This window comes from Pelecanus crispus, chromosome 2 (genome assembly GCF_030463565.1).
Source record: "Pelecanus crispus isolate bPelCri1 chromosome 2, bPelCri1.pri, whole genome shotgun sequence".
Lineage (NCBI taxonomy): Eukaryota > Metazoa > Chordata > Aves > Pelecaniformes > Pelecanidae > Pelecanus > Pelecanus crispus.
This window is the reverse complement of record NC_134644.1, coordinates 15,421,154-15,656,365: the sequence shown is the minus strand read 5'-3', so window position 1 is coordinate 15,656,365 and position 235,212 is coordinate 15,421,154. Positions and strand designations below refer to the sequence as shown.

General features: G+C 40.6%; 3 protein-coding genes across 6 annotated transcripts; 2 read left to right on the top strand and 1 right to left on the bottom strand.

Moving 5' to 3' along the window:
- The first annotated feature begins 23,656 nt into the window (after positions 1-23,656).
- Positions 23,657-150,540, top strand: CCNY (cyclin Y). 4 transcript variants are annotated; one of them, XM_075705487.1, is made up of 11 exons: positions 23,657-23,810; positions 100,183-100,257; positions 104,874-104,882; positions 106,029-106,063; positions 118,177-118,277; positions 122,115-122,150; positions 125,725-125,782; positions 125,883-126,002; positions 139,686-139,852; positions 144,404-144,566; positions 150,424-150,540. In XM_075705487.1, exons 1-11 carry the CDS (start codon positions 23,657-23,659, stop codon positions 150,538-150,540), a joined length of 1,035 nt encoding a protein of 344 aa, XP_075561602.1. The 4 variants fall into 4 exon arrangements, with proteins under 4 accessions (XP_075561602.1, XP_075561600.1, XP_075561599.1 ...); XM_075705485.1 differs by lacking the exon at positions 104,874-104,882 and adding an exon at positions 103,174-103,181 and having other exon boundaries at positions 100,183-100,261; XM_075705484.1 differs by lacking the exon at positions 104,874-104,882.
- A 17,796-nt stretch (positions 150,541-168,336) lies between these two features.
- Positions 168,337-172,761, top strand: GJD4 (gap junction protein delta 4). The gene is made up of 2 exons (XM_009483072.1): positions 168,337-168,400; positions 171,569-172,761. The coding sequence occupies exons 1-2, from the start codon at positions 168,337-168,339 to the stop codon at positions 172,759-172,761; spliced, it is 1,257 nt and encodes a 418-aa protein (XP_009481347.1).
- An 18,061-nt stretch (positions 172,762-190,822) lies between these two features.
- FZD8 (frizzled class receptor 8) lies at positions 190,823-193,474 on the bottom strand. Its single transcript, XM_075704746.1, has one exon. It carries the CDS (start codon positions 193,472-193,474, stop codon positions 191,462-191,464), a length of 2,013 nt encoding a protein of 670 aa, XP_075560861.1. The 3' UTR covers positions 190,823-191,461.
- Positions 193,475-235,212: the final 41,738 nt, after the last annotated feature.

Sequence of the window (235,212 nt, the reverse complement as noted above, 5' to 3'; positions counted from 1 at the left end):
CATTACTGTATAAAATATTGTCTTATGGGGAGTAGATTTAATTTGGTTGGGGATTGGTTTTGGTTTTTTTTTGTTAAGGCACTATGAGGGTCTTCTGGATGAGGGATAACAATGATTTCATTATTCCAGCAAAAGTTGTGTTAGTTCTAGTATTTGCTTAACTTAAAAACTGAAGAAAATGAGCTAGTTAATTTCTATGGCAATTTGATAGTATCTCTTGCAGACTGGCAATGGCACATAGCAAAAATTAGTTTATTCTTCTTCTTCTGTCTCTAATTAATCTTTTCTAGGACATTTTCTCAGGTTTCTGTTTTTTCCTACTTCTGAGACAGAGCTTCCTGCTCGCAACTTGCTTGTTAGACATAGTTATGAAGCAGAAACTGTGTGCATGCACAAAGTCTTAAAGAGAAAGAGGGTAATGTGAGAGTTGAATGCTGTGTGTAGACTAAGGAAAAAAATAACTTCATTGTATTATGTATGACTTGAATGGAAAAAACAGTGAAGGAAGTGTCTTTGTTACGGTAACTGCTGAGGTTTTTCCTCTCCTATAATAGCCATATCAGTGGAATTGGGTGTGATTAATACATCTTGTGAATGGAATTATAACTATAAAAATGTCACAATTCAGAAGTCTGTTTACCTAGGCAAGTCATTGTTTTTGTTTTGTGGTTTCAGAAATATAATTTCTAAATGGCCTTGCATGAGGCTTTAAACGGTCTCATTTTCATAATTTTTTTTTTTTTTCCAAATGTGGTTGTACTCGTACCAGGTAAAAGCTGCAGCAGAGCTGTTTAACAAGACCAGTCTGGTCCACAGGGTCTACTTCTTCTAAAGTAGTTCTCCTAAAGATTTCTTTTTTTCTTTTTTTTTTTGAGAGCTGCAAACACATTTTTAAGTTTAATGCATACTGAGCTGTTTTGCTTGATGAAACCGGTTTTGAAGAACTAGATTCTCAAAGATCCTGGCTGTATGAACTCAAAGCTTTCAGAACTTTGTCAGCTGCCATATAAACAAGAAAATGCTTAAATCCTTACGCACCTGCCTCTTTGCCAGTGAGGTTGTCAGTTACTTCAAAGACCTGGACATGGCCCTGGAACTGCAGCCTTCTTGACACATGTGGGCAACCAAAATCTGTTGAGATCTTCGAAGCGGACGTTCTTCTGTTTTTCTGATTTGAGGCCTGACCTAATTAGCTTTTCTGAAGTGTGTCTACTAGAAATGGGCCTAACATGAAATAGGGCCAAAGAGAAACAGGGAAAAAATCAGGACAGAGTGAACACAGTGTTTGAAAGCTGTACAGTGTAACACAAGCAGGCAGGTATTGTCAATTTGCATGTTGGACTTTTTTTTTCCTTCTGTATTTTTTCTGTAAGAATCCTGTTGGTCTATGCAGGGATCAGAGCCCTCCTGTACAAAGCATAGGATGAGAAGCATTAACATTTGAAAATTGCTTCCAGTTTCTATTGTTATATCTTGTGTAAATTGTCACCTACAGCTATCTCCCTCGTGCTAACAGATCTGTTCTATACATCCTGTGTCCTTTGTCATAGATGATTTTCATTGTCTTGAAATATTAATCTTCTTTTCTGTGAAATGATAGTTAGGCACTCATGTGTCTGATTTCTTCTGGTACGTTTTGAACCTGATGGTCAATTTCAGTTAAAATTGATAGATGTGTCAAAGATCTCTCAAAAGTTCGTGAAAATAGGTGGTTACCAAAGAAGGCATGGACTTACTAAAGGAAAAGCTACAATATAAGCTTTGTTAGATAGAAGAAAACTTACTTGGAATTCTCTCCTGTTAGCATCCAGAAAATTAATTCACTGGTTGCAGATTAACCACAGAAAATTAGGTTTCATTAGTTTTATTGCTGACAACTATTTGTCTTTTGGGGGGCGGGTGTTCAAATTTCTGTGAAATACACTGCATTTATTTAAAGGGAAAATGTGTTTATAGACAAAGTGTATTTTATTAAAAAGCTTAAACACCTTGCAGACCTAAGCTGTTGGCTCTGAAGTTGTTCTCTGCCTCTTCACTGAGCCAACAGTAGTTGACTAAAGGGCAATGGAACGTACCCTGATAAAATACTTGCTGGATGCTGTCCCAGATTTAAACAGTTACTGACAATTTTGCAGATTCCAGCTAGGCAAATAAGTTAAAAATAGACTGGCTCTGAAATACACTATTTACCAGGAAAAAATACCCACTGCCTTTACTGTTACATTGTAGTAGCTTTGAGTAGAGTCTGGTAGTTTGCTCTGTTAAAGTTGAAATGGTAGTCATTTCTGACCTTTTGGGTTAAGTTCGAAATAAAAAGACATGATTTTTTCCAGCTGTTTTAGAGTGACACCTTGTGGAGTATAAATGTCTACACTTTATTTCCAAACTGATTAAGCAGCTGAAGAATATTACAGAAGCAGAGAATTTTTTGTATCCCGGGCAGGGAGATGGGGTGGCTATTGAGAACACAAACTCATTTTCCTGCTGTTCCTGTGTTAATATGTAGTTAGTAAAAAGTGATTTATAATTTGATAGCTTTCTAACAGGAAAAAAAAAACCCCGTATTGATAAGTTTTCAATTTACAGAGTCTTCCTGACTGATAGTCCGACTTAATGAAAGCCAAAATGAGAATTATTTAATCTTTATTTATATGAATTCTAATAATAATAGAATGTTATCTAAATACTTAAAAAATGGTATTACAAATAATGCTATTGAAGCACAGTAGTTACTAGTTCTAGGTCACAAAAATGAAATACAATAAAAATCTTGGGTATCTTTTGAAACATGATGGTGTGAAGGGAAAAGGAAAGAATGCAATTTTAATCCAGGCATATGGAAAGATCATTTTGGAAATAGAAAGAGGGGGGGAGGTAAAAAGTGGGAATACAGAAAACAGGAAAAGATAAAGGCACGGTGATGAAGAAAATCCATTCTTCAGGCTAGATAGATTTCACTTTTCTGATAAATTGCTCACTTCACTTCTGCATTGCAACCATGACTATACAGTATTCCATCCCATAATCATGTCTGCAAGTGGCTGTCTGCATGATAGATTACACAGGACTGTGTAGTGTTTTTCCATAGCTCCTATGAAGCCTGAACTGAGACTGAGCTCCTAAACAGAATTTTTTTTTTAGCTCGTTCCTGAGAATTAGCCAAATACATGAGATGTAATCTGAAGATCTAGAACCACAAATGAGTTGCCATATGGTAAGTTAATGGGCCTGTTTTATGAAAAATGAAGATACATGGTTTCACAATTGTTGTTATTAAGAGATTCATTTAAATATTTACATAATTTAATTAACAGTTAAATCAGTTACTAATACCATGCAATTTCCAGTCATAAATGTAATGTTAACTTGGTCACAGTTTAAAGCTGTTCTTAAAGTTTGTGTTGCAACTGAGACAGCCTGAAGAGGGTCGGTATCCACTTTCACTGTAGTGTATGACTGCAAAGCTTATAAAGCTGATTTGCTGTCCCAGCTGTTTTCAGTGTAGCTAGTTTGGCCAATGTTAGATCTGGTTGTGTATCTCTTCCCCAGACTGGAGCATTCCTGAGGTTAGAAACGTTATGCTCAAGTGACATTTAACATTATTAGCTCTTGCTGTTTGAGTAGATCGGTTGGTTTCACAGACAAAGCCCTTCTGTTTCCAGTGCGTGCCCTACCCCCCTTCCTAGAATGAAAGAAATAAATTCTATGTTTCTTTAGCTAATATTTTAGCCCTGAAAATACTTACATCTTCTGTTTGGTCTCCTGTGTCTGCTATTACTGCCCTGGGGATCAGAAATGGATTTTCCCTCATAACACAGCTGAGCTTTTTTTCTTTTACTAACAGCAGAGGTCTCACTGTCCGACTTGAAAACATATGAGGGGAGAGGAGAAACAACTCGTGCAAATACGCACTGCAGTATCTGCAGGCCTCAGGTCAGAGCCATCTCATAGTGGCACACTTGTACCAGGTGTCTTTAATAAATTACTGACAACAGAACCTCTGCTTGCTACTGGACATGTGTCCAAAACCAGGTACAAGGGAACTTGCACAAGTTACTCTCATTTCTGCAAGTATCACTTTCTATCAACTCCTTATAGTTTGTTTTTCAAAGTCTTCTCTTGGAGTGATGGCTCTTGTAGCAGAGTTTGATGACCTAGCTGCCTCTAGGTAACAATGTTCAAGTCAGAACATTTGAACATATGCTCTGAAGTTTCATAACAGACTTTAAATCTGGCCAAAGCATTTCCTCACCCACCCCTCTGCCCCCTGCACAGGTTTTGCAAATTCAAAATTTCAGCTGTATAGCCAGTCTAAAGAGTCTGAAAGAATCAGTTTACAGCAGATTATGTAAAAAAACTGATTCCAATGCCTACCTCTGCTGAAATTGTAAGAAAATAAATCTAGCGCTTACATGGGTTTATTATGCACTGCGTAAAGACTATATTTAGGACAGAGAAAAACATGATTAATAGTGTCAACATAATTTTTAGTTAGGATATGGGGCAATTTTATGTGTGAATTACTCTTGGAAAAATCTTCATATACAGAAAAAATTGACTAATGTATAATGATTTATGCAACTGCACAAGAGAAATTGTATATAGATCAAACAGAAAATATGAGTCAATTAGTGTTCCTTATGAACGGGCACAATGGTTAAGTATGTAGGTCACTCTTTAGAGATCAGTTATCTGGGATCTTGGACAGATGCCCAGTGAAGTGAAATACACTTAATGGAATTGCTGATATAAAAATAATCCTATTAAAATAAAACATTAACTTTCTAGTAATATAGAGAAGTGGTGTAAGAACAGCAGCTCTGTTTTAAAATATGTACTTGATAAGGAAATAAACCTATCGAATAAAATCTCTCAATAAGCACAATGACTAAATATATTTTAAATGTGATTAACGATTATACTCTTGATGAGTTAATCTGCTTTGAATCTTTAGCAATATAATGCAAGATAAAATGGATTCAAAAATACAGGGAAAGTAGCTGATACATGACCAGGTGATACTAGGTATGTGACATTTAGCCCAAATCAGCAATGTCAGTCAATACTTGTAGCAGAAAGCCTAGCTGAACCTGGTAGCAGCTTTTCCATGTGAACCAACAGATGCTACACTAAAGTTGTCTTTTTTTTTTTTTTTTTCTTTTTTTTAAGCTACTTATCTAAGGGGGGGGGGGGCGGGGGGGAGCAAACCCAAAACAACCAACCAACCCCTCCCCAACAACAAAAAACCCCAAACCCAGTAGGTACCTGAGGCAAAATGAAGGAGTTCACTGGAACAAATGGGATGGAAAAAGTAGTAATGCCTACTGTCTTAGCCAAGTATTCAGTAGGAGTGGTACGAAATGAGTCTGGAGTGCGATGCCTGGTTCTCCTTCAGCACTCACGAAGCTGAAAATGTCCAATGATGAGAGAAGCAGAACTGCCCGAAGAACGGAGTGCTTCACATCCGGAACTTGAACTGCAGATTCACTTGTGCCTTATCACCACAGAGGCTCTAAAGGCGGCAAAACCTTAAAGAGCATCCCATGTTGATGGTACCCAAGAGAACTACAATGGTATTTGTGAACATACTGTGGGAAACGGTACCTTAAGGGCCAGACATTAGATCATACAGTAAATTGTTGCACGTCTAAACTCTAGATATGCGGTCCTGAGTATGGTAACTGGATCTCTCAATGTGCACAAGCTCTCTATGCAATACATAACTACTTACATTAAAATTTGGAAATGTTTACAGGAGCAGACATGGAGAGTCCAAGACTTCTTTCTCCAGACTCCTGGACAAGTTTGTTAATTGCTTGCAGTAATACTTGTTTTATCTAACAATGGTCATCTAAAATCTAGATATTCCTCTGTAGTCTAATCCTCTGTTTCAATGGGGTTGCAGCAGCGTTTCCAGAGTACTGTCCATAACTCTCTGAGGATGGAATTACTTGCCCTTGATGAAGTCCCTTTCCTTCCACTGAACTTACAAGCGGTTCAGAGAAGAGCTAGGATGAGAAGGCTGACTTTTCAGTAGCTAAAGTTAGTCAAGATACACCCAACACCAAGGTTATAAATTCCTGATCTTTCTCAAGACAGATCAACTTCTATCTTGAAGAAAAAGTTCTGAGAGGAACAGCTATGATAAGGAAGTGGAGATTGTACTGTCAGAACAATGGTGTACAGACGGCAGACCCTGACTAGCGTGGCAGTTAAAGACTCTTCCCAGGAGAGGTAAGGTTGAATGTTCTTGGGCAGAGGAGGAGTTGAATGCAGGTCCCACACATCTGGGAGAGTAATTCTGTGCCACATAAGATGCTCCATAAGCACCCCAGACATGGATCATGTAATTTTAAAGGGTAGTAATAGCTTTGTTGGCTTCATATGTCAAGTTTGATCTGAAAGCGTGAGGAAGGTTTTGCAACTTTGAAGCTAATTGAAATCCCTAATGGTATTAGGCCTGCATTCTGGGTTCTAGCTAGGTTGAGTGTAAGCAGCCCTATGAGGACTGAAAAAACTGTAACTGTTAACAGGAGCAAAACTGTAGTTATGTCAGGAGCTCTTAATCTTAAGAATTGAGATAGTCAAGTTCATTCATATCCCATTTTAGATAGTGAAGCCTTTCTTCAGATCTGACCTTGTTGCAGTATGTTTAGTCAAATATCTCAGCATGTTCTCATTAGTTTTTCTACCTTCGTGAATGTGGATATAAATACTTCCAGAAGTCTGAAGTACAAACATATCCGTGACTATTAAATACTAGATAATGTTAATGATTATTTTATTTCTCTTTTCTTTACTATTCCTTATCCGTGAGCATATTTTACCTTATTTAGCATAACCCATGGTTTAGTAAAAACTTATTTCTGAGTAGTTCTTAGCCTTTGGAATGTATTCTAGAAATATTTTATGGATATTTACAGAGTTGGACAATTGCATAAGAATACAAACAGGGCTTAAACTAATGTGTGACTCTGCAACTCTGGGAATGAGTCAAGTGTTCATTTGGAATTGAAAATACACAATCCCTGGAGAAGATTTTAAAGTGTTGTCAAGCAATTTTGTTAAAATGTGTTGTATTTTTGTCAATAAGTTAGTTGTCACCAATGGTATGTAAATGAGAATTCACTGTTGCCTGTGAAATAGTCTCACAATAAAAACCCTAAATTCGTCACAAGACTTTTTTTTGTTAGGGAGGGAGGTTTAAAATTGGACTTCGTGCAGTATACAAATTGTATATTGCAATGAAGTTCCCCAACCCATATCTCTAGTCTAACCTAGGTAGTTATTTAGTTTATTTGGATTCTAGATGTCAACTTCAAAAGCTGTTATTCAGATGAACAACATAAATTAATAATCAGTGCAGATCTGAAAATGTTTGAAGTTATTTTTGTCTTCATTTGCAGTACCACTTCCCACTGATGCTGGCAGCTTTAGGACATGTGCGATTACTTCTCTGTAATCTCTGTGCGATTACATGTGCAGACAGAAACTTACTTGTTATCGTGTATTTAAGCATATGCTTTCAGTCTTACCCGTACCTTGCAAAAAAATCTTGACTTACAGAGCTGAGTTATGGATCTTGCTTCTAAAATTCTGTATGTCTATGACCTATTCAATCCTATCTGGAATCCAGTGGTTGTCTTACATTCTTGCAGTTTCTGTGTGTCATCTTCTGCACCTCATTATTCCATTTACTTATACAATCTGGCAGATTGGAATTAAATTGATTTGCATTAGTAAGTAGGATAGCAGAGTCTTTTAGTTGGTGATGTCCAGTTCATATGGATACAGAAATACAGATTAGCTTGTTGAAATAGACTGTTATGGAAGTTTTTCCTGAAAATGGGTGATATTTTGGTCCATATACTTAAATTAGGTGCATAATAGGGTTCCAGTGTGTATGTGCAATAAATACAGGACTCCAGGATACTCAGTAAGATCAACGGTGGAAGTAACAATGACATAAAGAGTTAGAAAACTGAGCTCCTTAGTTGCTCAAGGGAGAGGTACATACATTCCTTCTCCCTCAGAAAATCCCATAGACACAGAGTTAGTCTCTACTTGCAACCCATCAGCACCTCAATACTTTCTTTAGCAGTGCTTTTCCCTTTTTTATAAGAAGAAAGTTGCTAAGTGACAAAGACAGCTGCCTCCTGCTATGGCTGGCTAAAAATTTTTGGTTTGTGATGGAATAATGTTTCATATCTCTTATTTTAAAAAAAACCCAAACCACAACAAAAAAACCCCAACCAACCAAAAAAACCCCCGCACAAGAAGCCCCAAACCAAACATACAAGCCAGTGAAGGCTTCTGACTTGACAGCCCAGGAGTATGAAACCCCAGAATAGATATAGCAACCTTAAACTTCCCTGTGGTATCTTCCATTGGCCTCTTTTGACCTGAAGAGACCAGTGGGTGTGATGAAGATGCCATCTGTTTTATGACTTTTCATAACAATGAACTCTGGAAAGTATAAAATGAGGTGAACAGGGTACCCTTTTGTTGGAAACGGGCTTGAACCCGTGAATGCCATTTCACTTGCATCCATGAAGTCCCTAATGCAGGAAGTGAAGGTGGGTGGTTACAGTGCCTGCTCTGTTATGACAATTCCTACGTTTTTGGAGACATGATGAACGAATAGGGCTGTGCAATTAAGATGCATTTCAAAATAAGAGATTGAGCAGAACAGAGTATGTTGTGAGACTTCCCTATGCTACGTTCATTAAATGCTGGGAATCGAAGCACAAGCTTGGTGTAAATGTGTATTTGCTAATGCTTAGTTAATGGTGCATATGCATCTCTCATTGTGATGTTTACTTCTGTGATTTCAGAATCTCAAATCTGTGAACCTGTAACCTAATTCCCATTCTTACTATATCCAACAAGTTCTTGGATGGATCGCAAATAAGCTCTAAATGCTACACCAGTAGTGAAATCCTGATGCCTTAGTTTGTTACCTAAGCTTCTTGTACAATGCTTGGGGATGATAGCCTTGCAGAGGAAACTCCATAAAACACATTGGAGTTCTGCTGAGTTCGGTGGATAGTGAAGACAGCACATCTTTACGTGCAGAAGCTTGAGCTGAAAGCAGCGTTCTACTGTTAGTTGCACATCTTATATACGGATATCATGAAAAATGCTAATCCCAGTTGTACAACACTTCTCTGTTTCAGGCCTTATTAGAGAGTTGGCTTTTGTGTTTATTCAGGCCAACTGTTTGAATCCACTTGTTCTACAGTCAGATTAGGTTTTGTACCAGCAGGATCTGAGGGCTTGCATTCTATCCCTTATTTGTAAAAAATGCATTTTTGTTTTGCAGGAGAGTGACTCAGTCTTGTTTCCTTTGGCTTGATAGCTAGTTACACAAATGAGGCAAGGTTCACGTCTAATGTGAACCTTGTATTCCCTAGAGATCTGCCTTAAAAACTGGATGAAGACTGGAGGCGGTAGACTCCTGTGCATACGCAAGGATGGGGTATGCCTATGTTGGGAATTCTGACCCAGGGCTGTTGGCCAACCTGTGCTTATGCAGCTTCCAAGTTCTGCAGCAGACACTTGACTGTAAAGGCAGGAATTGTTTCTGTATTAAGTTACATCTACATATTCTAAAATTGCACTGCAGATGGACAACTTCATTCTAAAAATATTTTTTTTCCTAATAATATTTTTTTGCTCTGTTTTTTTTACTCTACTTTTCTTAGTCTTTATGATTTTTCATGTGTGTGCAGGGTATGGTAACCAAGACAGCCACTTCTCAGCACTGTATGTACTGTGGGCGAGAGAAGCTTCAAAGATGTGAATGATGCTAAGATGAATAAAACAGAGGTACTAAAGAGGACCTGTTTCCCTCCTGTGTGAAATGAAAAGAATAACTGGGATGCCGTGAGAGTCAGAAGAAAGTAGGATTTCCCACATCTCATGGGCAAGAAGAAGCAGGTGTACTTGGTATACACAGCTGTGAATATACAAAGCTGTGAAACTTTTCAGGAAATGTGAAAAATTAATGGTTGTAGAATTCATAGGCAGGTGACATGGACAACACAGTAGTCCAATCTGGACATATCTCGGTCTAGAAATCTTGGACAAAATCTGAAAAACCTAGACCTTTGCCCATAAAACTATTTCCAGGGGAAGTCCCAGATGTGTATAGTAAAAATTAAAAGTATTTTTGTAAGTAAAAGTATTAATGAGATACTCGGGACAATACACGAGTATCCTTATCTCACAAATGCCCAGAACTAGACCTGCCCACTCTTAACCTAGACTTCAAGAACCGAAGGAGTAGTTTTTCTCTTCTTTCAGGTGAAATTCAGTAAACTTGGAGACAACTGCAAGGAAGCTAAGATTTAATTCTTCCAGGCTATGCTTGTTCTATGAGTGTGTGAAAACTATTTTTCTAGGACTGTCATACCAACGTTTCTCATAAAAAATAATACTGTATAATCTCAAAAGCATTAGTAACAATTGAGAGACCTTTGCATTTGTAGGCCCTTCCTCAAAGGGTAAATCACCTTATATTTATTATAATTGGTTATTTCCTGATGTAATATATTTTTGTTGGTTTTGTGTAGGCAGCAGCCAGATAATATCCTTCTCAATCTCCTCTATTGTGTCACCTCCTCTAACACTCAAGTAGATTGCTAGAAGTCAAGACTAACGTGACAGCACAACTTTGGAAGTATAATCCAGTAGCTTGCAATTTCCATGTGGCTAACCAATAGTAAGCTGGAGTGGGTGGGTGATTGTGCGGTAGCTGTTAATATTTTCTTTCTGAGAAATGGCATGAAAAGAGATTAAGTTTCACTTGGTTACATAGCCTCTCATTTCGAGCTGAACTTTTTTCTGTTGTCAAAAATACGTAACTCCTTCTCTGACAGAACTTTATTGATTCTAATTTTCTTTCGACACAGCAGAAAGCATGCATCTTTTACTTAAAAATACATTTCCAAAATTACAGAAGCAGAGGTCCAGCAGCTCTGCTTGTGAAATGAGATAATTCAGAACTATGATTTTGTGGTGGGTTGACCCTGGCTGGACGCCAGGTGCCCACCGAAGCCACTTGCTCTATCGCTCCTCTCCTCAACTGCACAGGGGAGAGAAAATAAAATGAAAAGCTCGTGGGTTGAGATAAGGACAGACTTGACTTGGGGAAATGAGCTTAATTTATTACCAAATCAGAGTAGGGTAATGAGAAATAAAACCAACTCTTAAAACACCTTCCCCCCCACCCCTCCCTTCTTCCTGGCCTTAACTTTACTCCCACCTTCCCCCAAGTGGCACAGCGGGACGGGAATGGGGGTTGGGGTCAGTTCCTCACACGTTGTCTCTGCTGCTCCTTCCTCCTCAGAGGAGGACTCCTCACACTCTTCCCCTGCTCCAGCGTGGGGTCCCTCCCACAGCAGACAGTCCTCCATGAACTTCTCCAACGTGGGTCCTTCCCATGGGCTGCAGTTCTTCACAAACTGCTCCAGCGTGGGTCCCTCCCACGGGGTGCAGCCCTTCAGGAGCAGCCTGCTCCAGCGTGGGTCCCCCACGGGGTCCCAAGCCCTGCCAGCAAACCTGCTCCAGCCTGGGCTCCTCTCTCCCCATGGGCCCACAGGTCCTGCCAGGAGCCTGCTCCAGCACGGGCTTCCCACGGGGTCACAGCCTCCTTCGGGCACATCCCCCTGCTCCGGCGTGGGCTCCTCCCCGGGTGCAGGTGGGTATCTGCTCCCCCGGGGGCCTCCATGGGTGCAGGGGCACAGCTGCCTCACCAGGGGCTGCACCAGGGCTGCAGGGGAATCTCTGCTCCGGTGCCTGGAGCACCTCCTGCCCTCCTCCTGCACTGGCCTTGGGGTCTGCAGAGTTGTTCTGCTCACATATTCTCACTGCTCTCTCTGGCTGTAATTGTGCAGGGTTTTTTTCCCCTCTTCTTAAATACCTCATCCCAGAGGCGCTACCACCGTCACTAATGGGCTCGGCCTTGGAGCCGGCTGGCATTGGCTCTGTCGGACACAGGGGAAGCTTCTGGCAGCTTCTCACAGAAGCCACCCGTGTAGCCCCCCTGCTCCCAAAACCTTGCCACACAAACCCAATACAGCATGATAGATAAAGATAACAGGATTAACAAAAGGCCAGTGCTTGTTTCAATATCCGTATTGTATATTTCTGATTCTTAGTCTGTGCTCAGCGATGCTGTCTGATGTTCCAGGTTCTTGATGTGGAAGCAAATGATATAACCACTATAGAGAGAACAGCACAGTGGAAGATTTCAAATAAACTGCTGAAGCTACAGTTGTCTGGCACTAGTCAAATTCACTTGATTAAAAATACTGTCCTGCTTTTATTTCAGCATCTTACTTGGAAAAAAACATTGAAATGTCCTGGAAAAGGAAGTGGCAGGATAGGAGTAGTAATCGAGAGGATTGATGAGAATACATATGCTCTCAGACATGATTCCCAAATTTAGGCTGCTGTCCCAATCACTGAAGCCCCTTGAGTGAGCCCATGACCCAGAAAAACAGTCCTCTCTTTCCCCAGTCACATATTCCCACTGCTTCTCTGGAGCTAGGAATAACGTTAGTACAGCTATGTGGTAAGCTGGGTTAGAAATGGGCTGAAAACTTTTTTTGGCTGATTTAGCTTCACCCAGAACAGGCTCCTGATGTGGCTTCCTATACGGCCATACAAATAATGTTGGCAAAGGGGAACAGACATGATCATGCAGAGGGGAGATCAGGACAGCCGGTTTTACAACAGTGAACACTTAGGATTTAGAGTGAGTTTCAGATGCATGTTTTGGCTTTTGGGGGAGATGGGTGTAACAGTTCAGAAACTGCATCATCAGGGCAGCAAAAGTTCCCAACTCACGTGCATGTGTGTGCAGAAGGAAATAGCATGCAATGACTTTCCTTCCTCTGGTTATGTGCTATGCCTTGTCCCAGGGAAAGGAAGGAGGGACAATTTTGTGTCTTTTTGTGTTTGCCATTTTGAAATAATTTGTGTACTGCTAGTGGGACGTAGAAGTTCTTTATATTGGAGATGCCTGTTGTAGGGTGGGATTTTCAATGGCGCAAATGAAAGTTAGGCTGTTGGTTCTTGTTTACTTTCACTGGAAAGGAGGCATTTACCTCCAGAGTTCAGGGTGGCAAGTCTCCCTTCTGAAATGACCCTCTTAGATACGTGCAAGCGTTGCTGTCTTTGGGCCCGAGTGATTTGGTGCAGTGTCAGTGGAAATACACTCTTTACAACACGACCTATCCCCTATGAAAAAAAGGAATATTCTTAATAAATACAGACTTGCTAAAACTGAGCAGTGATTGGTAGAGCGAGGATGAAGGAGCGGTCAGGCTAGGTCTTGTTGTTGGGACGCTCCCTGTGACTGACCCTACCATTCAGTTTTTAGTGATGCATTATTCTACAGGGGCCCCTGACACATGTACTGCTTTGATGGCATCTGCAGACTTGTAAAGTAAGTTTAAGCATATATAAAAGCAGGATATTTGGGGGAGTGAGCACTTGCAGTGAGACAGTTAACTCGGTGGTTCTATTTCTGTTTCTTCCAGCTGTTGCTTCTGGGGAGTTTTTTTCTGCAAAGCTGGTTTTAGTTTTGTTGTGGGATTTTTTTTTTTTCTTTTTTTTTAACTCTTGTCAATGGGATTCTGCATGATTAAGGGTATAGATCAAACTTGAATAGTCTGTGAGCCCTAACACTCCAGATGAATGATAGAAAATGTATTTTACATTACTTTCATGTATAATTCTTTTCTCCGTTTGTTGGCTACACTGTGGCCAGCAGCATGATTTATCCTGAACCTTGCCAACACATATTTGATGAGAAATATTAGCCACCACCAAGGCACATGTTTTAGCTATGTAGGCAGTCCCATACCAGCTGTGAATTCTCAACATATCTCAGTCTGAACAACTGGGAAAATTACGAAACTGGTTAACAGACTCAGAGAAAATACTGTATTATCATTATGGATAAACCACTGTATTTAAACAGTGAGGTGTATCTTTAGCAACTTTATTATGGACAAAGACAATGAAGGTTGAGGTTAGACACTTTGTATAACTTGAATACATAAATAAAGTCCAAAGACTGGATTTCATCGGCTTTAAAGCTTTAAGGGGCAACTGCGAACATCTGACCTGAATTGCCTAAGCATTCCAAAGAAGGAATTTTGCTTTGTAATCTTGTACCAAATTTTGCAATTCGTGTAATTCACACAGTATTAGAAATTATTTTAACTCAGAGATTGGAGAAACAAAAGAAGTCTTTTTTTATTGTGCTTTTGCTATTTATTGGAAAGATCTTGCTGCTATTTTAGAAGTTTTAGAATAAAATTTCAAGAAAACATGCACATGCTCACAGACAGATTCTGTCCTGTATTACACAAGAATACCCTTCTGTTTTTAAAAATGAATTTGAGGAGGCCTGTCTTCTCAGTTTGGAGCCAAGCATATCTAGGAGGGCTGCAATTTATAGTCATATGTTGTAACATGCTTTTATGTTGTTTATTAGAACTTCATTGTCAAAATATGCGAGAGTTCAGAGTTCCCAGAATGTAAAAATCTGGTGTCTCTAAATCCTTTCCAGTTAAGTAACTTTAAAATAAAGGGACACTCATTACCAAATTAGTCAGTGTTTTTAAAGTGTCACACTCAAGAGCGCAACAAAATTATGCTACAATAAACCTGGTGATGCAGTGAACTGGGTCTAAGAAAATACCTGTTCTAATGCACATTTTATTTCCTGTAGTGCTCCCCAAGGGGTATTTTATAAGTGACAGAGGTCTATCAGCAGAGGACATTTGGGTAAAGTGTTAGCTGAAGAGTTCCAGCAGTGAAGGGCAGCATTAACTTAGAAGGAAAAAGAGCAAGCTAGATCCTTATTTGAGACAAAAATGTCTTCATTAATTATATTCTCTTTAATTTGAAGTATAATTCAAGTTGACTAGATTCTTCCCAATGTTAGTCAGCAATTTTCTGCAGAAATTGCTGTGCCGAGTTCCCTGCTTAAGCACACACTGCTAGATGCAATGGCAGATCACAAGGCCTTCTGGCTGGCCAGCTGCTAAAATTCCAGAGCTGCCACAAGGACTGCAGGATAGTGAAAATATATAATCATTTCCTCATTTAGAGTTTAAAAAGTATTCCCTGATTTTTATTTTTATTAAAAAGTAGCTTTAAGTGGGTCATTTTGCCTTTTGATTATTCACAATAATTGCACAATAGTATTAATGTGTTTTTATTACATGTACTTGTTGGTTTTATTTTCATGTTTGCTAGGACACCCTATTATTTATTTTACCATGTGGTCCTGCTTCTTTATCTGCTTTAGTTCTTGTCACTTTTAACTGTGTGAAATGGCTTCACAGACATCCAGTGGGAAGAGTTTGTAGGTCGGTGACTAATTTTCCCAGGCCCATTTTGCAGACTCTGGTGATTTATACCAACTCTATTTATAAAGAAAAGATGACTTTTTTAACCTATGAACTTACTATTCTCACGTTGGCATTTCTTCTATCAACTGATGTATCTGCTTGTTGAGTGATGATGACAGCAAAGTTAATAAGCTACACAAGTGGCGAAATGCATTACAACGTACAAGAATTTGCTTCACATTTACTGTCAGGTACAGGCACTGTCTGCATCAAGCAACGTTAGTGTGCACATCAGAAGAACCACCATAGGACAGTCTATCTATGATTACAGAGTAACCTTGCCATTTTATTTATTTGGTCCCCTTTCCTATAACACATGAACAACTTGCTGTTTTAAAGATTTCAGTCTTAAAAATACCCTTTCATAGAGTGAGATTATATTATTCCCATTTCACTGAAAGGGATCTGAGAAACAGGGATGAAGGGGTTTTCAAAAGTCTTTCACACAGTCTGCAGCGGGGCAGAAAACTGAATTTGGGTTCCTCGACTGTGTGCAAGTCAGTGGGTTGTTACGCTCAAAAATAAAGCAAGCAGTACTACTACCTCTGTGGTTACATAGTTTAAAATGTAGTAAATTAATAAGCAGAAAGAGTTCAAGCTTTCCCTTCAGATTACTTATGATGTGTCTGACTGAAGGCTTGCTAATAGCAACTGAAGTAAATATAAAGTGAGCTTCACCTGGTTAAAGGAGAAAGCCTTCTCTTCCTTTTTTGCCGAAGTAATGGAAAGTGATTCCAATGATCATGCCAGCTTTTGCTATATCTGAGGGAAAATTTTTAAATGTTCCTATGGGAGCCTCTATTTTAATTCTGTAGGCTTGCTTATGTCCTGGGTACTTTTTCATTGAGAGGGAAAGACTTTGGAAATGGTACAAAGAGGTTAATGTTTTTATTACTTTTGTAGGCCAGACTTTCTGCTCAAAGGACACTGATACCATTGAGAGTGGACAGAATTCACTGTTCAAATAGAAAATAAAGAAGAACTTTTGGCCAATTTAGGTGCATAGTTTTCAATCTTACATTGTTTTTCAAAGGAAAGGGTACTGCCTAATACCATATAGGACCTGAGGAAGCGGAACAAAATCTTTAAGTGCACACTCAGAATGATATATCTGCTGTTCATTTGTTAAGTGCATTAATTAATTTTAATTTTTTACCTCCAAGATCCGTATTTCTACTTCGCTATATTTTCCAGGCATATACACAGGAACTTAGGGGATTTGTCTCGAGAAGGGTGATTTTTGGCCTCTCCGCAATTCGAAATGAGTTCCTACAGGTATTTACAATTGTAGTACCTTGCTAAAAATCAACAAGATCCATGCCTGAGCACTTCGCTATTGAAAACCTGGATACTTCAAGAGCTTTAATTTTCATACTGAGAATTTCCTCACTCTTTCATTTCACCTCTTGATTTGAAAATTAACTGAGAAAAGTATTTTCACTCAATATAGATGTTAATACTTAGCAGAATTTTACTTAGTTTGAGAATGTGTTTCACAGGAACAGTTTTTGAGATGAGTCTGTTCACCATATTTAGCTTGATTCCCTTTCTCTGAAACCTTTAACTTTTCTTCAAATCTGTTCTTCAAAGCAAGCCCTCTATTATTCTAGTTAAAAAGGCTGGTCTTCTAGGGAGGTGTAGGCTAAAGTAATAAATTTCCCTGATGCTCTTCTCCATATAGAGGGCTCAGCCTGAGCACATGTATGTACAGACACATGCTTTTCTGGTGAGCTGTTTCTGAATACTTCAATTCCTTGCATATTAACCCATATTAGTTCATAATAGAGAACTTGTAAGCTCATACTACACATAAAGGTTTCTAACTGTGAGCTGCCACGACTGATACTCAGAATTGCTAGGTGCTGAGTTGGGTAAAAGTGAGGGGTTTTTTATTTTCTTCAGATGAATTTGAGGGAAAACAGTTCTGTCTGAACATGCTACCCCAAATTGCTGGGCCTGGTTCACATCTCATTCTTAGTGTAAATTAGGGCTAGCTTCATTGAAACTAAAGAAGTTATACTTGCCTAGAGTTGCATGAAATCAGACAGATTAAGAGATATCTCTTTATAGAATGGGATCTTTCACAAGGAGAAAGGACTAAAACACAGTACGCTCTTATTCATACTCCATATAGACTCTGTAGCTGGCAAAGTGCTTTGTGGCAGCATTGCCTGTTTTTACACATTATTTTGTTTTGTTTAGTTAGGTTTTTCTCCACAAGGGGTTTTATTGTTTAAGAGGGGGTACTCCCACCCTTGCTCATAGTCATCAAGCCATACTATTGGGTAATTTTCGCTCTTTACATGCCAAGATCTCAGACCAAGAAAAGGCAGCCAATCCTGATATGGGAAGACACACACTGGCACAAAAAAAACTAACTAGGGAGACAATGAAGAGAGAAAAACACAGAAAGAGATTGTGTGGGATTGTGCTCTATCTGCCTACGACAGCAGCATCAGGGGCAATGTTGTTTTTCCCCATTAGTTTTCCAATATAGTTACTCCATTCACTGATGAATTAAGAGTACGTGAAACTGTGCCAAAGCTAATCCAATCAAATTCCTCCCAGTGGGTTAAATCCAACTGCCCGTGTCTTCCTGCACAACACAAGAGCATCCATGGTACAATTTGCTAAACTGACTCCTCCTCTCCCAATTCTCATTGCAGATCTGTGCTCTATGGGTGATCTTCCCTCATATGCATAATGCATGGGTTTCTGGCTACTTCCAAGTGCAGATCTCATCTTGTTCCATCCCTGAAGAAATAAAAAAATTACGAACTGTTATATATATATATATAAAAATATTCCAGCATAGTTGTTCTTGAAGTGCTTCACCTAAAACAATGAACAATCTTTCCCTAGTTGAGGGGAAACTGCCTCTTTCTGCAGTGATTTCAAGCTGGTGAATAATATGGCAACAATAAAAATTATAATAATACACACTTATGTGGGCTATGTATGTTTAGGGAAATATTCTAACATCTGCTCTCCAGTGTATCACCTTCATTCTTGAATCACCTATTTCCTCCTGTATAGTGAATGAAAATAGATAGGATCCTCTAGTTGCCATGCACTTCAGAGCAGGACCTTGACTTTGTGCTCTGAATTATTGCCTAGAATAGTATCTCTTCATCGGCTAGCACAAGATTAATATCCTAATTTATACACTGAAGTTAAATACATGAACTAGGTAGCCCAAATTTCTCCCTCCATCTTGAAAAGAAATCTTGATTTGCTCTTTACCTGTTTCTCTCTGATTCAAATAAGGTACTTGATTTCTGAGAAACAAGAGTGCCGTTCACCAAAGGACTAATTTCACTGATACCATTTGAATATTTTAAAGCAGTAACTCCCATCTCTTACATACTTCTTGTTAGGTCTTGATGTCTCTCCTGTGAACAGTAGCTGCAGCTATCATCTGCTAAGTAGCACAGAAACCTCCAGATATCTCTGATGACAGCACAATGGTTGGGGTAGGCATAGAAAGGGCTTCAGATAACTTGTGACAAGGCTGAAAGGATGTTTTTTGGCAAGCGCTGGATTTCTCCCTCGAAGAAAAGGGAATCCTAGAAGAATGAACACCTTAAGCAAAGGGGAAATCTGCCACAGGAGTAGTCTATTCAAATCTACAGGGGTGGGAATCTAAGACATGATCCATGAATGCATTCTCTTGAGGAGCACAGTGAAAGGCTTTGCCATAGGGGTTGGGTCAGAATCAAATATGATGCATTCTGAACTTGCCTTGAGGAAGAAAGTCTTTTACTGCTACTGAATTTAGGCTTGTAACAATAAACATAAGTAAAAACAAACAGAATTATCAGAGGGATAATAATTAACATTCCTCGGGTGTGTTCATCACTGCAGTTTTAGTTGATTTGGAATTTAATATTATAGTCAAAAGAAATTTAGCTATTACAACCAACAGTCTAGGGTATGATTCAGCTGATCAGCCAGATTACTTTTTACATAGGAATGTTCATTTTAAGCTTTTGCTTAAACACCATGCAACGATTAGGTCTGTGATAAATTTGACAGTACGGCATTTTACAGCGAATCTATGTCCACACTGCTAGTAGGACTCTTATTCAACATTAGATGGCGGTGTGGGGAAGGTATTGTGTGACAAATTTCTCAGACTATCTGAAAGACAAGCAGAATCAAAAGATCTGGTTGTCACCAATCATTTACCTTAAGGATTTTTTTTTTTTTTTTTGAAACTGTGCTTCTCATATCGTTTGGTTTGCAAGCAGAAAGTAGTTTTGGATTAAATAATATTTATCATTTTTACCTACTCAAAATAGATAAAAATCTTAGCTAAGCAAAACAGTGACCTGCATCTGCTGGTTTGAAATACTTATGCTTTTTGACAATGTTCCAGGAAGATTTCAAGCACAAAATTTAATGGGTCAGATCATTAATATTTAACCTACTGAAATTCATCGTCCTTTGCATAGTGGAGATGCTACAGATTTAAAAATATCTTTGTGCAGGAATAAGCCCTTTGTAAACAGAGGTACCTCAGCGCTGACCAATCTTGAAAGGCTTGGCCTTAGTTTAAGGAGCTTTATGGTGTCCCTCAGCTGATGCATGAAGTTGCTCAGGAGGGCAAACTCATTAAAATACATTATCTTAAACCTGAAGAATAGAATGGTCTCCAGTTGAAGAAAGATGCAAAAGATCTTGTGACACGCATAACATCTAAGCAAGTCAATAAGGTACAGTGAACTGTTCTTGATTTACTCTGCCAATATTTATCAAATAATACATTTGCATCACACACTTGATATAGCTGAAATAAAGTAACCATAATTGAAAACCAAATAAGCTTGCCTGACACATATTTCACCTATGTACTTTTCTCAACTCTTAGATACCAGCAGGAGACCATTACCCTAGAGCAGCATTCCTTTTCTTTGACTTCATCTTTAATATGTACTATAGCACCTTTGTCATTATAATGTACTTCAGCAAGCTCTTAGGGTGAAAGGAGGAGGAATAAAGGTAGATGAAAAATTCAGAACAAAAGACTCCAAGTAAGAAAATAGGTAGCTACATAGTGATTACGTGGTCACAACTGATGATCACAAGTTTTAAATACTTTATATTTAAAAACATTTAAAATGTTTACTTTTAGAATATTAGTTTTAAACATAGAACAAAGTTTAAATCATTCCTTTTTAATGAAGAAAACATGTCTTTTTAAGCTCTGCTTATCTACTTAGAGAAGCAGAGTTTGCAATTAACCAATCTCCATCATTATGTCGTTGCCTGGCTTGTTTCAAAGCTTATGAAAATTGTGGTACATGTGTAAATTGCAAGATTTGGCTAAGGATTTGCTACAATAGATGTAGAGCTGTTAAAAAGTTTCTAAATAAGTAGGAGTTATGAAATGTTTACTGTATGCCTAAAAAATTTAGTGGGATTGGTACAGCAAGGCAAGGCAACACAATGGCTTCCCAGTTATTACCCAAGCACGTACTTAAAAGACAATGGCACTGGTGCCCTAGGAGTAGTCATGCTGGGACACTACAGGTCAAGAAGGCCATAAACGGGCAAGTGTCCCTGATTCCGACGGGAAGGTAGGATTTAACAGGGCAGGTGGGGGAGCCGTGGCAGGCAGGCAAACAGATAATGCTTCCACAGAGGTCCCTCTAGCTCTGTTGAGGTCCTCCTGTGAGATGTGGTAAGCTAGGCATTTCAGTAACATTTTATTATTCTGTTGTATATATGCTAAGAAAGATTTGATTCTTACAAAATTGTGTTTGAAATTTTCGGATGGCTGCTTATGCCCATTTGAGATTCAATCAACCCCGCCGACAAGAGCAGAGTTTATGCCCAGACCTGGTCTGAGCAGAAGAGCGGGCTGCGAGCGGGCTCAGCTGACGGCTGAAGAGCGGGGTGTGCTCCAAGGGAGGAGCCCAACGTGCCCTCAGGAAGCAAGGACCTGCTCCACGGTGGTGGAAAGCACTAGTTAGCATTGCATCCTACAGGATAACATTTCTAAACCAGAACGCCAGCAAATGCTTAATTTCCTTTTGTTTGGATGCAAGCTACTGAAGACACTAATACACAAATGACACTAAACATTTTTATTCACCTTGAGTTACTGAAATGCGAAGGGAGAACGTATCTCACAAACCGCTGCCCATCCATGCTTGGGGAGGGTCACAAAATTAGTTATAGAAAATATCTTCAAAATAGCTTTTTTTAAAAAAAACATTCTTTTTCTTTTTTGACATTCTTTGTTGTTTCTTTGTATCACACTAGGGTACATTTGCATCAAATAAACATTCAAGGATAGTCAAAAATTTAAAATTATTTTTTTCTTTGCAATACGTGATCTGAAAAAAATGTAGGATGAAGACTTGGAAGTCTTTCATGTAATCATCTGACTTGAGCAGATCTTAGGAAAACATCGGATACCGTGAGATGTCTGGTAGAGTAACAAGAACGGCTCCCTGGGCACGGGGCTGTAAGTCAAAGCATTTTTTATACACACACAAATGTGTTTTTCTCTCATCAAATTATCAGTGTAACCATTCAACTACCATGCTCAGACCTCCAGTAGTCATGAGATTTGCTTAGATGACAGGGATTTTAAAAATGAAAAAAAGAAACCGAGTGAAAAACATGCAAGATCCCCATCTTTAGCATTACACCGGCACCGAGGAAGCGCGTTTTGACTGGGAAAGCTCCGAACACGGGGAAAGCGGTACGTGTGGGCACGCTGCACACCCTCCCTCCCCTCTGGCCAGTCGCCTTTGGCCCCCTCAGTCTCCAGGAGTTCTTAACAAGAAGCTCTCAAAGCATTCGTACGTTCTTTGAAAAGCTAAGCAACATCGGGGAAAATTGCCCACTGGCACCCGCCTACAGACCTCCCCGCCGCGGGGCCGGCGGTGGGCCTGGCCGGGGCCGGCGGTGGGTCTGGCCGGCGTCTGGCCGGGGCCGGGTCTGTCCGGGGCCGGCGGTGGGCCTGGCCGGGGTCTGCCCGGGGCCGCGGCCGGCGGTGGGCCTGGCCGGGGTCTGCCCGGGGCCGGGGGTGGGTCTGGCCGGGGCCGGGGGTGGGCCTGGCCGGGGTCTGCCCGGGGCCGGGTCTGTCCGGGGCCGGGGGTGGGCCTGTCCGGGGCCTGTCCGGGGCCGGCGGTGGGCCTGTCCGGGGCCGGGGGTGGGCCTGGCCGGGGTCTGCCCGGGGCCGGCGGTGGGCCTGTCCGGGGCCGGGGGTGGGCCTGGCCGGGGTCTGCCCGGGGCCGGCGGTGGGCCTGGCCGGGGCCTGTCCGCTGCGCCGCCTGGGCCCAGGTGAGGGGCGGGAGGGAGGCCGCGCGGCCGCCACGCGGGCTCTGCCGGCGCGAGGTGCGGCAGCGGCGGGCGCGGGGCTGACCCGGGCCCCCTCCCGCGGGCCGCGCGCGCCCCAGGGGCCGCCCGGCGCGGCTGCCGGCCTCGCGCCTCTGCCCGCCCGCGCAGGGGAGCGCCCGGCGCCGGCCCCGCGGCAGCGGCTGCTGCCCGCTCGCGTGCTTCGGCGCGCCGCGCGCTGCGCTCCTGCGCTCTGCAGAGGCGGCTGTGCAGGGCGACGGGGACGCTCGAAGCCGCGGGCCGGGCTCCCGCCGGCTGGCAGCGCGGCCCCTCGGCCCCGCGGGCGGCCCCTCGGCCCCACGCCGCTGCCGCCGCCGAGGGCGGGCTGCCAGCCGCGCTGCCGGGGCGGCCCCTCCGCCGGGCCGGGCACCGCCGCCCCCCGGGAGCGGGAGCGGGAGCGGGCACGGCTGCGGCTGCCGCTCTCGCAGCCCGCCCGGCGGGAGGCGTCACCGCCCGCTTGAACCGGAACCGGTTAGCGGGGGCCGCCCGGGGCGGCTGCTGCTGCTGCCGCCGCCGCTGCTGCTGCGGTGCCGCTGCCGCGGGGGTGCGTGCGCGGAGCGGGCCCGGCGGCTGCGCGGGGCCGGGGGAGGAGCGCGGCGGGCGCGCCGCCGGCGATGGGGCTGTGCTGCGGCGGGCCCTGCGCCGCCCGCCCGCCCAGGAGCGCTTAGCTGCCGCAGCCCACGCCGGCGGGCCGCGCTGCGGGCCGGCCGCCGCGGATGAACCGCCGCGGGGATCCGCCGGCGAGAGCAGCCGCAGGGCGCCGCAGCCGCCGCCTCTTCCCCCGCCGCTCCCCCCCGTCTCCGGCGCTGCCCATGGCTTCCCGCCGCCCCCGCTGACCGGCCGCCCCTCGCCTCCTCCCGGGCCGGGCCGAGAAGATGGGGAACACCACCTCCTGCTGCGTCTCCTCCAGCCCCAAGCTGCGCAGGAATGCCCACTCCCGGCTGGAGTCCTACCGCCCCGAGGCCGAGCTGAGCCGGGAGGACACGGGCTGCAACCTGCAGCACATCAGCGACCGGGAGAACATCGACGGTGAGGGCGGCCTGGGGAGCCCCCGCTCCCCTCCCTCCCCTCCCCTCCCCTCCCCTCCCCTGCCTGCGGCGGGGCCGCGGCGCTGCCCCGGGCGGCTGCCCCCGCGGGTGGGGCCGGGCCGGCGGGTCCCGCCGCGCTGCCCGGGCGCCGAGCCCGCTGCCGTGACACCGTGCCCCTCCGTGCCCCTCCGTGCCGCGGCCGGGCCCCGCGGCCGCCCCCGTGGGGCTGGCGGCAGCGCCGCGGCACGGCTGCGCGGGATTCGGCCTCGGGAGCTGCGCCCGGAGCGGGGAGCGGGACCCTCGCAGCCCGGGCCGGGTGCCCCCGCCCCCGGCTCTGGCTCTGGCGAGGCGCGGTCGCTTGCTGCGGGGCTGCGCTGCCCACAGCGCTTTGCTGCCGGGCGGCGTGAGGCGGGGCGGGCGCCCCTGAGCGCCGCCGCGGCCCGGTGGCTCAGGCGCGAAGCGCGGGTGGTGCGGTCGGGATGGGCCCGGGGCTCGGCCCGCGGCGGGGCTGGCGGCCCGGGGCTCGGCCCGCGGCGGGGCTGGCGGCCCGGGGCTCGGCCCGCGGCGGGGCTGGCGGCCCGGGGCTCGGCCCGCGGCGGGGCTGGCGGCCCGGGGCTCGGCCCGCGGCGGGGCTGGCGGCCCGGGCCCGCCGCGCCCCCCGGCTGTGCCACCTGCCGCGCCTCTGCCGCAGGGGCAGGGTGCGCAGGACAGACCCAGCCGGCAGTGCCAGCGGGAGAAATGCTTCCCATGACACCTTCTCTTCCAGCGACCTTTTCTTCCCCGTTACCGTCACGATGAGGCACTGCTCGACGACACCACGACTGCCTCCTTTCCCTCGCTTTCTCTGCAGTGATACTCGAAAAAGCCATGCTCCCGTGGCTTTGGGAATGACTGAGTGTGCCGCTTTTGGCTAAGCAGAATACAGCTCGATTTTAAAGATGTGGTTTAATGTATACATGCAATTTAGTTTTTGATTAGCTGAAGTATGTAGTCCTAAAACTTTACTTGGTAAAAGGTCAGCTATCTCATGGATTAGTTTACGTGAACTGCCTTTGGTAGAAAGCCAGAAAGAGGGACTTTGGTGCACTTCAATTTGCTTTCCACGTTTTTTTTCATAGCTTATTCGATTGTGATTTTATTACGGAGTTTTACTTCAAGTCAGTTCTTGACACTGGCAAAGTTAGGAAGCACGTAGAAGCAGATAGGTTCCCCCTCTGGTTAAGATTGCTTCTTTTAATGAGAGCCATTCTGGAAATATGAACGTTTTTCAGATGTCTTTGCTGCATGCAGCTGAATAATTGGAGTGTAACAGGAGCAGTAGGTGGAAAAAAATACATAATGGTCTGGTCTGAGAAAGCCAGGGAGATGAAAGACCCAATTGTTGATCTATGAATGATTAATTCTTCCAACACCAGTGTTGTCCAGCATAGCAGCACACAGCTCTCTGATGGTACGGATTTCTCCATCTATACCAACACAGTCTGCAGTAAAGATTTTGGTCAGAGATGTGCAGTTTTGTGCCTTGTTCTTGATGTGGTTTTTTTTTTTTCTGGATGGGAAGAAGGGCATAGGTGGAAATAGTAAGTGCATGTGTGCTTGTTAAAATATGCACGCAATGCAGATAACTTCCTGCATCTTAGGAGTTATTTGCAAAAAAAAAAAAAAACCCAACCAAAACCCGTTGTTGGTTGGTTGTTTCATTTGTTGCATCAAGGCACGTCCGTATTCTGTCTCTCTTCTCCTTTGGAACTGTGGCATGTTTCAAGCCTGGAGTTACAACCTGTTGCTAGAACACAGAAAATACCGTTTGTATTATTTATTTTTCAGTTTTGTTGGTTTTGATCTGGGACTATTGTTGGTGCAATGTCGCGTTTTCAAATGGGCAAGCTGTCTTTAATTCTGAAAGAGAACAGTCAGTTTTGGGTTTCCTTTTTGTGCCTTACTCTAGGCTTGTCCCTTTTTATGGATAGAGTCTGAGAAAAAAGTTTTCACTGAGGAGACTGATGGACGATAAGTATCTGTACACACAGAACAACTGGAGATACTTTGGGTAAAACAGCTTTTTGAAGTGTGCTTTGTTGCAGGTCTGCTATCCTGGAGTCATATTCACTGAAGGTCTTTTGGTCAAGGATGGTAGACTGATTACTAAATGTAATAAGACAATACTGTGTTTCTGAAATTTTATTTCCTATAAGACTAGCTATTACGTTCTTCTTGTTAGATTGTTTGAAGTTGTATGTCATATGGATGTTTACAGATGAGACACTGGGGTGGGAAAAAAACCTTCACAATAGAGAACGCTAATTATATTTTTATCATTTTATGATGATGCTCTTTAGAATGAAAGAACAATAGTCTGGTTATCTGTGTCATGAAGAGAAAACGCTGGATGTTGATTCCGTAGTATTCCTGCAAATCATGAAGCATTTCCAAGAGTTTCTCAAACTGGTAGTGTTGCCAAATGTACTTTTTTTTTTTTTTTTTTTAAAGTAAGTGATGACAAGGACTGATTGCTGAGAGGAAACCTTTTTGACCTTTCAAATTTATGGTTTTTGCTGTTCTTCAGGTGAGAGCCCTTTCATCCAGCTCAGTACCCGTGGCAGCGACAGGCTCTCGAAGTGCAAATTTGTGTCCCTAGCAAGCATTTAACTTGTGAGTGGTGGTTTCGGGGACTGTAACAAATCATGACATGCAGTGTCTGAGTTAACATGTTTCATGTGGAAGTTGCCTTCATGCTCATATTCATGGAAATTCACGGAACCTTTTTTTTTGGAGTAGCTAAAGCTGCCTGAATAAAACAGGAACTTCTAGAACCTTTAAATCAGCTGTGGGCTGTTTAAACTTTTAAGAGATGAGTGGTTTTCACTGTTGCAGGCCCCAGTTCTGACAGTATGAGAAGGAGAAAAAAAAAGACAGTGGGATGTCAAACCTTTAAGGGTGATTTAACTGGAAGTTTTAGTACTAGTGGAACTGTTTGAAATTTGCCAGTCTTACATACTTCATAAGGAAATATTCGTCAAATCTTCATTCAAGATCATGCCTTTGAATTTTCTCCTATAATTCAAGTACAATACCCAATCCAGTAATAGTTTTTCAAAGAATGCTTGGAGGAATTCTACTTCAGTAGGAATAGGTTTTATAGCTACATTTTACCTCTACATCACTGGTACCTTCTCAGAAAGTCTCAATTTCTGTAATATTTCACAACTGTTTATGAAGTGGTATCTGAAAGAGAAGGGAATTTTGAAAGAGATTTGATTAGGAGGAATTTATCAAATGACTTATTCTGGAGAATGATAATGGTGAATTTCTCTTTCTTCCTTTTTTTTCCCTCCATAATTTCTAAGAAGGTAATGGACTTCTATAAGAATCCATACATATGCAAAATTGACTCTCTGAATATTGTGCAGTCACCAGAATGCTTTTTTGTTTCCTCTTTTTTTTTGTTTGTATGGCTCATGATAATGAGGAACACCTAACAGATTTTTACTTCTGTCTTTTTTGAGAAAGAGCAAGAGGGTAATTGTAACATACAGAGGTTACTGTCTGGTTTTGATGATTTATTGCTAAGAGGGAGCTTCAACATTTTTCAGTGCTTCACATTTAAAAATTTACTTTAAGAAAATTATGGCAGTGGATTCAAGACTTGCAGATTCCTAGCTCTATCTGTTTGGCACCAAGACATTTTTTTACAGCAGTGTTAATGACAACAATACGTAAAAGTGGTAGAAACCTTAATGTATCAGACTGTATCTCATTTGCATATAAACTTTTTTTGTCTGTGCAAGCCGTGTAAGCATCTTGGTGGATGCGTTGTTTAAATCCTGGCTCGCTGGGCTGACCATAGTCTAGACTCCACTTACTCTTTATGTCAGCAGGTCACACAGTCAGACCCACTGTTCGTTTAACTTGTGAAAAAGCAGTGTGTGCCGATGTGCTCAAATGTGATTTCTCTGTTTGAAGCATGATTCTGGTAGCTTTTCAAGTATGGAGCTGTAGGGAGGGGGCAAAGGTGATGTCTTACGCAGATATGATGGCATGAAGCAAAGCTGATACCCTGTAATGAAATTGGCCAAAAGGCTGTTCTTGAAATAGAGACTAGATGGAGAGTTCTTAGGCTATTTGAAGGAAAGACAGTTCTTAATGAACAGCCCCTCCCCCGTCTTGTCCTTTCCTCTCTCTTCCCTCCCCAGCCCCCCAAAAATCTGATCATCCCCCCCCCCCTTGTAAACTCCTGCTAGTGTCACTAGGTCATTTTTCATTGCTAGCTTAGATAATGTCATCCTGTGCAACTGTGCATCACTGATAAACCTCTTCAGGCCTTTTCGTGATTGGCCAGTCATGTTAATTTTTTGCTGCATAATGCACAGGCTCCTAAGAATTTTTTAAAGCCATTTATTTGTTCCTTTACATATATTTTCTCCACCTTCTTGAAACTGGCATGTGGGAGTCTCTGAAATGAGATTAGTTAGTATTTGTGTATCGCTGTCTAGCGGGTTGTATAAGAATTACGAGATTTTAGCAAAATACAGGAAAGTTTTAAAATGTGTGCCCCATATACCTAATGAAATTTTGCTGGAAGTGAATACTGATGTCTTCAAGAGCTAGGGCATGATGGGTTGCACGTTGTGGAGGAGCTGACCTACATTCACAAAACACATCACGAGATAGAAGCACTTCAGGAGCAAATCAAAGATCTAATATGTTGCACACCAACATTCCTGCTAACACCTGGACTGTAAAAGGATGGCCCTTCTTTTCAAAAAAAAAAAACCTCCTTCATTTACAGAAGAGTCTCTTCCAAAACTTTTCTTGTTCCCTTAGCCAGAATTCCTGCACAGAGGTGCTCTGCATGCTTTTCAGTACTGCTGTTTGCATTACCTACCTAAGCATTTGTCAGAGGTCATGGGTCAAGGTACAACCGCAATCTTGTGCATCAAAAAATTAAAAATAGAGCCTGCTGTGGCCTACATCACTGAACCTAGTCCTATACTACATGCTGCTAGTGATGCATACCTCACAGCTTTCTTTTTTTTCTTCTGCTCTCAGCTTCATCTGTTTATTCTGTGCTGTACCCTGCTTCTCAAAGAGGCACCATCATGTTGTACAAAGCCTTCCTAAAACTTCACTTTCACATTGTTCACACCAAATCAGTAAATTTACACCCTTATGAAGTCCGTATTTTCATATTTATCTGTAGAAGCTTTCAGATGCACCCATGCTAAGACTAATCATACTTGAACTTATTTCTAACCAATTTTACTAATGCACTGCCATCCGATTAAGATTTTCTTTGAAAATGAGTTATACAAGATCAATAGTCTTGGCTGGGTGAATTGGTACTTGAAGCAGAATGACAAGACTAAAAATGATAGGTCTCTGAAAATGGAGGGACTGCTGTATTTTGAGATAGGTTTTTTCCTTAGATTTTACATGTAATAAGAATAATGTATTTAAAAAGAATTAAAACGTCTCCACTGTGTGGCCATAGCTGTTTTACCTAATTTTACATGCTTACTGAAGGTTTTTCGGACTTCCAGGGTATGTTTACTGCATCTTCAGGCCTCGCTCAAGGTCAGATGGTACAAAAAGCCGTCCTGAAGTTTGGCACCCACATGGTAGGACACCATTTTCTGAAACGTGTGAGTTGCTGTTCGCTGCACACATGTAGCAACTTACTGACACTGAATGCCTTTTTCTGGCTGCTCTTTGACCTAGCGTGAGGTTGGAAGGGGAAGAAGCGAGCAGCGCCTAGCGCTGCCTAAGAGCTCTCCTTGTCCTGCCAGCCAGCTGCAGATCAGGCATAGTCTAAATATCTTCCTTGGATAATATCTCGGCAAGAATGTGAAATACACTTTACAAACTGAAAACATGAACGATGTACAGCCTTTCTCTGAGCTTTCTATGTAGAGATGATTCTGAATTACTTTTGCTGCTTTACTTTTCCTTTAAACTTGAGTAACTAGAGCTTTTAAAACCTGTTAGTTGACATACGGAATGGTCTTTTTTTACTGTATCCTGCAGAATATTTAATATATGTGCCATACCTCTCTGAAATGTATGTGAAGAGCTAGTAAACGTTAACAAACTTTTTAAATTTAAAAATTTGTTATTTACATAGAATACTCCCAGCAGTATGCTTAGGTGGTGCCTTCACTGGAGCAGTTACCACTTCCTCTGTATCTTCTGTAAGAGTTTTGTCTCCTTACAGTCCAACTTTAAAAGCAAATATTCCAGAATTGCTGAAATGAACTGTTGGGATTTTCATGTTTCCCGAGCTGAAGCTTTTTGCAGAAGTTGACCAAAATTCAGAGATGGTTTTACTGAGCTCAACTTAAACTGCTTTTGTTGCTGATTGTGTAGACCCCATATGTCATCGTAACCCAGTTCAGTTTGAGCATCAGTAGCTCTTGAACTTCTTCTGGGAGAACTAGCTTAAATTTAGAGCACTCATTAGGCTGAACTGGAGAAAGAATTTAGCAGCAGCAGCATTGTCCCAAAGACTCATTCTTAGCTAGTGCAGAAGCTGGCTAAGGAGTTTTGACTATGGCACTAATGAGAAATTACTAGTGAAAGCTGGTTGGAGAATTTTCATGAAATCCTTTTGTTCCCCCTTCGGTTTTTTTGTTTCTTTTCTTGTCATGCTTGTAACATTTTGGGCCTGCAAACTCTAAAGGATTTATTAGACCAACTGTTGTTCAGCTAAGACAAGTTTCTCAGATCAGCAAGAATGTACATTTTCCATTAACTGGTGTTATTTACTTGTTTCTTTATTTCTTTGCAAAATAAATCTATTTCTGTTAAGTCAGGCTAACATTGTAACAATTTTACTGGAATACCTTTGCTATGCTATCATAGATGCAGTTTGCACTGCAAAAGTTTTGCTGTTGTCCTAGAGCTTATGATGATTTGAACAAAATACTGATAAAAGCAGTCAGTGGTGCTTTGTTACTGTCTTTGTTGGTGTAAAAATGTTGCAGAAAACTGTAATATTTGAATGCTAAGACAAGTTTGTGGAGTAGAGCTAATCCCAAGACTAAAAGTGAATTGTCATCCACCTCGCATAACATTTCCCATGCCCTTCTCCACTGTGGTTCTTGGAGGGGAAGGGCGTCTGCACTGGCATCTGTGCGCTGTCCTTCTCTCCTTGAAAGAAGAGTCAGCCTTCAACTCCTCATTCATAATTTTCTTTAAAAAAACAAACCCAGCTTTAGTTTAAAAAATTCTATCTCAGGCTTTTTGCTTGCTTGTTTCTTTGTCTGGAAAATTATACTTATACACCTGTGGCTCAGATCCAGAAGATATCAGATGGGAAGTGAAAAGATTTACTTTCAACAGTATTGAAACCAATATGAGACTGTGTTGAAATTTTAAAAGCTGCTTTTCTTTGCTGTATTGGTATTTCATTAAGAGTGGGAGTTGATGAGTTATTCCTGAATCCAAAGGTTGGATTGTAAGGAGGCAAAACTATTACAGAAGATACAGAGGAAGTGGTAACTGCTCCAGGTTTTTATAAAGCCAGGCTACCCAAAATGTCGTGCTAAGGTGCACTGTTACTACATGAAGATGCGGGTCTGGTGGTACAGAATGCTTTTCTAGATTTGGAGCAAAATTAGCAGATTATTGGCATGCTTAGAATTGTTTCCGATATGCAGTTTATCCCTGCACATTAGTATTCTGGGAAGCGGTCTCTTTTTGTTGCTGTGTTGTTATTTGTGTTATGACATCTTACTGAACGCTTCCAACTGATAAAGAAACTTACTGCCATCTTTGTTCCTGGAAAGAATGCATTGATTTCAGATACTGAAAGTAATACAGCATGAGAAAGAAGCTATGCTTGATCAGCAAAGATGTTTTGAAATACTATCCTACATTTTCGTGCTTCTATGTGAACTAAGAAGGGGGTAATTTAGGCATGGTGAGTATATGTGAGATTGTGTACATGAAATGACTGGCAGTAGTTATGCTGCTGTGCTTGCAGGGTTTTTTTTTTTTTTTTTTAGTATTTATCAATAGTTCCATTTTACACCTAAATATACTGTGGTTTCTTTATCCTCTTTTCTGACTTACCTAAGGAAGGAGATTGCATTAGTTGAAGATCCAAAGTTTGGGAATTGTAACTGATCCTGAACAAGGCTTCCCTGCTTTGGCTAAAAGAAACTTTCAGGCTGTGGTCAATGAGCTTACGAGCAATAATTACGTCCCTGAACTACTGCGTGAGCTGTGTTATTTTGTAAAATGATGCAAGTGATGTAAGACCTTGAAGAAGGTCTTTCAGCATTTGAAATTAGTTAGAGGTTCTGATTCCTAGGCCCATGTTTAGAGTTTTAGATCTCATCTGTTTTTCTAGCTTGAAAAAAAGTTATATGTTACACCATCATATATACAGTTTACTTTCAGTAAGCTGTAGTCTCCACTGATTTGGTGTGTGTCCCCCCCCACTTCCTCCTCCTCAAAGAATTCTGTTAAAACAACCAGTGTGAAATACAGGTTAGAAAAAGAAAAAGTTACGATTGAGAACATGCAGATAATCCTAATAGAATTTTTTATTTCTAGACAGTTGGTTTGCTTATTATAGGATTGCGTCTCCTGTGTGTCTGGGAGAGAGTAACACAGCTGTTATGAGTCAGGATCTTTATAATGTGTTCTGATACCTGTTTGTTTTGTTTTCTTTTCATTTTGGAGGACTTCAAAGGACTAATTTTGGTTTTAATAATTAAGTTTATGAAACTATATAACTGAAATAAACAGAGATAAAATTCATAATGTTAAGACCAGTTATTGCAGAACGTTTTACCTAACCATTCAGTGCATTATTCTACTCTGTTTTTACTTAGAAAACACCCACAGTTTCAGATCTTCCTTAGAAAGAATTTTATTTCTAGTTGCTAACACAGTTTCACCTACAGCTATAGGCAGGATCTTAAATTTATTGTATCCCCAAACTCAGTGAAGTCTGTTGAGGATGATCTTACTTTAATTTGAAATTCTCTACCATTATCACTGTTAAAAAGGGGGGTGTAATTAACCTCTTGACATAGTTGTTCAGATATATGGTTTGAAATTCTAGTGTTTTGAATATTAAATAGTAATCAAGTATAGATTTATTTGCATTTGGAATGAACATTTCCTGAAAAGGGATTCTGAACTGAAGATACAGGAGCTTTCTTCTGATGAGTATTTTGGTGTTTCTTGCTCTGTGGTCATATGTAGTAGATTGGAAGTTCAGATGTTAAAATAAACATCAAGATAAAATCCAGCTTCACAAGCGAATGACAAGATCTTTTGCATGTGCCTCTACTACAAGCTATGTGTCAGTCCCACCTGATGCTCCCTATGAATGCATAGCTCTCGGTGGCACTTCATTCTCCAAGCTTTTTGTTGTGACTATTCCTACCTGGCAGAAATCCATATGTGTTTTATTCAGTCAGTCAGTGGAGGTGGAAGAGGGTGTGAAGAGCTTGGAAATGCAGTTGTATTTTAAGCTTTCAAACCATGCTTCCTGCAGCTAAATGTCCTCCTTCCTTTTAGGATCATTAATTTGGGATGCTGTGTCTACTATACTGCATTGACAATATACAGCTATCCTCTCTTTGTCAGACATAGAAAGAAAGAAATTGGAATTGTAATTTTACTGAGGGGTATGTGTGCTTTTTTGAAGGTTTAGTTAAGAGAAGGATTCCTAAAGCTGAGGGTGTCCTGGAGATCCAGTCTGTGATAAAAGTAATATGCAGGAGGAGAGATCTAACTGGTTGTTTCGCAGACCAGTACTGCCTTTGAAAGCTAAAGCAAACAAACAAAAAAATGATTTAAAATTCCATATATAAGCAGTGATGTAAATTCTACATCTAGTAACTTGTTTCCCCTTGGCAAAATGGAATTTAAGTGAAACAGACATTGCCAAGTTAAATTTAACTGGGAATGAATGTTTTGTGAAAAGTAAGCTCTCGACCTCAAGTCACATTTTTAAAAAAAATATTATAGTAACCAGTTATTTTTGTAACAAGTATTTGAATCACAGGTTATGCAATCCAAACACTGAAGCTTTATGTTACTATGTGAGAACCTGAACTTCATTTGAACAACTGCTCTTATATTTTCACGTATCTGGTTGTGTGGGCTTCCCCCCCCCCATCTTTTTCTCCTTACTGTGTGCTTTAATTTTTGAATTTGAATTCAACAGCAGTTAAGTTATGCATGGATGTGGGTAGAAAAGGAGAAGAGATCTCAAGGGAGCACATCAGCAGTTCTTTTGTCCCTGATTTTTTTGTGGATTACGTCAAAATAGGTTCACATGGATATCAACGTATTTGTTATGCTAGAAACAATTGTGTATTACTACTGGCTTGTGCACAGTGGTTATTCAAGTGAAGTGTGGTACTTTTTGAGATTGTGACTTCTGCCAGGTGTCGTATGCTAAGAGAAGACAGTTGCTCGCTCTGGGCAAGCCACTGCATGATGGAACTGGCATGTGCAGCAAGGTCCTGGGTACGCCGCTGATGTCTTAATTTCCTTCTGTTCCTGGTGGCCAAGGTTAGCGGAGGGCCTCTTCTGTTACTGGGTTGCTGGATAACTGTGTGATGTAAACCCAGCATGGCTTTGTCCTTGGGATATTTGTGAGCCTCAGGAAGCTCCAGAAGTGAAAGCTGGACCTCCTGCCTTTGTTGGCAATACAGGCGAGGGTTAGGTAGCAGACTGTCCCCACAATTTTTTTTTTTTTTGGTGTTCTTGAATGAAATCTTTTAACCTAAAATTTTATATTTAACAAATGTTTTGGAATATAGCATTTTTAAAATAAAATTTTATTTTCTCTTTTTTGTCGTGTTGCTAGTATAATGTTAAAACTAGATTTGAGCTGAAAGATAAATATGTCTTTTTGATCATTGTCCTCTTCCATCCTTGTAGCATACTTCAGTGCATTCTAGAGCAGGGTCTGTGTGATGACTCCAGGCTGGCATCATAACTTTTGATGTTGATTTCAAAACCCTGTTTTAGATTACATCACATTTGCATTTCAACATTTGCTGCACGTTCCTAGTTTCCTACCTCTTCTGCGTGTTTTACAGTCAAGCAAATAAAATAATCCTTGTTCTCTGAGATCTATGTGATGGTTACCCACATATTGGCAAGATTTCTGTATTTCCCCCCTGTATCTTTGGACTTTCAAGTAGCATTGAACGTGTTTTTTGATCTCTCTGATTTTCTTCATGACTTTTGGAAATGTGTGCTTTGTGATGAATTTATGTCCTGGATTACAGTGCACCGCAGTGCATGAGTTGTAATTCTATAAATAGGTTCTGAGGCTGTGTAGGTTTTTCTTTTTAAAGAGTACTGGAATGCATATACGCTGCTTTCTTCTAAATAAAAGGCTGAAAAGAGATTTAGTTAGTAGCAGTATTAAGATTTGCAATTCATGGAAGAAGGTTCTTGGTAATTACCATCTCTGTAATTGATAATGTGCCCATGCTTCAATGTGTCCAGCTGTATGTAAATCTTCTCTAACTACATATTTTTGCATTTCTTTCCTCATGTAAATGAGGAGTCTCCTTGGTTTCCATTTGGGGACTCAAATCTGATTGATGTGGCATTGCCTAATTGAAAGGCAGGATCTATTGCTGAAAAAGGTTTCTCCTTGTATGGAGGGAGTGGGAGCGTGTGACTTGGGAGCTCAGAGGCGGTTGATGGGGCTGGTGACTGGCCTGTTCTGGCCAGGGTTACCTGGCAAACCAGGTGGCACCCTGCGGGCTAGCAGGGCGAGAAGGGCTGCTGCGCTCTCACTGTTGGGTTGCTGGGGTCCAGCTGCACGTTCAGCCCAGCCCTGTCCTGCCGGGGAATGGTGGGACCAAGAGGGAGCTTTCACCTCCCACTCGTGGCCCATGGCTGGTATTCTTCCTGTCCTTGGTTCTGTTGGTCTGTGGCTCTTGTCCAAGGGAAGGTTTTACTTTGTGGCTCTGTAGGTCAGAAAGGGTCTCCAGCCCTGTTGTCTGCTTCTTCTCTTAAGAGGTGTTTTGCAGAAAATTGCTGAAATAATTATGAGTACTTCCTGTGCTCTACTTGCTGGCTATGCCATCATCTCCACGAGCAGCTCCTTCAGTCCAATCATGCTATGCTAATCACACCTGCAGGGAACGTCACATGTGAAGTCAGCACCCTGCCAAATGTTGCTGTAGCTGTATGACTTGACTTGTCTTATTTATGTGACAAAAATTAGTTGGAGGCACCTAGATCTCAAGAGGATGTGCTGACCTGCTTGAGCCAATGTCAGTTCTTACATGGGGATTTTAGTTGTGTTTCTCATGAAGTCAAAATGGTTTTGATGCAGGTATACCAGAAATAAGCTGTCAAATGGGGAGGGGGGGAAGATAATGCCTGATATAACTGCAGGGGTGCAGCAGTATATAATTAAATGTTGTGAAGCTTCAGTTCAGCAGTGCATGTAAACTGTGTACTCAAGTCCATTGCTAGCTGTAAAGTGCTTATATTTGCAATGATATTAAAGCATCTGAGCTTGTTCTTATCTTGCAGTTAAGTCCTGTGATAAGTTTGCTGAACAGGGCCTGTGTGAGAATAATGCTTGTGAAAATAATTGAGAACGTGGAGCTTGCTGTTGCAAGGTGCTTAGCATTCAGTTATCCATTCAGCAAAGCACTTGTTGAGAGAGGATATCGCATCTGATTTATAAATAGTCCTGTTAACTTCCTGCTGCTTGCTATGGTTCTCTTTCCTCATGTAACTGAGGTACTTTTTTTTTTTTTTTAATACCTCTTAGAAAATAATAGGGAAAGTATGTGCTGATAAAGTTTTATTGTTGATGTCTTCTAGAGAGTTGGTAATATCTAGCTGTAATCTGGAAACTAATTTGACCCAGGAGCCCGTTTGATCTTTGGAAAGATCTCTGCAGCATCTTTCAAGTAAGAGTCTGACAATATTTACTTATCATTTGGAAAAAAAAATAAGACTTTGTTCAGGAAAGGGGTTTTGTGTCATTGCTAAATGGCATTACCTCTGTCTGTCTTGCTGTCTGGGTCTGGTTTCTTTGTTCACCCACTATATTTTCATTGGATCCTTCTCTTCGTCTTCTGTTTATCCCTTTGTGGCAGGGTTTATTGTTTTCATCAAGTAAGCTTTCTTATCCTAGCAGGCTGAAGTTGTTATGCAGGACTGGGTCACGATAGCATTTTTTGATTGATAAATAAACTTGTGTTTAGTGTATTTTCTTAATGGCGCTTAAAACACATGGGAAGAAAAAGTCACCATTTTCCTGTGATGATATATAGCAGTTAGCCCCAGGCACGTGCCTGTGTATCTTAAATAAATAGCTAATACATTGGTAGTTAGCATTAATTATTTTCATTAGCTTCATTCCTTTGATTAAAAGGGATCATTATCATCTCCGTGGTGGTACATTGACCTAGTAAACAATGGAGAATCAAAAACTGCTTGCAAATGAAGGTTGTTGTGATGAACAACTCTCTTTATGTATTCATGCCTGTGCTTATTAATATATTATATTAATAGTGGGTGACTTACTGTGTTTTCAAGCTCAGATAGCAGTAAAGAAATGTTCTCAGCTCTCCATTTACTAGAAAGATGGAATTAAACAAAAAGGCCTGATGAGATTTACAAAGAAAGCTGCAGGCGATTCAGATATGAAATAATCTTGCAAATACTGTGCCTGACTCTGGGGAAAAGAATTTATTTTTGAGATAATATATGTCCTCTTCCCCTTAATGGAAATTCTTTCATTTCCCCGTTATAAAAGATTTTTATTTTTTAAAGACAGTATCTTGATGCCGCAAGCTAGCATTAAAAATAACAGTAGACATCTTCCAAGCGAAGCAATCTCCATGTCAACAAGTAATATTTGTGAGAGAATTAAAAGCCCTTGAAACACGTTAGAAGACATATGGTCAATGTGTAGGGAAATACTGTTTTATTCATTGGTACTACAGACTGTAGTAGGAATTACAGTGTCCCTAAATTGCTTGTTTAAATTCCCTTCTCTGGGCTCTAAAACTCACTTAGGGTTAAATACTTATCTGTTGTAAGTAAGCGTAACTGAACTCAGTGGAACTACATTTAAGAAAATGTATCTCCTCATTTTCCAAGGTGATGTATCGAGGCAGCATTTGAAGTCAAAACCAAGTTCTGGGAGTTCCTTTAGGCTGTGTCAGTTTTCTGTGGACTGTAAATAAAGAAATGGAGAGGCTTTCTGCCAGTTTAGACCAAGTAAAAAGTTAATCTAGTTCTTGTAGTAAAATTACTTTCTTGAAAGTAAAATGATGCTGTAAGATTTATGGAATAGATTTGGTTTTAATTGTGGGATTGTTTGGGTGTTTTGTGTGTGTGTATATATATGTATATATTTATGTGTGTATATATAAAAAAACCCCATCACTAAAACCTTTCTGTAAAGAAAATCAGCGGTTCTGTGTGAATGTAGAAGCCATTGGGGATAGGTTTCTGCCAGGAACATGTAAATCATATAGAGCTGATAACAGTCAAAGACTTATTTTGCTAATTTCTTCACGCCTCTGTACATTGTACAATAGGTCTTCTTGACTTCTATTGTTTGTTCTAAAAAAAAAAAAAAAGGTGAAAAATAACCTTCCTGTTTGCAGTCAGAAACTAGATATCCTTTTGGGTTTTGGTCCTTAGTTCATGGCTCACACAAGAGTTTTTCATTCTCACCATTCCTGGCTGAAAATTGTGCTTACCGTGAAGGTGTGAGGGATGTATACTGAGAATTGCCTTATGGGACTTGCACGGTGAACAGCATGTGGTGTGCTTGTTAGGGTAGTTGGTTGGGACGTATATAAGACAAGATCAGGAACTTTGCTCTCCTAAATGAATTTAGCATTAAATGATACATTTGACTTGCTGTTTTCTTTCTGAGTGAAGGTCAGCAGCGTCTCTACTTAGAGCTTAGCTTATAGTTGCTTTGATAATAGTTACAACCTTGAGCTAGGGAAATCCTTTCACCTTTTCAACCCCCTTGTGGGTTTTAGCAAAGGACAGATTTTTGTCCTGTCTCAAATATTTTCTCTGTGAAAGTGTATTTAGAAGGCAGCTGACCAACTGCTCTTCTGTCTCCCTCTCTTCCTTCAGACTAAGGGTCTGTTACTGCCTACAGTAACTACTAAATTTTACCTCCTTCCAAAAAGCACCTTACATACTTGTCTCTGAGTGTTATATTAGCAGATAGCAGAGAATTTGAGAAATCACATATTTGGTCAGGCCAGTATCTCTGACAGCAGTGGCTGGTCGGAGAATGTGCATAGAAACATCTGCACTGTGCTATATTAGATGAAGAGCCTTGCAGAGCTGAATACCTGTAAACATGTGAAAGTCTTTGGATGTGACCTTACTTTTAAAGGAAACATAATACTAGCCTTAAAAAAAAAAAAAAAATTACATTGCTTGTTTATAGACCTCCGTATTAGATTTGGATTGCTTCTGGTACAGGAAAGTAAGTTTGTCTGTGGGATTGTTTTGGAGTGCGCTCCTGTATTTCCCAGGCAGAAGGGCATGTATGTGCTCGAGGCCTACAGGAATATGCTGGTACATGAACAGCAGACATACTTAGGCATTTGACACTTGAATTTTGCTGGGCCTAGGCTACACGAGGATCTGTGAGCATACTGTGACAACTGTTGTGACAACAACAACTGTTGACAGAGTCAACCAGAATGTTGAACAATACCGATTATTTTTTGTTTGCTTACTTTTTTTCTTAACAAAAAAATGTAATTCTGAAAGACAATCGTCACATACCAATAAGTTTTATAAGGACATGGAAATCAGGTTAGATTTTCAATGTGAAATATTATTTTAGTGCTTATGCAGTAAAATTGCATGCCCTTACAGACTGATGTTTGCTTTCGGCCTAAAAGGGAAGAGCAAGGGGTTGACTTTCCCAGAGCCAGCTAGGGAAATGGCATTGGCTTTCCAAAACTGAGTTACTAGTTTTCTTCAGTCCTGGCCTCCTAATTTCTGAGGGAGCTATAGATCAGCCTTATGGTGTCTATAGTTCTTAACTTTTTTTGCGTAGAATGCTGGGGGTGATTTGGGTATTACATGGCCTATAGATACTGTTTGGTGGGAGTGCAGTGAAACCATCAGCTGTGCTTCATAGTTTGGGTTTTCCTTGCCTAATAGCAGTGTGTGAAGGGGGAAAGAAACTGGAAACATGTAACTTCTGTTAACAGTTGCATCTTTGCTGCTCTGTGTATTGGACAGCATTGTAAGCACACTGAGAAGGAAACTGGATTTATCTCGGGGAATGCACTACTACTGGATAAAAGGAAGTGTTTTCTTCTAGAAAAGGTATCTTCAAGAATATACTGCACTTGATTATATAGTCAGCTGTAGTAATTGCAAAAATTACATACTTGAAAGGTAAGTAAAATTCAGCAGTTAAGCTAAAGTTGAGGACTAGCCACATAGAATCATAGAATCGTTTAGGTTGGAAAAGACCTTTAAGATCATCCAGTCCAACCATTAACCTAACATTACCAAGTCCACCACTAAACCAATTAAGGGTAGACTAGCAACCCCATGCCTCCTGGCTTGGTGGCTGGATCATTTATAATGAAAGTAAAACCTAGGAATCATTAAGATTGGAAAGGACCTCTAAGATCATCATGGTGAATGATGAATGGTGAAAGTGGATGTGCATATCAAATCTGATGGTGCCTTAAACAGTATATTAGGGGAAAAAGTTTTCTAACATTTCCCCCGCGCCCTCCCCACCTTTTACTGCACTTACTCACAAGACAGATGCTGAAGGAGGAAGCGGTATTGCATTTTGAGACCGCAGTCAAGTGTTCATGCATTTGAGGTGTTACTGTTTTGGTTCCCTTTCACTTCCGATGAATAGAAGAACCTTTTCAAAGATTGCATTTCACAGAAGATTTGTGTTCAGAATATTCAGTTTAGGATAGTCAACAGATGACATTCTAGACCATAATTTTTTTGTATTTTATCTAAAGCGTGTCCAGAACACTGATTAAGAAAATACTTTTACTTTCACCTTTCACCCCAGCAGTTTTGGGCTAGTTAAAAAAAAGAAAAGATTTAATTTCTGTACGTGTCTGTTTCCATATCTTGAAGTCTAATGAGGAACCCAGCACATAAAACCTACAAAATGTTATGGTGTCAGTATTTTTGAAACTGCCCCTTATCCAGCTCAAATTCTGAGGTTTGAAATCTGGTCCATTTTTAATATAGCTTCTATCATTGTTTTAAAGCCCTCCCCAGTCATTTCTGAAATTGCAATAAAATCTCTGCACTGTCTGATGCTACTTTACAAAGTCTGAATATGAAAGTAAATAAACAGGAGGTGATATTGTTCTGTCACCTCTCTGTTACTGCTTGCTGTTACCTACTTGTAGCCACTGCCCGTGACTTCACTGATGTCTCAGAGGCTCCTTGCTGCTTGTTTCCTGAAAGTAAAAATTGTATACACCGGTAATAACCAACCCTTTGGCGTTCTGCAGTTTCTTGTATCTAAAGATAAGAGAAAACCAGCTGATAAGTACCTCCAGTGCAAGTGTACAGTGTGACATGGAATATTATATGCAAAATGGGCATTTCCGCGGAGTATCCCTGTTCTCTCAGTTGCATTCTGTATCTTACATTCATTAGATGTGTTCAGCAGCGGTAGCTGTGTCAGGGACAAGGACAGCAAACACATGTTGTGTTTCTGCTCAGAGGTGGCTATTTTTAATTGGTGGATGAACAGTCAGAGTCCACTACCAGCTTTAATCCTGCTATTGTTTTTCAACTGGAAATTGTTCAGTGATGGGCACTGAAACGCCAGCTAGGCAGAGGGGAAGGCAGCAGCAGGCTTTTAGATTTAACAAAATGCTAGTCTTTGCTTTGGCGTTTACCATCTCAGTTCTTTCTTCTGTTTTAAGTTTGTCATTAGGGAGTGGAAGAATGTGGCTCTAATTAAAGAAAAATAATTGCAAGCAGGTGTTAATATTGTTAATTCTGGTTTGTGTTTATCCTTTCAACTGTATCTGCTAACCAAGATATATAAGCGTTTTCTCTGTGAGGCTGCTCTTCTGTCATTTTGGTAAGATTAAGTTAGCTCTTAGACTATTAGTACGTAATTCCAGTTTTATCTGTATTGCCATTGAAATATTCTTTATGCATTCATTACAGATTTTCATGCTTAAAAGAAAATTTTCTGTTACTCACGAACAGGGCTTATTTTCTGACTCAGTTGGACTTCCTTACCTCCTGCTGATTGATGCATAGAAATCCCTACAGACTACTGAAGAATTGTCTGCTTTCTAGATGACTGTTCTTGTTTTTCCCTTGTTCTGAATAGTTAAAATATTCTGGTTTTGAAAAGAATATATTTTCAGAAGCTGCTTCTTACAATTGAAATCCTACCAATTTACTTACAACATTTTCTATTTCAAGTGATCCTTTATAGTCCTCTCAACTATTCTCTGCTCTTCTCTTTTCTCTGTTGCTATGTGAAAAATGTCCTTTTGCATAGGGTAAATTCACTGTTTGCTGATATGCTCAGCTATGTTATAATATGCTTGCTCTTAATTTTTTTTAAAATTTGAATAATCCTTCCAGTAACAATGACAATTCCCACATATTCCTATTTGCGTGTGTGTGCATATATATATACACACACTTAAAATAATGGAGAATGGTTTGGGACTTCTGATGGTTTATACACTGCAGAACATTGAGAACTGTAGGGTACATTGAAAACACAGCAAAATGGTACAGAAGCCAAAAATACTCTTGTGGAGATTCTAAGCAAATCCAGTGTGTCTCTCTCTCCCCCTCTTCGCCTCATTCTCTCTTTATGTATTACCCATTGCTTATTAAATGTTTAATATAGGAAGTTAACGTGGATGAATAATCACAAAGTAGATGCACCACCTTGAAATGTGTGTGCTAGAAAGTGAGATGAACAATGTTTAAATGTCATATTAAGAAGCTCATCCAAACTAAGAAATATATATTTTTATTTATACACATTTTATTTATACACATATTAACATTTTATTTATATATTTTTATTTTAATTTTGATTAAAGAATTGGTGCCTAATCATGCAAATTAACTTTTTTCACAACTGTGAATTACTGTAATTTTTATGTGATTAGTTATCTGAAATTAAAACTTTTTAAAGAGTTTCATTGTATTTCCAGTTTTGAATGGGGACTTCTCAAACAGTTAGGAAAGGCCAGGTACATGTGCCATTTGCAACAAGTGCTAAATCAGAGTAATGGTGGGAGGGGGTCTCCTTTTTTCAAATGGAGTTTTCTCATTTTCTTCTGTTGTGCTTCTCAGGTCATAAAGTAGACATCCACAAAGAGAGGAATCAAAATCTCCCTGCAAGGAGTACAACTCAGTATATCAGCGAGAATGATACAAATCTGTATTGTTCTCAGAAGTCGGAGAGGACCTCCTGTCTTAAGAGACATGCTTATTATTCAGTTTAAGTAACTTGCTGGGATAGCACTGTGAAATTAAGATAGAGGAACTCAATCTTTAAAACCTCTGTTACAGCATTTAGGTGTGTGAAAGATCTGACTGGGTTATTTTCCTGTCCCCTTTGAAGCAAGCAAATGATTCAGTAGGCGCCAAGTGTGTAACTGAATGGCCTTTTTTCCAGAGAATTTCAGATATGTTATTTTTAGGGAAACACTTACTAAATCACACCTGTATGCTGTGGCATTTAAGTGTTTAAAATACGAGTTTTGTATTGATTAACAATATTGCTGGAAAGTATTTTTTCCATCGGGAAGAAGTGGAGTTCCTTTTTTTCACTTTAAGGCTACTTTAGCCTGTTGCTTGGTGCTGTAATGCAGAGATTGTTCATTTCCTAGCAAAACTAAAGTCAGAACAGAAGTGCAAGTGTGGTGAGAGCAGAAGAGTTTCAGGGTTAACCCTGGTCTCTGTGGGCACATTGATCCCTTGGAAGGAGTATCTTTGTGTGTTTTGTCTAACTCTGATCTTTGCTTCCGTGGTGGAGAAACTTAACCCCTGAGTAGTGAAGTTCTTTAACAGATTATTTTCCTTCACTAAATTAATTTATTTGCAGACTTTAAACATTCTAAATGTTTGAAAGTCCCAAATTCTGATGCTAATTCCAGATAAACCGGTGACACCTGTGCTCATTTATCTCAACACTGTAATCCCTTGTAAGGGCTTGAATTTTCCTTTTTGATCTGCAGGCTCACGTCGCAGTGTTTCCTTTCAAAGCCACTCAAGTGTGCGCTCAAGTCAATCGCTGATATCATCTGAGGCCATGGCAGGCTGGAGCCTGATGAGTTTTTATCTCTGTCTGCCATAATGTGCCTATAGTAGGCTATAATCATAATCATTTTACGTTTGTATTCTAAAAATATTAGTCAGGTCTTTTCTATGGAACCAAAACAAATAACCTGTAAGTTACCAATACAAAACTCTAATTTAAAAATAATGTTTCTTGTGCAGTTGATACAAAGTTGTCATGTAAATACTGGACTTCAGAAATGTGTGAGAGACTTCAAACCTTACGATATTTGTGAAATGACTATGCTGTTTATGAAGCAGTGGTACTGTGGGGCATAAAATAGACAGCATGCTTTGTTTTTGCTTTGGGAGAGTGCTTGCAGATTAGGGTCGTGTATTTATTCCCAGAGTTTTACAAGGCGAATGAGATGGTAGGCTTGGAGTCTGCTGCTGCATTGAGAATTCCCTGCCCCAAACCTGGTAGGATAGAAATAAAGCAAATTTGCATCCTCTGTGTGTGTGTGTGTTGGTCGTGCTTCTTGCAGATGTAGGTGTCTTTCAGTCCCTACAAGTATTAGCGATCAGAGCTGGCCTTAAGATCTTGGCAAACTGAAAAGGGACTGTGGCATGCTCTAAGAGAGAAATTGGATAGTCTTTCCTTACTTCGCAGTTGAAAGGTCCTTTATGTTTGTCTGTGAAGTCACTGTGTTGCTGATGTAGGAAAAGAGCAATTATTTTCTCTTTTTTTGCCACTGACTGTTGAGTTGTTGCTTCTTCCCTTTTGGGAATCACTTGGGGGTGCATGTGAAGTGGAGGCACCGTGAAGATCCACCTTTAGGGCTCTCCGTATCTGAGCCTTTATCGGAAGGGAACTATATAGGTTCTAAAGTTCATGTAAAACAAAAACAAATCCTAAACCATTTATGTCTTTTCAGAAAGGTGAATGGATAACTAGTAGAGGCTGTATGTTATGTTGCAAAGCAACACTTACCTAACAGAGGGTGAATAAGTAATTTCTAAGAGGTGTACAGCTTTCAGATAGATAGGAATTGCAGTGTCCTGCTTAGGGGCAAAAGTAGATACCAACCATTAAAATATATGGCAGATATGATAACCAAAATGTTAAAAATTCTTAAAACATTGTATTGGGTTTGGGTTTTTTCATTTGTTTTTCTGGGTTTTGTTGTTTTGTTTTGGGACTTGTGAAAACAAACAGAGGGATCCCAAAATCTTAATAAGTAAGTGGCCTCTGAATGAGCAGCAGCATGTCCCTTTTCTTAAGAGGAGATCTGTTTTGCATTTAGTCATCTATGTTTGTTTTCCATGTGTTAGAGAGAAGTATTTTCAGAGGCCTTTTCCAGAGCTCTGTAACACCTGCAATTTTGTTACCCAGAACACTACTGTTAAAGATAAGCAGTGAACTGAGTTTGGAGTTCCTGTAATCTCCAATCTGACTTGTGGGGTTAACTTGTTTCATTGCCAGAACTTGTTTAATTCTCAGATACTTCAGGAGTAGGACCCCATTAATCTTTCGGTTTCAACATCAGTGAAATTTTTAATGGTTTGATTGATTGTGCATATATTATGGCACATTGCAGACTGAACTGCCATCAGAGAATTGACTATGAGAAGGAGTTTTTTTGAAGTAATTCTTGTTACGGCTGAGACTGCTGCAAAACAGACCTGAGTTTAGCTGGCACTAAATGGAAATTTTGGAGCTCTGTAACAATCTATTTTTCAGCTTTGTGCAAATAAGCATGAGCAACTACTGAAGAAGTGGTAAGAAAGCAGTCTAAATCGCAAACCTCTTGCACAAGTGTAATATATGGTCTTACCTGATAGTAATGAATCTAATGTTGCTTTTACTTAGTCTTCCTAAAACTTACCTTCTGATTTTAGGGTTTTAACTTATTTTTGTGTTTTTCTTGGTCATTGATTTGTGGATATTGGAGGTGCATAACTCACGCCTGTCAAGTTACATCATATTCTTTAAATATGACAACGTTGATATTTTTAAGAATGAGCAATTTGAAGCTAGGACCTGTTTCCCATAAGCTGGTAATGTTGGGAGGAAAGTGACCCAATTCCCGCCTCTTGGTTGAATTTCTATTTTCTACATGTTTATGTCACTAGGGAAAAATAATTTAAGATTATTTTCTGATTGCAAAAATGCTTATCATCTTTCTGTAAACTAGTTTAGCTTTTTACCAAATGACTTTGAATAGGCTTCCTCTTTCTCTTCCCAGTCCTCAGATAACCCCTCTTCCAAATTTGGTCCACTTTAGCTTCATTTTTGATATCAAGGTTTGTAAGAGATAACATTAATTTCAATGCCACAGTGACAGTACTGTTACGTTCTAAGTTACTGTTCATGCTTCCCTTGGCTGAGCACTTTGTGACAGGAAAGAAAACCTTCATGTTTGTGCCTGGCTGATCAAGTGTGCTCAACCAAAGTGGACCCATAGCCTGAGCAAGCCATATTCTTCTCCTGTGTCTTAGGGATGTGCTCAGTGCTAATGCAAACCTTGGAGACTTCTGCTATGGGCTGACTTTTGGTAACACCATAAGGATATATTGGGTGCCCAGTGGCACATTGCATGCACTTGGAAGGTTGTAAATGTATTTTCACAGGGGAAAGTGCTTTGTAAGTGGGAAGAAGTTTGCCAAAAGGAAGTGTTTGTCTGAAGAGCTCGCCTGCTCCAGCAAGTTTGTTCAGATGTCTGACCTTTTTTGCCTGCAAATGGTCACCCTTCCCAGTGTTTGCTTTTCCCTGTGTTGAAGTTTGTTTTTCTTTTGGGTTGAAATAAAGCCAAGTGTTGATTTGGCCCTGGCTGTCTTTTTGTTGCAAGTTTTTTTTGAGTTTGTCCTCTCCTCTGGTTTTTGTATACAGTTTCAGCAGTAGTGTGATGTTGGAGGAAAAAGAGAAAAAGAAAACATTTCTTGCATTTTTGTCTCTAAGATTGCAGCTTGGATTCCAGCATGTGAAGCACCCATCCCTCCTTGGCCTTCTTGTTTGTCCTTTGGTTCTCTGGTTAAACTCACTGTTGACGATGGATGAAGAACTTTTTTGTTCTTTATCGGGGTAGCTTGACAAAATAGAGGAACAGGAATGAATAAAATTTTACCATTTTCTAGTATGATAAAGTTGAAAACAAAGGAGGAATAAATTTGTACTAGGCAGTGGAAGTGAAGGACTTGCATCCTTATAGATCTTAGTGATACGCAGAGAAGTATGCCTGTAGCTTGAGAGCTGTATATAGCATAATTCAACATACATACATATTTTTCAATGGATGCCAACTAGTGAAAGTCACTGTCAGAAAACATCAAAAGTAGCATGCTGAATGTACTGTGCAGTGCATAAAGCAGGGTCTTCTGTTTCTTGCTTTGTCACAGCTAAAGCAGTCATTGGGATAGTTTTGGTTCAAGCATGGCCCCACTGCATACAGACATTCTCCTGTGGGCCAACTACTTTTTATTTCTTATGGTTAAACCACAAAGTGTGTGGTAGACTGAACTATTATGTCGGTTTCCTTCATACTTAGAGAAACGTACTGTGAATGTTTTACTGCATAAGAAGTAGCCTGCAAATTAAGAGATCTGTTGGCTCCCAAAACCTTTCCTGTTCCCTGAAAACATACTCAAATGGGAAGTATTTTGTAGGATTGTGTTTAAATCCTGTCTGGAGAATCATGATTTCTATAAATCCCTACAAGTGTGAAAGTCTCCTGCCCCATCTCGAGTGGGGAAAACTCAACAAACTTGAAGTCTTGTTGTGTATCATGCTGTCTGAGACTAAATGAAAACAGTTAAGAGCAAGTCAAAGCCTAGTAACTACAGTCACAGAGATAATGACAAGTATTCATAGCTTGCTGCAATAATTTTCCTTTTGACAGGAGTTTTGGTATTTACTCTTAATTCCTGCTGCTTTCCCATATGTAGTTTCACTGAAATGGCATTAATTATGATGCTAGATGATAAACATCCTGAAGGCAGTGAGGTGGTTGTTCTCTGTTCCTTAAACCAGTGCAGATGGAGACCTTCTCTATGACCATTAGCTGTGCTGTAAAGTTGTCAGTGCTTTGTTTTTCTTGCCGCCAGTCTTGTTCAGTGAAACACAATTTCTTCTCTTACCAGGAAGTCAGCTGGTCCAGATTAATTGAGATGAGTTTTAGTGGCGTTTGGAGGGACTTGGGCTGAGACCACCACGCTTACTCTATTTTAGACTTCAAAGTAGACTCTCAGAACTGAAATATCTTTCAACCCACACAGCTCCCGCCATATGGATCAATAACATTGGGCTTTTTGATTATTGAGTTAATCCAGAGGAGCTAGTTCCAATTATTTTTCTTTTTCAAAAGGCTAACCACTGTATTTCTGTACTCCGGATTGCAAAGTGAGTACTAACACACTTTCATATTACAGATTGTTCTTCACGCTTAAAGGTGCTTTTCTAACATTTACTTCTGTAAACTTAGAATTTGGGGTTAGCAACTTAAGGTTACATAAGGTGGGTAGATGCTCTTTAGTGACCTCTTTATTCCTCAGTAGCAAATATGATGAGTACAGAGTGTTAGTGTCCTGCAAAAAAAGTAGAAAACCTGTTGTATGTTTTAAAATCTCCCATGAGTTATATATATATAATCAATGCCTTAATTCCGTTTTTTTGTAACAACAGTCTTCCCTCTCCTCCTGTTTTAATTCCTTCTTCTCCACAAGCTTCTGTTGTTGTTGGATCCTGTATTTGGTTTTAGTATTGCTTTTGCTTGTGTATGAGAGAAGCCAGTTTAGAATCTTGTCATCTAAATTGAGATTCATGCTTTCAAGTCTGGGTGCTTGAAATTAATCTTTTAAATAAAAGAAGCCCAGTTATTAACGGTGTGCTCAGTGTACGTTATTTCTGTGGAAGCTGTGTATGACCAGCATGTTATCCCTTTTTAATTTAGGATACTAATCTCTAGGAAAGTATTGAACTTTGAAGCAGTTTGTTATGTTTATGTTTTAATGATACTGAACGGCAAATGTACTTTTGTTCTTATTTTTAAAATGCATAAATGCTACAAAGGCTATGCTTTTAAGTAATTTAAAACTCTCTCTGTGATGAGGCCTTTAATCATTTCCCTGTTACCTAAATTTGGTAATGAATCTCTGGGTTGTTTGGTAGAGTCTGCTTAAAAGTTAATGTGCAGCAGGAGTAATATATGTAAACTTTTACAAATGATGATTTGTAGGCTAAGCCAGGGAAGCATAGACGTGCTTCTGCTGAATGGGACCAGGGTGTCACCTTCTGTTCTTACTCTGCTGTTTCTTTGTGTCAGGTGGCTGGTAATGTCTCTGGTAAGTGGTCTGCCCTCAAGATCGCAACATAAATAACTCCATTAAGACAAAAGGAGGAATAGAATTACAGCATCTTCCGTCTATTCACGGTAACATAATTTGGCTGTTACAGTTCTTTCTTAAAGTACAGTCAGCTAGGAAAGTCTCCTAATGCCCTCCGCAGCCTGGGAATTTTATCTCCTGTCCTTTCTCATGATAGATTAATGGAAATGGGCTTTCCAGGAGCTGTGAAACAGATGTCAAAAATGCAGCTAAGAACAGTGACAAACTCTGCCTTCTGTGTTTCTTGTTGTCGTTGGATCTCAGCACGATTTCAAATCAGGAGGAAAGAAACCACGTCAATCTAACAATTCCTTTTGCTTGTGGTGGGTCTTTATTGTAAGTGTTGCCTTTGGAATATTTTTGGTACATTCAGAAATATGTCTGTTAGAACAGCAGGAGAAAGCTGGTTTGGGTGCCTAGGTGCAGTGCGCGGAGGAGTCTCTTGCCTTACAGTCGCTGGTGTGCATGGTAGTGCGTAAGAAATCAAAATGTTGCCTGCAGTTCTCTGGACTTCCTTTCTCCTTGACCCTGGAAATGGAAACAGTTTTGGGAACTTTTTAGAAGAAATTAGTTTTAAATTAACTTACATTGTAATGTTTATTAGAAGCTGTCAGATAACGAAAAACTGAAGATAGAGCTCAGATCTTAAGGGGTTTATTAGTCTGGGAGTTTGCAGTTTGGAAAACATGAAAAGTTAAAAAAGTACATTCTAAGTTTGTCTCACTATTAGAGGATACTTTTTTCTTACATCCTCTTCAGTCTAGTCTGTTCTTTAGGTATTATTCTGAAGCTAATGATTTTGGGCTGGGAGCAGAGGAAAATAAATATCGCCATACAAAGACTGTGAAATAAAAACAGCCTTAAAAAGTATTCATAAAGTATGTTCTGTTCTGAATAGCCTGAGTTTGTAGAGTCTTGATTTGTGGAACACTTGCACATACATTACAGTTATGGGCTAGATCACCGAAAGATATTTTTATCCTGAGAGTCAATATTTAGTGTCTTGTTTCTCTTTAGTAGTATTAGAATGGGTGAGTTGTTACACTGAAGTACATCTAAATAGAGAATTCCTGCAGTTGCTCAGTCACTTTATTACGTTCCAGCTAAAAGCAGCTCCATTATAATTTCATTTCTTGCCATGGCTCTGTTCTCATTTACAATTTTTTTCCTTTATTTTTAATTAAGTTGCAAGATTTTATGAGCCTGTACAATTTATGAGTGGAATTTTTGCCAGCCATATCAGTCTGAGCAGGCACAGGCTTTAAAGTAGCGTTATGTTTGATGGAGATTAGATTGATGTTAATTTGCCACGAAGAAAAAAAATGCTGCAGAATTTGCCACCCATGCTAACTCTCTGTAGCCTTTAACTGAAGCAGACCCATGTTGCTAATAGGTTTACAAAGATTTTCAGAGAGCCTGCAGATAAATACTGGATTTAAACAGGTTGTTACTTGTGTCATGGAGGTCAGTGTCTGTGGTCCTGTATCAGAACTAAGGGATGTGCCCTGTTTCTCCTAATAAAACAAAACATCGGTTTGAATTTATAGGATAAAGGATTGTTTATATCCATTACTGCTGTTGTATTTCTAAAATCTTGAAGCCTGGATATAAGACCCACCCCTGCTTAGTCTTTCCTGCCAGGGATTTTGACATAGAGATGACTGGCTGCAAATCATTTAATGAATCACTGTTGCTATGCAAATGGCTCGGGTATCTTGAGGCGCTTTTTTCTTCAGGCATCCCATACCATGTGGCAGGCTCTGATGTTTTGAGGCAGTGTAGGAAATCTCTCCATCAGCTGAGAGGTCAGAAATACCTGTGTTGTCCCCAGATATAATTCTCGAATGTGCAGTTACATTTATAATCTAGAAAAATACTTCTAAGTTCACATTATTAGATGGAGAAAGATTTTGTGGAAATACCATGTTCAGATGAGTTCGGAGCAAGAATCTTGGTCAGATAAAATGATTTATTTTGGTACTATGCAAATCCAAGCATGTATCCTCATATATTCCCTTTTTTCTTTGTTGTAGCAATATGAAACTGAAGAAAGTGTTTACTCTTAAAATATAGAGACGTACAACTTTAATTTGAACACTTAGAAGAGTCACCACATAAATAAATAAATTGCTTTCAAAGGTTAATTATTCTCACAGTTAAAATGTAAGTTTTATCTAAATGTATTTATCACTGCTTCCAGCTATTAGGTTTTACTACGGCTTTAGTAATACATTTTATTGCATCTACTCTATACGTATGTGCCCCTGCAATTTCCACTTTTGTTTTTTTCTCTTAAGAATGTGTAGTGCTCATCGAAATACTGCTGTCAGTGGTTCTTGAGCACTGTGCTTTCTCACATACCAGCTCTGACTGGTAAATTTAATCATCACTAGAGTGGTAAATTATATTTTTATTTCCCAGTCTTTTATTCCATTAAGTAATCAGTAATCAGTTTGAAACGCAATCAGCAATCTTCCTCATCCAGCCCATTTGTTCAGCCGCTGGTTTTCCCCACTCTGCTGGAAGGAGCTGGCTGTATTCTGCTCCTTTTCTCTCCTGTTTGTGCGCCGCTCTGATGATGATAGAGGGGAAGTTGTCTGTCGTATAGCCTCTGGGACGTAATTTAGCCGTAATAAGGCTTGTCTGTACTATAGCTTGTGACAGCCTGCACTTTGTGTTGGTGCATTATGTCTACCAGGTATGCCATGAACCAGCAAAACCTGTGAGAGCCTTGACAGCAAGAAACCAGTCCGATTTATTACTTTCTGGTTCTTAAAGGGACCTGAAGACGGTTGTCTAGAAGAACGCTTGTAAATGGCTTTGGAGGCATCGTGGAGACAAAGTGGAAATGGTGTGCGCAGCACAGGCGCGAGCAGGCGGCGGGAGGGAGCAGCCTGCGTGCTGCCGGCCTGGCTGCCGCCCGCAGCGCTGGGAAGGGCTGGCGCTGCGAGAGTTTCGCCTTTTGGTGTCGGGCTCCTATTTGTCATGCGAAGAACTTCTGTCTGCCAGGAAACACCCGGTGGCGGGCGTTACGGGCACTCGGGTCTCACTCCACGCCCGGCGAGCCTTCGGCAGCGGGGCTCTGGGCAGCAGCGCCTGGGGGTGCAGTCGGGCAGCGAAGAGCCGTGGCTCTGTGCCCTGGGGAGCTGCTGGCTCGGTTCATGCAGTAAACACCAACATTTCAAACGACTTGGTAAGGCAAGCTGCCAAAGGTAAGGCAGGGTCGGTCATAGCTCTCAAGAGCTGGGGGTATCGAGGCGCTAAGGATGCTGCACAGCGCCTTTTGTCTGCTGCTTTGGGGTGCTGCTGCTGCTGCCCGGGCCGGAGGGGGAATACGGAGGCATTCTGCGTTCACAGAATCACAGAATGCTTTGGGTAGGAAGGGGCCTTTAGAGGTCACCTAGCCCAACCCCCCTGCAGTGAGCAGGGACAGCTTTAACCAGATCAGGGTGCTCAGAGCCCCGTCCAACCTGACCTTGAGTGTTGCCAGGGATGGGGCCTCCACCACCTCTCTGGGCAACCTGCTCCAGCGCTTCACCACCCTCATTGTAAAAAGCTTCTTTCTAATGTCTAGTCTAAATCTATTCTTCTTTAGTTTAAATCCATTATTCCTTGTCCTGTCACAACAGGCCCTGCTAAAAAGATTGCCCCCATCCTTCCTGTAGGCCCCCTTTGAGTACTGAAAGGCCGCAATAAGGTCTCCTCGCAGCCTTCTCTTCTCCAGGCTGAACAACCCCAACTCTCTCAGCCTGTCCCTCATAGCAGAGGTGCTCCAGCCCTCGCATCATTTTGGTGGCCCTCCTCTGCACCCACTCCAGCAGGTCCATGTCCTTCTTGTGCTGAGGGCCCCAGAGCTGGACGCAGTGCTGCAGGTGGGGTCTCACCAGAGCAGAGCAGGGGGGCAGAATCCCCTCCCTCGACCTGCTGGCCACGCTGCTTTTGATGCAGCCCAGGATACGGTTGGCTTTCTGGGCTGCGAGCGCACATTGTTGGCTCATGTCCAGCTTTTCACCCACCAGTACCCCCAAGCCCTTCTCCGCAGGGCTGCTCTCGCATTCACACGGTTGGGAAGAAATCCAGACGTTCAGAGCTGTTTTCTGGCAAATTGCCCAGCAGGGAAGTTCGGTGTTTTAACAGTGTTTCTGCCTTGTTGTGGAGAGAGGTTGTATTTTTAACAGCACTTCTGATCAGGTGGGAATTATTGCATAATTAAATGCAGCAATATTGAGATTACACAGTTTTTGAAAAAAGGAATAAAAAAATTGAAGACATGTGCAATGCTAATTTGGCCTTATTTTTTAATTTTCTCAAGTGTAGGGTTTTTTCCCTTGTTATTTGTTTGAGATGCTTTCATTTATTTTTTTTTTCCCCTAATGAACTTTGGTATATGAAGAGTATGCAGCATAGACAAGCTCCAAGCTTCTTGCTTTTCCTAACCCTGTACAAGCTTATATTAAGCTTTGATAGAGCTTTGGGATTAATTAGTTTCCTTCAAGAAAAAATTAGCTATGCTTATTACGCTAGGTTTGAATTTTGCACTGAGGTTTCATTTTAATAAGGTGACTGAGCTGTAGGAGGAAAACATCTCTGACGTCTGTCCCAGCTCTGTTTTCTGTAAATACAGTTTTTACAGGGCTAAGCTGTAGGTCAAGGCAATATATAAGCTCGATCTGCTATATCAGCTATATCTTTTTCATTTAAAAAAATAATTTAAACGAAAGCTACATTTTTCTTGGAAGTTAAAGCAAACTTCTGAACATGCTTTTATTTTTCTGTTTAATTTTGATGTTTTTAAAATGTCTTTGTTGGTTGTATATTGATTTTACTTTGGAAGATCATGATACATAAATAAATGGTACTTCACTGTTCTGTGATTCTGTGATCTCTCTAATATGATCTTAGTTTGTGGTCCATGATGATGCAGTTTTTAAGACGTACATCAAGTGCAAATGGTGATTGGTAATTGTGGTTTCCGTTACTTTCCTTGCAAACGTCCCCTGAATTGGGGGTGCTTTCTTATGATTTCTCAGTGCCACTGCTTGTTGCACCACCGACAAGAAGGGTAAGGAACACTACCCCTCTTGCGCTGTGAATTTCTCTCCTGCTTTGTTGAGTATGCCTGAGGCTAAGGAAGTACCTAATTTTTGAAAAATATTTGTCTCCTCTTCTGAAAAGTTTAGACCCTAAAACATGATGTTTTAGTAGCAGTTGCCTTTCTGGTAAAGACAGATAAAATGGGCAGCAATTCCTGAGAAGCACAAAAGCTATGGTAAATTCCATTAAGATTGGAACAAATTCTTCTAAGTGTTCTTGGAAATTAAAAAAAAAAAAAAAAATCCCCTATTACTTACCATATGGCATTGTTTTAGATCTTGCTGGGAGGTCTTGACTGTTTTATTTCAATGATTGCATAACCCCTTGCTTCAGAGTCTTGTTCACATTAATAGCTGGCTAAGGGAAGGATGGACCTTTATCTTCCTTAGGATGTATAGGCTTTGTATTTTAGCTTTAATGGGATTCACAGCAAGAGTTCAAAGTAGCTTTCCTTCTCAGCTTTGTTGCTGGAAGCAGGAGGACTCTTCATCTGGCTAAGCAATAGTTGATTTCTCTCTTTCTCCCCGCACCCCCTGCCCTGCTCCCTAATAAACTGTGGATGGGCTTGAGAGTATTTTATGAAAATTTAGGGTCTGGGATATCAATTTTTTTTTTTTTTAAAGATGGTATGACTTATATGGAGAATAGTTGACATAAGGAATGGTTGACAGCCTCTGGTGGTTGAAGTTTATCTAAGAGGATGAGATGGCTTTTGTAGAATTATTACCTGTTAATTGTCCACTTTGCATGCTTTTGGATTGTATATGATATACAGCCTAATACTAGCTTTTTTTACAAGAACTGCTAATAAATAGGTTTTTGGTGCTGGATTTCTTTTCCCCAAACTTCTCCTCCATTTCGGAATATTAAGCCTTTCAGGCACTGGTATGCTTATCATCTTCCCTGGGAGATGCTTGTCATAATTTTGAAGCATAATTAGTGAAAAAATTTTTTAAAGATTCCTCCCCAACATCTTTCCAGCTTTCCCTCTACACACATCTTCTATAACTTAACTACTGTTAGGAGTTGCCCTCAAGATTTTTTTGGGCACAGTGTAGGAGGAAATGAACTCCTGCAAATTACTACATAACTATATGCCTTTAATCGTACGGGAAATATTGTTGGATGTGATTTTGAAGTCTGTGAAGACACTACACTAATTGTTGCCTGTTTTGCTTTTAGAATCGTGGAATCACAGAATGCTTTGGGTTGGAAGGGACCTTTAGAGGTCACCTAGCCCAACCCCCTGCAGTGAGCAGGGACAGCTTTAACCAGATCAGGGTGCTCAGAGCCCCGTCCAACCTGACCTTGAATGTTGCCAGGGATGGGGCCTCCACCACCTCTCTGGGCAACCTGTTCCAGTGCTTCACCACCCTCATTGCAGAAAATTTCTTCCTTATATCCAGTCTAAATCTGTTCTTCTTTAGTTTAAATCCATTATTCCTTGTCCTGTCACAACAGGCCTTGCTAAAAAGATTCTCCCCATCCTTCCTGTAGGCCCCCTTTAAGTACTGAAAGGCCGCAATAAGGTCTCCTAGCAGCCTTCTCTTCTCCAGGCTGAACAACCCCAACTCTCTCAGCCTGTCCCTCATAGCAGAGGTGCTCCAGCCCTCACATCATTTTGGTGTCCCTCCCCTGGACCCGCCCCAGCAGGTCCATGTCCTTCTTGTGCTGAGGGCCCCAGAGCTGGACGCAGTGCTGCAGGTGGGGTCTCACCAGAGCAGAGCAGAGGGGCAGAATCCCCTCCCTCGACCTGCTGGCCACGCTGCTTTTAGGTTGATTGGTCCTGTGAAATGCAGACTAGGTGATTTGGGGCGGGGAGGGAGGCTGTGTTGTGGGGTATGTGTGATTTGTTCTTAGGTAACATTCAGTATAATTTTTTTTCTGTTCAGGGAAGAAGTCTTCGCTTCCATAACACAGATGTACATCAAAGCAGCATTCTCATTAGAAGTGCACTTTATTGTATTCTTGATTCACTGCACATTTTTGTTGTTGTTGTTTTTTTAAAAAATAAAATATTCAGCTATGTAGATATATATAATACGTTTTTACTTTGCCAGGTTGATAAATCTGCCACTCTGACTCTTGTTGAATAATTCACTTTCTCAGTAAGAATAACTTTTTTATTTAGTTTATACAGTTTATTTGGTAGAAATACTTGCACAGTAAGATACTTCATAACATGATTAAACTTGCAAAAAATAAATCCAGTGGCATATTAGATGCACTCTTTATTATATGGGGAAAATTTTTCTTACAGCTCCTCCCCTACTATCACAACCTGCTTTTATTATATAATTTATCAATTTCTGTAATGCAGTTTCATGATTCAGATTGTTAGGGAATTATACTCTGTGTCAGTAGGGATCTCTTCACCTCAGTCACTGCCAGCTACTTCAAGACTTTTTCCATGTGAAAAATACTAGTCATTGCATGAACACCAATAATGAAGCAGTTTAAAGATTTGAGTGCATGTACCATGGGCTTCGAAGGTTGTGTGACTGGAATTTTTAGTCCAATGCTAAATCTATGCTTCTGTCTCTGTCTAGTAACAAATTATATTATAATCCTCCTTGGCCACCATCTTAGACCTAGATTTAATGCAGAAGCGTGTGTAGGTGGAAGCTGGATTTTGAAAATTAATAAAGTAGCCTTGTCCACTACAAAATGAGACCAAGTAAACAGTATATTATTTGCTCATGTCTCAGGACTAAACTCCGTGTTTACTTCCCTAGCAAGCTTCATGTTTCCTGTATCTTCAGGCCTGGATTATTTGAGCTCCTAATGTGTACACCATTAATGTGTCTGCGTTTGTATCTTATGTCTCAAGAAACTATTTGCCAGTGCCAAAATACGGGTTTGTGGTTGAATTGATCTCTTTTAGCGGAGGTTCCACTTAGCATGTTGTGTTTCCTAATTCTTTGGGGTTGACGCCATTTATAGTTCATGACCAAAGAGAGAGAGAGACAGAGATTACAGTTAGTGGAAATCTTTCTGATGTAATAGAACGCAACAGCGTTGTTATAGCCATCCTGTCGTGGTGCCCTGTCTGCTCTGTAAAAGAGCCATAGCCTTTCATAGCGGCTTTGTGTAGGACCTTGACATCTGCTAATCACGTCTCAACCTGTGAATATTGCCACAGCATTTGTCTTAGTCCTCCAAGAATATTAAGTCACCTAAGTACTCCTGATGTGGAGATTTTATCTATTTTGGCTGGATTACACAAAATCTTGAGTAAGTCTTCATCCTAAGGAAGCTGTTTTTCTTTTAAAATACTGAATTGTGGAGAAAAATCAACCTGAGGCAATCAAATATGCCAGCACTCCATCTCATAGACCACAATGATTCTTGAAAACATTCAACATTGTTATTTAAATTTCCATATGCCTTTAATGAGGTCTTTAAACCATCTTTAAAACTGATAAGGTGGTGTGGCTTCCTGTGCTTCAGAATAAAGTGCAGGTAAGTATATAAACATTGTATTTGTTTTTGTAAGACAAGCCTTAGTTCTCTGTTCTACAATCTGATTATTTTGCCCTTCTGTAAGGGTTATTCAGGTAACGAATCTTCCTTTCCTTCTCCCTCCTCCAAAATGAATCTAATGCTGGGTGAAATGGACTGTGTAATGGGCTGCCTGAGCATCCTGGAACTTACTTGAACCCACTTTTCTCATTGGGTAGTTACTATTATTACTATTTTAAAGAAAGAACAAGAATTGGAGGATTGGAAACATAGACTTACTTGGTTATGGAATCTGCTACTCTGAAGAAAATTGACTTAATGGCAAGATAATTATATTAAATCCTTGATATTTAGAAATACACATTTACAGTGGAAACAATCGAAATAGTTAATCCCCAGTTTTTTCTCTTTGTTACACCTTTTTTGGACAGCTAAGTTCAAAGTTGTCCATTTGTTTGTATTCATGTTCTAATTTTATGTTTCTAATTATTTTATCAGTTTCTCCCTGACTAAATCACTCTGTGAAGTACTGCTTTCCCCAAAACAAGTGTGATTTTTACCTGACATCCATAAGTAAATATTTTATACATTACCTATGGGCCTGAATAGCTACTCAGTTCCATTGGCTTTTGTGTATTAGTGCTAGTTCGGCAGTGGTGTTGCTGGTTAGCTTCAGCACGCTGCCAAGGGACCAAGTGGACCCGGGGGGTCCTGAACTTACCTGAACTTGTGTGATTTTTCTTGTGAACTGCTGTTTTCTGTGCTTTAATGGAGGTATTTATAGGTGAAGTCTTGTTGCATAAAATGCATGGAAAAAGAAAAAAGTGTGAGGATGCAGTGGGCTTCTGGAACACTTGCTTGTGTCCTTCAGTTTTCAGAAAAACGTCGTCGTTAATGGACAGAGAAGTGGGCTGTACGGTAGCGAGCGCGTCGTGCGTCCCTGTGAGCCCACGCGTGTGTAACGCCGTGCCTTGGAGCCCACGTCTGCTGGCACAACCTGCCTCGTTCGGCCGGCCTCGGCCGCAGTGGCGGTGTGCATTCTCCGGGAACGGGGTCTGGGTTTTTGGGTGGGCGGTTTTGCGTTTGGTCTCCATCTCCTCTCTGGAGAGAGGTGAGCCTGTTGTGGGTTTCCAATAACTATTTCCTACAAATACTTGAAAACTGTTTTGTGTGCAACCAGTTCCCTTTTTATAGCTGCTCTTCATTCTTTGGCCGTAACAAAAACCTGCTAATCTGTTTTGGCTTTGTTTTGTTATTTGTCCCCAGATCTTCTAAGTCATCTTGAAAAATTAAGTGGTATCAACAGAATTGGATACTCTATGACTTGGGGTTATGGATTTGGGGTGCTAGAGATGATGTGTACGTTTCCCTTCAGTGTGGGTTCCTTGTAGGAGAAGCGTGTGTTTGTCTAGGGAGATGTCCTCCTGGAGAGGCTGTGTTTGGGCACTGCTGCAGAAGACACCCTGCTTCGGGAAGAAGCTACACAATTTGATAACTAACTGTGCTGACAATGAGACAAAACACTCAGGTTTCCTTTTGATGCCAGTTATTATTTGAAAAATTTTAAACTAAAAAAACCAGAACCACCCACAGTGTTTTTGCCATTGTTCTGAAGTCTTGGAGTGTATCTTGGTTTCCAGCAGCAGAAGGCCACAGATGGAAGCGTTCCTTCAGGGCAGCGTAAAGCCTCTGGAACGTCACTCTCCAGTTGCCCGTCTGTACTCACATACCCAGCTGTTTCGGAAGAGGTGTCCTTGATCTGACCCTTTTTTTTTCCTGATGGCTTTTCCCCTATATCTGTATGTGTGGGTTGTTCTTTCTGTCTCATGTTCTCCATTTTTTCACCAGTGCTCCCTGCTCAGCAGAGCTGGCTGGAGAGAACCGTGTTGGTGTTGGCTCTCTGCAGCTTGTTGCCACAAACACTTTTTGAAAGGTTTGCTTTCTGCTGCATTATGGGTTTGCTTCCCTTGGGCATTTTTCCATTATTAGAATGTTAATGGGAAACAGTTCCTGTCCTTCCCTGGTGAAATTGGTGTATCTGGAAATTACACGTCTTTCCTTCTTCAGGTTTTAGTAACAAAAGGTTTAAACTCTCTTATACTTTGCTGCTCAACAAAATTTTCTGTGCTGCCTTTCTCTGCTTTTCCTTAGAGGTCCCATTGCTACCATTTGCTCCTTGGTTTTGGTAATGTAGCTCTATTTTAGTAAGAAAGTGATCTCTCCTACCAATAGCCCCAGATGTTTTCATCTACATTTCTTTCCTTGAGAAAGGGATCTTTAATTTTGCATGAAGATTGTTCCTAAAATAAGCACCACATTTCTGGGGATGAATTTGTTCACTTGCTTGCTGTCAGTAGTAATGCTACTTGCGTAAGATGTGAAATTGCATGTTGTAGTGTTGTTCTGTTTTGTTACTTTTTATAATTTCAGTGGTGCAAGGCTCAATATTTTGCTTTAAAAATTTATCAAGATAATTTTGTGTATTTAATCTGTCTTATTCATATATTCAAAGATGCTTTTCTTCTTATTCTGAGTCCTCTAAGTAGAGGAAAATGACCTTAAATACATATCTCTGACAAAGATCTTGTGCTTGTTTGCTTCACTCAAGATGTAGTGTCATATAGAATGGGCTGTGGTGCTTGTTGGGTGGCAGAGACCTATAGGTTCAGTAATTCTTAAGATGAAATATGTTAAAAAAAAAAATGAAGTGCTTCTGCTCATAGGAGGGAAAATGATAGAACTAGAACAAGAGGAATTGCTGGTGGGGTAATCTGTTTTCCTCAGTTTGTGCCTGCAGTATGAAGTACATGTTACATATACCTTAGGTCTGGTTTGATTTTTGCCTTCTATTTGGTCAGTATAGATCTAACCAGAGTCAGTGCATCCTGCTGAAGTACTGCAGAGGGACAAACCAGGTCTACTTAGTAATTTCAAATTTCTGGTCTCCCTTTTGCATCTGATATGAACTGTTTCTTTCCTGTCTTTTAAAATCAGTATCTAATTTGTGTGTAAGTATATTCCATTCTCAGCTGAAAAACTGAAAGTCCTTTTTGACATCATGAGACAACTGAGCTAATTAAATTTGTTTTCTCTCAACGTCAGAGGCACTCTTTGCTCATTAGGGATATTTTCCAGTGGTTTAACATAGCGGTTCATTTTGGTCTCTTACTCTGTTTTAAGCAGCCAGCATAACAGAGTGTGCATGTGGAGTAACATTGATTCTTACCTCCATAGAGGAGCATGTTTTGTGGTTCAATAGTGTCCAAAGAATAACAGATTTGCTATTTCAAGTATAAGTGAAGCTTGGTGTAAGGACTAAGTTAAAGGAGTAGACTAAATAACATAAAACCACTTTTTTTGTTTGTTTGTTTAATGCAGCAATAGAAATGATTTTTAAAAAAATACTTGAAAAAGGACTTGACTGAACTTCAGTACACTCAAAGCTTGAGTCTCCAAAGATCAGCTCTCTGAAGCACTAAATTTGTCCCCTCCGCCCATGTTTTATCACTACTTAGTGAACAGTAAGAGCAGGCAGCCTGGCTTTTGTTAGGAAAACTAAAGATGAAAGCGATTGGTGACATGTGCAAAGTAGTATCAGAAGCTGGATGGAATTAAGTCAGAGCAGTACAAACCAAAAATATTAATAGAAACATTTTTTTTAATATGGTCTGCAAAATGCCTGCTTTCAAGGCTTATGTTTTTTTTCTAGTCCAGGACTATGTATATTGTAACTATCTTCTTGAAGTGCTTTGTGAGATGAAGTTGTTAGCTGTGTTTATGGGACCCAGCTGTCACTGAAGTGTTTCGTCACCCCCAGTGGAGAGGTAACATTATTTAATCTTAGCATGTTGCATTGCTGCTCTGGAAGGCAAAAAGCTGAATTGACACTGCTGAAAAATGTATTTGATGCTACAAAATAGTATTCTGTGTTAGGTGAAAATCCTTGCAGAACTAGGTAACCTTTTGATCAATATAGTAAAATGTCACTGGGCACCGTTCAAGGCAAACTACAGCAGTAACGTAGCTTATCAGTGGTGGATACTAGCTTACAGCATTATGTTTTCATTTTCTGAAGGTAGGCTACTGCCTTTATCAGTCTTTGCTCTCCTGTCCTGACCTTCATCTACCTTGATTTTCTTCCCTCTTTGCTCTCTTCTTGTGCAAGTTCCCAGCTGCGGATGCGCATCCCCGCGTGCCCGCCTGCAGCGCGCGGGGCGTGGAGTGGCGTGGCTGGGGGTCCTTACTCACCCTGCCTGCTTTGTGTATGGGCTCTGTTTGGAGCCGAGGACCAATTTCTGGTTTATAGACCTTACGGAACGTGCCTGTTTTTCCTTTTCTAACCAAAAGTCTGGTTTGATTTCCGTGTGCGGGCCCCAGCGTGTCCTCCTGCGGTTGGCAGCGGGCGGTGCTGGTGCCCGTCTCTGCCTGGGGGGCATGAGTCTCCTGCTGAGCCTCCTCGATACCGCAGGCCAAGTCTGCATGTGTACTGCCTACTGTTGAAATGCAAAATGCGATTTTAAATTTCATTAAATCATTTGGCTGCATTGTAATTCCCTGCAGCAGCAGAGTAGAAGTGGCTTACGGAAGGGTCCCCTGCGGCTGGTGCTGTTGAAGGGAACAGTTAAAACCACATTGCTAGTCGTGAGAAGGACTGGGGCATCTTCTTGCCCTTATTTGGCCACGATAACCTGTTAATGTGTTTAATTAACACATTAATTAAGGTGCTGGAGCGTGTTCAGAAAAGGGCAACGAAGCTGGTGAAGGGTCTGGAGCACAGGCCTTATGAGGAGCGGCTGAGGGAGCTGGGGTTGTTTAGCCTGGAGGAGAGGAGGCTGAGGGGAGACCTTATTGCTCTCTACAACTACCTGAGAGGAGGTTGTGGTGAGGTGGTGTTGGTCTCTTCTCCCATGTAGTTAGTGATAGGACGAGAGGAAATGGGCTCAAGCTGCGCCAGGGGAGGTTTAGGTTGGAAATTAGGAAAAATTTCTTTACGGAAAGGGTAGTCAAGCATTGGAACAGGCTGCCCAGAGAGGTGGTGGAGTCCCCATCCCTGGAAGTGTTCAAAAAACGGGTAGATGTGGCACTTCGGGACATGGTTTAGTCTAGTCTGCCCTTGATTGGCTTAGAGTAGACTTGGTAGTGCAGGTTAATGGTTGGACTGGATGATCTTAAAGGTCTTTTCCAACCTAAACAATTCTATGATTCTATGATTCTATGATTTGTCTGCCGACAAGCTGTTAAACAGTGACATTTCCATGTTTCTTTATTTCCTGGGTAGTACGTGTTCTGGATAAACTTGCTTCTGGGTCCCAGTTTACAGTACCTTGAACTTCTGTGGGATATTTGGGTCCGAGGTTTCCTGCTTTTTGCAGTTTTCTACCAGAGAAGCTGCCCAGGTGAGGTCAAGTAGCGAAGAGTGGTTTGGGAAGGCATCATGTGTGCTGACGTGCTGTTTGTGTGCCTGTCGAGGGCAGTTGTGTAAACTCCCTAAATGAGCAGGCACGACTTCTGACGTAGTCTTTTGCAGCCCGGGAGGAAGAATGTAGAATGAAGACTGATCTTAGGCTTCTGGATGTACATTATAAAATATGTAAATATACTTCTAGCAAAAGAATAGCAGAGGGATTCTGGAGCTGTCAGCTCTTTGTCGTGGTCTCAGGGTCACTTTGGGCTTGCTCTGAGTTTTCCCCACTGGCCCACAGTTGGAGCCCGCCTCTCTCCGTAGGAGAATACCTGCGGGACAGCGCTGGCACTCACTTGCCGCCGCTGTCGGTGACCCAGGAACAGGGATGGCACTTCAGGGTAGGCACCCTGTGATATGAATGTTCAGTCTGTCCCGAACTGGCCTGGGATGGAGGGCTGTTTTCCTGGCTGCTTCTGTGATCCTTTCGGGAGGGATAATTTGTTCTTGTAGTTCCCTGTGCCATTCCATTTTAACCCTTTGGCTGAGTAAACAGGCTGCTTTTCAGTGTATATGACATAGCAGTGGTCCTGCTAGTATTAATGCTCTAGTTTCATCTAAGCTGCTGACCAGCCACTACAGAGCTAATAATTGGGATTGAATGTGAATGAAAGCCAAATCTTTATTTCCCTCATAAATAGGTAAGGAAATAAAAGATTTTTTTTTTTTTTTTTAAATAAGGCTTTTATTTTTAGAGGAAAATCTGTTCAGGCTGCATTTTTTTGTGTTTTTCATTTGTTTTCTTTATAGCCAAAGTTTTGCCCTGTTTAGTGCAAAAAGGCAGTTGACATTTATGTGCTTGTACGTTTTTTTTTTTTTAACTTCTTATTTTGAAACCAATGGCAGGTAGTTCTCCAGCTTTTATGCCGGTATTACACACCATGATGCAAAACTTCCCCATCCCTTGGCCAGTGACATGAGAGATTCGTAGGGCAAAAATGGTTTAGAACAGTAACTCCTCTTACAGGTCTGAAGTTTACCTCTTTTAATACAGCATTGAACATTGTTTTATCAACTCTTCTGTATACAGAAAGCCATTATTATATTGCATTGAGCTCAAAATTCATAATGGTCTCTTAAAAATAAATTGTGGACTACATCCTTGCAAGAGATCATCAGGCCTGAATTCATCCCACTTAATGAGGTTGCACAGGTGCCTCTGACATCCCTAGCGTTACTTATTTTTAAATGCACATCTGTCTTGTTCAGAGAATCTTTCTCACCTGCCTTTGTAATGGTAAGCAAACATTTCAGGCTGCAGAACCTTTGCTGTTTTTATGCAGTAACAAAGAATTATGTGGCATCTATATATATCTCTTAAAAATTTAAGTACAAGTTTAATAATGAATATTGCATTACAGAGATGTGTACCTTTTCTAGTAAAGGTATTGTGACCCATTTTAGTCATTTGGAGGAGTGTCAGTGTAGTCTTAAACAGAAAATAAAATCTGAACTATGTATTTCAGTATTGCAATGGTTATTTCATCAGGGATAGTAGGGTCTGTCCCTAGCAGAGCTTTAAATCTCACTAAGGTGTTTGTTCTTTTGTCTTTATAGTGATGTTTAATGAGCTTCTGTAAGCGCATTTTTTTCGCTGGCAAACACAGTACAGGGTAGTTGTGAGTTCACGGGCAGCGTGCATGATGCTTCTTTCCCTCATACTAAGCATGGATGATGCACATGTTAGCATGCAGAAGAGACGGCAAAAGACTCATCCCCAAGATTTGTGTTTCTTAATTTGTTTTTCTGATTGAACGTTTTGGCATAATAATATACAGCTGAAATATTCTGCCCAAGCATAAGTTTTAATTCTGCATATGTTTTGTGGTACAGAACAGGAGAAAGTTTCTGGAGCTTTGTAATAAACCTAGGCCCGTCATACTTCAGGGCTGAGTGTTACCTGCCCTACAATTAGTTTAGAATCCTTGTAGGTGTAACCCTCTGCACTGTCTTCTTCCCCAAAGCAATTAGTTGTTGAGTACCTGCCTTTTCAGATGTGCCCCTGATGAGTTCGCAGGCTGGCTGCTGCGTGCATGGGATACTGTCTTGTTTGTACCAGTCATTTGTGCACAAAGCAGAGAAGAAATTGGTAACATAATGTGGGACTTGCAGGATTTTTTTATGCCTGCATTTATGTGGCAATTTTTTTTTTTCCCCCACCTTCTGTTCAGTGTATTCCAGCACTGAAAAAGAAAGTATTTGGAGACTTAAATAGAACAAAACTTTTTTGTCAGAAGAGCCTGCAGTGCTAGATGCCTTAGAAATGTGGATAGGTATTCTGCAAAAGTACCTATCACTCAGAAAACCGTTTAGCTCTGCTCATTCAGTGGTGTGTAAACACCCTTAATCAGCCTGATGTTTAGGCTTGCATCTTGAATATAGAATACTGGGAAATACTATTGCTTCGGCTTAGCGCTAAGAAAATCGGGAGGGTTCTAATAAGATGACAAAATAGCGGGGAGTTGAAAACTGACAAAGTTTTGGACAGGAAAAAAGATGTCGTGCTTTGCTGTTTGAATGATTTGTAACTTGAGTGATGCCTGTGGGGGTGAAAACCTATATCTGCCTACTCTTGTTTATTTCTTCTCTCTTTTGTCTGCCTCTTTTTTCATTTTCCCTTGAAATTTTTAGTGCTAGTATCTACAAGATGAAAGTCTTGATGTAAGTGGGCAGTGTGTCTGATGGTGTATAGTGGCTCCCATCCATAGGCTCAGATATGTAGGGAGATGAAAAGCACCTGAAATGTTTCCTGAACCATCTGTGTGAAGTTCTTACCAAGACAGGAGACCAATAATAAAATTCATATTATCAGGTTATAATCATTTTGATGCCTGTCTCCATTTGTGTGAGATATATGAATAATATAAAGTATGTATGTATAATATGCTTATTTTTAAATCAGATATGCAGCGTACCATTGTATTTTATAAATTAAACATCTTTGTATCTCTTTCTCTTTTTTTTTTTTTTTTTTTTTTTTTTTAAATGTACTCACGCACTTTTATTTGAGTTACAGCACAGAACATGTGAAAAGGGATACACACGTTTGGTAGGTGCATTCTCCCAACTTGCCAGGTATCCATGGTAAGAGTGCAGGCAGTGTGGGAAGACTGGGAGTTTGCTAGAGAAATCGGAGACAGGGAGGAGGCAAGGATCTGTCAGATCTGCTGGGAAGAAAATCAAAGATACTGCCAGCTGTCTAGGAGGAATTAAACCATTTGAAGGACAGTGAGCATGGGGAGATTGGAGAAGCTGCAGACCACATGTGAGAGAGTACAATATTCTTAGAAAGGTTGGAAAGCAAATCCCATTCCCTGCCCCACGCTAATAAAGTTTTAGACACACTTTTAAAAATTTACTAGCCGTCTTTTTGCCTTTCTACAAACACACCAAGAGAATGTAGTAGTTTAATTGCATGTTAACGGGTTTTTTTTGGTGTTGGTTTGGGTATTTTTTAGGTAATTCTTCTCCAAAATGGAGTCAATTTCTGTTTTGTATCTCCATGTTGAAATGTGCACAGAATAACACATAGGCAGATTCATCTCTGTCAACTGTGCAGGGAGGCTGAGATGATTAGCCCATAATTTAGGCTTTATTTAGCAAGATGGGTTGAATGTGAGCCTAGCAAAGGGATTTTGTTCTTTTTGGGGAAAATTAGTGATATTTAAGTGCAATTTAGTATTATAGTGTGTTCTCTGTTCTCATGCATGTTCTTACTGTCCTCATGCAGACCCCTTTAATCTTCCATTTTTCTAGGCCACAACCCTCCTTTAAGCAGCTTTATGCTTTAGCACACTTCCCCTACATAGCAATCTTCTATTTTAGCAACTGCATTTCTTACATTGAAAACGTAAATGTAGTGTGGCCTTTCCTTGTGAAAGAATTGATAAGGCTTCCCTTGTTCCACCCAGCTTTGGCATTATGTGGCTCTCCAAAGTTACAAATGCTCTTATCTTTCCCAGAGTCAATCGTGTTGTTCTGGGTCATCTCCCTGGGCCTTTTTGGCTACCTGCAGCCGTCTGGCCTGCAGTAAAGGCATTGCCTGTAATCTGAGTGAGCACATCAGTGCCTAAGAAGTCATTGCCACTTCACCTCTTGCATACGTGCCTGTTCCTGCCGTTCTCAGTGTTGAAGCCCGTAAGTGAGCCCTGCCAGTGTATTTCAGACCCTGGTTTTGGTGCTGAAACAACGGAGATGCAGGTAGCTCCGCTGCTGTGGGGTGGCCAGGCACTGATCCAGCTGCTTCGCGTTTGCTCTACATGTGTTTCTGGATGGATGGAAGTGGGTAAAGAAAACACAGGAAGTAAGTGAACCTAGCGAAGAAATAACTAATGGGTGCTCAGTGTTGATGTCAGGAGTAGGGAGAAGTAAACTTGTCTCCAGTTTCTCTTCTGCTAAGGAAGAGGAAAGAGAGAAAAGGTAATAAACATAAAACCGAAGCCCCAGGGCAAGACAAATCAATAGAAAAGAGAGAGAAGGAGAAATAATGCAAATTTGAAAAACTGTATCTGCAGGGGAAAGAAGTTGAGCTCTGTGACTGCAGGGCAGGAAACCTAAATTCAGGGAAGGAGAAGATGTACGAATAGATAACGCTGTATGTTACTGTAACATTAGAGTTTGCTGTGGAAGAAAGCAGAACATCTGGCAAGGGAAGGAAAATTAGGACCAGGAACAGGTTAATGGGAGTAGACACATGGTGGTGTGACTTCCCAGTTGATGATACAAAAGTAATTTATGGTGCTTACCAGCAATAAGGCCACTGACACAGAGGAAAACCAGATGCCGTTAGTTAAGTTCTCCCCTGTCTTTGCTTCTCATTGCATCTGGAGATTTTGTTAAGACAGATCACCTTTACGTCCTTGTTCCTCCAGGATATGAGAATAAACATGTAACTGCTGTTCGGAATGAACATTTGTATTAAATAGCCTAATGCAATTTACCTCAATTTTTTTAATTCAATCTGAACATAATTTAGCCTTCATCATAAAATTATTAGTGCCAAGGGACATATTTTAAAGATTGTGAGGAGCACTTAGGATCATTTTAATCAGGGATGGATAAGTCCCATTAAACAATTGAGCTAGTCTTCCTGCCAAGACAGAGCATAGCATGCTATATGCAGATGTATATATGGTGTTTCATGAGCAGCAAGCCTAACGAAGTCTCTTCCCCCCCCTTTTCTTTTTTTCTTAATAGATGTTTGTTACTTGTACCCTGTGCTGCTGTGCCCCATCTTCCTCCCCTGTTCCTGTCTCTTTGATTGGACATGTGTGCCGCCCGTGAGCTGGGAACGGCAGGGTGCTGGCCGGCCAGGCACTGCCCCTGGGAGCGAACCGTCCCTCCCTCCTTCCTTCTGACAAGGTCTTCCGTGCACTGCCTTCCCTACACCTGCCTGCCAGCTTTTCCAAAAAGCGCGGGCGGGCTGTACATTTATGATATTTGGCCTTTTATCAAAATTTGTTGATGTTGGCTGTGGGTTCAGAAAATATTAGGACAGAGGGCTGAGTGTTAACACAGTTGCATACGCCTGATTTCCTTAGGAAGTTAGCTAAAAATAGTATTACGCTTTAATATTTATCTACAAGCCAAGAAGCTGACATCATCTATTGTCTGAGAGCCCTGTTTGTGGACAGCAAAAATAAGCAAGTATGGCACTTCCGTATGTGTCAATTTAGAAAAGATGATAGCTGACATTTCCTGACCTAGGTAGTAAAACTTTGTGTACTTGCATCCTTAGTTTTTTACCCAAATACATCCTACCCTATCTTTTCTTTTTGTGTGTGTGTGTGTTTTCCTCCTTCTTTCTTCTTCTTCCTCTCTTTTTCCCTTCCTTTCTTTCTTTTTGTCGTGGTTTAGCCCCAGCCAGCAGCTGAGCACCACGCAGCTGCTCGCTCACTCCCCCTGCCCCGGTGGGATGGCGGAGAGAATCGGAGGAGTAAGAGTGAGAAACACTCCTGGGTTGAGATAAGAACAGTTTAATAATTGAAATAAAGTAAAGTAGTAATGATAATAATAATAATATAATAATAGTAACAATAATATACAAAGCAAGTGATGCACAATGCAATTGCTCACCACCCGCTGACCGATACCCAGACAGTTCCCGAGCAGCGATCGCTGCTCCCTGGCCAACCCCCCCCCAGTTTCTATACTGAGCATGAGGTCATATGGTATGGAATAGCCCTTTGGCCAGTTTGGATCAACTATTCTGGCTGTGCCCCCTCCCAGTTTCTTGTGCACCTGGCAGAGCATGGGAAGCTGAAAAGTCCTTGACTAGCATAAGCAGTACTTAGCAACAACTAAAGCATCAGTGTGTTATCAACATTATTCTCCTACTAAATCCAAAACACAGCACTATGCCTGCTACTAGGAAGAAAATGAATTCTATTCCAGCCGAAACCAGGACACTTTTAATAGATGATAACTGTTTTTGATGTAGTTGACTACCTAGGACCTGATTTGTATAGTAAAGATATGTTAATGAATGATCTGTAGGTGCAGAAATTATGTGAGAATTAATCTAAATACATGCCCAATTAGAAGCACATCAAGAAAATAGTAAAACGGATTGCATGAGAAAATTGTTGCATATATAAAATCCCCAGTTATCTTTATTTATTTTTTGGTAGACTGCTTGGGCTTTTGGCGTAGGTAGTGCACTCTGCATGCCAAGTAGCACTTTGCCAAGTGGCCTGAGTTTCACTGAGTTTTGATGAAAGTCTCCCTGCGGCAGCCAGTGTTAGCAGCATAATAATCATGAAGACTCTGTCTGCAGGTAGTTCCTACCTCTCCTTCTTTGTGTTGCCCAAATCCAGATGCCTGTATGTACCTGCTTTATTGCCGAGATGGATGAAGACGGTTGCCGTTCAAGCAACGGCCCTCATACAAATGCTTAGATTTCCATGTAATTAGGCTTTTTGTCTAATATCCTCTATCAAATACCTCCTAGTTAACAAACAGTGGAAAAATTGGTCCCTTCAAGGTAAGCTCTGCTAGTGTGAAATGTAGCACTTAATGGAACAAGCAATAACAAAATATTGTGTCAGAGACAGATTTGTAATTTGGGTGCTTATTTTTATGCCCTGAATATTACCAGCATTTGTTGTTCCAATTTTCCTCTGTTGTCAGTGTCTTTTTAGGTGATGATTGAAAACATTTTAAAAATAGCTACATATTTTGGCTTTAAGTTTTAAAAGACGACTGCTTTTTACCAATGTGATAATACTGTTTTGTGGTTTGAAGTGTGATTCCGCACTGAAATCTGCAGAAATACAGCACCTGCTTTCTCAGAAGAACAACTTAGTTGTTTATTCGGTCACTCTGCTGATGTCAGTCTTTTTCTCATTAATTCTAGCTGTGTTATTAATAGCGCTTAACTGTAAGCACAGGGCAAATCATTTTTACGTGTTTAACTCCATTAGAGGCAATAGATTTCTAATTCGATTAGAAATATTTGTAGTGGAACTGGGAGATGCATTTAACGCCTTGCATGTTGCTGTGCAATCTGGCACTCACCACAAAGATGCAAAAACAGAATAGTGATGATCTTGGTAGGCTTACAGGTGTGTTTACATGGTATAATATTAGCAATGTAGCAGGCTCTGCTGCGCTCTGAGTGGATGGGATGCTAACATAGTCATAAGGCCCCTGGAGATGAGGTTGAGCAATCCTGCGTCTGCCTAAAATATTCTATGTAGGTAAGCACAGTTTTTAGTGGAACAAAACTCAGAGGGAAATGAGCGCTGCTTGACATTTAATGAAGAACTGGAGATTAATGAGACCAACAGCTTAGCTGCTTCATTTACTTGGTAAACGAACAGTAGTATAAGAGAGCACACGTTAATGGATTTGAAAATACACCATTAAAAACTGTTCTGACAGCTTCATGGTTTTTGTTCTTCGTTGCAGACCAAATGACACTGGGCAAACATTTGCCTATCTTGGTTGACACTAAGACTTGATTTACTTAGTGTTTATTCAGAATAAGGATCCGAGTAGTTACTTACTAGCACAGCATGTTTTATTCTTTACAAACAAGTAGTTCACAGACGTTTTGAAGGACCGTGTCATTTATTGCATGCCTGGGAAGCTGACAGCCAAATAGCTTTTGTTGTGATGTTCTACCTCCAAATTCTAGAGCAGGAACCACTCATTCTCTTGAACATCTTACTGCACCACACAATAAAAACATAAATATTTATCTCCTAATTCTTGCCTTCTGGAGACAATAAATAGATAATCTAGGATGAAATCAAGTTTAAAAACTTCTTTCAGGGCTGCACCTGTAATGAAAGATCTCAAATTCACAGTAACTATTAGAAAAATTACTTAAATTATTTGTTAGTAGTATATACTACATTTTTTTCATAATGCAGTGGGGAAATATTTATTTATTTTCATTCTGGACTAAGAATTTTTTATTTCATGTATATACTTTAATAGAAAAAGTTGCTCAGCTGGAAAACCAAAAGAGAAGAACCTGCTTTTAAAATTATATAGTGGTCAGCTATGAAGCACAGTTCCTGTTCCTCTAAATTTTTTGTATAAAGCAAATACTGTATAACACTTCTGAACATGTTATGAAGCAGATAGGCAGTGGGCATTCTCTGTATGAATTGTGTTATAAATGGTGCATTGAAAGAATATTAAGATCCAAAAATCGAACACTTGAAAATAGGAAAAGTCAGGAGCTAAAGCTGCCTTTCAAACTTAACTCATCTGGCTATTCCCTTCTTGTTGTGCGAATTCCAGAACCTGGATTCTTTCCTGCCTTATTCAGTATGATTGGTCACATAATGGACAGCTTTTCAGCATCTTTCTCATCCATTGTTCACTTTGTGCACCCAGGTCTTCTACTATTTAAATGTTGTTCCAACGTAAGTTACGCAGTAGTGCTTGTGGACACAAGTGTTTTTCCTAGTCTTTCAGGAGTTTTGTCAGGTTTATCCTTACACTGCAGATGGTGAGTTGATATACAGAGTAATTTTGGAAGGGCCTGCTCATTCAGTTCTCATTTTTAAGTGCCCAGGAACTCATTTGTCCAGGTATTGAGCATTACGTAGCTGTTCATGTTCTTAGCAAAGCTGGTGGTGTTGGTTGGGGGTTGCAGCTCTTGATTACTCTGGCAGTCTTTTAATCAGACCTTAGGAAGAGTGGGACATGCAGAATATGAGGAACTTGCAGCTAAGGATTGCCTCTGTAAAGTTTGGGTTTTGCCTAGCAGCAATCAAGCACTCTCTCGAGGCAGAGGAACCATTTTTTCTGCCATCATGAGAGACTGTCTTCTCTTTTTACAGTCTACTGCTGTTGTGGTTTAACCCAGTAGGCAGCTAAACAGCACACAGCTGTTCGCTCCCTCCCTCCCCAGTTGGATGGGAGAGAGAATCGAAAAAAAAAGGGGGGGGGAAGTAGAGTTTGTGGGTTGAAATAAAGACAGTTTAATAGGACAGAAAATGAAGGGAAAATAGCGATTATTATAATAATAATAATGAAAGAATATAGAAAATAAGTGATGCACAGCTCAATTGCTCACCACCCGCTGACCGATGCCCAGCCAGTCCCCAAGCAGTGATCGCTGCCCCCCAGCCAACTCCCCCCAGTTTCTATACTGAGCATGACACCATATGGTATGGAATAGCCCTTTGGCCAGTTTGGGTCAGCTGTCCTGGCTGTGCCCCCTCCCAGCTTCTTGCGAACCTGGCAGAGCATGGGAAGCTGCAAAGTCCTTGATTTAGTGTTAAGTAGTACTTAGCAACAACTAAAACATCAGTGTGTTACCAGCATTCTTCTACTAAATCCAAAACGCAGCACTGTACCAGCTACTAGAAAGAAAATTAACTCTATCCCAGCTGAAACCAGGACAGCTGTTTTCTGTGATGAGAGGAAGAGATCCTTCAAATAACTGTTGTCCTCATTCAGTGCTGCAGATTTGTTCCTATAGCTGGTGTATTTTGTGCCTTGTGTCTAGTGCCTCTGTAACCACTGGGAGAGGGAAGTTCATACTTGGGATAAGCAAAGGCTGTCAAAATGAAAGAGGCCTAACTCAAGTTGCACGTAGACCAGACTGCTTTGGCTGAACTTCCCAAAGTCCGAGAACTGTCCTGAAAGCTTTCTGCTCACTTAAAGTTTTCCAGTGTTGTAAGTAATAGGTCAAAGTCTGCATATTGGAAGCATAAGGTGATCAGCTGAGTGTGTTGGGGAGGCTACTAGCCTAGCCAAGTGTAAATTTTTCAGACTACAGTACATAGGAAATTCATACATAGAACAATACCTTGTGTATTGATTTCAGTTGTGAGACCGTACCTTCAGTTGAACGAGGGGTGAAAGTTTCCTTAGTCCAACAAATGGGAGATACCAGGATATCTCAGGATATTTAGGGTAATAATTTAGAATATAATAATTAGGATAATGATCTGGGATTTTTCAGGATAATTGAAATTAACTGGGCGCTCATGCTATATACTTTACACCTTTCAGTTGTGGTGTCACATGCCAATTCTTTCTAATCCCATTACTGTACATTTTCTTGGCTCCTTTCAGAGAGAGGAGCCTGTTGTGCTATGTGTCCTGATCCCCAAATGCACAGCAGAACCACTTGAGGAGAACCTCAGAGAGGTAGTTCATTAAATCCCTCTTGTCTGTGGCGTGGGAGTTATGCCTGAATTCTTGAGAATCATATGTGAGTCGTGAGTTGCATATTAACCATCCCTACTGCAAAATCCCTTTTCTGATCTGTGTCCTAACTGGCAACAAGTAGACCAGCCATTCATTCTGTAGTCACAGAGTTTGGCTCTGTTGGACTTTTCCTCCATCCTGGTGAGAATTAGTTTCTAGGTTACTTGATATTTCATACAAAGAAAATAGTAATTTCAGTATGGGACTATGGGGAGGTGTGATAGGAAGTAGGTACAGACATTGTGAAGGGAAAGCAGAATGGAAAGGAGCGTTTATGTGTTTTGATAGCCCTCTAGTGCAGAACCTGGTTTTAGTAACGAAAGCATTCATATTAAAGTTATACTCAGTAGTGTAATATTCCGTCTTGATAGCGTCCCTGTTGTGGAACAGACATCTTGACTGGGGTGGTGTAGACGTCTGAGTGATGACCTTTTCAGACTTCTTTAGTGTATAATTCGCCCCGACTGGCACGTTGGAGAGCAGAATTTGCTGTGCCGTACCAGACCATCAGTCTGCCAGCTCAGGAGCCCTTCTTCTGCAGTGTCCGCTTAGTACCTCAGGGTTCAGAGCGAAACGAATACGTGGTCTTCTCGCTAGAATATCCGACAAGTCAAGGGGAATGCTGTCCTGAATTTATGTCCCATAGCATGGCGCTTACATTTCCAGCATAGCATTCATAACTGTAAATGTTATCAGCCTTCAGAATATCCCATCTGCCTGAGATGTGCTTCATTTATTTAGTTTAAATAAAAATACATCCATGTAGTGATTATGTCATGCATTAGGAGGATAAATTGTGTTTGAAATTTTGTTACAGTAGCAGGTATTAAATGTGATCGTGAAATGACCCTTATGGGCTGTATAAAATGACAAACTAACTTTCTTTTGGACCACTGAAATTGATATTGGTATAGTATCCAAATACTTACTCAGAATGAACACAGGATATATCTGGAGAAATCTCAGATAATACTGTAGGTATTTCTGCTTCTAAAGGCAAAAAGGATCCCGGCTCTCTCTATATAAAAATGTGGAAAAAATTAAAACCCAAAATTAATAATTTCCCTTACTCTATCAACTATATTTCTCATTTTAGAACAGAACTTTATATTGTATTACACATTTTAGGACAAATGTATATGATTTGGCTGAGTCTGACGTGCTCTACCAATAGCTCTATTTACTGTATTATGGAATACAAGAAAAGTACAGTTTGCCCTACTTTATGCAAAGCACCTTAAGATATTAAAAATATTCTTAATATTCATTACCAGTTTACATTGCCTTAAAATATTTTAGCAATAAGGAGAAAAAAAAATTATGAGTTGCTATTCAAAATATTTTTAAGTCAAGCTGTTAAAGTTTAAATCTCTTATGGAGATAAAAATTACAGAGCGAATAGTGACATATTGTATGTCTGTGTAATCTAGAAAGTTTCAGCCTATATATTTAAGGAGTATTTTCCTGGTTTGGCATGAAGGAAAAAGTATTGCTGCCTGCCTTGCAGTTACAAGTAGGAGGGTAGCAGCTAAAAAACCCAAAAGAACCAAGCTACTTTTGAAGCAGCCGGGCCAGCTGACTGACTTTTTATTAATTATTCATGAAGAATACATTCATGTGAATTCCTTCGTTGTCTGAAGTGTCAGACTTCCTGCTATTTAAAAATGAAATATAATAAACCTCTCAGTGAAAAGTTTCTATTTATATACCTTCAAGCTCCAGAAATGATGATTCTGGTAAATAAGACCCTGTATCTTTTTGAGTGCCTGATTTGTTATTTTTCTGATATCTGGTTGGTAATTGTTTTCCCTGGTGTACTTTTCGTCTTTTGATCTTCCAACTGATCAAACAAATCTGTATAAATCTGGAATGACTGTGCTGAGATTGTTATTTACTGTAAAATTTTTCCCCAGTGGCCAAAGGCTTTTTTTTCTCTCTTTCATAAAAACAACCAACCAACCCCACTACAAGAAAGTGAAATGACGTTGTGGTTTTTGACTTCTGTGAAAAAGATTTCATCCATTAGAATGGTAACTTGTAGTATTTTTTCCTTCTCATTTTTGTCATACCTTATTTCTTTTTTAGCGTCTTCAATATTTTTACTTCTTTCAATATTGAAAATAATTAGGTTAATTCAGCTTTGTTGTATCTATCTATCACCATATCATAATAAAAAGGTCAAGGAAGAAAGTAAAGAAGGGAGGGAGGGAGGGAATGTTGATAGACCTACAGGTTTACCACTTTTCCTCAGTGACTGACTGTCCTAATTGTTACCTGTAAATTTTACTGTCTCTGTCTGCTGATATGTTTTCTGTGGTGCCCCATTTGATGTCTTTCACTGTCTAAAATGGGGGGATGGGGTGAGATTTGGTCAAATATTACTTTCTCTGAATTTGCATTCTGGATTCCAGGGTTGCGTTTTCTTAGAAGCAGAACTACAGGATGCAAGATTTCCTCAGCCTTCATGGAAAAAAAAAAAGGAAAGTTTTCATTTTCATGGCACCGAGAAGATTCACGACAATCTAAATGTAGTGAGACATGTAGTGAGGCAGAACTGAGAGGATGGCTTAGGGAGCAGTCCACTGGTCCCGTGGGGAGTCTTTTTCTTTGCGTTGCTTTTCGACCTGGTAGAGAGTGGGCCAAGAGCAAAGCTTTTAATCGCATCAGGAGAATGTGCAACGTTTTTTCATTTGCATTTTCAGTCACTGCAGCCTATTACCAGCTATCAGGATGATGCTAAAAATCAATTATTAGAGAAATGCTTGATGAGAGGTTCAGATGAACCTCTCTTTTCCCCTTTTCCTTCACATGCTCCAGTCAGTCTCTGCTCCCTGTTGATTTTGTTCCTCCTGCTGTTTCTGTACATTGCAGGCACTTGTCATAATTTTCCTCTTGAGCTATCTTTGCATGCTCCTTGTGAAAAGTAAAACAGAATGGAGAAAGACCCTCCCCATGCTTTTTTGTTTGTTTTTTCTTTTTAACTTAATGTACTGTTGTTCCTCAGAGCTAACAGACTTGTGGGAATTCAAGCAAAATGAAAAAGAGATCACCTAACAGGAAGACTGTATAATTTTTAACTGAAAAATCTGCCTGAACTAACTCCGAGATCTAATGATAGTCCTGTTTAAAAAAAAAAAAAAAAAAAAAAAAAATCTCCAAGGAGTAAGGAACATCTTTCACCAATACCTAAAGGGTCTAAAATGTTCTGGTGAGTTAAAAAATGAAAAGTGATCAAGGTACCAAAGCTGGAGAGTGAGAGCGCCAGGTATTCCTGTTCACTTTCACTAATGGTTGGTGACATCTCCCTGTGAAATAATAAAGCCACAACATGTGTTTCTGTGATTTAGAAATAGAACTATTTGCCAGTCTGCTGGCATAGTCATTCATGCCATTGATTATTGTAGATTAAAAATAACTGCCTATTCCTTAGCCAGTGTTGTAGTTTGGCAGAATGATAGCAGAATATCAGTTCATTTGATGCAAATTTTAATTAATTAACAGGGAACTAACTCCTGTTTAACTGTGCAGTACTAGTTGTAATGCATGATGAATTTCAAAGGTGCAGTACAGGAAATGAGGTTCTAAATGGCAAGCTTTGCTTTATATTTTCAATTGCTTATTAATAGAAACTTGATCTTGGAACAGTTTTGCAGCAAAATGTATTTTCCAGTAGCAACTGTAGATAGTGGTATAAATGTTTGAATATGCTTTTCTGTGGTAGTTCTGAAGAAGGGTGTTGTGATCATTGAAGCTATGTTGCAATGAACTTCACAGCTTGGACAAAGTCTAGAAGGGAATAATAAAAATTTGGATGCTATTTTGAGTAAGGATGTATCTTAATCCTTATTCAAATAAGGAAATTGGAAACTTGGATTTAGATTCATGTTTTACATTTTCAGTTTTCTAAGGGAGAATGGGTTGAACCTCTTTTATATAGTAATTCTTTTTGTTGACCAGAGAAGAAAGATCTGCAGGTTAGATAAGCAACTGCCTAGTTTAATCTTTAATCAATTACATAGGTTAATCTTCATATTTCTGTTAGAAGATGCTAAATGATTTTTTTACTTATGTGAGAATAAGGTTCCCCAAGCTATATGTATCACTAACAATATGGAAACTGCTTCAGAATGATAAGCGTCTGATGTATAGCAAGGATAACTACTGGTGATACTTGCTGCTGTCTTTCGAGGTGTCAGTAGAGATAGTTGTCCTTGATAAAAATAAAAGTATATACATAAAACACTGTGCCAACGCATAACTCACTTTTAAATGTGGTGTATGTCAGGCTCTATTTTCAAGGGATTTAGGATTTAAAAGAAATGCACAAACCCAGTTAAAACTGTCTAACTGGATAAAGTAACTGATATGCTAAGAATGGCAAGAAAGGGAAGGTATTAATGTATTTCTTGAACTAACTTGTTAAGGAGGAAGATACAATAACTATTGTACTGTTTCTAGACACTTTATCTTTCTGGATTTTAGAACTAATGATTTAATCTCTACTGGTTTTATTCATAGACTAAGCCAGCTTTCTTGTTTCAAGCCGAATTTGACTTCTTCACTCAGTTACATTAATGAAAATAGCTTATGCACTGGCAGAAGAAGCCATTATTGACACAAACTGGTTGAACGTTTGACCAGCAACTTGCATCAGCTGAACATTTTTAATGCATCGGTTGAAAATGTAAGGGAAAACTTATGCAAACACCCTGATGCCTAACCCTAGGACAGACAAGACTCCCAAGTTCTTTAATGGTTAGTTTTTAAAAAGGGAAAATTTTAATTTAAAATACCTTCCTTTGTCCCTTACTTCCCCTCCCATTCATCTTGCATAGATTTCTGCCCCAGCTTTGACTGGGAACAGCAATGCAGGAGTTTATTGTGGAACAGACCTTTAGCAGTGAGAGGAGACAGTAGGATAGTATTATTCACAGACTTTTGGAAATGGAAGTATGAAATTTGTTCTCACCAAACACCAGTGCCTGGCTTTACAGCTGTATTAACAGCTGCCTTTCTAGACTCTTCCTATCTAGCACTGGACAGGAGCAGTTTTAGGTTTTGCTTAGACTTTTCCTTTCTGTTTTTCTCCCTTCTATTGTCATTTGCATCTCACCTTGAATTTGTAGTAGGATCATGGACATTTTTCTGAGTCGCTTCTCTGCAGGCTGTCTTTCTGAAGGCCTGTGCTAGAGCCTCCCATCTTGCAAGCAGCCCTTTTGGAGAGCCATGAGTGCTTCACCACAGCAGCCGAGTAGAAATTCTTGGAGAAACCTCCAGGTTGCAGACTGCTAGTATGCTGAATTTGTTCCAAATACAGTCACCTGCTGTTGTTTGGCACCCTCTGACCATCTCGAAAATGTATTTTCTACCAACTTGTAACTGTGTACTGATTTATTTTTCTCAGTTTTTTTCCCTGTACAATTATGTCTGAAGTTGAGGCACGGGGACTTGCAAAGTGCGCATATTCCACTTTTCAATACAGAGAGTGGAATCTCCTGGCTAAGATTTTCTAGCCCATCATGGTCTAGACAGTGTTTAGAGACATTCTCCAAATGTTTTATTAGCTAGTAAGATGCAATCAGGAAAACCATTCCAAGCCTGGCAGCATTGGAAGCTGTTGTGAAAGGATGTACTAGAGCACATGCTTGGATGGAATGGGACATGCATGTAAGGGGGGAGAATGGCAGAATATGTGTTTGGATGACGCAATAGAGTGATAAGTGATGGATGATCACCAGCTACTACTAATTAGACAAACTTAGTTGTACTTGGAGGTGGGGAAACTACCATATCGGTTGCAGAAGGGATTACTTTTGATGACTTGGATAGCACCATCCTTTTTCAACTTTTTGTTTGGTTTACTGAAGACCAAGTAATAACCGTGTCCTGTTTGAAGGGTAACTTACCAAAAACATGTTGCAGTGTTCAATTCTACGCTACCGAGAGCAGAAGAGTTAATTTTTCCAACAGTGTGATAATATTTCTACTTCCCAAAGTAATGCTTCATTAAGAGACTAGTAATCTCCTCAAGAGAATGGAGCAGACCCGTAGATGGAGGATAGCAGCTGTGTGGACACCAAGACTGCACCAGTAGTGTTGAGAATGTGTTTGCAGGAGGTGTTGGAGGGAACTAGAAAGAAGGTATTCCATAGCAAGATACTTCTTCAAGTTCTGCTTTTGGCCTGAGTAGAAATCAAATAATAATGGCAAGATAGGCTTCTCTTTTAATTTAGATTTAATCAAGGGCCTTTACCAATAAACTGTATGAACCTTCATCTGCCTACAAATAATGAAGGCTTGAGATAATTGTCTGTGGTGGAATTTAGTTCTTTGTGCGGTGGTCTATCATTTCTTACGCCTCTACTCTTGAGTTCTTCCCTTTATGAATAGAAGATAATTGAGGCTTGGAATTGCCAGTGTAGAAATGAGAAAGTGGAAAATGAATTGAGAAAATGGGAAACGGGGGTTAGATTCTGTGAGTACAGTGACGACTAGTGCAGCCTGGATAAAGTGTTATTTACATAAATTGACAGATTAGCTGTTGTCTTAAGGCTTCTGCACTTCATTTGCTGATGTGTTCATTTGTCATTTTTTAAAACTTCTGTTGAGAGTTTTGTTCGACATAAAAGCATACATCTTAAGGAAAATTAATATGCACTCAATCATCTGTCTGTAAATGGTGCAATTTATAATGCTACAGAGGTTACACATAGCTGGCAAAAACTTGCATTCACATGCTTTTTTTCATTCAAGGAAATATGAAGTTGGCTTTAAAAATGCTGTTGGTGGTGTTAATTTTTTTTTTTTCTTGGAGAAATCCAACAAGAAAAATTGATCTTGGTAAAAGAAAGGGAGGTAAATAAAGGTATTTTGCAGCTCCTATTCTGTTCTAATCATTCCTTTTTTTTTTTTTTTTCCTATTGCTTATTGCTTTCTGTGGTGGATTGAAGGAACGATTTTCCACTTGATTGTATATGTGTTACTGTGTGACAGTTGGAGACATACTAATTTATTACAGAATGGATATGAAATTTTTCTAGTGAAGAGAAGTGGGAGGGAGAGCAAAGAGAAAGATTTTCTTATGACAGTTAAAAATAATGAGAAAAATTTGCTTGGGGAAAAAACATTTCAGCAGAACTTTCTAACAGGTATTTTGAGAGACCAGCTTCTCTTCTCCTGGCTCGAATATTTGTTAAGGTCACCTTGGAGTCAGAAGTGAACAAAGCAGTGGCTTGGAAAGGATGCCCTCTTAGGAAAAATGGGATTCTTCTGACACTAATGTGACAAATGTAGAACAAAAGTGAAAATAAAATAGCTTATGGCTTATCAGAAGAAACAAATGTAATCCTGTTAGATTTTCAGGGAAATACGGAATAGTTTTCTGCTGTGTTCTGGTCTCACAAGTTTAAAAAAAAAATGGGAGGAGGCCAACATGGACTGCCTGTATAGTTACTTAAACCATTAGTGTAGCTCTTTGCATGCTTGCGCTTTGCAGGGCGTCAGCAAAAGAGAAAGTGGAAACTTATTCATGTAGTGACGGCTTCACCCAGTGACAGAATGCAGGAATTTTGATCTGTAGTTTTCTGTCTTTCCCAGAGCTGATCTGACCGGTCCTTTTTTCTGTGGAGCTGACAGAGGTCTATTTGAATGCTCCTCAGCCTGCTCTCAGTCTCAGGGTCTCAGCAGTGCTGGGCCATCTGCTATGCTTTCCGTGTCTCAGGAGGCCATGGTATTGTTTCTTTCTTGGCACGTCTGAAAGATTTCCTGGTTTTAGGCTTATTATTACCCTGCCACAGAACAGAGCTTTATGTCCCGACTGCCTTAGACTCTCGGATCCGTTCTGACTTGCAGGCTGTTTTGAGGCTTAAACACCACCGTGTCCCAGATTGCCATCCATATTGGCTTTCTCGGGTATCCGCTGCACGTATAGGCGTGTGTTATGTGTCACCCTATACTTTTAAAGTATTTTAGGACATCATTGCTATTTACTAAGTAGTATAAAATATACACAGATTAGGCAAAAGTGTATACCCTCTGCTCTGTTTCCTCTTCTGGAATACTGGTTTTGGCTTGGGTTCCACCAAGATTCCAAGATTCTTTTGTATAAGTGCCCATGTTCGTCCCTTCTCCATCTCAAACCTGCCCAAAGCCTGCCTGTGGCAGCTCTGTCCTCTTGCCTTATTTGGTATCTTCCAGTCCCCAAACTCATTTTCTTAGCTAAGAAAAGTAGCTTTTTCAACCATTCTCATTAGTCCGTCAAGTATTAGGTTTAAGTACAGATGTTTTAGTCATCTTAATTTGGTGGGTACATGCTAAGGTCCTATTTAGAAAGGCTAGGCTAAGGCACTCCAAGATATGGCAGCTTTCTTAATAGCAACTTCTTAAAATCTGCAAGTTTTCGTAAGCTCTATGTAAGCTCTTCCCCTGAATCATTACACACGGTTATTGATTTGAAATTAATTTGTTGCTTTAGTGGAGTCAGTCGCTTACAGGCTGCTATATGAGCTCTGATGTGCTATGTGGCATACTTAGAGCAAGAAACAATCATTCTTCTGGAAGCTTTAAAAGTGTGAGTTAGTCGATACACCAGGGTTAGGAATCCAGGATAATTATTTATGCAAATTCACATAGTAAGTTTGTGGCAGAGTTGAATGCTTACCCTGAATCTCAGGAGTCCCACCTTTTTGCCTCAGCTGTAATGAGAACCTTCCCTTTATCATGCTGAAGAAAAGACGGTGCCCGAAATAGCGGTGGCTGATGGTGTATGGGTGCCATGGAATACAACGTATGTACGCAAAGCCAAGGCATGAGGAACATGGCAAACCTTTGAGATGGGTGTCTCAAAAATTCTTGCTCTTTTTTCAGTCATACTGGTATTTTGAAGAAATGAAGTACTGTGAACTTGCAGAATATATTTCCATATTCAGTTGATCAAAATAATTTAGGGCATCAGTTGTCAGCGTTGGTGAAAAGTGACTAAGATCTTAAAAAGACTTCAGGAATAGATTAGCTATTTTCCACTTATTTATATGGGGGGAAATTGGCGTCCAGTTGTGGGAGTTTCATCTGCATATCTCAAAGAAGAAATGTAAGGTAAAACCCATCAAAATTAAAAACACTCATAAAGTGATTTTCTGTATGCAGATACAATCGTATTGAGGACGAATAATTTTCTGCTTTTGAAGTCAGACAGATTGGAGACAGCATCAAGTTTTAAAGGTTGAAAAACAGAAAACAAAGGTGATGCTAATGATTTTTCAAAGGCTGATACCTTTCCGCTAGATTCATCTTGCTAGTACTTGTGCTGTAAAAATATGTCAAGTTGAACCTCGTCTCTCTCCTATATTTTTCTTCAGTTTTGTGAGTCTTCAAGTAGAATAGTCGAAGCTTTCCTTAATATTGCAAAAGTGAACTTAAAACTGTTTTCTGTGGTATTTTTGAAAATCTTAGCCTATTGAAAACAGACTGACTTCCCCGATACCTGGAAGACTTCTAGTTACCTTAAGACCAAGGCACACTGAAGAGTGAGAGGTAAAGGGCACAGGAAGACCTGTCTAGCACTGCTGTCACTGGGACTACTGATGTGTTACGTGCCTGAGTGTTTGTTGAAAAAGGGCTAGGGTTCAGCCGGTCCATGGATTCTCAGAAAAAGCTGCCAACAACAGTGACGTCAATGTCAATTCTGGTGGCTGTATTTTACGGTGACTGATCTGCTGGTATTTGAACTGAAACCACTGAAGTTACTGGGTAGTGTAAATTGGTGTAAATCCATTAACTTCCTTAGAGCTCTTATTTATAACAGGACCAAGCCCAAGTAATTGAATAGATGTCCTGGGGTTTGGGGTTTTTTTTAAAAAAAAATATTTTACTCTCTTCCCTCTGTGACTTTTGGTTTTTTGGTAATCTTATGATGAGACAGTGAAGGAACTAGATAGTGAGTTCAGCTACATGGATATGTACTTTGGAAAAACGTGCTGTCAAGCTTTTGAATGTGTAAGAAGTGGCAGGTTTTCAGGCAAGCCTCCAAATTGCTCCCACATATCTGGAGATTATATAATCAAATCCCCTGTGTGTTTCATGGCGCTAGGACAAAGTACAAATGGTGAAGTGAAATTAATTCTTCTCCTTATAGATAAGGAGGCTGGGAGCCACCAAATTTTGCAGCATTATTACAGCAAAAGTAGCAGGGAATTTTTTGGGGGGGTGGTGAGGATGAGGTACAGATTGGATCCAAACTGAACACGGGCAGTAGATGAAACTCTGGTCAGTCGAGTCATTTTTCTGCACAACTAGGATGTGAATGAAGGGCAGGCAGGGAAAGGCAACCCTCTTGTCTTTGTGCAGGTGGTCAGAGGCCAGCCAGGTCTTTAAATCATAAGACAACATTGTACCTTCCAACATTTTTGAGGAAATTTAAGGCAGCGAGGGAACTTTTTTCTCTTAAACTATTACATTTAAAACTTTTTTCTTTTGTTACATTTGTGATTTGTGTCTCTAGCTGGCAATGGTCTTGATTTACAAAATGTGGGAAATGTCTATTTTAAAAAGTGCGTGTCAGAGTGAATACACTACATTGAACATTTCTGTGCATCCAAAACCTGTTAATTTTTAGATATATGACCTTGTGGTATTTTGAACAATTTTGACAAAAAATAGTTCCACCAAGGTCTTGGTGTGTATAAAAAGCAGCAGCAATTTTGATTTGCGTTTACTGATGTGTTAGAAGTTTCTCTGGCTCTCGCTAAGCACTGATGTGCTCCTGGTGTTGGTTCTTCGGTGGAGTCAGGGTCCAGTCCCTCCTTTAAGCCAAGGCTTTTTCAAAACCTCACTTTGTTGTATAAATGCGTTACAAGCTGTGTTGAATAACATGTTAAATAAATATCAGTCAAAAGTGTTCAACAAAAGCTGTTAGATGCTAACTCATGAGCCATTGCCTTGCCTTCCTGTGGTTTGGTGGTCTCCCCTGCCTGTTTCTGAGTAGAGTTTCACATTTTAGGTATTTTCTCTTACTAGCTGTTGCAGCTTTTCTTTTCTGTGTTCTTTACACAGTATTGCCTGTCCAGCGTAGTCCCTCTTTTTCTTCCTATTTCTGATTTTAAGTTTCTCTTCCTTAGTTTATTTCATACTCTGTTTTCCTGTTTCTCGTGCTATTTCACATACATAAAGCAGCTGCCCACTGCAAAGTGTAGGGACCATAATAAGCAAAGCAACCCGGATGAAAGCTGAAATCTCTTGTGTTCCTTTCACAGATAGCAAGGGCCTACAAAATCCTCTGCATTTAATCTATTCTTCCTGGACTGGTCCAGATCCTTAGGCAATTTGCAGTGCATCAACATGCATATAGTGTTAGATGGGACATGAGCATTATTCCAAGCAGAAAAACGCAACATGGCAATCCACTGACCTGAGAGTCACCTGGAGTGGCAGCATGGCCTGTATATTTAGATACATATTTGGATGTATTTGTATATACATTTGAATAATTGGACCTTTACTGACAGTCTGGTTTGGACTTGTTTCACTTCTGACTCATCTGTATTTTGGTTCCTGTGGTGGATGCGCAAGGCATGCAGGACCTCCCTTTCCCTCTGCTTTCCAGAACATCAGCCACCAGAAAGACAAATGCATGTCTGGTCGGTGCTCTCTGAGGATGAAAGTCCATATGCTGCAATAAATCTGATGCTGGAAAGTTGACAAAACTACAGCAGTGGAGAAAAGTGAGTTAATGTTAAACTACTAGGCTATGACAGCTTTTCTCCTTGCTTAAAAAGTACATGCTGGTCTAGTAATTCCCAGCTTTGGGTTTAGTTACTTCAGATATTTTAGTAGCTCTCAAAGACAAAGGACCTGTTTGGTTTAATTTAAGCTGTTTATTTTTCTCGTTTATCAGATGTTACAGGATTTTACCATGAGCAGTGTTACTTACACCAAAGTTTTCCCCAGCCCTCGGTCCTGTCTCCTTCAGGAGCGGATGCCAGAATATAAACCAGAGAAATCTAACAATAGTTCTTCAGAATCCCTAGTCACCCTAAAATTGCACCTTGGGAACTTGCTGAGCAGTTACTATATACTTCGCAATTCTTAGTGAATTTGTCTTCCAGGAACCCGTCTAATCCCTTTTGAACCCTTTGAAACTTCATTGTCTGCTGGAAAGTAGTATTACAACATTAATGTTGCTGAACAGCCTCCTCCTTTTGTGTGATTTGAATCTGTCCATACTAGTTGTATTTGTTCCCAATTCCTACAACATATTTCCTGAGTAGGAATATTCGAAGCTCCTAATTTTGAAGATGAATTTAGAAATGTTTTTTCCTATGTGCCCCAGTTTTTTGCATTTATCTACATCTGCCATTTTGTTGCTTGGTAGCTAAGACGTTCTTCGTAGCTGATGCTAGTTTGCTATGTTATGTCCTACCATCTGCAGACTTTGCAGTCTTATTAAATTCACTTCATGGTTTTTGAATGTCTTGCCAAACAACAGAGAACAGTTGTTGAAAACTGGCCATTTCATCCTGTGCTTCATTTCCCATCTTTTAAGCAATTTGTGCCTGGCCTTTCTGACTATTGGATGTCCGCTTAGTTTCAGAAGCAGGTGACCTTGTTAAAGACTTTTGGAAGCCCAGGTAGGTTGTATCATTATGCAAATGTTTGTTATTCCTTTAAGGAACTTCAGAAAGTCTGAGAGTCATAATGTTCCATTACAAAAACCTGCTTGACTTTCCGTCTGTGTATCCAGGTACTTTAAATATCTGGACACTATTATTAAAAATAGGTTCTGCAGAAGATTAGGACCTTCAGGTAAATACCACATGTTCATTTTATGTGGTGATTCCTGAATGCATGAAATAGTATTTTTTTCACTTTTAAAGGGCAGCCAAGAGTTTGGTTGGATATGTGTTTCTATACATACAGCACTTGCCAGTAAAACCTCTCCTGTGATGTCAGCTGTCTGTCGCGTTTTAATGAAAAAACCTCTGATGAGATTTGAAGTGAGGAGCTACTGTCCTGAGTGAAATGACTCACTGTATTTAATTTTTTTATTGGCAGATTAGAGATAGGCCTTCAAATTGGAAAATTTCATGTCTGCTTAGCAATTGCTTAAACATTTAATCTATGGTGCGACTAAATGCATTCCTGACGGGAATACAAATTGCTAATGATGTGGTTATTCTTCCCTGTCAGTAGATTCCTTCAGTAGATTGTCTTGGAGGAGACTTGATGAAATCATTCTGATTAATGTGCTGCTTTAGGTATTATCTTTTCTGATTTAATATATTGTTTTTCTGATTTTCTTTTGTCATAGCAACTCTGAAAGCAGTATTGTAGACTGACATGAGGTGGTTTTAACTGTTCTGTGGTAGCAGTTCACAGTTGTTGCTTTCAGTGTATCTGCCTGATGGTCTGAATTTTGCAATGAACATTTGAAAGTGTTGAGCTATTTAAGGCAAAAATAACTCAAAAGAATGGAACTTGGTGAGTTAAATTAGCATTTCCCTGCCAGGCAATAATAGGAAAAGTTCATCCAAAAATGTTACATTACATAGCGTCTGACATTTGCATGTATCTTTCCAGTAGCCTTGGTACATGGAACGATTCCCATAATCTGGAAATAAGCTACTGCTTAATAAATAGGCAGCACATAGTGTCAATGTGAATGATCAGAAGCAGACTATAGCAAACTATGCCCAGGTTAGTGCAGCACTTCATGTATATTTTTAATTAATTCCCTGGTACCTTTGTCAAGAAGCGTATGAGGAAAGATAAAGGATCAGCATGTCTAGAGTATGATGCGTCTGTTCTATCCCAAATTTTTGTTTTATGATTAGGCAAGGAGCCACTGGACAAATGCACTTCTAGAAGTGCATGCTTTGTTGACTGTAGAGCAACTGGGTGACTAGCTTTGAATTAGGCGTCTAAAAGTAGCAAGATTAAGTTTGGACAAGATGGTCCTATGGTCCCTGAGTATGTGCTCTTCTTTCTCTGGCTAACTACATAGATCGAGGCCTGGAGTCTGATCCGCAGAGCTGTGGTCTAAGGGCAAAACAGCACGGGGATTTTAGTAATGCGTTGACTTTATTCCTTTGCATCAGTTCCTCATCTGTGATGGAAATACTAGTACCTCCTTCGACATTTTTGCCTGGCCTGTACATAATTTAACCTTCTGTGTTCTCTGCAACGTGTCTTTGGATTGCGGTTTCACAGTGACCTTCCCCCTTCTTAACCAGTAGCACAGCTATCTCTGTTCTGGGTTTGACCTTGTAAGGTTCTATCTGCCTGAATTTAGGATGACTGCATTACTTGTGGTGGCTGATCAGGTCAGCCTCAAGACTTGAATATTATATGCAGTGGCTGTGTCCACATGACTGGGAGAAAAACAAAAAGGAAGCTGCTTCTATCCCTTTTTCAGTTGCCCAGAGCTCATATTAAGAGCTAGAGAGTTGCAAGATATTGGATCTGAAACTAATTACTGCTCTGGGACTGAATGTTACTTGTCCTGGGCATTGAGCCAATGTAATTTTGGGAATAAGTCCATGTTTGGGACAAGAACAAAACATTTCTGTATGATTTTGATTTAAAAGTAAATATATAAGACTATTCTGTGGCTTTTTTAGAGCTATTCACATATTCAGAGTAATACGGTAAATCACAATGAAGATGGATGGCAGTATTTTAGATCATTATAAATTCACAGCAAATAACAAGATAGCAATATACTGCTTTTTATCACTCTGGAAATGGTACCTCCTACAGTGACAATTTTGCAGCATATTCAATTGTTATAAGGTGCTTCTCCAAGATCAGCACTTAATGATTCTGAGCTGACTCTTCTGAGAACAAATGTCAATTAAAGAACTCAATCAAAGACTGAGAATAAATGTCAAAGATCTGCAATTGTTTTCTTCAAAGTTTAATGTGTCTTTTTCCCTCTTCTTGCTCCTTTTTCTTTGCCTGGTGTATGGGACATGTGAATGTGAGTTAAGGGGTTTTTGAGGACAGACAAAATACCTGGAGGTCACAGGTTTTTAGGTTTCAGAAGCTACAGTGTCTGGAGTCTGGGCAAGAATTACATGGCTGCATCTGAAGTGGATATATGTTGAGCAAGCTATGTTGTATGTGTTCTGCCGTAAGACTTTCTGGAGACTGGGCCTCCGGGGCTTAGGGACAGCACTGCAGCTCAGTCACGGCAGCGCTTGGTGGCTCAGGCATGTGCGTAGACATGCACGCGTGCTTTAGCTGGATGTGTTTATGGGCTTTTGCATACACGTGCAAAAGTAGAGTTTCAGTAATGAGAGAGGTTTTTAATGTCAGTCGCTTTTCAGTTTTAGGTGGCAATCTGCATGTAGTACTGATTTTAACGCTGTGTCTTGGTAGCATGGTAATTTGGTTGCCATGTGAATAAAATCTGCAGGGGAAAAACTGAAAGCCTATTATTGTAGTTTACCAAGTATCCTGTGGTGTTCTTCAGAAAAGATTGCAAATTATATTTTTGCATATTAAAAAAGCAGCTGCTGCCCTTGAAGTCGTGGATGTACCCTTACAAGTGTTTTATAACACACTTGCACTAAATTTTCTGAGAAGTGAGAACAGATTCTTTTTCTGTTTGAATTTCATGGATTACCTACTAGCTGTTCGATAAATACTTTAGGTCACACAGCTCAGTAGGGAAGCAAAAGGAAAAAGAAGAGATCCTGGAAAGCTGCCATTTTCACTGGCATTTATTAAAATCATTTCCATAAGGGAATGAGGAAGGGTAAGCTCAACCTGCTCTGCTGGGTGGATGTGAGGGCTCCTCAGAATGTGAGTCTCCATTATGAAGTTACTTTTTTCCAGATAAAGAGTTGAGCTACAGCTCAAACTCCTGTGCCCTGATTTGCAGAACGTAACACATCCTTAAGGTCATTCCATTTCTCAGTGATTCCCATGGCAATAGTGTCTGTTTTGAGGAATGGTGAAATGCATACACCTCGGTGCAAAGCTGCAGATAATGCTTCAAGCTAAGATTCAAGTTTATAATGTCAGCTCAACTGTGACATGATGGTGATGATCATGCTGCTGTCTATATTCATCTGTGTCTTCAAGTAAAATGGGTTCAATTTACTGTAGGTTAACCCAACACTTCTGCTGACTGGTGGTGTGTGTTTGACTCGGTGCCAAATAATTCCCTGCCAGCTGCTAACGCCTGGGTTCAGTTTGTGGCAAGGGTGGCTAGCATCACAGCCAGCCTCACCTGGGGCATTGATAGCTTGAGGCCTCTTTTGGTGGAGAGCCTGGTAGTACCGTTTGGATGTTTTGAAATGGCAAGTAAAATAATTTGGTATGGCAACAGCTGGTATCATTTGTTTAGGTCTGTAATGATACTGTGTTTATATCTGTAAAAGATTTCACATGTATCATGTTAAATGATTATCATAATGAGTGATAAGTGAATCTTTGTGTAATTTTATCTGGTACATTTATAGGAATAAAAATAAGATTTAAAAAATCACTAGTAATTTTAAATTTTTTCAGTCTTTCACAACTGTTTCTATTCCATTCTTTCTACCCTTGGATCTAATAGGGCAGAGTAAATTCATTTTAAAGTGGTCTGTATGTTAAGTAAAAATGCATCAGGGAAAAAGCGTTCGTGGTGCTCAGTGTCACTGGGGCATTAGAGAAACGCATAAATTTCAGTTTGAGGTTAGTAGGACAGCGGCTTTGTTCCTTCTGTTGCTGCACGTGCCATAAGTGGGGCAGGAGTGACACTGGCAAAAGCAGGCAGTAGTTAGGGTGTTAATAAAGCCCCCTGGAAGCAGGTGGCAGAGCAGTCCAGGCGGTGCCATTTCTCTGCCTTACGTGGAAAAGCTCTTGGGGTGAAGAGACGGCAGCCCGTGTTTCTGCAGGGACGCATGCCGGCACGACCACATCTGGCGTGTGTTAGCTGGCTCTGTGTCATGTGATGGAGGAGGGTTATTACGAGAGAAGGTGGAACTGGGGAACTTAAGTACCATGTTCTCAAGTGCCAAAAAGCAGTGTTTAGTAACCAAATGGACAGGTCGGCAGTGAGAAAATGAGCAATGATGGGAGATGCTCAGCAAAGTGCAGAAGTGCAAAGCAAGATACTCTTCTTAAAGCGTGCTCTCTAGTTCCTCTTTCTGTTTTGCATTACTTGACGGCAACCACGTCACATATGATTATTGAAAAAAAGGTTTTGGGGAATAATGTCTTCATATTATTGTTTATATTACTTGTAATATTCAGAGCAGACTGTGCTGCTGAAAAAATGATGGCAACCCTTGCCCCACTTTGTATTGCACCAGCAGAACTGAAATGTTGGGTGTATGTTTCCTTGCCTTTTGTTTTGCAGCATTAGACCATCTGTGCTTGGCTTCAGCTTTGCTTCCCTGGCAGTGAGTTCATCCAGGTGAGCCGAGGCGGGCGGGCGTTTGCAGAGCGGGACCGCTGTGCGGACGGGGAGGCTGCTGTGTCTGCGGGGTCCTGCTCTGGCTGCCTGACTCGGCTGGGCTGCTGCTTCCTGCAGTGGGAGCCCTTACGTGCGTTGGGCTCGCAGGGCTCCGCTTGCTGTCTTCATGTAATTTTTTCATTCTAAAATCCTGTTTGTACGCTCCGTATAATGAAAATGAGGGTTTAGAATTAATTTTTGTTCATGAAAACCAGTAATGTCATAGGGAATGTTGTCCTTCACCTCTGGAGTCAGCGTGTCTGCATTCTGGCACGTGTCCACTTGATATCCCTGGCTATCCTGCATATGAACAAATTTTGGGTCTAGTTGTGATTTTGGGGCTGGATTCTGTTGGAACGCTTCGCAAAAAAAGACTGTAATTCTCTTTGAAACATTGGCGAGGGGCTTTCTGGGAGGACAGTTTACAACTGAATTATTTGTCGGTGTCCCTTGTGCTGTAGCATGTCTCAAGCACGCTGGCAGGAAGGAAGGGAGGCGTGCACACGCACGTGCTCGTCATTACTCTTGCTGATTTTAACAGGAAACTGGTTTTGCTGGAAAATCTTAAAGGTACGATACTTGAAAGTTGCTTCTTTTTGCTGGCCTTAGATTTCCATTTGGATGAGTGAAGGGAAAGTGACATTCTTTATGTCAAGATACTTTTCGAGTCGACTACGTTCTGCATTCTGTTATTGTATTTTATTTTATTTACACTTCAGGTGTTTTAGGGTACTGTAATGAAGAACCATGCTTTATGTTACACCCAAAAGCTAGGGAAGCAGTATTTGAGTATGATGTAAATGTATATATGCACAGCCATATGTTTTGCATTAGGCACTTTTTACAGTGGACAGTTCTGTTTAGTGGTGGGCATGCTCCTGAATTAATAATAGCACAGAATTGTTGTTCTCAAAGTCCATGCTGAATTCTTCATGTAATGTGGAGAAATTGTCTTTTCCTCTCTGTCTTCCTGAGGGGGTGGTGGGGGTGGATATGTGTTTGCATTTTTTTTTTCCTTATCTTCTGCTATCTTATATATCAATAAAACTTTTAAACTTCACTTCGGTTACAGTTAACGCAACAACTAATAAAAGAAGTACTGGAATATCTGAAAGACATTCGTGAGATGAACTTGAGAGAGAAAAAGATTTATTAATTGGTATCTTTTCTGTTCTAAATATAAGGAGACGTTAAAAAAGAGACTTGCATATCATGTAATGTCAGATGATTTAATTTGCTCGTGAGCTGTGTCTAGTTAGTTGGGAGAGACTGCTGTGAAAAGGAAGGCAAATGCTGAAAAATGATACAAAACTAAAAATCCTGGATACAAACTTTCTTCAGCCTTGTTCTGTGAAAAGTTATATATGTGATTTTCCATCTAGAAGAGAAAATAAATACAGCTGTGTCCATGAGAACTGCTCTATGTTGTAACTTGGCTGACTGGCCGGGAATAACTGTACAGAAATGAGCATTATTTGCCACAGAGGGCTCCTTTTTATTGATGAACTATCTCTGTGTCTCCCTCGAAGACCGAGATCAGAGCAGAGCCTGGAGCAGAGTCATGGTGTAATTGGGGCTTGCTGAGAATGTCATGTCCGTCATTTGCTTGGAATGGTACGCAGAGAATAGCATAGCTCCAGGGTAGCAAAGATCATATCCAAGTTTTTCCAGTGACCTAGCCAAACCTGAAGGAGTTTACCCTTCCAGCCAATTGCCTCCTGAAAGCCTTCCAATTTCCAACTTTCTTTTCATAATCGCTGTTAAAGTGTACTGGAACATCATCATTAACATTTGTTCTTACAAGAGCACTGCAGGCAGTAATGCAGCTGAGAGGCATTTTCATTTGAGGTAGATGCTGCTAACACTAGGCATGAAGTACTGTAAAAAGGGACAGATAAGTCTTGTGCTCTGATACTGATAAATCTTCATGCTGTGATTTTGTGATGTTTGAATGGCATGAGCTGAAACTTCTAGTAGCGGATCTCCCATCTTGGAAGTTTCAGTGTAAAAGTAGATGTGGTTATTGTTATTATCCAGTGACACCAGCCTATACAATTGAGTCTTATTTCAGCTTGAAAGCTATAAAAACTTCTGAACGGCAAGCATCCCAGTGCTTTATTTATTTATTCATCCCAGTGAATTATTTTAGTCCTAGTGCTTGGTGCATCCTGCGTTTTAGAGACATTAATGTACAGAAGTCTCAAATGGAAACTTTTGTACTAGATTTAGTTATATGGTTTTCCAAATGTAAGGTTGCATTGTGGCTCCTTTATATAAATCATGGTGATTTGAAATAAAAATAAAGTCTAAGAAAATGGATAATAATGGTGAGAGATTACTTTCTTCAGTCTTGTTTCTTTGCTCTCTGTTCTTTTTTTAAAGTAATCTCTGGGTTTTTGCTTCATTTGACCAGAGACAGATGAGGGAGATCCTCTTAGCTGGGGTACCCATTTAAGTCTTACCAACTCGTGAGGGAATTACAATAACGTAATAATGTTTAAGGGAATATTTTCATTACTGTACGTTTAAATGCCTAATTACTGTGAATAGAGGGGAGCAGACCACCAGAGTAAAAGAGAACCAGAAAGGTGTAAGGTACAATGAGACTTTTTAAGTTTATTTCAGCATTTTTTCTAGGTTCAGTGTTGGGGAAACTTATCTCCCGCTCTGTGCCTGGAGAATGCTGTTTCTGTTTCTCTTCCCACAGACGACATCAGCTCATTCGTACGGGCTGGTACACTGGAAGCTGGAGCAACAACTTCACTCTTTCTGCCAGCCAGAGAAATCACATCTCGGGTCCTGCTGGTACCACGGAGGTGGCACAGGCGAGGGAGGCACAGCCGTGCTGTTCCCCACCCGCATCAGGGTGCACCGAAAGCCCTGCCCTTGACATCTCCGTGAAAGCCTTCCCCTTCCTCGGGTCACCTGTGCTTCCCTTTCCCCCTGCTCCCATGGCCATTGTTTTCTCTTCCCTTTAAACAGGCTTCCTGGAAGCATGTAGGGCTTAATCAAATATTGCTCATTGCTTGCATTCTTTTAATTTCGTGATAAGCAACTTGGTGGTGGTTTTGTTGTTTTCCACCCACCTGGCCATCCCAGGCAGTTGCTCTGTAATGTCAGGTTGTGGGTGGAGAAAAGATGGCAGAGAGGTTAACTAGTTCATGTAGCGCCCGGTCAGCTGCCGTTTCCTCTGGCATGCCCTGATGGGTCTGTTCTTTTCTTACCTGAAGTCCCTTTAAATAACTAAGAAAGAAGTATCTTCTGGGAAGAAGAAACATGGATTGATTTCATTTTTAAGCATATGATAGGTCATTAAATTAATACATGACCCTATCTCTTTCCTTAATGAGAGTGCTGGTTGTGCAGTGGCAGTGATAGCCTATGGTCCCGGGGGTGAAGGGGAGGAAGGAAAGTAATTTCACCAGATTATTTCAGAACTGTTTAAGTCTAAAACAAATGTTTTACTCAATTTAGACTTTAGTTCGTTATTGAATCAGCATCAGAGCTTGGGCAGTGCAAACCTGCCCAACTTTCATTGTTCAAAAGGAAGGAAGTAACATCTTATTTTTCTGACAGAATAAACACATTTTCAGACCTGCTCCCTGTGCTGCAGCCCACATGCACTGTTATAAAAGCAGCGACTGTTGGTTTTTCCTGTTGGTGTCATGGCAGAAGCTTTGATACGTGTTGCTCACAAGTTAGTTGCTACAGCACCCATCCTTCATCCTCTTGTGCTGCATGTTTCTATCTCAGTAGACTCAGGAGTTGAAGAAACTTTTTTTTGTTAAAATTTTGCCACGAAAGATTTAGTCTCCTCCTTTTCTGTTTTTATCTTGCATAATGTATTCTGACCACAAGTCTTAAAACGTAGCTCTTTCTGAAGAATTGCAGCAGAGTTTGGTGCAATTTTATAACATTTACAGATGTGCCACTGGGATTTTCTGAGGCTTTGTGCTTAATAATTTAAATATTGCTATTTCTGAAGATTTTATAGAACTTCAGCTAGAGGCCCCTGGGATCATCTGATCTGACCTGCATATGAATCGTAAGCCAGTAACCTGCATGTAGTTATTCTTAAATTGAGCCTAAATACTCGTGCTGGACTAAAGCCTAAAGATGTTTGGCTGAAGCAATCTTCTAGAAAGGGAAAACAACAAAATAAGCTGAGTTCCTTGGGTGTGGAGCTTTGATGCCTAATTATCCTCCCTTTTTTTTTTATCCAAGTTCATAATTAAGATGTTTCTGCTTTAATTTTCCACTGTTTTTGTTATGTTGTGGGCTAGGTTAGAGACAGCTTTTAGTACTTGCTCTTCTCGCCCTGTGAAGGTGCATGTGAACTACAGACACCTCCTAGTTTTCCTTTTTTGTCAGCTAAATGGTTGAACTCGGACTCTCATTTGAAGGCATTTTGTGCAGGCCTCCAGTCATTCTTGTAGCTCTCTTCTACACTCATCTGAACTTTATTCTTACCCTTTCAAAAAGTGCAAACTGAGGCTGTATTCAGTATTTTTGGTCTCAGTATTGCTTTTTAAGATCCTGTTCTGAGATTTAAAATCTTGCCTGGGCTTTAGCCCAAGTCTGAAACAGAACTCTTTTACAGTTCGCTTCTTTTTATGGCCATATATGAATGCAGCTACTGTGGCTTTAGGAACTAAGTTTCTCACAATGCCCAGGGTGAATCTCATTGTGGTCTTCTGGTGGTTCTCTTAAACTTCAATACCGTTACGTACCGAATTAAGTTATATGCAAAATCTACCTTTTTTCCTTGGAGAGAGTGTGACTTTATTTTGATGTTATAAATCAGAATGCCTATTATAATAATGTTTATTTTGACATGCTAGTAAACAAGGAAGAGAATGCAACCTGAAGTATATTTGCATGTATTTGTAACTCTGGTCTTGCCCAAATGCTCCAAAATTGTGTGAATTCTGTTAGGCACATGATCTCTTTGCTGAAGTGTACCTGAGGCTGACTTTGCTTTGGCTAACCAAAAACTAGGTTTGATTTAAATATACATCTATACAGATAGAGATACATGCATGTGTACGTCTACATGTGTATGCTGACAGACAGCTTTGGTTCCTAATCCTGAGAAGACAAAACCCCTGAAATTTTCATGGGGCATCACACTGTTCAGGTGTTTACAGAGTGGGAATTGTATTTTGCATAGCTTAACAGTCCTTTAGAACTGAAAAAAAGTAAATGCAATCTTTGAACTATGAAAAAAGGTAGGAGAATATTCCACATGTATTAACTGGAAGGAACATCTGCAGTGAAAGATTTTTGATTTGGACTGTCTATGACAATGACTTTTTTTTAAAAGCTGATTTTGGAGTGCAGCATAACTGTTGGAAAAAGTACCGACTTTAAATCTTTCCTTTGTAAGGCTATGATGAGTCACAGAGCAGACTGCTAGCAATGGAGAAAATTTTTGTGCAGATTTTAATAATTGAAATTCTGGCTCTCGCTTTCCTCTCTTTCGAATAGTAGAGTATTGCTTGTGTGAGTTTAAATCTCTCTTTATCTTCGACTACTCCATTACAAAATGAGTAAACCTTTCATATTGTGGCTGGTTTTCATGATACTTTTCAAATACTAGAAAGACCTACTGATAACACTAAAACATGAATATATTATTTTCTTTAGGATGGAGGTAACCTTTTGACTAATGCCCTTTGGTGGTGGGTTACTAGCTTCAGATATGTATGTATCATTTGATCTCTTTGTCCTGTAACATGGTTTCTAATGACAGATTTTTACGAATTTGTTGCCAAATTCAACAAGGCATTTTTTTTCCAAGTTATACAGTAAGTTAAGACATCTATGATGCACCAGAGACTGAAATCTTACTTGCATGTTGTGAAACTTGATGCATTCTAATGCTCCGGTGTGCCCGCAGTGGTGGCATGGAGTGGTGTGGTCCCACAGGTGGCCTGTGGGATGCTCGGATTTGCCTAATGCTGTTCGCTGGAGGAGCTGGGAGCGATCGCGTTGCAGGTACACACCAAACAGCGCTTTCCTCTGCCTGCCAGCCCACGAGACCTATGCTGTTCCGCAGAGGGAGGTGGGGAGCCAGCCTCTCTCAGCAGCATTTGTCTTCTTCTGGCCACCTTGTGCTGGGTAACCTGCCCTGGCAGGCTTTGCCGCTCCCCATGCCCACGTTCTCTGATTTTTGTGCAGGCAGTTTGAGAAAGGCAGATGGATGTGTTTGATGGCTGCTGTTGCTGGGGAGGATGTGAGAGAAAGGATGTGGAGAGAAGAGGACGCGTGGTGCTTTGTGGGGTTCAGCGGGGGGAAGGAGCCACAGCCGCTGCCTCTCCCGAGGTGGTTCAGAACCCCTGGTCTGGCCTCTGCAGCTGCTGAGATTGGATTTTGCTGGCCGCCTTTCAGCTCCTGTCTGAAGAATAACAGTTTACCCAAGAGCTAGTGCTTTTTTGTAGTTCATGCTTTTTTCCAGAAAGACTTTAAGACCTCTGCTGATTTACTGCTTCTGCATAATAGCCTTTAATAACACAGGAATCTTAAATAGTTGCAACTTGACTGCAGGACGTGGCAATTCATTTTCCTTTCTTTTCGGCCCTGCAAGCAGACTGTAAGCCTGTACCAGGTTGTTATTACTCCCCAAGCAGGTAATTTTCTGGGCCTGAAGGAAAGGAATGCTCATCTGTTTAGGGCCAGTGTTTTGTAAGTTGAGGTCAGTTTTGTGTTGCTGGTCCTGTTTTGTTGACTAAATTTGCATTCTGGTGCTTCAAAAGATTTGAAGAAAGATTGTCTGTACTGTTCGGTTTGGGTTTTGTTTGGGTTTTTTTTTTTTTAAAAGGCATTTTTTGGTCTATGGTGATGTATTATATGCTGTTCGATAAAAAATGATGAGGATGATAAAAGACGATGTATTTTGTCATTTTAAAATGCTGATTACTCTTTACTTAATGAATTGCGTCATGAATTCCGCTTAATGGAAAAACTGTCCTGAATTGGAAAATGATCTTTACCAGCACTGTCTCAATGGGCGATTCTTTTTTTCTTCTTCTCTATGTCTAAATAAGATGCAGAAAGTAACAGGAAAAGATTCTTTATAATTCAGTCCTTTCAAGTCAGAACTTCTAGTAGTAAGATGACCTTCCTAGAATCTCCTGCAAGCTTGGCTGCAAACTGTGGTTTCTGGGAGAATCAAAATCACTTTCCCTTGAAATTCTTAGATTTTTTTTTTTTTTCTTCACCCTTTGTGGGTTTGATAATAATAATAAGCCCCCCTTTCCAATGGAGAAATTGCTCTTCTGTGTTTCTGGGTTCTTCCTTGTAAGTAAGATCATGTTTATTCCAGAAGTTGCGTCCAGGTGCCAGCAGCATGACAGGCTGCTCATCTCATGGGCTGCAGAATGCAGGGAGATGAAAAGGAAACCAAGAGAGCATAAAGGGGAAAAATACAAATAGAAAGTACATTTATAGAGAGGTGTGTAGTCAGGAGAAAAAAGCAGAGAAGTGGAAGACCTAGCAAATTCATAAATAAAAGGGAAAGGGAGAAGAGAATATGGTGATGGATGGTGAAGGAACAGGGAAAGCTATAGACAGGAGAACTTGACCCCTGGGCAAAAAGACTTTGTTTTGTTTTCATAAGACCTGGGGCTTAATTTCCAGTTTTGCTGAGCTTTTACAGAGGTATGAAAGGGGAGTGAGAAATGTAGAAAGCCTGGGATAATCACAGAAGATATCAGTGCTTATATGTAGTCTCGCATAAACACCTGCATCAAATGCAAAAGAATGTATATCTAGAGATCAAGAGAATGCAGGAGAACTAGGGTTGAGATAGCCACGCTGGCAGAGCAAGAGAATGATAAAAAATGATGTACTATTTTTAGTAGCATGCTTTCAAGTGGATGCAGGCATATAAGAGTTTTGACAAATTGGTAGTGGAGTGGTATTTGGGAACAAGTAAATTCAATGGATTTTAACGTCTATAGGGAAAATAACATTCATAGAAGTTTTTATAAGCTGTGATAAATTTGAATCTTTAAGCTGGTAAATGTTTTTTAGGACTGCTTTGGTTTTTGGGTGTTTGGTTGTTTTGTTTTGTTTAGTTTTTTAAGAAGTTTTTTTAGAATCTTGACTATTTAAGACACTCTGGCCTAGACGTAGCTTGTTTACATTCAGCAGCAATAACTGCTTACTTTAATCACATCTAATCTTGGAAAGCTATCTATCTACAGAGGGTTGCGTATTTGTTTTATAATACTTAATTCTTCTGTAATTACATATAACAAGCTGTGTTCCTGTGTTTAGCAATGGCTTTGGGGCATGGTGGGAAGAAAATGATGGTAAATGGATAATTCCTGACTTCTTGTGTACAAACTTCTCAAGCTGCTTTGTCTGTTTTAATCCAAAAGCAGCCCTTAGAATTGAAGTCTAATCCCAAAGCTGCGTTGATGCAAGTGATTTGCGTGCCAAAAAGAGCCACTTGCGTGAAGAAGGATAAAAAAGTGGGCCTCATGATGGATTTTGTTTTACAATAACTGCTTAAGTATGTAAACTTGGACTTATTAAAAAGAATGAGAAAATCTGTGTATACTGTTGGATAATCATGTTTTTGTGCTATTCTTTCTCTCTTTCTAGATTTGAACATGGAATTCAACCCATCAGATCATCCACGGGCCAGTACGATATTTCTCAGTAAATCGCAAACAGATGGTAGGTTACTGAATTTATTGCAGTTATCTCTAAACTCTTTGTTAGAATGCATGTGATAGTCTTTTAATATATAATTCCCGTCCCCCAAAAAAGAGGCTTTTCTAGGTGTCACGTTAGAGTTGAAACAAGTCACACCTTCAGTTATTTATTTTGTCAGTAGTAGAAGGTACAGGTTTGAGTCTTGTCATGTCCTGAAATTTTAAGTTCCAAGTAGTCGTTGTATCAGAACTAAAATATGGGTAAAGTTTGATAGAATTAGATTTTTAAAGTATTTTCCCTAAATCCAAAATTTTCTGTCTAACTGTTTGGCTTTTTTTTGAACTCTGAACATTAGGCCAAACTTCTGGGAAATGTGTGGAGAGTATTTTCTTGAGAAAATGCCGGTTTACATTAGCTAAGAAGACAGTGCAGAGTTTCCTCCAATATAGCTGATACTGTAAATGAGCTCAGTACTAGATTTTAATAACAAAACAACCCCCATCCCATCCAAACATTCTTTCTTCTTCTCTCATTATGGATTTGATATAATCATGTATTTGTCTGGAGTATTTTTTTTTTTTATAGACAAATTGATCTCTCCGGAATTATATCCGTTAAGCAAGCCTCTTGATAGAGTTAGTAGAATAGAAGCCATTTATTCTGGCTCTTTCAATCCCTGTTGGACATGTATGACATGTTGTTTTAAAAGTAGATGAGTAATCAATGCAAAACACATTATTTTCTACCAAGACTTTCAAAGCAGTTTCTACATTGTAATTCTGACTGTTCAGTATGAATTCTTTGTCCTTCTTTCTGCTGCCTATAAATGCCGGTTTTTATTTACATGGCAAATTGCAGTGTCAAACACATCACTTAAAAATAATGTCGTTTTCACTTGCTGTATATTTTTTGCTAATTTTTAAGCATGAGTAGAACAAAGAGGATATACATTTAGGTCCTAATTGAAGAGGTTTTTATGTGAGTACCTCTTTTGCCCTTCAGATTGTCCTTCTGAATTCAGCCCTGGTTCTGTCAATGCCTTTATTACATGGTTTTGGATGTGATTTACCATTCTAATCTGGTTTGGTAGTCTGTAAAATGAATATGATAATATTTCCATAGTACTCTGTATTATGAAGATTGATGTCTATTTTATAGTGTTTTTATAGTGTTTTGAGACTGTATAATCCCATATGGATGCTACATTTCTCGTTACAGCTTGTTGAAAAAAAGGACAAAAAAATCCCAAGTTCAACAACTAAAATTTTGACCAGACCTGATGATTATTCTTACTTGTAGTAATAGTGGTTAATTTACCACTAGTGGTTAATTTAGTATGTAGTTAATTGTAAGCATTTTTTAAAATGACAGTTTACACCCATGCTAGAGTTGGTCTGTGAAACTTAGTTCTAGTTTAAGCAATACATAGAACTTTTGAGTGAGAACAATGTAGTGAAACAACATAGAAACATTATCAACAGGAGTGTAAGGTCTGTTCAGCTATCCTTGATCACGGTGGAAAAAATCCAAAGTCTATCTTGGTTGTACAAAAGAAAAATTCTGCAAACATTTATCTGATGATGTATTGCCAAGAACCATCCCATTTTGGTGGGACAGCTCACAGTAGTAAGCATTTTGCTTAGCTGTACTTTGGGCCCATTGTGGAACCAAGTGAGCTGTAGGAATTATCACACTAATCAAGGATGTTGCCTAACACCAAAATGCAATAAAATGCTTGCTAAGGGGAAAATATAAGGATTTTTTAGGATGTGTAGGGTTGTATTCTGACAGCCTGCTGTGGAGACTAGGGAACCCCCAAGACTTCTTAAGTCAGTGTAGAAGGGGGAGACCTGAGCTGGCAATGTTGAAAACAGCGAACTTGGGCATGTAACTACCTCTCTCCCTTACTTGTATAGTGTTGGGCTGGCAAACCTTCCTGTTGACTGAAAGTGAAAATATTTATATAGACAAGAACTGCAGATGTTTAAAATATACATATTGGAGAGCTGAGGGACGTCAGGACTCAAGGTTTCATCCAATATCTGGCTGTGACTCTTGAGCGTTCACCACGTGTTTCTACAGCGGGAAAGGGCCAAGTCCATAACTACGTGCTAGAGTGATTTGGCAACGTTACCTTCAGGCAGTTCCACGTTTGGCTTTCTAGTAGCCCTGTACTCTTTCAGCCTCACTGGTAATCTTGTAGTACTGTCCTGGCATAGGAGCTGCACTTGAGCCGCTTGTGATCAACATGTGAGTGAAGAGCAACAAGCTGACTACCCTGAATATAATGAGAGAGGACATGGCATCTCTGGATATTACATGGTCTGAATTCCCCATTGTTCTGTGAAGCTTGGATGCCATGCTAAGCATCTAAATCTGTCCTGTCCCTCTTGGTAGTCTGAATGCATCCTTAATTACCTGAGAGTTCAATGAATCTGTAGAAAAGTTGAAGACGTGTTAATATTAATTTGATTCCTAACTAAAGTAGCTTTTCTAAATGTTTCCAACTCTTTGTGGGAATTTTCTAGGTGCTGAATCTTACATGAGTACTTCTCCCTGTTTAGGGAGCTAGGAAAGAATATGCCCTTGCATGTCTTTAACCTCTGTGAGTGCTTTATGCACGTTCTCCCTTGTTTGCTGAGTTTGGCCTGTAAGCAGGATGGTCTAGGTGACTGAAAAGCCATGCACTATTTAGTTAAGCCAGGGTTTCCAAAACTTAGCACTCCGATAGCGTAACTTCCTTTCCTTATAATAGCAAGAGGGCAACGGTTGCTATTTCAGGGTGCTGGTAAGTGGGTTACAGCTGTCCGCCTCTCCCAACTTACATGAGGCTTTACACATTCAATGTACTGGCTAAATTTTGCAGGATCAGTGCAACAATGGGCTTCAGGCAAAGAGGATTTTGAAATTGCATTTATACAGTGGATAGAAGTGAAGTAAGCTGCGCTTACTCTTTAATGTTAACTAGGACCAGTCTCTTGTCTCGGATGAAGCAAAAAGAAATTATTTACAAACTCCCAAAATGCGAGACATTTTTATTGACGTAATCCTCAAGGATTTTGTCTTCAATCCTGATATGGGTAACATTAAGATAGTCCACAGAAGTTGCACAAAGAAAGTTTCTGTTACAGCTCAATGAAAAATACAGACATACATACGCACACACGCGTACATATATATGTGTGTATGTGTGTGTATTTCCTCACTCCCTTTTATTTCAGGATAATATATTTTCCTACTCTTGTGAAAGTTCAACAATAACAATTGAAAGTGCCTGCAGAAATAGGAACAGGCCATTGACCTTAAAATGAGGAAAACGAAGACAGTTTGGCAGCATCTCAGTCTCCACTTGAAGAGTTCCATTCCAACTTTCAAGTTTTAAAACGTTAGAAAGAAAGTAGTTTAATTGTTTAAACTGACTCTAAATCTGTTCAGCTTCATTTCCTCAAAACCCCATGCTTGAAAGCCAAAAGTCTGGAGTTGCAGTTAGGAGTTTATGCTACAAAATGACGGTTAATTATAACGCTGCCTCCTGGTCCGCCGAAGACCATACTGCGCTGCGTGAGCAGTGCAAAGCGCCTTTAAACTGACTGGAGCCAAGTGATGGAATTGCCTCTTCACAGTCATTTTAGCTTGGCAGAAGTGACCTTTTGCCTTGTGCAATAACTGTCTTTGCCTTGTTTAAAGGGAGGGTTGTGATCACGAGAGAGAGCCGTTGTGACCCAGTGGGTTTCCGCTGTGCCCGGTTCCCCATCGGCGTACGCTCTGGAGAGAGCTGAGCCTCACGCTGTGGCAGAGTGGGCCAGAAGCACGGCTGCCTTCTTGCAGTCCCTCAGTGGAGAATCCAGGCTAACTGAATTTCGGTTAGATGGGGGAAATAAGGGGAGGGAGATCAGCGTGGTGCTTAGAAGAGTGTGCAGCACAAGCAGTGCTTGAGCAGGGAGAAGTGAGGGGTGTGTATAAATACATTGATATCTTCTTCTGGAGATTGGAAGTAGCAAATGGGAATGAGCTGTGAGTGATATTCTTGCTTTGGTAAATAGATGGTTGTACTTTCATGGGCAATTGAATAATGGATACAAGGGAAAATACAGAAGAGAAAAACTAAGGTAGGGGAAAAAAAGGTGATTAAAATGGAATTTGGAGTCTGTGCAGGCTGTCTTTATAGGCTTTTGTCGATAAGAACTTTATATGCGGTATAATTGTTTGTGATTAAAACACTGTTAAACGCTTAACTGTGTTCAAAATTTCACAGTTAATAGGTGTTAATTTTCAGTTACGTACTCTATTAGGTTTACATGCACCTTATCAGGATTGTTTACTGCCTGTGCATTGCAATATGCAATGCTAGACAAATACTTTGGCTATTCTTAGAAGTGAGTATCTGCCATCATTTTGTTGTTTCCCTTTAGATTACTTATGTCCCTTGCTGGTGCTAAACGCAGTGTGTGGAACTTAAGTGTAGTGCAGTGTTTTAGCAGGATTTCAAGCAGTTTAACTATTTACTAGACGATCAGAATTTTCCTGCTGTTCCTGTTTAATTCTGTTTACAATGTCCATAATTGTGGATCTGAGCATGTGCTAAGTGACATGGCTAACATCTGTCATGTGTGATTCTCCTTTCTGCTCCCTGGGAGGAAAATTATGTAAGGATTTTTAAAAGTTTTTTCTTATTTTCTTTTCATTTTATGTCTGCATTGAACACAATTATTTCACGGTATTCACACATACAGCCTTGTTTATGTGAGGTTGCTTGCTTATAAAAAATCACAAATAATGGCTTCTCATCCAACGGGGAATGGACAGGCTATCCCACCATTATGAACACTCTTATTTTGCTAAGTGCCTTGGGTTGCATAGCTTTCAAATCATGGTGCACCAACGTGCATTTAATCACCTACAGCATGAAACCATTATTATTTTAATCCTGCAGTTTGATTTATGTGTTAGTTGCCTGCAGACTTGTATTCTAAATACTGTGGTATTTTCACTGGAACAGAGCTCCACAGGCTCTCTATGGGGTGAGTTAATTGGGAAAGTGCTTTAAAAAATTAAATAGAGTATATTTAATCAGCTGTAATAAGCATTTGCCTGACAATTAAGACTCTATACGTCTATCTCGCTTGTTGCTGTTTACTTTCTGAATATTTTGGCTAATTGTGGCTTTGACTTGCAACCCTTGCTTGTGGTGACTGGTTCATACTCACCAAAGTAATACATTTTCATTGTTGTATCCAACATGAATAATAGTTTCAGGCTTGCGCCTGGTCCTTATAGAAGGCAGTGATGTAATGCATATGGTTTCGAGGCTGCTCTATGGGAGTTAGTGCACAGTAAGCTATGATGAGAATTTGCTAACTCCATGGTATAGCTATTTAGGTGCTTTCATGCCTGCAAGGTAGTGTAGGCCGCTTTTCAGCAAGGTACCTTGCACAAAGGCACTGGTGGCTCAGGAGTACCCACACACGGAACTGGTGAAGGATGGCTAATCCATTGCCAACTTGGACTGTAGCTTACTGCATATTAACTTTCCCATGTGGACCAGCACCTGGTGAAGTACCCAAATGGATGAGAATTTTAATCCATCACCACACTAGTGAGCATAAATGCCTTTATGCATACAGATATATGTTCCTTCTGTGTTTGGTATATAATATACTTGGTTAGTGCAAAAGCAATTATAATGTTGCACATAGATAGCCTCCTGTTCTTTTTATTATAAATGGTATATAAGAAGCTTAATCGGGAAAAATAGTCATGTAATATTTCTATCATATTTTGTGTTTTTGCAGTGAGAGAAAAACGCAAGAGTCTCTATATAAACCACGTAAGTGAAAATGTCTCGCTATGCAGCTTTCTCCTTGTTGTCTATATTATACAATAAATAAGAGTTATCACACATGATTTCCATATTGGTGAGAGGGTGCTGATGCTTCAAATGTCTGTTCTGCATCAGGATCCAGAAGTATAGGTCTCAGCTGTTGAGTTAGTGGAATGGATCTGTTGGCTTGAAGACAGTACCATGCTCACAACCAGTGTACATAGATAACTGGTACCTGGGACAAAGAGCTGCACACATTAGTATGTTTATTATCAAATTATTACAAAAACTCTTAAAACTTCAAATTGCATTTTTATGCAAGTTTGCTTTGGCAGAGAGCTGCAGCATCTGATGTTTACACAGAAGTTCCGAAGTGCCTGACCAGTGCTGACACAATGTGAATGTGGATTGACATGCGGTACATGCCAAGTGCGAAGATGGGTTTTTGATACACTTGTGTACCCTGGGAATTTTTCAGTTCAGTTTTCTTCTGTTTGAATCAAATTCCCGGTGAAGCTGAGAGCAAATCCCCTGTAGCCTGCTTTGGGTACGGGACCAGGCTCTTTGCCCCACTTAGTGTTGTTTGTACCACTGAAGCACCTGGAACCAGTGCGGTTCCCAGTATGTTAAACCTTGTGCTGAAATATCTGGGGTCGCGCCTCAGTAAAATTGAGGAGGGAAAGAACTAATTGTCTTCCAAATGGTATTTGCCTTTAGGGTGAAATGGGGAGAAGTTCTGAAACTTTCCTCTATCTGGAAATATAAGCCATAATTTCATGAATCATTTTTAAGCCGCTCCAGCTGCTGAAAGAAGCAGATGTGGTTTATAGCCTCTGCATTCCCTTGTGCTGGGGCAAACGTTTGTGCAGCTCCAGGTAAACTGGACTGGGGCACGACTGCAAGTAGATTGAGCACGGCTAAAACATAAACTGGATCTGTTGCTAAATGTGATTCACTTCAGGGCTTGCACCCGCAGAAGGGAGGGGAGGCACGGAGGCAGGACTGAGCCACCGAGTGGGGTGAGAAGGCAGGACTGCTTCATTTGTTGGCAGAAATGGTTTGTGCTGAGTGTTTCTGAAACTACTGCCTAGCTTCAAAAGTAAGCTGAGATTTTCAGAGTTTTCCAAGAGTTGAGATTTTGAGAAAGTCATGAAATACTGTGAGGCTTATAAAAGCCTAAAAGTCGGCCCCACCAGGCTAGCAGATATTCTTAGTGCTTCCCACCTCCTATTTCTCTGTAAAACATTTCCATTGTTTACAGTGCATGTGAGGGTGGTTTGCAGTGCAAATGCGTTGTTATAAAATTACTTGTAAAGTTTATGCACAGGGTTCCTCTAAACTTGGTAATCTGCTCAGTAACTTCCAGCAGTCTTTTTAGCCTCAAACTTGGAGGGCTCAGTGCAAAAAAAATGAATATATAGACACTGCAAAGCAAGGCATTAACTGAGTTTCTGTGTCCACCTTGTGTCATGGATGAAATTCTCACGTGTTCTGAGTCATTTCATGTCATGTAAAAGGTGTATTCTGTATTAGGCAGACTGCAAGTGGATTAATCTGGCAGATTGCACAAGATGACTATTGGAAATGCTGCTGGAAGCACACTATTGCAAACCCTGGTATAAAATATTTTTAGGCAGTGCTGGCGTTGTTGCAGAAAAGGGTAGGATGATCATATCACTGAGGAGTTGTGTTGTTGGGAGCTCAGTGTAGCAGGTCAAGCAGTTGATACCCTAAGCACTAAATCTCTTCCTAATTTCCTCTTTTTTTTGTTTTTAAAGTATCATTCAAAGCATTGGCTAAGGTTGCAGCAATGTAAACTTCCCCCAGTAGTCTGGTTTACTGCTACCTTAAGTCTGACTTCTTTGTACTTATAAAGTACTTCTGAATTACAAAGCTAAAAATAGCTGAAGCTGAAGCCCTTACCATGGCTTTCTCTGTGTGTATCCTTACAAGTTAGTTAAGTTTTTTAGCCAGTACTCATACATAAGCTATGTTTTCAAATGTAGCCTGTGATATTCAAGTTGTTACTGAGATGTATGGTTGACTTCAGCAGACCTGTGAGTATTCATTCAGCACCTCCTAAATATTCAGTCTGCTAAAGCTGACGCACAAACTGGTGATCATTTTTGAAGTGGTTGCTGTGGCCTTTAGCTGGGAACTGTGTTTAGGTTTGTAGACTGCAGGGAACCATCGTAATTTTCCTAGACCACCTTGTTTGAAGAAATTTGGGGAAATAGATTTAATAATACTATGTGACAAATGATGGGTAGTATTTACATGATAAGCAAATTTATGATATACCCTATTGGTTGATCAGCTCTTTTCCACCATTTTTCAGTACGTGCTAAGTGCATTTCTAACAGGAGCTATTGCTACTCATCTGTTTCCTTGTGGATGTGAAGTTCTGGGTCCCCACATGTGCTCTGGAGGGAACAAGCCAGAGGACATAAATTTTGGAGTGTTGTTTTGTCTTCCTTTTACAAGAACTCCTCACCATAACGCAGCACTCTTCTGTGTTTTTTCTAAAACATCATCTTTTTTTTTTTTTTCCTGTCTTTTATACTTATTCTCCTTTTGTGACAAATAACAAGATGAGCAACAAAGTATTTTTATCCTTTTGTGCAGTATCTTATTGGTTGTTTTGCAGATAGAGTTAAACATCTCCCAAATGATCAGGGTGGCTGGCTAGCAAGAGAACTATCAAGAAATGTTGTGCTTTTTCATCTTCAACTGCTTGTCTAGTTCTGTGTAGTAATAGATGAGAATAGTAGTTTATACAAATACAGTTTCAAAATGTTATTTATGAAAAAAAAATTTAATGAATTAATACTGACTCCTTTTCATTTAAAAATGCACTTTCTTAGTATGATAACACCACTGTTCTTTTCCTTTCTTGCTTGCTCTTTTTTGTAGAATATTTTAATTGGCTGCATAGTTTCCTTTCATCCCAAAATACAGCTAGTGGGTTCCTGCTTTGATTTATTGCACTTTGTCAGGGGCTGGCAGTTGCCAAGTTTCAGATTCACCTTGTCAGTAGGTGTGATGGAACAGCCAGCAGCTGTTCTTTTTTTGGGGTGGGGAAGGCAAGGGGGGAGGAATGAAGTAGGGGTGACAGGGTGCTATGGAGAAGCCATCATCTCTCAGTCTTCCCACAGACCCAGGGAGACAGACGACAGGGTGGGGATGTTGCTGGATCCTTTGCATACCTACCTACAGTGTACCTGGTGTGTTTGCTTTCTTCCAGCCTATTTTAATTTCTAAGCAGTTGCAGCAGACTCCACTTCCCTTTCCCCTTGAACTGGCAGTTGTTGTTTTTTGTTATGGCTTTAATGCTGCTTCACTGTGCACTAGTCTTTTCTTTTAATCTGCTTAGTCAAGCTGCTGAGGGGGATGAAGATGCAGACTGAGATAGAGGCGTTTCCTTTTTCAGAGAGGAGAGATTGCATCAGTATCTATGCCTGCACAAGGAAAGCAAACAGGAAGACATGTTTTATGGTTTTTTGGGGGGGGTGGTGGTGGAGAAAGAGTGAATTTTTTATTATTGTTTGCAGTAGCTAGTTCTTTGTACTGGGTGATTATTTTTTTGCAGGGGAAAAGAGCAGGGCAAGGGAGGGACAAGTTGATTATAAAAATAGTGTCTTCATCAATAACATAGTGGGACCGAGTGCACCCTCAGCAAGTTTGCAGATGACACCAAGCTAAGTGGTGCAGTTGACATGCCTGAGGGACAGGATGTCATCCAAAGGCACCTGGACAAGCTGGAGAGGTGGGCCTGTGTGAACCTCATGAGATTCAACAAGGCCAAGTGCAAGGTCCTGCACCTGGGACGGGGCAACCCCCGGTATCAGTACAGGCTGGGGGATGAAGGGATTGAGAGCAGCCCTGCGGAGAAGGACTTGGGGGTACTGGGGGATGAAAAGCTGGACATGAGCCAACAATGTGTGCTTGCAGCCCAGAAAGCCAACCGTATCCTGGGCTGCATCAAAAGCAGCGTGGCCAGCAGGTCGAGGGAGGGGATTCTGCCCCTCTGCTCTGCTCTGGTGAGACCCCACCTGCAGCACTGCGTCCAGCTCTGGGGCCCTCAGCACAAGAAGGACATGGACCTGTTGGAGCGGGTCCAGAGGAGGGCCACAAAAATGATGTGAGGGCTGGAGCACCTCTGCTACGAGGCCAGGCTGAGAGAGTTGGGGTTGTTCAGCCTGGAGAAGAGAAGGCTGCGAGGAGACCTTATTGCAGCCTTTCAGTACTTAAAGGGAGCTTAGAAGAAAGATGGGGAAAAACTTTTTAGCAGGGCCTGTTGCAGTAGGACAAGGGGTAATGGTTTTAAACTAAAAGAGGGTAGATTTAGACTAGATTGAGGGAAGGAATTTTCTACAATGAGGGTGGTGAAGCACTGGAACAGGTTGCCCAGAGAGGCAGTGGAGGCCCCATCCCTGGCAACATTCAAGGTCAGGTTGGACGGGGCTCTGAGCACCCTGATCTGGTTGAAGATGTCCCTGCTCACTGCAGGGGGGTTGGGCTAGATGACCTCTAAAGGTCCCTTCCAACCCACAGTATTCTATGATTCTGTGATTCTACGATTTCTTTATCAAGTTTTTGCTAGAAATTCTCCCTTTCAGACAAGATGAAAATGTTGTTTGCCAAAGTATTTTCTTCTCTTCTTGACAAGATACACTTTTAAAGTTGAGCCTGTGTTTATGAGCAGTAATATCCACCAAAAATAAGGGGGATTTTTTGCATATTGGAATATTTCTGAAGGAAGAGAAATCCTGCAGAAAAGGGAAGTAATTTTTTCTCTTCATCAGTGTTTTTTTTTATTCTGGAAAACCTTCATCAGCCTTATAGCAACAGCTTCCTTTCAGTCTTGTCTTGTTTAGGGATCTGAACATGACTTCCAGTCTGCTATCCTAGCAACTGGATGCTTAAATCCCAGCAGACTTAGAATACTGTTTTTATCATTCCAAGTAGAAAAAATAACTTCCGTGTATAGACCAAAATTTTTTCGGCATCCTGGGGAAAAGTTCCTGAGCATCATTCATATCAGAACCCCAGTCCCTGTAAGTGACCCTGTAGTGTTTCACATCAGGGGAAGCTTTTTCCCAGTGGCAGTCCAGCTGATGGGGACTAGCGGAGAACGGAGGGGTCTTTTGCTGTATGTGGTGTGGCACAAGCAATTTCTGTGAGCCTTTTTACATGCTTGAAATGATGTATGGTATTTGCTGCTTTGTAGCCCCCAAATTTCCTGTCAGAGTGGATAAAGAGGCTGTTTGCTTCCCTATTGTAAAACTACCAGGCATGTGACTGGTAATCAAACACTTTCAGCTCATGATTATAAGAGTAAATATGGTACATGCAGAAATGGGAACATAGTCTAAAAGTGCTTTAATCTGTGAAAATGCAAAGCACAACCTAAAATGTGAATTGTTGGTTTTGTTAAGTGCCTGAGGCTGGCTATTGTAAAGGTTTATAATTGCTGTCCAAATTCCTTAAGATATTTTAATTAACATTCCTTACTCAAAGAGAAGAACAAGATAAACTGGAAGATAGATTAAAGCTTCTCAGGTGCTCTTGAAGCTCTCCTAGAGATTGCTTAATCTGGTGTTTACTCCTCTTCATTGCAGCATCACAAAAACCCCAGGTCTAGAGGGGGCCTTTGTAGGCCATCTGGCCCTTCTAACAGATCCCTTATACTGATGCCATTCCTAACAGATGCTGTTTAAGATGCTTTCTCAGGCTTCCAATAAGTTAGAATCAACGGGTTTTCTTTAATAGCTGGCTTCAACTTACTGTTTGAAATGTTTTTTCTAATGTCTTTCAGCCCCTTGCTTCTATTCCTGTCCTCTAGGGTGAATTTTACCTCTCCTATCAGCCTCAAGGCAGTAAGTTATATGAAGTGGCAAAGTTTTGTAGGGGGAGGAACAAAGAATAACTTTTAAGGTGGAATGAGAGCACACAGGAGAGTTCTTTTACAAGGTTGCTATACAATACTTGCTGTGCTGGGAGGCTAGTAAAGTCCCTCTGGTCAAATTGCACAACACTAGCAATTATACGCTATGTAAATATAAGCCTTTGAGCTGCTTTTAGTGTTGAAAGAAATATTTAATCTTTTCAGGTTTGTAAACAGGGTGCTTTATCAGTGGTTAAGTAGGGCCTGTGTGTACTGCAGAAGAGTTTACCAGCGGTTGCTGAGCCCCCAAGAGCTCGGTGGTACGCTGACATAGTTTTCTATAGTTGACATGAGTAAGGACAAGCTTTGAGAGCAAAAGTACAGATCTAGTCTAAGGCATCAGTTTTGGACATTATCAAACGTTGGTGAGACTAATCAACTGAGGACAAGGTTGAAGCATATCATAGACTGATGAGGTACAATACATATTACTTAGGAGTGGTTGGGCTGGATCTTTTTTTTTTTTACTGTTGTAGATGTTGGCAGAGAAAGTTAAGCAGACAATCGAGCAGTTTTCTGTAGCTTTTGTTCAGGTGAGTATACCCATATCTAGCCACTAAACGTAAACAATTGTGCTGTAGTATCAAACTACACAAGATGAAAATAAATGCAGAGCTTTGCAGAGCCGTGCAGAGAATTGTGTTGTATGGCTTGCTTGATTTTGGAAACACTTTGTTGACCTGTAAAATCATGTTTCTTCTGTGAAAAACGTTGTCAGATCTAAATAATGTCCTGAAGCAACAGAAGATCCCCAAGATAGGAACCTCCCTTTTCCAAGTCAGAAGCGGTCCTGGTATTTTTGCTTGCTGTTGTAATTTGGCTTCATGTGTACTTTTACATGCCAGTTTTGCCTATTAGCATTTTGGCCAGCCTCTACTGCCTGGAAGCAGTGGGCATGTCTCCACAGATGGGTGGAAGCCGGCCTCAATTTTTCCATGGGGGGAAAATACTATTTAATGGTACCTTTTAAAATCATGCAGTAACTTACACCTGGTTTGGTGGAAGAAGAGACAGTGCTATCATTACTTAGGACAGAAGCTGCAAATTATCTTTTGATAGACAAGTGCAGAAGAACACCAAAAAAGACTAAAGCTCCTCTGCCAAACTGGAAGCTGTCTGGCTGAAGGCCAGCTCTGGTACAAAAGCTGTACAGCTTCATTAGGGAGTTGTTGCGCCCAAAGCAACAACCCCGCTGAGCATCAGGGCAGAGTGCCGTACTAGTGTGGCTAAAGAGCTTCTAGGACAGAGCTGGCTGGTACCCCTTCTGGTCCATTCTGAGTGTGAGTTTTGGTCCCTCTGCACCCACCCATTAGATGTTTCTACCCAAAACCACCCTGAAGTGACTATTTTAACAGAAGAAATAGTAACACTTCCCCTTTCCCCACAAATTGAAGTTTAATTTCTGAATGATGCTAGAATGAAGGCTGAGAGAAATTAATCCTTTTCGTGTGTTCTCATTGTGAATTAGTTAGGAATTTGTGATTCCTTTCATAGCAGGTACATAGAAGCAGTTCTGCAGAGCTTGTATGATTTTGATGGCAAACTAAGCCATTCTGTTTCTGATAAGATGTATTTTATGTAAGCTTCACGTAAATCACATTGTTCAAACATCTTAAAACAAATGTGATTTGGAAAGTTGGAAGGTTTCAGGATGAAGCTGGGGGGAAAATAAAGCTGTGTTATTTCCTTAGTACTAGCTGTGCAAGAGGGAAAAACTGCTGGTTTTAAGAGCTAGAAACACCTGTCATTAAAGTGAATATCGATCTCTTAGAGCTTTTTCTGTAACACATGTAAAAGCTTAGCAAATTATAAAGCATTTTTTCCCATTTTACATCTTTTTCTGTAAAGAAAGAAATTCCACAAAACAGCTATTACCTATTCATTGTAACTTACTTTGATAGTATTTCTTAATGAACATCTTTGGTTGAAATGAGAAAAATAACAACTGCTTCTGGAGTAAAGAGCTACAAATCCTCTCTATCAAAAGAAATCACAAAATGATAGAAAATTATTCCAGAATTCATCTCAAGAGGTTGTTCAGTCTGGTTTCTTGCCTCAGAGCATCTAAGATATTCCTGACATGGTTTTTTTACCTCTTCTTTTACAGCTTTCAGTGATGGAGATTCTATCACTGTTAAAGTCACTCAAGCTGTCCCTGCCATTAGAAAAAGGTGATAGTCTGAGGTGGGGTTTTTTTGCCATCACCTCCTCTAGTACTTTCATGTCGAATCTTAATTTTCCCTAGTTCAATATAAGCCTGCTCTTTCTTATCCCATCCACAGTGGTCATGCAGAACAACATCCCCTTCTTCGGAACTCCCTTCAACATGACTTAAGGCCAATATTGTTGCTTTGTTCCTGGAAAAAACCTCTCCAGTCTTTCAGTTTTTCCTTCTAAATGAAGTTTTTCAAACCTCTGATTAATCTTGCTGCTCTCTCCTCTTGACTCACTGAAGTCAATTCATCTTTCTTGAAATATGGTGGTCAAAACTGGACATAATATTCCAGCCGAGCAGAGTGGAAGGGTGCTCCATCCTGTTGTGTACATGGTAACTCTATTTTTGTAAATCCGGTATATTTTCCTTTTTTATAAAAGAGTGAATTTGTTGTCATGTGATCTACACATCCTTTTGATGACAGTCTTGACAGTGGTTTGCCATACTATATTTAGAGAGAGGGTTCTTCTCTAAGTGTACAGCCTTCCATTTGTTCTTAATGGATTGCAGGAATATATTTTTGTGCAGACCAATTCCCAAATTTGTTATGATTGTTCTGGATTGTAACCTTGTTTTCTAATAATTTTTTTTAGTCCTTCACAAGTTAATGCCAGCTGCAAATACAGTAAAGAATACCTTGATTCTGTTATCAGAGTTATTGCTCAATATTTCATTTTGAGTAGACCAGATGTCTGTGGAATGTCCCTTACTTCAATCTTCCAATTTGAAAATGATCCTTGGGTAGCCAGAGTACAGTTTTCCAAGTGGTTTTTACCTACCATGTTTTCCTTGTCCTTTGCACTTTGGAAATTTTATCCGAGATGAAGTCAGAAGTCTTGCTGAAGTTGAGAAACATGACATCTGCTGAATCTCAGCTTGGGTACAGAATATTACCACTGCAAGTTAAAGTACATTAAAGTGAATCCTACCTCATGTCAATGAGGTGCTTTTAATTTGTAAATATTTGTAGTAGCAGATTGTCAAGGCTCCACGTGTCCTATACTCACCGTAATGTTTCCATATGAAGATTTACAAAAGGAGCTGTACCAGTCCTTTCTTTCCCTCATGTCAGCCTTAATGGTGGGACAGAACCTGAGAAGGATCTCATTAATGATAGAGGGTTTGGCCAATTTCTTCAAAGGCTCTATATTCTTTCTTAGCTCTTCTGATTTTTCTTGCTTAGGGCCTCTCTGACTTGTCTAAATGGAAAATTTTTGTGGACAGACATGATGGTTTTGAAATGCGAAGGCATTAAGCTCTTGTACAGTTTTGGGTGGACTTATTCCATTGAAATGGACTCAGAAGATTCTGAGTTTCTGTGCAGGACGATACTGAATACTGAGGTGATACTCAGTAACCTTTTTGTCCTTTGCAAGGATGGAGAAGGTTCACCTGCAGTGTTTTATGGAGGTTCAGAAAAGCCTGTTTGAGTGAACTGTGGGACTTGAGATACTTCCCAGCTTAGTCAAGCTACAATACAAAACTGAGGGTGTTTTCCAGTAATTTGGAAAAGGTAGAAAATCTGTTACCTGGCATACCATATGGCTGCAGTTGGACGTCAGAGCAGAAGCTGGGAATGTTGATCTACTGATAGGTTAGTTACTCACATGGCACAAATGTGTATATATACCCAAGATAGTAGGTTTACACTTGGCACCTTTTTTCAGACTGGGAGAGGTACCCCTTCCTGCCAAGTTGTTATGAACAGAAAATGAGGCATGAGACACCACATTTTTCTGAAGTGTGAAAAGTTCTAAGCCTAACAAAGTGTGACGTGGGCTGAAAATGGTGGAGAGTTCTGTGATGTGGTAGTTTCAGAAATAAGGTGCATGGCTGTAATTATTGACATGTGTCAAATGTTGGAGTGCTGTTTACATAAGAAAATTTAAATCTGATACTGGTGTTGCTACAGAGTTGTTTTCTGGTTTTTACTCATGCTTGCCGTGAATTAATCCAGTCCATTTATCTTAAATTTTATCTAAACCTTTGAAACATGTTGATGCTTAAAATGTAGAATTAAAACTTTCCATATGCCATTTTTTTAAAATGATGCTGAAATGTCTGTACCTCTCCCCTTTTTCAACCACTAAACAGTCTCATTTTCAGTTGTTTTTAGGTTGCTTTGCCTTTTGTCATGCCTTTGGAAGGTACTCAACAGTCTAATCCAGAAATTTGAACTAAGCTGTGGTAGAATAAAAGGTATAAATCACCAGTCCCCTAGTCATTCTGTCTGTATATGTCAATGCTAGTTAATACATTTTACGGCATTAATGCTTCCAGTGCTTCTAAATTTTCTGTTTGTTCCCTTGTTTAACATATAATAGCTTGGAAGATGGATGGATTGTGAGCTTCCAAAGTATGACAAAGTACCTTTCCAAACTCCTGGAGAATTTTTGAGAAGGATAATATTTTTCATTTTTTCAGTAAACTTTCTCATTTCCAAGAAAAGCAGTTCAGCCTACAAATTAATTGGTCAAGTGGGGGACCGTGATAGAATTTGTTGGTGAACTTTGACATCATTTCAACATGATGTTTCTACAATTGCAACAGCTTTAGAAAATTATTCTCTTCAATTAATGGAAGACTTTGAATGCTCTTTTGCTCATAGCTGGGAAAAACAGAAAGATGACTCAGATGCATGTAGGTTTTACCAGGAGTCTGTCTGTTCTGTATCTAATGAATGCTACTAAGTCTGCAGCCTATGGAAAATGAAGTGTTAGTGAGATGATGGAGTGCTGGCACTTGAAATAATATCTGTTTTAGAAATAAGGCAGGGGAAGATGCGTTGAGGTAGGAGTCACAGGACCGTAGCCTGGGTACTCAGTTGCTCCGAGATGCCGAGATGTATGTGGATTCCACCGATGGCATTGACATTGGTCTCTCCACTGAAACGCTGGAAACAACATTAATTGTAAGGCAGATTAAAATTATCATGTGGACATGCCAACTGAATTCTAAATCTATTCTGTTGTAAGTTAAACATGTGATTTGACTGGTCTTTACTTTCCTGACACAGGTTCTTGGTCAAGTTATTCACTTGTGTAGGTAGAATAAGCAAGGATAAAATCAAAGAGCATTAATGACTGTGATAGCTATTACCTGATATGATGAAACTGTTCTCTTTAGACCAGTGTAGTGCTGGCTGCTCTAAACAGCTGAAGGAGAAGCCCTCTCAACAAAAAATCTTCAGAAATAAGTAGTGTTGTCAAATGTCATTTTGTGGCTGAGCTTTCCAATGTTTTCCTATGGTAATGCAGAAATAGGATTGAAATCTGTTGAAAACTTTTTCTAAGAAGAGATATGTTTCTTTTTTATTTGCATATCCACTTTCTCTTACATCCTTTGATCAATTTTCTTCCTGTCTAATAACAGTCTATTCTTAATTAATTAGTTTTTCTGAATTTTCCCTATTAATTTTTAGAGGTTTTAGCAGTTTTCCTGTAAAGATCTCTTTCCCCTACTTCATTCTGTTAGGGTTTGTTTGGATTTTTTTGTTTTGGTTTGGGTTGGTTTTTTTTTTTAAATTCTCTTTTCTCCAAGCACAGTTTTATATCTGTTTCTAAATCAATCTTCATTGTTAACACAATTTTTGTTTCACTCTTCCACTTACTCTTTTGGAATGAGGACAGAAACATAGGTCTCGTTCATCTTTGCTTTCCAAATGTATGTATGTATTTGAGTAATTCTGCATAAAAATTTTTGCATGGTTTTGGGAAAGGAGGGACGGAGAGCAGATTGGGACTTGAAAGCATTAGTCAAGGCTCAGGCAGGGATTGTTGTGACTTTTGCACTGGTTATTATTTCTGAACTTTCTGAACTGCTTCAGAACATGATCACATTACTGTGTGCGTCATTGTGAGAGACAGAGAAATTTGTTTTTTCTGAATTCTTACATCTCCTCAGAAAAATGCTTTGGTATTACATAATTGCCATTGTTCTTTTGCATGTTTTTCATAGCATCCTCCTGGGCAGTTGAGAAGGAAGTACAGTTCCTGCTCCACTATTTTCCTGGATGACAGCACAGTCAGTCAACCAAACCTCAAGTATACCATCAAATGGTGGGTTTTATAATTTTTTTTTTTGCTAGAACCTACATTTTATATATATGTGTGTATATATATATTTATGTATACATATTTCTGAACCATTATTAAGCAAGCTTCAAAGGTTTTAGTGTTTGAAGTAGGAAAATTTATTTAATCCAGTCATGCTCCAGAGGCAGCGAATAGGATGAGCAAAGGGTATTACTCTTATTGTAGGTCCGTGCAGAATCAAACTCCTAATACTGCATATATCAACAGAAAGAAGCAACTAAGGATCTCAAATTCCAGCAGCTGAAATCCTTGTGTTTCAATATTCAACGGGTGCTTGTTTTGGATGAGTCCTCAAAACTTACTTGGGTACTTCTTTATTCAGAATTTCGGAATTATCTGAAATTGAAGAGCTCTTTTCTGTTCATGAGAAAATGCTCATTTGCTAAGCTTTCCTTCCAGTTTTCTGTTTGAAATGGAAATTAATTGCCTCCAGATTAATTTCCTTATTGAGTACAGGGGTGCAGGCTGTTTATTACACAGCAGTGGGGAGCTTTGTATGTGGTGTGCACATGGGCTTACCCTTGGGTGACGTCTCAGATGATCATTTCAGGTTTCACTGGTGCCTTTTTACATTTGGAGAGAAATGAAATTGATATTTATAGAGTATTGTTCTTTACAATTTGTACAGTAAGGGGAAAAAATGAGAGAACAAATGTTCAGGCATTTTATGCTGTTTGTTTATTACGATTGCTGATATCCTCTCTTGAGCTGTTTGTAGGATGGTTACCTTGGTGTACTCAAATGCAAAAATTTATTAAGACAAAATCTGTGCTACAGAGATACTTACATGAGAGACAAATATATTCAGACTAACACATCCAAAGGAGTTTGTAATGTTGGTGGTCGCTAAAACATGTTCTTAATTTTTCTGTTTAAGGAAAAAAGAGGGGAGTGGAGAAGGGATTTGCAGTCAGACTGACGCCTATTCCTCATCAGCTATTTCTGCCTGAACTATAGTCTTGCTTTTAGAATCATAGAATCATAGAATCATTTAGGTTGGAAAAGACCTTTAAGATCATTCAGTCCAACCATTAACCTACACTACCAAGTCCACACTAAACCAGTCAAGGGTAGACTAGACTAAACCATGTCCCGAAGTGCCACATCTACCCGTTTTTTGAACACTTCCAGGGATGGTGACTCCACCACCTCTCTGGGCAGCCTGTTCCAATGCTTGACTACCCTTTCCATGAAGAAATTTTTCCTAGTATCCAACCTAAACCTCCCAAGTTTCTTTAATTAGTAACTTAAAAATAATTCAGATGAGCACTGGAAAAAGGTGGGGTTTTTTTGTTTGTTTTGAGGGTGGTTTTCTTTTTTTTCCTTCTGGAGTCTCATACTCATCTGCTCTAAAGTCCTTTGCATGCAGATTTTTCTAAGTGCAGCCTTTTGGGTGAGTTTTGGGTCCATTTTTGTATCGGAACTGAGACTGCTTGTGGAAACAAGAGATGGGTCCGGTTGGCCACAGCAGCCAAGAAGCGTTTTTGGCGGGCCACGGTGGCCAGCAGCAGCCTTTGTGAAAGAGGAGACAGAAGGACAAGCTGGGGGGGCAGGGTGGTGATGTTTGGGAGAGACTTGGGGTGCGTGGCGGGGGGCAGAGCTGCAGGGAGGAGAGGGTGCACGTCAGGCTGGAAGAAGCACCCTGCTGGGTCAGAGGAGTTGTGGAGGGCTGGGGCCAGGCTGGGAAGGGAAGGGAAGGGTTGGAAGCTGCAGGGGGTCAGAGGGTTTGAAAAGGGGTTATGTGGGGTGAGAAACTGGACTCTGGCACATGAGGCCTCTGGGTGAGGAGTCTTTTCCTCCTCTCCTGTCTGGCTGCACATTTTTAACAGATTTAAGAGTGGGGAGATTGCAGGATTATTGCTTTTGTAGTACAGCTTTGTTTCTTGCCCCTGTCCTGGCAGTCTCTGCAGATAAATGACTGCTGCACGTAGGTAAATCTATGTGGGATGTATTTCGGCCAGCTCATTTATTTCTTCTGGGTCATGTTATGCACCGGTGTGTTTAAAATATTACCGCATCTACTGGAGAACTGCAGCATCGGTGGGGTGGCCAGGGTAGGGTGATGGAAAGCTTCATAAACTTCTTTCCTGCACACTGATTGCTAGCTGAACCAGCGTGTGAAAAGCAGAATGAAACTTATATCCGAGTTTATCTATTGCAGTTCTGAAAGACCTTCAGATTCTGATGTAGATTTCTAAACAGTAAATATTTTCCTAAACTGAATTTGATATTTTGTTACAAAAGCAACCATATGGGCACCAAGCAGAGCTCTGCACATAGATTCTTGCATCAGCTTTCATAAAGTGAACTGGAGCTGCAAGTGTGTTCTTAGGGGCATAATTTACAATTAAATTTTAGGACTAATTCATTTTGTGACTAGCTTTCAGTCAAATTAAAGTCATTCATACATGTGGTTTTTGTGTTCAGTGAGGATTGTGTCCTTTAAATGTCCACGGTATATATTTAAGGAATTAAGAGATACTGTGTATCTATAGAAAAAAAATCAAATTTAAAAAGCATTTATGATCTAAAAACTTCTAATGCAGCCAGGTAAAAGCTATAATGCTCATACAAAGTTAGTAAAATATATTTACTTTCACCTAAGAAAAAATATTTTCCACTACCAGGCTGTTTGGGAAAAAAAAAAAAACCTCCAAACACAACCAAACCTGAATTAATTTAAAATCCTACTAACGGGATAGCTCCAACATGTTTTCCTAACATGCAGTATGTCAGTTTTCATGTAAAAATTCTGGAATAAAATTATAGAGCAACCAATTGACTCTTTTAAAAGGCCCTTTATGGAAAAGAAAAGGAGGGGGACTTTGCGTCAGTATAAGATGGAAGCATCTTACAGTGAATCACTGACAAAACAAATTGTTAACAAACAGAATCGGTGAACTCCCTCCTCCTTCGCCTTTAGCTTTGACTGGGTTTGATGCTGCTGGAACAAGTAGAGAGGGTGCTGGTTCTGCTTTATCCTTCAGTAAAGCTCTGTCGTGAGTAAAGCATGTGTCCTTTGATAAAGCTGGAGTTGTGAGTTGGAAACTGGAGAAGAACCATGAGAAGCCATGTCTTAATTTTCTTGAGTCTCAAATGTGAATGAGATCAGTTAGTTGTATACGTAATTAAAATTGTAGCTTTCTGTGAATATAAGGGTGCATTTTGTCTTTGCACAGAATATAAACAGAGGTACTTGGGTGTGTGGTTAAGAACATGGAAAATGCATAATGCAGTAAGTTATTCGGGGAGTCATCTTCCCAGAGTTAAAATAAGTAACTTGATGCCATAAAACTGTAGGAGCCTGCTATTTGAGTCTGGTTTGTGAGTAACTACATAGAAAGACAGCCAAAAGTTAATGGATTTAGATACAAAATCATAAGCCAATGGTAATTAAAACATTTTATGTTAGCCTGCCAGCATTAGCAAACAATAAAAGAGAATGTCCAATATGTGTGATACCTTATCTTCAACCTTGGAAGTCAGTGGGAGTTTTAGCATTGACTTTAGTGGAGTAGGGCATTAAATGGAAGGTATGTGCAACTCGGTGTGTGGAATATGAGGGTTTTTGTAAGGCACTTCATTACTAGTGAAAAGGAGGCACTTGACGTGTGCTGAACAAATATTGTAAAATTGTCTATTTACCGCAGTTTTCCTGGTATCTAACAATGAGCAGAAGAAAACAGGCTGTTGAGCATACTTTTTGTCATGCATTGTGCTAGATTTTAAATTTGCATGTTAATATGACAAATAATGTAATTTGACAGTCCTGAGAGATTAACTCTGTATTTTTCTTTACAGTGTAGCTCTTGCAATATATTACCACATCAAAAACAGGTATGTGCATGATGAAATCTTGTACTGAAGATATCTTTAATCAAAACAAATGAACTCCCCAAAACCTAAAAATCCATGCTCTGTTTCTTTCAAAATGTTTTGGTTAGTAGTTTCTTATTTCTCATGAAAATGTGAAAAATGAGAAACATACTCTTTTATATTTTTATACATATTATTTTGCTTAGAAAAATAAAAATTAGAGAGTTACGTACCATAAAAATCTGGAAGTACAGTTCAGCATTGAAAGAATTTGATGATTCAGTGTTTGGGTTTATGTGCACTGGGCGCTGCTGCATTGTTGCATATGTAACTTGGTACATAAATTAGCTTTCTTCATGTTGAATTGTGCTTTTGTATCTTAAATTCCCTGTCCTCATGATAAGTCACAGTATCATAAAAGTAGTATTTCCTGACATTTCTAAGGAGAGATTGTATAAATACTTTAAGTGACTTTTGTGTCCATGGCTTTTCAATGTGTCTTTTCAGAGAACTTGGCTTAGATCATGATCTAACAAGCCACTTGCATGTTTTTCTTCTGGACTGTAAGAAGTCCGACTAGAACAACAGGAATTGCTCATAAGGTTAAAGTTAAGCTGGTACGTCATTCGGGACCATGTTTCAGGTCACTGGAACCCATCGCACTTCTTGAAACAACGCTGACATCTAAAGAGAAACCTTTAGAAGTGCACAAGGGCAGAAAGCTTAGGGCTTGATCCCTGCTGAAAGCTCTTGGATGACTTTCCAAGATGTCAGTGGGCCTTGGACTGAAACATGGCAATATGTAAAGCAAAAGTTGGAGTGAAATCTTTTTGCAAACTTCTAACCTCATTTCCCAGGAAATGAGGCATTAGTGATCATGCTTGGATTACTTGTTTATCCATCTGTGGCTCCCTTTTTCCCTTTTCCTCCATCGTCCCTGGGTTACTTTGGCTAACTAGTCAATTTTTACTATGCTTGACTAAATAACAGAGATCTCAAAGATAATCAGACTCTAAAGTTTTGTGGAAATAAGTTATTCTTAAGCGCTCTGTTAAGTATCATGCCAGCTGAGTAAAAGGCTCAGGAGAATGGTGCACATTAGGGACTACAAAGGGTGAGAAACTTGAGTAAGAGCTCACGGTCTAGCAGGAGGAATCCAGAGCCAAGTACACCAGACTCGCTTCGTGCCAATTGCCATGGAGCCCATTTCTTTCTGCAGTAAAAGATCATTCATGGTCTTACAGAATTTGATGCAAATTTGATCTACAGCTAATAAACAGAGAGGCCAAGCCTTTATAAAATAGAGAGTCCCATGTCAGTGTCTGGAAAACAAATACATTCTGAATGTTTTCTTGGGAAACTTGCTATCTCTCCTTTTGCTTTTGGGATGGAGAGGTAATTTATTCAGGAAGAACTGGTTGCTGCTTCCCCTCCTGCAGCTGCCCGGCATGGGGAGGTGTGCTGTAAGCGTGCCCTCTGCCGCGCTTGGGACAGATGGTCTCGGCAGCGATGCTGGAGCCGGCTCGCGTACGTCAGTGGATGACTCTGAAATGAGGACGTGAAACGACTGTTCTGTCTTCGGTTGTCTCTGATTTAGGAATGGAGGGACAACGTGATAACAGCATTCAGTTGTACTTGCTGCTGAAACAGCAATAGCAAAACATATGTTCTGTTTCCTGCCATTATAGGCGAAAGGAAGTTGTTGACGTATGTGGTAGATTTTGGTTCCGTATAGGGGGTGGGGAGTAAGAAACCACTGTCACTCTTACGTAGACTCAAGGTTGATTTTGACAGAAAACAAGTCAAGCACCTGCTTTGCCAGAGAAGAATTCTTTTCAGACAATATTTGTTTCTTTTCTCGTGCACAGTAAGCTTAAAACTAAATTACTTTCTAATATTCCAAACTCTCACCAATCCCAGGTTTTTGAGAAACTATTCATGAAGTAGAATATTCCTTCATACGTTTCCCACATTTCATTTGATTGTAACATTCTAGCTATCATTCCTTCTTTTCCCAGTGTCTCCTATCATTGTTATGTTGATTGGCTTTCTGCAGTTTTTGTTGTGCTTGGCTATTCAACAAGTGGTAAAAGACTACAGCTGTCTTGTTTTCGGAGCAAATTCACCAATCGTAAGCATTGGTGAATTTGCTAAATAAATAAACAAAACAATTGCCAACAAACTAACCATGAAAAATGCTTAGATCAATTAGTAGATGGTTCATTTTTGAAAGGTAACAATGTGAATTTGTTCTAATGAAGACAAAAACCTATCAACTAATTTTTTTTTTTGTGTAATAAATTTTTTGAGGGCAATCAAATGTGCCTTCATAGCATGCAGCAGCTACAGCATGAAGAAATAAAACGGGAAATTCTTTGTCTCTTCTCATTGTGAAGGGCCACAGTTTACTGTAGCGCATCAATTAAATGATTCCAGTGAGACTACTTCTGCGTTAAGATACTAGTCTTTTTATGTAGGGGTAAAAGAGTCTGGCCTAAAATCCTTGCTGATTAGGAATTTTCTAGTAATATTTTCAATCTGCTTTTTTGTTTTAATTTAGGTACTCCTTTTTAAAAAAAAAATCAGTTATTTCCAATGTTAATAGGCTTTATAGCAGAAAAAACGTCACCTTTAGATGTTGAGGTTTAAATGTGAGCTGCTAATAAGTACATTTTGTAGACATGAATCCACTATAAAACTTGTGTTTGCATGCTCTGAGAGACACATGCTGTTGAGTAAAGATAGATAACATATTCAGTGGTTTCTCTCAAGAACTCTATGACCCAAGTACCAGGGATGCCATAAATAAAGATGGGATTGTAATAAATGACATGGATGCATCTGTCCAGAAAGTGTCCAGTTCTAACTGGTACTGTTATACCACTTGCTTTTGTGATTGTTCATGTTCCTGCCAAGATTACACACAGCAAAAATCTGAAATTGCATTCTGGATGTTAGGCTTGTGAAGTTGCATCAACTTTCATGCTGATCTTGAGCAACAGGGATCTGAGAGCAAAATAGCAAAAAAAAACCAAATAGGAATAATATTTTGTCTGATTTTTTTTTTTTATATATACACTCCTTTTGCTTTCAGAAATTGTTAGTAGGATAGGGTTTTCCAAAGAAATAAAAAGTGAAGTATGTATGTATTAACTAAAGGATAACGGTAAAAATAGTGCTGGATATTTGTAAATGTTCATGGTGTTGACAACAGAGGAGGAGGAGGAATTGGCTAAAAGAAGAGATTGCAAGGATTAACAGTTAAGAAAAGGAGCATAAGCTGAGCTGATTTCATAAGTTTATAGTAGTACCTCTTAGGTTCTGAAAAAGCCTCACAGTAGACAGTGCAAAAGCTGTGTGTCTTCGGCATTGAAAGCTGAAAATTTTAGCATACCTTGTAATATGGATTTCATATTACATGTGAACCTTATGGCAGAATAGGTCCAACTTCTATTTGAAAATCACATTTCTGTGGTGTTCCTAAGCACCCCGCATCATGAGAAGTACTGGAGTTTTAATGATAGGCTTGTGTCTGTGAGAGCTGCATGCTGTTGTGTTCACATAATGACGCTACTTCGGTTTTAATACCTTTTAGGGACACAGATGGAAGAATGCTCTTAGATATTTTTGATGAAAACCTTCATCCCCTTTCGGTAAGTTCATCTGCCTCTTCCTCCCTTTCACGTGAACTGTCTGTCTTTCTGTCTGCTTCGTTTTGTTCCAGTCACCTATTTGGAAGTATTTCTTCCTTAGAAATCTGAAGTGCCACCAGATTATGACAAACATGACCCGGAGCAGAAACAGATTTACCGCTTTGTTCGGACGTTGTTCAGTGCTGCTCAACTGACTGCTGAATGTGCCATTGTCACCCTGGTGAGTGTCTGAGGGATGACATCAATGATCTGACAGACCCAGTTTTGTTCCCCAAAATTGGGTTTGTATGATTTAATAGATCTAGGTGCTGCCATGGAATTTTTTCTCACCCTGGAGACCAAGGGAATTTCTTGATGGGAAGAGACACTACAGTTCATTTTCTTGTTGAGAGTAAGTGATGGATTGGGTAACATGCGACACAAAAGCTGGGGTTACATCTTGCCCTCGCAGAGCGATAACGTTACAGGCCACCAAGGTGACTAATAGAAAACGCAGGTGGTATAAGTGGTCTGAAGAGGAGAGAATGTTAAAAGCAGAAAGGCTTCCCATTGTGGAGGGTTTGCTGTGTATCATTGTAGCTCCCAGCAGAGACTCAGGAACAGCTGTAGGTAATCTAATCGCACTAATAAGAATTGATGGGCACATGAGGGATTCGGTGAGTGACTGGGACATGTTGGTGATGGCTCTTTTTTACTTGCACTGTACTTGTCTTTCAGGACCACATCATAGGACTGAACAATTGTACTCAAGGCTGAAGTTCAGCTACTTAAAAATACCACGACATAAAAGAAGGTTCAGATTTTCAGCTGGTGTGGGTCATCATACCAATGTGGATTAAAGGAGCTAAAGTGATCTCCACCAGCTGAGAATTTCTTAATTTTCCTGAAATTTTTGTCCTGCCAACTCTGACAAGCCTCTTCAGCTTTCAGGCACGATTTTGGCCATGTTCTTGACTCAGAGATTTTAAAAAAAAAAAAAAAAAAAGTAGTTTTTTTTTTCCACTACAACATGTGGTTTCATAACAGCTTTGTTATGCACTTGAGATGGAAGAAGGGGAAATTGGAGAAGGTGGATTTTGAAGCCCAGACCCACTAATTTCCTCTGTTAATCTCTCTCCCTTGGCTTCTAAGACTAGTTGGCAGGCTTTGCTTCTTCAGTCAGAATGAATTGTACTAGCCAGTACAGAACAGGAATATAAGAGACAAATAGGGCAAGAAACACCCTGCAGTGCTCCACCCTTATATTTTGAAGTATTACTCTACTTAGTTACTTGACCCAGCCATTACTTGTTTTCTGAAATGACATTTTGTCTGTCGCTTTTACACAATTGCACATAAGTTCTTGTCCTCCATTTTTTCTTCTGAAGTGTTTTCTGCTGGAGGCAAGATAATGCTGTGTGAATCAGTATATGTTCTTGTGTAGTTAATTAATCTACTGTCAAATGCAGTGGAACCTTGTAGTTATCTGTTGTTTGATCTTAGGTTATTTGATCAATGAGGACACTGTTTAGTAGAAGGGAAGAGGGCTTTTTTTAAATAACAATATCTTCCTGTTATTGCAATGCATGGAAAGTTCTTCCCCATGAATCTTGTTAACTCAGGCATCTATTTCAGTATCTTTCCTTTGTAACTACATCCTTGCCTCTTCTGGTTCTCATGTGGTTTCCCTGCAAGTCTTTTGGTGTGATCTGCAATGAAGTATAAATATTTTTAACTCATTAGTTGCACTGCAGAGGCAGTTTCCGTAGTTGTTAGTGCTTCAGACCTCAGAGGGCTTGCGTTTTTTACCCAACACAATGATAACAGATAAACTGTTTTATAGCCTAGTTCTCAAAGCAGCCATGCAGATGTTTGTGGATAGATTTGGTGCGGGTGATCAGCATTACTGTTCTGCTATTCTTGCCCATGTCTTCAGGATAATAGCACCTGCCTGATCCTTCTTCCCAGAAAGCTTCAGAGTTTTTGGATAAATAGTGTTTTACAAGTATGAAATTCTGCTGCTGCTGGTCTCAGTTTCCTCTGTACTTCTAGATCCCATTTCTTTATTTGTTAGTATCATCAGGAGGGGCCTCAGAGACAGGTCGTGTTGTTTCTGAAATGTTCAAATGTGGAAATTAATCTGTTAAAAAGCAATCAACCCTTCCCCACTCCCCAACACTCCTGAAATCTTAATAGTGTTGATATTGCTATTTATGAACCTTCCAGGTGCTTTCAATTTTGATATCCTGTCTGGAGAGGAAGAGAGCGGCATTCCCTGCTGGAGTTTATGTTTTGCCACAGCCTGGCTGTCCGTCAGAGAGCAATCTGATAGCCCTGCCTGCTACTTGTTCCCGCTGGGAGGGTTGCCAGAAGGCAGGAAGTATATCTGTGGCAATCACAATACATTTTGAACAAGATGCTGCAACTATTATCTTTCTTTCACTCATTCTTATTATTTTTAAACAGTCCTAACCACCCCTTTTTACTGCCCCGAATTATTGACATGGTGTGAGGTTTGTAGTTGAAGGCACTCGCTGTTTGTCTTTTTACATGCCATTAGCCAGGTAGAAGCAGCAGTTACAATTGGTTATATAGCAGTCTGTATGTTCAGCACAGGAGCTGAGTAAATGTGAAACTCCAGACTGTTAGATAAGCTAGTCTCCAGCAAAAAGCCAGCATTGTGTTGCTTCAAGCACTTAATTAAAATATTTCAATTAAAGCCTCCACTATTACAGCAAAACCAATTTATAATTAAACAAAAAATTTAATTTTCACACAGCCTCCAGAGCTGCCAAGAGATTTCCCATACTGATAGGTGAAAAATTAAAATCTCAGGTTGAAACAATTAAAAACTAATTCACATTATTTATTTATAAAATAACACCATAAGAATAAAATTAGTTTTAAGAATTGTGTTACTGATTTAAAGTCTTGCAGATAATGTTTTTTGTCCCAGTGAACAGCTGAACTATACTCTCTGACGTGACTGAGGAAAATAATGCACATGTGCTTCTCCCTCGACCCACAGTATTCCCAGCGTTGCTAAAACTGAGAAATGCCCGTCTCATCTTCACTGTCTCCTCAAGTGCAGAGGTGGCAAGTTGTACTTATCTTAATCTACTAATTGGATAGCAAATAAAAATGTGAACAGGAGCTTTATCCATAGCAACAGGAAAACAATACAGTGTTTGCATGTCATGAGAATTAAATATTTATGCTTTGTTCTTTTGTTCTGTAAAAACAATTCTATTAACTAGACGTGAAGAGGAGAATGGTCCAAATTTTCTGCTTTGCTTGGCATGACTTTCTGAGTTTTTTGCAAATAGACAAAGTCTAAGGCTCCTAATATACTTCTGTGTCCGTAGTAGTTTCAGAGAGGATACATTTTGCATTTGCAAATACACAAATAGGCAAATAAGCTAGGTTTATATGTTATAGACTGATCAGATACAATGATATGTAAATACATATGGTACATGAGCTGAATTATTTCTGTGAAGTTCAGAGGAGTGTGCTTTTGAAATATGTTACAAAGTTCATACTGTGACTGAGAGGATTTGATATTGAGAAATTTGAAATTTGAAGTACGTAAGAATAAATTCTCCTTATGAAAAATAGGGATTTAATTAATCCAGCCAGGTGTTCCTGAGTTCTTATTGTTCTCTTCAGTCACATTTTCAGCAACTAAGTAGATAGTATTGTTGAACTGCATTGTGAAAATTATAGTATTTGAGGAGAATTTTGTTTTCTGTGTGTTTGGAGGAAAGGAAAAAGCTTTTGATCAATTTCCTTTCAGTTGGGTATTTTTACTTTTAAATGCTGGTAAAATAACTTTTTTTTAAAAATTTCAGTTGAAGTATCAAAAATCTGATACTTGTTTAAAAGAAAACTAAAACACAAAAGAAAGTGATGAGAGTCCATAGAGACACTTGATCTGGAGCAGAGGTCCTTTTCAGCTGGCCCAGTATAACTACCAATCCTTATGCAGCTAACGGAAGATGGAGGTTCCTCTGAAGACCTCAGAGTAGAATGCAAAGTACTGTTTATTGCCTGGTTTGACATTGCCACTCCCCATCCAGTGACCATAGGGGATTGTGTTGAGTTGTTTGTACCCAATATTGTTGGTGTCTGCCTTTGTCCTGGGCTTCAAGCATTCCTTGGGAGGTGGCCAAAGTCCACCACTTTGCTACATCTGAAGAAGGTCTCCCATGCACAGCGAGAAGGTCTCTCTAGCTGTGCTGTGGATCCTGAGCCCCTTGGCAGCTGGCCATGTGTCAGGGTGTGCTCCGGAGAAGGCCAAGAGGAACAGGGTGTTCATACCTGTGCTCCGGGCACTGGCGGGAGCAGAAGACTTAGATTCTGGTCCCTGGTTTCAGGGCTATTCTCATCTTTTGACTACAGTCTAACATACAACACATGAATGATTGTTGGTTAATACTTATATGTCTCTTAGTCAAGCCTTGCTTTAGTCCTGCTGGGACATACACTTCATAAAAGAGAACATTCAGGCTGGGGGTTGAGAGGGAATTTTTTTATAAATCCCCAAGAGAAGAGGACATTCAGTCAAAGAATGGGTGTCTGTTTCCTGATGCATCTCTACAGGCTTCTGTGTGGGCAAGGAATGAATACTGATCCCAGTTTTAGACTGGGAAGTCAATGTTGCCTAATACATTGAGTGCATTTTGTATGTATTATAGATCTTTGCCTTAAAATGAGTAAATTAGGGGGCAAACCTGGATATGTGTGACTTTTCTCTCCATTTCATTAGTGCTTCCTATAAATACCTACAACGGTACTTTGCGGCTGTTGACGTTTTTAGAGTTTTGTGACTGCATTTGTTATTCTTTTTCAACATTTGGTGTCAAAAAGAAAAAAATGGATGAATTTGCAAGGACCATGATGATGTGGTGTCCTTTTCCACCAAATGTATGGCACCAGGCCTTGGTGGAACATTTTAAATGCCCAGCTGGGCAATTGCAAAGCACAGTTATTTCTGGAGAGTCATGGTAGGGAACTGGCTGATTGCTTAGAACAGAGCATATGGCAATTTAGTGATTGGATTAGAGCTGTAATTTGGCTATATGGGACCCAGTACCAATTATAATTTTTTTCCGTACAAGTATCTTTTTAGTTTCAAGGCATTGAGACACACTGAAGTTTTCTCATTAAAGAAAGAGGACTCTCTATTTCTTCGTGATGTGTTGGGATGGAAACTGTCTTCGTTAGTCATTCTGTGCTCCTGCTACTTATAATATGGGTTACCTAGTGAGTTCATGAGAGGAGTAAGGTTTTTGCAAATACATGTTCATTTGTAGATTCTCAATTATGGTAATTAAAATACCAAAACCATCTTCTTCTTTCTGTCAATGTAAATCAAGTGAGAAATAATTAAAGCCACTAGAGTTTTATTGGTAAAATAGAGATAGAACTTGACATAAAGCAATATAAAAACAGCATGAGAAAAGATAATGCTTTGCTCTTGCTGCTGCCTCAAAAATCAGAATTATTCTAGTAATGTCAGTGACATTCCTCCGTGATTGCACATTTCTTTAGTGTGCTGAGACTCCCTCTCAGCCTCCTTGGAGGCAGTGCACAACTTCTGACCTCTCCATGTTGCACCACAGGAAACTCTAGTACTGCAGACAGATACGATCACAGAATAATTTAGGTTGGAAGGGACCTCTGGAGGTCATGTCTAGTCTGGCCTGTGCTCAAAGCACAACCAGCTGGATCAGGCTGATCAGGGTCTGACCAACTGAGTTCTGAATTTCTCCAAAGATGGAAATTTCATAACCTCCATAGAAAACCTGCTCCATTGTTTTAGGGAAACCTGAAAAAAGAATTACAGTATTTTGGGTGCTTAGACTGCAACTCCAGTGTAATAAGAAGTATCAGTGGGATACTGGAGGTTAATGTTGAACAGCTTCAAAAAGAAGTAACAAAGAGAAACAAAACTCTTGTAAGAACCCCATAGTAAGATTTTAATAAAATTTGAGTGTTCCTTTGGGTTATGAAATACTGAAATGAAATTATTTGACACTTTCGTATTTGGTATATATACTCCTGAAGGGGAAAAAAAAGGAGGAAATAAACCTCCTCCAGTATTTTAAGTTTTCTTTCTACTTGAGAGTATTATATAATATACAAAGTATGTTATATCGTCCTCTGAGATGGAAAAACTGAGATGCTGTTTTGCACTAATTAAAACTGAACCTCTTCAGTGCTATCTTTAGTTTTCAATTTCTTCAAACGGATTTATGTTCTGTTGATTGGGATGTTGTGTAACCAACTCTCTGCTATCCATGATCGTGGGGAGCAGGACATCCTAGATAACTGGAACAACATTCAATGCTGTGGTTACTATCAGACACTCGGGAAGTCCAGGATGGATTCACCCAGCTGGAAATAATCACCCCGGGGATTAGTTCGGGCTCAGCAGTAGCCCTGCTGGAGCAGCACTGCTGGAGCTTGGATGCTGGTGCCAATCGGGTTAGCCTCGTGCCATGGTACAGTTCTGTGTCTGGATAAAAAAAGCCCCTCAGGACCAGTGGTGGTAATGGATGGCTAAATGCTTCACCGCCATGCCATTGCAAGTCCAAGTCCTGGAAGTTAAGATCAGAGGCATCCAAACAGCTCAGCATGGAGTCATTTTGGGTCTGGCAGGTTTATGAGCTCAAGATATGTGCTGAAACAAATCAGTTCTGTACCTCTGCTGGACTTGAAACAGCTTTGGAAGCCATTTAACTACATTCCTGTGGTGCTGCATCTAAGCTGATGAACCTCTCCAGAGTTCACTGAACTTGAAGCCAATTTGGGATTATCTGTACCCACAGAGTTGTAATTTTAGTTAATTAACAGAATTAAATTCTTTTAAATTCAGATAAATGAATTCTTGACAAAGGCAAATCACCTGATCGGTTTCACTTATGGTTAAATAATAATTTGCTGATATTCCAAGTGTAAAGGTCAACCATTGCAAAATCTTGGTGCGAGTCTGTGGGGAGAGGTGGAAAATAATAATCCAATATTGCTTTTCTGAAATCTTAACTCTGTGCAGTGTATCTTCTGAAGTGGGCTCAAGTTACTAAAATGTCTCCAATGACGTACAAGTGTTGTCCATCAAAGTTTGTTAGACTGACGGTCGTATAAAACCATGTGGTTCATTCCCAAATACAGTAGACAAACAATGAAGGCATCAGATTCCAAGGTGTTGAGTTTGTAAGTAAAAACGTATTGATGGACGAATGTTCCTTGATATTTTCGAGATCGGAACTGTGTTTTCATTTCAGCTGGGAACTGAATTATGTTACAAATGAGTTTTGAAGATTGTAGTGTTGTTGATATTAACACTGAGTTATACTTGTTTGCAAGCTGGGAAAAATTCAGAATGTTATGTTGTTTGACTGAAGTCACTGAGAACTTCTGCTGATGTCACATCAGTAACTTTAATCTTTTATTTAAATAGTCTTGTTACCATTCTGTAAAAATCTATAAACATGCATTCATAGAACCGAGTGGGTAATGATAGGTGTGATGAAGATGGCTCTTGGAAGCTATTAAAGTGTTTGAGGAGAACTAGGTGTTGAATTAAGGCAGAATAAATCTGTTGTCTTTTTGGAATTCCACTTTCAAATATTTAGTGGAGAAGCACTCAGAAGTTTTGCCACAAAAGCTTACTTTCAGAAGAGGCACTGCAAAGGATGAGTTAAATAGATAAAAAGTAACATTGGTATAACAGCTTCAGTTTGTTTTAAGCTTTAGTTCCATGCGTAAGCATGGATCCAGCTATTAAAAGCGAGTGGAGGCAAATCATGGCATTTATTTTAACTTATGTCTTCTAGATATAAAAGCTCATTTTATCTTTTATTAGTTCTGGATCTATAAAGGAACACCTGCTGAAATAATCCATAGGAGATGAGGTTTTCAGACTTCTGTTTAAAAAAAAAAAAAAAACCAAACCAAAAAAAAACCCCCAACCAACAGTGTTTCTCACATTGTTTCTTCTGCATTTTTTGGTCTCTTGACGTATAAGTAAATTTCTTCTAGCATTCTGAGATGCGAGTTACAATATTCTTTTCCACAGTGAGCTTTTAAAATTCAGCTTTATTATATGACTTTACAGCAGCCTGTCCTAAAGAAAATGTAGAAAGTTTTGCTTTTGAAAATTAAGCCAGTGAAATGCATTACAACACATAAATATACTGAACTGTGTAATACACACAGAATCTCAAGTCTGTTAGGTACAAACCCCATATTTAAGAAAATGACCCCGGTGTTTAAGACACTATTCAATGTATAATTGTATACAAATGGCATTTCCATATATCACATTTACCATTACAGGGTCAATGTTTTCAGTGATTTAATTTCTTTTTTTTTTTTTTAAATGAGGTGGAGCATGCCTTGCCTGCACGTGGGAAGACTCGCTCGCTTTTGCCAGCAAAAGCAGGTGGTGTTCTCCCACCAGCCACGAGTTTGTTTGGGATGAGTAGCGCAGTGACTAACCATCCACCAGCCTTCCTCTTCAAATGGGCTGAGAGCCGCCTGGCCCTTCTCCAGAAGTCTGTACTGATTCAGCACATCTTTGCAGCAGCCAGAAGCATCCCCCTTAAGCAGCATAGGCTGCTGAGTGCATGGCAGACCCTACCTCTCCTTTTTGTTCTAATGTCCCATCAAAGTCAAAATCTTGGTGCTTAGGCTGTTACTATGGTCTGGGCCTAGTGTATTGAAATGCTCTGAGATGAAAACAGTGGTTGAGAGCTCCATTTGTCAAGAATAATGAACTTTCTCATGTTTGTGTAGGAGACAGAGCTCACTTGGCTGTGTGTATACGGCTGTTATGAGAACGCTCTACATCAGTAGGGCGAGAGCTCCGGTGTGTACCAGCCTTTTCTCTGCCTAAATTTCATTACCTGCAGAGTCACCTGGTTCTCTCCAAACTAGAGCTAGAGAGAGCTAGAACAAAGACTGTAGGTGTAATTGAGTGAGCTTGATTGAAAGTTGAAGAACTACACTAATGTGACAGCATAGGTGTATCTTTGGGAGACAAGTCCTAGATTACAGTGAATTCCCAAGTTAGCTGAAGACCTTGATAAACTTTTACAGATGTTTGCTGCAAGAAGTCTTGTTCATTTTCTGTCTTTTCTTACTTGAACACATACACTTAAAACCCAAGACTGAGTCAGGGAGGCCACAGCAAGTGAACAAAACAAGTTGCTCTTTTCTGGGCATTTTCAAGAAAGGAGCCAGAAGCCACCCTAAGCGCCTTTCTCCTGGTGAGGTATTTATCATCTTCAGTTTTATTGGAAGATGATACAGAGCCTCACTCCAGCAAACTATGTCTGGAGTGAAGCCCAAGTTGTCACCAAGGACTCAAGAGCAATTATTCATATCCCTCAATATGCTATTGGAAGATGCTCAAATATGGTAATGGAGGTGGTATAAGAATAGTGTCTTATCAAGCTCCTATTTAACTTTTAAAGCTGATTTCTCAAATATGTGCTGGTGGGAAGGTAGTAGCAAGTTTATGCTCCCTTTTTATTTAGGTGTAAGTTCATCTGTTCAAGACTTAAGTTCATCTGTTAGGAATTATTCTCCTTTATGTCTTTCCTTGCAATATCATTCGTATCTGTTCTTATCAGTTTACTTTTTTTTCTCTGAATGCCTTTGAATTTGAGCCCATAACAAAATCCTTACTTGGTCATCTTTTTTTTTTTTTTTTTCTTCCTTTTTTCTCTCTGTTTCTAAGCTAGAGCTGCACATAAGAAAGGATATTATTTTCTGATTTTTGTATGCTTTGTGTATCTGTAGATGTGAAGTATTCATTCAAAATATAAAAGTGCGTATGGGAAGTTGAAATTTCAAGAGATTTGCATTAACAGTAAAGGGTCAAATTCAGCACTGATGGGAAGCAAATGAAGTTCATTTCCTAATTTAAGAGTGGCATGATATTATGGCTTCCATATCCTTTCTGCTTATGAAGCTCCCTGCACTAGCATGGTGTATTGCTTTAAAGAAGTCTTCTGCTTCCCAGGGACAATTCTAGGGAATGCTGTTTGTTCATAATTCAAGCAGCAGTTTTGCTTCCTAAATTGAACAAGTTTGTGTAATATAGTGTGTAAGGGGTTTGTTTACACAGGCTGCCTGGAAGGCAAAAGGCAGCCTTTTAAACAGAACCATCAGGTAGTGCAGACTCTCATGAGATCCATGTGCCACCTTTTTACCGAGCTTTGTGTTTCTGTGGTCTCTCAATACCAAAATTTATACATCAAAATCTTTTCAGAGTGATGCTGTAACTAAAAAGTCAAAACTCTGTTTTTAATAATGGGCTTGACACATAATTTTGAATTTGTAATTTCGTGCTTAAATAGCATTTTGCTTTCCTTATGAAGAAAAAAAATTTTTTTAACAGTTAGTGATACTTTGTTTTACAGTGCTATAAGATAATATGGTTTTCTTCAGCATTAGGATGGCAGGCAGAGGCAAATCATGGCTAAAGAAGAAATGGTGTATTCAGGAGCCTGGCATCTGGCCTCTTAAAAAAATGAGCTTTAGTTTTATGATATCATGCTACCTATCTGTTTCTTATTTTTTAAGAAAAAAAGCTGAACAATCAACAGTTTTATCTGTGAGGTCTTACGCTGTAAATGTTCTGACTTTGTAGCTGAGCATAACTTTGCTTTTACAGAGATTTTTGAATGTTTTATTATGCTTGTCTTTTTGTGCCTAATGACGTAGCTTGAGTTCAACAAACTGTCTAAAACAAGATTAACGTTAATTCCTTATTAACACGGGAAAAATAGAGAAGCGTTTGGGGAGTGAGAAGGCCAAAGGTCGTCTTCTGAGAATTTTTTTTTATTTGACCAGTCTGTAATAGCCAACATACTGTAACTATTCAGACTTTTTGAGTATTCTGTAATTTCAAAAATTCATTGAAACTATTTTGACATTGGTAGTATCAATGAGATGATGCTTTTCCAAATAAGATTTCTGTGCATCTACCATTTTGTATGTACCCTCCATTAGTTAGTTAGTTGTTGTTTAAAGTTAGTCCAGTATTTATTTGAAGGTACAGATATCCCCCAAACTTGAGATAAATATTTTCTAAATCTTTTGTGGGTTTTAGTAATTATCTATAAATCAGTCATAATCCCTCTGAAAAAAATGGTTTAAATTAAAAAACTTCAACATTATTTTAAAAAATATATATCTTAAAGGAATGTTTTCATTTTTCTTAGTAGGCATTTATTTCTTCTGTTAGAGCAGAAGTAAATTTCCTTCAGCATCTGTAGAAGAATATCTTTAGGTATTTAAAATTTAAAACAAAATGCTGGCCCTTCAGAATCCCGAGCAGTGTTCTGTTCTTATAAAATATGCAGCCTTTTAGGTAGGTATAATATTTAGCATTTATATTGTACTTTCGTCAGAGTATCTCATAAAATCTCCTGCTAGATTCTGTCAGTCAATGTAAACTCTTGTAAGAGTACTAGCAACCTAAATAACCACGTAATTGCTTTTTTATCACAATGTATTATAAGATCTATTACAAGGTACAAAGAGTAGGTTATTCTTCAGTAAATGCAAACATGTATTTTTATAGAGTAGCATATCAGGACTAGTTGTTGGGTTTAGTAAATGTGCCTGTGTTGTCATGTTGAAGCACCTCCAGTTTCAAGTTCTGCTCCTTTATGCACAGCAAGTCGCTCCACGGGCAAGAAACGAAACTGCAGAACAAGTTCACTTCCTTGATGGTAGTGAAGGCAGTAAAAAATGTTGGTTTGAATCAGAGCAGAATTTACTAACTTAATAAATGACTGCATCTGATTTTCCTTAAATCATTGCCAGAAGAGTGCAGTGAAACCTGTTTGAAACAACCTCACAGCTGACTGACAAATCTGTTGCTTGGGAGAGGTGGTCTGTTGAGGAGAGAAAATTTTATACTTTTTACACATGAATTCATTGTAATATGACTGTATTAGTGAGCATTACAGACACTGTAACTCGAGTTTTATTTTCCTTCAGTAGTAGTAGGAAGCAAAGAACTTGTACTTTGTGGTGGCCACTTTGAACAAAAGTTGTCTGATACTGTGTGGTTTGTATTTCTTCCCATTATTTTCTTGCTCAGTGTGCTGCTTACACTGCAGAGTGTGTGAGACAGTTCATTTTGTGGGCTGAATATCTGTGTACATGTATTCAGATTTAACTTCTTTTTTATAAAATATATTCTTTTTCTGTAAAACTTTAAATTCTACAACAGCTGTCTACTGGTTTTGATGATCTTGTTGCCAAGCTCTAATTACTCGTACATATCATAATTGTGAAAATTCATGAACAAAACTATATAAAGGATGTGATCGGTCTTGATGTTATTGGTGACTCATAAAAATACATGAGCTTCAAAATATATGAATTCTTACTTTTTAAATATGTAATATTTTCTACTAATGCTAGACCTTTCCAGAAGCACAAATCACTGAAGGTCCTCTGTGTGCTTGTATGAGTGTGCATCCTTATAGAAAATCACAAGTGAGCTGTTCAGGGTTTTAAAGTTTTCCCCTTACATCCCCCCTTTCCCCTTCCCCTCAAATCCTTACCGGCATGTATCCTACATTGAATTTTGGATATATTGGCTGTTCTTTGGGTATTATTTGATTAGGTGCTAATAAACATTTACTTAGTCAAACTGCAGGAGATTTATTATGTGTCTTCTCAGCTAGTATATAAGGTGTTTAAATGTTGTGGATTGCAGAAGTATTCAGTTTTGCTCACCTGACATGTCAATTTTCATAATTGTTGTAATTTCTCTGCCCCTAACAGGGGATAGAGTAGGAGGTCACACACATCACCCGCAACCAGTATTTCTTAGAACCTATTTTGTTCATCAATGTTTTATTATTGATGTAATTGAACTGCTGTTACCGATAGCAGGCAACCATTCACACAGCATGTTGACTGACTTACTGCCGTGGATCCCTCGCGTATTCACCCATAGCTCCCTGGCTGGAGCATCAGCAGCGGGGGGGCAACCTAGCTCTGTCTTTGGAAACAGAGGGTCATACTGCACCCCTCACCCCCAGCAGCTCTTTGGTAGGTGTTCAGAAAGGCCCTCCAGGGTCCCTTGTTTCATCGGATGTGCGTATATAGCCCTGTAGTCTTTGTAAATAGTACCTACCACCCTCCTGGATGAGGTCTGGGTTATATGAGCTCTGGTTGATGCTGTCCTGTGTTGGTGGCCTTGGGCAGACTGGGCCAGACTCTGGTGTCCTGAGCTTGTCAGTTCTTGTAGGTCCAACAGGATTGCTGTTATTCATCTGCAGAGCTTATCGGTCCAGAGGAAATAGTTAGGAATTACCTTCTTAGCACATACTTTCCCTCTCTGTTCAGTTTGCTGTTTCTGTGGTAACTGTTCCTCCATCCATCATGTAGGTGTCTATAGAACCTCTTCACACAGGCTCACCAGAGGGGCCCGGCATGACATGATGCCGTATCTGATAACTGATTGCCAGTAAATTACAACTATAGCTGTTTGTATGATAGCTAGTAGCTATTAGAGGTAGCATACCCTTGCGTTCGTCATTAATAATTAGCATTTTATTTATTTACATTATTATTTTAATAATTTATTTAAGCTATCATTTGAATTCATTCCAACATGTGACTATATTACCAACAGTTACAGGTGGGAAAACTAAGTTTTGTTTCTGGTAATATGATCATAAGGCAAAGGCCAACTAAAATATGAATTTATCACATTCAGTCTTTAGCTTGGCATAAATGTATGTATTTAAACCTGCAGCTTTTATAAAAGAATCTTCTTGAGAGCAGACTGCTGTTTTAAAATTGCTGGAATGGGTTTATAAGAATAGTTTTCATTTCTACTTAATAGCAAAACAGATTAAATCTTGATTTTAATGTGTTTCCATAGGTATATCTTGAAAGACTTTTAACTTATGCAGAGATAGATATTTGTCCAGCAAACTGGAAGCGAATTGTACTGGGTGCAATTCTACTGGCATCCAAAGTTTGGGACGACCAGGCAGTGTGGAACGTGGATTACTGCCAGATCCTGAAAGAGATCACGGTCGAAGACATGTGAGTGCAGTATGTTTATCTTTCTCAATGAGTGCCAAGATCTGTGTGTATAAGGGGAGCAGGAAGTTCTCTCATAAATTATATAAAGTTTGTATACCTGCATTGTATCTAAACATGGTAGATGCTGATAGATGGCATGAGGTCTACTTGACAGTTGCTCACATAGAAGACATGAATTATTTTTGTTTTCTGGTTGAAGTCTACTTTACCACTGGATGTTCATGCACAGTGATGAAACAAGACCTGCAGAATATTTGAATGTATGGCTTGACAAAAAAACCCACATCCAATGAGCCTGCATGTCTTCACTTCAGCAACATTTACTGTCGTGCTAGTTCTCCATACAGACAGTAGACCAACATGTAAGGCAAGAAAAAAAAAAAACGTTGTGATCCTAATGACCCTTAGATGATCACCCACTTATTTATTGCCATTATTCAAAATTAGTGCTTTTGTGGTTTGGGTTTCCCCCCCCCCCCCGTATCCTGCTGAGTTAGTTTCCAACATGTTAAAAATCTAGTATTTTAACTTGCAAAGAGAAATTTCCATTTTTCCATCTTTTTATCTGATGGCATTCTTAAGAAGTGCATATTGTAACAGCATAGTTGTGATATCTGGCTGGATACTCCCGAGTCATATTAAGAGTATATTCCAACGGGAATAAAAAGAACTGTGATAAGAATAAACACAATTAAGATCTTAGTGTTTACAAATACTAAAATGAATGCTCATTTCACTAAATAGTCCAGTGCTTTTTTTTGTCTGGTTGGTTGGCAGGTATTGCATATATTGGCTGAAGTGCCTGGGGTTTGTGTCATCTGTATGTTCAGGGCTGAGTCACGTACCACGCACACTTCCAAGGTGCCCTTGCCTGAGCGGTACTGGAAGGGCTGCGGTTGGAATTGGCGCTGGGATGGTGCCGGGGCGGCCGGGTGCCTTGGCAGGCCACTGCGGCTCGTGCATTCGGAGGGTGACATTTTCAGTCTACTGGTGCACCCTTTTTTTATAAGAACTAGTAACAATAAAATTATTAAAAAGATGTTTTGGTACGGTATGTGTGTGTTTCAAGCTCTTCTAAGCAGAGCTAAGTATCTGTAATAAGAAGTATATAGACTTGCCTCTGCTTTAACTCACTTAAGTCAGGATTGCAGCCACTGAAGAGAGCTTGTGGATAACCACTCTGGGAAGAGGGAGGGAGGTGAGGAGAAATGTTTATACAAGCAGAATGTTTTTTGGATCACAGTTTGCATTCTCAAAGCAGTGAAAGGCCAAGCGTTTTTGCTAAAGCAGCCCTAATTTAGTTTCCTAGTAGTTTGCTGTTTGTCAGATTTATAGCTGGTCTAAAAATGATCTGTAAGGGAAAGGTTCAATGTTAGGAGTCAGCTGATTGCTTTAAATTAAGCATGCTCATACACTGCTAGATAAGACTTACAAATTGTGAGTAGCTATCATTGCTCAAATATTAGAAAAGTTATCTCTAAATCTTGTATTAACAAGCAATTTGTAATAAGGTGGGTTTTTTTTCCCTGAGTCAAAGTGAAAAACACAAAGCTTGTATTGCTGTGGTATGCTGTAGGTACTTTCATTAGTTTTGGGGAAAACTCATTTCAAAATAGAGGTAGGAAATACCACATAATGCTATTTCAGTATCTGTTTTAAAATATGTAAGCTACTTTAAGGATGGTTGATGATACTGCTTTTCCAACATAACCCAGGCAGAATGAGATTTCTAAAATAAAAGGGGGGACAAGAAGCTAAAATCAGGCCCTTCACATTTCTGCGTGCAATATTATTCCATGCAGAACAATTTGATAATGCTTCCTTGACTGTTTTGAGTGTTTCCTGAATGATTTTGCTAAGCTACTTCTCCCTTGATCCTTTTCCCATGCTTTTGGGTATTCAGTGGCAGTAAGAGCCTTCCTCCATTCACTCCTCCTCCAAGGCAAATCTGTGAGCTTTTAAAGCCTTTCTGAAGCTGGGACATGAGCTGAAGCAGAGTGCTGAACAGCTTGAAGCAGACTGACAGGTTTGGCTGTGCCATGCGACAGTATTAATCAGGAACGGTTAGAAATACGAGTTTTGAAATTGCTGATTCTCAGGGCTTTTTTTGGAGGCAGGTGATGAGGTATACTGTGATGGTGTGAAAGGAAAGAAAAAAAGAGGTTATTGTTTTTGACAAACACATGATGGTGCTACTGTTAGAAGTTGCACTTGAGCTATATAGCACCGTTACTCACATGGCAGACCCGTGCTCCTGTGCTAACATCGGCCCTCTTTCTGCACTGCACATTCCCTAAGCCAAACTGATGAGTCCTTGTCATCAAAGTTTTTAGCTTCTTAACCTTTTCTTAAAGATTTTAGGGTTCTCACAAACTGCAAAACTAGAAGCCTTTGGGGAGTCTGTGCTATCTATATGGTACTTGGTGATCTGGCTCATGGGCTCTGTGTTTGGGGCTCCTTGTTAGTCCTCCAGCAAAGATTTTGGTGCTTGTTGACCTGATGTTTATATTCCTGCTGCCAGTTTTTCCGAATTGTTTTTTTCCTCCTATCCCGAGTGTGGTGGATTTTTTTTTTTCTTTCTTTCTTATTTTTCAGGTAGTTGGGACAGTACAGTATTATGATTTTGAAGTGTCTAGCTCTACGCAGGACAGGGGCTTTTGTTGTTTATTAATAAGGCAGGAAAAACTCTAGGTCAAAATCTTCAACTGCGGTGAATCATTCAGCAGAAGTGTATCTTGCAAAACATCATGCAGACCTTTCTGAGTTTTATAAGTCACCAGCAGTACATTGAACTGTGCCTAAAAGCTAATAGAGGACTTGGGAGGACTGAACTGCATGTATGTAGCATTACCTTGAGTTTCTGTGTGAATTTGTGGAGTGGCGACAGGAAAGCATATGCTAAAGCAGTCTAATGTGGATGTTTCAGGGAAGAAGGGTATAGTGGTTAGTTATATTACATTAGTTCAAATCCAAAATACCTGGGGTTTTTTTGTTGTTTCTCAGCTATAGTTAGTCTGCTGATCTAACCTTCAAATCTGGGAACTAGGGGATAGTAAAAATCTGAGGCTGTGTATTGTTCTTAAAGATTTGGGGATGCTCTTCAAAAGAGGTACAGTCAATGTCTTTCTCCATTAAAATAGGCTTTATATTATCTGTTAACATAGACCTTTAGGCTTAGCTTGCAGAAAGTAAAATCTTGGCAGTATAAAAGGACATTTGAAGATAATCTCCTATATTTATTGCTAGATGTCTTAAATTTTTTTAAATTTTAAATTTTTAAAAGCTAGAGTCTTCAACAGTATGAATTCATGCCAAAGAGTCCATATCCAGCTTTTAGGTAGTCTTTTAAAGTTAATTAATATTTATCATTATGTAAACATAAGATTTTGGCAGAGAGAAAGTGAAGGTAAGGAAAGACAATGATGTAAGAGTGATGTAAGAGTAAAGAGTGAGGAAAAAAAATCATTCAGTGTTGAAAAACTACTGTACCAGTACTTTCATCCTCAGATCCTTCCTCTTCTATTGCCAACTGCCTGCACATTCCTTGCACACTTACACTGCAGTCAAAATGTAACTTAAATGCAATATCAGTCAGTACCTGCTGGCAACACAGCTGTGCAGTCCATATACTCTTCAGCAAACATGTACAGCTTTTACCACCCATTTATTCTTTTTTATTTCTCATATCTTGAAATCACTGTTTTGAATATATCATGTGTCCCTGCATAAGTATTATGTAGGATATCTAGTTACCATGCGATTTATGAAAATTTCCAGTCCTTAATTTTGAAGATCTACTTATTTCTTAACATACTTTTTCATGTACTGGTGTAGGTAATAATGTATTGCTACATCATAGTTCTCCTGGGGTGGGAGCTCAAACAGGACCTCTGTTCTTATCAGGTATTTTGACAAACACGTTTGTCTTAGGTACTGAAAAACAAATGATCACCACTGTCAATTTTGATTGCACGTCCTAGGGAAAAATTTCTTCAGTCTATTCATAGAGAAAGATAAGATAGTATGCTGAAAAATTCAGGTTTCCTATGTCTAGTTTTAAATGACTGATTATGAAAGGCTGAAGAGAGTAAATAAGTTCTCCAGTAATTTAGGTGTTAGAGTAATTTGCAACATTTATGAGAGATGTCTGACAAATTTAGGGCATGTCTGTGTTTTGTGTTTGCATAGCCATGTGTGCAGATCCACCTAGTGGAGGTACAGCAGAAATGACAGGAAAATTTTTTTCCTGCTCGCTTTTCTTTCCCAGATTGTATTAGCTAAACTCATAAAGGTTCCCTTCTGCTAGCAAAAGTTTGTATCTGGGTTTGATTGGCATCGCAGTAGCAGCTGCAAGGTGCAGCATCTTTCGTATTCCTCATTGGCGTACATATGCCAATAGAACTTGGTAGACTAGGTCAAACCTTAGGCTCGGGTAATTGCATCTGGCAAGAATAAGAAATTAATTTGATTTATACCATTTGCAATTTAAAGTAAATTACATTCAGAATGCACAGTCTGAAGTGTGTTTTCACAATTATCTTCTTTCTACAGGAATGAGCTGGAACGCCAGTTTCTTGAGCTGTTGCAGTTCAATATTAATGTTCCCTCCAGCGTTTATGCCAAGTATTATTTTGATTTGCGTTCCCTGGCAGAAGCAAATAACCTGAGTTTTCCTTTGGAGCCCCTCAGCAGGGACAGGGCATATAAACTTGAGGTAAGACACTTTCTTTATAGATTGCTCAGAGTTGAATATATGGGGGGGATTTGGAATTTTTGCATTGTTTTTCCCTTTTCCCATCTCTTCCCAGATATTCCCATGAGATATTAGAATATCATGTGCCCCGATTTACATAACTGTTTTGCTTGTGCTTTCAGTATTCATGGATGTGGGGACAGTTTTTTGGCTCAGTTTGCTTCATACCTCGTATTGCTTTCCATTTCTTTTTCAGTTCCAGTTGTCTGAATTGGCCTTGTGAAAGTATCCACAAGTTTTACAATTACTCTGTTCACAGTCTGGTTTTGTGTGTTCATTTGGTTTCTTAAAGCTGATTATCCAACTTAAAGGACAGAATATTAACAAGTATTGCTGAAAACAAATACTCCATGTGCTTGTTATCTGCTACTGCTCCCACTTCACGTGTATCCAAGTCTGTTCTCTCCCGTGGTGTTTTTCTCGGTAATGGGAAAACAGAAATGAGCACAAGTCTTTAGTGAATAAATCATGAATCCTTATGAGACCTGAATATACTGTGTGCAGAAAACTATGTCGGATGCTCTGGACCTGTGAAATTCAGGGCACTATGAATTCCCACAGACACAGGGGGAATTTAAAATCATCAGCCAATTGTGGGCACTTTGCAAGACTGGAATCTATTTTTCCTGAGCTTTCTGGTATGAAGTTTTTCACATAAGAGCATTATTGCATGAGTGTGTACGCATTTTGTTACTAATTTTGAAATTTGTCATTAGATGCTAACTGCTTTTAACATCACACGTCTTTAATTATATAACAGCTTTGCACTGGAGGTTGTTTGCCTGTGGGTTAAAGTGAGCTTTGCACGTTCTGAAACTCCTAGTGCTCCTGTAAAACAGGCAGGCAGTACAATACACATTTTTGGGGGGGGAAATGGTGCGTGGGAAGGTTAATTGACTTGTTTGTGACTGTAATGGGGACAGAAAGTGGTGGAGAAAGAATCAAAGCAGATTTCACTAAAGTTGTATTTCTCATTCTTTCCAAATATTCTTTTGAAATTTTGCAGATAGCTCCAGTAAGAATGTAACTTAATTCTGTGTATGGAGTGTGTAAATTTGCATCAAATTTTGTTTCTAATGAAGATAATTAAAAAAAAATGAAAATTCATTGGGATTACAATCTTACATGCGAAGAGGTAGTTTACGATGTTATTAGATGGTGCGTCTTGATAATAAGTACCATTACATATATTAAAATTGAGTAAATTACTTTTTGAAGATAATTTAGTACAGTGTTTCCCCACACTGTCAGTCTATATCCATACAATGTATAACGGTAGGTTACAAATGAAGGTAACAACGATAGCTCCTAAAACTGTAGAAGAAAAGAAAATAGGAGATGACTGCAAATACCCAGAGAATAATGGTGGTTCTTCTGTACTAACTAAAGAGAAGGCATATTTAAAAAGAAATAACGGAATCTTTTTTTCAATAAATCCATATTGTTAAAAATTTTCCCATGTTGGGGATGCTTTGTGCCGCTAGCAGAAGTTGACTGTAAAGTAACCCTGCTAGCCAAAGAGGATGTCTTCAGGGAAGAGGATTTAGTAATGTGAAATTAGTAAATTCTGCTGTGAAACCAACTTGGTCTACCAGCTCCTTGCCCCTGTTCTGTGGCCAGAAGGAGGGGAATGTGATGGGAACTGCCTAGTTCCTTAAGCACAGTTAAGCATTTAGCTTACCAAGAGTTTTCAAAATGCATTTGCAGCACTTTTCTAGGTCTCTCACATGCTGTTCAGCCCAGAGTTTCTGTTTTTAAAACAGTTGCCTGGATTGTCAAGTGGAGGAGATGTAGTACCACATAGGCAGTGATATTTTTGATACTGAGAGAAAAGCTGCAGTCCGTGATGAAAGACAACAGACTCATAGTGAATGTACGTATGCAGTGGAAGGATTTTGCCTTGTCTGGTAAACTGAAAGGACCTTGCTCAGTCCTAAGATTTAAAACAACTTATTTACTGACATTTGAGATCACGAAAGGTCTTGCATAGAGAAATGGTTATATTATAACACATTTGTGCTATTTTTGCGTTTTCAAGCTATTTTATTTATCTAAAGCAGGAGTATTAGATCTGGCATGGCAGAATCTGCATTGCTATTTCTGCAAATACCGTGAGGTTGACATACCTGTGATGAAGAAAAAACCCCAAGACGACCAAGGACAAGGCTAGTAAACACTGTTCCTCATCAAAAGGAAAAGATCCGTCAGCATAGAGGTGTTATAAGAGGTTATAGTACTTGTTAAAAATGACATCGCTTTCTGGAGCATTTGCTCCAGATGGATGTTTTGCCTAAGTTAAAGTTCCCACAATTAACACTTAAGAAGCAGCTATGTCTATTAAATGACTAAATGAAAGTAATTTTTTCTCACTTTTCATCAGCCTGTGGCCTAAAAGTGTCCTGAATTTGTTATGCCAGTCCACCTAGTAGCCAGAAATCATTTTCATGACCCTTTCTTTTTTTCCCCATTGTATGGAATCATGCAAATTAAAAATAGCAAATAACCTTTCATTAGATCATCCAGTCTGTCCACCTGCCAATGCTGTTTGTTCCAACCAGCATATGTTGTAGTGTGTTTTCTCCTTCCTTTAATTATGTCAAATGTCAAGGCTTCCTTTGCTTCTCCTGAGAACTATTTTCTAATATGGGAGATTTTTCTGCCAAGAAGGTTGTTGGATATCCAGCCTTAATCCACTATTTTGTAATTTCCTACTCTTGCACCTGGTTATTCTCCTGTGTACTGAGCTAAATATGAGTCAGAGTCTGTTCTTTGGGGTAAGTCCATAAAAGGTGCCTACCCTGTTTCTGCTTGTGATCTTAGCACTGTGCTTGTTTCAAGGCTAGATTTTGTAAGATCATTTGTTAGTGCACTCCCAGTTTTACTGACTATATGTTGTCTGAACTTTTTATTGTTAGGATAGTACTTGAGCACATAGTTCAAAGGGTTTGAACTATGTGCAGTGTTTTCTTGACCCTAAAGAGGTACAGTCCTGTAGATCAAACAGACAAGAAAGAGGAGAAAAATATGTAAGTTACAAGTAGAGAAGTGTCTTTATATCCCTCCAGCTTCCCACTGTCAGAGTGCTTGATTGCAATCCTGCGTGTTTTGTATGTTCAGAACCCTCTTAGCCAAGAAGTGAAGGGAGAGCAAAACTCCCCTGGTCTTTTGTCAGGAGTAACCCAATTGCTCTTCTTTTCCTTCTTCATCAATTAAGGAGAACCCCCATCATCACAACTTCTAGTTGCTCTAGTGATCTTTTTTTTTTTTTTTTTTTTAAACATTTTCCTTATATATAACCCTTCCAGACTTAGTGCTGTCTGTCCCTCCTAAGTTCTCTCTGGTTTGTCCATTTTTTAGGGGGTGTTGCAGCACTCACGGTTGTGTGCCGTTGTGCACTCCCAGCAGTGAAGCCATAGCCAGCCCTGCTGCTTTCCTGCCTTGCACAAACATGTGCATGCAGCCAAAATTTATACTACTACTACTTCTGCCTTTCTGCCCGCTCCTTTCTCCCTACCCGCCCCCTTCACCAGTGACAAAGTCTCATCTAGAACCATATAACTCAGCAGAGAAACTGTCTTCTAGTTCTGTATGCGTATATATAATAGAAGAATATGTATGTATGCGTTTTTCTAGCTGATTACAGATATTACAATCAAGTTCAACAAAATTTCACATGATTGAATAGTGTTGCTGGTTTTAAGAAAGTTTTGATTTCATACGAGAAATGGTCCCTTGCAACTGTCAAAAATCAGTTTCTTTTTCTAGCAATAAAAGCAACAGAAATATCAGATGACAAGTGTTTATAAGCTATTTGGATTTATTTTAACTGAAGGACAATAATAAATATTTACAACTTTATGCTTTTGCCTTGTTTCCCCATATGTTATACTAAAGTTAACTAACTAACTTGCCAAATAGGCTCCAAATGTCAATTTTGTGAATTACTTGCAAATGAAGAGGCATCTTTAGATACAGGATTACTTTAAACGGCAGTCAACGTGTTTCTTATCCATATGATTAATCACCAGAGACTAGAGATGCCAAATATTAAGTGCCGCTTCCAAGCAAAATTTCATTTTGTCTGACCAAGTTCCAGAACAGAAATTTTTGTGTGCAACAGAAAATTTTGAAGTGATTACCTTGTCTGGCTGTTTGATGCCTAAGGTAATAGCCTGATTTGGCAGCTGAAAGAAGCTGAGCTCCACCTCAGTACACCTATTTGCCAAGCCATGCCTTGGCACAGTATTTCATGATTAAATGCTTTTCATCTATGGGATTTTAAATCTGATTAAATTGCATAAACTTTCTTAATCCATTGAGTTCCTGGTTAAATTAAATAAAATGTTATTAAGCAGTTCTGAGTGAGTTAAGTTATGGTCTACAAAGCAATGGGAGTATTTGTGTTATTTTATTCTGTTGTTCTCTTCACGTGCACCAAGAAAGAAAACTGTGTTCACGAATGGTCTTAACAAAAGGAAATTCAGTTTCCAACTAAAAAGTAGCAACTGGTTTCTTGGTGGTGGGTGATAGGTTTTGTGTTGATTTTGGTTTGTTTTTTTTAATTTAACCATGTTTTGTGGCTGGCTTGACCAAAGTGTTAGAACTTGCTCTCAGAGTTGTGTGCTTCTGTCATACCTGCCTCTGGTCTTTGCAGGACTATTAAAATTAAAGGACTCTTCACTGCTACAACTTGCTGTGCTATAGAAGTAAAGATCAAGAAAGAAAATGATGATCAGTCAGGCTGTTTATTTGTATTGCCTTGTTTTATAGTCAAACACTTATACTGGTTTTGTTTGTACAGTACTTTTTATTAAATGTCTTATCTTAAGACACCACTTAAAAACATTCCTGAGTAAATAAGAATACTGGTTTAGTTCATGTGATTTTTTAATTTGACCTTGAGTACTCCTTGCAGTGACCTTTCTCTGCAGTTCTGCATGTTTGATTGCCAGAGTTAACATCCCTACTGATGCCAACCGTAGCCTGTCCCAACCATATGAACTCTTAACAGACATGCTATTTTAGGGCACAGTATATTTGTGCATATGAGGTCTGTCCATAATAAATATTTGTTTTAAACTTGGCTAAAAATGGTAGAAGAAACATAAATCGTTAACTCCAGTGTAGCATAATAGGAGTCAACATTTGAATAATGTTTGTCTCTCTCTTTAAAAGGTTTTTAACATTTCTATGTATTTTTAATGCAAATTAAATTATTCTGAATATGAGTTACATTTCCCACTGGCACCATATCAGATAGCCTGATCACATAGAAATCACCATCTCCTTCTGAAAGGCAAGTAAACATCAGCTCTATAAGCAAAGCAGGGCGAGTATGCTGCCAGATCATTTATCAGTAGAGAAAAACATAATTGCTACAAGACTTTTTAGGAAATAAAAAAATTAAAAGCCATCCGCTTCATAAATTCTCCAAATATACTTACAATTTCTATAATTGTTTTAAGTTTTCCACAATTTTTCACCCATGAAGTGCTATATATGAGTTACCATATAGCAGTGGGTAGGCATTGTCAGCTACCTCGATGAGATTTGTGATGGTTAACCTGTAAAGAAAAGGCTTGGAATATGCCAAGTGCTTCAGAAGCAGCTGGGGCGGGCAATGCAATGTCAGTGTCTTTCTTTCTTTTAAGATTAATGAAATGAGAATGAGGATTTGGGGAGAAGCTCGTCACGTGTTTTGCTTAACAAAGTGACTTTTTGTAATTCTACCTATATGTAGAAATCTGTCTTTAGTTTTATTTTACCTGGATAGCTGTGGTCAAGGCAATTGAGGTTTTTTCATTCTTTTGTCTTACAGGCCATTTCCCGCTTGTGTGAAGATAAATACAAGGACTTCAGGAAAGCCGCAAAGAAACGGTCAGTCAGTGCTGACAATCTGACTGTGGTTAGATGGTCCCCTGCTATTATCTCCTAACAGAGGAGACTGGAATATTCCTATGGACGTACTGTTTCATCCATCCATTTTTTTCGGGGTGGGCTGGGGGCGGGGGGATAAAGAAAAAAAGACTTTTGATTTTTTTATTTTTGAATCCGTCAAGCTGCCTTTACAGTGCCTCCCCATTGCGTAGCACACGAGTAAAATACCTAGTAGAAGGAGAAATGGAGAAGTCGGTGTTCGGGAGAGAAGATGGGCAACAACTTTTTTCTCACTTTCGCTAACAGCTTTACCCTTTTTATGAGGAAACAGTAAATCAGGTGCTTGGAAGAAGAAACAAACAAATGAAGTAGAGGCAGAAAAATATTTAAGAACTGTGCCATTTTCTAATAGGCTGTACTCATGAAGAGAAATGGCAGCATGAAAACAAACCATGTAGTCAGATGACTGTGCACTAGAGGAATGAAGTTGGGAGAGTTCCATCCTAAAGGTTTCTCTTAATATCTTTGTTATTTTTTGTTGGTTTTTGTGTTCCTCATAGCTGCTTCCCAGGATAAATTCTTCCCCTTGCACAGCAGCAAATATGAAGTCTGTATTTACAGTAGCACAAGCCCCTGAATAAATAGCGTTGGGTTTTTTCACTGCACTTTTCTCTGTAAGCTGTCTTATTAGCATTAGTCTTCATAATTATTATACATATGTTATATTTCTTGTATGCCTTTTATTGTATTTCAAAAGAGAGAACTTGACCATAGTGCTGAACCAAAAGTGTGTACAGGGATCAGAAGATCTTCCTAATTTCATGATGTGTTTTATTTATAGTATACTTGGGTGCGTGTGCCTTCCTGAGTTCTTGGAATCATTTATTTTTCCTTAATATAAAGATACAGTTATTAAAGTATTCAGATGATGATGATGATAAGACTTGGGCCAAATCTCTGAAATTTGCAACAGATCTTGTGATCCTTTTTGCAGATTTTCATAGCACTAGAAGTTTAGCAGAATTCATTTGGAGGGAGATTTTCTTTTTTGTATGGCCTGACTAGTTCATTCCTTCACCTCCAGGTCCATTGTTGCAAGCAATATTCTCAATTTTTATATGTTTACTTTAAATCAAAGTGAGTCTTGTTTGTATAAAATAAAAAACAATAAAAAAAATTGTTCCAGTGAGAAGGCCTGTAGAAGAGCAGAATGGAAATCTTAACAAGGTATTTGTCACAAGTAGATTTGATTTTGAAGCTAAAATACAAACCCTCGTGTTTTTCAGCGTAGGTGCTTATAGAAATTAAAAGTAACCGAACTGTGAACATAATTTTCAACTCTGATTATTAAGCTCTTCTATTGTTGTTACTAGTTCCCTCTTACTGTGGCTGTTGCCCCCTTGGAATTTGTAAGAACCTTTTATAGAAAATAACTCAGTATAAGCATATTTGCTTTATAATGCCCCAGGGTGATGTTTTTTCCCATTCTTTTTGCACAGTTTAGAAAGATACAGCTGAAAACTCTCAGTTCCCTGAAATCCCTTCTTTGCGACTATCACTGAAATGAATGGCAACAGACGTCCCTGATTTATGCACTACTGTGGTAAACCATAAAGATTCTGTATTTGTTTTATTAAGCCCTATGGGCTTGTAACAAACCTAGGGGCCCAGAGATGCACACTTGACTTCCAGTGCAATGCTAATCGGACGCCTCCGGGCAGAGAGGCACTGACAGGATTGAAGTAGTAATACCAAACAGTTTTCTGTTAACTTTCTAATGTGATTCGTGTAGTTTGAGACATGAAGGTTTTGTCCATCAATTCTCCTGATGTCCTTTGGGCCTTTAAAATAATCTAATTCTCATCACTTCTTGTTGTGCCAATGCATCAGAACTGTGAGTATCCAAGTCCATTTTCCCCTTGAATATGGAATGTAAGGAAAGTGTCTATAACAATACAAATGCAAATTACAGCATTCGAAACCTCTTTACAGATAGTATCAAAAGGAACATTTTCAGAGCATTTGAAATTCATCCTTTATAAGCATAAATTTAGGCTTTAAAATATGTAAAATATTTTGATTTATCAACACTTTGCTAAACTATTTTCCATTTAACTTGATATCAGGAATATTGGTTTTATCCATTTCTGGGTGACAGAGATATGATCTTTGGATTATGTAAAGATCTCAATGCATCTACTATAATTTTTGTGAAGTTTATTAAACTACTTTAAAGATTGTATAGTCTATTTATTGTATGTATGTACATACAGTCTGATACTTTAAAAAGTGGATTCCGTAAAACCTGGCTCAGTCTTGTTTAGACTATTGAATATCGTTTTAGCCTTGTGCACTGGACTCTACCTCTGTATAGGAGAATTTTCCATATTCTTAATTAGTACTGATTCTGTGATTAACTTGGTTATGTTTCTTGCACTAAGAATTAAAAAAAAAATCTGCTGTAAGTGTGGATTTTTTCTTTAGTTTAAGTTTTGCCGTATGAATCCTCTACATTTAGATGGACATTTCTTTCCCTCATGGTTATAGAATAATTCCTTGCTTTTTCTTCTGGTTTGTTCTAGGGTTGCCAAAAAATACAGTACCTGTCAGTAAATCTTCATGAGTGTCTTTTGTTTGCAAGTTATTCTATACCATGTAATTAAAAATGAATTATTATTTAGGATTATGTTGTGTTTAGTGTAGTTTTTTAAGTATTACTGTATGGAAAATGCCATTGCAAGGTTAGAGAATCACACGGGGTGTGAGAGGGGAAGAGACCCAAATAGTGTTTCAATTAACAGCACAAATACATTGTGTTTTTCATTTCAGAACCTGAAACTAATTGCTGTAAATGTTTTCTGGATTAAGGCTTTCATTATTGCTTTGGTCACCGGCTCAGAAATGAGAAGGTGTAGGAGATGTAATAAACCTGTCCCTTCATGCATCATTGTCTTCATGAATTATTTTACATGTTGAGCCAGTGGGCCATTCGTTTGGTCATTTATGCATTGGCAATTGGATAAATATTTGAATAAGGCGTCTTGTAAGGGTTTTTATTCATGCATCCCTCTGCAGCCCAGAGATGTTTCCGTAATTCTTCTTTCCATCTGCAGGCTTGTTTATATTTCATTTTTTGCTTATATTTAATTTTTTGTCAGTGATATATATCATTCTGACAGACACTGTTCTTTGGGACTGGGAACACTGGAGTCACGTGATAAAGTGCAAAAAGAAGAAAAAAGTCAAATCACCTTTTCCACCTTCCACAAACCCTGTCAGTCTTTCAAATGATACACGTTTTCTATTGCTAAAAACATAGAAAATCCTGACTCGTAGCAGGGTAACAATATCCTTTTCAATAACTGTATTTTTTATTTCTCTTTGGTTTTGGGAGAGAGAGAGATCAGCATATATGGCTGAGTTTCCGTTGGCTTATTTAGCTTAGTTTATCATGTAAACAAAAAACATGATGGAAAACTGTTTACATTTATGGACTCTTAGTTCAGACTTTGGTTTTTAACACCTCTTTCTCTACTTCCTAGCTTTCCTAACACCAGAAACCTTAGATAAACCTAAAGATTAGAAATAGCAAAAACCTCATCAGAAAAGGGTGATGGTGTATTGGTGGCAGATGACAACATGACATCTGGTAGTGTTGGCTATATATAAAAATAGCAGTATGTGGGAGGGGATAGAGGAATTGAAAGGGCAGAACCAGAAAAAAACCAAAGCCTTAACAGCTGAAGCAACAAATTATTTACAGTCGTCCTTTGTTGGTGACAAACATTGCATTTTCCAGTGACGTGCTTAACTACTAACTGAAGTGCTGCACATCCACTGCAGATTCACATTGCTCTCTGCTTCTCTGCGGTCTTCATAAGGAATTCACTCAACCTAGCTTTTAGCACTTTTCCTCACTTCTGTTTCGAACACATTTCTGTAATCAGATTTTTTTTTTTGTTTTTAACTTGAATTGACATTTGAAAACATCAGCCTACCTCTGCAGTGGAGTGCCCACTTAGTGTCTGTAACAGGTTCTAAGAAAACAACTCAAATATAAACACAAACATACCTGTGTGAATGTGACCTAGATAGATACGGAAATGTTAGTATCTACACCCAAAGTGCAGTAAGTGTCTTTCTGCTGTTTCTGTTTTCTCTCTTCAGCTGAACTACATCTTGAGGAAACCACAGAACTGAGGAGAGTTTGAGTTGTGTAGACTAAAGGTAATGACAGAAGATACATAGCAACCACTGTTAGGAGAAAATGCTTTAAAAAAGGAAACAAGATTTAGAAGAAAACCTACTGATCATAAGGAGACAGAAAGTGATAGCAGACACAGATTATGATGCTGAAAATGATTGTTTCATAGTGTGTATGAACCTGCTTTTCTGGGTCCTCTTCTGAGAATCCGCAAAAAGTGACTGGTGAATCCCAGAACCACAGCTTGAAAATGACTGAACGCATTAGCCGAGAAAGCCATGCTTGAGTTTACTTCTGTTATCTGGGCTTAGTCATCAGGCTTTTCCCATTGAAGAAAAAAGCAACAGGATGGCAGACTGAAGAAAGGCAGGTGACAGAGCAGTACAAATAGACTGTATTTCTTGTGTTCCGTCTAGAATGGTTGGTCTGATGCAATTTGATGTGGGGAAAAAAGTTGTTTTTTCATGCCCTTTCCACCACGTATAATGTGTTTCAGCATTATCAGCGGCGACTTTCAACTATTATTAGCTGGAGATACTCTTTGGTGATGATACACTAAGCAAGCTGCTTGGTGTGGTGATAGGTGACAACGGTAGATCTGTGTTTCCCATATGAGTTGTCCAGAATCTCTGTAAGATTGTAAAGCTCACTCAAGGCACTGAACAGTATCTTTTGTGAAGATGTCAGTGGTCTCTACAGATTGCAAGCAGCAAATAACAACAAAACGTAAAAAAATGTATTTGTGAAACTGTCCAATTTCTGGCTTACTCAATGCACTTACATAATTTAGTTTCGTACTTTGTTTTGTTTTGTTTTTCCTTGCATCTCTGACACTTAGACTGGGATGCTGTGGTAACTAATGTAGTAAAACTTTGAAGCTAGAAAATCTCTGGAACTAGTACTGTTGCCTCCTTTGAATTCACCGGCAGTGAAGAACATACCCGGAAGGCAGATGAAGACTTACTCAATGTGACGAGTGCTTTACTAAACCAGGCGTTAGACACCTCCTTCACGTAACAATTCTGCAGCGCACTTAAGTCTAGAGCTCATTCTTCTCTTACCTATCTGCTTTCTTGCTTCACTGCCTCTGGGTTTTCATGCCCCTTTATTTTAGACATTAGTACAAATTATTCTCCATGGAAACAGTATCTTGGGAACTGGCAGCTGTGATACACTTGCTGCCTTATTTTTAAACAAAACACAGCATCCTGTGACCACGTACTTCTCTTCCATGCATTTCAGGCAAACTAAGCATTCTTCTGTGGAAAAAGGAGAGGCCAAAAAGATGGGGATTGGTGTGATAAAGGGTTATGAGGCAGAATTAGGTGTGCATAGTTTTAAAATAAACCAGGAACTAAAGACAGGCAAATTTATTTGTATCTTCTATGGTGTCAATACCAAAAGGCATTAACGATACTTTACGTAGCGTGATGATGTTAAATTTCTTGAGCAAGGAGTTTGAGGGATAATTGTCGCCCTTCAACTGGACAGGATACGCAGAGTGTATTGCCATAAATCCTAGGAGGAGGAAGACCAGGTTGTACTGAGCAAAATGGCGCAGAAGCAACACATAAAATACATACACCAAATACTCTTGAATATTGTGCATGAGAATTGCAGGACTGTCTTGGTGTTGATACACAATCTAGCAGTGTTTGGAAAGTATTGGTGGTCACCTACTTGTATAATTACATCCTGTTCCTTTTGTGGCCTTAAAGTAAAAGGTCATCCTGTGTATGCAAAAGCTTAGCTCACTTGATAAAGTACTAGAATATAATCAATAATACTTGGAGGTAGGCTTTACCGGAAAAAAAAAAAAAAAAAGAAAAAGCAGAAGAGCTCCTGTTAAGAAGAAAAGCTGCTGGGGTAATTTGACGGTGGTGAGGGCTTCATAAGTATGAATGTTGTGTAAAGAGAGGCGTAGAGAGAGTCTCCTGCTTGTGACACCTCCCAGTATGGTCAATGACACTTTCGAAGTCACAGGGTGGAGGGTGAGAAGAATTGCATATGCCCCCCGCCCCCCCCCCCCCCCCAAGGAAAAAAACCAAACAAGTCCATTGTTGTAATTACAGTAATTCTGTGTTAGCACTAGCAGAGTTTGTGAACAGAGATGAAAAATTATGTTCCAACTTCTTCATGTAGTTGCTTTGCACAAAATGGCTTAAATTTCCAAATTACTACCAGCATTTGTAACATTAAATATTTCACTTACTTATTACTGCCAGCAAGTATGCACCTTATATTTTACCATAGGAATGAGTCCACAGTCTGTAGGTGTACTTCAATGGTGCTTTATAGGACACCAATTCTAAATCCGTCCTCTAAGAAAAGAGAGAACTGATTCTTATATCCTAGGAAAATAGTTGGGTATGTCTTGAATATTTTTGAATACTGCCAGGTACAGTGGTCTTCCAGATCTGCTTGGATTTAATGCTGTGGATCGATGATTTCTTCTGCTGGACAGAAATAACTACTACGAAGTATAAAGCGGCAGTATTGACTTCATCTAGAGAAATTGTGGTCACGTCACCCTGACACCGAGCTTCAGTGAACAAAGGACTGGCCTAATTTTTCTGCTTCCCCTTTAATAATGAATCTACTTCTGAATCTCAGTGCCAACATCTTCAGTGTTTCTGACCTGTGAGAAACCTAGACCATCACGGTACATCAGAAAGGCTTTTTTTGTTCTGCTCTGTTCTGCTGGCATGTGGCAGAGCAAAGTTGTTCTGCTCCTTAAAGCACGCAGGTGGCTAAACCGTGCATTAGCTGGAGCTGTGTGCTTAGGTTATCTGATCCCAGCTGCCACATTTTCCCTTTAGCTTTCCTGAATTTTCTTTTAGAAAAAGAAACTAGGGCAAGAAATCAGTTGTGAATTTTCTCTGAAATACATAGATTGCAAACCAGCATCTAATTTTCCCATTCCAGATTTTTTTTTATGATTTCAGACTTGAGCTGAATTTTCCTTGACAATTTTAGTATGTGAGTGTGCATGCAAGCATTTATTTTTGGTATTAATTGCATTAGATAAGGAATTTCTATGGCAGTTGCTAATAGAAAAAGCAATTATTTTAAATGTCGTTTGAACCTGTTGTTTGCCCACCTGAGGAATGCATTTGTCTAAATTCTTCAGCTTACTAAGAATAGGTAAATCCAATGATACAAGACTGCACGTTTTGGCACTGTCCCCTTCATATTGCAATGTGAACAATGAACTTTTTACAAATCACAGTATGAACTGAAAGCTTCAGAAGCTTGGAGGGATGGGGAAGAGAAGAAAACTGGAATTCTGATTTCTTCAGCAGATTCTAGGATCTGTCCATCTCCCTCAGCTTTTCTTCTTCATAAAGTGCTCTTAAAACTAGCTTCAGCTTCTACGGCTGAAGGTACTGTATCTCCTGACTGCGGAATTGCTCAGGATTTGATGAAAAAAACCCCAACCCCATCAATCCCTTTTAAGACTTGAGGTGCACTCCCAGGGAAGTCAGGCTGAAAGGCAATATAAAATGGCAATATGGGGAAGTGGGAGAAGAGGATCTCTTGGGGCAGTGGAAAGCACCTGCAGGCTGAGCTCCAGCACCCAGGTGAAGGAAGCAGGCGAGGAGGTCGAGCTTCCCATGGTGGCCTCGCCACAAATTCTTCACCCTTGTCCTTGCAGCTGAAATCCTGACTTGCCACCCAGCTCCCTCTCCCGGGTGTTGAAAACATCTAATTCTGCAGGTCTGCGTTGTTTTGTGTTGTCAGCTTCTGTGCGTAGTGTGTTCAAGTGAAATCGGGTCTGTATAATTAGGCAGCCCCAGTGCATCGCTGACGTAACGCGTATTTGCAGCTGTTTGCCTCTGCGTCGACCTGCAGAGATGCTCTTTGCGCACGCCTGGCCCCCTCCTGTGCCGGCCCTGTCAGCTCAGGGCGTGCTGGGGTCTCGGGGCCCCGCATGCTGGCCAGAGCCCCTGGCATTTTTAAGCAGACCTAATCTGGTCTCCTCCCCACTCCAGTAGCCGAAATTCACGTTAGCAGCAACGCCGCTCTTAGATTACGTAGATCATTGGTAACGTTGGCTTTGGAGGTCACGTCAGGAATTACAAAATCTTTCTCTTGCGTTTCAGAGCAGAGCAGGGTTGTGAGCCAGTGGGTTTTCTTTGGCTTATTCATCTGCACATACTCGAACAGTGTATGTAGGGGGTTTTGTGCGTTCAGTCAATGAAAGTTGTGCAACAACCACCTGCCCCAAGAGCAAAGGGAGAGCTGAACTGACACACCGAGCCCTGTTAGATGCTTACGGTTACTTTATCAGTGCTAGAGGAGATGAAACCTCTAAATGTGGGGGATGAAGCATAGCATTGCTGAAGGCAGGAAGAGCAAGAGGGGCACAGTACTTGAAGTGAAAATTCCCATTGCCTACTTCTGAGCATTGCAAGCTGGGACAGGATTCCCTGCAGATCAGAAATAGCTGTCTAGGGGGTTCTGCCACAAACCACTAAATGGAGCATTAGTCAACATGTAAATAACCATAACGTTAAATAGTAAGTGAAAAACTTTAAGTCCTCCTGGCTGTCTTCAGTGTGGAGAAACAACAGTATTTACTGTGGGAGAATGCAGTTTAAACATATCCTGAAGGACTCATGCTGATTTTCAAATATAAAATGTTATAGCCTTCCAAAGTTGTATATAAATCTGCAGCTGTATATAAAGTTGCAGATAAATTACTTTGATCATTGAAGGAAAGATTAATTGTCTAGATATACATAAACATGACATACCTTCATTTGTCTTGTACATAAGAGAATACGGTTATATTCAGGAATGCAGGTGTTTGGTAATTTGTAAGATGAGTTTCCCAGAAATGAAAACATCATGGACAAATTGAGTGGGTGAAAGTGCTTAAACAACTGTTCTTTGAGGTGTTTTGTAAGACTTTTTGGATGCCCTAAATATTTTTTTTTTTCCCATGAAGGGAAATAAAGGCAGCAAAAAGAGGAAACAGTAAAAAAAAAAGAAATTTAGAAAAAAGAACTAAAAAAAAGAGAAACTGGAATAATACCAGCAGTTAGGAGGCACAATGCAGTTCACAAGGGAATATACCCATAAGTATCTGTGGCCAGTTAAAAGAACTAATACAATTTTTAAATGTGTCAGGAAGACAGTAATTGGTAGCAATTTTTTAGCTTAGATTGAAATGGCAAAGTATCTGGCATAATGCAGAAGAGGCAGAAAGATTGAGCTAAAAGTCTTGTTTTGTCTTTGCACGCTGTGTTCTTGCCGTGCCGTAGTAATGAAATTTCATTTCTGTTACCGGTACTAAAAGATTTTTCAGTGGAAGCTATTTGATAACTTTGAGTGGACAAAACCACTTTACCCAGGCGAACTGAAAGGTTTTGCTAAGGCAGAACCTGGTTGGCTGGAGACGTTTCTCAGGTCTGGCAGGAAGCTACCTTTGGAACAAAGCTTAGGAAGAGTAAGTCTAGAAATGTAAGGCTGTTCAGCCTGCATTTGTCCTGGGCACAGCTGGTGGGAAGGCTGAAGTGCTGTGCGAGTAGGGGGTAAGAAACAGAGCACAGTCGGTGGGCCTGTTTCATGGAAAATGGGCTGTTGAACTATCATTTAAAACCAAGCCAAAACACTTTATTAATAGGGATGGTAGAGAAGGACTTCTTATGCACTTTGTAGGGATGAGGCTACCAATGTATTCTGTTGAATCATATTCAATGCATTTGGTGTGTATTTTCTTGCATGTTATAGCCTAGACTGTGTCTCCAGAAGCTGTAACGTTTCTTGGCCTCCTCCAGTAGCATGAACCATGTAGGACTTGAGGAATCCCTCACTTTTCCACTCAACTCTCCAATAATCAGCCAGTGGGAGACGTCTACAGACAGCAGACACAAAGTTCACAAGAGCTTTGATAGCTAGAAGCTAAATAGCTGCTACCAATAAATATAGCTGCTACCAGTACAAAGCCAACGCTGACGTGCACCAGCAGTATCGGCCAGCAGCTCGGTGGCAGGCTGAACAGAAGAACCGGACAGGCTGCGTCTCATCTCCCCTGCCTAAACGGGACCTGAAGTAGGACCTGAATTGGCCTCCTTATCCATTTATGCCCTGGTTTACCTTCCTGGCAAGATCTCCTTACTGCTCTCTGCTTTGGCCCGAACGTGACGTTCATCAGCGTAGCTGCCGTGTGAGATTTCCCTGCTCCTGGACCACTCTGGGAGCTGGCCCTGGGGAGGTGAGGGGTGCCGGTGGGCTCCCTGCTGCAGCCTGCCTTGGCCAGGGGGTCCTGCGGGGAAACCCACTCTTGCTCATTCTCGTCTGTTTTCTTTCGCTCTCTAAAATATCAGAATAAATCCTTCAGGATCCACCTTACCCTTTTGGGGTTATGGTAAAAATTTTCAGCGGCGTAAATGAGAGTCGGATATTGAACTCCATTAATTTTGTTAAGGACTGAGCCATCAAGCTGAAGTTCATGATGTTTTTCTCTTAAAAAAAAAAAAAAATCCTGGTTGATACAATACATTAAGTATGAATGCTATTGCAGTTTAACAGGGGAATTCCTTGTGTCCTGCCCGGTGTGTTCTGAGTTCATTAACAATGATTATTAAAAATAGTCTTTGGAAGAAAACAAATCAGGAACTGTAGGCAACTAGCAAGGTAGGTCTGTGTTATAAAGCAAAAATTTGGCTGAGGGTGGGGGTGGGGATTCAAATCCTGAAATGACTTTTTTTTTTTCCCCCCAATGTTGTGGCGATTCGCTTAGCTACAGTTTATTTAAAGTACTTTTTACAAGACCACTTTAAACTTTAATAAACAGACCATTAGCAGGTCACAGATTAATGTCAAAACAAATCTCATAAAATCAAGATGAGGTTCAAAAACTCATTTATGAATTGTCCTGTAAATGATATCCTATAGCTAGATATACATATATACCTTGTACATCCAGATATTGATGCAAGAAATCTACTAATTTTTTTCCCTAGTAAGTTGTGAGTAGCAACTATGAGGAATATTAGATTTTTCCTTCATTGTTCTTTAAACACAGCTGAAGATCAAAGTCTCTCGTGAACCAGTATGATAAAAGTACACATTCTTTTTAGACAGAAACAATCCTCTGGATAAGGATTTTATTATGTACAGGATACAGCTTTTGGGGGAACTTGAAGTCATATTTTCAAGATGTAGATGAGATTTAAAAGAATGTACCTTTTGACTTCTGCATAGGAGTGAATTTAACTTGGAAATGACATTTCTTCACATGCAAGAAGAAATCCACGGTCCATACTGCCTGCACAGACTCTTGAGACTTTAACTGTATGTGAAATAGAGGGGGGAAAAAAAAAAATCACATTTCTCTTTTAAGCTCCCCTCTTCCATTTCTGTGTTAGTTTAGCCTTTTCCCCGTGGTGCCCAGTGCTTGGTTTGAATGACCACGTAGTTACAATTCATCTGTCCATGGTAAAAGAAAAAGCAGTGTCTGTTCAATAACAGAGACCACACTATAGGTTTTGTTTCTTAAAATGATCAGCCATGAAATACAAGAAGGTGTAAAGAACTCTTATTTTAATTCCACAGTGGCTGCCTGTATGTTAAATCTGGGATGGCAGATTTATTTACTGATATCCAGAACTGACACAATAACCCCTTTTGTTGTGCATGTTGAAAACAGGGATCTATTTGCCCTCCACAAACCTAGCAATGTTCATACTGAGCAGCAGTAACATGTAAGTATTGATTTAAAGCATCGTCAGCCAAGGATATTATTGCCATTCTCTGTTTATTGGGAACTCTATTTCCCAATTACTTAAGGCATTTTTCTTATTTAAACAATTTCCACAACATCAGTGCAGCATGCATTTTGCCTGCCGCTTGGACTTGCTTGAGCAAGGAACTCAGCCTCTCATTAATGTCAGGTGTTGGGCACTAATGAAACATCCGTTCACCAGCTTCATCATTAAATACAAGATCCCCAAAGTTTCCAAACCTTCAGATTTGCTTTGCACTGTACGAAAATGTAGGTGTAAAACTCAGTGTCAAATGTTAAGTGCAAAATTAAAAAAAAAATAGCTGGAACTTCTCTTATACAAGATCTTTTTTTTTTGAGTTACAGCAGAGCAAATTTCAGTAATAATATTATGTGTAGCTACCTATTTCAGTGAGAGTTAGGCAGATATTAATAATGTGCTTTTGAAAATCCCATGGACTCACTTTTTACTTTAACTACTTAGTAAAATTAAATACTTTTGAAGAAATTGGCCCTGAGCTCCTGAATGAGAATATACTTCCCATTACTTATTTTCCCTTCAGATCAGTCTTGAAATGTTTAAAATTCTTGGCTGAATAGCTTTGAGGTTGCTGAACCAAAGACTGAAGGAGAGCTCCTTTTTCCATTTGTTGTCCTCTCAGAAGCAGGTTCCCTTTAGAAAGACGACCTTTCTGAACCTCCAAATGTTTATAGTAAGGGGATCCGTTTGAGGCAAAGTAAGAGTTAGAATAATCTAAATCCTTAAAAGCATGCAGTAAAACACAGTCTTTTTTTAGATTTACTAAATTAGCAGAGGAAGAGAGAGACAAGAAGATACATGCGAGACACTACAGGCACGAGGCTTACGTATCCGAGATGACCGAGCTAGTGTGGAAGTTATCAAGTCCAAGTCCAATCAATATGAGCAGTTAAAAAAGAGCTGAATGCCACTGTTCTGCGCGCCCTTCTGGACTGTTTCACACATACGTGCATAGGCGTTTATATATATTTGAGCATGTGTTCATGTATCTCCTTCCTGGGAGTGGAGGCTAGACAGAAAGGGAAGGGGAAGACAGACCCGTTCTTTGAAAGTTTCCTAAAGGACCTTCTGAACAACGCCACTTCTGCGGACTCTTGGGTTTAAGGCTGAGCAGTGGGGAGTAGGAGCATGTTGTTTAAGCTCCCCACTGAATAATTCACGATGGAGAACATTCACCGCTTCCCTGCTCAGTGCACGTAGGCTCCTTAGCCCTAAGTCCAGAGTTTCAATTTTCTTGCTTTCTCCATGTTTGCATAGCTACGATAGCTGTTTTGGGGAGAGGCTGCTTTTGAATGTGTTCTGCCTGCAGTGATTATCCGAGTGGCAGTCGGACACAGGTCCCAGGGAATGCAAAGTGTGCAGGCTGCACGCACCTACGTGAAGCAAGGGCCTTCCACACTATGCTGGCTGCTTTGCTATCCATGTGCTAGAACAGGCTTTTACACCCATTGTGGGATTGCTTTGAAGATTGACTGACGTGTTTATGTGCGTGCATATGCGCTATGTATGTCTTTAAAAAGGCATTTGTTCTGGCCAGCTTTTCCTGCTGCTTGTTTGCTATCTATTGTCCTTCATGGCTAGCTTGTTTCCCTCTTCTCACCCTTCTGCTGTATTTTAAATTTTAAAAATAAGGACATCAAGATTAATTTCCTTAATTTTATTGTTTACTGTCCCTTCTCAATAGATTATTTTTTTCCCTGAATTTACAGACCACCTTCTGAAGAGCTAGATTTACTGCAAGATTGGTTACTAGTGCGTCATTTTTGCTAACTAGAAAAATTCTAAATGGATGTTAAGATTAGACTTTAAAATATTAGATATGCACCCGTGTTTTTTCTTCCTTAAATAATAATCTGCCAAAGAACCTGGACCGAAATGCCAGATCCCTGTCTGAATTAAGGAAGCTGCTATGCTGACGTTTTGCCTTGATGTTAATGAAATTGGTAGAGGGAGGTTGCTTTATTGTCAGGTGTTCTGTAGGGTGCAATCTCCTGTAGCAACTCCCACTTCACTGCACTTACATGTCGTTAGTGTAGGTGTTGACTGCATAAGACCAATGTGGTTAGGATTTGCTATACCTGAGGAATGCCTCTAGCTTCTGGGTTTTTTTGGCTTGTGATACAGACTGTGCCATCCTTCAGGTGGCTGATTTGCTCCTGGACTGATTGGGAAGCCCTGACGTGGCTTCAAGCTAACTGCACCTTACCTCTGGATGTCTTTCGGAGCCAAGATCTGGGTGAAGTCTCTTTCCTGGGCTTTGTGCCAAGTAATCCAGGTCTTAGCCTAGGGACGTGGCACAGGTCCACAGGGAAATGCAGTGCCAGTAGTTCAGAAAGTTTCAGTGCGTCACTCACAGTGACAGTCACATCTGTGAATTTTTGTGGGATCAAGCCCTGGATCTGTGGTAAGGGGTTAGAAATGTGGACAGCAGTTGTGAATTTTAAAATAGATTTAATTGCATCTTCTTACGTTTCATTGTTGGTCTCTGAAAGTTTTCCAGTGGCTTTTAGGACCTCTTCTAAAATCAGATGTGATGAGATACAGCTAGATTTCAAAGTTTAGCTTTACCCAAAACCATGTCCATGTTTTCTACCTGTCTCTCTTATTTAACTAGAACTCAGTGCAAGTTCACAGATTTGACAACTGACTTCATTACAGCCAGTTTTTTTGTGAGATTCTAGTACTGGAGCGTGTAGGGAGGGATGGGGCTGTGCGCTGTGTGCCCGTCCTCTGATGTGGAAGATGGGGCCATAGCAACTGGTGGCACTGTGGAGCTGGAGTCCCTCTGCTACTATATCCATGTCTGTAATACTGCTCTCCCTATTTAATTACAGTCTTAACAGACAAACAGGGAATACAGGGAACAGCTAAAGATAAATAATAAAAGAGGAGAATTGTATGCTGAGTATCTTCGGATACAATACTGAATATCCCATATCTTCACAGGGGAACACTGGCCTGCAAGATGGTGCTGAGTCAAGGGATAAAGAAACGACAGTTGACGTGTTTGCACAGACCAAACACTTTATAATGACCATGTCAGCCCGTAGCCCAAAGCCAGGCTGATGACAGGGACTTGTAGAGCAGAGCAGACCAGTGGACTGTTTTTGTCCTTCTACAGATGCATTGGTGCTTCGAAGGCAGTTTTTGTCACTGCGGTGCCCCTGAGGGCTGTGCCCTGACATTGGCAATGTTTATGTTCCCTGCCTTTCTTTGACCAAACTGCTCCAGATCACAGCCAAAAGAGGCCTCTAGGTGCAATAAATTCAAGTTGGCTCTGAGGGGTCCTGGATGGCTAGATAGACTGGGTCTCTTCCCAATCTGAACTTGGAAAGAGGACACACAACCAAAAGGAGAAATGTTGGAATGAAGCTGTCTGGAAAAGCTAAAATAAAAAAGCTAAAGTTGTCTGTAAAAGCTAAAATAGAATTTAGGCTTTCTGATGTAAACCCAGCCCTAAGTTAGGCTGATGAGTTAAGCTAAGGTGAGTCCAGAGGGTAATGTTGCTTGCTTTCTTTTTGAAGAAAATGAGCCATCCTACCTCAGCACATCCATGCTGGGGTATCAGATGTTGTCGCCTGCCGTAGCCTGCAGGCAAGAGTTTGGAGGCTTAAATCCCTAGCTGTTATCCTTATTTCACAAATGGTAGAGGTCTCACAGCAATGACGAGCAAGGATATTTTAACTGGCGATATTGACAGAGACAATTTATAGTCTATTGTGTGGATGCAGCTGCTGAGCATTCATACCCTGCCACCATCTTGGCATTCCTGACTCTATTTTTGACAAAGGATGTATAATGAGGAATACCTTCATACCTCGGCATAATTTATATCTTGGCCATTTGCATCTTTTCTCTGTTCCCTTCCTCCAGCTTTCCTTCATTCACATACTTCTCCTCACACACACACAAATCTCTGGGGAAAAAAAAAAAATGTGCGTGGGGGAAATGAAGATAAAACCCATCATCGCACACCATAAATACAATTCAGTAACAGAAGGAAGAGTTGTTTGGAAAATATTTTATATCAACCAATTCTGAAAACAGGAAAACTGTGTTTCCTACTACAGTTAAAAATCTTTTTATGCAGTTAATGGATACAGAGTTCCACCATGTTTTTAAGTGCTATGCTTTCAAACTCCACTTCTAGGGTTTTCTTACGATGGGGCTCACTACAGAAAGGATGCTCAGTGTGTTCTGCAGAGGCATTGAACACCCTGTGAGCAGAGAGCTGGGGAGAAATTGTCTTTGTGTGGTTACATTTTACTTTATTAAATGATTAGTTTTACCGTTTTTCCAGATTAGACATGTTCTGCCATAAAGCTTAGCCTCGTTGCACGTACCGTAACTAACTGATGCAGTATCAGCACACAGCTCCCAATCTGCGCCGACGCACCTTGCTCCCCCAGGAACAGAGTTGTGGGTTGAAGCACGTGAGCAGGGTTGCAGTGACGATCCTGTGCTCGGGCTGCCAGCAGCCCTCAGGTGTCAGGTTGTCACAACATCACTTTTCTCCCTTGCTGGATCACACGCAGACTCCTTTTTCTGATGTTTTTCTTTCCTGACAACAAGTGTCCATATTATGTTTGTCCCTCTTACAGCACAGACTAAAAAGGACAGAGTAACACCCCATAAGTGGTGGAACAGTGGGTAGAAAATGGTAGCAGATTATTTTCCCCAAGAGAATTGCTTACGGTGGGGGTGAGGAAAGAAAAACGGAGTCTTATTTCCATCCATGCTTTTTTCCTGGGGTACAGCACAGCCGCACAATGTCAAGGGCATGCTGTGCAATTACACCTAGCAGTCAAGGAGCGTGCACCCCGTGGGGCATCCTGCTCCGAGGAGACAGCTCTCTCCATCATTGCTGCAGGGGCTTGCTGGGCTTTCAGGTTGCTGGGCAATCAGCCCTAGGATGTTTCGAGTGATGTCCAGAGTATCAAGCAGTTCAGGCAGAAAGAACTGATACAAATTACAAGTGACTTGTGGCAACTTGAAAACCAGCCTCCATTATTTTATTATTTTATTTTATTTTATTTTATTTCATTTTATTTTATTTTATTTCATTTTGTTTCGTTTTGTTTCGTTTTGTTTTGGTTTGGGTTTTTTTGTTTTATTTTATTAAAATACTTCCCATGTTTTACATCATGCCTGCTGGGAGGCTTAGTCCACTGACTGGCTCAGCACACAGGAGAAAATTTGGCGTGGCTGTGATTGACAAGGCCATGATGTCCTGTCAGGGAGGCTGTGTTTTAGAAATAAAATTGCTTTGGGAAATTGCAATGGGATAGCTTCCAGTGAACTAAACTGAAAGTGGCTTTCAAACATAGGGATGCTCGTCCTTTTCTATCCCCTTTCCTTCTATTAACCATCTGCAGTTCTCATGGGGAGACACAGAGGTGTCTGTTATTTCCTGGTCTATGCTTTTCTTCCCTCTCTCGCCTCTCCCTGTCTTTCTCCACTGAAATATTCCAGCAATGTCAGGAGGCTGATATGCCCTGGGAGGGTAAGAATAGTCTACAATGGCAGAGATCCCTCCTGTTGTTGTTCGTCTACTTGCAGTTGTCTGGACAGAGGATCCACACAAGAGGTAGGAGCAATTGGATCTGAGAAGCTAGAACTTTTGCAAGACAAACTGTTAAAGCCTTAAGAAGATTTGTTCCAACATCCAAAACTAACAATCCTGTTCAAATCATCCAAATAATCCTTCATCAATATGTTGTTATGGCCAGATTTCTCATTTCCATCACTGACCCTTACCAAAAGTCCCCCTTTTTTTTTTTTTTTTTTTTCTTTCTTCCCTGTCTAGGTCTAATCTCCTTTGGAAATGACAAAATTGTTAGGACATCAGGAGCTGGAAGTGGTGTGAGCCTGTTCAAACATGGAGCGCTGGGACTCGCTGGGATTTTTGATTGTCACGCTCAACTATAATGTGACTATTGTAGGTAAGTGCTTTAAAACAGCTCTCTTCTTTCTTTTGCTGCTCTATATCCTGAAGCCACCCAAGTGTCCTACTGATAATCAGCTTTAATTTCTAGCTATGCCTCTGGGATCCTTGCAATAAGAAGTTGTTATTTAGATATGTGATATGAGTGGTTAATGTACTTCTTTCCTTGTTAAACAGATTCCTGCTCCCTCTCTGATAGCTATTTTCTGAGCTTTATGTAAAGTATTCTGGCAAGGTTTTGAAATTTAGCTCTTCTTGGTGCCTGAGCTTCCAGTCAGCTCTAACGGGTGTTGTAGGGATCACGGGGAAAACACACAGAAGTAATGCTTTATTTATACCGCATAAAGTGAGAGGTAGAATGTTTGCAATAGCTTTAGTGATGAATTAAAAAGTTTAAAGAAGGCAGAGAAACCCCTCTCTTTTACAGGAAGAAGTTTGTGGTTTATTACTGTTTTGGTTAATTACAATTGCTTTTCATTCTTTATTTTTATAAACAAAGTTCACATGCATTTAAAAAAAATACGGTTGTTTTTTCCTCAGCTAACGGTCTCCTGACTGCTTCTTTTTTTTCCTTCTTATTTAAATAAGACACTGTTCCTTTTTCATGGGCTACTTTGAGCAAAGTGTGAGCCCGAGAAAAACGTTCAAGGGCCTTTCAAGACCCTCCGCCTCCGGTCGTGGACAGTTGCTGTAGTTAGCGCTGTGCCTTGCGGGGCGTATGCAACGAAGGCGCAGGGGGTCGCTGGAGGGGCTTGTTCTAGTATGTTTAATCAAGATTGAGTCATTAGGGAATGTGATGCGTGGAGGGGCTCTCTCTCAAATGTGTGTCACACTAAACTACTTCCTAAGGAGCCATTGATTTTTCTTAAGCAGCACTCCCTATCGTACGTGTTCTAATTAAAAATTGATAGTGAAATAGCATGTAGTATTTTGAACTTAATTAACTAATGTGCTTCAAACACTTTGAGGTCTTCACAGGGAAAAAATGCTACCTAAGTATAAAATATGGCTTGCTAAAGATGACTGATTCTGTACAGCTGGTGTTTTCTATTGACCCACACTACGTTGAGAAGAGAATAACAGTACAGCCTGTCACCAAAATGCAGGAAGCTGAAAACACAGTAAAACGACTACTAAAGTGCCGGTGATTAAAGATGAAATGGAAAGGCCTCAGTTTATTTATAGCCAGATAATATATTATTTTGCCAGGAGCAGCAGGTTTCTCTGACAATGTCTCATATAGCTTATATATCCTTAAACTTTTTCCAGCTGAAGTATTTCCTCTTCAGAGTGCAGTTTTACTGTTCTAGCCCATAATCAGTCTCCTAGTTCCAAATAGTTTATATAGGGCATTCGAACTGCGTGTTCAGTACAATAATGGGTATCATACGATGTTGCAGAAATATTTGAATATTTAAAATTCACACCAACTACAAGGAAGTAGCTTTATGGAAAATAGAAGAGACTGTTGTTCAAGACAATACCTGTAAATAACCATATATTTTATAGAAAAAATGCTTTGGGATCAGGATTTTTAAAAAGCCTTTAGAATGTGTATTGGTGCTGTTTCACAGACTGCCTTTAAAACTTTGTGTACATGTGAGATGTGCAATCGCTATTAACGACTTGAGGTTTTCAGTGCATTTCTCAACCACTAACTCCATATAACATGCTTCTCTTTAGTTACTGAGTTTTGCTGTTTGTCTGTTGGTGGTTACAACTGGTTTCTTAACCATTCCTTAAAGCACGGAACTAATCTTACTACTCTTTTCTGGTGGTTTTTTGTTTAGGTTTTTTTTTTTGCTTTTTGTTCCTAAGTGGGTTTTTTTCCTCTTTTCTTGGCATGTTTTAAAAATATGTGAAATTAAAGCAGGGGATTATTAAATTAAATTACTTTTTCAAAACCATATAGGGAACTAGTGACAGGACTCAAAAGGAAACTTGAGAAATTCAAGTGCTAAACTTAACTTCAGATGTTGAATTTTTCCATGTGCTTGTACGGAAAATATTTTTAATTTTTGACAATATAATAGTATATCTTTAGGCCTTTGTATCCTGCCCAGGAAAAGGATTTCCTTTTTCTTCTTCTTCTTTTTTTAATAAATAACTTTTTCAGTAATACAGCAGTGTGTGTAACTTTCCAAGAAACTTTTAATAAAAACCTACCCCATCCAAAAGTCCGCCAAGAAACTATCATGAACAATACAGTCTCATTCAAAAGATATGAGACCTAGGGTACCAGTGCCTGATCTCTCACTGCTGTTGGTGTAATGGAATAAGGGTAAGGCCTGATCTTTCCCACCAAAGTGAATGAGACCAAACCCTACTTAAGAGAATCATATGAAAGAATTCAGGGAAAGATGAAGTAAGCAATGTATGAAAATGCCAAACCCATAAGGCTTTACTTGGTGTTGGTATCAAGACAGAAGGGAGCTTTTGGTCTGAATGGAAAGCAAAACTGTGCACAAAGGTGAGCGAAGGTTGGAAGACGTGATCAAGATGGGGCAACCACAGAAGCAGCAGAGATATATGAGCGGGGTACACATGTGCACACACGAATGTACATTTGTAGAACATTTTGCGTAAGTGTGCTAATAGCACCTGTTAACTAGCTCGCCAGTAAATACCAGTCTAGACACAACAGAGACATTTTGTTGGCTATAGTAAACTTTATATACGATTTCATGGTCAAGACCAAGAACAAATACTATGTCATGGAACAATCTTTTGTATCTAGAAGAGTTTCATACCAGGCTAGCTGATCTTTGTTATTGAAATGGGACAAAATTCAGGTGCAGAGTTATGAAACCAACAGCAAAGAAGAACTGTAAGTGAAATGGGATTATTCACTCAATTGTGAACTGTTTTGATCAGATTTGGACATGTTCAGAGTGGTTTTGTTGGGCTGAGGTTTCAGTTGGCATGGCTTATTGTAAGTCAAACTCCTACACTGTTGATTCTAGATGAAGGTTATGGAATGTGTCAGCTAACACGTTTTCACATGAGTTTCGGTCCCAGTCAAAACAAGGCAAAAGAGGAGCTTTTAAGAGGAGAGACTGATTACAGAGGCTATTCCTTCAGATCTCTTGTGTATACAGAGAACATCGCTACATTACACGCCTTCCTTTCCCTTTCAGTGCTCTGACTTTCTTATCTTCTCTTCTAGGAAAGATCTGGCTAATGTTAATAATTCTGCTGCGAATGGCAGTGGTAGTGTTAGCAGGCTATCCACTTTACCAGGATGAGCAGGAGCGCTTCGTCTGCAACACCCTGCAACCAGGATGCTCCAACGTTTGCTATGACTTGTTCTCTCCCGTATCTCACTTTAGATTCTGGCTCATTCAGACTGTGTCTGTCCTGCTACCGTATGCTGCATTCAGCATTTATGTCTCACACAAGGTAGCTATGTACATTGTAAGAATGCACTATTTGGTGCATGGATGCAAAGGGAATAAAGGTTTATCAAGCCCCAAAGACCTGAAGGAGCTCTGTAGAAGTGCTGTTGCCAATAGATTAGATTGTGGTGCAGGCAATCTAAGTGTCCTTAATTTTTCTGGAGCATATACCGTTCATCTTTTTTTTAGGACACTACTTGAGGCTGCCTTTGCAGCTGTGCAATATTTTCTTTTTGGATTTTTTGTTCCTGAGCGCTTTTCCTGCTACCATTCACCTTGTACAAGCACAGTTGATTGTTATATCTCCCGGCCCACTGAGAAATCCATCATGATGATTTTCATCTGGGGGGTCAGCAGTCTATCCTTTCTGCTTAGCCTTGCTGATCTTGTCTATGCTCTCCGGAGAATGACAGCAAGAAATCAAAAGAACAAGCTGCTGGCAAACCTCCATGTAGAGAGTGAGTGCGTTTTAAATCTTCCCCCAGTACAGCATGGTAGCTCTTCTCCACCTCAAAATCAAGACTGTCCAGTATCAAAAAGCAGCCAGACCAGTGATGGCTCCTGCTCACTTCTCTCTGAGGAGGAGGAAGAAGAAGCTGTTCTTCATCCTGAAGTGGTCTCTCAGCAAACTGCCACCACTAACCTTAACAGCAACAGCAATAAGCCCTGTATATCAGGAGTTCTTGCTGTTAAGCAAGATAGCACTGAAGAACCCTTGTGTGCTGATGACCACCACCAAGGAACTACACGCAGGCAAGTGAGACCCAGGCTTCAGCAAGACTTCATTAAAGATACTGCCCTGACTTTGAGACCTCAGATCAAGTCTCACCTTGGAGTTTCTTCCTCCGTAGTTCAGAGCAAGCTTTTAGGATACTACCCTTCAGCTGACCTAAAGAACCCTGATGCACAATCAAATTATAGCAGTACTAGCTGCTTGAGGTCAAAAAAGTCAGAATGGGTATAGAGCCAGTGAACGCTACCCTATGACCCTGGCAGGACAAATCATTGCATCACTGAGGAGGTTTCAGATAGTTTCAGCTGGATCCCTCCGTAGTTATGCTGCAGAGACTCTCTACTGTGCTGTGTTCCTCTGTTGAAGAGGAAGCAAAAACCTTGGATAAGAGTTTGAAGGATATTACATTAATGGAACTGTTCTTTGGAAAATGTAATATCTTTATGTTTTTCTGAGTGTGAATTTAAAAAGCTGTGGACTGTCACTGATGTGAGTGGCCTGGTTTTCCAGGAGTATGTGTGAACATTTGTTTACCCTAACCTAGTTTTATTGCAAAAGATTGAGCTTAGGAAAGACGTGAGTTTTAAACACAATTATACATTGTCTACTGTCAGAAGGTTAATTTATCTCCTCGTACTAAATTCTCGAAGCCCACTCTAAGAAAGGATATTCAAGCAAGAAGAGTAGACAGCGAATAAAATAAAAATACATGTTTTGGAGCAAACTGTTCATGTGTAAAAAACCCCTGGATCTTACTGATTGAAGACTATACCTATCCTACTTAGCAATGCCATGACAGTACCTTTCTCTGGCCCTGAGGTCAGCTGTCACAGTCTGACCGTGTCTGAGTTATTCAACTCCAATAGCCTTCAAAACAGGGTGGCTGCACCCAGATTAGCTGTTGGGAAGGGTCCTGTGCTTGAGAATTGCTCAGGAGACGACTAGGAGATGTGAGCCAGAAGGGGGTCAGGGAGCGCTCCAGCAGCCTGAGAGTGCAGGGGACTGAGCTCCAGTGCACCGATGTAGATGTACTGCTGACATGTCTACAAGGTGTTACGTGTCTCAATCTGAAATAGTCACACTAGGCTCTTGATTTCAGTAGGGGGAATGAGTCACCTCACCTGTTTTAGGCATCTCTGAAGGTAAGATGAGTCACTTTCTAGATATACCTATTTCTCCCACAAAGTGATTATCTCAGACCTGGGCGTAGGGAAAATGCTTTCTACCCTGAAAGAAGGATATAGTGGCAATGTCTATATCAAAGTGCTCACCCTCTTTGTCTGACAGACTTCTAATGCTGATCATTTGAAAACATGTCTAAATCGAGTGAATCACAGAAGATTTTATTACTGTCATGCTTTGTGCTTCAATGTTGCTTGACTTCAATGTTAATTCTGTTGCATTTACATATGCGTGGTCCAGCACTGAGGCACAGCAGTGTGTGAGCTGAATTTTCTTTTAGCTACAAGTCAGTGAGGGTTGAAGGTTGCATATACCTGCAGATCATCAGTGGGAGTGGATGTGGAGGGGCATGTTCTCAGAGAAATGTACTGGTGGTAGTGTCGTACAAAACAGATTATTCAAAGGGTGGACAGAGCTGGTATTTGTAGATGCTGTTTGGAACTGGGGTAGCTCCCTCTCCATTTAGACCCATGCAAAGGAGAAAACAGGCACAGGTCCAATCTTGCTCTTACTCTGCCATATAATACGTTTCTGTAATGATTTAATGGCTGGCTCCTCTGTGCAGAACGTCAAGGGACAACAGCTTTCACATTGTTCTATTTCTCTCCTGCGGGTGCAGAAGTCTTTAAGATAGTTTGGCTCGTGATGTCTGCGTATGATTTCTCACATATGCAAGGTAAAGACTAGCACTTAATTCTCTCTCACCTTCTGCATCCCCTCAAAAATTAAGTAGCTTAATAGATGGACAGAATGCTTTTTGGGTTGGGAGGCAGAATTTACTTCTGCCTGCAAAGTACTTTGGGATCCTGAGGTATGCTACAGAGGTTTTTAATTACTACCTTCTAAGTAAAGGTTTCCTCTCTATTAGCTGTGTTTGTTTCTTTTATCATGCATGCTTGTTGTATGATTTGTCATTTCCAGGGTAGGAGCAGCATTAATTATTAAACTTATCATAGGCAGAAAAACATTAAATATTTAAGCTTCTCATCCTCCAAAGCCTCTTTAAGGGGTCTGTGCTGATTACACATACCATGACAAAACATTGCAACAATGAAACCTTTTATGACTCATTGCATCTTCTCAGCTGTGAGAAGGAATGCAAGGAGCAAATGTGGATTCAGTCTATCATGTACATCCCTCAGTGTGAGATATAAATAGGGTAGGATAAATAATAAATGCGTTGTGGCTGGACACAGTTTGCTTTTTTGTGTCTCCAGCTAGACATCTTTTAATGGCTAAGGAGTCTCCTTTCAAATCAGAAAGATCCTGTTTGTGTCTGAAACGGAAAATGAAATTAGTGAACTTCTTCCTTATTCTGTTTGCGGTTTCTTGTTGTGAGATTGTGGCCTTTGGTTTGTGTCACTCAGCTGCAGACCTGGCTGCTTTTAGGACTTGTGGACCCTTTGACTCATAATTCAGAGTCAGTGTAATAAGCACTTAATATGTTTATAAAGACTGCACACTGAAAGAGCAGGATTTGTATGGGCTTTTCACTGGGGAGTGAATAGAAACTTCTGGCATCAACAACCTGCTCCTAAGGGAATGTCTCTGAGTATCTTCTAACAACTGTTCCCAAGTCACATTTATTAATTACAAAGACATGGTTTTACAAACTGGGTGGATCTACTAGCAAGGGAAGACCAAGGGAAGATGTGCAAACGCGTCTGAACCGTGCTGAGCTTCCACAGCTCAAGCAAATGAGAAGAGATTGTTGGCATGGGGAGGAGGAAACGGGAAAGAAGATCTGTTTGCAAGAACAAAGAGGATCACCTCTAATTTCTCCTTATATTCAATATCACTGAACGTTAAGGTACTGTGAGGATGTCTAGATGTCCTAGAAAGAGTGAGTAAAAGAAGTAATAGATGTGGAGCAAGGAAGCAACAAGGTTTTCTGCTGTTTAAGCAAAGATTTACTCTTTTAAATTTGTGAATTGATTTTATAAGTCCTTCCAGAACCTATTTAATACTCAGAAAAATGTTACAAAAAATGCTTGTTAACGTTTGCCAGTGTGTCTTTAAATCTTTTCTTAACCGATTACTTCAGAGAAGCATTTCTGAAGCTGTGTTGAAAACACAATACTCCTAATCCTGCCCTCAGGAAGCTTTGTCTTGAGTTCAGACAAGGCTGCCATAGCTGCAGCGCAGGTACGGCTTGCACCCTGAGGTGGGTTTATGGAACAATACATAAGCTACATACATTGCTCATCCAGTCTCGTATGGTACTGAACAAGAAACTATACAGAAAGGAATTGAGCTCCCTGGAAACAGGCATTGGAACAGATCAGGAAATCTGTCATAAAATAGTTTTCACATGGGAAATAATATTTTTATTGGAAAATTATAAAATGCCTAAAAAATGTTGTTTTCTTAGTACCTTCAACTGCATTCTCTTGCTAAATAAGTATCTACTATGCTGGAACTTCCATGTTTTCCATGCAGCAAAATCAAGTATCACTGGGAGTTTCTGCAGTATTAGCATGATTTAAATAAAAAAAAAATCAATTTTTTTTTTTACCCCTAAATAAGATAGATTTTAAAAAACATTTTTCTAAACAAAATTTTTCAATTTCTTTTGTTTTGTTTTAGTTTGGAGTATTTTTTTTTAATACTGAAATAGAAGCCAGACCCCAAGTTTCAATCAGTTATAATCACTTTCTCCTCTTTCCTCACACTCTTTGTTGGGTCACTTTGATTTACTCTCATCAGCATAATGGAAAGCTGTGACTCTCCTCTTGTGAGATACACTGTAGACACGTGTTTAGGGAATGCATAATTTCCTATTAGTGGCAGTTGTTCTCCATGAATCGCTCATTTCAGACCAGAATAAGTATTAAATCTGAAGTTAACAATGTAGAGAGATCCTTAGTGTATTCTTTCAAGCTATTAAAATTATCTGCCCTTATGTGATACATCTTTATTGCAGTGATTATCTTTCTAGAAGGGATCATTAAAGAGGATATTAATTGCACATTATTTTATTTTAATGTCATGATTACAATGGAGAACAGATAAATTATTACTGCTTGTAGTATTTTAGGATAATAAAGAAATGCATCTCCAAAAATAGGAAAGTAGAGTAGTTGAAAAGGGTGTTCTTTAACTTCTGTCTTTTGTACTACTTTTAATAGCCTGATGCTCAACTGACAGAGAAGTCATTTTACCATGTAATGCTCTTACATTGTAATTGAGTTGCTAAAATGTTCTGCAGATTAGATGGTCTCTGTTCAAAGTCATAGCATGAACTCTTGGTCTGTGATGCACAGCAAGGCCAATTCTGGAAAATGAGTTCACCAAGGCAGAAATCTGATCAGAAAGTATGAACTGTATCTCTACAGTTAAAATTATCCAGCATCCATGTTGCTAGATTGCAATCAAAATCTAGTTCACTAGCTTTTGTCTTCTCCCACTTTCCCTTTTTATTTCTTCCTTTGGGTTTGACAGGCAGGATGTCCCAGGCCGTCTCCGCAACTATGATCTAATTACGGGAGTACACATACAGTGCTAAGTCCAAGGGCTGTTTTCTGATCCTGCATCGTTCACAACGTGGAAATGCCAGGACATAGAGAGATGTCTCTAATTCAGGTTCTGCAACTAATGCTTTAGGTTGAGTAGTGGATTAGCTTTGAAAAGCTTTCACTGATGAACAATTTACTGAGTAAAGATGATGGCAGATTCTGAGCTTTTCTTTAGAAACTGAGACTTTAGAAACTCATTTAGAAGTTTATAGAAACTAATTTAGAAGTTTATATATAGTGCCCTCAAGAAAGAAGGCGGATTTGGGGTCAACAATCAGAAGAAAGTCCTTTCACTTCTGGCTTTCCTGTGTGTGTAACATTTATTTTGCCTGTGAGACTTTAGGCACCACACACTGGAGTGTGTTTGGGGATTTTTCTTTCACTGAACGTGTTACTTTTGGCAAAGAAATAGCAATAACGGAAAGAAACATAAGATTTTGACCTAGCACAATGATTTTTTGCATTTTCCTCTGTGATTTCCTGCCTTTTCCTAGTACTTGAGATAAGCAATATTTTTTTTAAGAGAAACCAGGATAGGATGGTTTTAGATCCCCACTAGGCTTGTTAAGCAATGCCTTCCTTGTCCTGACAAATTAGACATCCACTTAGACACCCACTCCTCCTGCTCATTTCTCTAGAAGGCAGTGTGAGTGATTCTTACTTCTGACAGACCATATACAGTGCAATTAGCTCCTTCTTTTTGGTACCTGCTTTTTCCTAAAGCTCTGTGCTATCCTCAAAGGCCTAGTAAAGATATTAAAAGGCAGGCAGACGGACAATGTATGTAATATATTGGCTAGCAAATTCAGCCTTTTTTTCTGCTTCAGCGAGCCTCTTTCTAAAGCATTTTTTCTGAAATATAAACATGGAATATCTATAACACAGTTTACCAAATGTTATGCATTGATAGATACCTGTTTGTACAGGTTCACCATAAACTTTCACATGTCTCTCAGTGCACAGTCTAGAAAGGACGCTGAGCTTTGAATGACTGGAGAAAACCACAGAATTTGCATTGCAGCCCCACTCCTGCCTCCCACCAGTCACTGAGAACTGACACTGTGGACCACAAACCAATATGAAATTTAAAAGATGACCCTAAATTAAGGAATGGTCTAAACACAGATTTTTTTTTTCTTTATTTTTTTTCTTTTTTTTTTTTTTTTTTGGTAATGCAGGTAGATAGATAGAAATGGTAACTATTATCCACCTCATGGCCTGGAGTTATGTGAAACACAGAGCTATTTCAATTTAGAAGAAATCCATCTCAATTTTCAGAGCCTATAGCGATATAATCTGAAATATGCAAATAAATAGGAAATACTTTCTCCAAATTACCCATGTCTGAGAGACGCATTTCATGACTTCTGGACAGAAATATTGACAGCCCCTTAGAACAACAGTCTCATGTTTCCTATTTAGTTAGCTCTCTGTACTTCAGTAAAAATCCTTAAAATGGTACCAGCGTGGTTTAAACTTGGCAGCTGACATTTCATTCCTCCTCAGGACAGCACTTCTCACACACACACAAAAGGGGTTGATAAAAACATCTAAGCAGCTGTTTTGTTCTTATATGAGATTCCTAAAATATTCCTACAAGGTTCACTTCCAGAAACAGTTTGGCTCAGCACACTTTACGTTTTGAGAAGTTTTGCTGGTATAACCCAAAGGTTCTACTAATTAAGGATAAAGGCTTCAGCAAAACATCTAGGCTGTTCATTTCTGTTGAAATGCTTGATACCACTGGGTGCTTGTTGTGCAGGACCTGGGTCCAGCCTGCTAGAAGCTGGGCACCAGCTCAGTTTAAATATCATCCCACGCTGTTTCTGACACCAAATTCTGTACAAATTTTACCCTGGCTTTGGATTGTATGTGCAGTCATCATAAGAACAGTTCAGCTGGGGCACCAAAATACAGCTTTCAAGACTTTCCAGTCCCTACAGAGCTGCCCACTGCATCCCTGCAGGCAGCCTGCAGGCCCCTGCCAATACAGACTGAACACCTTAAACACAGAGTAATTCTTCTCTTGATTCACGAGAAATTGGTAATTAGTTGAAACGAATCGTATGCTATAGGGTTACATTGGGAAACTGTTGCAAAGCTAAGGCCACCTCGCAGAGCAACCCTTTAGCAGATACGTAATGCAACTGCATGCACACCTCTGTGTCTGCAAAGTTAACTATAGATAAATTTATTTGGACTGGAGAATCAGCAGGATCTTCCTTGAAACTGGATTGTATAAAGAATATCATGAGGGTATGGATACATCAGTCAGCACCTGATAGAGGACCTCACCTACCATCTCAGTGAGGATGGAGCTCCCTTGGCTGAGTCTCCCCTGCAATTTGGCACATGTGCATGGAAGGGTTTGCAGGAACTAGCTTGTAAAGAGAAAGTGCTAGTGAGTGTCAGCTACTTCCAGTTTTGCCAGTCTCTTTACATTCTGTCTGCCTCAATAGCAGATGGGGTCTTATGGTGCAGAAGGCTGTGGTTTTCCAGTACACCAGCTGCACCCCACATGGGGCTGCCCCAGCTGCCAGCACGCATCTCAAAAAGCAACAAGGTACAGCCTCCACCACCCACCCTGGAGTACCACTTCCACCATTTTCAGGATCTTTGACAAAGTGTGTTTCCAAAAATGACGCAGAACTTTTTTTTTACCAGACCACCTCTGTTGCTGTACTAGTTGTATCCAACTGCGTCTGCTTTAACTTTCCAGCCTACCGGCAGAAGCTAGCCAGTGCCGTGCAGTTACTGAAGAGGCAGATCCTGGTATGAAAGATGGCCCAGGAATAGGGAAAATGTGGTGACAAACATGGTCTTTAGCTGCATATGGAGCATTCCCTCTTGCTCTATGTCCCCTCTTTGCCTGCCCTGACCCCTTTAGCCCGCATTGCGCTAGCGTGCCAGGATGAGGTGAGCATCCTTGAGGCGAGCAATGGAAGATGCATATAGGCCCTATCCACTTCCCGGCTCTTCCAGCCCCCCCGGCTTTGTCACAGGCCAGCCCATCTGTACCCTGGCCAAGCCCCCTGTATGCCCCAACCCATGGTACATCCGTTTTCCAGAAGGGATTTCAGCACCTTGCTTTGGTGTGGCCTTGGCAGTAGCTCTTACACTGGCAATGTTTTCTGTCTGCCCAGAGCTGTATCTTAGTGCGCTTTGTGTTTACCAGGGCTCAGGTGGTTGTTTTGGGGAAGGCGGCTCCCCTTTGTACCTTGGTACCTGGTAATTTGAAGCAACTGCCACCAGGAGGGTTGGTAGTGGCGATGAAATGTAGCGTGGGTCATAGAAAACTGTGAGGAAAAGCTGCTTGGCTTGCACTGCAGGCCTTCTGCAGATCTGGGGTGACTTAAGTTGGCTTAATTGGCCGGGTTTATACCTGAGAGAAAAACGTTTGCAAAAGCTGCTTTAGACAGTCGATACAAACTCAAGCATAGGCCAAGAAGCTTTTCTGGCAGAAAACTTTACCAGAGACAGGCCTGCAAACACAAGCGTGTTTTTGAAAGCTCTTTTTTATGGGTTTTCCCATCAGAATGAGCTTGCCTTGCTGTTAGGTCTGTGTCAGCTGTGCGAGTGCTTAGGCAGGCAGCTGTCAATCTTGCTTTGGAGACTGATCTTAGATAACAGAGAGACCTTTGTCCTTCTTTTGAAGATTTATGTATTATTTAGGTCCAAACACATGGTGGTGTTAATCTGAAGAGGTCTACAGCTGGGAAGACTTTTCATTATTTTGATGATTTTTCTTTAAGAAAAAAATAATTGTGGCGCTCTGTCAGGTGCCAAGTTCCCTTAAACCTTAGTGCACACCAGGAGACAGAGGCCCATCTGTCAAACGCCCACTGATGGCCGTGAGGAATGGAGAACTTGTGGGTGTTTTTCAGAAAGAGTGCTTCCTCTTGGCTGACAGTCCTGTGTGAGTAAGGACGGGAAGCTCTACAGCCCACGCATCTGGTGGGCATCCAAGTCTGGTCCCTGGCCCAGGCTGCACCCCCGTTGCCTTCCTCCTCCCCTCTGCCGAAAGATGTTGGTTGGGGTTGGGCTCAGGGAGGGTAGGGGGCTGCATCCACACCAAGTGCCAGGGCTAGGACAGTTCTCAGACAATGTCTGAAAATGCCAGACTCGGGTATAAGACCTCTATTCCTTTTAGTTCTTTGCTCTTTATCAGTACTTAGCTAGTTTATATAAAGACCGTGAGTGTTTCAGGGAACGTTAGGTTCATGTTACTATTTTATTTGAATATATTTGCTGCTCTCTAGAGGAGCTGATGGAACTTGCATGGTTTAAGGATACATGGTTATGCACTTTAAGCTGTCCTAAAGTCTGGATAAATGAAGAAAACTGACGAAAGGAAGCAAACCAAAGTAAAGAATACCCTCCCTAAAATGTTGCCAGGAAATGAAGCAGCAGCAAAAGAAATTTTGAAGTATAAAGTAAAGAACAGAGAAGTTAATATACTGCAAAGAAGTAGAAGAAAGCACATAGATATCATTACAGGTGAGGGGACTGCCAAAAGAGGTGATACTAAAATAACACCTTTTCAATAAATTATGATTGTACTGAATAAATTATCTTTATACCAATCAAAGACCTTGTCAAGAGTAACCCTTCCCAAAACCTTAGCAGACAATGTGCAGGGTACTTTTAAGGGGATCAAAGAGGCCAGAGCTAAGAAGTGGCTAAAAACCAGCCTCTCTACTGAACAATCAAAAACTATAACTTGTACCAGCTTGTACAAAGACATGATAGAGCCCAGCAAAAAGTGTAACACTTGAGCAAGCAGCAATTAAAGAATCCACTACGGAGACAATACTGAAATCTTGCAACAGAGATGTGACTGATGATAAAAAGAATCAGCAGAGTCTCTTGGCAGGGTTCAGCTCAAGTTTAAGTCACCTACATTTGGTCGCATAGCTGTGAGGTAGGTGGCCAAACTCCCACTACTCTTCAAGGAGATCTGGTCAAATCCAGATCTGGGCTCCAATCACTTGCCCACAAAAGGTATCCTATGTTATTAGAGTTGCCAGAGGCTAACTGAGACATTCACCTGGGGCTTTCTCACATGACAGAAAATTCCAGCGGACCCACGATCACTTGGAGAGACAGGTAGAAACTGGATAGGAGTCTCCAGGTCCACCTGGAGCCTATGTCTGGGTAATTGAATTAAGGCCCACAAGTTTACTTTAGAGGGAGTTGACTCACCTTCCAGGATCCACTGACTGCATTACTAGCACTCTATTGACTGCAACAGGAGTTTATGTAATAGTTTACCTTTAAAAAAACCCCATATTTAGATACCTACCTGCATATGGATATCTTAGTCTTGAGCTGAACCTCAGCCTTCACCTAAACATGGCACTTGCAAGCGGGGAAAAAAAGAAGAAAGAAAATATGAAAGTATGAAAATAACGAGACATATTTAAGCAATGATCACAGCTGGAGAAGTACTACTGTAAAGGATGTTGCATTTCACCAAATGTGCTATTGTTTTTGCTCAACAAAAGAGACAGAGAAAGCAAAGTCAGGAGAATAGTATTGCTATTGACCTGGAATACCATATGATGTCAAACATTTTCATGGTAGAATTAATTAGGAAAAGAGCAGGAAAAACAAAACCACACTGGTCATACCTTTCATAGATTTCAAAAAGACATCTTGCAGGTCACCACTGCAACGCTCTGATATCTTCTGAAAGGCCAACAGAAAAATTGTCACTAAAGCCTAACTTTCACAAGTACAGTCAATATGGCCACACAGCTGTAGAATGAGCTCTTTTGATTCTTGTGTGTATTGTTTGTAATGACTTACTTGAGAGAAATGCATAAAACGAAACACTGTAGTTCCACAGGAATGTGCTAGGAGATGTAAATACACAGCTGGACCAATGCTTCAATAGAAACGAAAAGATTGTCCAGTGCTGACAGAGATATATGATCTCTTATTACCAGAAAACACAGCACATCTGATTCTGCCACCTCAGCCGTTGCTTCGAAAGACAAAATATTTAGAGGTAGACACATTGCATTTTAGGAGACATTAAATAAAAGTTTGTTCTGACCAGTGTTTGTGACAACTGACTGGAAACAAAAAATGGCAGGAGTTTCTTAAAAGATATTCTCTTTCTTTTCTCAAAGACAGAATATAATATCACAATGTAAAATAATACAGCCTTTTTTTCTTCCAAGAGACTGCCATTATCTATATAATACCTTATATTCAAAACCTTTCATAATTTAGTTGGGATGAAACCAGCAGAGGGTCTATGGAAGTTGCTCTATGAACATTATTCACTTTCAACTTCCACAGATTTTTCACTGTTGGCTTTTGGACCTTACAGAAAATTCTATCCTGAATAATTCTCCATTATCTTCTTTTAAGACATGCAGAAATATATATATATTTTTTTTATTCTCATCTATCCCATTTTCCCAGAAGTAATTATGTTTGGAAGCACTGTGTAAATTCATGAGTTAAACCCTAACTGAGAAAAGCACTCTTGTTCAGGAAAACATTTACGCATACGCTTACTTTAAGCATCTTATAAAATCTCACTGAAATCAATAGGACTTTGGCATGCACTTAAATAGTCCTTACCACCCCACATGCTTATGATCCACTTCTATTCAAGAAAGCAATCAAGCACAAGCTTCTGAATCAGGATCTAAAGGTATTCTGTGAAAACCATTTCTATTCCAAGCTCTACTAATAAATTAGGGTTTTTTGTGATTTTGCTTTTTTTTTTTCATTAAGAATGTATAATGTGAATGTGCTTTGCTTCATTTTAAGCTGCAAAGGCCCATTTTATATACTGCTTGTTAAATCAGATTCTAATGATTCTTTCCCTCATGCAAATCTTTCCTCTCATTCATGGATTGTATTTAAATTCTGCTCAGCTTGCATTCATGATGCCTTGTCAGTGATTTGCATTGCTCTGATGCGTTTGCCCTGGTTGCACCCCTCACTCACTTTGGCTTGAGAACATAGAAGCCATAAATAACTCTTTAGCTGCTAAAAACAACACACACAATTCTTGTACACTAATGAGCTAGAGGATGGCAGCAATGAAGCTCCTTGTGGGTCTCTGTGGTTTCCTGATCTGACTATTCCTAATGCCCTGCTCCGTATCCTGGAAAACTGTGGTTTTCCAAACTGTTAACAGGCAAAATACCGCTCCCCTGGAGTTTTGCAAAAAAAGTAACTTCAGCTTAAAAATCACTACTGTAAATGTGCTTTCTGCTCAGCAGGTTTGGGGAAAGAAAGTAAGGCAGCTCGGTGCCGAGTGGCTGGTCTCCTCTCTGCGGCGCCGGGAGGCTGGAGCTCCAGATGGCAGCAATGTACAGAACACGCGCTGCCCCAGAGCTGCAGGTTCTGTAGCTGGACGGGAAACATTTCCCCTTCCCTTCCAAAAAGCCAGATTTAATTTTATTCCCACCCTACATGTGGACAGAAAGCCAAAGCCAGTCGTTTGTTTCATGAGCCGGATTGCTACATTTTCTGATTTACGTTGAAAGAGACCATTTAGATTTCAACCACTGAGAAATGATGAGGGTATCATGGCTAACACACATTTTGAGTCAAGTCAGTTCATAGCATGAAAACTATTCTTTCTAATTTTAGAAGATGTGAAAATGGGACATTCGAGTCGTAGGTTTATTTTCTGGAAAAAAAATCAAGTAGAAAAAATAACTGAGGCTAACGTTTCTTTGTGAAAAATGTTAGGTATAATTTAGCAGCGACAAACGTTTGGAGGAAAGAACATCTAGCTAGTGCGTTTAAAACATACATGAAAGCATCTAACAAGTCGCACGCAAGGCAAAAATGACTGGAAAAGAACTGTCCTATGTTGTTTTTCTGCAACATATTAAAAAAAATCAGATAGTATCCAAGAGGGAGAGTCCAGCTTTTCTCCTTTATGGTACATTGGGCATGTATAGTAGCTTGCCCACGTCTTCCTGCCTAAATTTATGTTTTCTTGGAAAGCTGTGTTTCACGGCAGGCCGCCGCAGCTCGCTCTCCGCCGGGCGCAGCGACCGCCACCCGGCCCGGGTCAGCGCCGCGGGGCCGTGCGGGCTCGGGGCGCGGCGGGCAGGTCCCGGGCCGCGCTGCGCTCCCACGGCCGCCGCCCCGCACCGCGCCGGGGAGAAGAGGAGAAGAAGTTTGCGGGCATTAGCTGGGAGCCCTGCGACAGCGGGGACCGGTGGAAGGGCCTCGGCGTGCAGTTCCCAGCCCGCCCCAGCTGAGGGCACTGCCGGACGGCGAGCGGCGCGGCGGGACCCCCCCCGCACCCCGCACCCCGCACCCCGCGCCCCGCGCCCGCCGCGCCCGCTGCTGCACACCCGTTCCTACCGGCGTTCCTCCGTTTGCCGGGATTTCTTGCCCCATGCAACTCCAAAACTGTTGCAAACCCTCTTTTCCATACCTGCCTGCCCCAGAGAATGGGAAGAATGAGTCATTTTTCTCCCCTCTTTTAAAAGCAGATTTAGCTCTGGCCCTTCATCTCTTCGTGCCTTCCTGACGAAGGGGGTCACATCTCTCCCCCAGGCCCCACGTAAGGGCTAGGGCACTCTGTAATTTGTACGGGCAGCAGTGGGATTGGTGTTTAAGAGTGCCAGCTTTACTGAAAACCAGCGACAGATTCAGCGCTGTGCCTGGGAAACTGCGTACACTCCGGGCATGTGGGACTAGGGCTTTCTGGGGGGCTGTTAGGGGGAAATTGGTGGGGAGGGAGGGCGTAGATGTGAGGAAGTGCTTGTGAAATGGAGCGTTATTGAAAACCCAGAAGAGAGTCAGGAAATTCAGGTTCTTCCCCTAGACTTGTCACTTAAGTTTCATTAGCCTGTGTATTACTGTGATTTTTTTCTCCCAAGAAGAAATTTGACTATTAATTCACAAGTGAATGTAAAGTGTTTTGAGATCATAGATAAGAGACTTGTAGGAGTGAAAAAGTATTATCTCAGCCTTCAAAAAGCTTGGTTCAGCATTTGACCTTAGGTACTAGTTTCTGAAGTGATTTGACTATCCTTAGTCACCTCAGAGTACGGCTCCACGTTTTAATACCAGACACTAATTATTTCCATACCACCATAGCATTTATGACGTGTGATTCTTTCTGCTGAACTAGGGAAATTCATATACCTGATTACAGTAAGGACGGGCATTTATAAAAGCTTAAATAAATAGAGCTGTCTGAACATTTCTAATTGAGTTCTCTTAAAGGCTGCCTAGAACTCATCATGACCGCATGCAGGGAGTCTGCCCTGTTTAATATTTCTTCCTTGGACCATCATCTGTAAATCACTTTCCTTATTCTTCTAAGGCTCATCCTGTTGCTTTCAGGGTGACCTTTGTTGCCTAGCCTCTTTAATTCTAGTTTTGGTATGCAGGGCAAAAAGAAAGGGAATATGGCCGGGATGGGCAATGGAGAGAGATTGTTCCTCACTTGTTTGCCTGTCGGGCCAGAAGCCAGGCAGGCCACGGTGGGTGGGAGTGGAAGAAGCATGTGCCTAGAGACACACAGGCTGCGTGGCTCTGGAAAAGGCGTGCAGGAGCAGGGCATGCTACGGGCAGGTTGTAACAGGCACTTTGGAAACTGGTTGCGATTCTATGAGCTGGTTTGACTGGCCCACACTGAGCTTTCCTCCAGCATGATCTTGACTGTAAGAGAGCTTTCACTCCAGGAGCATCTTTTGTCATTTTTCAACATTCATTATCACCAGTTCTCTTTTTCTCTGTATTAGGTGGCCTGCCTATCCCATATAAAATTCCATGTCTTTATTGGTTAAGAGGGTTAACTTACTGGGCAGGCTAGGTTTGGCTTTTGCACTGCACATAGTGCTTGTGAAAGAAGTATGTAGAGCACAGTCACTGAGATCAAACAGTGGTCTTACTCGTATTAAAGTTTTTATATTTCAAAGTGGGCCTGGGCTTGTCCCAAGGACTCTGGTATTTCTTTCTCAGCTACTGATTCCTTTTTAAATTTGGATATTCTGCTTTGGCTCCCAGTACTGGTTTCCTTTTGTGAAAAAGCATCGTTGATTTTTCCTACAAGGCACCTTCAGGTGTCTAGCGAGGTGTCTGCCCAAGTGAATCTGGAAAGAGCCTGGGCTCTTAAGCTGGGGCGAAGCATGCTGTGGGTAGTGTGCGCAGAGGCGCCTCTGCCTCCAGCTTTCCTGCCCCACCTGGGAGACCTTTAGGACTAGTCAAGCACATCTGAAGAACTCTTTAATGGGTGAGCATCCCAATACTTTGATTTTGAAATATTGTGTAAGAAAGAAGGAAGAAAGACTCCTTGTGTGCCAGTCTTAGCCTTCATAGCCTTCCCAGAAAGCCTGGACACATTCGTATTATTTCAACAAGTAATAATTTCCCAATTCCTCCCTGTCTAAAGTCCTCCCTGACTGATTATCAAAACTCCAGGGAAGCTTCCCCTGCACCGGGAAAACTTTGGACAGGTTGCAGGACACTTCCAGGTAGCTCCCAGGGACTCGGCAGCAGGGCCCACGGAGGTGCGGTGTCCCTCCCTGCCCAGGCTCTGCAGCACACCTGCGCTGCTCTGCCTCTTTTTACAAGGCCCACTGGCAGCTGGGCTAGCTCCTTTGGAGGCTGCGGGATTATTCAGTCATTACAGCAGGAGGAGAATAATCCATAGGATTTCCTTTTGAAGCAGGAACATGTAAAGCAGGGTGGGGTCCTGGAAAGAAAAGGAACACTCTAAAGGTATGTTGCTTACTGGGAAAAAAAAAAAAAAAAAAAAAAAAAATTCCCAAACCATTTTTCTCTGCTAGCTTAGTCACTCTCCTGAAGGGAGCAGTTAGTTAGACCTTTCTGTGAGTTGCAGGAGGCTCGTAGTTGCCATCTATCCAGCTCTCCAAATGTTGCTATGCAAGTTGTGCTACGGAGCCGCCTCGGTGATAATACAGCTTTCCCTCAGCTCTCATGAGCTGGTGTGGGTGGGGGCACGTGGGTGCTGCCCCTGCCCATGGGTGAGCCTACACCAGCAGGGATGCCAAGGGCATTCCAGCTCCACAGGCAAGGGCACGGGCCATGGGTCTGCTGGGACTATTTTTAGTAGCTCTCTGGCAAATTTAGGGAGAAGGCAGTTTATCATCAGACCTTGAAAGGTAACATATAACTCCTATCACCTCACCAATATATTTCGGATCTTCATAGTGAATTTATCTTTAAGTCTGATAAAGGGTATCATATAATGTGAAGTTCTGTGTAGCTGTGGATTTTTATTTCTTGTGTACCTAAATGACTTGCTGTTGGTTTTTCTGATTATTTTTTTCCCTAGGCACAAGTTCTATGTTGATTCACTAAGATCTGCACTTGCAAATTAACTTCTCTAGCACCATTTCCCCGAGTTTGTATTGCTAGTGATTTGAATTTTGTCTCATTTTTATTTGTTTAACCTTTGCATTATTACTCAGTCATGTCCAAATGCCAAAGCAGGTGCCCTGTTCACCTAACTACCTCTGAGACTGCTTTCCTAAGTCCACCTGCAGCACCTCTCAGCTCATTCCAGGGTAGGTTAAGCCACAGAGCTACTTCCTATCTTTTACTAGAAATGTTTTTATCTCAGCACTAGCAACCTGTACCAGCAGTCTTTGAGAGACCTATCTAAATGAATTCTCACAGAATAGTTGCGGCTGTATCTCCCCTCGGTCTTCCTTGCTAGAACCCACTGGAGGGGAAGGAGCACAGATTTTTATCTGAAGAAATGATTGTGCTTCCACACGTGGGGCTTCCCCAGCAGGAAGATCTCTACCTTAGCCCCGCTGACAGCAGGGAAAATTGCCACGTTGACTTAAATGTTTCAACAACGGTTAAAAAAATGTTTCCAGCAACACAGGAAAATACTAGGGCCTTTTCAACTTACAGGTATGTCAATATTCTGGCCAGTTCTGGTGAGCTGGTGGATAAATAGGCACCATGAATAAATCCGAGTGGAACATCCTTTGCATTTGAGAAGTTAAAATTATTTTTCCCTCCAAGGAGTTAGAGATTGGCATTTTAAATTCCTCCTTTTCATGATCCCGGTAACTGTAGAAGTGGAGGAGTCTATTAAATTACGGGATCTTTGAAAGGGACACCAATAATCAAGTCAGTGCTCAATGGAACAAGGTTTTTCCCACAAATCATGATTGATATCTGTGTCATTAGTAGGGTAGCTGCCCATCTCTTATCATGATTGACAGGTTAATAAGGGACCTGGGGCTATCTTTTCACTGCTAGCACACAACCTAACCAATTGCTTTTAAATGATTGCTAATTTGACAGAATATAAGCAGAAGGCATAAAAATATCTGGAATAATGTCTAACGCAGCTTTTACTCCTGGTATTCCAAGTGATCCCATTTTAGAAAACACATTAGAATGCAGTTAATAGATATTCATTATTTTTTTTAGACACTCGGTTTTTAAAGAAAATCTTGTAGTTGTTCTTTGGTTCAATTAGGAGCAAAAGAGAAGGGAGTTTTGTAATGCAATTGTCCTGTAAAGGAAAATGTTTTAAATTGGGGAGATTATGTGAGCAGACCACCTGTAGGGCATTCATAGCTCTTTTCTATAATGCTCCAAGCCATGCCTTGCTGCCTGCAGTCTGGCTAACAATGCAGGGAAAAGCTGTTTAAAAGGCTGTTCTCCCTTTTCCCTCTGGTGTTCACTAACTGTTACAAGTCTTCCTCTTAAAATAAAAAAAAAAAAAAAGTCCCAAGTCCCTTTAATTGAAGAACTTTAAGGCTCCATGGTGGCCAATTGGTCTGCAACAAGAGGAACCAGGCAGCAGGGAAAGAAACTTCAGACTATACATCACGTTTGGTGAAGAGAAAAGATCAAAGTTTTCCCAAACTCAAAAGAAACCAAGTTCCCTACAGATTAACCCTATTCATTTAGCTCCTCTTAAAGGAATGATGTTCTGAGCCACTGGGCAGACAGGTAAAAAGTTCAACAATTGCCAAAGCATTCTTCTGTTAATTCAACAGCCTTCTGCTCAAATAAATTAGCTTAGTCCTGACAGAAGAACAATACCTTTTCTCTTGAAAAAGGACCATATTTGATATACAAAAGTTAAGTATGAAAGGTTAAGATGTTAGTTTAATCTGTTAAGAAGAGATTGATCTAACAAATCTCAACTCACTGTTCCACCGTAGTACATGATCTACGAATTTAAAACATTAACCTTTTACACTTCAGTATGCATCCCTGGAAAGGCAGGTGCTTACAGAAGCGCAGGCAACAGATACGAGAGGTGTGCGTGCACATTCCTAAAATAACACCAGTTTTAAAAGGATACTTAACGTGCCACGTGAGACGACTCTTTTATAAAGGCTCAGTGTAAAGACACTGTCATCCGTCAAAAAGCAGAGCAGAACTATGGTAATGCACCTCCCCGTTTTGCTAAACGCTTTTTCAGGACAACTTGTTGAATGACTTGTTTTCCGTGTGTCTACGTACCTCACTGCTTTAACAGAGGCAGCCATCTATTACACGGTAATGACTGGAGCACGAATGTAGTTTGTAGTTTATAGAACCACCTAAAGACAGAGCAGCTGGAATAAGCAGGGCAGGAGTAGGGGAAAAGCTTGAAAAAGTCATTTATCAAAAGTCATTTTATTGACAAAATAGAATACTCATATTTGCTCTTACAGGGGTAGCCTCTACACTTTTTTACAAAAAAAATTTACAGACTGTATATCTTTGGATATATACATATTTTACACATCTGTACAAGGTAACAAATAATTATATAAATACATCCTTTAATGTAGGAAACCCGTATTTAGCTGGGGTGTATAATTAAGACATGTTTTGATTCGGTCTGTATTGTAAGGCATTTGCCTGGTCATCAATATCCCAAAAACCTGCAGTCCCAGCAGACTCCCACCTCGGGCTGGGGGGGAGGAAGCCCCTCCCTCCCACGAGCGAAGAGCTGCTGTTAGTCCGGAGGGAATCAGAAGCCGCTGTGCCTTGCTCTCCGCAAGACACGGGTGAGCCTCTACCCTCCTCTGCCAGCAAAATAATAAGCTGGCTCCTTGAAGCACATGCTCCCTGCATCTGAATGGAGGGGAAGGAGGAGGGGGCTGGAGCTTGGGGCCTCTGCCAGCTGCATTGTTCTATACAAGCTGTGGCTAATAAGGACCATTAGGGGTTCATTAATGGCACCAAACAGTGAGGGGGCATTTTAGGCAGGCCGGTGTCCCTCATTCCCTAACCTTTGGCCTCTTTCCCCCTCCTCACACTTGAGACAGGGGCATCTGCTTGGGGTAGGAGACGGAGCTGGCGGTGCCCGACCTCCACGTCAGGCCGGTGCTGACATCGCTGTAGAGTGAGCCGCCACCCCCCGCCCCAAGTCCTCCTGCTGCGGCGATGGCCGCCTGCCCGCCTGCTCCTGCCCCTGTGCCCCCAGCCACGGCAGCACCTTTGCTGGCCCAGCAGCAGCGGGTGCAGAGGGCCCTCCAGGACTCGAGGGTCTTGCCGGACCAGACCCAAACGCCGGAGGTGATGCCCACCACCAGGCACATGAAGTACTTGAGCATGAAGACGGCGTAGTCGGGGCGGCGGGCCTGGTCAGGCTGCTGGTCGCGCAGGCAGGGGCAGTTGTGCGTGGCCTCCCAGCGGGGCCGGTTGTGCTGCTCGTAGAAGAGGCAGGCGACCACGCTGGCGGCGGGCACGGTGTAGAGCACGGTGAAGAGGCCCAGGCGGATCATCAGCTTCTCCAGCTTGTGGGTCTTGGTGGGGCCGCCCTGCTGCTTGATGACGCTGCGGATGCGGAACAGCGAGACGAAGCCGGCGAGCAGGAACATGGAGCCGATGGCCAGGTAGATGAGCAGCGGCGCCAGCACGAAGCCCCGCAAGTTCTCCAGGCTCTGGTTGCCCACGTAGCAGATGCCGGCCACGGGGTCCCCGTCCACGGAGCTGAGCGCCAGCACGGCGATGGACTTGACGCTGGGGAGCAGCCAGGCGGCCAGGTGGAAGTACTGCGCGTAGCCGGCGATGGCCTCGTTGCCCCACTTCATGCCGGCTGCGAGGAACCAGGTGAGCGAGAGGATGACCCACCAGATGGAGCTGGCCATGCCGAAGAAGTAGACGAGCAGGAAGACCACGGTGCACAGCGCCGGGCCGGTGCTCTCGTACCGCACGTGCTCGGCCACCGCCAGCTCGGGCTGCAGCTCGGCCGCGCCGCCCGCCGCCCCGCGGCCCCCCGCGGCCGCCCCCGCTCCGCCGCCGGCCCCCGCCGCCCCGGGCCCCGCGCCGCCCGCCCCCGCCCCGCCGCTGCACGCCACCTTCTCGTGGCCGGCCACCAGCCGCACCAGGTAGCCGAGGGAGACGAAGAGGTAGCAGGCGGCCAGGAAGATGATGGGGCGCTCGGGGTACTTGAAGCGCTCCATGTCGATGAGGAAGGTGGAGACGGTGGCGAAGGTGGAGAGGAAGCAGAGCACGGACCAGAGCCCGATCCAGAAGGCGGTGAAGGCGCGCTCGTCGGGGCTGAAGTAGGGGTTGTGGCAGGGCAGGGCGCAGTTGGCGATCTGCCCCGTCTTGACGCGGTTGTAGAGCGGGTGCCGCTCGCTGGACACCGACACCATGGGCGCCCGGCACTGGCAGCCCGGCTCGCAGGGCGGCGGCGGCCGCGGCTTGCGCGGGGCCTCGGCCGGCGGCGGGGGCGCGGCGGCGGCGGGGGGCGCCTTGGCGGGGCCGCCGGGCTTGGCGCCGCGGAGCGGGGGCTTGGCGGGCGGCGGGGCGGCCGTGGTGAGGTCCGTGCGGTTGTAGTCCATGCAGAGCGTGTCCGGGCTGCCCTGCTCGGGGAGGCGGTCGCAGCGCATCCTGTCGGGCCAGGCGAAGCCGTACTGGCGCATGAGCGGGGCGCAGCCGGCCTTGGCCCGCTCGCAGACGCTGCGGCAGGGCGGCAGCGGCTTCTTGTAGTCCTCCAGGCAGATGGGGGTGTACATGCTGCAGAGGAAGAAGCGCAGGTCGCTGGAGCACTGGATCTCCACCAGCGGCCAGAACTGGTGCACCTCCAGCCCGGCCTCGTCCTGCGTGTCGTGGTTGAACTGGTTGGGCATGTAGGTGTAGTTGTAGCCGATGCCCTTGCAGAGGGGCACGGTGATCTCCTGGCACGACAGCTCCTTGGCCGAGGAGGAGGAGGAGGCGGCGGCGGCGGCGGCCGAGGCGGCGGCGCAGCCGGCGCGCTGCAGCAGGGACAGGGCGGCGAGCAGCGAGGTGATTTCCAACAGGTAACTCCACTCCATGCTCGGCGGCGGGCGGCGGCCCCGGCTCCTCTCCCGTCCCGCTCGGCAGCCACGGGGAGCGCGGCGCCACAGCACCCCCCGGCCCCGGCTACCCCTCTGGGGGGCGGAGGGCGGCCCCCGCCGTGCCGGCCGCAGGTGAGAGGGCTCGCGGCCCCCGCGGGGCTCCGTCGCCCGGGAGGGAGGCGGCTCCGCGGGCGCCCGCTGAGGGGGAGCCGCCGGCGGGCCCCGGCGCGGCGCCGGAGGAGGGGGCTCCGCTCAGGGCAGGCCCCTCAGCCGCCGTCGCATCGCTCCTCGCGGGGCTGGCTGCGCAGGGGGGGGTCGCCGCTTCCCTCGCCGCGGCTCCAGCGCCGGCCCGCCCCGCCCCGGAGCGGCGGCGAAGTTCGGCCGTCAGCCCCCGGGCGGCGCGGTCAAGATGGCCGAGGCGTCCCGGGGACCGGGCGGTGCGCCCCGCGGCGCCCGGCTCCCGCCGCCCCGAGCGGGCGGGCAGCGGCGGGGCCGGTGCTGGGGCGGCCGAGGCGGCTCCTCCTGCCGCCCGCCCGAGCGCCCGGCTCTGCGGGCGGCCGACCGCCAGTCGGCCGGCCCCCGCTCTCCGCTCCTCCTCCTCCCGCCGCCGGCGGGGCGAGCCGGGCGCCCCGGCCGCGATCGCGCCACCTGAGCCGCGGGGCGAGCGCGGCAGCGCCTCCGCGCAACTTCTCGCTCCCCGGCCCCGGCAGCGCCGCTCCGGCCGCCGCGCTCTCATGAATATTTATAGCGAGCGCCGCCAGGCCCCGCCCCCACGGCGGCGGCCGCCTATCAGCCGGGCCCGGGCGGGGGGCGGCGGGGCCGGCCTCAGCCCTCCTTAAGGTGGAGCCGGCGCCCCCGCCTCGGCGTCTCTCGGCCGCGGTGGCATGGCGTCGTTCCGCGCTGTGCGGGCTCCTGCGCCTCCCGGAAGGTGCGGTTCTGCAGCGCGAAACGCTCGCTGTGGGCTGCGGCGGGCAAGCACCCGTCCGGGCTGCTGCAGGGTACTTCTTTCCCCCTGGCAATGCTTCCGGGACAAGTCAGGTTCGCTCCTGGAGCAGCAGCGCTTCAGCAGCTGACCTGCCCGCAGTCTCCTCGGAGGCGTTTTTCTGCCCCGTCGCTGCTATCCGCCGGAGCTCTCAGCCTGTGCGGGACCGAGCATGGCAAACGCCGGGCGCCTCTCGGCGTGTGCCGGCTGTCTCCCCCCGCGGTGCTCAAGCCGAGCTGGGACCGGCCGCCGCACGTGTTAGCGAAGGAGGCGGCAGCACCTGGGCTCGCCGCTTCGGGCTTCTCGCCTCCCGGAGTCGCCCACCGCACAGCTGTGGCTTCCGCGGTGCCGCTCCCGCCGGTGGGGCCCGCCCGCTTCGCCCCGGGGAAGCGGGGGAGGGAAGGGAGTTTCGGCGCCCCCCCCCCAGTCTCCGGACCACCTTAAGGGAAGCGGCGGCGGGCGGCGGGCGCGGTGCGCGGCGGGGCCGTCCCGGGGGGTTGTCGTCCTCCCAGGACGGGGCGTTTGTTCGCTAATTGCCGCGCTGTTGCGCTTCGCGCCTGTGCGGGGCTCACGCTGCGGCTGCAATGGCTGTAATCCCGGGAATACGCCGCGCGGGGTGGCGGCGCGGAGGTGGTGGGATTCGCCCGGGTTCAAACCGGGGGAGCGCGGCGGGGAGCCCGCCCCGGGGGGCCGTGCGGGAGCGGCGGAGCGGGCGCCGGGAGGAAATTAAAGGCGTGAGGCCAAACAAACCGAGCAATCCCAAATTTGTTGGCGGTGCTAACAGGGTCCTCTCCGCTCCGGCCTATTTAAATGAGCACCCGGATTACCCCGTTAGGAGGAAATGGGCAATAATGGGGCAATAAACACGTTTACTGCGTAATCATCGCGGTCATTTGCAAAAGCCCCCTCCCGACCCCAGCGCCCAGCCGAGGGCGGGTTTTGCCTTCAGACGCGGCACAGAAGCCCGGCCGTGCTCCTCCGTGTTTCACAGAATCCTAGAATCGTTTAGGTTGGAAAAGACCTTTAAGATCATCCAGTCCAACCATTAACCTGCACTACCAAGTCCACTCTAAACTAATCGAGGGTCGTTTCACATCCCCGGCTGCGAAATCAGGCCCGCTGCTACACAGGGAGTAGTATTGCCGGTCAAAATCAGAACTTTTCCCAAAGTAGCAGATGGTTATTTTAGCGGTAGTTTAGCTAATACCCTACTGAAAAGCGTTAGGTGATTGAACAGTGCCCAGTGAAGAAGACGGAATGAAAAAAAAATTGTCATCTGGCTGAGATCTCTGTGACTGACAGAGGTTTAAAAAGTCTCTTTCCAGTCCTGGATGCGATGCTCCATTTTAAGAAGTTTACGCTGTTGGCTGCTTGAAGAGTACCTTATTTAAAAATCTCTACAGAATGTAAAACTGAGCGGGTCTAGTCAGGAGAGCTGGTGGAGTCTGTAAATTACGGCTCTGTCAGGATTCCTATTGCCTGTTACAAAGTACCTTTTTACACCGAACTTAAGCTGTACACTACAGAGACAGCAGATGTGAGGTGATGGCTTCCAAAAGCAACACAGATGCTGTAAAATTTCCATTGCAATATTTCAGCAAGGAAACTCAGGAGACATGCTGAATGCTACAGTTTAGAATTACACTATAACTCTCCTTAGAAAGAAGGGAATACCAAGTTTCTCAACAGTGCACTTGGCTTCATTTTTACTGTCGTTCGTATGCTCTTGTTTTCTTACAGCATGAAAAGAGACGCAGCACAAAGATACTGCGTGTCTTGAAGCTGTTCAGTAATGACAAAATTGGTAATATGGAACTTTATGGCAATTTAGTAATGACTGCCTATCCAAATTCCCTAGTAAGACCATGATAATTTTTGAAATTGTCTTTCAGGTATACAAAACAGCACAGCTGTGTGGAGGCTGCTTTACTTTATGTGGCTGAAAAGCAGCCTGGATAGCTCAAGGCTGTGGAATCACAGCCCATTGTGTGTTCCTCATACACTGAGACTTCCCTGAAGTCAGTAGAAGTACTGAGATGAAGGAATCAAGGGTCAAGTCTTCAAAATGGTTTGTGTGTTTATTCCAGAAAATACAGCAGCTGCTTCTTCTGAAAAGCTGAGCTTTGCTGTAGCAATACAGATTTCTTTAGAGCACTTTTTGCAGGGATTTCAAAACAGATGTCCAGTCATCAAATCGTGCAGAAGTATAAAGCCGGCAAGAATGTTACAGATACCACAACCTTTTGCAAACCTATAGATTTGACAAGTAGATAACACTTCTGCAAGTCTTTGTTGCCGCGGGTATTCATGCCTCTCTTATTCAAACATTTAGGTTTGTCACTGGCCCCTCTAACATAAGCTTAATTTTTGTGTGCATCTAGGGCTTTGCATTTGGGATTATATGGATCACACCAAACCAGGTTAATGGTAACTACAGGGCGTTTTAGTTCAAGATTAGTAAATTGGCTCTTGATTATAAAGGTTTGGTTTTTTTTTTTACTGGAAAGAAAAATACCACATAAAATCTAGGATTTTAAATGGTATTTTGTTTATTTAAAACCACAGATGTTTAGTTTATAAGATTGAAAAATTGCTTTTTAATTCCTACTTAATGTTCTCCAGTAAATTTTAGTGTGGCATTGTCTGCATTGGATAGGCCAATGAATGGTGCTTTTATAAAAATGTTTGAAAAGAAGAACTCAGTCCATGGAAAGTGTTCAAGTAATCTTGTTAGAATGAAGTCTTGACTGAAGGCAGTGATTTCAGGGATTAAACCGAGAAGGGGCTGTCTGGGCTGGTCTCCGTCCTGTCGCAGGACACAGAGCTCTATCCAGAGACTGTCTACGCAGATACTGGTTAGCTACAAGACATAGGGGATTTTGCATGGCCAATGCATTGAACAACACCATGGAACTGGTAACTGTGGAACTTTCTGAGGACAGGGTAAATAGGAGCCAGAGGAAAAAGTGTTTTTACAGGCAAGTTAGTAGACAGTGTAAGGTGGAGTTGTGTCATCTTACTATGGTCAGCTTTACCCTAAAAAGTACCAATGAGAAGTAAGATAAATTGTTTTTTCCAGTCTGTCCTTTTCTCTCACATGCCACGTGTAGTCCAGGGCTGAGCAACATGATGGGCAGTCCAAGTGTGGGAAGGAACGCGTTGATTTGTACTTCTGCACGTCTGCACGTCTGCAAAGCAGAAATTATGAGTAAAAATCCAGCACTGTGAAACCTGCAAAGAAATGGGGACGGGGAGTAAAGTGTGCATATATATCTTATATTTTCATAGATATTTTTCCTTTCGTGAAAAAATTAAATGGCATTGACACATCTTCTGAGGCAGCCTGTATTTTATTGTGATTCATGAGAAAGTTTTGTAGACGAGAACAATGTTCTGCTTTCATTTTTTCAGGGATGTCTGATCTGATCGCGGATGGGCACAGTACCGTGATGCTACTGTGGGTCAGTGAGACATGAGAGAGCCTTTAGGCAAAAAAGAAAATAGTCTGAATACAATCTGCTGCGGTAGCTACTTCTGGAGTGCAGTGAGCAGGTGGCAGAGAAGGAGGAGAAACTGCTGGAAGAGTACTTTGCTGTCCCTTTACCATAAAGGAGGATGACAAAGTGATTGATCAGCGCTGTGTTCTGAGGATTGCTCCAACAGTGAAGCTGCAGGTTGCGGGCCTGAATGTGGCTGGAGGATTTTCTGCTGAACGTAGGAGCAGACCATGATTAGACTTCTTCCCAAGGCTGCTTTGTATGTGTAGGCTTTGCTAGAGAAGCAGCACGAGCAGCAGAATGAGCGTAAGGAGTCAGTGGGAACAGCGGTTTAGCATGAGGGTAACAGAAGATCAACGCGTATCAAAGGGCTTAACCTTTTTTCTCCCACACTATGCAGTTGATTGGGCCGCAATGCATTGGCTCACTCCGTGTAATCGTATATTGCTTCATTTCTCATTAGTGAAACAATGCAGGAGGAAGGAATGCAAGCAAATATGGATTATAAGGATTATGAAAGAAAATAAGTGTTCTTGAGAGCAATCTTTTTCATTTTCCTTAGTATTATTTTTTAATTTTTGCCCATTATTTAGCAAGCTTTATTTATAATCTACCTGTGCTACAGATTGGAATACCCCATGGTGTGATGTTTCACACATGATAAGTCATGTGACTTTCGAAGACAAATTGTCCTGAGTTAAACAGTCTACTGATTCATTGTCACCATATTTGGAGAATAATACAAATGTCATGCAGTTAAATTGCTAACCATATTAAGTATGTATGGACATAGTGAACGGTGTTGCCTTCCTCTGATTGCCCAGGTAACCATTAGTTTACTTTCTGGTGACTGCTAGAACATGAGCATGTAAATGCACTCTTGAGTATCAGCAAGGTTATGTGGAGCCAGGCTGGCAAGGAGAGGTTTGGTCTCTGGGGATAATACGAGAGTATACACATGCACCACTCTCTCCTAAGAGTCAAAGCTTGTCCAGACCTCTAGCATGCCAGGGACTTCTGCTGTCATATTTGTGATACTCCCTCCGTGCTCCATCAAAATGTCATTAATGCTCCTATGTGCTGGAATGGCACATGCTCCATCGTTACTCCCAGCATGGGTTAGGAAGTCCATTTGGTCAGTCTTCAGTTTTGGAGACCTCAGTTTTAACAGCTTGGGTGTAAACCCTGGCAAAGCTTCTGGTAAATATCCACTGCTCCTGCGTTGCCGCCTGGCTTACCTGATGGAACTGTAGCCATCTGGGGTGGGCAGCTTCCAAATAAAAATTACAGTCTGGCCTTAAGATGGTATGGCCTGCATGTATCTGGTTTTTGATGTCAGATCTATGGGAGGAAGTAAGGGGGCACTATCTATTAACTTGACCTACTTTGTGGCATCTGTATTTGGGTTAGGTGATGGCACAGAGTGATAGCACAAGTAACTCTTACCAACTCTTGAGTACCGGTGCTGACAGGGTGTCAGGAAGAAGCACAGCAGAGAAGCTGAGGAGTGCAGGGTTCTCTCTCGTATACTGTAAATCAGGGTTGGAGTGGCTCAGTTGCCACACTGCAAGGAGCTGTGGGATTCCTGGCAAGAAATGTAGCCCAGCCTGTGTGCAGCTCTCTACTAGCTGCTCCAACCTGGTGGAAGTAGACATGAAAGAAGAAGATGTGAAGGGCTTTGAGCTAAGGATGCCCCATCCGCAGGAGGCTAGTCTGGGCTATCTGAGTTGATGCAGAGACAAGATTAGGCAGTGTAGTCCACTTTGATTTACTAACTTTTGCATAAACTATGTGGAGACATTAGCTTACATGTATGCCCTCTCACATGCTGTAAATTAAATGAGAAATTAATGAGGTGATGCACTTATGAGGAAGAAGCGAACCGAAGAAAAAATGGCACTTTGCATTGAAAGGCATGGATAAGGATAAAATCCAGATATAAGAAAGCGAAACTTTGTATAGCTGATTTGAAGAGGAACATGGGTCATTAAATCCTTGAACAATACAAAGTTGTTCATAAATTCTGACACTACTTTTTGCACCTTGTAAGTCAGTAATAGCATAATTTAAGGGAATAATGTTTTGCATACATATTTAAAGTGGACTTTTTAAAGTTTCACTGTTTCCAATCCCAACTTTTGTTGGAGGATGCACAGTAGTAATTTTTAAAATATTGAATGATAAAAATCACACTGAGAAGTTCTTACTGAAATTACTCATTGCCCTGGAGTTAAAATGGAAATAACAAACATATCTTTCATCAGTCATTTTGAATATTTGTTCTTTGTATTTCACTTACTCTAAACAAATTTTTTATCTCTAGGGTTAGATCCTGACTGAGCCTTCACTGTGCTAATTTTGCTGGGACAACACTTAAGTGGCTGGTGATTCCAAATATGAACAAGGACAGCAGGCTCGGGCTTGTGCTAATTTTGATGAATAAATTGGCCTCGAGAATGACAAGTTGTGTTAGCACTTTTCACTTTATAATATTAGGCAGTCAAAGATGTTAACTCTGTGCAGGGAGTCAGCATGAGGCAGTGTTTGGAACTGCTTAGAGGGAACTCTCAGGTGCGTAGTCCCAGCAGAAACTTGCTCTTAAAAACCTTTCTCTATTTTTATTCTAGTAAAAGAATGGTGTGATTGAAAAGCAAAGTGTTGAGAGGAATTTCACTGTAATAGCAAAATGTCCTTCCTTTTGTTTTACCCACTGAGTTTTTAATAAGGATATTCCTTTGCCAGTTCCTTTGAATTTTCTTGGTTCTTAGGTAGCGCTAATGATGGCAGTAATAGTCCTCTGTGTGTGCGGTGGGTGAAAAGAAAATAGTAACCCACTGGAATGGGATTTTTTTTCAGTTGTCTTTTGTGGGCTCACAACAGTGTTACAAAAGATGCAGTCCTGATTGATTTTTTTGTCTTTTGTTTCTTTTGTTTATACATTTATTTTGCCTTTGGGGTGGGGGGACGCAATTGTATGGCAGGAACCAGCCACAAGGGAAGAGATGTATATTAGAAATTTTGTTCTAATGTTGTTCCTGGTAATATTAGTTGGGTGCTTCTCTGTCTTGATCTGGTCAGGGCCTGTTTCTGGATGGGAGGCTTTCAATTCTTCCAGTAGATTGTGGGGTTCCAAGAAAAGGGGTGATAACAGCCATAATGGGACAGCTGTTACTCTCACTTTTTGTTGCATTAGCCTTATCAAATTTATTCCTTCTGGTTAATTCACTGAATTAGAGAGCCCTGAAAGGGAATAATAAATGGAGTATCGTATTTTCTTGACACTTTGCCAATTTTGCTATACAGATTTTTTGTATTGCAGATTTCTTACCTACCAAGTGTAGCCATTGTTTGAATCTTATCTTCGTCCTTTGCTTTTGTGTGTTAGGGCTCATACAATAAGTTATCCCACCCAATGAGCCCTTATTGTTTTTGTTTGGTTTTAGCTCCTTGGCTTTTGAACAGTCCTGCTCACAGGACTGCTATGGAAAATTTGAAAAATTTTACTGCTGTTTAAAGTTTTTCTGATTTATTTGTGTGTAGATGGATCCAGATGCTAGGTTTGAATCTGCAGGTTAATGAATAAGACCTTGCTTGACTCATGAAATTTGCTGCAGGAATTTTTGATAAAAAATACAAAGATTTTTTCATTTTTGTCTTAGTTTTCCAGGAAAAACTACATGCTTTGACAGAATTCAGAGGACTGGAAGGCTTTGTCTGAAAATGAAAACTTCTTCATTTGAAAAATGTTACTATAGTCCTCTTCTGACATTATCATCTGGATGCCTGATGGTCCTATTCTGCAAAGATGAGGCTGCCTACCACCTTTGACACTGTGCCATGATCTTTCCTCTTTGAAGGGAGTGCTGGAAGTAGGGAGTCCTTCAAAGTGATCTATTGTCGGAGTTGTCATTTAAATGGTAAGTCTAGTTGATAGAGGAGATCTGCCACATAAAGCAGGTAAGCCACAGATTTAATGAGATGCTACACTAGCATTTCTTAATAGCATTTTTTGTTTTCAATCAAAATATTTTGGTTTGTAAGTTTGGCTTTTTGGTAAGAAAAGTATATTTGCAGAAGTACATACTTAGACGTGCCAAAAAAAAAATCCAACCAAAAAGTGTTTAGCTGAAAGCCTCGTTTCCCATCAAAAATAGAGGCAGTGGAAAATTTTCAAGCAGCCCTATATTTAACCTCCTTGGATCAAAATTCAGTTGTTGGACTGAGGGAGGCCTACAGAGGTTTTTTGCTGCTTTTGTTACGGTGTCTGTTTTTTCACTCATGACATCTGCCTGCTTTTCCAGCTATACTCAACCCTGTTACAATTCTTGCTATTGCAGCATTTTACTGCGCTCAGAATGGTAGTTCCCACTGGATTCAACTTGCTGGGATATGTGCAGACTCAAAGCTTCTTTCAAGGGGCGCGTTAATCTTGCTTTTTTATTTTGGCTGGGTTTTAATAAGCAAATGTGAGTAGCTGTATCTACTGAATACTGAATATGCACAAAATGTAGCATCACTGCGATACAGTTCTTAGTTCTTTGCCCAAGGTAGCCTTGCTTTGGGATGTTGTGGATGCAAATAGTATATGTGAGTTTAAGGGCTAATGGGCTAAGTGCTTGAAAGAGAAGACCCATTGGGCAAGCCAAACAGATAAATCACATCAGTCTCAGGAATTTCTGAGTGGAATATGGTTGATGGCTGGGGAGTTATTCTGGGAAAATACTGTATTTGATTTCTTTGCTCATGCTCTCTCCTCTTGGCTCTGACTTGTGGCTGCTTTTGGAAGCAGGATACTGAGCTAAATGGACCTTTGATCTGAATTGGCGTAGCCATCCTGGGGTAAGGAGAAGTACACTGATAAATGAGTAAGAATTAGAATTTTCTACAACTGTGTCTTAAATACAACTGTGAGCCTTTTTGGGTGTTATTCCAAAGTTGGTGGGTAGAACATTAGTGTTAAGACTCCTGCAGATTTCACTGCACTTTGTATTAAGACAAGAAGAGAAAACAAAGCGAATATTGAAATTCAGGGAGGAAAATTGTTAATATGACCTACATTAGTTTTAGTATGTGTTATGTTCTGTCATTAGTTCAGTGTTAGAATGCAGTTTGTAGCCAGAATCTATCAGCAACTGGCAACATGTGGTGTTTCCTAAGTAAAAGTTGATTGTTACTCTTTATTGCTCATTTTGCATCTTAGCACTGTTACAGAAATATCTTTCCAGATTTTTTTAACTTTGTTTTAATGGCAATTTAATTTAGATCACTTCATGACTGCTAAGCAATACTATACTTTTTTAGCCTTCACAGGCATTAATGGTCAAATCTGTAAATGAGCATATGCTTAGTTTTATAAGATGGCAGCTAATTTTTTTCTATATATTTTTAATAAACTCTTCAGAAGTTTTACAGTTACCTGAAAGTAGATATATCTAGTTATACTCCTGTGTACTTAAGTTTACTCGGTAATTATATTGACCAAAATAGATGGCATCTCTTCTGTTTCTTTTCCTGACAGGGTATATGGTTTTTCTTCAAATTTCTGTCAGCAGAATTTGATTATAGTACATTATCAGTAGATAACCAGTAATTTCCCTCTTCTCTGTTATTATTTTAGAATTATTTTAAATAAATATTTGCAAGAAAGATAATAGTCAGGCAACATTTGAAAGGAAGGAATAGTTTGAGTATTGTTGAGAAAGAGATTCATCGTTCTAGTACCAAAGTTGTGGCAGGAAAGAGGGCAGAGAAAGGAAAGCACAATATTGAACTGTAAGAGTAAGCTCCTATGGTACCACTTCCAGCTGTTCATGTGTGGAATCCAGATACTTTCTGAAACATAATGCTACACAGTCAATTAGCCTTACTTCAGGTAATCATTGTATAAGGAAGAAATTTTAGTACATTAGAATTAATGAGTTGGAAAAAGTAGCAAAAAAATTTACGTCCATGTTTTCCTAAAAATGCAGTGAAAATATGTAAATTCTTTTAAAATGAGCTTAGAAACTTTGTGAAGTGAAAGGAGAGATTGTAATCTTGTCTCTAAAGTGCGTCAAGAATAGCGAGAATCGTGCAACCTCTCTCACGTCATTTGTATGCCTTAATCTGAATCTTAATGATAGCGTCAAGAAGTGAGAAGCAAGTAGAGTTGCCAAATCTGTCCACTCTTTTGAAACTGGAAGAATTGTGGGAAGTAATTGGATGCAAAATAAACATGTGTTCACAAGTAATTGGACAGAGACTATTAAATTTCTTTCATTTAAGTAGTAGGTAGTAACTACTTAAACTTCAAGGAAAAGAGAAGATTACATCCTGCAAAACTTTCTCATGCAAAATAGTCTATCCTCATGTCAGTGATCCTGGTTACTTTAATGTGTCTGCTTGCTTGAGAAAAGGTTTGTCAAATCGGGTCTTTAAATGGGAAAGGGGATTAGGAAACGACAAACAAAATCCAGCTTGCAGTGGGAGTTAACTTTTGGGGCTGTGGGCCAGAGAATGGACAATGAATATCACCATCTTTTCAATGCTCAGTACTATCAAAACTGTTTTTCTTACAGGTAACCCATTATTGGCAGAAAATTTGTGGAAGAGTCAGTGAAGGAAAATGCTGTGGTAAAATACATACAAAGAATCTCATGTCAAAACCCAGAGAGTTAAGGGATATATCTTCTACAGGTTTAGGAAATGGTGAGGGTAAATTGAAAAAGTGTTTCTGTGCTTAAAAAGCCTAATTGCTGTTGTGTATGTCAGTCTCTTGTCTGTTTTATACAGCTGTTCGTGCTCTCTCACTGGTGTTTTTGAAACAAACAGTATTTTTACAAGGGACACTAATTTGGATTGGGATATAAGAAATAATTATTAGTTTTATGGGTAGTAAAGCTGAATATCATCATTTGCACTTTTAAATAAGCTGCTTCACTCTGTATGTAAAACAAAGTAACTTCAATATGCTTGGTTTTGTAATTAACAAATGTAGAGTTGATCAAAAATATCTTCCCTAGTATGATGCATGGATATTAGGTTAGACTGTGTTACAGAATAATGTGATAATAATGGTTTCCTTAAGAAAGTACAAAAGCAGCATCTAAGTTTCAACTGATGTTTATTGACACACAGCATCAGTTGGGAGCCCCATCAAACTTCCCATTCTTTTCTGTTTACCACCTCCTGCTTTTATTTACAGTCAGCATATCTGTTAATTAGCCTCAGGTAGAGCCAGTTGTTCTAAGAAGATCTCTTGTCTTCCTGGTGATGGCCCCATGAGGTGACCATGTACACACAGTCTGTGAGTGAATTAATCTTTAACTCATTAATATCAGTGCCTGATTCTGAAATGTTTGACTGCTGGCTTGGTTTCCTACTCAGCAATTTGTATTTGGAGAATTGTGGGCCTTGACTCCCATTTACTTCAATGTCATGAACACATCCCAGTGAGCTCTCGGCATCTCGGGGTTACCTCACTAGAAGTTGTATTTTCTTGTAGTTTTTTGGTTTGCTGTGATTGGACCAGAATGTGTATAGCCTGTTCATGACTACCAGGTAAATGCTTTGTATCACTGAGGTTATTTACCTAGTTTTCATCATAATTTTGCAGAATAAAATTACTCCTCCGCTTCCTCAGCTCTCTCTGTTGCACAATATCTGAATGCGATATTTTGCAAACAATCTGATGTAACGGTGCAATACCTGGATCTCACGAGGGGGTACTCTGTAGGGAGCCATACAATTTTATAGAGTCTCACCAACCTCGGTTACACCTTGTGATGATACAGAGCTGTCTATAGCCACAGCCTGAATGCTAGAGGTGGTGGTTGTAGTGCACTTCTCTCACAGCACGGCTTGTTTATTAGAAAAGAAAAAAGTTGCAGTTACATTTGTAGGAAAAATTCAGGAGCATGATTCAGAGTTCTCCTGCCCAAGCCTACAGGGTATGCTAGAAGTGCTCTGAGAGGTGTGAGCTGATCTATGCGTCTCACTGGGGTGTCAGAAATCTTGTCGTTTCAGTGTTAATGGTTGTGTTTGTTTCATCTGAAACCGAAGAAAGGAAGGACTGGGCCGCTTATCTGCACAGTCAACTGTAGGTAATGTCTTAAACTGATGACCAAGTTCCTCACTTTTGCCAGAACGCCATTTATTCCTTCTCCATCCTCCAGTTGAGGAGTAGCCAGACTCTAAAGACCTAAGCGTAAGTAACAGGTGCCCTTGAAATCCTGTGCAAAGTGGGAAAAGTATGAAAAGCCATAACGTACAGACTATGGTAGTACAAGCATTTCCATAATTTAATGAGAGCTTTACTGATAAAAATTCACTGCTTTGGTTTAAAAAAAAGCAATAATAATAATAATAATGATGATGATGAAAAGAACCCCAACACCCAACCAACAGGATCATCCCTGGAATACATCCAACTTTTATACTGGAAAAGTACCTCGAAGTAGTATGACTTTCTTCAGTGTGGAAGTATTTGTGCTGATCTAAAACATTTTATACTGGCACAACTGCATCCCGATGTCTAATTTTTGTGGATAGGCAGACCCAGGTGAAGTCACTTAGTTTTAAATGAATTAGAAACCCTAATTCCTTTAAATAAAATTCCTAAGACATCCAGGTGTCCAGGATGCTGTGAAGAGAGAGACAAAAAGAGATGGTGGATATTTGCTACTGATGGCTCGTGGCTTTGGAGGGTTAATGGTGATGCAGTGTTGTGACAAAAAATGAATGAAAAAGTGTCAGTGAAAGTTTCCACCATCTTTAATTGTAAGAAGCCAATGATGACTGATGTGTTAATGTTTCATGGGGAAAGTCAACACTGAGGGGAAAAGGTGGGTGACAGTTCTTCAAAATATGTTGACTGCTTCTATGTATTTTGTGGTTGAAGGACAGAGAGATAAGAGATGCTGGAAATGTCTTCTAGAAATCAGTGGCCCTTCAGTATTTTATAGGTACTGTTTAAGCCATCTTTGTTAAGGAGAAGCTCCTTTACTATTAGTATGCTGTCATCTTTCAACTCTCATCAAGGCAGCACCAGGATTTTTTTGCATAGATTTCCTTTGACATACAGCCTGAATAAGTATGGAAATTATAACTTAAATCTCATTTTTTTTTTCTTGCAAAGCAGTGCAGTGCCCAAATTCATTGAATTTCAACTTTTATTTTTTCTTAATGTTGAAAGACAGATATGCAAATTTTACTAACAATATGCATGGTTAAATTTAGCTGTAAACTCCAGTCAGGGATTTCTGCTTTGTTTATTGTCCAAGTCAATAGTCTGTGGAGAAAACCTCCCGCTGTGCAGGAATACATAGTCAGCTACTTGGAAAAGTGGAAAGTTTAATTATGAGAGTTTATTCTGGAAAAAGGTAAAGCAAGCACTGTTTTTTGGGTTGTTTTTTTTTATTATGACTTCAGCTAACAGAAATACAACATATATGGTTTGTTTTGACACTGTTATCAGACAAACCAATTGATTTTTCTTTAACCAGGTCATCTGTGTAACTGAGGAGGTCTGAAAGAAAGTAGAGGTCGTGAATAAATGTTACATTTTTTAAACTTGCAAGGTAGATTGTGACATAAATGAAATAAAATCCAAGTGTGAAGAAAAAAATGTATGAACACATGTATTGCTGAGAATATCTTCATTAAAATACAGCTTACCCTATGAAGATATTAGTGTCAGGTTGCTTGAAAGATGCAAATTTCCTTTGTTGCTTTCTCATAAGTTATTTTGATTTTTGTATGTGGTAACAGTGAAGTATCTTTACGCAAGGTTTCTGAGTGGAAGGATAAATTATTGCTGGGGAATATGTGTTATAAATGATATACAAACATATTCTCATGTTTATGTCAGAAAGCTCTCCAAGCTTTTAATTACTGGAGTGGTTCCCATTTTTTCAGTTTTTATAAATCATTTACGTGGAATATATTTTATCTAGCTATCTATATAAAAAAAACCACTGCATGCAAGGAAGGCGTTTCTCCTGCCTACCTAGAGTATATGTAATACTGTAACAATCTGTATTCCTTTTTGTGGTTCAATGCATATTTCTTCTTTCTAAGCCTGTTCAACTGTAATATGAAGAATATTTTAATGATAATTCTACAATGGATGATAGTAATTAGATTTACTCTGAGCCAATAAAATTTTTAAAAATTGTGTTATGGCTAATATTTGGGTTGCATGACTTTCATCTGATGCGTAGGCATATTCTTTATTTCTTTGCATCTGTGTAGGACTGATCCGTGACCTGAGCTTGTAGGTTCTACAGTAACACAAATGGTACATGATAATTGTGTGTGAAGAAAGGCTGGCAGCTTTACAGAGGAAATTTCTGAACCTGTAGGTAGGTTCAGGACAAGCGATTGCCTGTAACTTCCCTTCCCCCATACTCTGCATTTCTACAATACAGCTGCTCTTTTAATGCTTTTACTGAGTCTCATTAAATAGTCCGATGTGTAGGACATTACATGTATTTATGGTAGAGTGGGAGTTTTGTTCTGAGTCAGTGGTGCATCAAGAGTTTCTTCGTAATATTCTTTTGGTTGCCTAATACAGCGAGACAGGCACCAGAGAGGCACGTACACTGATGCCTTATGGTAGCGGTCCTTGAGCCCGAATCCTGAGATGCGAAGGTGGCTAATATCCTGTAGAACTGAGTGGGAGTTTAAGTTCCTAAGCAGGATTTAGGAGCCTAAATACCTTGAAATTCTCCATGAGTAAAGCTTAGTTGCAGTACAGCCCCTTAATTCTCCACACATCCCTGCATTCTTCCATACATGTTCCTTGTTGACTATTTACTGTTAATTGGCAATTTGGATGCTTAATTATGCTTCTGTTTTGGGATATGTTTCTTCCTAGTCTTATCCTGTATTTCTCTGGACTGTCTTTTCCTTTTCAGCTCTTTCCACTCTTACACTTTGTGTACCTAATCAAGGCACTAGTACACTTAATTTCCAGTGACTGGCTTCCCTCTCACATTGGCATGTATGAAACATAAGACCTTTGGTATTAATAGACCTAGCTACCTTGTAAAGATGCTATGAAAGGAATCATTAAGGCTCAAAATTGAGAGGGATTTGACCATTTTGTCCACTTAGTCTGTTTTTTGGCCAATGTATGTCCAATATGCAAGTTGTATGTTAGCCAAATTCTACTTTGTTTGACTGACAGAAAGGGCTAGGGGTACATGCCACAGGTAGTTAAATAATGCAAAACCTTATGTCAGTCTAATGCTTTTGTCACTGAAATGACTCTGCTGGTTCCTCTTCTGAAACTAGTAATAGTAAATCAGGGCATAAATCAATCTTTCCACTGGCTGTGTATGATCTGACTTCTCCGTTCTTTAGTTCACTACACAGGTTATCTGTAACTGAAGTGCACAATGAAAGCCTAATGCTTTCTTCCCATGCTAGACTTTTAACTTCTGCTGTACAATTTTCCTTAAAGTGGAAAGGATTGAAAACAGACGTAAACAAGGACTCTAGTGTTGCAGAATGCTCTGTAAAATCTACCATCCTTCAATCCTAGTGCATCCTTTTTCATGTGATCATGAACCAAGTTTTCCTCAGGACCACAGTGGTTGTCGGCAAGAGGGATCCCTTGCCCTGCGTTCTGGTAGATGAAAGTGGCTGGAAGAAAGCAAATAACCTACAGATGTTGGCTTCTGCTGCTGCCCAAATGATGAGCTAGACAAGTGTCAGTAGCTGCTCTAGGTGAGTGAACGAGTGCAGGTGGGGTTCCTGATTCTTTCAACACAGCTGGTATTGTACCACACTCCTTTTTTAAAAGGTAAGTAAAGTTATAGCAGGGGAAGGAGAATGCAGGGAGTGGTTTCCCGCCCCTGAGTGGGATGACAGCGTTGTCTTATCTGTGTGGCTTACAGACTTTGACACAGAAAGCCTAAGAACACATGATGCTGAGGGTACACAGGCCACCAACAACAGAGGAAAGAGGAAATCGCCCTGTCAAGGGCTGGTGTCCAGGGTGACAGGAGTCACAGGATGGTGCAGCTAAATGGATGGAAGAAAGAGTGCTGGAAGAGCAGACAGTAAGGTGAGGATGGAAGGGAGCATGCGCCCTGTGTTGCTGTTGCCTCATTGCAAAATTGTTTCCCTTCAGCGTTGTTTGCAAGAATAAAGCTGTTTTATGAGAGTAAATTGGTTTCTGGACTAATACCAGTGTTTTTCTCAGCTAGTGGTTATGTGAACAGTTTTCATACAATCTCAGTTTTGCCACAGTTCTGGCTGTGAGTAATCTTAGTGGATTATAAAAAATGTTAAAATAGTAAAAAAAAGACCCGAAATGTTTTAGGAGTAGGACACAGTTTGCAGTAGTGATTTAAGTGCTTAGATATCACAGGCTGCTTTTTGCTTGTGAAACTTGTTTTCTTTCTGTATATTCAATAAAGGGACATTAATTAATTAATTAAAGAAATTACTGTGATTGACTGTTTCTTGTAGCTCAGAGATTCATGCTGCTTGGCTAATCGATGGCCGTAAGTGTTGCATGTGTAAGTAGTTAGAAACACTTTGTTTTATTCATGCTGATTTTTATCACAGGGCATCATCGCTTCTACTGAGGGACACCCCAGGTGGACTATGGACCTTGCACTGCACCTCAGTGAGGGGTGCTTTCAAAGGGCCTTATTTATTGCCACATCAGTGCCAGGCCTAAACATGTTCCATAAATAATCTCACAGGATCAGAGAGCACTGAACTGGAAATGATGAGAATATGGCAAACTAGGTCAGGAACAGGTACAATGTTGGTGATCCTTGAGGGACACTCTGCAACTCTGCCTGTGGCAGCATGGCTTCTTCCAGTCTTCAGCTGTGGTGGTGTTGCCTAATACAATCTGCTAGGTCTATGTATTTAATTATGAACCTTGTATTTCAAAGCTATCTAGCTGCTTTCAAACCAGTATTGTTAACTTTCTACCTAACGATGCTGATTAAAATGAAAGATGTTTGTACTTGGTCATCTTGTTTCATGATCAGATGCATCTGGGAACTCAATCTATATAATCTCTTCTTAGAATCGTCTAAATCTTTCTGAATGCCAAATGCAACCAACTGAAATGTCCAGAGATTAATAGATTTGAAATTATTTTTAATCTAATCTAAAAATTACAGCACATTTTTACATAGAAATGTTGGTGCCTCCCATGCACTGGATTTTTTTGTGGCTTTAATGTAGTGTAAATAAACATTTTATAGATGGGAATGCAGAATATAAGTGGCATGTCAACTGATAGGATATTTTCACCTACTCTGTATGTGTTAATACAGTACCATATTAGTACTGTATTAGTGCTCGTGAGAGATTATGCTGGTGGAAAACATGATCATGGGATTTGACCTCCTTGGAAGCAAAGGCTTTTCCAGGTCATGAAAGGCTACATATTCAGCTCATGACTAGTGTAGCACTCCTTTTCTGTCATAACTGAAATACTGACACCTGGTTTGCACTTAAAAGTGTTATCAAGGAGGCCTGTCAGGGAGGGATATGAATTTTTTGCTGACATAGCTATGCCAGCAAAAACCCTAGTGCAGAAGCTGTGTAAGAAGTTCTTTTACCTGTACATTTTACTTGTCTTGAGGGATAGGTATAAGTTGCTTGGGAAGAGGAGACTTGTTAGTATAATTTCTATATTAACCTTTCTAGTGTAAATCAGCTGTAGGCTTCATCCTGTAGGGACTCACATGCAAGTTTATCATTGCACACAGAGATGATGTATCATAGCCTATGCTTACATTGCTTTGAAGAACGACCTCTGGAGCAGCTCTGAGAATAGGATGTGATCTCTGTCTCCTGTTCATCTTCTGTCTACAGGGTTGTTTTACAGCTGCAGGTTGCATGAATAATGCCTGGTAATGCATGAATTTTCATGTTTAGCACATGTCCTGTTGGTGGTTCTAGTCTTGAAGATAGTTTTGGGGACACACTTAGGAGACAGTATAGGCATAACCGTTGTTTAACTGAACTACTTGCAGGAAGAAAAGAGGCTGGAATCAGATATAACAGTGGACAGGAAGGAAGGAAACTCCCTAGCAGCAAGCTTATGATGGGCAGCACACAAACTAAAGGATGAGAAGTACAAAAGTGGGAGCTTCCTTGGGTGAATCAGTTCCAGAAAAAATAAGCATGTGGAAGTACCGAATGGATCAGGATTGTCCTTTTCTGATCCTACATGCAGCACCATAAATCACAAGCAGTTCTAAAGAAATTGGTGGTGGAACAGGAGAGTAGAAATGGTGTGAGTGAACTCAGATTATGACTTGAAACCTTCCCTTGTCTCTTAAGATGCAGTTCCTGTATGCCTCCAATTAACCTTCTTTTAGATGTTCTACCTTAGCTGGAATTGATGACCTAAAGAGTGGGCTCTTAGTGTTCATCTTCAGGAAGAACTCACTTTTCTCTTACGCAGAGGCTAGAAATTACAGGTAGCCTCGAGCATATGCATATTTTGCATTTGTTCAAGTTATTTCATAACATCAGAAATGAAGGCTGGACCAGGTACCAGAATACATTATTTGCACTAGCAGAAATAATTTCACATCACACTCTGCGGGAATTTGTGTCTGTTCTATTTTGGGGCTTGAAAGAGGAATAGCTTGAACGAGCTAGGTGATGTTTTATTTGAGACAAAGGTTTCCTTTTTCCTCAAAGTTTTTTTAAGAGATGCAGAAAGCTCATTTCAAATAATACTGCCAGAGCCAAAGCTGCAGATGTAAGCTCTGTGGTCCTGCACTGAGGCTGATTAATCAGCCAAGGTTAATAGAAATTGATATTTTCACTTCAAGTCATAGAGACTTATTTTGGAAATGCATGAATTTGTAGGCTTGCAGTCTCCCTGACAGATGAATCTAGTCTTGAGGATGGTAAGTAGAGATATAACTATGGCATTGGAAGCGATCATAATCATAAAAGGGAGATATTTTGAGATACGGAAATTGCAAATTCAATCCCTGCTGTTACCAGTCCAGCCACAGGGGCCATTTAACAAAAGATCCCCGAGTTAATGATTGCTGTTCTATGACAGGGATATTGGACTTATTATACACTGAACACAAAGGTCTCTGATCCATATTCGTGCCTTGTTTCCTGCTTGGGATTCAGCACCACATGGTGGTAACTGTCTGCTTCATGCAGGAAAGCGTTCTGCTGTGATATCAGTGAGCGATAGTATCAGAAAAACATCCATTTTCCATGAGTTTAAACTATTACCACAGTTAGGTGCAATTATTGAGAATCCCTGTAGAGTTGTACAAAAAATGTTGTCTCTGTCCAAAGATGTTGATTCTGGAATGTAGCAGTGCCAGTCTATGACATTCTTAGTTTGGGGTCTCAGTGGCTGCTATAAATTGTATGCTGGAAAATGGTTACCAGAACTATAAAGTATAGTGCTGCATTTCAAGCTCTATTTTAAGTACCAGTGGCTTTGTCAAACTATACATGTCATTTAAATCAAATTTATATGGTGAAAATATGTTGGAGATGAACCAATGGAACAAGACGACTTCATAACAAAGAATATTGACTTTGCATATTAACTTCATTAACTTAATGCTGTCTCTTGTGTATTGGAAAATTGTTCAAGTGAGAATAATAGCTTTTGAACTACTTACAGGCTAATAGGTAGTGATTGTAGTCACTAAGACTTTGAATAGCTGTGGCTGTTGATTACACAGATTAAATGTGAGTGCAGTTTTCAATATGGCTGATTTTCAAAAAACTCATTTTCTGTCCTTCCTTTTGACTTTCATGGCTAATGACACTGACTTCTAATGCATATTAAATTCTGGGAGTGGGAAATTAAATTCCTCTTCCTCCATCTCATAGCAGAGACATGAGTGCAGAAGCATGCCATATGCTTATTTTAAATCATTCAAGATTGAAGCTGTATCAGTCAAAGATAAGATTGCATGAGTGGTGATTCCCATACAGTGGGACACGATCTGTTTAAACAGCTGATTGGTTATAGATGTTGGTAGTATTCATAGCACTAATTTTTCGTGCACTCTATCCCTTATGTTTTTTCTCCTCCTATCTGAACTGTCTGTGCCTCTCTTTGCATCCACTGTGATTTCTCAGTGAATGCTGGTTCCCAAGTTCTTTCTCTATTCTCTCCTTTTTTTTTTTTTTTTTTTTCTCCAGGGCCTAATTATGAAACAGCTTCAAATAAATACAATTTTTTAACAAAAAACATTCTCCTTCCTGTGAACAATGGGCTGAATTTTTCTCTTTATTCTTGGGGAGTTCTTATTCAGTTGGAGTGCTTTGCAGTTGGCTAGGCCTGAGATTTCTGGGAGCTGTAATTGTGTCTCATTAATTCTTACAGTAATGTAGGGTAACTATAAGGAGCATGCAATTAGTGGTCTGGTCAATGAATAGAGCAGTTAATCAGCAGACAAAGGATGGGGCTCAGGACCTATTAGGCTGAAAGGAAGTGTTACTATTGTCACAGGCAGTAGGTATGCATGCAGACATGCCTTAAAGTTGAACTGTTTAAGGGAACTGTGTATGTCTTTTTGCTAAACCAGTTTTCCTACCTATTCCACTACTTGAGAGAGATTCATTTAAGGTTGCCTGTTAGAAGTCAGAGACCATATCGGAGGTTTCGACAGACTGAACAGACTGCTTAGTGTATTCACTTAACAGAGGCAGCCCCAGGGTTTATCAGAAATAAAAAGTGGCCAAAGAGATGTAAGGCATCCTTAGCTGTTCCTCCTTGTCAGAAAAATGGTCAGTGAATGGAGGAGACGGATAAAGTTTAAATCAGCCATTGTGTAGATTGTCACTCAGTCATACTCTGCATGTTTGTCTTCATAATGAACCTTGTTTGTTCTGAGTGGCTGTGCTTTCAGTGCATGTAAATGTATGCAAATACTCATAACAGTTTAAAAATGGTAGCTCTTACGGTAACAAATAACCTTTCCTACTTTTATGAAGCCCTGTCTTTTACTATATCTAGGGTTAAAATGCAAAAATTATTCCAACTCTAGACAGTGCTTTGGGGTTTTTTGTTAGCTCCAGATCTGAACTTCCAGTTGTTTCTGCCTTTGAAAAAACGTGAACCTCATGAATCCTGTGAAATGTTATGACATATGATGATTATAAAGAAAAAAAGGCTTTATCAATAAAACACTGCCCTTGAGTAACTCTTATTTCTAGTAGGCATTGCTTCAAATAGAAAGTCATTTCTTCTCTTAAGTAAAACAGACACTTGGCATAAAAAAGCAGTAATTAAAATAACTTTTTTTGGGAAAAAAAGGCATTGAACTTTAATAATTAACTTACATCCCGAGCCTAGTGTTTTTCTCAAAACTGAAAGTAATGTTTTACTGTCTTCTTTGTATTAACAGGTCTGTAGCTTTATCTCTTCTCATGGTATTCACATCAGCAGCAAGCAATGTTAAAAGAATAAAGTCTCTCAGGCTTTATATTGAGGATTCAATTATTCTATATAATTAGCCCTGATTTGTTAAATATTTGAAACATTTTCTACTCTTAGGCATGGAACAGCATACTGGAGTGATCAGAACCACAAATGAGTTGTACCTTTACTCAGAAAATGCTTGTTATCAAATAATAAGGAAGATTAAGCCTAAGTCTCTCTCTCTCTCTCTGTTTGGATTTTATTCCCACAAGAAATATCAGTTTTGTCCACAATCTCGTGTATTTCTATTCCCTTGAAATACAAAGAAGCAATGGATTCTGGTATAAATTAGGTAGATTTAATGAAATATATGAGTTGTAACTTGTGCCTTGAATATAAAATACTTAAGTGAGGTGTAAGGTATTTTGCTGATGCCATCATTGTCACCCGTGTGGTTTTTCATTTTTCTGTGCCTGTTTTTGAAACACTTAGGGGCTGTGGAGTCTTGGGAATAACAGTTTTTGTATGCCATACATAGCAAATCTTTCCAAGGTCACATTTTCCTTTACTGTGTCTTCTTTTGAGGAAGCAGGGCAGACTTACCCTGCAAAATGAGAAAATGGTACTACTTCCATACTCAAAAGCTGGCTCTTACCTCATATATATGCTACTTTTCCATTTAATTAGAAAGTGATTTCTCATCTGGTGTCAACATCAAAAAAGTTGCTGCTCAGTATCACCGATAAGCATTACAGGTTTAACAGAAATTGCTTTTCACCCCCCAGTAAAGTTTTTCCTGTTGAATCACAGGTTCAGTCATAGGGGGGCTATTGATCTGGAAGGAGCCTTAGATAATTCTAAAGTCACTGAAGTATTAGTTGGGGAGGTAGCAGATTAAATATGGCCATCCATAAGAGCACAACCTTATGACTGGAATGGGTGTTATGGCAGAAATGATAAATACTCCTTAATATGTAAAGATTGATTAAAGGTCTTTAACCTTCTTTTAAATTAACAGAGTAGCCATCTCTGCATCTCTCTTTACGTAGACACACATATATTTTTACTGAGCAATAAGAACTAGTGTTACTCTGGTGGACAGTGTAGGGGAAGGTCAATTAAACAACTCTGTTGCTGTTTTGAGAACTGCTCTTTTTCTCTTTCATGGCATAGTGTGAATCTTACCTGGCGTACCTGGCCTGTTGCACAAGTCTCAACTCTGCAAGAATCCCAGAGCAGAAAAGGTTTATAGATGCTAACTAAAAATGTAATATCATTGTCCTTTAAGGTGCATTAGCTTTAAATAAATCCTTCTGCATGTGTCCTGTTTCTTCTGGTAGAAGATGACATTGACTATCATAACATAAACGCATGGACTGCTTTCTAATTTAAGCTAGTTGTCTGTGCTGCTTCATCTGTTGTCAGAACAGAGAGAAAGTATTGTTCTCTGGCCAGTTGTCCCATCTGTTTTAAACTTTGTTCATGAGTATTTTTATTCTTTAAGTGGCCGGTCTGACCTTGTTGAAGTTGCTGCTTAAGCTGGTACTGTCACCAAATCACCTTCCCATTGTGAAAGAGACCCTAGATTATTAGTTAAGAAAATTCTGGTTTTTTAAAGATGGCTGAAATGAAGTGAGGTGAATATCTCCATAGTATAGAAAATCATTCCATTATAGCTATTTCATGTATTATTTATACAGCATTTCTATCCTGAAGACTCATCTTAGGGATCAAGGTGTGGTGCACACAACCAGTAAGTAATTTTCTCAATCAGTTGAGGAATAAATTTGTACAGTGTACAATACTGCTGAGAGAAATAGATCACTGAAGTCCCCCCTTTTTTTCCCTGAAATGAGATTTGGAATAGTAAGCTATTTCAGTCCAAAACTGTGACTGTAAGAGTGCCTTCTTAGCTGCAGTCTGTCCCTGGAGACACCTAAGCTCTGCGAGCAACTTCACTGTTCCATGGTGCCTGGCATGCTGCTGCAGCTGAGGTCCAAACCAGCCCTCTTTCAGCAGAGCTCATTGCCCTGCTCCTTAAGCTTGGCTGGGATCCAGGAAGCAGATGTTCTGGGATAAGAATTACCTGGGAGAACTGATCTGGTAAATGTTCCCAGAGCACACAGTATCTGTGGACAGCTTCATCTCATAAAATGCAGTGACAGCTGCTACCGCTGGGAGAAAGATGGTGCAGCTCCCTTTTATATAACATTATAGTGGCTAGATAGTCATCCAAGAGTGGGCTTACATCCATGTTACGTATTGCCTTGCAGACTACTCTAGCTTCTAGAGTAGAAGCTAGTCTGAGCTAGCAAAAGCAAATAGTTCTAGTCCTTTAATGGCTTTGCATATGAAATGGTTTGTCTGGAATTTGAACCAGAATCAATTCAGTGACCCAGAAGAGAATATGGAGTATTGGTGTTTGGCATGCTCTGTGCAATTTGTCACAGCAAATAAGCTGCTGTATAGGCTACTTGCTGCAACTGTTGTATAACATTTTCTATATAGAGTTTCTTTAGCAAGCCTGCCTGACTGTAACAAGAGCATGAATAAAAATGGCTAGGAGCAAGAAAAGGTAGTCTTTCTGATGGCCATGCTGAAAGAAAATTTCTTGTGACTGTTGCTCCTCAGTTCACTGTAGTCTATACTAAAGTAGGAAATAAAACCCTTCCTGACCCATTGTTCCAGCTGTGTTTGAACTGTGGTGATTTGGGGCATCTATGTACAATTTAGAAATTATCGTTGAGATCATGACGTTGTTATTGTATTGCAAAATATCTCTGCATATCTGCTTTTGCTCCCAAACGTCTGCTGGAGGCATAATGGACGCTGTATTTAGGGAATATATTTTGACTTGTATATGAAAAGGACTGGTGGCACTGGGAAGATTTGTTTTCTTGCAAAGACCTAGAAAATGCAGAGCAGAAAATATCCGCATTGCCTTTTTTTTTTTTTTTTTTTTTAGAAGAATGAAATATTTAACTGAAGGACCAGAGGAGGGTAAGGGAAGTGGTTTGACTACAAAGGTGCCCCATGTCCTAAAGACAATTCGTGAAATGTATGAGAAGGGTTTTGGACAGTATAAACTTCTCTCAGGGGTGAAGTCCATGGTGATTGGAATATGCCCAGAGTTGACACCCCTCAGTTTGAATCCCCTTACTGTCAGCTGCTATGCCTGCATCAACTTCAACTTTCATGTGATCCCCCTGAGTTGCACATAACTTTCTTCCTATCCACATTTATGTCTTACTATCACAAAGTAAGAACAGCCATACAGGATCAGACTAAACATCTGTCTAGCCGGGTATCCTGTTTCTGACAGCAGCCTGGGGGAGCGTATAAGAAAATGTCAAGCATGTGTCGTGGTTTAACCCCAGCCAGCAACTAAGCCCCACACAGCCACTCACTCACTCCCCACCAGTGGGATGGGGGAGAGAATCAGAAGGGTAATAACGAGAAAACTTGTGAGCTGAGATAAAGACAGTTTAATAGGTAAAGCAAAAGCCACGTGTGCAAGCAAAGCAAAACGAGGAATTCATTCACTACTTCCCATCGGCAGGCAGGTGTTCAGCCATCTCCAGGAAAGCAGGGCTCCATCACACATAATGGTTACTTGGGAAGACAACCACCACCACTCCAAACATCCCCCCTTTCCTTCTTCTTCCCCCAGCTTTATATGCTGAGCATGACGTCATATGGTATGGAATATCCCTTTGGTCAGTTGGGGTCAGCTGTCCTGGCTGTGTCCCCTCCCAGCTTCTTGTGCACCCCCAGCCAGCTCGCTGGTGGGGTGGGGTGAGGAGCAGAGAAGGCCTGGACTCTGTGTAAGCACTGCTCAGCAGTAATGAAAACATCCCTGTATTACCAACACTGTTTTCAGCACAAATCCAAAACACAGCCCCATACTAGCTACTATAAAGAAAATGAACTCTATCCCAGCCAAAACCAGCACATTCTCCCCTCCGTGTTACATACCATTTACATCGTGCTCAGGTCTCACACTATCCAATACATTCTCATTACCTACCACCCCCCTTCGCATCCTTTGATATAGTACAGATATCATTCCCTTAGTCTATGGACCACTTCTGTGAAATGTCTGTAAAATGTCCACAAACCATCTACTGAGTTCATTTAGTCCATGACTTCGGGCTCCATCTGTTATGGTGGTCAGGACAGAAGAGGTCTTGTGTGGCAGGGAATTACTGGGCACCAAAGCTGGCTCAGGTTGGGTCACTGCTGCACTTGCACTGCATCTTGTAAGGCTTGTCCTCCATTGGTTCAGGTGGTTCCTGCTATAGTAATTCCTATAACGTGCAACTCAAGTCATGGCTTACACCAATTTAAAGGTAATTCCATTACAATCTCAACCCCTGTTCTCTTTGGGCTGGACCATAGGGTTTAACATTGCAATGAACTCCTTCCCTTGCCCCTGCTCTGTCTTGGACTTATCCACAGACTGCAGTCCCTTAGGGGCGTACCTGCTCCAAGTGGAGCCTTATCTATGAGCCACAGTCTCTCCAGGGGTATATCTGCTGCAGCATAGACTGTTCCACAGCTACAGTCACTCTGAGGTGCACCTGTTCCAGTGTGGTGTTCTCCACGGGCCACAATGCCTTCAGAGATAGACCTGCTCCAGAGCGGCCTTACCCACAGCCACAGTCCCTTCAGAAGTAAACCTGCTCCAACATGGCCTTACCCATGGCTGCAATCCCTCCAGGGGTGTACCTGCTCTGTCGTGGGCTTATCCATGGCCGCAGGCTTTGAGGTACTCCAGCATGACCTCATGCACAGCCACTGACGTTTCGAGGTGTACCTGCTGTGGCATGGACTTATCCACAGCCACAGATGTTTTGAGGTGTACCTTCTCCAACATGGACTTATCCTTGGGCCACAGTCCCTTCAGAGGTATACCTGCTGTGGCACAGACATAACCACAGCCACAGCCACTTCGAGATGTACCTTCTCTGGCATGGGCTTATCCATGGCCACAGATGCTTCGGGGTGTCCTGCTCCCATGTGGGCTCATCCAGAGGTCACAGTCCCTTTGACTCGAGTTCATGCTGGAGTTCCAGCCTGTCCAGTACAGCAGCACAGAAACAGCAGCGATGCCCTGGCCATCTGCCAGCCCAGGCACATGGCCATTGCTGTTATCAAAATATTCCCAGGCACAGCAGAGTAAGATGATAAGCAGTACAGCAGTACAGCAAGCAGTGAAAGCAAAAAGCAGCCACTAACGAGCACTAGAGTGTAACGGAGAGTAAGGCAAGCAAGCACAGAAGCCTGCCGATTAATAGCTAAACAGCAATAACAGCTATAAATTTGATCTAGTGCATTCCAATCAAACCTGTTGTTATCTTGAACCCTTCGAGCTCCATGTTGGGTGCCAAAAAGGACTGTCGTGGTTTAACCCCAGCCAGCAACTAAGCCCCACACAGCCACTCACTCACTCCCCACCGGTGGGATGGGGGAGAGAATCGGAAAAGTGAGAAAACTTGTGGGATGAGATAAAGACAGTTTAATAGGTAAAGCGAAAGCCGCGTGTGCAAGCAAAGCAAGGAATTCATTCACTACTTCCCATCGGCAGGCAGGTGTTCAGCCATCTCCAGGAAAGCAGGGCCCCATCACACATAATGGTTGCTTGGGAAGACAAACACCACCACTCCAAACATCCCCCCTCTTCCTTCTTCTTCCCCCAGCTTTGTATGCTGAGCATGACATCATATGGTATGAAATATCCCTTTGGTCAGTTGGGGTCAGCTGTCCTGGCTGTGTCCCCTCCCAGCTTCTTGTGCACCCCCAGCCAGCTCGCTGGTGGGGTGGGGTGAGGAGCAGAGAAGGCCTGGACTCTGTGTAAGCACTGCTCAGCAGTAATGAAAACATCCCTGTATTACCAACACTGTTTTCAGCACAAATCCAAAACACAGCCCCATACTAGCTACTATAAAGAAAATGATCCCAGCCAAAACCAGCGCAGCATTTCATAATCCTTTCTTGGTGTACCCTCCTACCTTCTACTGAATCATGGCTTTGGGACTTCCTGAGCCAGAGATAATACTAACATTTTTCATCCTTTGTCTTAGTTCCATTAGTGGTGCAAGCCTTGGAGACTTACTTTCTATTTTGTTTGAAAAAATTTTCTTATTTTCTGCTGAAGAACTGTGGTATGAGAAAACACAGTATTGAGCCAGGAAATGTTTATGCAGGAGCATGTGAAAACCTGAAGGAAAATGTAGATCTAAATATATATGCAGTATCTTACGCGAGTGCTCTTTCTTACGCGGAACTGTAAAGCTCATACATCTTTTTCCCTGTTTAACTTCCTCTTTGGGATTCTCTTCTTCCTTGGCATCTACCAGGTTAAGTTAGTTGCTAATTTATTTCTATTTACTCTGTTAGTTAGCCACTCATTAATGTGAGGGGAAGGGTGTGGGGGTCCCTAGGGAAGCTGCTGGCTGTACAGGCTCCAGCAGGATAGCTCCATTTTAGCTGCTCTGCTAGAGAAAAGGGAGGAGTTAAGGTGCTCAATCCAAGACAAAATAATTGAAAACTAACAGTTCCAGGGGCCTTTCAACTCCAGAAACCTAGTGTTTCTGTGCAAGAGAAACTTGTTGTGCAACCCAGGTCCCAGTATGACAGGAAGCAAGCCAATTGCCACTTACACTGTTTTTGAATTTGATTATGTGGATAATCAAACAGTAAAATCATTTATTTGGCTTCTGGTAGCCAGCAAGTTATGGCTGGTTCTTTTCTAAATCGAACCTTGTCTGAAAAGGATAAATAGTGCTACACTGCACACTGCCTCCCTCCCCCTTCTTTGCAGCAGGAAGTAAATACCTCTGTGGAAGAGCTGTGGTGTGAGCAAACACAATATTGAGCCAGGAAATGTTTATGCAGGAGCATGTGAAAACCTGAAGGAAAATGTAGATCTAAAAAAAAACCCCATACCCAACAACTACTTCTCCCTCCCTGCCAAATGTAAAGGAGCTTAAAATTACTTGGTATTTTAGTGCACATGGATTTTTGTTAAATAAATTCTAGTAGTACTATAATTCTGAGCTAGGTCAATTCTTTCCAACTTCAGTATTTGCTGCTTCTCTCAGAGAACTCGATAGGCCAGTGTTGGTATCCGCAGAAAGAGTGGATCCATATCCTTTGTAGCTGTAGATGTGTAAGTCTCTAGGCTCCTACATTTGAAAAAATTACCCTTACTACTAAACTGCTATAATTGTAACAATTCTGACTACTGAGATTCTCATCTTAATATTAGACGGGAAGGAATAAGAAGAGAGGACGTAGTCTCTAAAAACTTCATACACAGGAAAGAAGCAAGAAATATAACTGAGCCATTCTTTGTCACATAGTTGTTGTCTCCAGCTATGACAAAGTGTTTATAATTTTTTTCTACTGCTACTTTTACACGCTGATAGGTTTAAGTGAAGTGATTAAGTCACTGGAACACAAGATGCAGTCTATGTGTCAGCTAATCCAGTGCTGACCCCTACTTTCTCGTCTCTGCGGGAATGTTCTCTTCTGCTTCAGCATCTTGTCAGCTACCTTGAATGCTCTTAATCCTACTCATATTTTGTGGTACAGGCCAGGCCAAAAGTATGTCCTCATAATTCAGTCCAGGCAAATTAGAAGATATTAAAGCCCATGTTGAAAGGGTTTGCCTTCTAGGCAACTCATGATTTTATTGCTGTAATGTTTCACTGTGAAAGCAATGTCTTGTTCCTCCTCTGTGTCATAGCAAAAACAGGCTGAAATCACCTGCTCTTCCATCTTCCCCTTCACTTCCAGCTCTCAGTAATTTTTGATGCCATGCAGCTCTCTCTGTGCATTTCTATTTTTCAGATCAATCCCCCCTCCTCCATCACTTTCCCCCCCTCCTCCATCACTTTCCCCTCAAATTTAGAATCCTCCTATTCTCATTGCCACATGGCCTCCCTGTTGCCAGCCATCTCTCAAAGTCAGTCAAATGTTGCTGTCCTTGTTATTGACAAACAGGTAAAAGAATCTGGTGAGCAACCTGGCTATAATAAATGGAAAAAAGGTCTTTCTGTCGTAAGTAAGTTACACCCTGCTTTTGCATTCTGCTGCTAAACTCTTGCTTGTTGAATTTTCAATGTATTGATCATGGGTTAATTTTACATTTTCTGGATCTGAACTACTTTTGGGTACAATAGGTTGGAGGCCACTTGTCAGAGGCCTAGCAGCAAAGCTAATTATTCTGTTCTCTTTTCAGGTTTTTAGTCATACAGGGTGATACACTGGTTAAAAAAGTGGGGTCTAAATTTCAGGGATGGGATTTTTTGTTTATGCCAAGAAAACCTTCCTGTGCTTTGGAACAGAAAACCTAGTAATAAGCTAGGATTTGGAGTTGAGAGTTTTTCATATGTAAAAAGTTTGTTTTATTATCCTCATGGACTGGACTAATATCCTATCAACAAAACAGCTGCTATGCTGGTGGTGAGGTCTGAGCTTTAGGCATAATTTTGTGAGTTACTATTTTGGGGAAATAAACCCATACACATTCTAACTTTTACATTAATGTCTCTGACTTAAAAATAACCAAACAACTACCACACTCAGATGCAGTACAGTACTCCTCCTTTTTGTCTGCTTGTTTTCATTTTGATTTGTTTGAATGGAGGTGGGTATTGAACTAGAGGACACAAACATAGACAATGCATGTATGCCAGAACCTCAGTTAGGATTATAGAACAAAATTAAAATAAAAATTGTAAGTGCATGCAGCTGTGGTTGCATGCCAGTTGGCATGTTTTCTCTGCTGGTCTACCATTAACCTTTAAAATTTTTTTTTGGAATAATGGCAAAAGTAGTATTGGCCTCCAAATGTTGAATCCTTCCCTGGCCTCCAAATGTTGACTCATTCTCTGCATTTCTGGTTTGGAAAACTTGCACTGTGCTTCCTCATCCTCCTCTTACTACTATTACTACTTCTATTATTATTAATTATAGTCAAGTAGTGTTTAAGACATGCTAACTGCTACAAGACTACACCAAAGAGATGGCTCTTTGGAGAACTTACCCTCTGACACAAGAGACAAACCAAGATATACAGATGGAAACTGCAGTGAAACTCTGTATTCAGTAGTACAGCATATGGAAGCCGAGCATATCATTAGCATTATTATTACTGGGGTTTTTGAAGGCCCCAAGTGAAAGACGAGGATGAAGGTAGACTTGAAGAACAATGAAGTTGCCATAGAGTTAGTTATTCATGGGGATTTCCTGCCTCTGAGGGAGAACATTGCAGAAAGCACCGACACAGTTACTTAAAACCAGAAAGAAGTAGGCATGGGAGGTATCATGGGTGAATTAGGGGCTTACGTTGGTCTCTTGATATACAAAATAGATGTGAGGGTCTGAGGAATGGGCTACAAATGCAAGTAAAGATGAAGATCAGTATCTTACATTTTATGTATTAGAGAGGTCTATATGATGTAACACCCAGATTAAAGTGAAGGAAGGGCATAGGTCCAATGGGTCATAGATGAACTAGTCTTTAAGGCTAGGTTCAGTGCTCTTGGGCATTGCCTTTCTGTGCTGATGGTCTGGAGAGGTGGGGTGGTGTCTTGTAGACATCCAGATTCTGAATCTACTCCTCCACTCCTACCTTATCTTCATAAGGTGGAGTGGCTATTGAAATATGACTTGGTGTGGGTGCTAATCATCACCTGATTCACTATGAAACTCTATTTCTAGCCTTTCAGTAGCCCTATCTATCTCAGCTATCCCATCCCTGCCATATTGCCAAGACTGCGCATTTGTATCCAGCCATGGATTAGCTGTTGCTTTTTACAACGTAGTGTTGTTAGTGCTGCTAAAGTTGTGGTTGAAGTCCACATTATGAAATTGTACGATGATGTTCATGTGCTCATTAATGGATGCTGCTGATACTCTGAATTGTTAAGGTATTGACGTTCTGCTATGCCAAACACAGAAACTGAGGAGGCCTCGAGTAACTATAAGCAGGATGGACAGTGGGCACTATACTCCAGAGCACCTTTTAATGGATGTAGAGGCAGGCTGTTGGCAAGGTGTCACACAAGAATGGCTGAAATTTACCTAATGAGCTCTAAGCAAAATTTGAGAGATTTAAAACCATTTTTTTAAAAAATAGTTGATTTATCTGCCTGTGTGTTGAGAACTCACTGCAGTCTCTCCATTCATCCCTCTGCCAGATTCATTGTGCTGCAACTCCTTTGCTCACCATGTTTCCTACCTTCGAAACCAAGACTTTTATCCTGTGTGCCTCCTCTTCCTCATCCTTCTGCATGAAACTTCCCCTGCCCCTGACATACATTGCAAGGACTTGGTGGCAAGTGTCTAATGTGTTGAATTAGAATGGTGATAATGAAAGATTGGGTAATTCAGCCACTTCACTGTCCTTTTCACTTCAGTTATGAATTTTAAATCGTATTTATTCACTGAAATGATATCTATGTTGTACTGACTGTAGTTTACCATTGGGCTTATTTGCTATATTTTTAAAACTTAATGCCTGCTATCTTATCCATTGCTTTATAGATGTGTAAAAGACTCTGAAAGCAGTTACATATTTTGGTATGTGGTATATTTTACTCGGATTAAGACCTTGTAAATTAATATAGTAGTTCTGAGAGCTTCAGGATTTACCTGCCTGAAAAAAATAGCAATAGTAACTTGACATGGTATTTGTATGTTTGCTTTTAGTTTGCAGAATGTCTCTGAGAGACAAGCTTCCTGCTAGCCAATTTATTTTTTAGATAACAGGGACTGTCTAGAAGTACATTCAGAAGGAAAACACAGTAATTAATTTGTCACTGAAACCTGAGGGGTCCTCTTCCTCATATAGGTGATAATGAAGGTTTTGCATGTAATTAGCAGGAATAATTAGCACATTTCTGGTAACAAATAGACCGAGTGGTTCTCTGCAAATAAATTAATTGTTGTGCTAACACAGGCAATTGTCTCTTTATTGTCTGACAATGCCCCTTGTTTGCACTAAAGCCTATTTCAGACCTTAGCAGCTTTACACAAATAGGAAAGAGAATCTATAAAATTGTACCTCATCCATCTGCTTCTGTGAAACTTCAAGACCACCAAGGGACTTGTTTATCAAGACTTGTTAAACATTTTGTAATCTTGAACGTGTGTTTCACTATATTAACAAATGAATTGTTCAAATCAACTTAGCGGGTAAGACAGAAAAAACACACTAATCAATCAAATGCTGACTCTGGGCATCTAGGAAAAGAAATGTCTCTGAAAGATAATATAGCAGTAAATTCATAGCAAAGCTGAACAAATCTCAGAATTCCACATATAATCACACAACCAAGTGGAACTGTTTTTATGTGGTAGATGTTCCTCATAATGCAAAATCACACCGTGATGTGTATGCCCTTTGCTTCACTGCTGTAAAAAGCTAAGGCTTCACAGATCTGCTACCACATATCCTCTGAGCAGCCTTAGTTTAGACAAGGCTTAGTCAGCCCATATTCTGTCTTCATTTGCTCTTTTTGGAAGATCTAAAAAGCTGCTTTTGAGCTAGTCTTTCTACTTCAGGTGTTTTGTTTCATCCCTTTTCTCTCTTTTTTTCTTGTGTTTCCTCTGCTTAGACACAACTGTCATCTCGGCAATAAGCTTACATTAGCTTCTGGGTCTTCATAAATATGGAAGCTCTTGGTTATGGTGAAGTCTGCAGATCGGTTTCATCCCTCCCATGAGTCTGTGGAGAGGAGGGGAGAGGGAAGGGAGAAAATGTAGTTGGAAGATAGGATGCTGCAGGTATAGGGTTGGGTAAAATCATAAATTTTGTTTGTGGGAAATATTGGGTCTTTTATTTCCTGTCACAGGAATAATTCTCCAGTCTTCCTCTGGAATGGAAACAATGAGAGGGTAGGGTTGCTGTATTTTTCCAAAATAACAATTTGTAATTTCATTTCCAAATGAGTATTTATATTGATGTGTATTTTGATTTTTATTTTTCATTATTTCCTCACTTTTCTCTAGTAGCCATGGCACTGTGCACTGCTTTTATGAATTGATGTTAGAATAATTCTAACAGTATAAAAATTAAAGTAAATCTCAGAACATAATGCTAACAATTTTTGGAATAAATGTCTAAAACTGCAGCAGAAGAACTAGTCCTGCATTTTTTAGTGAGAAAAGTTTAACAGAGATGTTTTCCTGAAAAAAAAAAAAAAAAAAAAAAGCAGCAGTTTCCTAAACTGATGTTTTCTGGCATGAAGTGCTTCGGTGAAAATGTAACCATTTGACCTACACATCCCCTTTTCCTGCCTTATTGGAGAAATGCTACTCATTGTACCATTTCTGTATTCTTGTTGTAGTTGAGTAATAATGTGTACAAGAATATGAAAGCCACCACCAGCAAAAACCTCACAGCCAAACAATGCTTTTGCAAGTGTCTGTACAATTGTGAAATTTAAGGCTTGTCCATACTTGTAGCTGGTTGACTTCAATCCCTCTACACTAGTGTGGTGCATGTCAGCCAGCTAACTTTTGTTGGGAATCATGTCAAGTGGTATACAGCTTTGGAAGTGTTGAGGTGTTGGCTGAGTTAAGTGAAACTGTGTGAGTATAAAGGTGTTCCCTACTAAAAGCAGTGTTTGTACATCTACCCAGTCTTCCCAGGGATATCCTGCAAAAATTTGCTGGGCTTCCTCTATTTGCTTGTGTGACCACCTAATGTCCAACAGTCATCATGACAAGGTAACTTCTGTGTATAAATGATGGTGTGGAGAGGAATGTAAGCCCTGGATACTGTGCAATCAAGCCTTTTACTTTTTGCATGAAGTTTCTCAGTCCTGAGCTAAGATTTGGACTTTATTGTCCAAATAGGAGAAAACTTGTTAACGATATTAATATTAATTAACAGTCTGTATGGATCTGGAGAGACAAATGGTTAATGAAAGTAGGCTTAGCCAGCATAAGGTGGGGAAGAGGGATTCTGAATGGGCTGCCTCAATACTCAGGTCAGCTTGAGGACCTCTGAATTTTTTGGAAGGTGTGTGGCTTCTGTGAGATGTGAAGGCTTCTGTCATTCAACTTTGTATCCTCTTTCTGCCTGCTGTATTTTTAGGCTTCCACTGTTTGCCTTGCTTGGTCTAGTGAAAATTTTCTGTCCTATTTTTCTTCCCTCTAAATATGCAAATACACAGTCAGCACTTACACTTGTGTGGTATCTCTCTACTGATTTGCTTGTTGCTCTCAGTCCCTCTTTACTTACTCTCAAAAAAACTAGCTGACCAAGATTGTGGCACTGCATGAGTTAAATAATAGAAGGCTTGGAGGAAAACCAGTTTGATTTTAGCAGCAGAGGCAGAAAAACATTCAAGTTTTTCTGTCTCAGTTTCATTACTGCCCTCAGCTTTGAGCCAACATGGGGTGTTACCACGTAATTTGGCCAAGTCATACTGCACAAGATTTTCCAAAGAAGAAAGATATTTTATGGTATTTAAAAAATTTTCGTCCTTTTTGGTTACTGCAAAATTCTGTTTATCTTGTACTATGCTGATAGTTGACAGCTAGAAAAAAGAATTTAATTCAAAGGATTATTCATATCATGTGGAGGTGGCAATAGCAGTCCTAGTATAGCCCGGCAGGATAGTTGACACAGTCTGTGATCCACTCTGTGCTCCCTTTACCCTCTGAGGGCCTCTCAACTGTACTGGGTGCCAATGTATAACCTGTTCTGAGTGCCTGCAGCCCCCCCCTTGCTGCATTCCTTAGCACAGCTCTGTTAGTGTGGGGGGTGTACATTAAATCCTAAGATGGGGTTGGCAAGCCCAGCTATGTAAGAGGGATATATTCAGTCATGCGATGAGATATATATATTTCTATGGGGGTCTCACCGTGGGGTGCATGGTCATACGTTGGCAGTATGCTTGGTTCCAAAGAGGGGCCAAGGCTGTGGTAGATGGCCTTGATGTGTGTTGCAGCCACAGGGTTGGGCATCACGAGACAATGGGTTAAGTGACTGCATGATTTGTGCTAGTGACAAATGTTGACGGAAGAAAGATAAAATCTAGGATTAATATTGTTCTCGTTAAAATGTTTCCTTTGGTGCTAATTCTGCCTGCTGACATATGCTATTCATATTTGAACTACTGCTGTACACAGAATTTGGTAGGATGACCCAAGCGTAATTCCTCTGCTTTTAAATAAGGCATAGATTTTTAAAAATAAAGTCAAGACTTTTTACTTCTGTTGCTTTAGAGACTCCTATATGTGACGATAGCATCATGGTGGTGAAATAGATGTCTTCTCCCTTTACTTGTGTTCTGTTTGTAACAATGAGCTATATTCATGTTCTTTGTATTTTTATGAAACCACTTGCAAAACTGTTATCCAATACAAATTAAAGTATCAGTTGCTGATCCTGCATCTCAGTGCTTTATCTATATTTCACAAAACTGAAATAAATCAGACAGATCTTAGCGAATTTCTGCAGTGACTTTATAACAATTGAATAACACCAGAACTTCTTGGAATCACACACAGCACAGCTGTACACAACAGTGGGTAGTGCAGACACAAGAATTTGTAAAGTTTGCCCCAGTCATGTTCTAGAAAATTCTTTAATATAGTCCAAAACCCCAGTGTAGAGGTAGACAGCTTTGGCAAACAGGTAGTTTAACTTTTCATGCTGGTTTTCTCTGAAGGCTCAATAGTACTGATAACTTTCAAAAGCCTTCTGGGATTTGCTTTTAGCCATTGCTGGTAGCCTGACTTTACATGGTAGGATTAACTGAGGACACTTACAAGAGCTGGAAAAGGTTTTCTTTGGCTGTTGTTTAGATTTTTTTTTTTCCTCTTGATTTAGTTTTAATCTAATCTCTTCTGGGCACCAAGCAGAGCTGAAAAGTGAGTGACTTTTTATCTAAATTGAAGTGATAGCAATTGATCAGGTTTTCATCATCTGTCTTTGCTGTCATTGGGGCTTCCTCTGTGATCTCCAGTTGACTGAGAGAAATGAAAACTTAATTGAATTCCTTAGCTCTCTAGATGTTTATTTATAGATAGGTATGTTGAAGCACGGTGATGTAGGGCAGAGTTCTGTTTCTTGCCATGAATATAAAAGCTTTATTGATTTCATTGAGAGTAGGAACATATTTGACTTTCGTGAAAAAGCAGGTTGAAACTTAGCTTTGCACCATGACTTGGGAGTTGGTCATGACGACTGACAACAGAACAGAGAATGGGGTCATCCTGGTAAGGTTTCAGGAAAGGCTTATCTCCCACCCTTTCATTTTGCTACTGAGTCAAGGACTGAGAAGGTTTTTAAAGAATGCATTTTGCAAAAATATGCTCGTCCCACTACCTCTGTGGAATTTGATAAATACCTTGTAGAGTCTTCAAAAAGTGTTCCGACATTTTGTTTTCACTTCTGCTTAAGTCTCCCTCACATATAATTGACATTGATTTGGACATCTTATTATACAGGTTTTGCACCATTAGAACAACAGCATCACTGTGCATTAAGTAGACAAGCAGCAGAGAGAAATTCAGCCTTGTCAAATGAAAATTAACTTCCTGAATCTTTGTGAGTAATAAAAAGCATGTAAAAAGCATTTATCAGAAATGCTTCATTTTTGTCAGCTGCCAGAAGTATTAGCTTAAACTGGAAAAGCAGAGATTTTAATTGCAATATGCTGCCTGGTCACTACAACAAAGTTTTCTGAGGTCTTATTCCAGGTAGATATATTGTCAGTACCAACTCTTCTAGTCACTGTACATTGATTCCAACAACACATGGGGAATTCTTCTAGTCCAAGTTAAATATTAACATAGTTTTCTGCTTGCAAGTTCTGTGCTGCTTTTTAACTTAGAAAGTAAGCTTCTTCACCAAGGATTTAATCAAATGAGGGGGGAAAAAACCCAAATCACCAAAATAATACCTTAAACTTTAGTTTGATTTTCTTTAGAATGGAGCAGGGCATAATTTCAACATTTTTTTCATTGAACAATTACATTTCCAAATGTCATGACATTGAAACAGATTCAGGAGTTTGGGGGTATATATGATATCTATTGTGATAAATGTCCTTGAATTCTTCTTGCTAATTCACCATATATTTGCAGAGCTGATCTAAGCATAAGAGCAAACTATGACAGCTCATGTTATTAGGAAGCATAGGAGAAAGATCTAAGAATCAGCAAAGGCAGTTGTGTACCGTGAAGGTAAAAGCTTTTCGTTTTTTTTTTCCCCATGTGTTGTTGGCTTTTCCCCTGTATTCAAGGGCAGAAAAAAAAATGTTGGCTCAGAGCAACAGCCTTTTTGTGTTTAGATCTTTACCCATTACTGCTTCTTAATGATGCTCACCGAAGTTCACCAACAAAACACTTTGAAACATTTATTCACTCACAGTCTACAAATTACAAATAGCAGCTGAGCCTTCGTCAGGCATTTTTAATATTCCAGAGGAGTAAAAATAGTTTCTATGAGCACTGGAATTTAAACATTCCTAACACTAATCAAATGTTTCCAGCAGTCAAGTAAACATCTCTTATTAAAGTTATGGGTAAAATAAATATATTTCATAGCAGGAGGACAGGTTCTAGGGGGCAGTAGCTTCTTCTGCCCCCCGAGAGTGTTATTAATTCAAATCACTTATCAGTTGTACACTGTCATTTAATCTGAATGAGTGCATGTAGTATGCAAGTTGCTGTGGATGGCACTGTCCCTTTCTAGTCTGAGGAGTGTTTCTTGCTTTGATAGTAGAAAATGAAATCTGAGCTAATAAAATGTTATAGATGCTGTCACTGCATGTTGAAATCTAAAGATATGTAATGAAATACACCTGATTCTGTCTAGTGAGCATTCAAAGGGATATCTGTGGATTACTGTCATCAATTATTCCTACTGCTTAATAAGAAAACAACAATAATGAATAGCCTTAAACCTCAGCAGGGAGAAAACCCTTATTTTAAGAATAATCAGGAAGCTTGGCACTCTGGTGGTGAGAAATATGAATAGACAAATTAGTCCTTTCTAATTCTGAATTCATGGTCAGGCTGAGGGTTCAACCACTGAATCTGCTTTCTGTATGGAGGAGCTATGAAGGGAGGACCAGAGTAGAAAAGAGCAAAGAATGTCCTGCTTTCAGAAATAAAGGTATAGTGGAAGAACACAGCGACTTCACAGCAAAAATCTTACATGTGTTCAAAATATTAAGTACCAACCTAAGGTAGCCTAGCTTTTTCATGGCTGGTAAGAATCAGTTTCAGTTATAAGAAAAATGGATCCCAAATTTAGATTTGATTTTTGTGACTCCTGAAAAGAGACAATATTTGCCAAGTTTCAAACTCTACAAACTCAGCCCTTGTCGGAGCAATTATGCAATAGCAAAGGCTGCCAAGGGCTGTTTTGTAACCAGTATCACTGGAATATGCAAGACTCAACAAGATGCTTATCTGTCAGGGGTGGTGTAGGATTAGTGAAATTATGCTGCAGGAGGCTTGGATTTAGATAGCCTTTGAAATCCTACAGACTGAAATTTTTCCTAACCTAGATGATTCTAGGAACACATTGTAAGAGCTCTTACATAATGGGATCAGCATTAAAAAGAAAATATATATTTTTTTCAAAATATTTTTAGTATTTTTGTTAATCTTTTATTTTTTCTTGCAAAAGAGGTTCACTTTTGCCAGCATGAATATATTTTACATGAAGTGTCTAATATTAAAAGTGAAAAAGAGCAGAAAAATTATACACATCTAGAGTTTAATTATGATTAGCCTTTAATAATGATCAATGGCTTTTTTCAGGTAACAGCAACTCTTCATAACCATTTTTCCATGAGAAGAATAGGTGATCTGCAGTTGATTACTTGAGGCCTTTTTGCACCTAAGCAGAATAATGCAGTTATCACATAAGGGTTTATCTGACATTTACTGAGAAACAAAAAGTGTTTATAAAAACTTCTGTCCCTGAGACAGAGCCTTTAGGTAGGAAGTTTCATCCTGTACAGGACTCGATGTGTACAGAGGGCTTTTTCTTTTCACAGCCATGGTTAGCATTCTTATGGGTCTGGTTGTAACTTCTGTGTGATGGATGTATGAAGGCCATTGTCCTTTATTGAAAACATTGGCTTCAGTGGGGCAGTGCATTATATTAACTCAATATAGAATGTGGTCCAAGCAGCTTTTAATTTCTGGGGAGGTAAGATAAATTTCCCAACCTGATTGATTTGTGAAACTGTGAGTCTTAAAAACATTCTAGAATCACAGAATAATTTAGATTAGAAGGGACCTTTGGCATTCATCTAGTCCAAACCCGTGCTCAAAGCAGGGTGAACATCACAGATAGACCTTGTGGTGAAGATTGAAAGAACACCAGAGCAGTTCATAGCCAGCATTGCAGAGGAAATATATGACCAATCCAAAATCCCCAGAGTCCCAGAAAGGTGAAATGGCTTTTGTGGATGCTGAATTGATGGATACGCCTCAAATGTACTGAACACTGCTCATGTTATCCACTTTTGTGCTTACATACACTAGCAACACTTAATTTTTCCACTTCTTCCTGGAAATTCATTATTCCTCTGTTCACAGTGCTATCTTATCCTTACTCTTCCAATTTATTTTAATCAATTTTTGTATAATTTTCTTTGTTCATAATCTATAAGTAGATAATCTGTTACAATACTTCCAGTTTTGCCTTTTTTCAGAGGTCCATGCAGATTTTGGAGGTGTCAAGGAATCTCCTCCCATGGTCACATGTTCTTTCTCTTTGAATGAGCTAGCTCAGTGGCCTGTCTGTACTCGTTTTGGGGTGGGCTGTCAAGCAGAGGTTGACTTACATGTGGAGCAAGTGCTGTTCCTGTTGAAGTGAGAATATCCCATGAAGGATAAATTAACTTTGAGATTGTCTCAAATAATTAAAAATACTAATTAATAAATTTTTCTCTTCCCAGTTGCTCCAGACTCTTGTGAGACTGATATGATTGTAATTTATTTCATATAACTTTATATATTTTGCCAAAGCATACAAGGTGGGAGTGTAGGTAACTCCTAATGATAGATGAGCATGTTCAGAGGGCAAGTCAGCTGACCAAGGCTGACAGTCTGCAATACAGGATTTTTCTGTTAAGAACCATGTCCACCCCCCTGACCTAGCAAACCATTTTGACTGAGGGCTTGACTCTATATTGAGCTAGTCAGGAATAACCATTCCAGAATTCTTTCTGAATAATTGTGTGTGCCTATATATTTAATCCAACTACATCTCCCTACATTCTTGGTTATTCTGAGTTGTTCATGGTAGCCACTTAAAATTCATATGCTCTTTTAGTCCCAGTTGAAGCAAAGGCAGGCTCTAAGGGAGTCAGCAATAAAATCTTTTCCTGAAGTTACAATGTTTGCTGGTAGGTGTTTTAGGCAAAATGTTATAACCTGGGTCTATCAAAGCTAGTTCTAGCACTAGACTGAGGTATCACTGCTAAGGATATTCTGTTTTGTCCTATCTCTGCAAATAGATGCCGGTGGATCAGGCATCACCCAGAGAACCAGTCAGCATGTCTAATGTATGTCTGTGTCTCTCTGTGATAACAGAACGCTCCTGAGATGAGAGGCTACTTATTTAAGCACCTCAATTAAATGCCAGTGTGCTGTGGGATGAATCAGGACCAGTGTCACTAAGACCTCCATCTGCACAGAAGGTGTTCTGACTTATATTCTGATGTATTTATGTAGCCTCTAGGACACCATGACATTTTGCAGGTCTCTTAGTGTAGTTTTATTTTCTACAGTTCTCTTCATAATTTTTAAGAAAAAAATTACTGTGTAGTTTGAGTATCACTGAAGCAGTGATTTCTGCCCTGCTTTCAATTTCATTGTAGTGTGGACTCCA

Coding starts and splice junctions, on each gene's coding strand:
- CCNY (XM_075705485.1), top strand. CDS start 23,657: ATGGGGAACACCACCTCCTGCTGCGTCTCCTCCAGCCCCAAGCTGCGC. Junction 106,064..118,176: donor AGAGTCTCTATATAAACCAC/GTAAGTGAAAAT, acceptor TGTTTTTCATAG/CATCCTCCTGGGCAGTTGAG. Junction 125,783..125,882: donor AAAACCTTCATCCCCTTTCG/GTAAGTTCATCT, acceptor TTTCTTCCTTAG/AAATCTGAAGTGCCACCAGA.
- GJD4 (XM_009483072.1), top strand. CDS start 168,337: ATGGAGCGCTGGGACTCGCTGGGATTTTTGATTGTCACGCTCAACTAT. Junction 168,401..171,568: donor CTATAATGTGACTATTGTAG/GTAAGTGCTTTA, acceptor CTTCTCTTCTAG/GAAAGATCTGGCTAATGTTA.
- FZD8 (XM_075704746.1), bottom strand. CDS start 193,474: ATGGAGTGGAGTTACCTGTTGGAAATCACCTCGCTGCTCGCCGCCCTG.